The sequence below is a fragment of the Meriones unguiculatus genome, chromosome 5 (assembly GCF_030254825.1).
Source record: "Meriones unguiculatus strain TT.TT164.6M chromosome 5, Bangor_MerUng_6.1, whole genome shotgun sequence".
Lineage (NCBI taxonomy): Eukaryota > Metazoa > Chordata > Mammalia > Rodentia > Muridae > Meriones > Meriones unguiculatus.
The window spans coordinates 1,407,366-1,694,317 of NC_083353.1; the positions used below are offsets into that span (position 1 = coordinate 1,407,366).

Sequence of the window (286,952 nt, forward strand, 5' to 3'; positions counted from 1 at the left end):
AAGTTATTTTGTCTGTATTTATGTTTGTGCCCCATAAGCATGCCTGGTGCCATGGAGACCAGAAAAGAGTGTTGGATAGCCTAGAATTTGAGTTAGATGGTTGTGGGCCACCATGTGGGTTCAAGGAATCAAACCTGGGTCCTCTGAGATACCATCTAGTGTTCTTAAGCTCTGAGCCATCTCTCCAGACTGCTTTTGTGTTGGCTGTGGAGCATTTTTGTGCTGTGCTGGGAGTGAGGTGTCTGAAGTGGACTCTCTGAGTTGTTGCGTCTCTCTCTGCTCACCCTTTTTCTATTACGAGTTATAAAGAACAGCTGAGGAATCAGACATGAGACCAACTTCAAGTCAGCAGACATGTCTGAAGTAGGGACAGGCAGGATAGGGTCTGGCATCTATTTAGAAAACATTCAGTATACCCATACTTATTCCGTTACCTTGGCCAAACATGTCCTATCATTATGCAGGAAAAATGAGCACTTAAGAATCTAACCTGCATACATGGATGGCTGAGACAAAGTAACACACCATGCTATTACTTCCAGTAACCCATGAACTCCCAAACATTCTAAATCATGGGGTTGTAGAGAAGAGCCTTGTCTGTAACCAGAGGCAAGCACGTCTTTGCAAAGAACACAAACACAACAGTGTTGAAATATACAGTAGGAACATTTATTTTAACACGTCTAAAAGGTGTATTTCCATGCCTGATGATTTGATATAAAAATCAAACCCATCGTACTTTCCCATCAGTTTCTCTACATCAAGGGAAATCAGAAATTTGTACAACATGAATGTTTCTGAAACAAAAATTACAAATTAAATGATAACAAAAATCCACAAATCAACTGGACCCTAAATGAACTTCTAACGATTTCTTTCCTCCTTCCCCATCACCTAGAGCTTCTTTCTTCAGTCTCGTTCTGCTCCTTTTCCTTTCTTTGCTTGGCCATGAACTTCTGTTAAAAACAATTTTCAATACGAAACATTGATTAGATATTGTTTGATATGTGCAATCCTAAATGTATTTTGTTATTTGTAAGTTAAAGCCTTGTCTTAATTAACATTCACTCCTTTCCCTAACTGTTCTGATATTTGATGATGTCAGGCATTATGCTTGGAGCTTGGGGGTTTGGTAGTCGACAAAACAAATAATGCGTTTTTCCAAGTTCTCACACTATAAAGAAAAAAGTTATTACTCTAATGAAGGAACTGAAATCACTGTAGGTGGTAGTAATCACTCTCTAACAAGCAAGCAGTAGTGTGGGGTATAATCCAGTGTTAGAAGTCCTTGCTGAGCTCTTGCCTGTTCAATCCCTAGCACCACAAGATTAAAACAATAACAGAGAAACTATGTAAAGTCCATCTTTTTGTGGATATAGGACCAAATTTGCTTTCTTTTTTTTATTTGTGGTTTTGTGAGATGAATCTCTCTTTGTAGGCTTTCCTGGCTGTCCTGAACTCACTATGTAGAACAGGTTATATTCAAACTCACAGAGACCTGCTTGCTTTTGCCTGCCAAGTGCTAGAACTGAGGAGTGTGCCATCAGAGCTGGGTTTGGAGTTTGCTTTCTTAAGCAAAGGCCTTTCTTAGCAGCTAATATTTGAGTAGAGACCAAAAGATAGGAAAAAGTGGCTAAATAGAGGGTTTGGGAGGAGCACAGAAATAGTAATGGTATATTGGAAGCTGAGGTTTCAAGTACAAGGAAGAAAAAGAGTAACAAGATGGAGTTTAGAGACACGGAGAAGCAGGTCATGCAGTCTCACAGAGCCACAGGCAGTGTGGATATTATACCAAGTGCCATATGAAGCAGTTGCAAGATTTTAATTTTTTTTTTTTTTCCTAAGACAGGGTTCCCAGACTAGCCTGTAACTCTGTGCGTAGACCATTCTCAAACTCAAGAAATCCACCTGCCTCTGCCACTAGAGTGCTGCAATTAAAGATATATACCACCATATCTGGCCCCAGTTGCAAGACAGTAAATGGGGTGTGTGGGGGGGGGGAGGAAGAAGGCTATAACAGGTTAAAGTGTAAGAATAGTAAAGGTGTGAAGGAGTAGACTCAGAATTAAACAAAGCTGGGTAAAAACCTAGGCACAAGGTCTGTTACTAACTAGCTTGGTCTTACTAGTTCAATACACAGAATATATAAAACAACCGTAGTCATTGGGAGTCAGAGCCACTGTTTCAACTATGGCTAACAGTAACTCTCTACAACAGTACCTCCTCAAGCATATACAACAAAAAAGAGAGGTCTGTGAGTCAAGCAGTTTAGGAAACTAACATTGTTCTTCTGACTAGAAATTCAGAACTGTTAATATGCTATTATGGACAGGCATTTGCAACCAGACACCAAAATAAGCAGAGTCTGACATTTTAAAGGGGGGGTCCACAAAATACTAGTGGCTTACAAAGTCTGTTCTAGAGAACGCTATTGCTCTGGGAAGAGTAGGGCTAGGAGACCACAGCGACACACAGTGACACAGAAAAACAGGGATTTTGGAATTAATAGCAACGAACAGGGATAAATAAATACCTAAGTTCTCATAAAGGAAAAGAAATAAACACTTTGGGCAGATTAATTTTAGTGACAACACTTGAAGATTTTTATGTGTTACCTCTGTATTTTGTTTATGACGTGTGCTCTTGCAGTGATTTGCCATTGCTTTTTGATCTGAGTAGAAGAGAGAGCAAATTGGACAGAAAAATCCAGCCTTCGGAACAAGAAAGTCCAAATCTAAGAGACAGGAAGAAAGAGAATAATGCATCAATAGTGAGCCATTCACTTTCTCCAAATCTGGCAAGCACACTAAATATACAGTATAACACACACACACACACACACACACACACACACACACACACACAGAGAACACACCACTGCATACTTGGAATAGCAATAAAGTTACAGAACATGGATTTGTTTCATTTGAGGCCCCTGAAGACTGAAGCCAGCACTTGAAACTTTAGGTCAGGCACCACTCAGCTCTGTCCCCCAGCAGCACAAATCATATCTTTACTTAACAATATGCAATACATATTCCAGCCTCCAAAGAAGCCAGAATGCTAGCTACTGCACTGCAGACTGAGGAATCTGACAGCAGAAAACAAACAGAAACAGCCTGTTAACGTAGACGATAAAAGAGCAGCACAACGACGAGCTGCTAAGCAAGCGAAGGCCTCTTAACTCAGCATAGCGGCAGTGAGCCAAGCTTGCTCTTGGTTACGAGAGTTTCTGCTTGGAGAGGTATAACTCAGGGTTTACCACAGGAGCAAACAAAGTGAAACAGGAAGGCCTATCCTAGCCTTCAAGAATAAAAACATCTATGGCAGGTTAAAAGAAAACAAGCCCTAGATAAGTTATGTTCAGGAACGCCTAGCAAAGTTAACCCACTCACTTTTTATTTCATAGAATTTTTTTTTTTAAAAAACACAGTCATTTTTACCTCCAGCTACATCAGGTGTCACTGATTTGCTTGCAGAAGAGTCTTCAGTCTTCTTGCGTTTTTCATTAGGTTCTGAATTCTTTAATTCATCTTTTTCATCAACTAAAGTCATTAAAGAGTTCAAGAAAAACACGAAATTATTTAAAATAGATGGACAGACTTTGTGAAGTTAACATGGGATACTCCCTAATTTCCAGAACCAATTTAAAACATGGAACTACCTTTAGTTAATAATGATCCCTTGCTCTAAGAAGCAAATGAGTAAATGTAGATATATTCAATGAACTGAGAGGAAATAAGGCTAACGCCAATGAAAGATTTTATTGGTATATAGCTCCAGAAAGGATAAGGTGACAAAAGATCATAACTACTCTTAGTTATTTTAGAAAACACTAAGTTTTCTAAAAGAGTTTCATGGTAACATCTTAGTAATCTGCATATTATTATACTTCATCACAGTCCTCCTTTTAAGGAGACAAGTTCTGTAGGTTGCTAGCAAGAGTTGACTTGTATATTTCAGGTGCTGGTTTGAAGGAAAGTATGAGATTAGTGGAAATTAAGTCTGTCCTAGAGCCCTTCCTACCCAGAACCTTTGTCATATTTTATAGGATAGCAACTTTTAAAAGTCTTTTGAGGGTGCATACATCCTATTTCTTGACTTGATGGTTAAGCAACTCATTCTCTCTATGGTCTCTTTCTAGTTTCTTTACTAAAGTAATCTGCTCCAGCCACTCCTAAGGCACACTGCCTTAATAATGGATTTAATGGATTATAGTATTATATTGTATAAAAGCTATACAATAATTATGAGTAGACAAAAATAAATCATTTAACTGGGTGGCAAACGACTTTCTGAAGCTATCAGGTCTTCTGAGCAAGCTAGTCGAAACATAATTAGTCGAAATATAATTGTTAAATGGGCCATAAATAAATTACCCTTTCTGTATTATTCAGTTGAGAAGAGGCAATTTTAAGCAAGCTGATGTCAAAGATGACCTAACATAACAGAAATCTGACGAACAAAAAAACAAAAATTAAAAAATTCATGTTAGGAGCCACTGGTGAGATAGAACAATTAACTACGGCTTAAAATATGTAAAAATTTGTTACAAAAAAGAATTAGAAAAAAAAAATCAGTTTGGTCACGGGACATGATAAACAGTAACAAATGATGCAGAAAACTCAAGACTAAGTAAAAAAAAAAAGGAGAAATACTTAAAAAAAATATCTGATGAAGACAGGCATGGTGGTTCACACCTGTAATCCCAGTACTTGGGGAGGCAGAGGCAGGAGGATCTCTGTGCGTTTGAGGCCAGCCTGGCCTATAAATCAAGTCCAGTACAGGCAAGACTACACAGAGAAACCCTGTCTTGAAAAATAAAACAAAACCAAACAAAAACAACAACAAAAAAGGTTTGCACTGATGCAAATCTACTTATACTTGTAATTAAATAACATCCTAAAAAAAAAATTGAGCTGTATTTTATTTGTGAGGACTAGGTAAAACTCAAGTAGGCCATCAGAGATTAATTTTCTTTGGTAAGTAGAAAAGAAAGCAGTGAAGAAATGGTTAAGTAATGGAAAAGAAAATCACCACTGGTTAGCAAACAAAATAAACAGGGTTTTAATAGACTGGGACCAGTCAAGCAGGGTAGAAGGATCAGACTCCAAGAACCTTTCCTTAGATAAGAGGGTAAAGACAGCACTAACAAAGAAGATGGCAAAGAGATTATCTTTATATTAGAAGTTGATGCTTTTCTTTACCTTTTCTAATCAACAAACCCTTTGAAACCAGGAAATACACGTGTGTTTTACTGCCAATAACAGGAAGGATATTGTATACAATGACATATCGGATACAATGACAAGTACCTGTTATGTAACAGCATTTATGTCCCCTATTTGTATCAACTTAAATGTTACTAATGCTGTTCAGGTGTTCTGTTTACTTTGTTGGCTAGATGCCTGGAAGCAACCATAAGTAACAGACAGTTAATAAATTATTGTTCCCTGATGCTGCAGCATAGTCACAATAACTAATCTTGCAATTTGCACATTTTTTTTGTTCTAATGTGACTGTTTCAAAACCCCTCTAAATTATGAAGACAGAACTCTACAAGGATCTTATATGCCTGCCTGCTGCCTTTCTAGTTTCTTGCCTGATCTGTGAAACCTCTGTCATGATCTCGCGTCATGTGGTTTTCATCCCCACCCGAACAGCCCCTTTACCTCCTTCACTCATTTGGAAGGCCTCTTCGCCTTTTGCTGGTTCTGCCACTTTTTGTGAGGGTGGTGCTTTCCCAATTCTAACTCTCTTCATTGGCGTTTTAGCTTTAAAAAGAAAGCCTAATTTATTGCTCCATTAAAGTATTTAAATTGCTTTCAATTTAACATATTAAACTATCTAGTACTTCTAATCTTTGTTGCAAAAACTACCTAAAGCCAAGTGCTAGATTACAGGATGTGGCAAACTCAACTTACTCCCAAATAGATTTTAAAAAGCAGCTCAGTTAAAAATAATCTCCTATATTCCCATTTGTGTTCTGAGCAATTATTCCTTCCTATTCTTTTCACAGGCTGGCTTTACACTTTTCCCTGAATTTCTGCCAATCCAGTGACATATTTCTAATATTCCATTCTTTATTTGGTTAAAATTTTCAAGGCTTTCTTTTTCCCCCGAAACAAGGTTTTTCTGTATAACAGTCCTGGCTACCCTGAAACTTGCTTTGTAGACCAGGCTGGCCTCGAACTCACAGAGATCCACCTGCCTCTGCCTCCCGAGTGCTGGGATGAAAGGCACACAGCACCACTGCCCAGCTCACTCTTTTTTTAAACAAAGTAGACATTTACTAACACATTAAATAGTTTCATTTATAAACATCTAAGGAAACAAACGTTTAAATTCCTTCTCACAAAGGTGACTTCATTCTATAACATAGTATGTCTGCTGGGTTCAAAGTTTTCTTCATGGCAATTATTTTTTTTCTAACATCCAGAAAGCAAGTAAATTGCTCTATTATTCCATACCATCAAAATATTACACTCTGCCAGGTGTGGTGACTCTCACCTGAAATCTTGGCACCTGGGAAGCAAGATGTCCCAAGTTCAACTCTACTTTTGAGTTATAGGCCAACGTGGGTTGCATAGTCAGAATTAATCTCAAAAGACCAATGTCTGCCAGGTGTGGTTGTTCACACCTTTAATTCCAGTAGCAGGGAAGCAGAAGCAGAGATAAACTGATCTCTGTGAGTTCAAAGCTGCCTGCTCTACACATGGATGTCCAGGCCAGAAAGGGTTACACAGTGAGATCCTGTCTTTTTTAGGAAAAAGAAAGAGTTGAACAGTAGCTCGATGACTGTCCCCTGCTGGTTTGCTCTAAACCTAAGTTTAAGCCAGAAGGTGGGAGGCAGCGCACTGTGAGCGCTGCTCTGCCCATAGGTAACGCACAGTGTTCGTTGGAGCTCTACAGTGGCTGCTTCAGCTTGTCTCCTGCTTTGCCACCCTTTCTTGAGGCACAGCAACCTGTGCTCTGTAAACTAAGAGGAATGTGTGCAACTGTACTTGCCCCTGTGGAAAACGTGCGTGGTTATAACTGCTGGCTTACAGAACACCAACAGGATGGCATTACTCCTACCGTATCACCATGTTCACACTAGTTTTAAATGTAATCTCATGAAACAGAAAAATTGAACACTTTCAAGTATCTACCTGCCAAATGTCTTTCAATCATAGTTTTCAGATCTTCCTGTGTAACAGTCTCACTTCCTGGATCTACTTGGGAGAAAGATTCAAGTTTTGTCTTCTTTGGGTCCATAGCTCTCCTCTTCCTATTTCCTTTTTTAGCTGTATGGTGGTCAATTTTGCTTTGTGCGAGCTCAACTTTTGAATCATTGTCTCTATACTCTTCATCTCCAACTTCATCCACTGTAACAAAATTAAGTTCTTCTTTAAGGTTGTTAAATTCAGCCAGAGAGTCTTCATCCTCTTCAGTTACTTCATCCAAAGTCACTAAATGAAAATCACTGCTGTCATCCTGTATTTCATCTACAGTAACTAAAGTAGAAGGGTCTTCAGGCATCTGGGAAGACATGAATCCAATAGAATCCCTTACAGTAGTTCCTTCATCTCTTTTAGCATTCAAAGTAGCAAAAGTTATGTCCGCTGACTCTTCTACCTCACCGATTTCATCCACAGTTACCAAGCGTTCCTGCTGAAGATCTTGTTCTTCAGCCATGGACAGAACAGTAACATCTTTAGGTTCACTGTGGGAAATGCAATCATCTTGGTCAATTAGTTCATCTAAGGTAAGAAGTGAGTTAGAATTTTTAACCATTTCTTCCATATTGAGCTCTTCTTCATCAATGACTTCATCCACAGTGACTAGAGCTTGTGTGGCTGCATCTTCTTCTTCCCCAATTTCATCTAATGTTACAAAGGACAATTCTCCTTCAACACCGTGAGGGACAGAGGTTTTCTCTTTTTTCTTTTTTAAGTTAAGTTCGGGGGAGGGAGGAATTTTGAGAGCTTCTTTTCTTTTTCCTTTTAATGAATTCTGCTTGGCTTGGGAAGGATTTACTTCTTCTATGACTTCATCCACAGTAACAAATTCATCCAAATTAAATGTAAATAATGGTTCCTGTTGGAGAGTTAAGAATCAGTACTATGAACTATGACTGACCACTGGCTAGGCACTACTAGTCACAAAAAACTAATATGCACATCATCTGTGAGAAAGTCACTGTAGAGCCACCTCCTAAGACTAAAATAAAATTAATGTTATATTTTAAAAGGTTACAAAGTGGTAAGTGTAGCAAGATGGCTGAGTAGTTAAAAGTGCCTAGTACCAAGCCCAACAACCTGAGTTTGATACACCCAGGACTAATGGTATAAGAAGTGACTCATACAAATTGTCCCCTAATCTTCATGTATGTACAAGCACATATATTCAAGAATATGTATACACAGCACAAAAGTAGGTGACAAAATAATTTACACTTTAAAATTACATTTAAAGCACTTGTCAAAGCAATTCATACAAAGAATCTATGATCTCCTATGTTAAGTATCTAGCAAGTCTTTACTTACTAGACTCCTGAAAGTACCTCAAAAAATAGAAAGTAAACTATACCAGTTAATTTATCTAGATCTTAAACTTAAACAAAACTAAGAACTTTATATTGATAAAAGTATCTGAAAAGATTACTAAGACTTCAGAGGCAATATAAGTGTATTTGAAAACAATATTTTAGAACTGGTACCATAGTAAAGAAATTCCCAGTAGGTTTCTGCATCTAGTATGCTGTCAACGACTCAATGCTAGTATACATAGTAATAAAACTATTTAGTCTACCTCAGCGACAACAGCAAAGAACAAAACAGGATAGAACCCAAGCATTTCATTCCTATCCCACGCCCTAACCCTTTCACTCTCTTAAGACTCATGTTAACTATGAAAAAGTGAGTGCAAGTGCACAAGATAGGTGGGTGCTGCTAGGGAAGGATGGATAGAGAGAACGTGAATGTTCTCACTTTACCTCTTTCAATTTGGAACTTCTACCAGTAGTACTTTTAGAATTCTTAGTGTTCTGCAAAGCCAATGCCTAAAAATATTAAGAAATACAGAAAGAAAGAATTTATACCCAGAATTTATACTTAAAGAAAAAACTTAATCAGAAAATATCTAAATATGGTCAAGTATGCAAATACTTAACAAACATACAAAACTAAGTCAATAATCATTTAATGGTATATGCAGTCTCTAAAAGTTATAGCTAAATTCAGTTTCCAAAACCTTTTTTCCTTTTGCCCACAACATCTAAGTTTACACAGTTAGTGAACTGATAAATGAAGTTTTAATTTCAAAGGAGCAAGAATGCCAAATCATCACCCTGCGAACCACTAGAGACCCTTCCTTTCAATCACAGTTATATTTCTGACTACATTTCAATCCGGCTACATTTGTGGCCAAGGAACACTTTCCAAGTGTGAGCGCAAATGGGAACTTTGAGCTCGGTACTCCAAACGTCTCCCTGCTTCAATCAATGGAACTGTTTCAGAAAGGGAAGAGGGAGCTTGGGGCTAGAGTGAAGAGATGAAAGCACAAGCCAGAACTATCCTTCCCACTTCATAGCTACAGCAGCAGAGCTATGCACTTCAAAGACAGACCGAGCCATTCTTCTACTCTCCTCACCTTATTGTTGCTGTCATCCCGTTTCATGACGGAAGGTTTAGTCTCTGTTTCCTGAGACTGTTTTGTTACGTCCTTGTAATCCTTGAACTGAGGAGCTGAGATCCTCCCACTGCATCCTCTGTTCACACCACTCTGACTGGGTTTGGACTTACTGTTGCTTTCTGCCAAACCTGATCTGGTATTTTTAAGCAGACCAAATTCCTTGGCTGAAATTTTCTTTTCAGCATTTATTTGGTCTCTAAGCACAGGTTTTGGAAAAATGTTCTGACTTTCAGTTTTTGAAGCTGTACTTTTTGCTTTAGGAGAAGAGACCACAGCAGCCTTGATGCTTGACTTACTACATACATTCAACACAGTCAGCACACTAGTTTTACCAGTTTCCTCAGGCTTACTGGTCTGACCCACTCCTTTAGTGGGGTCTGCCTTCATTACAGCACTTTCTACTGGCTTTTCTCTTATTGCTGTTATAATCTTCTCTAATTTTTCTGCAAATGTGTTAGCTTCTGCATATGTCTCAGCCTTCTCTGTTTTCACTTGTAAATCCACTCTGGATTCTTTAGTATTAAATTGATTTTCCTCCTTGTCATCCCCACTACATTTTTCAGGAATATTCTTTTTTCCCACAACCTTTGCATCCGCAATGTAACTTCCTGGTACTTGGGTCACAACATGAGCAGATGGCAGTACTTCTGAAATAGTTTCATGTCTGTCCACTTCACCTATGCCTTCAACCATAGGCTGTGCAATTCCAGAAAATGAATCTTCTGCTTCAGACGGAGACTCTTTTAGAATTCCCTTGATCTTCCTTTCTTCTAGGAAGACGCTGTCAGATGCTGACAACTCTCTTTCAGGGTTTGTGACTTCCACCTCTTCCTTCTCAAAGTCAACGGTGTACATCTGCTGGTTTAAAGCAGACTCCTCTATGTTTTCGCTGAATGACTCAATATTGGCTGGAGTGGACGCTACAAGAGGGATTTCTATGCTGACCTCTGCTCCTTGATCTTTAAGGTCCAGTGTTTCAATTGCACAGTCAGATTCATACAACACTTGTTTGGTTTCTTCCTTACCAAGGTCTTCCTGCTGCACTGAAGTTTCTGTTCCAATACTGGAAGTGGTTTCTTCTTCAACCTCACTAGGTTTAACAGAGGGACTATCAGCTGCTGTTTGTACCTCACTTTCATCAACAGGACTGTTTTTCAAGTCAGGGCTAAAAGTACTTAAAAACAAACAAAAAGAACACAAAACAAACAAAAATCAAACTATGATGAGAATTCAATCATTGTAAATAATCTTGTTGATGCCAACTGCAAAGGTTTGCTGATGTACAAATGCTAAGCACTGGGAAATCCAGCCAATCAGCATTAAAATGGCTAATGTGTTTTCTGATGGAAATATACAAGGTGAAAGAGCTAAAATCCTCTATCTTTTAATTCAAAGGAAACAATAGCACAACTAGGATTGTTGGTAGCTTCCTGTTACTTGTGTAAGTTAACAAATTTTCACTCCTGTTTCAAGTTTGTACATGAAAATGACGAACGAAAATCTGATACATCTCAAATTATTCTTAGACACTTTACTCACGACACAGGTAACTAAACAAAGTGTGTACAGTCTTTAATAAAGTTAGTGATCCATACATGGAAACTTACATACAAGTTCACGTACAAGTGAACTTCCATAAATAAGAAAGTGAAATTGCCATGGGGGAAATGCCACCTAGCCACTTTACTTCCTTTTAGGATGCAAAAGACCTACATTTAATTTTCTAAAAAATGTATTTTTGAATAGTAACATTTAAAAGCAGCACCTATGTAGCTTTTGGAGAATTAAAATTATAAGTAAAACTGCTAGACCCACCTTAACATGACCATACAAGCTTACTACAAACAAACCGCTTACTCAGTTGTCATATAATATTTCAATTATCCAGAAGAAATAGAAAAATACATAGCCAAGTGTATGTAGTTATTTTGTCACTGTGGTCTCCCCAAATCCACAATAAGCAAACATGTATAATTTTCTAATTCTACATCTTTCACTGAAACAAAACCAGAGTAAACTGTTTTAAGTTAACATTCTACACTGCAAGTTGATGGGGAGAAATGGAGTTTTTCAGGGCCATGTCTAACGAAGATCTTCATGGAATTGTTAGAAGCAGTGGGTTAGAGAAAGGGATCACACCACATCGGCACCTCAGTACAGTCTTAGCTTTTTGTTCGAAGGAGGCAGACTAAGTTGTCGTCTTTGACATGCTTCTCAGAGAATGGCCTCATATGCTGCAGTTCACAACACTAAACAATACCTGACTCTGTCCTGAGATGTTACTTTTATTCCAGAGATTTGGAAAGGTGCGATCTGCCCCAGGAGGGTCTAGTCATTTCATTAATTAAACTGGTTCTCCCAGAAGAAGAACTGTTAAGTTTATAAACAATAAATATGCTGTTCCCGTGAAACATGAGGAGTGAAAGATGAACTAGAGACCATAGATCTAAATAACAACATACTCTAATTTCTGGGTAAGCTGCTTAGCATATTCACGTTTCCGTCTGAAAGTACTAATATTGATACCACGATGCTACCTATCAAGGTGTTCCAGATCCGTGGAACTAAAGTAGACTCTGTGGCCAAACACAAATATGACAAAGAAATGATGACATTCATAGTTACATGAATATTCCTCACAATACAAAACTTTTGAAATTATAAGATTCAAATATGTAATAAAAAACACCCAAACTCCTGCCTCATTAGTGAGCTATATAATATTCCTAATGATTTATAAACTCAACTATATAGAAACATGAGTCTGAACAAACAGGAGATTTTTAAATCTCAGCTGAAAGATAAAGCAAGACTTTCTCCATTACCATATTAAAAATGCATAAACAGTTTATTATCATTTATACAAAGAGTAACTATGCAGTTCCACATATGAAACAACATAGGTCTAAAAAGATAATTCCATATTTTGTGCAGTCACTTTAAAGTTTATTTTTATTTGTGTATTTGTATTTATTTTTGTATTTGTGTGTTTGAGAGAGGGAGACAAAGAGAAAGAAAGAGAGCCTATCTAAGTTTTTGTGTACTACGTGAGTGCAGGAGTCCTTGGAAGCCAGCGGAAGGCATTGGTCCCCTGGAGCTGGAACTGCTGGCAGTTGTAAGCCTCCATGTATGGGTGCTGAAAATCAAACAGGGGTTCTCGGAGAGATCAGTACCTTAACTTCTGAACTATCTCTCCAGACTCACTGTGTAGTAATCTTTAAAAATTACAGTGTTTTCTTCACAGAAATTGTTTTAACAAAAATGAGTATTTGTTTATTGGCTACAATGAAGGAAAGTTTCGATGTTGATCTATTTAATTTGGAATGCCAGTAAAATGTCAAGTAATTAACATTAATAATAGTTAAAAAAAAAAAGGCAAACAGGTCTCTTTGTTTTTCTTTTTATGACATCAAAGGAAAACAGTCCCATTCTGAGGAACAACGCAGAAACAATCCCAGAAAGGCATCAGTACACAGGCGTCCTATCCCCTGGCCCGACCAATTCAGAATTTTCTAAACATGCATATAATAAAGGGTAGGAACGAGGATAAAACACGACATCATAAAGCTCACATCCCAGAATGAGGTTTAACAATAGAGAAAATTCATGTTTATTTCAGAGTTCTACCAGGTATTTCCCAATATTAACTGATAAGGGAAATTTCATCTAAAACCCTTAATCAAATAACACATAAACAGGATAATAGGTATGGTGAGGATAAGTCAAAGATAATGTAAGTTATTACTAAACTATGAATGTAAAATTTCCTCTAAGCAATCTATGATTAGAATTTTCATTAATTAGAAATAAAAGAATCATACTTTAAGAAGAACTGGTAACCACACTTACTTTAAAAAAAACCTCAACAATTTAAAATAAGTAACAACAGCATCTTCTAGGTGTAAATTTACACCACAAGTAATGTTAAGTACTCTGGCTATATCCCACACTTTTAAATGCACGTTTCATCTTTGTAATACAACTCATGAGAAAAAAAACAAAAAACAAAAAAACAGAACTCGGAAGTGGTTTTAAAAATCAATAAATCAATTTAACAAGACTAGAAACTATCTGTAAACACACTTTTCAGTTTTTAAAAAGAAGCAAAACAAACAAAATAGACAACACACTGTTTCTGCTAAAAAACAAGCTTTTTGCAGATTTTGTTAAAGCCTTACAAAACAGAATACACAAAAATGTATTTTAGGGGAAATTTATTTCTTGCTATCTACAGAGCAAAAAAAAAAAAAAAAAAAAAAAAAAAAGGCCGTCCATACCACCACACGTGGCACTATTATTTATTAAGCTTTCTGTGGACTTGCACCGTTCGAGCATAAACTTTCAAAAAGTATGTGCTGACATACACAGCAAACCAGAAATGCTGCTTACGAGTTACCAATGTATTTTAATACGCTCATGATCAGTTTAACAAACTAGAATACTCTGATTTTGTAAATAGGCAGTAAATGAGAAGAAAATCTATAAGACATTGTTTATAAAAGCATCAAATACATACTTTTGTATTTTGAATTATCTATTTCAAAGCAATTGTACAAGATTTTAAAACAGACTAACAAACAGCAGTAATCCAAAGTGAACACCATGGGTGAAACAAATATTTGAGTCAACAGATTGAAGAGACTCTGAAAACCACGCTTCATTAGTGAGCACAGAACAGTACTTCCTTTATTTTGTTTTGACAGATAGCCCCAATCCATACTTCAAATATTCTAAATCTGTACCAACTCTTAAAAAATACATTGAAAAATTCTATTTTTGGACCAGACATTGTGGCACACACCTGTAATCCCAGCACTTGGGAGGTAGAAGCAGGCGGATCTCTGTGAATTCAAGGCCAGCCTGGTCAACAAAGTGAGTCCAGGCCAGCCAAGGCTACACAGAGAAACCCTGTCTCGAAAAACCAAAAGAAAAAAAAATAGAAATTGTATTTTTATTTTAAGCTAATAAAATTTTAAGATTAAAAATATGAAACTGTATTTAACTATCCTGGAACACAACAATCTAGTGAAGAGCATGTCACACCAATCGAGGCTTAAAATGCTCCAGGGTGTTTACCGAGCATAAAAATTCACCACTTTTATAGTCAATTCCAATGGTTTATATACAGTTTCTCTGAACAGTCAATAGACACCTGAATGAGATTAAATATGGCCACCAACCAAAGCAATCCCTAGGGCCAAAAAGAAATCAGAAGTAAAGGGACAACAAGCTTACACACGGAAAAAGAACAAGGCACATGAGAACAATTACTGTACCACACAGAAACGCCTAAACAACACACAAGAATGAAAGGAAACAACGTAGAGCAGCATACCTTTCTCCTCCTAGCCCTGGCTCGCTCTCCATTTGACCCTGCAACACAATTCACATTTTATTAGAGGTGTTCTAGTGGATTTTCAGCACTGAGTGCACTCACTCAGTACTTGCAGGTAAAATGGAGAGAGTAGAAAGTGAGCTGCCTTAAAAACAAAGAGTTAGTTTTTTTGAATTCACATAACTTATATTCTAGAACTTTTTTCTCATTAAAACCCGCTGCTGGGCTACACAGAATAAGTCAAATTACCAATGTATGAGATATTGATAGACATGAGAAACTTTTGTAAATTTTAAAAGCCTAAAAACAGTATCTTTTACTTAGAATAGAGCCAATAAACATGACATAAACATTTTCCTTGCAGATGTGCTTTTAAAGATTCGTATTTATAAGGGAAACATTTTCACCCAGTGGAGCACGGTGCAGCAGGCCTTAATCCTAGCTACTCGGACCCCTTGAAATCAGGAACTCAGTACTAGCCAGGACAACTAAACAAAAATCTTCAAAACAAAATAAACACCTCTACTTAAACATCTACAAGGGGGGCTGGAAAGATGGCTAAATTAGTAAAGTGCTCGTCATGCAAGCACAAGGATGTGAGTTCGGACTCCCTGAATCCATTTTAAAACATTATGAGCACTGCCATGCTCATAACCTCACTGCTGGGGCTAGAGAGAGTAGGCCTCCTGGGTGTTGCTGGCAGCCAGTCTAACTTAAACAGTGAGCGCTAGCTCAGTGACACAACCTGTGTCAAAGAGAAAGTGGAGAAGCAACACACCCAACATCTACCTCTGGTGTCTACACAGATAGACACACAAATACAAACACACAAACATACACACATATATGTTCTGTAGCAATAATCCTTTTAAATATTATCTGAGGGGCTGGAGAGATGGCTCAGAGGTTAAGAGCACTGGCTGCTCTTCCCAAAGGTCCTGAGTTCAATTCCCAGCAACTACATAGTGGCTCACAACCATCTAAAATGAGATCTGGTGCCCTCTATTGGCCTGCAAACTCAAATGCAGGCAGAACACTGTATAAATAATAAATAAATCTTTAAAATATTGTCTGAAACACCCCCCGCAATGTAATAGAGCATCAAAATGAAGAACTCAATGGGTCATTTAAAAAGTTAAAGCTATTATTACTATTTTTTTAAAGGACAGGATTGTGAAGATTGTGGGGACTGTAGGAAGGTAGGAATCAATCTGGAGGAGTTAAAGAGAAACAAAGTAAATGTGATCAAAACACTTTAAATTCTCAAAGGATTAATAACATTGTTAAAAACAATAGCTTTTAGGTAAAAAACAAAACAAAACAAAAAAACTTGAATGATTTTCAAACTAGGTTCTAGCCAGGCACTGTGGCATACTTCTGTAATCCCAGCACCTGGGGAGGCAGGTGGGTATCTGTGAGCTTGAGGCCAGCCTGGTCTACAAAGTGAGTCCAGGACAGCCAAGGCTACACAGAGAAATCCTGCCTACAAAACAAAACAAAAAAACCCTTCTTTAAATTTTTTATGTGTTTTGTATACATGTGAGTGGAGGTAAGAGAACAATAAGACAGAAAAACAATTTGCATGGGAATGCATCCCAGGAATTAAACTCAGGTGGTTAGGCTTGGAGGTAAAGTGCCTTTACTGAGCTAGCTTGCCTATCTGTATAAAAATATTTTACATGTGTATATTCATACAGCTTGCCTTCCTATCTCCTTCAAGTCTTACAAGAGACTCTTCTGCAGGGAGTTATAACTTAGCATTTTACTATACATAATTCTCTATTTGTGTCTATCTCTCTCTCTCTCTCTTTTTTTTTTTCTAAGACAGGGTTTCTTTGTACAGCCTTGACTGTCCTGGACTTGCTTTGAAGACCAGGCTGGCCTCAAACTCACAGAGATCCACCTGCCTCTGCCTCCCTGAGTGCTAGGATCACAGGCCCTCACCACCATGCCCGGCTTGTGAGGAACTGGGTGGGCTGAGGCACGGTTTCACATAGCCCAGGTTTCGTGAACTCTTCCCTCAGGAGTATTGGAACTACAAGCATGTGTCATCATATCTGACTTTGTAATTCTTTGTATATTGATTTGTCTTCACAACATTTTTTACCATCTGGTATTTTAGTGCTTGGTGTAGTAAACACACATACACATATATGTATATACATATCTTTCCTCAGTTATCTTTCAAGAATTTTGAAAGATAAGAAAAAAGCACAGATACCAAACATAAGGTCCTATTACTTACCGCTGCTACTGAAACACAACAGAACTATTAGAAAAACACAAATCTGATGTATTTATTGCTTTTCTATATGTATTCTACTGTACAACTATGTAAATCAAGAACATGTAAAAGTTGCTTTCTTATACAATAAAAAACATTTTTTTCCTTCCAGAAAGCAACAATGGATCAAAATCAGCACCTATTTCTCGGTATAATCACAGTGGTCTCTCTCTCCTTTTTTGTTTGTGTTTTTTCGAGACAGGGTTTCTCTGTGTAGCACTGGTTTTCCTGGAACTCACTCTGTAGACTAGGCTGGCCTCGAATTCAGAGATCTGCCTGCCTCTGCCTCTTGAGTGCTGGGATTAAAGGCGTGCCCCATCACTGCCTGGCTTATTCCAGGTCTCTTTACATGTCAGTATCCAAATGTTGTTACAAATTTCAAAATTACCAACTTATATCATGTACTCTGTTCCCATAATCATCAAAACTGTAAGATACTCAAACAAGTTTTAAATAATCAATATAAAGAAAAATCTAAATTCAGAAGTTTGACTACTACATGATCCTGAGATTACATTCATAAGGTTTCTGAAGTTTTCTGAGAAAATGTCCTTTGTTTTCTGACTTTTTTTCTGACTTTCTTTTTAATATTTTAGATGGATGAGTGTTTTGCCTGAATGTATGTGACTGTACCATGTGTGTGCCTAGGGTCCTAATGGAAGTCAAAGGGGGCACTAGATCCTTGGACACTTGAATACAGATTGGCTGTGGGCCACAACATGGGATATCAAACCTGGGTCCTCTGCAAAGAGCCAGTGCACTTAACTACTCAACTATTTCTACAGATCCAGCTTCTGACCTTCTAATATAATAAAAGTTGATTTAAAGCAAACAAAAAACCCACTTACCTCTGAGAGCATCTTTGGAGATAATGTGCAGGTCAACACATGGTCACCTATATTTTGTGGATTTTGTTTCAGAAAACTGTACATTGACAGAGCTGATTCGGGACTTTCTAATTGAAGAATCACCTTCAGAAAATATTTTTAAGTAGAATTAGGATGTTATCTAGCAAATTCCACTTTTTAGAATATACCCAGAAGAACTGAAACCAAAGACCCAAACATTTATTTACTCACTTACATTTCAAGAAATATTAGACACAAAAGTGTCTACTAACTGATGAATAGATTTTAAAAACATAGTCTAAGCACATAATAGAATGCTGTTTAGCCTTTAAAAAAAAAAGCAATTCTGATATGTGCTATATCAATGAGTTTAGAGCATATGCCAACTGAAATAAGCTAATCACAAAACTGTAAATACAATTCAAGGGAGGACAGGTGAGGCGTTGGGAAGTTATTCTTTAGGATACAAGAAGTGTCAGTCTGAGAAAATAGAAGAAGCTAAGAAATTGGATGGTGGTGACAGCTGCACGTGGTGGGACAGTCGCACAAAGCAAATGTGCTTAATGCAACTGGGCTGACCCCAAGGTTAAAGTGATAAATTCTAATTTAAGGATACATTACAGATGGTAGGTGAAACAAAAATATTTTAAATTCTCCCTTTCTTTAAAACAGAGGAGTAATGTGTAAGGGATGGGGAGATGGCTCAGGAGTTACTGTTCTCCCAGTACCCAGAGAACTCAGAAGACCTGAGTTCAGTTCCCAGTACCCGGACTGGGTAGCTCATAACTTTCTATAACTCCAGTTCCAGGGGATCCAATACACTTTTCTCTCCTCTAGTACACACAACACATACAAATCCACAAAAAATTAGAACACGGGGCTGGAGAGATGGCTCAGAGGTTAAGAGCAATGGCTGTTCTTCCCAAGGTCCAGCAACCACATGGTGGCTCACAACCATCTATAATGAGAACTGGTGCCCTCTCCTGGCCTGCAGGCAGAATGCTGCATAAATAATAAATAAAGAAATCTTCCAAAATAAAAAAAACTTAAACACATAATACACCAAATCCCCAAACAACCAACCAAAACAGAAAAACCATATAAACAAAAACCCAAAAAGACTTGCTGTGCCAAGTGTCTAAAGTTTAAACTGCTTATGTGCCACCTGTGCCCTGCCTTCCCACTCTATGCCACACCTTGTGTAGAGTACCAGACAGGCAGGCTCTATTTATCAGTTCAAAATATACTGAGGAAAATCAGTAGCTGGCTGTTGCTTAATTACATACACTTAAGAGACATACTTGTAATATACTTATAAAATGAATTACTATTACTTTGTAATAAGAAAGTAACTGTAATGAAAAGCACTGCCCTTTAAGGTAATATACTTCTGACAAAAGTCTAATTTTTTCAACTAGGCGTAGTAGTGTTATCTGCCACCCCAGAAACTCAGTAGGCAGAAGCAATAATGTATAAAGTTATGATCAGCACGGGCTGCACAAGAGAATCCTGTCTCTATCAAAGAAGACAAATTTTAATAGACATATATCAGAAGTACATAAAGAAGGAAAATAAACACATCAACAATTTTGGTTTGTAATTTTAAGTAGAGAAGCCAAATCATGAAATAAAGATGACAGCTCTAAAACTGTGTTTTACAGTCAGAAGGATATACATGTTAACCTGTATTTTTTTTTGAGTTTTGAGACACTGCAGAAATACACACACACACACACACACCATGCCCTTCATTTTATAAGGGTAAAGAGCTTTGCCATAGTCACATAATTTACGCATGGAACCTTTCCAGCTCTATAGACTACACTACTTTGTTCTCTCTGTGAATCTTATTTCCCCTTAAAAACTAAAAAGAGATTTTTTTTAAATTAAATCACAGTCTGAAAGAAGTTGTCCTAATCTGTTATACTTCCACTTAATGGTTGAGGAGTGTTTATAGATGCTTCAATTCAAAAGTCAAGTTAGAAGCTCCAGATGGTAAACAGACAGGGTTTAGTTACCTTGTTTTTGTTACTCATGAACATATAGCGATCCACTTTTCCAAACTGATGTCCAACACAAAGCACACACTGAAGTCCGTCTTCAGGTAAATTGTCAACATGTACCAATTGGTTATAAATTTTATCAATATTTGCCTATATTTTGTTGGGATAATGTAGAAAACAAAAATAGATAAGCATCAAACTTCAGTAAATCATTGATTAGCTGTAATTTAACATTATAGAGGCAAGGCGATGGTTTTTTTCAAGAATAAGAAAATGACTATGTGGGAGAAAATAGTTGTCTTCTCATCACCAGTTTGGGAACTGAACCCAGTCTCATGTGTCCTAGAAAAAGCCCCTCATCTTTGAGCCAACCCTCAAGTTCAATAGTAAGATCTTAATTTTACAGCTAAGCAATGAATAAAACAATATCATAAAACAGGTTCTGTATTTCTTCTATGTTATTCTCAGCTGGAACATCACCTATATGGCTACTAATTATGCCTTTAAGTGTATAAAATATTCATTCATATCAAAGACTATGTGACACTTTTCATTTTTACCAAGAAAAGCTGTGTAATATCTCAGTCAACTCAGTATTCAAATTGCTACTGGGGTTTTCTTTAATTCTTAGGCAGAAAAAAATAAAACAAATATTTTAATTAAGCCAGTACACAAAATCATTTAAAATGTGAAACTCACCTCTGGGTTACTTTCTCGAATCAAAGTTGTAAAGAGAGCTTCCTATAAAGCCAAAAATTCAAAAGTAAAAGGTAAAAGCTCTGTCTCATTCATATACTAATACTCAGTCATGATTTGATATACAATGGCCTACACAGTTATGGATAACCCAGTATTTCATAAAATGAGGTACCTGATAGATTTTAAAGTTACTCTAAAAAATGATTCTTAAACTTTTTCTCTTTGATACTACCAACATGTGTAACAATTCCATCAATGCTAGCAAGTTAGGATGACTCTCAGAAGGTTTCTCAAATTTGCATTTCTCCCAGCCTCTATGAATTTCTATCTCCTTTTAGGTCATACAGATACTGAAATGTTTTTGCATCAGTTGATGTTGTATTTGAACAGATCTGAATCGCATGTGAGTCTCATGGCTTTGTGGTCAAAGTACTTAAAGGAAGCAAAACTGGCAGTAGCATAAAGAGCTATTCTATTACTTTAGCAGCTTTAAGAGATTAAACAATGAGGAACAGGGAACAAGCTTCATATGATTAAAACAGAGAAGGTTTACTGAATGACTAAGTGTGACAAATGAGGAAAAAAAAATTAAAGACAATCAACCATATTCTGTTTTGACTGTCAGCCAGAGAGCAGCAGCTAAAAAAGACCTTTTTAAAAACAGGATTCCCTCCCAAAGAGTGGGCTGAGTGGTCACTAAAAGGAGAGGAGACTTTTGTAGTCTAAAAACAGTATGTGACCCAAAAGAGAAAACTAAATAAGAAAAAATAATAAATTTGGGTCTTAATAACCTAATAGGATCTAGGAAAAATGATGAAATAAGTCTTATTTACCTCATCTTTTATGTCCATATCCTCAGGAGCTATAGTTATGGAGAGCTGATTTCCATCCATGTATATTGGGAAGCAGGTGTAAAATTTTACCATAGATTCTGCAGATTTTTTGTTTATTTCTATATATGCCTTTAAAAATAAAAATGAAAACAAAAAGGGAAAAAAATTAATTCTTCCTGAAAAGACTTCACTCTTCAGAGTCAAATGACTTTAAAAACTTAAAGACTTTAAGACTAACATAATAGTAAGAGGAAGAAAGTGAACTGATAGGCATATTAAAGGGAGAACCAAAACACATTCTAAAACTAACACTGAAAAAGTTCTGTATATTTTTGATAAATATTATGTTACTTCTGATAAATATTATTTATCTTATTCTTACCTCATTCTGGACCTAAGCTGGTCTTGTCTCCTCTGCCTTGAGGCAGTAGAATTACAATCAGGCACTAATTTGTCTTATTTATTGGACCAGAATTTACTTAGCATTAGAAACATTTATTTATTTGATGTAAGGCATTTAAATTAAGATCTTCCTTAGATTTAAATAATTTGTCATTCTTCGGTATAATGGTATTTCCATTTACTCTGCCTGAACATTATCCAGTGAGTCCTTTATCCAATAGTCACTTAATGACAATTTGTTACCAGTTTGTCCAATGTAGCACCTGTATTCAAGTTTGTATCATGTATTCATTTTATATCATGGCCACAAAGTACAAAGTACAGTGCTACTAGCAATTTTAAGTGCTTCCTGTAAGTGAAAAGGCAAAAGTAATCAGCAGAACAGATTGGGAGGAGGGAAAAAAAATGCATGTGGCCTGTCTGAGCGGGTAAAGGCCCTTGTGGCCAAGTGTACCCACCAGAGATCCATCTCTGGAACCTACATGGTGGAAATAGAGAAATTTTCCTTCAAGTTGTCCTCTGACATGCATGCACACACTGTGGCATGGGCATACCCACATACATATACACAAATAAAGAAATGCAACTCAAAAACAAAAACAAAAACAAATAATATGTTGAGTTTGGTTGAAAAAAAAAAAATTAGGGTAAGAACAAATCCCAAATCTTGGAAATTGTAAAGTTGAGGAAAGAAATGTGTTGTTAGCTTTGCATTAATACCTTAAACTGCCAAAGCTTTGTATGTGTGATAGAAATGTTTCATTATCAAGGAGGAGACATTAAATCTGTGTATACATGATATGTGAAGGATACAGAATACCTACGGCTTAGTACCACCAAATTTAAAATAACCACTGGGTCTTGAGACACAACTCTAAGGGGAGACACTATTAGCAGAGTCTGGTATTTTCCTATATAATTTTAGAAAAGTATTAAATATTTAAGAATTAAATAATTCTATTCAATACTAAAAAAAATCTGGGCAGATAATCTTGGCTTACTAGCTTAGATTCTGTACCTATTTAAACTGTATTTATTACATGTTTTGGTATTACAATAGAAACTTATCAATCTGAATTGTGTTTAAAAGCTCAAAATTTCCCATTTCACTTCACTGTATGAAAAAACTTCAATGTTAAAGAATGCACTTTTCTATTTTATTTTCCTTTAAATATTACAGATAACCTATATTTGGGCTGGATAGATGGCTCAGAGGTTACTGGTTACTCTTCTAGTTCAATTCATTTGTTGAATTCCCAGCTACCACATGGTGGCTCACAACCATGGATAATGAGAACTGGTGCCCTCTTCTGGCATTCAGGCACACATGCAGGTAGAATGCTGTATGCATAATAAATAAATAAATATTAAAAAAAAAAAACCCAGCCTATATTTAAAAATAAGAGCTTTTTGGGGCTGGAGTGGTGACTCAGTGGTTAAGAGTATAGGCTGCTCTTACAGAGGACGCAGGCTTGATTCTAAGCACCCGCACAGTGGCTTGCAGCCTCCTGTAACTCCCGTTCCAGAGGATCTGATGCATTCTTCTAACCTCCATAGGGACCAGGCACTCATGTGGCAAACAAACATACATGAAGGCAAAACAGTCATACAATAAAAACATAAAACTACATATGTAAGAAAGCTGTACTCCCATGTGCTGTGCTTCATGTCTGCTAAAAGCGTGTAGGTCTCTAGTCCACTTAAGAGAGCTGTGTGTCCATGACACTTAACGTGAGACTGCACATAACTCAACTTGCACTCTCCCTGTGCCAAAAGCACGCTAGCTGATGCACTCCCCATTGTATTATATGCACACTAGCTGATGGTCCTGCTCCACGAATCCCACTAGTGTAAAAACTTCAAAGACTGCCAACTTGGCTGAGTCATAAGACTTCCCACTGCCCAAAGAGTAATACTTTCAACTAACACGCACGGGTAAAAGAAAAATAAAAATATCTTTAAAATTTTCAACTATCATTTTGTGTGTGGGGGGGGTGGGTTACCTACATATACGTCTCGTGACATGTGCCTGCAATGCCCCTAAAGATCAGAACAGGGTATCAGAGCCATTGGGATTGTAGTTATAGGCTGTTGTGAGCTGTCATGTGACTGCTAGGTATCAAGCGTGAGTTCTCTGAAAGAGCAGCCAGTACTCTTAATTGCTAAGTCATCTCCCCAGGCCCCAAATAAATAAATCTTAAAAAACAAAACAAAAACCCTCACTTCATTAGAACAACACTGAAACAGAAGATAGTTATGTCTTCACTTTACACATCCTTTAGCTGGGCTAGGGATGTAGCTCAGCAGTCCAGTGTGCACGTAGCCTAAATTCAATCCCCATCCCTCCCTACAGAGATTGGAGGCGTGGCATGACGGGACTGAGCCAGACGATTCACGAAGTTGAAGCCAGCCTGAGCAGGACCTTGTTTCAGAACCATAAAACAAAAATAATAATAACATATATATATATATATATATATATGGTTTAATAAGCAATCTCTTAGCTTAAAAGAGTTTAATTTTGAGATGGTCCCTTAAACCTTTAGTATTTTTAAATTTTTAACATTTTTATCAAAATGTGCTTATAAACAATATAAGCAGTTATCACAAAATCTTACCTTTTTATGAGATGACAAAATCAAAATATCCTTCAAACAGCCAAATGGCTTTGCTAAGTTGTAAATTTCTTCTGTAGAATATCCTTTATTAGGTAAATTAGAAATAAAAACTATGCTCATTTCCTCCATTTCCTTCAAAATAAATTAAGAAAGTGATTAGTATTTAACTTACATTTACTACTTCAGGAAAGCAAGATAAATCAGGAGACTGATGGGACCTAAAATTAAACGCAAATGCCCTTCGTGATGGCCTGAATGAGAAAGGCCCCTACAGCCTTACACATTTGAATGTTTGATACCAGTTAGACTGTTTGAGGACTAGGAGATATGGCCTTGTAGAAGGGGTTCACTCCAGGCCCAGCCTCGATCTCCATGCCTGCCCCGGGTGTCATCCTTCCCACCATAATGATCACAGACTAACCCTCTGAAACTGTAAGGAAGCCTCCAAATACTTTCTTTTATAAGTTGCCTTGGCCACAGTGTCTCAGGAACAGCGATAGAATAATAAAGACACCCTTAGGATTTGCAAACCTACAATCTTCAATTACACAGAATAGCTACAGTCCTAACATCTGTCACCTAGTCCAAGTCTGTCAGCCTCCTTTTGGCTCACTGTTTTAAAGCAGAAGTTCCTATCTCTGACTAGAGCCACTCTCCTTTCATTTACCGCCACCATGCCTGAGCCTTACAATGTGATGTGTACAGCTGGCACCCAAGCCAGTTGTGTCTTTTCTTCTTCCTGAACAACAATCACTCTTTAGGCAGTTATTTTTTTAAGCTTATTTATTTCTTTAAGATCCTTATACCATGAGTAAGTACTTTTATGTTTTATTTTGTTCCAGATCTACTTATACTCTTAATAAAATTTCTTATTATGCTAGGTTTTCCTTTTGTGGATAGTGAGAATTCTAGAGCCCCTAAGGTAAACTTGGTCTATTTTGACTGGGGGGAGAGAGGGAGGGAGGGAGGGAGGGAGGGAGGGAGGGAGGAAGGAAGGAAGGAAGGAAGGAAGGAAGGAAGGAAGGAAGGAAGGAAGGCCTGCAATGAGTTATAGCTTTAAAAACCAGGTTTCTCAGGTTTGTTTATATATGGCTCCTTCTAAAGAGCTTTACAGAGATGCTGTACTACCCTGACCCTATTAGACCAATGCTTAAAAATACTTTTCCTAAAGTAAGACATACTACTCGGTGATTTCTTACTGAGTAGATTATTAAATAAAAATAAATTGCAAATGAGAAATCTCAAATTTTAACCAATAAATCTAGGTGAATGAGATTTAGGATGCTCTCAAACATACAGGAAAATAAATGTCCTTCAAATAAATCAGAAATCTACTTGTTTTTCTAGTTCCAATAAGTAGTTATCTAACCCCAAACCTATTTTGCATACTCTCAGGAGAGTAATCTTCATAAACACACACATTTATCAAGATTTTTAAACCAACACCATACCTAAATAATTGAAAATTACTAAGAACTTTTGCCATGCCAAAAAGTGAAATACAGTTGTTCAGAGACTACTATGTAAATAAAATAAAAAAAACTGACCTTGCTCACTGGTTCACTTTCTGTGGCCTTCCAAGTACCTTAATACCAAAAATAGTGAAAACATAATTTTTAAAAGTTCATGCTATCTTCAAGATTTTACTTCATTCAATAATAAAATAAAGCAGTTATTTGAACGTGTATATGACTGACAAACGGTTAAAAAACCAGTAGGACATAGGTATAAAAGTGACAACAGCTTGTCTTCTCTTTTATTGAAAATATTCTTTTCTCAATCAATATATCCTGATTATAGTTTCTCCTACCTCTACTCCCTCTAGCTTCTCCCAACCTCACCTCCCATCCAGATGCATACTCTTTCTGTCTCTCATTAGAAAAGAACAGGCTTCTAAGAGAAAGCAACAAAATAAAATAAAATAAAATAAAATAAAATAAAGACAAAACAAAAAATATCACATCCAAGTTTGGAGAGAAGGAAAAGAGGCCAAGAAAAGGCACAAGAACCAGAGACCCACTCCATCACGCACTCAAGAGTATCCTAAAAACTCTAAACTGAACGCCATAATTTATACACAGAGGACATGGCCGCACTCCCCATACAGGCCCTGTGTGTGTTGTGCTTCAGTCTCATTGAGTCCACATGGGCTTTGCTCAGATGATTTAGAGAGCCTTGTTCTCCTGTGACACCAGCTTTTAAATCATGTATCACAGTTATTCCTCATGAGACTAAAACTTCAAAATGATACAGAGACAGTATAAATCTAAACTGTAATGTATTTCATTTGACCTGGGATTTGACCCTGGTATTAGATAAAACAACTTTTACACAAACAAGTAATACAACCAGAAGAACCTCTTCTCTTAAAAATACTTTCTTTCGGCTGGAGAGATGGCTCAGTGGTTAAGAGCACTGCCTGTTCTTTCAGAGGTCCTGAGTTCAATTCCCAGCAATTACATGGTGGCTCACAACCATCTATAACAGGATCTGATGGCCTATTCTGGTGAAGACAAAGCACTCATCTACACAAAATAAATAAATAAATACATTAAAAAAAATACTTTCTTTCAACTTTAAATACAAAGACCAAAATACAACTTCTACTGGCCTACCTGACATAGTTTCTTCAGCACTCTTCCCTGTGGCTTTGTCTTCCATACTAATCTCGATTTCAGAGTTTGCTGCACAAAATAGACTACTTTAATTTTCTAAGAAATTGCTAATATAACTAAACTAATGAGTCTGAACTAGAATTTAAGCTAGTAATTTCCTCACTTCAGTTTCTCTCATGCTACGAAAAATCTCTCTTTGGAAAACAAAGTAATCCTTTTGAGGCTGTGTGGTTGTGTGTGTGTGTGCGATGTGGAAGCTAGAGGTCAACATTAAATGTCTACCTCCATTGCTCTCAAAGCTTAATTTTTTGAGATAGGGTCTCACTGACACTAGATATCATCCAATCAGCTAGGATGGCATGCTAATGAGCTCCAGGAAATCCCTACATTATCTGTGATCACCCCCCCCAACCCAGCACTGGGATTACAGGTGTGTGCTATGCCTGGCTTTTATGTGGGTTGCTGGAAGCCAAAAACAGGTTTTCATGCTTGCAAACGGAATAGCCTTTTAAAAACTAAGCCATCTCCCAGGCCTCCCTTTGGGAATTTTAGAGAAAATTTTCAAAATATATCTTGAATACAAACCAAGAGGATCTAAAAAATAAACCACTGAGTGATAGCACATGGTTACCTGGTACAGTCACGGGTTTATTGGAGTCTTTGTTTTTGATATTCCCAGACTTTTTAGCTTCTAGAGACTTCTTTCCAGATTTTGCTTTTAAAAGTAGAATTAAACCATTATTCTAAGATTAAAGGCCTACTCATTTTACATATTTCATATTAATTATCTGAATAGCAATTTTATTACATATATTATTTATTTCCACCTTTTTACAAGTAATACTAAAAGCAAATTTAAGTTTTGACATATTTTATTGGCCTTAAATTCGTTCCAAGCTTAATAACCATGTAAGATATAGAATTTTAAAAAATACTTTTGAAATTTCTACAAAGGTTACTTGGAACCAAACTATTAGAAAATGTACTATTAAAAGGATCATGCTAATGTCCATGTACAATATTTAAGTGTTTCATTTCTTTATCAGGGAAAGTAATCTGTTTTAAAGTAACGAACATCAAATAAACTTTAAGCTGTGGAAGGGACTACAAAATGACAATTCTAACAAGAGGGAAAAAGGAAGGATCTAAACCATTTAAAGGGGGCAATGAAAGAGAAAACTATGAATATATTATTGTCAGACCATATAGTTATATAGATATATATAATACACAGTCATAAAATATAGTTAGAGAATATATACAGTATAAAAATGTATCTTTAATGGAAAATATTGTTAAAGAAGAAAGTACCAACAAATAAAAATCCTACATTGTAAATTTTAAATACTGAGGAATACTGAACTCTTCAAGATGTTATCAGATACTAGAAATTATTGTATGAATTCTAAACTTGTTTTCAACAATGTATCCTTTAAATTTGTAAAATTTATAAGCCTCTCTCCTCAGTTGTCTTACCTGTTTTGAAAGAAGCTTTACCTTTGGCAGCTACTGTAACCGCAGATTTTACAGAACCCGCTGATTTCCCTAAATTACAAAAGCTATAGTCAAAACTGTTTTACTTGATATAAAACTAGTATCAATCTCCAAAGAATCTCATTAAAAAACCAATATAAGAATAACATTTTATTCAAAACATAAAGTATTACCACATTTTGGGACATCTAGCAATGATAATTTCTTTTAGAGAGGGGTAGCTATCAGTTACTAGGAAGTAGGACTTAAGTTAAATATCTCTCAATGTATGAATCAACTAGAAGCTAAAATACAAAGTATGAGGACAAAAGCAATCTCATGTGTTCACTAGTGCCAAAAGCAATTGCTATGGAGGCTCTCAAGATATGATTCCCTGGATCACACTTGACTGACATGCATTTAACACACAAAGGTCACATAAAGATGGTTCCTACTTAATGTCCCATTTGAATAAGATCATTCAAATTGGTCTGATCGCTCAGTTTACCTACGCATCTATAACAGTTGCTTACTTTCCAAGATAATGATATTTATAAGCACAATAATCTACTGTAAAACAGAGAGGCAAAATCCTTTCTATTATTAAAAAAAAAAAAAAAAAAGCCAGGGCCAGATGTGGGATAGCTTCTTACTAGCTATTGTTCAAGAGGGCTCCAAAAGCTGTCAAAATGATATAGGCACTTGCTGGTTCCTCTTGGCTACCCACAATAACTAGATGGTAAGACATTATAGCTGAAGTCATCGCTTATCTTCATTACAAGAAATAAAGAAACTGGAACTGAACTGGAAAGTTTCTAACTCCTGGCTAGTTTCTCCTATCCCAGAAGGTACTCTGAAGGCTGCTTGCAGAGAAAAAGAATCAACATCTTTACCAGCTATGAAAACAACAAACGGTAATACAATCTTGGCAGATAGGATGTGCCTACTGATGCAACAGTGGCAAGTGTGTTATGAGAGTAGCCAACTGTTCTTTGGTTGAATTTGAGGCTCTCTCCACATGAGGAAATTCATACCTGGCACTGTAAACCAGGGCAAAAACTCATGCTGACGAGGTTTTCAGGGTCTAGAGGAAAACTAAATATTGTGTAGCTAAACTAACATGGCCCCAAACTACGTTATAAATGTTTATGTTTATTCCACAGGCAAATGCTACTTGGCCTTAATCAGAAAAGCTAGTATTTGCAATGGACATTGGTAAATGCAGAGACTCATGGCTACATCAGGTGATGAGAATAAGCAATGGCGACACTTACAACACCATCTAAGGCTCAGGAAAAACTGTAGAAGAGAATAATAGTCAAAGAATATAAGAGCCAGAAGATAGGGAGAAAGGCTATGAAATACTGTCTTTAGGGTATAAGACAGCTTCTGTAAACACTATTATCACACACAGCAGTTGATGTGGCCTTTAATGGCCTGCAAAAGACTGGGCCAGTCATTCATCAGTCATGAATCTGAAAGGGATTCAAAGGACCCTGGCCCTCCTCGCCAAACCAATGGCTATTGATGGATTCAATCACTGTCATCAGTTGTTTACCCACAGATGAGCCCACCAGGCTCCAAAGGACAGAACAAACTAAAACGAAAGAAAGACATGGATATAAGAAGAGACTTAGTTGGGGCGGGCGGTGCACACCTTTGATCCCAGCACTTGGGAGGCAGGGGCGAGCAGATCTCTTTTGAGTTTGAGGCCAGCATGGGTAACAGAGCAAGTTCGAGGACAGCTAGGGCTAGGTAGCTAAGGTTACCCAGAGAAGCCCTTTTTGAAAAACAAACAAAAAGGCAGACATACAGGAGTGGGAAAAAAATAGGAGGATGAACACAATGCATTTTATACACATAAAAATTGTCAAAAAACAAACTTAGTAGAAGTTATACATAGCAAGAAAGTAAAGAGAAAATGGGCAAGAATCAATTAGTACACTGAAATTGAATTACAAGTTAAACTGGTAACTTGGCATTACTGATTCTGTGCTCTTCTCCACACCCCTCTCTCCTCCACAAGGGTGGTAATTATTACAACTTTGTAACACAAACATTACAAAGATAGGTACATTACAACTATACTTTTAAAATTAAATCATATGAAAAGAGCCATTAACATCCATAAAGACAAATAATCTACACTCACCCGTTATACTCAGAGACAAGCAAAAGTATAATACAAGTGCCCTCTCATTATCTGCAGTTTTGTTATCCAAAGCTTTAATTACTCACTACCAACTGTTGAACTTCAAGTAGTTCAATGAGCCAGTATTAAACAGCAATTTTCAGAAAATGCACTTTCTAAATTTTAAATTGGGGGGAGGAGTCATCCTGAGACGTGGAGTGGACTCTGCAGCTGTCTAGCTTCATACAGCCTAGCATATACAGGACACACATGCTACCTGCACATTAGCTGTCTGCTATACCTTTGAGTCTTTTCTAAAAGGGTTTTTATTTATTATTTATACAGTGTTCTGCCTGCATATATGGCCACACCTTTGAGTTTTACAGTGATCCTTGTAACTCATGTATCTTGTAAGAAGGCATAAAGTACTTTCTTTCAAAAAAAAAGGGGGGGGGGAGAAGCCACTTTACATAAGTCACTTTATTTCTTACTGTGCCTAATTTAAAAATTAAACTTTATCATAGCCAGGTGTGGCACACCCCTTTAATCCCAGCACTCAACAGGCCAGAGGCATGCTGATCTCTTGAGTTTGAGGCCAGCCTGGTCTACTTACGAGTTCCAAGCGATCCTGGAATACACAGTAAGACCCTGTCTCAAAATCTCAATTCCAGATGTAAATGTATATATGAATATATGTACACATATATAAACATATATATTACAGATAAGACTAAACCACATATATTTGGACCTTTTCAAAGTGAGACTTTTACCATATGTCTTGGAATGTATGACTATATCCCTGTCCATAATGGGCAAATCCTGCACCAATCCTTCAGAGTTTGACACTTAATTAGTAAATTCTTAGTAATTTACAAGTTTGCTATTCTGAAACAAACTGAACCTCAGTAAGCCAGTGAAAAGATTTCTTTATGCATACCTGCTATGGTCACGGACAAGTCACTTTACCACTTCTATGAGAATACTACATATTTAAGGAAAGAATGCCTAGCATTTATTCCCAGCAGTTAAGGGCTGACTAATAGCTGTACTTCCCAGCCTAGTGATCTCCATTTGTGAGTCTCATAAACTTTAAATACAACTATTTGCTAAAATGAATGAAATTCCAAAATTTTTCCTAAAAATTTATGACCATCTCAGAAGACAGTCCAACTATTCCAGTTTCCCCTTTAGTACAAAGAAGGCAATTTAATATACTACGCTTATCTTGAATATTTCTAATATAACTGGTAATTAGCAGGAATAGGAAATTGAAAAAAAAATCCTGTTACTTAAAAACCCACTACAGTGAGCCAGGCATGGTGGTACACAGCTGTAATTCTAGCACTCAGGAGGTTGAGGGAGGAGGATCAGGATTCAAGGCCAGCCTCAACTACAAGGCAAATGCAGGGGCCCATTTAGGATATATACAATGCTGTTTCGAGTACTAACAACAAAAAACCCCACTATAGCTTATAAAAACTACCTGTGTGTTTATCTGGACAACATATTGACATATTAAAGATTTAGAGATTCGTGAAGATTAACATATAAGCCATTTTACAGGAAAAAAAAATCTGGTTGAAAAGAAACAATTTTTCCAAATACTAAGGTCTTTAAAGTCTCGGTAGAAACCCGAGACTTTATAAAAGAAAAGTTATCAGTGAAAGAGGAGGGAAAGAGCTGTGGTATCCATTCCAAGAAACACGTCTCCAGCTAAGGTATTATCTTCCATAGTTAAGATTAGAGCACTGGGAGCTAAATCTCATTCTGACTACTAATGACTATAAATTCTCAAAGATTAACACACATATTCAACATACTTTATCACATGAGATACAAGCCTATGTAATTCTTCAGCAAATTAGTTAGTGACTAGAATCCTAATAAAAATAGAGCTTCAAGATAGGCAGTAGCTCAATAGTAGAACACTTGCCTAGAACACACAAAGTTGTGCATTCAATCCCCAGAATTACAAGAAACAAATAAACAATATAAAACAACATACCTGTAAATTTGTTCACTTTGACTGTAGATGGCTTTATTTGTCCAGTTTTGGCTAAAATAATTAGAAAATGTATTTCAATAACACATTATAAACAACATTCAGATTCAGGTAAGAGCTAACCTTGGAATAACTTTCAAAGAGCACTGTCGCCTCCAATCCCTTCTGTCCTGGGATTTATTACTTAGAGAAATTCCTAGATATAGACAACTAAGCGTGTCAAAATGCACGCTTCTAATGTTGGGGAAGGTCTTAGCTGGTAATGTCCTTGCTCATATAAACATGAGGATCTGAGTTAGAGCCCCCAAAAAATTATGAGTATGGTGGCACACATTTCTAACCCCAGCCCTGGAAAGCAGGCAAACGGGTGAGTTCAACATCAAGTGACAGTCTCAAAGGAGGACACGATTCCTGAGGATGAGACCTGAAGGTGTCAGAGATTCCAACGCAGGCACATGCAAATGTGTTCACACATGCACGAAAAGGTTTCCTCCCTTCTTTCACTTAGTAAAATTTAATAATATTAAACTTTCCTTCAGAAAAACCATACAAACAGTTCCATTAATATTAATGAACAGTTGGGTGGACTCTATTTCCATACTAACAAAGTATTATCAAGTCATCAGGCCTTCCTGGTAGCCGTCTTTCACTGTAAGTAGGACTCTGACTTAATTTTTCTTTAATTACAGAGAGCTATATAAAATTTCATATTTAAAAGTCTCTTATAAGACAGGTGTGGTGGTTAACACCTTTAATCTCAGCACTAGGGAAGCAGAGGTAGGAGGATCTGTGAGTCTGAGGTCAGCCTAGTCTACCTAGTGAGTTCTAGGATAGCCAAGGCTATGTAGAGAGAGTCTGTCTTAAAAATAAAACAACAATAAAAACAAACCAAAAGGAGCTGCCTTTGGATCACCACTATTCAGTGTTCAGTAAATAATGCCTTTCTAATGCCATTTTTTCAAGAAGTTTCTGTGAAAATGACAAAATACATCACTTGAGTGAATTTTAAAAGTTAACAATTTTGGTCTAGAGAAGTGGCTTAGTGGATAAAAGTGTCTATCTTACAAATATGAGGATCTGAATTCAGGGCCCATGTAAAGTTGGATACAATAGCATTCATCTGTAATCCCAGCATGCCTGAGGCAAACTGGAAGAAAGACAGAAGACTCCTCAGAAGCTCAAGGGTCAACTAGTCTGGAATACACAAACAGTGAACAACAAGAAAATCTGCCTCAAAACAAGAAAAAAAAAAAAAAATCAAGGATCAATATTTGAGGGTCTCCTCTGACTTCTACATAAAGTTTATAACTTACCAGAAGATGCTGAAGCAACAGTTTCATTGATTTTTGAAGCATCTGTCTCTTTTCTATTAAAAAAAAATATACAAACCACTAAAAAGTAATTCTAAGTTCTACAAATTTCTAAAACTGAAGTGTTTAAGAAAAATTAAATGCACATTTTATAATCATGCACAATTTTATAATCACAGTGGTTAAAGATGTAGTCTTAAAAATGTTATACACAGACACATTAATTTTTCATATGAAAACCACAAATTCACTTACTTTAAAGCAGATCCAAGTGATTTCTTGGAATCTGAAGGTTTCTTTCTCATTTCTTTGTTCTAAGAAGGAAATATATTTAGAACAAAAAATTACTTTCCTCAACTAAAAAAGTCATTTTAGACAATATAGAAAAATATATAGAGTTCAATGATGAAAACATTCAAATCTTTCTATTCTGAAGTATAAAGTGCTTATTATCCTTTTCTATCTCTATTTTCTTCAATTTGTGATCATATTTTGGTCATTACAACAGCTTCAGAAGGGCCTCTGATTTTGTCTTCCCTTTCCACATGCCCACATTCTTTCAACAATATAAAATGAGATTGAACTTGCTACTCCTACTCTTAAAACATCGGACCATGCTCAAGGAAAAAGAACAGTCCTGTAGTCTCACCTTTCTGTGTGGTGTACACACAAAGATCTCTAGGTGATGAAACTACATAGTATGAGAGCACAGGTTTCACTATGCATATACACTTGACGGCTGACTGTATAGATTGGTTACAATGAGAGATTAATGATAATAACAGAACACAATATGTAATTACAGTAACATGGTGTGGTCTCTCAAGACATCATACTGTTCTTTTTACTTCAAAGAAGTAGTTCATGACTTGTTTGGCATATAGACCACCAACATATACTCTAAGTACACACCTGAGCAAAGTAAGAATTACTTGAATAAACGCACCATGGGCTTCTTAGGGGGATGGTGCATGCCTTCAATCCCAGCACTCACAGGAGGTAGGGGATAGGGGCTAAGGGACAGTGGTTAGGGGACAGTAGGCAGGAGTAGGCTGATCTCTGTGAGTTGGAGGCCAGCTGGTGTAGAGTAGAACTCACCAGATCTACATAATGAAATATTATCTCAAAAGGTACCACAGGGTGATATGCAAGATTCCAAAGGAGAGAAGCAACCAACCTAGCTATGATACTTATGAACTACAACAATAAACAGCCTAGCACAATAACCCTAAGACTGCAGTAGTGGCATGCATATTTTGGCAGTAACTTAACAGTTCTCTAAATGGACTTAAGACCCACTCAACAAGATGAAAACCATGTCTAATACTGGATATATCCATAGATAAATGTAGCCCCCACCCTAAATCAAGGAAACTTTTTTTTTGCAACATACAAGACCATTACAGAAAACAACAACCAATCAAAATGCAGAGTTGTAGAACCCAGTTCCAATGGACACATCTAGAAAACACTCCAGCACCTAAGGCTCAGGGAATGTATCAGTAGTGGAAGTAGAAGGAAAGATTGTAAGAGTCAGAAGAACAGGGAGTTTGCTGTGAGATTATGTCACCTAGTAATGTTAGAAGCCACACTCATAAAATCTCACCAACATGCCACCAATAGACATGTTCAAGTGGGGGAATGGGGGTAGGAGAACTCACAAGGACTCTACCATGTACAAGGAACTGTAGGCAACTACAGAATGCTGAGAATGTAAGAATAGTCTTCTCTGGAAAGAGTACACCAACTGGCTATCCAATAACAAATGGTCAGCCCCGAAACATACGTAGGAGTAAAATATTACACAAACTGAGCAGGCTGTATTTAGGAATATATGTATGTAACTGCAAAAGTAGTCACGAATTTGAGAGTATATGGGAGGGTTTGAAGGGAAGAAAGGGAAGGGAGAAATTATGCAAGTGTATTGTAATCTAAAAAATCATGAACTCTCGAAAGCAAACATGAAAACAGAGACCACTACATCATGTATATGCTAGACAGAAGGGTTCTTCACATCTTAGCAGGGTAAAGCCAGACAGTTGTGAACGTTATACTACTCCATCTAAAACATATGGAATATCTATTTTAGAAATTCCCAGTTAATACTTTTATATCACAGTTGGCCCTGGGTAACCAAAGCTACAGAAAATGAAATTCAAAATAAAGGGCCAAAGATAATAGACTCTTAAAGAGTTTATATTACATATTCCAACTACTTTAGGTCAACAAGATGGTTTAGTGGGTAAAAGGTCTTACTGAACAAACCTAACTACTTTGATTCCCAGATTCCAGGCAGAAAGAGGAGAACCAATTCTTGAAAGTTTTCCTCTGCCCTTCATATATACATGTGCCCGTATTTATATGTACATCAGAACACAGAAATAATAAGTAAAATTTAAATTTACAATATAAAATTTGGGGCTCAGTAGTTAAGGGTACTTCTGGCTGCTCTAGAAGACTCCCACGTAGCAGCTCACAACTGTTTGTAAGTCCAGTTCCAGCAGGATCTGATACCCTTTTCTGGCCTCCCAGGGTATCAGGCATGCACATGGTGCACATACACAGACTAATTTTTAATTAAAAATTTAAAAATATCCACATAAAAACTTGTTAAAATAAACACAAAATGTAAATAAACTGTATCTCTCAATTGATGTAATTATATAAAAGCATAATAGAAACTCAACAGTCAAATCTCAGTATTCACAGAGAATCTAGACAGATTATAAAACTACTTCAAAATTAAACCAAAATGGGGCTGATGGGATGACTACCAACCCTGATGCCTGAGCTTGAGTCTCAGGATTCACAAAGTAAGAAAGGACTAAATCCCACAAGTTGTCTTTTATTTTCAGGCGCATGTGTATTCACACATACACACATACAATCAAGGTCCACCTAAATAAAGAACAAAGAAAAGAACTCTACCAGAAAGACAAGAGTTGTAGCTATAATAGTTTAAAACTACATAGTAATACCATTAAATAGTTATAATTATACAACAAAATAATTTCAAACATATCTATGCACATAGAATAGTTTGTATATACACAGCCTTTCAAACTGGTGAGGAGAGGTAAGTTAGGCACAGTTTTTGGGTTCAAGTCCCTACCTATTTTTTGGAAATTATACTGACCTCAACCAAATTATACATTATATATACAATACACATATACAATATATATTATATATTATACATATACAATATATATTACACATATATTATACATTATATATACAATATATATATACAATATATATTATACATTATATGTATAATTTATTATATAGTGTTACATAATATTTTTTATTATTATATATTATAGCATATGTTAGCAAGAAAAGAGTGAGAGTTTTTTTGGCACTGAAATAAAGATGATCTTATAAAACATGACAAGTGAAAAAAACAAAATCCACAGAAGAAAAAACAAATGCTCTTAACCTCTGAGCCATCTCTCCAGCCAAAACAGAAAAAACAAAAACAAAAAAAACAAATGCACTCAAGCATATGGCAATCAAAATTATTTTTACACTTATTTTGTTTATTGTGTGTCTTCTGTGTGTTTGCCTGTTCCACAGCACAGTTCCTTTGGCATTTCAAAGGGCACCTTCACAAGCTGGTTGTTTCTTTCATCCGTTCACCATAGGCGTTACAGAAACTGAACTTTGGTCACCATGGTTAGTGGTAAGTGACTAAAGTTACTGAGCCATCTTACTGGCTTATTTCCAGAATATGGAAATTTAAAATATCATATATATATATACATATATATGAAAAAGATATATATTATTACACACATATGCATGAAGCAACATACTGAAGACAATACTTCCTACATAGAATATAGAATACTAAATTAGTATCAAGGAAGAAACACCTGTAATTGAATTTATTCATCTGAAGTCAAAAACACTGTAAAAAGATGCACGTGGTGGTTGATGCCTATAACAGCATCATGGAAGCTGAAGCAGAGGGAAAGGAATTGAGTTCCTGTCAGGAGTTGAGGTCCTCAACAGAAGTTAAGGTCAACTTGGGCTATTTCCTCCAAATCAACAAAAATACCATTAAAAATAGGAAGATAAAGGCAATTTAATAAATGAGTTTTAGTATAGACAGTTAATAATAATTTTTTAAATAATGCAGCATGTTTATACTAGATTTTTAAACTGCAAAGATTAAGATTGTGCTACAAGTTTTCCAGGTCATATGAATCACACAAGTGAAAATGACTGCAGCTGCTCCAGGTGATACACTAATTCCTGCATTCTTTACCCAGTAACTGTTCTGGTATGTACAATCATAAATACAAAAGGGTGGGGCTAGAGAGGTGGCTCAGTGGTTAAGAATACTGTCTGCTCTTCCAAAAGACCCAGGTTCAATTCCCAGCACCCACATGGCAGCTCACAACTGTCTGCAATGCCAATTCCAAAGGATCTGACACCTTCACACTAATGTACATAAAATAAAATTAAGAAGACACATTCCCTTAAAAAAAAAAACACACACACACAAAAGTGTGGCCTATAAGAGTCATAAGGCATTAACATAAGGAATTGGCAAGATAATCATTATACATCACTCAACACAACACAGAAATAAAAAAAAAAAAAGAAAATCTCAATTACTTTTAAGATATAAATTACTGCTGACTAAGGGATATGAGTTAATGAATCTCTAAAGAAGGCATACTACAGCAATTCAAAAATTAAATTATAAAAACAGGTATAACTAAAACTAAACTTACTGCAAATTTCTAAATAATTTTCTAAATATTATCTATGGACATTTAAACATAGAAAACGGTCTAGAAAAACTAAACTCAAACATTGATATTTCTAAAAAAAAAAAAAAGGGGGGGGGGCTCCAGAGACCAGAACAGATTATGCTGGTGTAAAGCTGGAAACCTGTAAGCCTATTACCCGTTTCAGAAACAAAGGATTACCTGTAAACAAAAGAGAAGGTTTAAGAATTGGAAAAACTAGTTATGGGGACTTTCGCAATGCTGTCAATATTCTATTCTGCAACTGGAGTAGCAATTTTAGAGGTTTGTTAACCTGGTACTGTACTGCCTTAGTCTGTTGTTCTTCACTTAATGTTATACTAGTTGTGGTGGCAACTAGGATGGATGGATGGATGGATGGATGGATGGATGGATGGATAGATAGATAGATAGATAGATAGATAGATAGATAAGATAGATAAACATTTTTTTAACTTTTGGAATAAGATTTAGGCATTTTCTATGTGTGTCCTATACATTTAAAGTAACAAAAACAAAAACAGCTTAATTCAATTTACCTGTGCTTTTTTCTTTCCTGGAACACATACTTTCACACTTTTTCCTTTTACCAGAAGAGGCGTTGTTTCAATGTGCTTTAAGATTGCAATGACTGCTTTCCTAAACTCCATCTCCAAGTAAGCCTAAAATAAATATTTTTGTAAACATGATCTTTTTTAAGTTTGATCTTAAGAATGTTTTATAAACAATACACACTTAAGTTTACATAACCTCTACATCATTACCAAGGTAAGTGATGAGTCCATGGCAGGCTCCTGGAATAAGCAATGGAAAGGCAGGACTGGAGAGATGGCTCAGCAGTTAAGAGCACTGTCTGCTCTCCCAGAGGTCCTGAGTTCAATTCCCAGCAACCACATGGTGGCTCACAACCATTTATAATGTGATCTGATGCCCTCTTCTGACATATAGGTGTACATGCAAATAGAGCACTCATACATAAAATAAATAAATCTTAAAAAAAAAGGAGACGGGAAGGCAAGGCTAAGTAAACAAAAGAAGACAGCAAAGATCTGGCTACTCTGCTTCAACACATTTTTAAAACTACACATTTTTTTCACTGAGGGTTGGAACCACCAAACAAATGTTAGTTATTTTTACTGAACATTCATCCACACAGTGAGCAAATAATACCTTTAAGTGATAAGAAATAAGGAACCCAAAGTGAATAAAGTGTAATTAAACAGAAAAGAAAAGAAAAGAAAAGAAAAGAAAAGAAAAGAAAAGAAAAGAAAAAAAAAAAAAGAGGAGCAGAGCTAGGAAGATGGTTGAGTAGTTAAGCACACTGGATGCTTCTCCAGAGGATCCAGGTTCAATTCCTAGCACTCATATGGTTGCTGCAGGCACCAGGCACGCATGTGGAGTACAGTCTACATGAGGGCAAAACACCCATACACATGAAGATAAATTAAAGAAATGTGGAATAAGTTACAGGCTCTTCGTTTCCACAGAAATCTCTCAGAAATATTCTGGGTTAGTGAAAGCTGTATCTACTGAAACTAGACTATTCTGATTTGTAGGTATTACATCTGTCATGATCACTGGGATCTTTTCTTATCCTTTCCCTTCACCAAACCCCTTCATCTTCTGAGCAAACCTCTCTTATCTTCATTTCATTTTTTTTCTTTCTTTTCTTTTTAGTTTGCCCACTATATTTAATTAAAATTGCATGCATGAGTTTAAGTGGGACCTAAGCCTAATTTATATGTGGTTCGTATTTTTTGAACTGAGGACCAAACCCAGAGCCTACCACTGAGCTAAATCCCAACCCCAAACCTTTTAAAGCCTCTTGCTTTAAGGCAGCTATGACATCTTCCCTTTGCCTTAACTCACAATAGTCCATTATTAGTCTAGGGTTGGTCCATAATTCACAAACTTTATCATGAATACAGCATACATGTAAACAACACTAACTGTACAAAAGAAACTATTTCTTTTCTATAACTTTAATTGCATACTCAAATTCCCAAATTCATTTATTTTTACAATTTTTAGAAACATTACAGTACTTCCTCATTTACATATCCATACCTACTTCTACACCAGAATGGTAAAATAGCTGTGACCCTATGACCAGCCTACAAAACCTTAAATATTTATTATCTGGCCCCTTATATAAATATGTTGATTTCCTGCAACCTTGTTCGTTCCTGGGAGCTTTTTATTCTGTCAATACAAAAACTGTGGAACAGTTAATGGTAACAATGACATACACAGCACAAGACACCAACAAATCACCCCCAAAGCAACAAGTCTGCATGAATTTTCACAGCTGACTAAGATGACTCACCTCATTTCTACAAGGAACAAGGAGGACATCGCTAATGTTCCCAAATGGCTGAAATGTTTTTCTAATATCTTCTTCAGTAAAGCCATCCTCTGGAAGTTCAGATACAAGAAGAATTGAATTGGAACTCAAAGACTGATCTTTCCGAGGCTGATTTTGGAACAGGAGAAAATTAAAAAGAAAGCACATAAGCCACAAGTTACAGTAATCATAACTCTACATAACATTTCTACTGCTCATCTTAATACATTTGCAGATCTCTCATAGACAGTACAACTTTGCTCAGTCTACATTCCAGTAATCCAAGGGCTGTAACAGTGCTTTTAAGAACTCATACATACCAGGTGCACACTTCTAATCCTAGCACTTGGGTTCATGAGGTAAGAGGATTACCAAAGTTTGAGACCAACCTAGACATTATAGCAAGATACTGTCTTTAAAAGAAGAAAAATTTTGAAAGTTCTGTCAATAGAAGACCTGAAACAAAATCTTACACTTTAAAACTTTCCTTACATTCAATATTCCTTCCTAATAAATCTTCAAACTTTTGTAATTACATATTAATTTTTTTTTCAGGTTAACCGTTAAAATATAAACCCTTAAAACTCTGGAACATAAAATATAATTATTAAAAGTCTTCAATGTATTTAGACAATACATATTATAAAAGACATTAAAAATATATTATAAAATATTAGGCCTATTAGAGTTATTCTAATGACAGTTTAGGAGATGTTATTTACCTGTACTTCAACAAAATACAAAATGAAACAGTATCTCAGTATAGTTTTAAGTAGGTCATACTCAAAACACACCAGTAAATCGGGACCGAAAAGCAAACCACACTACTACACAGAAAGTATAGACAGAAAACTATTAATTCTCACATTTCTAGCTGAAAAAGTTATTAATGCTTATTAATGCTGATTACTCTCATTTCACCAGCCACACAGCTTCTGAAGCTAAGCAAAAACGTCATCACAGCATAGCTTTTGTTCTGAGACAGTGTTCGTCCTGCCTAGCTACTACCCTGACTACAACTTTTTTGGGCATATCAAACACTAACCACAACCTACGTTACAAGACTGAATCATCAGGCTTTTATTATTCATAAGAAAAAAACTGTCTCACTTCAAAGTAATTTAACAAATACCAATTTCAAATTTACTGGAAATGTGATTCCAAAGATCCAATTTTGTTTTCTATTTGTCATAGTAACAGATGCAGGTACACTTAAACTGATCAACAAAAGAATTACTGACCTTTGTCCGCTGGAAAAAAGCACCTTTGCCAGACACCTGTTTACCTTCTGGTAAGGTGTCATCTTCAAGATTCTTAGACTTGTGAGCAGAATATCCTCCTGAATGTGAGTCAGTCTTTATAGAGCTTATAGATTTCAATGATGGCTTTGTTCCACTGGCAAATTTAGGCTTTTGTGCTGGTGAGAGTCCTTTATCAACTGCTTCAATGTGTTTTTGTTTATTAACTTCTATCCCGTGTACAGAACGCTGTCCTCCATCTTCTAATGCCTTTTTTCTATCTGGTTAAAAAAAAATTATATATCTAAAACCACACACACATATGTACAAATTATAAAGAACCAAAAGTCACGTAGCATTCTAGAAAACCCAATTCTGCTGTTTATTGTCTTTTTTCGATTTTATTTCCAAGAGTATATTCATTATTTATTAAGCAAATATTTATTGAGATGTTTTACAATACAATGTCCAGAAAACCATACAATCTAGTAAAAATTTTGTCAAGACACCAACAGCATCACGAGTAGATTACTGAGCCCAAGATTAGCAGGAAGCTCATGCAAACGCAGTGCCCAGGCTTCAGACTTCATACACAGCAGCTCCTTTGTTCAGCGATCTTTCCGTATGTCGACAGTCCTCAAAGTTTTGGCTATGGGGCCTCTTGACAATTTTAGGATGCTAGTTTATTTTTTGTTATATTCTTTTATTTAATATATCAGAAGTTAAAGTAGAAATTTAAAACTGCTAACTCATTTAATAATACACTTGTATATTAATATATTTTTATAAAAACTACCTATCAAGAGAATGAGATGAATAGTATTATTCCACATTTTCCCAAACATGTTAACACTAAGCTAGAAAGATACCTATCCCTGCTTCTTTTTAAATCCATGTTCTATATCTACTATGTCTGCTGTATGCACAATTCTGGTTCAAAGTATAAAGAAAATCAACTAGAACATAGATATATTTTTGGAAAAGGAAAAGACCTTACACAATTCTGAAAAGACCTTGTAGACACCTATGGTAGACTTAGGGTTATATTGAGACTAGCCATCTTACACATTTTAGTTATTTCCATTCAATTTCTTAAAATATACTGAATACAGTTAAAGACATGTTCAAGGTACTACATTAAAATAAACAATGGTTTCTTTCATTACAGGCTATGTATGTATGCATGTATGTATGTATGTGTGTATGTGTGGCCATATGTATATATGTATGTATTTTAATATGTGAGCTATTTATATATTTAAGGAAGGTCATTAAACCATTATTCAATAATTTTTAAAAAGAGATTACGTATTCAAAATATGAGGTTGGCCTCAAATTTACTGTATATAACAGAGAATAAAATAAAACTCTCGAATCTCTGCCTCAACGTTCCAATGTTCCTGAATTATAGGTGTGTATCATAGGTCTTTGGTTTTTAAAATGGAGGCTGATGAACTTAACTTTCCATACATCTAGCCAAAGTTACAAGAATAACAGACTCTCTATTTTTAGATTTATTTATTTATTGCGTGTGCAGTGCTCTGCTTGCATGTGTGCCTGCACGCCAGAAGGCGGCACCAGATATCACTACAGATGGTTATGAGCCACCATGTGGGTGCTAGGAATTGAGCTCAGGGCCTCTCGAAGAGCAGACAGTGCTCTTAACCTCTGAGCCATCTCTCCAGCCCTCAAGAATAACAGACTCTCAAGTGTGAGTCCAATTTCATATAGCAACTTTTAAAATTTAATAAAATACAACAGTCATTTCCAAAACTCCATACAAAGTCATAGCATTAGGATTAGTAGTGTACCTGATCTTGCCGATCTTCTTGATGTCCTTTCAGGGCTAACTGACCGATAGGATTTGGGGCTTCTTTTAACAAGATTTCTACTACGATATGGAGAACGGGACCTGGATCTGGATCTGGATCTGGATCTAGAAATGAAACGGTGGCAAATTCTCCTTGGTCTGTAGATATAACGAACTGGACTCCGAGATCGACGGACTCTGTGACTTGAGCTTGATCTCCTAGAATGCCTGGGACTGGGGGAGTGAGAACGTCTTCTTGAAGTTTCATTTTCTTTCCTACTGCTCTCATTTCTACAGAGTAAAAAACAGAAACAAGACTCAGCAATTTAATGTAGACTTAAAACTGTATTAAGTGACAAAAGTAACTTTTTAAACACTTATTTCCACTACTTGTGTACAAGCGTGGTGTATGTGCTTGAGTGTGCATGTGTCCAGGTGGCCATTGAACTATCAGATCCTTTAGAGCTGGAATAATACACTGTTGTGAGCCACCCCATGTGGGCGCTAGGAACTGAACTCAGGTTCTCTACAAAAACGAAACAAAAAACCCTGCTCTTAATCTCTGAGCAATGTCTCCTGACCTTTCGTTGTATTTTTTCCGTGTTTTTGTTTTAGAGACAGGCTCTCAGTATTTAGCACAGGCTAACTCCAAACTTGTGGCAATCCTCAATCTTCTCCTAAATGCTAAGATTACAAGCGTGAGCCACCTTATCTGGCTCAGTAGTACTTTATTTAAAACAATCTACTGGGCTGGCAGAACAGCTTAATGGGTAGAGGTGCTTGCAAGCAGACCTGACAACCTGAGTTTGATCCCCAGACCCTAAATGGTTGCAGGAGAAAACCAACTCTGGAAAGCTGTCCTCTGACACCAACATGCACCATGACACATGGGCACTTTACATATACATGCACAAATGAACAAACACACACACACACACACACACAGTCACACAAAATGAATGAATGAATGAATGAATGGATGAATGAATGAAAATGTATCTACTGTTATGAGTACAGAAAAAGCAATCCAAACAGATGACTAGCCTTCAGTTTGCTTAGAACATTCTCCTTTCAGGTTTACATTACCGTATTTTAACCTACTTCTTAGGTTTTTCTCCTTATCGATTGTTTTGCAACTATTTTAAGTTATGTAAAGACATTAGGAAATTATTTATAGAAACTGTTTTTCAACAAAATTTCCCTGAAAGATTATGCCATCCAGACATGCTTCACTGATATATATGTAGACCCTAAAGAAAATCAGAACTAAATATAAAAATTCTCAGCATTCAAGGTGTTTATAATTAAGCTCCCACAAACAAAAATGATAACAGGATCAGAACAAAATATTAATAAATCTAAGCCCATAGAAGAAAGCACATTTAAGCTGGAATAAAAAAGATTCATCAATGTTTGCATTTTTCAACTGTTTAAAAATAAGCACTATAGCAAAGTATGGTGGCATATGTCTTTTATTTTCAGCATTTGAGAGGCAGAGGTTGATGGAGCTCTCTGAGTTCAAGACCAGTCTGTCCTATATACAGAGTTCTAGGCTAGCCAGGACTCTATCTACAACAAAAAACTAAACATGATAAAAACAGGACAACTAAAAAAAATAAAAATAAAAAAATAAAAATAAAAATTTCATTCTTTATTTTTAAAAGAAAATAAATTTGTAATAATACTATCAAAAAAACAGCTGGGCGGGCAGGCAGGCGTGATGGTACACACCTTTTAATCCCAGCACTCAGGGAAGAAGAGGCAGGCAGATCTCTGTGAGTTTGAAGACAGCCTGGTCTACAAAGCAAATCCAGGTCAGTCAAGGCCACACGGAGAAAGTGTCTCCAAAAACAAAAACAAAAACAAAAAAACACAAAACAAAACAAATAAAAACAGCTGGGGATGGTGGTGCACGCCTTTAATCCCAGTGCTGGGGAGGCAGAGGCAGGTGGGTAACTGTGAGTTCCAGGCCAGCCTGGTCTATAAAACAAGTCCAGGACAGCCAAGACTACACAGAGAAACCCTGTCTCTAAAAAAAAAAAAAAAAAACAAAAACAGAAAAAAAAAAAAAAACTATTAAAAAACTTTACCTTCTGGATGGGAGGATCTCAGGGTTCCAATCAGGGTATCTATTTGAAAAATAAACACTATTAATGACAGTTTAAGAAACAATAAGCCTCAACTAATCTTTACCTGAAAATGTGTCAGAACCGTTCAAACTTAAGTTTATATATGATTCTAAGAAGTTAAAATTTTTTGTGGATAACATTTTTGTGTCTAAACCACTATATGACCAAGGTATCACATCAGAAAAACATTCGTCAAGACTTCAACTTTTTAAGTGTCAAATAAATACACAAAAGTGTTTCAAGGTACAAAATTAGTCTAGGTCAGGGTCAATGAAGAGTAGAAAAGATAGATGCTATCTATGCATGGGGGTGCATGCCTCATTTCCCAGCACTTGGGAGGTGGAAACAAGAGGCTCGAGAGTTCAAGATCTTTCTCTGTATCAGCATTTCTCAAACTGCGGGTTATGACCCCTTTCGGGGTTGAACAACCCTTCTACAGGGGTCATACACCAGATAGTTACATTATAATTCATAACAGTAGCAAAATTACAGTTATAATGTAGTAATGAATATACTTTTATGGTTGGGGTCACCACAACATGAAGAACTGTATTAAAGGGTCACAACATTAGTAAGGTTGAGAACCAGTGGCCTTCATGGTTAGTGTGAGACCAGCTATATGTGTCATTTGAGATAAAGGCTGAGAAGATAGCTTAGTCTGTAAACAACTTGCTGTACAAGACGGAGGACCAGAGTCTGAGCTTTAGCCTCATGTAAAAAGCCAGGCTCTTACAAGTTGTATGCTTGTAATCTCAATGCCAAGGAGGTAGAGATATGCAGATACCATGGGCTCACAAGCCTAACCTAATTATGAGCCCCAGGTCTCAGGGAGAGACCCTGCCTCGAAAAAGAAGGTAGAAGGCTACTTTGAGCAACATCCAGCATTGACCCGTGGCCAACACAAGCCTGTACACACACACCAGCACCCAATTATACACACAGACACAAAGGGTAGAGACAAAAAGAAAAAAATATCTCACCCAATTTTACAAAACTCTAGAGGAAGACTGAAAAGAAGGCTTGCCAAGGTTAAGAAGGTATCCTGCTCTTGAAGAGGAACATCCCTATTAGATGGTTCACAGCTACCTCTTCACTCTAGTTTCTGGAGGATCTGATGTTTCTGGCCTTGCAGGTACCTATATTCATATGCATATACCCACACAGAGAGACATTCATGTACATAATTTAAAAACAAACCTCCAGAGGACATACCATTTTCACACTTTCTGTTGGGACACAAAGAACACAATACTGTATCAAACTCTTTAAGTTATATCCAGAAGCACTTGGAAAAATATATGTACGAAACAAAAATTGAAGGGAAAACTGGCTTTTTTGGTAGTCCTTTAAAAACTTAATGATGCCAAGGACTATGCATGGAGATAACCTAGAAACCCTGCACAGATGTAGCCCATGACAGTTCAGAGTCCCAAGTGGGTTCCATAGTAATGGGAAGAGGGACTGTCTCTGACATGAACTTAGTGGCTGGCTCTCTGATCACCTCCCCCTGAAGGGGGAGCAGCCTTACCAGGCCACAGAGGAAGACAATGCAGCCACTCCTGATGTGACCTGATAGACTAGGATCAGAAGGAAAGAAAGGAAGACCTCCCCTACCAGCGGACTTGGGGAGGGGCATGTGTGGAGAAGGGGGAGGGAAGGTGGGACTGGGAGAGGAGGAGGGAAGGATTTACAGGGGGAATACAAAGTGAATAAAGTATAATTAATAAAAAGAAAAAAAAAACTTGATGATCTTGGCACTGGAGAGGCAGAGGCAGACATTATCTCTACGGGTTCAAGACCATCCTGGTTTATATAACTAAGTTCCAGGCCAGCCAGGGTTACATAGTGAGAGCCTATCTCAAAAAAAGAAAGCTAGGAAGAAAGGAGAAAGGAGAAGAGAGAAAGGAGAAGAGAAGAGAAACCTGTTAACAGTCGTGGACTTGGTTTCAGCTCACATGGGAGAACCAAGAAGAAGCTGGAGGCAAACCCCAGGTGGTTCTACTCCAGGCACTAGTTGCTGCAACACAGAAGTGACAGAGAGCATAAAAAGGAGACAACCCACAAAGGTTCCTTAAAACAGTGCTTCTCAATCTTCCTAATGCTGCAAACCTTTCGTATAATTCCTCATGTTGTGATGACGCCCAACTATAAAATTATCCTTATTGCTACTTCACAACTACTTCACATTTGCTACTGTTAAGAGTCATAATGTAAGTGTCTGTGTTTTTCGATGGTCGCAGCCTACAGGTTGGGAACCACTGTTTTAGAAGAAGCAAATCAGGAAGGGCCCTGAAATCAGCTTTTAAGCCTGCACAAAAAAATAAGCTATGAGAAGTCATGAACATTTATTTCTTCAATTAAAAAATTAATTATTAGCCAGGCATGGTGACATTTCTCTGTGAGTTTGAGGCCAGCCTGGTCTACAAAGTGAGTCCAGGATAGCCAAGGCTACACAGAGAAACCCTGTCTCAAAAACCAAACCAAACAAGCAAACAAACAAAAAAGGTGGGGGGCACTTATTGGCTGGGCATAGTAACACACACCTGTAATCTCAGTACTCAGGGAGGCAAAGGCACATGGATCTCTGTGAGTTGGAGCCCAGCCTATTCTACAAAGTGAGTCTAGGACAGCCAAAGCTACACAGAGAAACCTGCCTTGAAAAAAAACAAAACAAAATCATAGTATGAGTGTATGTGCAGGCGTGTACGCCATGGCATACATATGGAGGTCAGAGAACAACTTTTTAGAGTCAGTTCTGTTTGTACCTTTCCATCTTTACATGGCCTCCAGGAACTGAATTCAGATCGCCAGGCTTGCATGACAAGCACCACTGCCAATAAAACCATCTTGTTGGTCCCCTCATGAAATTTTAAAAGAGAATAAGGGAATGTTTCCAGAACATTTATAAATGAGAATCTGGAATTAAGGGGAAAAATAAAGACTGACATATTCAGAAATTAAACACGAAAAGCCATAGCTATACCCTTACGTATGGACCAACACAGGGCAGATGTATAAACACAGGGTCTGAGAATAGAACCTTATGCTTGCTAACACTTAAACAGACAAAGAAAAAACAATGCAAGAATGAGGAAGCAGAGAAAGACGGAGCAGGAACACAAATATCAAAAAAGGCTATGAAAGAGTGTACTTCATCCTCAAATGTACCAAACAATCTGCAGTCTACTAGTAATTTGACCTAACGATTGTATTAGGTTGCAAACATTCAAGAACTCAGTCTCGGCAGCAAGATGAAAGGTACAAAGTATAATTGACCTCCCTGCTTCAGAGACTGCTGAGTCTTCTCATGCAGTGGCTGCCCCTTCCCCGAGAAACCCTGGCAAAGGTCAGGGTGAACAGACTCACTGTGGTGGGTGCCTGGGCGCCAGGGCTACCTTCAAACTTGGCAAAATTGTCGCTGCCGTCAATGACCTCTTCACTAACACCAACTACACACTCCACACGCTCCAGATGACTCTACTGCAAGTCCCACCGCACAGCCAAGGTTGAGAATGGGAACTCGTCAGTGGGAAGGCCATCTCCATCTTCCACAAGTGAAATCCCACCAACATCAAAAGGGGTGACGCTGATGCCAAGTATGGTAGAGAGTCCTAGTGTCTTTACTACTATGGAGAAGGCCTATGGACTGGCTGATTTTGTGTGTCAACCTGACACAAGCTAGAGTCATTAAAGAGAAAGGAGTCTCAGTTAAGGAAATGCCTCCATGAGATCCAGCTGTAAGGCATTTTCTCAATTAGTGATGAATGGGGGAGAGTCCAGACCATGCTGGATGGTCCTGGGTTCTATAAGAAAGCAGGCTGGGCAACCCATGTGAAGCAAGGCTTCTGCAACAGCTCCTGCCTCCAGGATCCTGCCCTGTTTGAGTTCCTGTCTTGACTTCCTTCAATAATAAACAACAACATCAGAGTTTAAGCCAAATAAACCCTTTTCTCCTCAACTTGCTTTTTGGTCATGGTGGTTTATTGCAGCAATAAAACCATAACTAAGAGAGCCCACTTGCAGGGAATCAAAAGGGCCACCCTCTCTGCCCCTCCAGCTGATAACCCAAGTTTGTGAAGAGTGTGAACCATGAGAAGTATGACAACTCACTCAATATTGTCAGCAACGCCTTCTGCCCCACTAACTGCTTAGACCCCTGGCCAAGGTCATCCACAATTTTGGCACTGTTGAGAAACTAATGACCACAAAGCTGTGGCACGATGGCTATGGGGATGCCCAGAATATCATCTCTGTATCCACTGACATTGCCAAGGCTCTGACAAGGTCATTCCAGAGCTGAACAGAAAGCTCACTAGCATGGCCTTCCATGAACTTCCCCTCAATGTATCCCTCATGGATCTTACATGCTACATGGAGAAAGATGCCAAGAACAACAACATAAAGAAGATGGTAAAGCAGGAATTGAAGGGCCCACTGAAGGACATCCTGGGCTATACTGAGGAAGAGGTTGTCTACTTCAACTTTTGCAGTGATGCCCACTCTTCTAACTTTGATGTTGGGCTGGCATTGCTCTTCGCAACAATTTTGTCAACTTAATTTCCTGGTATGAGAATGAATGTGGCTACAGCAACAGAGTTGTAAACCCCATGGCTTACACGGCCATGAGGAGTAAGAAGACCTGTGGTGGTGTGAATGAGAATGTGTCACACAGGCTCATGTGTTTGAATATTTGGTCCCCAGTTAGTGAAGAACGGAAGTGTGGCCTTGCTGGAGGAAGTAAGTCACTGGGAGTGGGCTTGGAGGTTTCAAACAGCCATACCAGACCCAGTCTCAGCCTGTCTCTCTCCCCTTCTCTTTCCCTACCTCTCTGCCCGTGGATTGGGATGTAAAGCACTCAGCTACTGTTTTAGCACCATGCCTGTCTGCTTCCCACCATGATGATCACGGACTAACTCTATAAAAAACTCTAAGTAAGCCCCATTCAAATGTTTTCTTTTTTAAGAATTGCCTTGGTCATGGTGTCTCTTCATAGCAGTAGAGTAACAATAACTAAGACACCCAGACCAGCTACCCCAAAAAGAACAAATGAGAGGAAGACAGAGGGCCTTGGATGCTAAGGAGTTCCTGTCCCAACTCAGCCCAAACCCTGATGATCTCCCCTCAGTTTCCATCCCAGATCCTCAAGAGGGAGGTGGGATTTAGGAAGTCCCACTCTTTTGAATATCATCAATAAAATCCAGTGCACCCATTAAAAAAAAAAAAAAAAAAAAGAGCAGATGGTCAATAAATTATCTTTCAGAAAATAAGTCAAAACCCTTGAAAGAGGTAAAGTAGTTTTGTAGTTGTTGTTGCTGTATTCTTCAGATGTTGTTAATAAGCTAATCAAAATTCTCTAAATTTCCCCTTCCCTTCCCTACCTGCAGTTCAAAATCTAAATATGATGAATATCTGCTTTCCTACCCCCCTAGAAAGAAGTCAGTAATAGGCTCTACACCCACCCACCCTCCCCCCAAAAAATTAGTGGACGATGACTAACAACATGCTAGGCGTATGTCTCATCTATGAAATGTCTGTGACAAAAATTTAACCTAAACTTACTAAAGAACAACATAAAAGGAGAGAATATAAGACACTCAAAAGACAATCTCCACATATTTTTTAAAAAGGGTCAATACTGTGAAAATACCACAGAAGGAAAAGAGGGGGGAAGTCTTTTCAGATTAAGAGACTATAAAATGCATAAATTTTGACAGAATTCTGAATTAGGGGTACAAATGGGAGCTCTCAATAATAGTTATAAAAGGAATTCTACAAACAATTGGAAGGCTTGAATCAGGCTTCTGTAATAAAAGGTATTGTAGAATTACTGTTAATATTCTTTATGTGGTATACTGTGGCTACAGAAAATCTTCCTTATTCATACAAGACAGATGTTAACTTTGAATAAACGGACTAAATGTTAACAACTGGTGAGTATGAAAACCGTTAATGAATGTAGTATCTCACATCAATTTTTCTGCGGCTTGAAAATTTTCATAGTAAAATACTGAAGAGAAAAAAGAACAAAGGGCCACAGCTAGAGGAAGTAACAGGACACAACCTGAATAAGGTAAAGACTGGAATAAAGCATTACAAAGAAAGGCTTGAAAAGAAAAGCACAGATTAAAAGTCACGGTCCTATGTGCACAGGGGAAAAGCTCTCCAAAAGGCATAAATACGCAAAGGAGAGATGGGAAAATAAAACAAAATAAAATGCACCCACATGCTACATGTTCTGGTAAACTAATGGCACTTCATGTAACTAGACCCTCGTATTAGCATTAATAACTATTACAGCAAGTAACTCACTCCTTAAGAGGAATTCTGTTTATAGTGGTAGTGGGGCATATTCAAGCCTAGCAAGAAATCATCTTATATTTAGCTCCTATGGAGATGACCAACCCCAGCCTCTATTCTTCTTTTTTCTTCCTTTCTTTTCTTTTTCTATTTCTTTTTTTGGGGGGAAGAGAAGGGAGGGTTCAAGATAGGGTTTCTATATAACCTTGGTTATCCTAGAACTTATTCTGTAGACCAGGGTAGCCTCAAACTCACAGAGATTCAACTGCCTCTGCCTCCTGAGTAATAGGACTAAAGGCATGCACCACGACCACCCGGCTTCCAACCTCTACTCTTAAATATATAGCATTCACATAGGGGTTCTCAACCTCTCAATAGCAGGAGTAGTGGACACACGCCACTAAAGCAGTATAACTTATGACTACAACCACTATAAAAACAATTCAGAGAATGACAATGGGTCTTTGAACAAGTTATTGGGGAAAAGGGAGAGTGGGGGAATTAGGACATATAATCCCAGAATTTAAGAGGCTGAACAGGCAACCCTGGGCTACATGAGACCCTGACCAATAAATAAATAAATAAGAATAGAATAAAACAAAACAAAACACAAAACAGCTCTCAAAAATACCAGCTCTATAGTTCACTGAAGTCCAAAACTACTATGAAGCTGAGTTTTCATAAGACCAGAGCTAGGCCAAAAAGGAAATATTTTTTAACACTCATTTTTGTTTGACATAAAATTCAGCTGTTCTTGAAACTAGAGCTCTCCGCAACTTCTCACTCAGATGAACCAATTCTCTTCCTATAAAAATAACTGTGGATGCTGGAGGGATGGCTCAGGAGTTAAGTGCAATTGTTGCTCTTACAGGTGAGTTGGGTTCAGGTGCCAGCATCCACATAGTGGCTCACAACCATCCATAATTCCAGTTCCCAGGGGATTTGACACTCTTTTGACCTCTGGAATAATCAGGCATGCTTGTGGTGTGTAAGTATACATGCAGACAAACACTTATATACAGTAAATAATCTAAAAATTTTTCAAGACTTTAAATTAGGCTTATGATCTTTTAGTGGAAGAGTCCTAAATAATCTCAAAACCCAGCAGAGTATCAGGCTGATTACTAGAACTATTTAATGATGGTGTTAGGTTAATAACTTTGATATTCTAAGGGAAACAGGATAGCTGGTTATGATTATAAATTTTATGTCTATAAACATCAGGAAAATCCTCCCAGATACCTTGCTTAAAGGAGAAAGAAGATCTGGTCAACTTCTCTTAAGTTTTATTCTAAAAACAGGTTCTAAGGCAGGAGAAGCTTTATACTGGAAATTAAATACTGGCATATTGTCTGAGTTATTTTTTATTATTTAGCCTTTAAAAAAATGGGCATAAATTCTGAGTTAGTTTTTTTAATTATTTAATCTTTTTTAAATGGGCTAGAAAATGGGAAAGAATAGTATCTGTTCTCAACCACTCAAGGAAAGGCAAACAGGCAAGGAAAATCAATAAAATTTTTTTGGCATTAAATTAGAAAGGAGTCAGTGAAAGATCACATGAAACTCTCTTTTTGGAAAAACTAAACATACTTCTCTAAGATTACTTTAAATAAGCAATAGGTTTAAAAAGTAACAAATTATTACACTAAGAGTATGTAATAGTTATCTGTCATAAGCTATTTTCTAACTCTCCTGTCTATAAAAAGGGGAAGAAAATATTCTTACTGTTGACGTAATTGCCGACAGCTCTCAATATGGGTGGAAGTATTCTGATGCTGAATCCAGTCCTGTTGTAAAAAAAAAAAAAAAAAAAAAAAGAAAGAAAGAAAGTTGAAATTAAAATAATCCTCATGCTGACTAATGAATTAGGTTGTTTTTTTTTTTAATTGAAGGGGCATTTGAAATTTTTACAAATCTAATCATAAAGAGCACTTATATAAATATAACAAAATTTTCACAAACAAAAATTAAAGTCCAACAAATGCATTTAACTCCACATCATGTTGATCCCACTTAAAATATTTTCCTATAAAAAATTTTAAATCATACCCATGAACGTTCATTTTGAAATGCATATATATTATATATTAGTCTTGAGGAAAAGCATAAATTAAAAAAAAAACATTTCAAATATAAAAGCAACATTTCAAAGAACACCAAAATTCTATCAAGTAATATTTCAGAGACAGTGCCTTCAAGACAGGGTCCCCACGACTTGCTTCTCTGAGGGTCAAGCAAAGGACACTGACCCAGAACATGATCTCAAAGGCCAGCGGCCCCAGACAAGATGTTCACTATACTGGGGAAAAGATTAGCAAAACAGTAAAAACTGCCCTGATCACATCTAATTTATTTTCAAGATTTAAGGAAAAGTAGCACCATTTCAAAGACATGATATCCCTCACAAATACAGCTTTACAGTTAACAAAAATGCCTTCTTATACACTGTTTACAAATAAGTATCGTAAAATTACAATCTATAACAATAAATAGCTCCTGGAAAATATATCTGATTAAGAGAACAAGGAAGAGAAGGCAGGAAATACAACTTTTAATGTAACAGTCTTTAAGGTGAAACAATTATTTCAAACCAAAATGTCTATTAATCTATGTTTTATTGTTTCTCCAGCACTTGGAATGGGGAAAAAAGGAGAAAGACAAAAACAAACAAACAAAAAAAGCCAACCCTCACTAAACAGCTCTGTATTTTAAAACTTCGAGAAAAACTTTTGCTTCCACTTCAAAAGTGTGTTTATTTAAATCATCTCTAAAAACAAAGCTTCCACAACTGCACTGCAGCTGACATTAACTCTGAAACCTACCTGGGCAAGACTTACCTGAAAGTCAAGCTACTACTAACACTGTGTCTAAGTTTTGGCAAACTAAAGGGTTTCATTAAACTTCCTGGCTTAATTAGACACTGTAAAAACAAAATGCCTGCAAATCCGACTTACTACTGCAAACAGAAAGCTAAAAGAAATCAGCAATCAAGAGTCTGTGGTATAGCGCTGGTGAGATGGCTCAGAGGTTAAGAGCACTGGCTGCTTATCCAGAGGTCCTGCTAACTCCCAGCAACTACATGGCTCACAACCATCTATGAGATCTAATGCCCTCTTCTGGCATGCAGGTGTACATGCAGACAGAACATTATATACGTAATAAATAAATCTTTAAAAAATTATTAAAAAAAAAAAAGTCTGTAGTAGTGCCCAACTGATGTCTTTGATATAAATTAGGTATTGTTTTTAACCAAACAAACACACTGGCAGGCAGGAAATTAGGCATGATTTATTTGTACCATAAATTTATTTGAATAAGGTGCCAATATTTATAAATCCAAATTGCACCCCCAAGTCTGATTTCCAGCTTTTCTTGAAACACATACAAAGAAATGATAATAATGGATATGCCTCTTTGTGCTAACTACGAAAGCTGAAGGTAGTCACTGCTCTACTTACTTAATGCACTTTCTCTAATTCAACTCACACATACACGCTAACTCTCCACAGCCAACCTCCTCGATACACAAAGCTCAGTGAATCTAACTATGCAACCCCACTTTCTAGGCTTCATGGTGACTGTACCCAAATGCTCAAAAGCAGCACTGCCTCTAAAGGAAAAATAATTATCTAAGAAGCAAAGATGCTCCATGAACTACAGACTTGGGCTGGCTCTGAATCAAACTATGAAAATACCAATTCCTTATCAAAGCCTGTTCTTTATCCTCTGACTAGCTTTAAGAAAGAAAGAAAGAAAGAAAGAAAGAAAGAGAGAGAGAGAGAGAGAGAGAGAGAGAGAGAGAGAGAAAAGAGGAGGTTTGTTGCCCAATGGCTAGAGTTCAATCCCAACCTGAACCCACATGATGAAAGGAGGGAGTCTAACTTTCACAATATTCTGACCTCCACAAACTCACCGTGGACACACGTGCCCACATGCACAAACACAAAATATATAAATAAATAGATAAACTGGGACACTTTTTTTTTTAATCTAGTTATTTCAATCAGGACATAGGAAATCAAGGCAAATTCCTTTGCAGCCTGAACCCCAATTTGTGAGGAAACACATTCCACATTCTATTGTTGCATTTTCAAAGTATGCCTCAGGCTATCGTTTTAAAGACTTAAAGACAGAAAGCAGATATTGCAGGATTTACTTGGTAGGAAAAAGCCTGAAACTAGAAGCTCACCATCACTGGCTACGTATTTCTAATATCACATGCCACACGCATACAAAAGACCATCACTACACTCTGGAGCAAGTGGAAACATGTACATCTGCATCCGCAGCCACATGCTGTCACTGCCCGTCAAGCAGGGAGAGATTCTTTAATTGAAGAGCCTCAACCTTTGAGCTGACTGTGAAGACTGGGAGTGGGGAAACATACACACATGTATATATATATATGCATAAACATCTATACAGCAAAGCACGTGCATACATGTACAATGTGTGTTAATGCAGCAGTTTACAAGCCATGGCAAACTTGTGGAAGTCAGAAGACGACCTTGGAGGTCAGTCCTCACTTTCCACCCTGAGACAAAGAGTCTGCTGTCTATCACGGCATGCACCAGGCAAGCTGGCCTGCAAGCTTTTGGAGAGTTTCTGATTTCTATCTACTCATTTCCCAACAGGAGTGCTGCACATGTTCATGCTACTTGACCATCAAGCTTTGACATGGATCCTGAGGATGTGAACGCCGGTGCTCACACTTGTGTGCCAAATGCTTCTACTCATTGAGCCATCTCTACAATCCGAAAGAGGTGTTTTTAAATGACTAAATTATTTTTCCCTGATCTTAAAATTTTATTCTCTCTTATTAACCCAGGCTTCTCCACTTTACACTCCCTTCTTCCTATTCATCTACACTTAAATCTCCCCCAAACATTTTCTATGTGTTGCTTCACATACCAAAAATTTTAATTAGCTCCCCAATGTCTTTCACGTACAATCTAAATTGACAAACAGCTTCTCAAGGCCTTGCATATTTATTTCTAGTATGTTCTTCACTGTCTCCTACCATAAGGCCTTCTCTTTGCCTCTCTGAATGTTGCTGCTCCCACCCAGAATGCTATTCTTCCTCTTTAGACAGAAATATTTAACCCACCTCATCATTCAAAACTGTCTTCAAACTACTATATAAAGAGTTCCTTTCCAGACCATTCTATTCTAAACAAACTTAGTACATCTGGTAACTGTCACTCATCAGTCTTAATGATGTCACTTAATCAGTCTTAGACTATAAAAGTCTTCTGATACCATGAGCATATTTATGCTTTCCATCTTCATCACAAACTGCTAGCTACTCTACAGGTATTGTAATGCTGGCCTGACCACTACGTATCTGAAATCAAGGTAAAAGTAATAATATCTCTCCTCTATGGCGTGCACAGATGGTTAAATATCACCAAGCCATTTGTTTCTAACTTTTAGGACATTTTATATATATATACACACACACACATATAGTGTATATATATATATATGTGTGTATATGTATGTATATATATATATATTTTTTTTTCCCAAGTGAGACTATATAAACTGCTTTATAAAACAATTAAATTTTATAGTTCTTTATTTCTGCACCAGCATCTACTGGACAATCACAGATAAAACTAAATCAGTGATTACATAATAGATAAAGAAATAGCTTTTCTACAATACAAAATAAAAACTTCACAAGTTCTTTAAGATGTATTTTCTTCAACTCATTATGACTGATTAAAAGTTCAAAAGAAATGGGGGAGTTAGTGGTAGAACCAGTTACAATAACAAAGAGCACCCAACATTCAGTCCAGAATTGCTAGAGATTACAAAGCGCTATGAATGAATTACTGTGAGATTTTTTTTCTGTGTGGCAAATGGCTCTATCCCCTCTGGTGGAATAAGGCAACTACTACTATATTAAAATTCAGCATATTTGTCTAAAATGGATAGATTGCTGGTTTCTGATTGAACCAAGGGCCTGGTATTTGCCAAACATGTGCTCTGCCCCTGACCTACACTCCCAACCCCAATGATGCTTTCTTTTGCTACAGTTAACCTGAAGACAAGAACATCAATTCAGGTTTTAGATTACTGACGGAAACCTAATAAATGAATACAAAGACAATAAAATGGCAGCATTCACAGGAGGAAAAAAAGAGTAACAAGAGATCTAAAACCTCCAATAGGTAAGCCTCTTCAAGACACCCAGCCAATTTAAGGCTAAAGCTTAATTAAAGCTCATTATAAAGTGCATTCCATTCTGCCCACTATCCTTATCTATAAACTGTATTAGTAAACAGAAAAATCAGTGGTTCCTATACATGTATGTTTAAAAAAGGGAGTGGTGGTGGATCCTGCTGAAATTTACCAGCAGTTACTATCAAATAGCATATACTATATAATACTATATACCTCAGCACCCGTGCAAAATTTTCCTTCCGTCTACACTAACCATAAAGGTACCTTATGCATATATTTTGGACTTAACTCTTTAAATTTCTATCATTTTATTCTATTTTCTGAGTTCATGGCTGGTTCCATAATCATCACTACATCCTGAATCATCTACTATGAAATTCTTTTAAAAATTACTGGTCCCTACAAAATCAGAAACATGTAAAGCAATATTAAGATCTTTAGCTTGGAACAGGTACATGCATGGCTTTAAGATATACTGTCCTTTAAAAGTGTACACTACAAATGAACTTTATATTTTTATGCTAATAAGTCTTGAATATACTTTTTCATGTAGCACTACTATAAACAGACGATGTATTATATAAATTTGATACTCTGTGAGTGGGATAGCGAAAAGTTCAAAATAAACGGCAAACTATACAGTACGCCAAGTGACAAGGTGCAGAAGGCCGAGCACTCATTTCAGCACTAAGGCTACTCGAGTACAAGTAGGTGGAGGAGTTGCAATTAAACTGTCACTCACTTAATGCTTTGTTAACAGCAGCACACATAACAGAATTTAGAGAAAAACTGGGCGCTGAGCATCATTGTACAGCAATCTTTTAAAGAACACTCACCTTCAAATGACTACATTCTACGTTACACAGAGAACACAAATGTGGAAATATTCTTGGAGACGCTGCATAATAATCATTCATCATAGAAGGGGTTGGCAGTCTCTTCATTTTCTGGGCATCAGCTTGTGTAAACTTTGGTAGCCATGAAGCTTTCACAATCCCAAAGGGAGACCGAATGGGAAGGTCAGCCTCTGATTGGTAACTCTTTTTACTTCCTTTAGGTCCAACATGTGCATCAGCTGAACTGATCACAGGCTTAGGTGGGATCCGCTCTCTCTGGCTTAAAACTGAAATTAATTCAGACGAAAAGGGTGGCTGGTTCACAGATGAAGTAATCAGAGACTGGCTTGTTGTCTGGCTAACTGTTTGGCTAATAGACTGGCTGATGGATTTTACAGGTTCAAGGACTGACTGTCCTGAAATGTGTAAGCCTGACATCTTGCTTCCACTCTCAACTGGGAAAAAAGACTGATTGGAGGACTCACCAGGGAAGTCCATCTGACGAAATACATCTTCAACAGGAAACACAGAATTACATATCACATTTGGAGTGGAAACAGTTGTGCTCTGCTGTGACCGAAATTCATTCTTGACCTCATCAGTGGGAATTTCAGGATCATAAATACGTACTTCAAGTGGATCTTCTGTATAACCATATTTGCTTGCATGCCCATAATCAATTACATTACTTGAAACTGCTTCATTACCAAGTGTTTCCTTACTCCTGCTATGAGAAGGTAAATTAGGTAATCGGCGCCTCATTTTTCGCATTCTTATATCCCTCAATATTAATGGCATATTTTCAGGAGTTAGCTGTTCATCAGGATAGCGACTAAGTTCTTCTAGGTCTTCATTTGATAATCCAAAACTTGCTAAGATGCTTGAGGCACTCTCTTTCGTGTAGCGGCTCTGTACCTTAGGACTCTGCTCTGCAACCTGCGTTACAGAACTCTGTTTCACTCCCACTGGTGGAGTTCCATGAGGCTCATCATCCCACCGACTACCATGTGGCTTCCCCTTCTTTTGTTGTGCTTCATGAAAATCCAACTTTTCTTTGGTTAACCTTGGATCAGTTCGGTGTTGGGTTACCTGAACATTCATTCTCTGTGGTCCCATGTTCTGATAAGATTCCTGGCCAGGAAATCTGTGTGGAATTCCACGGGCTCTCCCTGCTGGGTAAAATCTTGGAAGACCCATAGATCCAGGCCTCACAAATGGTCCTGGAGGCCTCATCCCAGGAGGATTAGGTGCTCGTGGCCTCTGAAGTGGAAAGGTCCCTCGAGGATTAAACCTGGGTCTCGACATGGCTACTTTCAAGAATGCCTGATTTAATAAAGTATAAGGTGGTGTTGAACCATATGAGGCAACGGCATTCAGCTGCTGAAGGGCCAACTGAGTCTTAATCTGAGCAAAGTGCAAAGGAGATGGGCCCAACAGAAGTGGGTTTGCAATGCCCAGGCTCAAGGAATTCACAAGTGGTGCGAAATTTTCCAAGAATAACACAAAGCTGAAAGTTAAAACACAAATATTAGATCATTTTAACTCAAACTACTCCATGAAGTGGATTCTACAGCCAGAGTAAAACATTTTGAAATCAAGCCATGATACCATTTTGCACTGCATATACTTTTAAAGAGTAAGGGCTTACAAAGATTTAAAAGTTCCCCTAAAACTTTCTCTTCTTTTCTGAATTCAGAACACAAACCCCAAACCTCAAGCCAGAGTTCATGTACATTTGCGGAGCAGGATGTGCTGTGCTGGGTGCTGTCCTAGGTACTGAGATGTAATTCACAAGTCTCTTACACAATCTTGAAAAAGACTGAGGATTTATTTTGTGCTTTTTACTGAAAAAAAAAGATGAAGGCATTAAGATTCTCAGAAACGAACACACACTAGTGTGATCAGACATACGAACAAAGAAAGAACTTTTATTTAGACCCATTTTGGTAAGATACATTCTTCCTTGGAATCAACCTTCACATCTGCTAAATTTCTACATGGCAATTAAACTATACTCATAATCCTGTTATTGAACAGTTGTTTCTGGTAAAGAAAAATTGTGTCACCAAGAATCTAATTACAAAGTCTAACAAAGCAAGAGCGATGGCATGGAACTCTTCATAACATACAACACAACATATAACAACAAAACCAGTTGTCCTGATCCTTCTATTGTTGAGAATACAGACAAAATACAGAGGTAACAATGTCCATGTTTTACTTCTGTTCTAAGTAGTTTACATGAATATACTGTACCATTTAGTTCTCACAAGTCCCAGAGATAAGTACAGTTTTACACTGAGAGATTAAATAATACAGAGACATCTGATGGTGGGATTTGCATCCAAATCAAATTCAGACTTAATTTAGCCCCACAATCAAGACTCACAACCACTCACGTATGTGAACAACACTATCCTGCAGGTCCCAAACATTAAATTTGCTCGAAGTAGTTACCAATCAACCTCACGTTACTACACCACCCAGTCTAAACAACTTGCGAGAGAAGCAGCACGTCGGCTATTGTTCAGGACCAAGGTCAGCGCCATAGCAAGTGACTTCCCTCTTCCATGTATTTAAGACTTATTTGTCGTTATTTTTAAATTACATGCATGTAACTATGTAATTACATGTGTGTTCAATTACATACTTATGTAAGTATGAGTGCCTGAGGAAGCTAGAGGAATCAGATCACTCTGAACTAGTTACAGGTTTCTGGGAGCTGCCCAAATAAGTGTTGGGAAAACCTAAATTCTCTTTCTAACCCCCAATCAAAGGTTTTATTAGGTTCTGGTTCAAGTCCTCATGCTTTACTTAAGGTTAACAGTAAGATAAAAAATATATTTGAGTAAAATATTTATTTGGTTAGCATTCTCCCTCAACCATTTTGCATAACACCAACACATTTTTTCCCAGCGCTAAGACCTAACTAATAAGCACTCTACCACTGAGCTACCCCCTCACCCTTTCATTTTTGTAAAAAGACATTTTTAATTTTTACCACATTATTCCTGTTCAAGCATCTAAGAGGATCCCGTTCTTTTTTCTTGTCTACATGTGTAATGTCCAACCAATCTGCCAATCTCCCTCTACCTTTGTAATTTATCAGGCATTTATTCCAGCTGGGCTTTTGTAACTTTCTCTTTCCATTAAAGAAAACAACTTGCTGTGCTTAGTGAATTATTTGATTTTATACTTATTCTAAATGGTCAGCTTCCATCAAATTTTCTGTGACCACTAAGCCCAAGGAAGTCTCAACATCCTTTCTTAATTATTGCTTGAACCACTTTTGGTATCTCTAGCTTATGTTCTGTGTTAATAATAAAATGCATTCCTTTCTCAACAATGCATCAAGTGAAGCTATTAAGTTCACCGTAAGACTTTTCTCACAAGTATATAAAACCCTATTCAGAGGAACCTCAAATATTTGTTGAAGTATTTGAAAGATCACAATCAAAGTCATCATTATTAATGTACATTCCTAAGTTTTTAAAGCTTTGCATGCATCCATGTATGCATGTGGATGTGGATGAATGTGGGTATGTGCTGGCCACACCACATATATGGAGGCCAGGACTACCTTCTTTGAGACAGGGTCTTTTGCTGTTTATGACTGCGTATGCCAGGCTGGCCAGCCCAAGACCTTCTGAGGATATTGTTACCTCTACTCCCTATCTCCCATTCGGAGTTCTGAGATTACAGAAGCTATATATCACAACCAGCTTTACATGAGTTCCAGAGCTCTCAACTCAGATCTTCATGTTTGTGTGGGAAGTGTTACCTACTGAGATATCTCCCCAATCCTCAGATTTCAAGTTAGAATAAAACATAAAAATAAAAATTGCCCGGGCTATGAATTCACCAACAGCAGATCCAAATTTTTACTATTTTTAAAAATGTTATTTGTAACAAATTCCAGAAATCACACATCATTAAACCAGTTTACCTCTGTTATGGCAGACTCAGTCCTAAGAACAACTTTGTTTTTACCTGCTCCTTAAAAATAAACACTGTTTAGGTAAGCAGTTTTTATCTATTCTTTTAATTTTTTTCATTTGCATTTGGTGTGTTTGTGTGTGCATGCATGTATGAAAGCTGTCCTCAATCATTTTCCACCTAAACCATTTTTTTTCTTTTTGAGACAGGAACTCACTATTCATCTCTGACTGGCCTCAAACTTATAGAGACCTGCTTGCCTCACACACACTAGGATTACAGACCCTCCCCACCTCCCAACTCCCTCCCCCCACCCCAACCTTATTTTTCAAGAAACAGTCTCGCTGAACCTGGAGCTCACTATTGTGGCTTGCCAGTGAACCATAGAGATTCGCCTGTTTCTGCCTCCCTAGCTCTGAATTTTATTTTCTGTACCTGGGTGATAATGATCAAACTCAGGTCCTCATGCTTTCTCTACAAGCACTTTACTGACTGACAATCTCTCCAGTCCCTAGACTGACTTTCTATACCATTTTCCGCAGTTGATGAAGATTGCTCTTGCACCACGAGAAGCACAAATTCTTTTAAATACTGTTTCTTCCTCCCAAGTAAAACACAAATGGTACAGATTTATCAGCCATCTAATTACTGTATGTAACTATGAACAATTTTAAACTGAAAAGAACTACATGTAAGCAAAACACTATGTATTCCTTAAGTTCTTAGCATTCTGCCCTCACAGTGATATACATGATAAATTCACAGAATATAGACAGCAGCCAGTTTACAAACTCTATTCTTTAAGGCCTCTGATTAAAAAAATAATTAAGTTATGCCCCTAACAAAGGAAAAAAAAAAAGCTTCTGGGGCTGAAGAGATGGCTCCGCACTTAAAAGCAGTGGCAAAGACCCATTCAGTGCTCAGAATTCAACAATCTACTGCTCAAATCCAGGGGAATCTGGCACCCTCTTCTGGACTGCACACAGGTTGCGTGCACATGCATGCATGCTAGCAAAACACAATGACACAAAATAAAATTAAATCTTACAAAAGAAAACAAACACGTATTCTGAGAATGATACTGCTAAACCTGAAAATGAACAAAAACAGGAACCAAAAGGCAAAAAGAAATTGGCATTAACATAAAGAAGAGCCAATAAAGCAAGATAGCCATTATAACCTTTTAATATTTAATTCTAAGGGCTCTAGTAATAAGAGGTTTGTTCACCTAGAAGAAAGTATGGATAGCCAACTATCCATTAAATAAACCCGGAGAAATTAACCTAAATTAATCTCTGAGCTTTTAGTTAACCTCTTTGAATACTAATATAATTAAATATTGACTTTTTCTTGCTTGCTTGCTTGTTTTTCAAGACAGGGTTCCTCTATGTAACAGACCTTGTTATCCAGGAACTCATTTTTTTCAGACCAGACTGAGATCTGGCTGTCTCAGCCACACCAAGTGCTGGGATTAAAGGCATGCACCATCATAACTAGCACAATTAAGTTTTTACTCCTAGGTATATATCTAATGCATAAAAATAAAAAATAGCAAATAAAATCTTTACTAGCAAAATCATTGCCAAAAGGCAGCCATAGTGGAGCATACCTGCAGTCCCAACTACTTTGGAGGAAGCAGGGAGGAAAAGAAAAAAAAAAAAATTCACTTGATTCCAGTAGTATTAAGGGGGGCACAAGAGTCCGTCTGAGTATGATGGTTCACACTGCTCTCCTTACACTCAAAGGCCTAAGCCAGGTGGACTGGGACAAACTAAGGCCAGACTAGGCTACAGTGAGCTTTAGTCCAGTCAAAAATACAGTGTGTAAACTTCCCACTTATTGATAGATAAGAGAGACAGAGCCATCACTAGAGTAAACTGAAATTTTGACATTTTCTTTTATTTTTGTATATATAACTAGAAGTGGATTTATATCAATTACTATTATTACTATTATAGTTGTTATTATTATATCATTTTGTTTTTTGAAGACAGGACTTCTCTGTATATTTCTGGCTGTACTGGGACTCTGTGTAGACTGAGTTTCATGGTTTGCTGCTGTTTAATAGTCATCTCACTTTAGATACACAAAATCCCTGAAAGTAAAGGACATGAAGATTACATATGAATCCTCAGAATACAGATAGGAAGTAACCACACATGAACACAGAACCTATATCCCCTGCCCTCACTGTTTTTTTATACTATGTCCCAGATATGTATAGTAAATTTATCTTATAGCTTTTTTCTAATTATTTTTTTAAAGTTCTTTACCCTCCACCAAAAGCAAGAAAAAAGTAAAAATACCCTATAAACAACATCCAAAGAAAAGTTTTCTACGAACTCCTAACAAAAGGAAAATATTTTAAAATTTTTCTTTTTTTAGGTCTACTTCCTCTATCTCCCCTCCCCAACCCCTGACAGGGTTTCTCTTCAAAGTACTGGCTATCCTGGACTCTCTTTGTAGACCAGGCTGGCCTCGAACTCACAGAAATCTGCCTGCCTCTGCCTCTGCCTCCCAAGTGCTGGGATTAAAGGTGTGTGCCACCACTGCTGGCCTCCCCTTTCCTATTTTATGCTGTTCTGTTAGCAGCAACTGTAAAACATATCAGCTCACCTTGACACTTCAGGACACAGCTAGGAGAATAGTCAGCTAACAGTCCAACCTTTTAGTTAATCACAAAATACCAATTCTGTGCTTTCTTCTATCTTATCTGTTGGTCTCTCCTACTTGTAGACAGATCCATTCTGCTAACTCTTTACTGCCATTAGTTCTGCTATGCTGTGTTTTACAAAAGAGGAATAGTTATAATTTAGGTGTCACCAGCATGGGTCAGGTAAGTACCATGTTAGAAGAAAAACTGCCAAAATGTGTCATTTTTATGAAAATGTCCAAGCAAACACAATCAGAAGCACTACTTGGCATCATTAAAAGTAGCACTGACTTTCCTGATACTTGAAAAGATATTAACATCATGGCTTCAAATCTAATACTTCAAAGACAAAGATGGGGGCTGGAGAGAGATGGCTTGGCTGCTAAGAGCATTTGCTACTCCTCTTAATGACCCAGGTTTGGTTCCCAGCACCCGCTTGAAGCAGCTCACAAACACAACTCCATCTTCAGAGGATCTGAAGGCCTTTTCTGGCTGTTTTCAGGCACCTACATACACATGACATGCAGACACACACAAAAACTAAGATCAATTGCTCCCATGCAATGCTAGGGACAAACCACCATAGGACTACACACTAACAACCCCAAATAGCAGTAATCTAATGATTATTATTCCCAGGAAAACAGCCTTCTGAAAAAATAAGTACAATAAACATAAACTTTATTTTTTAAGGAATATATTCTACGTAAATAATTCATCTCCACAGCACACCATTAATTTGATTATAAAAGATCGTAAAAGGAACTTTTATTCACCTGTTTCGACTATAGTCTCCGAGGCTTACTGCCTGTCTGCTAACCTAGGCCTAGTCCTGGAAGCCTCCAGCCTCCGTACAATCTAACCTAGGCTGGAATGTTTTCTGCCTCTGAGACTTCAATGTTCACCCTTTCTTGTTCTTTCTGAACTCTGGGCTGGCTGGTGAAACTCAGCTGTTCTGGCTCAAACTCCTCTTCCAGCTGACAAATTTGGCTTCTCTCTCAGCCCCTGAATTGCTCTGCTCTGCTTGGCCTTAAACTAACTCCAGCAATCTTTACTAATCTTCTGTCTCCTTATTCTCTGGCTCATTCTGACTTCACCTATGACTAGCTTGTTCTCTCATTCAACCTCTCGATGTAAAACTCTCCCAGTAAAACTGCCTCCTCTCTTTCTCTTTCTCTCTCTCTCACTGGCCCGTAAGTAGGTTCCCTTTCCTCTCTTCTTGTGAGAGTTGGGCTAGCCTATTCTGTCAAATCTTTTTCTGATTCATCACTTCTGCCACTCAAACATCACTTTCAAGCATGAGCGCTTCCTCTACAAACTAACTTTCCCTTCTTTGTTTGGGATTAAAGGCATGTACCACGATGCCTGGATCTAAGCTTTTTTCTTTACCTGAAACTTGCTTTATACCAGGCTGGCCCTGAACTCAGATCTGCTTGCCTCTGTCTCCTGGATTAAAAAGGTGTGCTTGTGTTCCAGCCAGATCACACAGACCTAGGTCTTTGGATGTGATCTCTTGCCAGAGCAGCCATTTTCTGAATTAAAAATCCTCTACAAAACATGCTCTCCTGAACACAGGCAGATAGTCTTACCTACCCTGCCATACTTAATAAACGTAATATATTAGGACTGGGAAGATGGATCAGTAAGTACCAACATCTACATTTGATTCCCAGAGCTGGGTGTAGTTGTGAGCTAGGAAAACACAGGCAAACAGAACTTGGGGGTCTCACTGGCCAGTCAGCCTAACCTATTTGTTAAGTTCCAGATCAGTAAGAGACAAGGTCTCCAAAAAAAGAGAAAGACTGGGCTGGGGGGATGATGAAAACATGTTAAGAAACCTTACTGCACTGCACAGACATGAGGACCTGAATTCAAATCCCCCAGGCTCAGACAGAAAGTGGGGCATCCCAGTCAGTGCTTCAGGGGATAGAGATAGCAGCATCACTTGCCACTAGCTTAACTCTAGATTCAGTGAGACTCCACTTTTCAGGAATAAGGTGAAGAGTGAGAAAACAGGACACACAAATATAGGCAGCACCTCAAGAACATCCAAGGTTGTTCTCTGACCTCCACACACATACGCACATGTGCCCAAACATGTACATACATACAGATTCACAAATAAATGGATTAGCCAAGAGAAACTACCTGGCAAGAGAAACTACATTAGCCAAGAGAAACTACATTGGCAGAACTACAGCTATAAAGCAGCAATGAATATAATTTTATGGTTGGGGGGTTTTACCACAACACCAGGAATTGTATTAAAGGGTCACAGCAACAGGAAAGGTTGAGAATCACTGATATAGAGTACCTTTCTTTTCGGAGGGAAGAGCATTATTCATGGGTTACAACACAAGAATGAAGTAGGGAAAACCAGTTAGTTTTAAATGGTAATGGTTAATAACACTAACAGGACATGGGAACATTTCAAGTAGAACATCTTTTGTATGTTTTTGACCTTAGGAGGCAGATGAAATTAAATCAATGAGAATGGAAAGGGAAGAAATATCTTTATCCAATCTAAAATAAAACTAGCATAACCATACTTCACATGAATAATCACAATTTACTTAAGGGGGGAAAAGAAAATTAATAGTTAAGAAGCTATTATTCAATTTAAATATGCTCAGTTTTGTTAGAGCTGAGAAAAAGAGAACAAAACTTTATTATTTTCAGTAATATGAAAGAAACAATCCTAAAATACTTTACTATTACTGAATTGAAGAAATAAGCAAATGTTTTCATGGTGTTGAGAACCAGGGCTCTTATTGTGGAAGACAAGAAAAATAAATAGGAAATAGGCAGAATAGTGACTTGAGCAGTAATAAAGTACTAAAATGTCTATAAAACCAAGGGTTTTGAAAAGGAAAGGCTCTTCTTGAGCACTGAGTACCAACTGATAACGAGAGAGAAGGTAGAATAGGAAAATCATCATTTTAAAAGAATACCTTAAACAAGAATCATGAGCAAGTGTTATACCCAGAATGAGTGGGTGATGTGCAGGACATTTCTATGTCTTCAAATTTCTCTCCACAGCAAACACTTTAACCAACCTATGATGAAGCAGCAACACCCATAAAGGGCTGGCTGATGGACATATGCAAGTCAGACCTAACGCATATAGTCACCATGTTTAATCAAGGGTACCAGACAAGGGTTTGGAGAGATGGCTCGGAGGTTAAGAGCACTGGTTGCTCTTCCAGGAGTCCTGAGTTCAATCCCTAGCAACAATATGGTGGCTCACAACCATCTATAATGAGATTTAGTGCCCTCTTCTGGTGTGCAGGGCAGATAGAACATTGTATACATAATTTAAAAAAAAAAAAAAAACTTTATTTAAAAGAAAAACAAGAAATGTTGTGGCTGGAGAGATGGCTCAGAAGTTAAGAGCACTGGCTGTTCTTCCAAAGGTCCTGAGTTCAATTTCCAACAACAACACGGTGGCTCACAACCATCTAAAATGAGAATTGGTGCCCTCTTCTGAAGTGCAGGCATAATACTGTATAAATAATAAATAAATCTTTAAAAAAATGTTTTCATAAACATTCCAGCAAGTGTAAAGAGACATGGTAACTACATACAGTATCTGACCCTAGACCTATCCTATACTTCAGCATGGGAAAAAAAAAAAAGTCTATTAAAAGCACTAATAGTTGTAGCAAAAACCTAGACTAAAGAATTTTATCAGTTAAGTTTACTGACACTGTAACTGTATTGTAAAGAAGCACAATGGAAGCTGGGTGAGGCAGCACGCCTTTAATCTCAGCACTCAGATATGCAGAGGCAGACAGAGCAGACAGAGTTCTGTGAGGTTGAGCCAGCCTAGTCTACAAGGCAGTCCAGGACAGCCAGGACTAAACAGAGATACCCTGTCTTGAAAAGCCTGAACAAAACAAAACAAAACAAAAAAACCCACAATGTATAAAATTTATTATCAAATAGTAAGAAAGTAGAAAGAACTCATTTTCCTGTCATTCAGAACTTAAAGTCACACAAAATGAGGCAACATTTTATGTCCAACACTGGACTACATAACTATATCCTAGGTCAAAAAGAATACAAATAAAACAAAAGGCAGAAAATTTGCAATATAATAAAGAACATTAACTGCAAATTTGGCCCTTCTTTTTCTACATCATGGACTCTCCCTAACTACTGACAGCCAGCCAATTACAAAATCCATAATAATCTAATCTTTGGGGAAATTTCCACTGATTTGAACATACCCACCCAGGCTAGGAGGAGTGCCAATGACTGACTTCATACAAAACTGGTTTACTCCCATAAGTAAAACTTAACACTATCAACTAATTTTGGGAGAGGAAGCACAGAAAAATGTCTATAAAAATTTAGACCCTAACATAACAAAAAACTTTTGATCCAATATTCAATATGTCGATTTGATTCTAATGTTTATTAACGATGTGGCCCTAAGCAAACAAAGTGTTTTAAAAATTGAAATTTAAAAAAATACTTAAGGATGACTCAGCAAACAAGAACACTTGCTGCTCTTGCAGAAGACCCAGGTTTGGTTCCCATGACAAACAAGGTGGCTCAGAGCGGTCAGTAACTCCAATTCCAGGAGATGCAACGCTCTCTTCTGGTCACCTTAGGCACTGTACACACAGTTCACAAACATACTTTCCGACAAAACATTCATAAGTAAAATTAAAATTTAAAAACTGTCAAAAATGTGCCGTGAAGATTAATTAAAATTCTAACTCCTGGTATGCAACAGGTATTCAACATTAGGTAAGTAAACAAAATGCTTTTAGGCAGATAGCTGTTCTTTTATTAATGGTGACTCCTGAAAACACTGCATCAGAAACAGTAACTGTACACTTCTTCCTTTCTCTCAGTAGTTTCTAAACTCAGATCTAGCTGTTCCTGGATAATTTTAAAACACATTTTTATTCATATGGGGGTGAAGGGGTATGTGTGTCATGCTGTTTGAGTGGAGATCTAAGGACAGCCTGGGAGAATGTGTTATCTCTGTTTGTTTGTTAGACACAGGTTTTCCCTATGTAAGCTGGACTGTCCTGGATTCCCTTCCTAAACCAGCTGGCCCTGAACTCACCTCAGCCTGCCTCTGGGATTAAAGGCATGCACCACACCCAGCCCTCTCTTTCCAATAGGTGGGTTCTGGAGATCAAAGAGGTTGCCAGGCTTGGCAGCAAGCAACTTTACCCACTAAGCACATATTTAAAGTTACATCAAAATGTATAGATTCAAATGTTCATAAATCAAGGCATTACTTATCTATTATTTAATAAATAAGAAACAAACTGTTTCTTGGATAAATAAAAAGCAGCTGAGGAACTTATAAATAAACTTATGAGATATCTCAAGCAATTAGAATAAACTACTGCAGTTACAAATTTATATGATTTTGAACTCAAAAAATTTAATACTTGCATGTATGGTGGAGGCGAAATTTCAATACTGTCTGAATGGCTGATTATTAAGAAATCATTAACAAATCAATAAAAAAATTGGTAGCAAGCACTTATAAAAACAAGCATTTGGGAGGCTCAAGCACAGATAGTGGAGTCTGAAGCCAGTCTGAGCTACCAAAAAGACCCTATTTTAAAATACAAAATTCAGAAGGAAAAAAAAAGGCAATTTTTGCTAAGCATAGACACTTTTAAAAACAATGAAAACAGGGCTGGAGAAGTGGCTCAGAGGTTAAGAGCACTTCCAGAGGTCCTGAGTTCAATTCCCAGCAACCATATGATGGCTCACAACCATCTATAATGAGATCTGGTGCACTCTTCTGGCCTGCAGGTGTACACGCAGCCAGAATATTGTACACATGATAAACAAATCTTAAGAAAAATAAATAAAAATATAAGGACAATGAAGGACTAGAACATGAGCAGAGATTGGTTTCTAAGAGCTGAAAAAATATAAGTCCCAAGCTAATCACTAAGTCACCTCTATATTCCCTATTCTTGTCGATCCAAAACTTATTATTCTTGATCCTCACAGAAGTAACGTGGCCATGAGTTTTAATTCTACACTTCACATTCGTTCCTCATTATTCTTTCCACTATTCTCTTGTCATTTCTATATCTTTTCCTCCCATTTTCATCTACAAGTTTCAAATGGAACAAAGAACAATAAAAGGTTGGCTATAAATGAGGGCTTATTAAATTTAGTCACAGCAAACATTTATTTGCTGATCTGTAAACTATCTCATTTCAATAATCATTAGCTTCTGTTTCCTTGAGAAAAAGAAAAACAAAACAACAAAACCAGCCCAAACTGTGGTACTACAGTAGGAGCACTGTTTCGTAGCATTTCATTGAGAAACTGGACAGACATACTCAAACCTTCAATGACAAGGCACAGTGAATTAAAAAGCACAAGAGCCCATCCTGAGCCTGCACCTATGAGCTGAGATTATGTTCAATACTACAGCATCCAATACAACCAGTTACTCAGCACAAAGTCTAACAGAATTGTTTAGTTAGTTACTACAGCGCAGGGCTCAAGCCTGTAATCCCGGCGCTAATGCCAGGAGTTACTGCCCTGCCTCTGCCTCCAAACCCAAGGCCACCCTTATCTAATCTACACACTGAGCACTAGGCTAGTCTGTGCTACAGAGTAAAATCTCTTAAATAATCAACAAACTATGACAATGAATTCTGGTAAGTGTAATAAAAGGTATGTATAAACTTTAGAGATGTAAAACACTTTCAAGTTTGATAGTTTTCAATTCTACTAATCAAATCTAAATTCCTTTTTTTAGTTAAAAGGAAGTATCCACAGGCTGCAATTTTGTATCAGAAGATATTACCTAGTCAAAATTTTGAAATAAGTAAAACTGAAACTCCTTAAGAACATCCATGTGCTGAAAGATAGCATTCCATACTGGAGCTCAGTGAACAAAAAGAAATCTCAAACAGCAAGTAGTGTTACCTTACAGATAGGAAAACAAAAGACTAAAACTAGTCTCACTCCTAAGAGAAAAATGGATTCGAAACCATAACGTCTGGTTCTAAAACCTATTCTCTGACCATTAGACCCATTATTTTGTTTATTACATAAACATCAAAATTCCAGAGATCTCCTTAAAACATTCTTAAGACATTTTCTTAAGAAAATGACTGTGAGAACCTTTTTTAGAACTAAAATTTATGACATAAGTACACTCTATAACAGATGCAAAAAAAATAAATAAAATATAATCAATATACAAGGTGATACATATGTGTCAGATGAATATATCTGAAAACTAGTTAAAACAAATGAAGGAGATTTTTGTTTTCTTTCAACTGTTTTATCTTTACCCATTAGTTCCAACACAAATGACAAGGCAGGGAATGGCTTAGCATATTTTAGTATGTTACATGTTGGATTCCACATATCTGAGAGTACACATTACAAAATATGAGAATATATAAAAGTCAAAACTTTGTAAAGCAGAATGCAACATAAGCCCATTAAATCTGAAGTGTATAGCCATTAACATTTTGAAGAAATGTAACACACAAGCTTATTTTTGTGTTAACGTCCTTATATTAACTTTTCTTGTAATCTTTTTCCAGTTTGTCATTTTACACAACCTCCTTGAAAAACAAATTAACCCTTCATACACAAAATGCCGGAATGGGAGGATTTTGTGTAGTATGAAAATTTCAAAACTGGTTAGGAAAGATGAATCTGCATGGTCGGGTGAATTCTGGTGACAAGCTTTTCTTCAAACTTTTCACACTCAGAATTCCTTCCAGAATTCCCAAACTGCCAAAGGGTAATTTTAATATTAAATAGCTCGAGGCTACAATCACTGTCAGGCACAAAGATTTTGTAATCGTGAGACTCCCTCACAGGCAATTACTTCCAACAACAAAGGATGTCTGAAACACCCTCGGGGACGAGAGGCAGCGGTACCGACATCTCTCCGCTCGTTCACAGAACAGGCCCAGGCTGGGAACGGCACCCACAAAGGCAGGAATTCCGAACGCGCGGTGCTCCCGGACCCTCTCAGAAAGTGCAAGTGTCTCCGCCATGTACGCCCGGGCCGACCTTTCCCAGGCCGGCGCCCGCAGGAGCGCCCTGCCCGCACGCCCCCGCCCCAGGCCCCTGCAGGGACGCTCCTCCAGCCGGGCTCCGGGCGCACGCGGCCCGGCGGGCTCCGAAAGGCGCCCGGGCGCGGGGCCTCCCGGCCGCGATAGCTGTCAGGCCGGAGCGGCGGAGCCGCGGCGCTGAGGGGGCGGCCGAGCCTCCCCGACGGCGGCCCGCTCCGGCGCGGGGCCGCGGCCCCAGGCGGCCGCGCCCGGGAGCACTCGGCCCGACGGCGAGCGGCGAGGGGGACCGGCCACGGCCGAGGCCCACCCGGGGGTCCCTCAGCTCCGCCCGGCCCCGCCGCCGCCATCTTGTGCGCAGCGGCTGCGACACATACAATAGTCGACCGCGACCTCACAGGGACGACGCAGGGTCTGCGCGCTGGGCCGCCGCCTTCCAGCCCCCGGCTCCCCGCAGGGCTGCGGTCCTACCTATGCCTACCGACTAACAGCTGGATCCCATCCGTGCCCCAAACAGTTTAGCACTTGGCCTCCAGTCAGGACGACGAAGCAGCTACCGCCTCCATAGCGCTACGCGCATGCGCACCTCCGCCTAGAGCTACTGTCCACGGACGGCGCCTGCGTGTCTCGGGCTCGGCGTTCGCCTGTCAGGGACAAGGCCGACGTCTGCCGGAAGGGGGCGACAGCCTGCTGTGGCTGGCCCTGGGTACCATCGCTCGGGTCTCAGCTCCAGGAAACCACGCTGGTCTTGTGTGGGTGGCCTCTCTCTGCCATGAAGCCTGCCCCGATCACTATTCCCTCAGTACCACCAAGTAACATTCACATAACACTTACTAGCATGATGATTTAAATATGGTAGATAGGCCCGCCCTCATCGCTCACCTTTTTTTTTTTTTTTTTTTTTTTGAGATTAGGTCTGGACCGCCCTATGTAGCACCAGGCTGGTGGTGAACTCACAAAGATTCCACCTGCCTCTGCCTTCCAACTGTTGGAATTAAAGGCCTGTGCCTCCACACCCGGATTTATCTCCCATCTTTTAAAATGGGAAGTTAGATTCAGGGATTTTCCCAATTCCTCTCTCCCCTCTATCCTTGTTTTCCCAACTATCTAGTGTTAGAGAGTGAAACTGTGAGAACAAAGGGTAGGAAAAGAAGCACCCACAAAGTAGCAAACACCAGCTACAAACCCTAATAGAGAAACAAACAAAAAAGAAAAGCCATCAAGCTCTTTCTAGACATGTGCCTCAAACAAACAAAAAACCAAGCATTTAACTTTGATTTCTTTTTTTAAGATTTTATTTATTTTAGATATATGTGAATTTTCTACCTGCATGCCAGAAGAGAGCATGGGGCCGTCTAGAAGAGCAGGCAGTGCTTTTAACCACTGAGCCATCTCTCCAGCCCTTCACTTTGATTTCTATCCATTCATTTTAGTGGTTTTTAAGGCAAGGTCTCACAGTGTAGACCATGGTTGGCCTAGAATTCACTATGTAGAACAGGCTAGCCTCCAGCTCTAGAGATCCCCCTGCTTCTGCCTCTGCCTCCTGAGCGCTGGAATTAAAGGCTTGCACTTCCACCACAGACCCCATACATTTTCTCCAAAATGTAAACATGGCCTGAGACTTAGTTAATACTTCTTAAAGTAAACAAGAGATCCTCCTTTCACCGTTGAGTAAGAACAACAATGCAGTTGCACTAGTAATTATTCCACCTGCTTTGGAAACAGGACTATGGCTTTTTGACCACTACAAATACTGATGTGCACAAGCCAGCTCTTACTGAATGATGTTTTGTTTCTAACTGCTGCAACTCTAACTGTGGGACTAGCTTTTAACAGGTAGTGTCAGACTACTTCCCAGAAGGCTTATACAGAGGCTTCAGGAGTAGCTCACAGTACAACCCTTGCCTAGACAGTACAAGATTCTAAAAAAAAGTAGAAGGTTCTACCTGAGATTGATACCCATTATACACTGAGGCAGTTTGCCATCCCATCTTCAAAATATTTTTATTGGTGATTTTCTTGAGAGTTGTTTTTCAACAATTTTCTCCAGATGTTTTACAATATTTAGTTTGATAAGAAATTCTCAGTCTTCTACAATCAATTTGATTGTTTACATTTTTCCGAAAAGCATTCATTTCATTTAGATTTGCAAAACATTTCCCCACAGTTAAGCAGAGCAGCCTCCTGAGTTCACCTCTTTCAGGAACTTTCTTTCATGCTGATCCGTTCTATGTTGTTGTTTTTACTGCACTCTCTGAGCTTCCAACATACTTGCAATCTATTCTGTGTTAGGTTTATGTGAGAGTTCCTGCATACTGTGCCCACAGAGGCCAAAAGAAGGTATCAGAGCCTCTGAGTGAAGTTACAGATGTAACTTAACTACCCACCATGTAGATTCTGGGAACTGAATTAGGATCCACTATAAGAGCAGCCAATGCTCTTAACAACTGAGTTATTTCTCCAGGCCCCTATCATTAAATTCTTAGTCTTTGTTTCTGATTTATGGGTCTTTCTCTGCTAGAATGTGAGCCCCATGGAGTCAGAAGTATAAAGTGTTTTCCTCACTTTATGCCAAGACAGTAGAAAATTATTAAATATTTGTTGAAAGAAAAAAACTGACAGGTAAAAATGTTTACATGGGGGCACATGTGTATATGTGTCTGTGTAATTGTTGAGCATCATTTCATATCTGCTAGCCATGGTCATGTCCTCACTTTCAGCCAGGCATATACAACTGAATTATAACTCAAAAGGAGACTGAGGTAAGAGGATCTGGACTCAAAGGCCAGTCTGGGTTACACAATAAACTTGAGTCCAATCTGAGTGATAGGTTAAGACCCTGCTTCCAACAAACAATTAGGAACTTCTTTGCACACACATCTAGCAACTTCACTGTCTCTTACCAAAAGATAAATCATTTTTTAAAAGTACTTATTTTATCATTTTTAATTTTGTGTGTGTGTCTGGGTTAGAGGGCATTGCTCATGAGAGTCAAGATGCCTGAGGAAGCTAGAGACATAAAATCTTTCTAGAGTTACAGGTAGTTATAAGCCATCTGACATAGGTAGGAACTGAACTTCCATCCTCTGGAAGAACAGTAATGTACATCCTTAACCAGGGGCATCTCTCCAGCCCAGAAGATAATTCCTATATACAAAGTATTTTTTTCACGTGTGCTGGTGGTATAGTGGTGGGCATTGTTGCCTTCAAACAGTATTTATCTTTTGTTAAATGTTACATTTAGTTTCTCTCCTTTAATATTTTCTGTGTCTCTGCCACTATAACCTTTAAATTTTCATGCACTCAAATTTATCATTTTTCCTTCATGACTTCAGAATTTCTTTGTAAACTAGGAAGCCTCACCCTATCCCTTATGTGGTGGTTTGACTGAGAGGAGATGAGGGAGGGGCTACAGCTGGGATACAAAGTGAATAAATTGTGATAAATTTTAAAAAATGTTTTTAAAGGGACAAAGCATTGTAGTAGAAACAACATGATTGCTGTCTTTTAAGTAAAATATTTTAAAATTTGTTTAAAAATAAGCTAAATGCTTAGTCATCAGGAAGCAGCACTATCTGAGAAGGATTACGAGGTGTGGCTTTGCTGGAGCAGATGTGGCCTTGGTAGTAGCCTGTCACTGGGGTTGGGCTTTAAGGTTTCAAAAGCCCAAAGCAGGAAAATCACGTTCCTTTCCTCCTCTAGGTCCTCTCAGCTACTGCTCCAGCGGTGGCCTGTGTGCCTCCATGTCCCCTGCCGCGATAGAGAACTGAACCTCTGAGACTACAAGCAAGCTCCCCAATTAAATGCTTCCTTTTGTAAGAGTTGTCTTGTGTGGTATTTCTTCACAGAACAGTGAGGAAAACACAATCAATACTAGGAACTGGCTATTGCTGGGCTGGGTCTGACCATGCTGCTTGTTGGAGGGACAGGAAAGCGCTTGGGACTTTGAAAAGCTGTTGGCCACTCTAAGCAGGGCTTTACAGGCAATCCTGGTAGGAATATGGTAGCCATGGTCATGTCCTCATTTTCAGCCAGGCATAGGGATATACAACCGAATTATAACTCAAAAGGAGACTGAGGTAAGAGGATTACCTGAGGGCAATTGAAACTGGGAGGGACCGGCTGAAGAAGCTGCAGAGATAAAGACTAGTATTAAGCGGCCTAGAGATCATTCTTGTTATATTTCGGCAAAGAATGTGGCTTTTTGGCCTCATCCTTAAAATCTGCCTGAGGGTATACTGAAGAATTTTGTATTGATGGCTTAGGAAAGAAGACTTCAAATCAGCCTGGCCTTGACTGTGTCATTTAGTTATTACTAATCACTATTAATGATTTCAATATAGATTTTAATCTATAATGAAAGGAAGTTGGACAAAGAAAAATTTGAGGTGAAAAGGAGGATCAAGAAGTATATGGAGCTAAGTCCAGTGCTAAAGGATATCTCCTTTAAAGTTTAAAGAAAATCCTGATGCTAAATGGGATAAAGAATAGTAACCTCAAGGCCAGACCCTACCCAGCTAAGCTTCTAGCTTGGGAAAAAGGAATTTTAATAAATCTTTTAAGCAAGTAAGGAAACCATCAGCAGCAGAAAGCTGATGCAAATGTAACTAAAAGAGGAGGCCAAGCTCCAGCCCAAGCAAGGAACAGAACGTAACATCTTCTACAACCACATGGTTCTGGTTTTAGAGTCAAGGATATGAGAAAGGGGTTGTGGAATCTCCCTCCATAGCTAAGGAAAGCCACCAAGACCAGGCTTATGTCAGGGGTGTCCCTGCATGGATGCCCAGAGAGGCCATTTTGTGAAGCTGTGAAGGTAAAGCCTGGATTATGTTGGAGACTCCAAGATGTTGGGGATGCCAGAGCCATGAGATACCTGCCAAGGAGAACTGCAGATCAAGCGTGGAGCCAACCCAAGAGAGAGAAGTATGTTTCAGTCAACAAAGCTAGAAGGAGTTGGAGATCTGAAGAGCATTTTGACATTAAACATGGAGATGCAGAATTTGGTATTTGCTCTTGTCCAGTATTTTCTAACTATGCTCCCTTTACTCCTTTTGGAATGGCAGTGTATATGCTACTATACGTTGAAAGTATGTAATCTGGTTTTGTTTTTTTTTTTTTTTTCTTTTACAGGGGGTTATGTTAGTTAAGAGAGTGCAACGAGTCTCAGAAACTCTGAACTTGGTATTTTTAAACATATTGAGACTGTAACAGACTATGGGGATTTTACATTATGATATGGCTCCAAGCCTATGGAGAGCAGGGAGCTCTCCACATGGAGGCTTAAATAAGAATGCTCCCCATAGGCTCATATATTTGAATGCTTAGTCACTAAGGAGTGGAACTCTGAGAGAATTAGAGAGAATAGGTGTGGCCTTGTTGGAGGTGGGCTTTAAGGTTTCAAAAGCCAAGCCAGGTCCAGTGTCTCTCTCTCTCTGTATATGAGAATGTAGCTCTCACACTTCTCTACCTGCCTGCTGCCATGCTCCCTGCCACTCTCCTACCTGCGGCCATGGTCTCTGCCACGGTTGATGCTGGGCTAAGGCTCTGAAACTGTAAGCAAGCCCTCAGTTAAATGCATTCTTTAATAAGAGTTGCCTTGGGTCATGATGTGTCTTCCCAGCAATAGAACAATGACTAAGACACTTGAGAAGAACAAATACCCAGAAATTATATAAAAGCCTCTAAATAGTTCTAAATTTGTATTTATGACTACTCTAGCTACCTTTAATTGTCAGCTTAACATAGCCTTAAATAATCTGAGAGCCTCAGATGAGAAACTGTCTAGGTCAGGTTAGCATGTGGCCATGATGAAACAGCATGTAACCAACACGTTAAAATGTATATGTGGGTGCACACGTGTATATGTATCTGTGTATGTCTGTGTGCATTTATGTGTGTGTGTGTGAGAGAGAGGGTAGGGCTGATGTACACATGAGTATATATGTACATCTATGTATATATGCTCAAGGAAGAAAGGCATCAGATGCTACCAGAACTAGAGTTACGGGCAATAGCCAGCTGCCTGATGTGAAGGCTGGAAACTAAACTAGGAACTGTCTTTCTTATAGCAGATGTAGGAGGCCCAGCCTAGTGTGGACAGTACCATCCCTGGACAGGTGGTTCTCGACAATATAAGAAAGCCAGATAAGCTTTTGCACAAGCAGCAAGCAGAGCTACCCCACGGTTCCTTCTCCAAGTTCATGCCTCCAAGCCCCTGCTTTAACCTCTCTCAAAGATGGAAGTGTAAGCTTACTAACCCTTTCCTACCCAAGTTGCTTCTGTTCATAATATTTGATCATTGCAACAGAATGCAAAGTAAAAAAACAAAAAAATCCTTTTCTTGTGTATACTTAAACATGTAATCACTCTATCAACTTTTGAGATAATATCAGCTTAATTTTCTTACAAATGAATAAAGTCCATCGCGAGAATTTCAAGTATTAAAAGCAAACGATCCCTTTTGTTGGGATTCATACCCAGGACAGGGGACCGACGGACCTATTAAACCAAAGCAGATCTGGCCTCCAGGCTCTCCCAGTATACTTCAGTCCTTACCTGTTACAGGGCATGGCTGCCATACCCAGCCCACTACCCTGAGAGGTCCAGCCCAGGGGCAGGGCTTCCTCTTCCCCAGAGGACCTTCTCTATATAATCCAGACACTATATAATCCCTTCCCTCTCTGCATTTCCCCTCTCCTCTCCCTCCTCTGAGTGTGCTTGCTTTTTCTTCCTGCCCCTCCCTTCCCTGTCTCCTTGTCTGCATGACATCTTCCCTGACCCCGTTCCTTGGGACCTGTGAATCCACCTGAGAGGTATCCCCAACAAACCTGCCTTTATACTTTTATTTGGCTTGAACTGACTCATTTAATGGGGCAGGGGATAGACCTACAATCTGGCGCTGAGACTTGGAGGAGTTGAAAAACCGCCCCCATAACCCCTGCTCCACAGCCCAGCAGGCCAGGCCGAGCCAGCCACAGGGGGCTACTCTTTTCCTCTTTCTGCTAGATCTGATCAGCTTTAGACTAGGTGACTAATCCTTTCCCAGTCACTGCCAAGAGGTATCTGGTGCCTCTTTAAGGTCTCAAAACCCCGAGATTCCCTGCCAAGAACTGCAGCACCCCGAGGGCAAGCTCGACTGTGAAATTTATCCAAACTGGGTTTGTCTCAGATATTGCACGGACCATTTCAGTCTCAACTTCCTGGGTCCAGATTTTTGGGAACCATGCTCTGGCCCCTCCCCTTCTTTCCCTACCCTAGTGGCTGCTGGAACCAAACTGCTGATCTGACCCTTCCAAGGCATGTACTGATCATTTGTCTGTGAATTACAAATTCTAGAGTTTGATTCTTTAGCCATTTCTGTCCTCCACATGGCTCTGGCTCTCAATCACACACTCCCCACCCCCAGGGACCGAAGGCCCTTCCCCCCTCCTGGCTACCTACAGCTGGCCTGCAATACCCTAAGCATGCTCTGTTCAAGGACTCAGATTTTATTACAAACTACGCACCTGACTTCCAAATTGTCACCACCAGACAAATGATTCCCAAATATCTTATATATAAACTTGCTCTGCTCTACCCTTTAAGTTTCACTTCCCCACTCTTAATCTTTTATCTGATTTCTTTGCACTCTGCTCTCAAAGAAAAAAACATATATATATATATATATACAGATATATACACACATATATATCTTACAATTATGCTCCAAATTCTTATCTAACCTTTATCTAAAGATTTGTTTATAAGCTGTTCATTGAGTATGGTTTAAAAATTATATATTCTGCAATAATATTTGACTTTAAACTTATAACAAAAGTTTAAATTAAAACATAACTTGGGGTTACTGATTGAAAATCTGTCCTTAGAAAATCTTAAATTGTGTGGCATGATTCCATTCAGGGATAGAAACAACATGTAGCTGGTCACCATCCTAACTAGGAAATAAAGAAGGCTGAATCATAGCTTCACTGCCATCTTGATTGGGGGCAGGCATTTGTCTGGAAGCCATCTCTGTTATGGGAAAGAGATAAGACTTCAATGCCATCTTAACTAAGGTTGCCAATATTCCAATCTATATTGTCTTATTTACCTTCCTGTATATATTTTCAAGGTTAGGCCTAGGACCGGTAACTAGAAACAAGCAAAGTTTTTCTATTCAAATGTACTGTACATACACAGATGATCCTCAGGCACTTCAGAGAGCTGCTAAATATGTCATTTAAATTCTTAGTGAAAAGCTTACTCTGAGAGACCCCAGCTCTTAGCAGTGCCCCAGAATCTTCCAAGTAAACAGATGACACCAGTGATGACTCCACCTTATGCTGTATTGCTAAACACCAGGAAAGACTGCCCTAATGCCTCCCTCGATGCCAGGCCCCTTACCAAACTGTGGACAGGCAGGACACTGGAACTGACTGCCTTACTTTGCTTAGACAAAGATACACCTGCCTTCCCAAGTTCCTGCTTCACAGAAAAGTCTGTCAGGGCCTTTCAACTGAAGACTGATGCTGCCTTGGGACCTGTTCCCCGAAGAAAGCCATAGCCATTGACACCACAGGAGCCTAGTGGGTGACTGTCTGGGTAATGGGTAAGTCCCTATCATTTTACTTGATACAAGGCCATTTAGATTATACTTCTTGCTATAATTTATCCTTTTCAAGACTCCGATGGGTTTGAAGACTAGATTAACGAAAGAAGTAACTTTTTACTATTTCCTTCATCTAAAGGACCTCACTTTACAGTAACTGCTCCCAGTAATCAATCACTTGTGTCTTATGGTGAATAATTGGAAAAAAGTAAAGTTTATATAAGGTCTGAGGATACGAAAGCTTAGGTTATAAGGATCTAAGAAAGTGTTTGAGGGTCTAAGAAAGTGAGGATCTAAAAAGGTATTTTAAGGCTAGTAAATTTAAGTTATGAAGGTTGGAGGACATAAAACCTTCAATGGTGATAACGTGATTTAAGGTATATAAAAGAAATGAAGGGATATAAAGTAAATAAACTGAAATAAAAAAAGAAATTAAAAATGATTCAGATTTCTTCCCCTCCCTATGCTACTGTTGTAATAAGACTGTTCAGGGCTTTAACAATAATCAATGGAGTTCTGATATTTTATTGGTCTAACTCTGGTAAAGCCTTCAAACATACAATCCACTTCATAGTCACAAACTCATGATGTTAAATTGTTTCCCAAGCTTCTACTATGACACAAAGGTGTGAGTCTACTGGTCTTTCTACAATGTGGATTTCAGTACAGATTACAAACAGTGGTAATATTAACACAGCTAAAATATATCTCTTTTTGTAAACTTTAAAAGACACTTGTAAGCTTCAGGGAATCCACTGGAAACCACCTCTCACAGGTCAAATGCACCCCAGATATGTACTGTCAATCAACAGCCTGTTTCCCTCCCTCCCTATTCCTGAGGGTGGGATCTATTCTTCTTTCCCTGGTTCTGTGGTTCTGGGACCCCTACCTCCTCCAACCACCAAGACTGTGGGCCTAAATATTTCAAATGTACACCCAATAAAAATTTTTCTCCATAAACTCCTAACTTTATCTTCTGCCTATATAGATATAGATATAGATATCTATCTATCTATCTATCTATCTATCTATCTATCTATACACATACATACACACACACACACACACACACACACACACATCCCAGCACCTTCCAGGTCTAGATGTTTTTCAAAATCTGCATCCAGGACAGTTTCAAAAGTGGCTAGTCCCTGATGGTTCCATAACATAGACAGAAAGTAAAACAGCCTGCTCTTTCTGGACTTGATCAACATTCCAGCTTTTTGAACATCCCACCAGCACCACCAATAATGATGCCCAATGTCAGCAGTAAGTTTTTCCCTTATACATTTATTATCAACAAAAGGCTGAGATGTCAGGCTTCAGGCCAAATTGCTGAGGTGCCTATTTAACATGCCAAAATGGACCTGACCTCCAGGTTCTCCCGGCAACCCTGCATCCCTACCTGATACAGGGCATGGCTGCCATACCCAGCCCTCTACCCTAAACACTCCAGCCCAGGGGCAGGGCCTCCTCTCCCCCAGAGGGCCTCCACTATATAACCCAGATACTACATAAACCTCCTCACTCTCTGCATTTCCTGCTCCTCTCTCTCTGTATCACCTCTCTCTGCACGTGCACACTTCCTTCCTTCCTCCACCCTCTCTGTCCCTCTGTCTGCGTGGCAACTCCCCTGGCCCCACTCCTTGGGACCTGTGGACCCATCTGAGAGTTGCCCCGAATAAACCTGCCTTCATACTTTAACTTGCATTGGCTTGTCAGCAGGAGAACCTATCACTTCTCCATAACTGCCCTGTATCTTTCCTTTAAGGTAAATAAATAACAAGGGCCAGTGAGATGGTTGGCTAGTAGAGGCACCTGGTGCCAAATCTGATGGCCTGAGTTTGATCCCTAGAACCACAAAATGGAAGGCTCCATCTCACTCAAGCAAATCCTAATCTCCATACATGCATATGGTGGCATGCACATGAACGCATGCACATGCGCGCGCACACACACGCACACACACACACACACACACACACACACACACACACACACTGCAGGCTAAAATAAAAGAATGTTTTTTACAGAAAACACAAAATTATCTAGTTCCTGAATAAAGAGCTTATAGAACTGTTGGGAGCTGCTGCTCTGCCAGCCTGCTTTGTTATTTAGATCTTAGAGGAAAGACTGCTTTGACCGCTTTCACCTTGGCCTTTACTGGAGTCAGTGATAAATTTCCAAGTCTATCTCCTTTTGTCCGAGACAGCAGGTGGGATGTCTGGTCCAAGTCACACCTTTCACTTTACTTCCTTGTAAACTAATTCCTTGTGCTGAGGTGCTTTTGCTCTGGCTTAAAAGGAGTCTGGAATAAAGCAAGGCATCTAGTTTCCAGTAGAGCCTCTCAAAAAGGTCCCATGTGTTGTGTGTTGGTTTATTAATTTCAAGCCTCACTCCCGACTCAAGAACCGTTCGACTCTGCTGGCGGGTTCCGGCATAGAACTAATCTGGATTAATGATCTATTTGTTTTACTGATGAGACCATACCACTTAGGCATTCATTTACTGATCCAAATAAATACGTATTATACATATTTTTAGTTACCTTCTTATTATGAATTGTGACATCTTAAAATTCCTGGAGAAGGGCCAGGCAGTAAGTGGCACAGCCTTTAATCCTAGCACTTGGAGGCAGAGCCAGGTGTATCTCTGTAAGTTTGAGGCCTGCCTGGTTGACAAAGCAAGTCCAAGACAGCCAAGGGCCTACACAGAGAAACCCTGCGAAACAAAACAAAACAAAACTCCTGGATAAGGAGAAACTCTATCTCTCAGGACTACCTAGGACTAATAAATTCATATAAACAAGCTTTAAAAGGCATACTAGCCACCCTCCTTCATAGGTCCCAACTCCCCAGGAGATCAGATTTGTCAGCCTAGATCATTTACCCCAGGGTCAGGGACCAGGCAACCAAGAACCATCTATGCAGCTAGGAGCCAATCCTAAGCTTCTTACCCTGCATTCCCCTCCCTTCATGCCTGCCCTGTCTACCTCAGGACTGACCTAGGTGCTTCTCTCTACACACGTCATCCTTCCTGTCTCAGAGACTTAAATATCTTATGAATTTTGTTCCCTGGACTTCACCTCAATGGCTTTTCTTGGAGCAGCACCTTACTCTCCGTCTCACAACACACACACACACACACACACACACACACACACAGAGAACAAAATGTCACTATGGGGATTGCTGTTGAACTATTCTTGGCATCAAGAAGTCAGTGGTAAATCAAAAGGGACCACTAAGTCCTGCAGTCAGGGCACATGCAGCCTTGCACAGGAATATAAGCAAATAGCAGGTATAAGTTAAAAAAAAAAATTGCTATACAAAAAAACAAAAGAAGACCCAAAATCAGAGAAAAAGGAGGCTATAGGCTGTCAACTGAAGTAAGACGGAATACATTGCTGAGGAAGAGAGATTTGAGCAGAGACCTAACTAAAGGATATGACTACCTAGCATTGACATCTGAAAGGGAAAAAAACATCAAACAAAGCTCTGAGAGGAAAGCCAGCTTGGAGGCACCCTGGAGGCCTAGTCACAGCTTGAGTACGAGAGGATATTAAAGATGGGTGAAGAAGAACTGTATGCGTATTCCAGGGATGCCATAAGAAAGTACCACAGTCTGGGTAGCTTAACAGGAATCAGAATCATAAGCCACAAAACAACTTTTTAATTTACAGGACACCCACGTTTGTGGCATTGGGACTGAAAACTCCTAGTGATCTCCTAGTGATCGTGTAGTTAGTTGTCTTAGGGTTTCAATTGCTTTAAAGAGGCACTGTGACAACGGCAACTCTTACGAGGAAAACACTTAATTGGGACTGGCTTACAGCTCTGCTGTTTAATCCACTGCCGTCACGTTGGGGACATGGTGGCACACAGGCAGACACGGTGCTGAAGAAGGAGTTGAGAGCTCTACATCCAGATCAGCAGGCAACAAACAAAGACAAGTGCTGGACCTAGCTTGAGCATCTGAAGCCCCAAAGCTCACCCCACCTGATGACACCCTTCCTCCGTCAAAGCCTCCTAATAGAGCTGGTCCCTATGAGCCCATGGCGACCATTTTCATTCAGACCACCACAGTAGTTACAGTGGCGTCAAAGACAACTTGTGTTTGTAGTAATGTTGGTGTAAACCTATGACCTTGCTAGCCACATAAAATATAGTGTGCAGACTTATGTACAAGTGACTATCATCATTTGATATGTTTACTCTCCTATGTTTGTTGGTATTATTTTATTTCTGTTTTTTGTTTGAGACTGGGTTTCATCTGTAGTTCAGACTGGCCTCAAATTCATAATCCTCCAGCCTGGCCTCCCAAGTGTCGGGACTGTAAGTCTGTACCATCATTCTTGGCTCTGTGACCATTATTTATAATGTACCCAACTTAGAAAAAAGCTTACTGTCAGACAGCATCCCATGACACACCAGCAGCAGTCTTGTCTTTAGCATTTCCTATGAATGAAGAGGGAATTTAAGCTGACTGGCTGATACTATCTAGGTTTGTACAAATATACTCTATTTTTGCACAGTGATGAAACCACCTAAAGATACATTTCTTAGGATGCATTCTTGTCATTAAGCAATGTATGGCTGTATCTTAGTTCTGGAGGTCACAGGTTTAAGATTAAGGACCTCTTCTTTGCGCACAGCATTCGTAGTACTTCCTCCTCTTTCCACAAGCCTACCAATAACATCGGTTTAGGGCCCCATGTTTATTATCTCATTTAACTCTGAACACTTCTCAAAAAGCTCACTCTCCAAGTGCAGCAACTTTCTAAAGAGCCCTGGAATCGAGGACTTCAACACATGGGTGCAGGCGAATTTGGAAATGGGTAAGGACATGACTTAGTTATAATAGAAGGTATTTAGATTTTAAAGGTTTGAGGCAAAGAAGGAAAAGACAGCTGAACCAATATTATAGTGAATAGGTATTCCTTGCAAGTAAGTATTCCAAGCACTGCAAGACAAGGCAATGAACAAAATGAAGTTCTTGCCCTCAAAGAATTTAACTTCAATGAAAGGAAATAATACGCAAGTAAATATATAATGTTGCAATATAAAATTAAGATAATACAATAGAAAATGGAAATATTTATACAGGAGACTCAAGGAAGCCTTCGCTCAAAAGGCTCCATTTGAGAAAGATATAAAAGGAAGCCATACAGACATCTCAAAGAAGAGTTTTGTGGTGAGAGAAACATCAAGTGCCAATGCCCAGCCCTGGGACTCACAAGTTCAGTTGAGAAAGGATGACGGAGGGGAAGAAGTGAAGGTGGACAGTTGGTAAGGACCATGTCATAAAGCCTTCCTGGACATTTGAGATAATGCAGACACTGGATGACTCACTGGATCACAAGTCATCTCTCCACCTGACTTTGATCCTAAACTCATTGGAATTCAGTTTTCTAATATGTAAATGGGGAAGTGAGGGAAATTGGATTAGTTTATTTGTCAAATTTGGTTCTGAAAAAAATCTTCTGTACACTGAACAATGCTCATTAAAACGTAGGCCAGTCATAGGAAAACATTTCCTCCAAAGACTCTTCCATCCACACTGATTCCAGTTTTTATGCCTCCTGGTCGCCTTGAAAACTTCTTCCGTCTTCATTTCCCTCTAAAGCTGTCGGTGCGCTTCTGCTGTGCTCTGGCTTTGAAGTGTGCCTGTCCTAATTACCTTCAGCCATCAATACAACACTGAAGGGTTAATGACCTGAAAGTCTCAGGTGGACTGAGAAGATCTGCACAGGAAAGCTGACTTCGCTGATAAAATCTTTGGGCTCTTGGGTTCCAGGGCACTTCTGATAAGAGGATCATACCTCTTTTGAGTGGTATCTACATCTTTGAGACTGGAGGGGAACTGACCTGGAGTAGAACCTTCCAGAAATCCTCTTTTTGCCTTATTTACATAAAATAACCAAACATCCCCTGCCCCTATCCCATGTCATGTATGCACAGTCTCCACATCCACAGACAAACTGTGGCTCTTTAATTGTTCTGATTAAAAAAACCAGTTCTGCTTCTGGAAATGCCTGCCTGCTTTCTTTTCTTTCCACTCTACCTCCATCCATCCCAATCTAACACCAACAGCCTGGAGTCACCTGTGAAGAGTCTCGATTGAAGAATTTCTTACATCATCCTGGCTCACGGGCATGTCTGTGGGGAACTATCTTCATTACAATTGATGTAATATATGTAATGAGGTTGGCTGCATCATTGCATGGGCAAGTGCGCCTTGACTGTAAACGAAGGTTAGTTAAGCATGAGCCTGCAGGGAGCCCTCCAACATTTTTTTCTCCATGGTTTATGTTGTACTTCCTTGGCTGTTCCTTGGTTAGAAGTAACAGAAGAGTAGAAATGACAGAAGAAGTGAGCAAGCCTGCCTGGAGTTCCCACCTTGACTCCCCTCAGAGATGGACTGTGATATGGGAAGTGTAAGCCGAATAAACAAACCCTTCCCTCTCCTAAGTTGCTTTTAGTTAGGGTATCTTGTCATAGCAACAGCGTCCCAAAAGGCTCCAGTAATGAAGAAGTAGACTCTAGCTGGAGATGCTATTGAAAGATGAGAGACCATTGCTGAATTGAATCAATGGATTGCTCCATTGAGGGAGTCATAATTTGAGTATTTGAGTGAGTGTTTCTAGTGGAAATACTCTAGTTTTAGAAAGTAGGTTCCGGAGGATCATGCCTTTGAAAGGTAGCTTTCTCTCAGTCCCCACCTCTCTCCATCTCTCTCTGCCTCTTGTCTATCATGAGGTAAGCCACTTTCTTTCACCACATGCTCCCTGCCACAATGTTCTGCCTTACCACACCCAAGAGAACCAAGAAGCAAGACAACCAAGTAACCATAGACTGAAGCCTTTAAACCAAAGGGCAACAATAATTCCTTCCTACTGTAAATTGTATTTCTCAGGCATTAAAAAATAACACAAATGTATATAAACAGGTTTTTTTAAAAAAAGCTATTCCAGTTAGGCATGGTGGCATATGCCTTTAATCCCAGCACTAGGGAGGCAGAAACAGACAGATCTCTGTGAGTTCGAGGCCAGTCTGGTCTACAAAGCAAGTCCAGGACAGCCAAGGACTACACAGAGAAATCTGGTCTCCAAAAATAAAAATAAAAAAGCTATCTTACCACTTGTTTTCTGATTCGGCAATTTCCCATTCTCTTCTTTTACCCAACCCTGTTTTCCAATTAGCCAGGCAAGTCCTGAGCAGCTCTGTCTAGAGCTCTGATTCTGCACATTCACCACAGTCAGCGCTCAGTGCCTGGGAGCATTAGAGGAAGGACAGTGATCACAAACTCCCCCATGATCTGCAAACAGAACAGAACTGTTTTAGTAATACAGTCTAGCTTATCAGCACTTCTGCTCTAGTACAAGCATCCTAATGAAGAGGATGCTGACAGTTACTGTTCTTCCTCTTCCTTCAGAATCCAAATCTAAGTGTTAGTATAGACAGAGGGTCATGACAATAAGCTTGAGACGTCCCAGATGTGTTTTCTCTTATATAAAGTTATGCAGACATCAAGAGACCTAGTTTGGAGCTGAAGAGATAGATGACTCACTCTGTGGTTAAGGGTACTTACTGCTTTTGCAGAGAACATAGGTTCAATTTCCAGAACCAACATGGTAGTTCACGCCCACCTGTAACTGGGGTTACGGGGGCTCCAGCACTCTCTTCTGGCCTCCACAAGCACCATATATCATGGTGCACAGATACACATGCAGTCAAATCTCCAGTATATGTAAAAAATAAAATAAAATTTGAAGAAGGAAAGTACCTTCAAACTAACCCTTAGTGTTGTTGATTATTAATATTTATCATTGATTTATCTTTCAGTTAAACAGTGCTTATTCCTAAGCCAGCTGTATACCCAAATCACCACACAGAGACTAGGATTTATTTAAGTAACCTAGAACACAATGCTGGGCAATAGTTACTACATCCTAAACCTCCAAGCCCACATAGTTTCCTCCCATTCAGATTTCCCACATTATACTTGCTTTTGGTCATATCTTAGGCCTGGTTCATCTCCTGGTTCCAAGTCCTCTCCTGCTGATCTCTGTCCTCTGACTCCTCCCCCTGGCTCCTTTCTCCTCCCCTCCAGACCAGGACGTCCCACCCTATACTCTCCATTGATCAGCATTGGCTGGCTGTTTTATTGAAAATACAGAGAACAAATGGTGGCATGTTTATACAAACTTGAGACAGGTGATGCTTAGAATAAACATCACAATGCAATGTCCATACTGAAACCAGATAGTGGGGTAAAGAAATCAGCATTTGAATGAACAAGGGTAAATTGTATGTGTTCCACAAGAACATTATACCAACACCTTACTTAGCTTTTGTGGATGATAAGATGCCCCAAGGCATAATACATACAGAAAGAAGTCCAAACACAAACTTAGAAAAGAAGCAGTGATTTATCTAGGGTTTTATCAATGGTGAATGAAATGGCAACCAGAAATCAGTTTGCCTCTATTAAGCGGCTTTTAAACACAATCAGACATTCGAGTGACTTCACTTTAAGAGTTGGAACCTCTTTACCTTCCCTTCAATGTGAGGCAGACTTCAATCACTGTTTTTAATGAAGCAAGCGTGGTGAAAAGGACATTGACTGGTATTCAAAGCTAATTTATAAAGAAGAGCACTGCTGCCTGCTGTATCACTTCTTTTCTCCAGGGAAGGTCAGTAACTGGATGACTTCCACATAGCCATTAAGAACCTATAATGTGGGGCTGGAGAGATAGCTCAACCGTTAATCACACTGACTATACTTTTGGGAGGCCCAGGTTCAATGCCTAAAACCCACATGGCTGTTCACAGTCTTCTGTATGTAACCCCAGTCCCAGGAAATCCAGTGCCCTCTTTTGGCATCTGTGAGCACCAGACATGTATGTGGTATTTAGACTTACATGGAAACAAACACTCAAATACAAAAAGTAAATAAAATTAAATTAAAAAAAAAACACAACTGGAATGGGGGCTAGAGGAATGACTCAGTAATTAAGAGCGCTTGCTGCTCTTCTATAGGACCTAACTTCAGTTCCCAGAACCCACACGGCAGCTCTAAGCATCTGTAACTCCAGGTCCAGGTAACTCAACGTCCTCCTCTAGTGTCCATAAACATCAGATACATGAGTAGTGCGCCGACATACATGCAGACAAAACACCTATATACATAAAAGAAAATGAAAAACTAAAATAAAAAACTAAAGTAATTGTACTGGCTAGTTTTATGTAAAGTTGGCAGAAGCTAGGGTTGTCAGAGAGGAGGAAGCTTCAGTTGAGAAAATATCTCCATAGGATCTGGCTATAAGGCATTTAAAAAAATTAATGATCAATGGGGGAGGCCCAGACCATGCGGGTGGTGCCATCCCTGGACCGGCGGTCCCGGGTTCTAAAAGAAAGCATAAGGAGCAAGCCAGTAAGCAGCACACCCTCCTTGGCCTGCGCATCAGCTCCTGCCTCCAGGTTCCTGCCCTGCTTGAGTTCCTGTCCTTATTTTCTTCAGGGATGAGCAGCAAAATGGGAAGTGTAAGCCAAATAAACCTTTCCTCCCCAACTAGCTCTTTGGTCATGGTGTTTCATCCAGCAATAACAACTCTAAGATAATCGTAAAGCCTACGCCAACACCTGTCAGGCTGCCAGCCTCTTCAGTGAGCCGCTTTTTTAATACAAAACCTTCAGCCCTAACTAAGTCTTAAAGCGGTAACCGACTGAGTTAACATCCTGAAAGCAGCAGTGTGAGAAACTGAGCTAAGAATTGCATGGTGAGCTTGGCAGTGGTGGCACAAGCCTTTAATCCTAGCACTCAGGGAGGCAGAGCAGGGGATCTACTACAGAGAAAGTTCCAGGAAACCCTGTTTCAAAACAAACAAAAAACAAACAAACAGCTCTTCCCCCCCAAACAAAAGAATTACATGTTGAGTTAATCCTAAATTCCTAGCTCATGGAAACAGTGTATTAATGACTTTTCTATAACTGGGATTGCTAAATTTCAAACCCAGGACAAACAGCAGAGGTGCCTATTAACATACCAGAGCGGACCCAGGTTCTCCTACCACCCTCAGTCCCTACCTGTTACAAGGTGGGGCTCACATACCACACCTCTACCCTGAACTCTCCAGCCCAGGGCTGTGCTGCCCTTCCCCCAGAGGCTCTTCCCCATACAATCCAGCCATTTTGGTTACCCACCTCTTGTACCTTTGGTCTCCTGGCTGTTTCACTAGATTTCCACCTTTCCCCCTCCACTTCCTTCCCCCTCCCCACATGACTCAGCTGAGCCTGGTCATGTCCACTATGGACTCTCCCAGAAGTCCCTGTCTCTACCTATGCTCTCCCTTTTATCTACAAAAAACTTTCTCCTCCACCATACCTGGAACAGTAATGTGCTTTCCGTTCCTTTTTAGACTTTTTCTTTTCATTCAGTGATAAAATACCATGACCAAGGTAACTTATAGAAGAAAGGGTTTATTGGGGTTATGGATCCAGAAGGGTGAGAGTCTATCAACATCCCAGCAGAGAAGTTTGGCAGAAGGCTAGCATGGCGGCTGGAGCAGCCACAAACCTGAAGCAGAGAGAACAAACTAGGCACGGTGCCTCAAACATGCTCCAGTTACCTAAATGTCCCACCAAGGCCATTCCTCCTAAACCTACCCAAACAAGACTACTAACTGGGAAACAAAAATTAAATTCCCAAGACTGGCAGATACTGATTGAAATCATTCAGTTCCCTGTCCCCCATATTATTACGGGTATTTGATCCAACTTCAGAAGTCCCCAAAGCCTGTTATTTGTAAACCTCTGTTAAATTAAAAAAAAAAAAAAGCAAATTATGTATTTCCAACCTACAAAGGCACAGAATATACATTACCATTCCAAGAGAGTGGGGGGCATAGTGAAGAAATACTGGACCAAAGCAAGACCAAACCTGGAGAGGCAAATGTCAAATCCTGTAGACCCATATCTGCTGTCAAAAGGCTGAGAAGCTCTCTCCTTGCTGCCTGCAAACTCTTCTCTCTTCTGGGTTGGTTCTGCTTCCTGTATTTTGCTCTCTTTAGCAGGTACCTCACAGCTGTGGCATCTCCAAAGTCTTGGGATCACCAAGGCAACTCAGGCTTTACTTCCACAGCTTTCTGCAATGGCTTCTTAGGGTCTCTTGACCTCTCAGAAACCACCTGCCACATATTCCCTGGCCCTCTGTAGCTCTCCACTGTAGAGGAAGAGTCCATGACCCCTTTGCTCTTGAATCCTTGCCACATGAATGACACCACAAAGTTCAGCTACCAGCTTTGGGTGAACTCTGACCCCTTTGAACCATATTAGCAGCAGTTTTTGGTCCTTATTGCTTTGAAAGTATAGAAATGTCTTTAGGCCTTTTCCTTTCTTAAACTTCAGCTGGGTGGGTCCTGTCTTTAGGGCACATTCTCCTTTATTCTAGAGCAGATTAGGCCTGTCCTTGACTGCTGTAATCTCCGTGGCAATTACAGCATCCCTTTTCTCACAAGGTGTGGTGGTAACTTTGTGTCATTTTCCTTTCTAAATTATACATTTTGGGCTTTTTTTTTCTGTACAAATTATTCTTTTTCACCATAGACCTACATAAAAGGCCTATTTGGCATATTAAAGTGGACCTGACCTCCAGGTTGTCCCAGCATCCCTCAGTCTCTATTCTGTTACAAGATATGCTGGCATACTACATCCCCTACCCCAAACTTCCCCAGCCCAGGGGCTTGGTTGTTCTCCCCAAACTGCCCTTCCCCATACAATCCAGCCATTTTGGTTACCTGGCCCTTTCGTCTACCATTTACTCTCCTGGCTCTTGCCTCCCTCAACTCCTCACATAGCCCAGAGTCTGGGAGACTCTGGACTCTCCCAGATGTCCCTCTTCTAGCTATGCTCTCCCTCATACCTACTTTTTTCCCATCATACCCAGGGGAAGTCATGTCCTTCTTTCTTTCTTTCTTTCCAACAACCATGTGACAATCAGTATTAGGCTGTCTTAAAATCTCCTCAACCAAAATTAATCAGCTAATTACTTTTATATGAAGCTTCAGGCAAGTTCATGAGACAAAGGCAGGAAGTAGACACTTTGCACCCCCCACCCCTGCAAAAAAAAATTATATATATATAATATATATAATATATAGTGATATATATATGTATATATCACTAGAACATTCTCGAGCTCAGTTGCTAATATCATTCTCCAAGTGAAGCCTCTTGCTTTGGGCCCCTCAGTCCATATGGTTCTCATAACTCTCTTCCAAGGTCCTACTGAAACAGTACATTAATCTTAAGTAAAGTGTTCAATCAGATTTCTAGCCCAAAGTCTCAAAATCTTTCACACTGCTCCAAAAAGTAGCATGGTCAGGTCTGTCACAACAATATCCCACTCCCTGGTACCAACCTCCATATTCCTTTCTTGAGTGAGGGCCTCACTGTGTAGTTCTGGTTGGACTGAAACTTGCTATGTAGACCAGACTGGCCGCAAACTCAGAAATCCATCTGCCTCTGCTTCTGAAGTGCTGAGATTAAAGGCACACACCAAAAACCTAGCACTTAGCTAATTTTCTATTGCTGTGATAAAGCTTCATGAGTAGGGCAACTTACAAAAGGTTGTATTTATTTGGGCTTACAGTTCCTGAGGGTTAAGAGCCCATGTACACTGACATATTAGGGAAACTAGCAGCAGGCATTCATGACGGCTAGAGCAAGTTGAAAGCTGTCATCTTAAACCACAGCACAAAGCAGAGACTGGAATGGCAGTGGCTTCTGAAACCTCAACGCCTTTAACCCCAGCACTCAGGGAGGCAGAGGCAGCGGATCACTGAATTTAAAGCCGGCCTAGTCTACACAGCAGAGTCCAGGAAGCCAGGGATACACAGAGAAACCCTGTCTGGAAAAAACATACAAACAAAAACAAACAAACAAACAAAAAAAGAAACCTCCAATCCTGTCTTCAATGACATAGTTCCTCTATCAAGGCCACACTTCCTAAACCTATCCAGACAGCATTAACAAATGAGGAACAAGCATTAAAATGCTACGGGTGTGGTCTCAAAAAAGTAACAATGAAAAAAATGTGCACTGTTGTTACAGACTGTCAAGTTTTGGGATAACTATTTACATAGTGGTACTGAATAAAGAAATATTCTTATCTGAATATGAGGCATCATCTTCATTAAAATCATGATTCAGAAGAATGACATCAACTGTTGGGCAAAAAAACCTATTTGAGTTTTAATTTAAACAATATTAACAGTTTCGTCAAGCATAAAATGAGATTAACTGTTGCTATGGCATTGCTGTCTGTCCCCTGCCCTGACAGCCCCGTGGAGGGGGGAGGGGTCCTGCTGGGTAAGATTGAAGTCAGTGGTCTCAGGATAGCCAATTATTTGCTATTTATGATACTAGACTCCCTTTTCTCAGGGGGTTCTAAGAGTCTCCCCTGACCTAGGGGTTTCCAGGTCCTGTAAGGAGCTCACATAGACCTCAGGGCATGATGACGAGCCAGGCCCTTCCCTGATAAGGAAACCTGCTAAGGATCTTAGTCCAGCAGTAACCTTCACTGGTACTTGGAGATTCAACACCCTCTCCTTCTTGTGATAGGACCATTAGGTATGACCCCTTGACCCCAGCGAATCAAACACTCGACCTTCCTCCCTCTACCCAGGATTTATATTGCCCTTGATTTCACATGAATAAAGGTTCACAATTCAAGACTACCTGAGGCTCATGTACTCGGAGGGGAGGATCAGATCGAACTTGGGTCACCTGACCAGGCAACTACCTGCTGTCCACTGTGAGTTCCTGAACTGCCCGAGGCTTGACCGCTGGTCAGCTAGCCCTGTGCTGCCAGTGCAAGTTGAATGGCCTACAACATTGCCTCAGCAACTAGCCATTGACCTGTGTCTCACCAGATCTGCTTTCTGGACAGTCTCCAGCCTCTGCTGTGCTCAGCACAACAGCTCAGCCAAATGCTTTAATACTTTGCTATGGCAATAGGCTCTGGGACACTCATTCTGAAAGAGCTAAACTGTAACACTCTGTGGAAAACTCTTTCCACAGCTCAGCTTAACATACTTGGTCCTTCCCCTAAAGTGCTATAGCTGCCCCTGAGAAAAACTGAACCCCCATTTTCCGTCTGGAAGCTGAGCTCCAGGACTGCAGCCAAAATCCAGAACCCTGCCGAGAAGGACAGTGTGGAGTTCACAAACTGCCTACAAAAAGCAATTAAAGACAGAATGAAGTAGTGTGGTGGTCTGAATGAAAATGGCCCCCATAGGCTCGTAGGGAGTGGCAGTGTTAGAAGATGTGCCCTTTTTGGGGTAGGTATAGGTACTTAAGACAAAAGTTGGTACCAGGGACCGAGTTGTTGCTGTGATAGGCCTGACCATGTTTTTGCCTGAAGGAATACAGAATACTTTGGGACTTTGGACTAGAAGAATGATTGGATACTTTGTTTTGTTTTTCAAGACAGGGTTTCTCTATTTCACAGAGCTCTGGCTGTCCTGGACTCTTTTTGTAAACCAGGCTGGCCTGGAACTCACTGAGATCCACCTATGTCTGCCTCCCTAAGTGCTGGGATTAAAGGCATGCAGTACCATGCCCAGCTTGTGATTGGACCCTGTAAGCAGGGCTTGATGGGCCATAGTAAAAGCATGGAAGACAGCGGTGCTGAGGGAGATTTGAACTTGAGGGCCTGGTTCAAGAGGTTTCAGAGGAGGATATGACTTATGGCCTATAGACCATTCTTGTGATATTTTGGCAAAGACTGTGGCTGCTTTCTGTCTTTGTCCAAAAAAATTCTGCCTTAGGCTAAATTGAAGAATACAACAACCTAGGAATGCCTATGTTGTGTAGTTACTAGTGGCCAGTTTTATGCAGATCTATAATGAAAAGGAGCAAGCTGAACAAGGAAAAATACAAAAGGAAGTATAAAAACAAAAGTCTGATATTCAGTGGAATAAAAAGAGTAAGAGAGTGGTGACTTCCGAGCAAGATCCCCACACAGCCAAGCTTCCAATTTAGGAAAAGAAGCTTTTAAAAAAGAGTTTATGGCCAGGTGTGCTGATAGTGCACACCTTTAATCCTGGAATTTGGAAGGCAGAGGCTGGTGGATCTCTGAGTTCAAGGACAACCTGGTCTATAAATTCAGTTTCAAACAGCCAAGCTTGGGCAGTGAAAAACAAACCTTGAAAACAGAATGCTGATGTAGATGTAACTGGAGGAGGAGACCATGTTCCAGCCCCAGCAAGCAACAGTTGCAGCTTCCACTCTGTGATTTTAGCTTCAGAGTCAAGGACATAGAGGGGAGTTATGGCATTTCCCGCCTCTACTAGGAAAAGGTGCTGAGGCCAGGCATGTGTCAGAGGTGGCCCTGTCTGGAGGCCTAGAGAGGCCACTGTGTGAAACTGTGATGGTGAAGCCTGGATTGCCTTGGAGATGCCAGAGCCAGGAGATATCTGCCAAGCTGAGCTGCTAACAGGGACTGAAAAGAGTCCAAGAGAAAAAAGTGTCTTGCAGTCAGTCAATAAAGCTGAAAAGAGTTGGAGATCTGAAGAGCACTTTTGCCATCAGAAATGAGGATACAGAGTTTGGAGTTTGCCCAGCTGATTTTTGGTCTTATTTTAGTCCCGCTTTTCCTTGCTATGGTCCCTTTCCTGCTTTTTGGAACAGTAATGTATATTCTGTACCACTGTTTGTTGGAAGTATGTGATCTGCTTTCTGATTGTGGATTTACAGAGGATTACAGTTAAATTGCATGAATCTCAAGAGACTTTGAACTTTCAAACAGGGTTCAAAGTGACAAACTTTGAGAACTTCTGGAGTTGGCCTGAATGCATTTCTACATATGACATAGCTACAAACGTATGCGGGTGAGAGACTGGATTGAAAATGGCCCCCATAGGTTCCTGCAGGGAGGTAAGTGCACTGTGAGCATCCCTGGTGCCCTCAGAGACCAAAAGAGGGCTCTCGAACCCCTTAGAACTGGAGTTAAGGATGGTTCTAAGCTGCCACATGGGTACAGAAACCAAACTGGTCCTCTGTAAGAACAGCCATTGCTCTTAACCTTTACGCCATCTTCTAGTCCCATGTGAAAATAAATTTTAAAAATCAACTAAGGTCTCTAAATAAACTGCTTTAAGAGCACACAGTGAAAGAGAATCTGAGTGCGGCAAAGCAGCAAGTCTCCCCCTTCAGCAGTTGCTGGAGCTCAGTCTGTTAGGCACTTCTCTTTAGGTGGTATGCCTGAGAGGACTTTTCCTCCTCGCACGCAAGAGATACAGTAATGCCACAAGGGACAGTCTGGGAACATGTCCCTCCCTCTTATCTCTCTATTGTAAGAGTTATTTCAGGCAAAGGAAACAGGAGTTTGGAATCCTCTTTTCATGCTCAGCCCACGCTTATAAGGGAGAGACTCTCTCCAAGCTGAAATAGGCCCAAAACAACAAGGCCCTGCTTTTCTGCACTATCCAAAGAGTGGCCCCCTGTCCTAAATTTCCACTATAACTTAGAGGAAACTTACACAAGTGAAGGACCTTTGATGATCTGTTATCCAGGGAGGGGGGCATCCTCAAACTCATTCCAGCAGAAAGGAAGGCACTAAGTAGCACCAGCCTTAATCTCTAGAAGCAGCACATGTGCAAAACGAAAGCGAGGCTGTAAGCTGGTTCAGTGTGTAAGTGCTGGCTGTGTAAGCACGAGGACCTGATGTAAAGCGCCTACTACCTCTGCAGAGCACACCTGCAATCCCAGTTCTGAACACGAAGAGACACAGAAGGGTTCCTGGAGCTCTTCACTAGCCAACCTAAACAAACTGAGACATTCTGGATGCAATGAAAGAGCCTGTCTCAGAAACTAAAATGGAGAGCCAGGCATGGTGGCACACACCTTTAATCCCAGCACGGCAGAGGCAGGCAGATGGCTGTGAGTTTGAGGCCAGCCTGGTCTACAAAGAGAGTCCAGCACAGCCAAGGCTACACAGAGAAACTATATATATATATATGAAGTTTTATATATATATATAAACTATATATATGTAGTTATAGATATAAACTATATATATGTAGTTATAGATGTACACATACATACGTTGGTCTGTGGACGGGGGAGATAGCTCTGTAGTGTTCGTTGTTTAAACCTGAGGACTTGAGTTCAGTACCCAGTATCTTCGGATGGGGTATTGTAGGGAAGCTAGGAACGGTAGCATGCACTTGTAATTCCAGCACTCAGCACTGTGGAGGCAAAGACAAGTGGATCCTGGGGATTTTCTAGTCAGCCAGCCTAGCCTAAACAGGCAAGTCACAGGCTGGTGAGAGACCATCTCAAAAAATACAGTACGAAACTCCCAAGGAACACCAGTGAAAGTTCTCTGGCCTCCACACATATCACATGCGCTCAGATAAATACATACTAGCATGCATACAATTGTCTGGCCTAAAATTTAAAATAATATGATCCTTTTCCATGACACTTTCGGGCTAGATAGAAGTTATAAGACAAGAGGCCTGACTGGATGCAAGGAGAGAAATCGATCTGACCAAAGACAAAGGCTCAGGCTCAGATGCTGGCAGTGAGGACACTAAGAAATGAAATAACGACTACTTAGAAATGCAGTCTGATCTGGTAGCACCGTATAGGACCGGAGAATGAAGGATGCATCAAGGGTGCTTCCTCAGCTTATGGCTTACTTTGTGGACAGATGGTTGAGCCATACATTTAATAGGAACACTGACAGCGTGTTAGGTTGAGGAAGATTCATTAGCTCTGTCTTGCTTGGGTAGAGAGAAGCTGAAATGCCTTTGACACAAGCAAGTACAATCTTGAGACAGGTGATGCTTAGAAAAAGCATCACAATGCAACGTCAGGTTTGAAACCAGAGAGTGGGATAAAGTAATCAGCATTTGAATGAACAACGGTAAACTGTATACATTCCACAAGAACATTATAGCAACAACAGGGTGTCAGAGGACAATTTGAGGGACTACCATGTAGGTCCTAGGCCTGAACTCAGATCATTGTCAAGCATGGCAGCAAGTGCCTTACTTAACCCAATGAGCCATCTCCCTGGCTGTAGGCGGTGGCTTCCTCTTCCTCATTCTTCCTCCTCCTCCTCCCTTCTTCTTCCAGCCAGTTTTACCATGTGTCTCTTGAACTGGCTGTGTAGACCAGGCTACCTCAAATTCAACAGAGAGCTGGGATTAAAGATGTACTACTACACCCAGCCCTGACCTTTGTTTTCTTGTTTTGTTTGTTTTTCTTTTTAAAGATTTATTTACTATGTGTACAGTGTTCTGCCTGCATATATGCCTGCATGCCAGCAGAGGGCGCCAGATCTCATGGTTATGAGCCACATGTGGTTGCTGAAAATTGACCTCAGGACCTCTGGATTATCAGCCAGTGCTCTTAACCTCTGAGCCGTCTCTCTAGCCCACAAACTTTGTTTTTTAATCATGGAAAATCCTCAGCAGTTCGCTCATCGGGTTAACAGATCAAACTGAGGTAACTCCACACATGACTAGAAAAAAATAACTTAAATTGTAATTCCAAAAAATTTTACATCCCATGTGCTAGGATTGGTGTATGTGTTCACACTGTTTTGGCTCACCTAATCTTGAGAATAATATGGAATAAGGGCCACTATTATCATCTCTATTTTACAGAAAGAGAAACTGACACAAGAGTGTGTAATTTGCTAGATACCATGCAGTAACTTATCAGCCATATTTCAACACAAGCGAGAAGCCTCTGGACTCTACTTTCTCATCACTACATTCCACCGCCTTTCTTAGTTTATGAAGATTTTTAAGATTCATTTTTTTTGAAATTATAATCGCATCACTTTCCCTTCCTTTTCTGTCCTCTAACCCTCTATGTGCCCTTCTTTATATGCCTGCGTGAGTGTATGTGCACCACATGCATTCAGGAACCCGAAAGCCAAAAGAAGGGGTTGGGCTCTGCGGAATATACTTAGTTACTGGTGATCTGCTATGTGAGTGCCGAAAACCGGACAGCAATATACATTCTTAACTGCTGAGCCATTCTCCAGCCCTATATTATGAAGTTTCGTTGACAGGTACTAGGGGCTAGAGGTCATAACAGAGAAATAGAGAGCAAAGGAAGCACTACAGATGTCTGCTAAAAACCCAATAGACAGACATCAATTTCACTCAACAATATTGCTCTTTGGCAGTGTTATTTATCTAACAGGGGTTATGCCTTGCAAAAACTAGCCAGAGCAACCATTGGGACTAATCCATAAATTCTTAAAGGGATATTCTTTTTAATATAATTTATTTTATTTTATGTGCAGTGGTGTGAGGGTATCAGACCACCTGCAACTAGAGTTACAGACAGTTGTGAGCTGCCATGTGAGTGCTGGGAGTTGAACCTGGGTCCTTTGGAAGAGTAGACAGTGCTCTTAACGACTGAATCATCTCTCCAGCCCAAAAGGGATATTCTTAAATTTGTGCTTTCATTAGGGCAATATCAGATCTTTTACGAATCTAGTTTTTTAAAGTATTTGAGTTCTGTCGCCACCTTGTGGTGTCTTGTAATATTGTACTGAAAACTTCATTTCGGGCTCCAGGAATAAAGTCAAAGCCTGATGTTTTTCTGCTTTATAATTTTGGTCACTTTCTGTTGGCATGTGAATTTAACCACATCATTTTAAAGCAAAGTAACAAAAATTAGACACATCTCAGTTTGTTACTGAAATACTGAATATTGAATGCCAAGACTGGCTTCTCCAGGCTCCTGAGAGGAGGCCTATGTCACTTTTCTGTTAGTCTCTGAAGAGTTTTCTTTCTTTCTTTCTTTCTTTCTTTCTTTCTTTCTTTCTTTCTTTCTTTCTTTCTTCCTTCCTTCCTTCCTTCCTTCCTTCCTTCCTCTTTCTTTCTTTCTCCTCTCTTTCTTTCTTTTTCTCTATCTCTCTTTCTTCTCTTTTCTTTCTTTATTTTTTTAGATTAGAGGTGTGTGTGTAGGTTCCCACATAGGCCAGAAGAGGGTGATACCACCACAGGAACTGAGCTACTTGCTGGGAAATGAACTTGGGTCCTCTACCAGACAGTTCACTCTCTCAAAGACAAATCCACCTCTCTAATCCCTGAAGATAGTTATTTTATTATTTTATTTTATTTTTTGTTTTGTTTGGTTTGGTTTTTGGCTTTTGGTTTTTCGAGACAGGGTTTCTCTGTGTATCCTTGGCTGTCCTGGACTCACTTCTGTAGACCAGGCTGGCCTCAAACTCACAGAGATCTGCCTGCCTCTGCCTCCCTGAGTGCTGGGATTACAGGCATGCACCACTCTGCCCCGACTGGAGATAGTTCTTTATCAAATTCATCCTGAGTTTTCCTGGCCTAATCCAGCAGTGTGACATCAGAACATATACGTACACACACACACAGACACACACACACGCACACACACACACACACACACACACGCATGTATTATATATATATATTCTTGTATTTATACACACACACATATTCTTACTATGTAGCCCTGTACAGCCTGGAACTTGCTGTATAGACCAGGCCGGCCTTGAAATGAGTGATAAGAGATACACCTGCCTCAGTCTCCTGAGTGTTGGAATTACAAGTTTATGCTACCATATACACAGTTTTTCCTTGTTTCATTTTGTTTATTTTTGAGATTATATTTTAGTTACAACATTTCTCTCTTATCTTACCTCTCGCCTTGTTTATTCTTGGAAAGCTTTGTATATGCATACAATGTATCTTGATTATATTTCCTGCAAACTTTCTTCCATTACCACTACTCCCTAAGCAGCCCTGACCACCCCCTGCCTCCCCCACAACCTTCTTGTACTCTTTTTTCCTTAGTAGTCCACTGAGTTCAAACAGTGCTTCTTAGTGAAATGTCGGCTGGTTTGTTGACTTGATCTGTGCAGACAACCAGAGCTACAATGAGTTCATGAGAGCTGGGCTACGTTGCACCCAAAGACAACATTTTCCAGCATTTCTCCACTGTGTCTTTTGTCCCACTCTTCCACAATGTTTCCCGAGTCTTGACTGAGTTGATGAAGCTATCTCATTTAAGGCTGAGCACTCAACAGTGTTCTCAGCACTCTGACCAGCTATGCACCTCTGCATTAACTGCTCCTCGCTGTAGAGAGAAATTGCTCTGCTACATGCTTACACTTTTAATGTTCATTTTGATTTCTAGAAAATATTCTGTTATTTGAACATACCAATTTAATGCTCTATTGTACATTCGTGACATTTTCTACTCAAGTATTTGGGTTGTCTCACACCTGGACATATTTTCCTTTCTGATTTATTTTTTGTCTTTCATTCTCTTTCTATGCCCTATTGCACAGATAAGAACTTCCTATAGAGATTAGGGGAAGCCCTGAGTGAGTTAAGTCCTGAGTGAAGTTTGCTGTTGGCATGGGCCCAGCCATGCCAAAGACCCCATAGCCTAGAGCTCAGAGGAATGGCAAAGCCTTCCTCAGGGGACCAAGGGCTATTGTTGACAGTGTGTGCAGAAAATGTCCACCATAGCTTCTCCTGCCAAGTAAACTGACAGCCTGAAGACTGTTCCTCTACAGAGACTGTTCCTACCTAGATTAGCTACATACCTTAAACCCTGCCTCCTTGTTTATCTATATATAATAGCCCCATCTCCTTGTTCAGTTGTGTACAATAACCTCACCTCTCTGTTAAGCTCTATAATAAACATGCTGAGCTTCCAAGGTACTGCAGTTTCTCCATCAGTGCCCACCACCCAATCCCAGCTTTTCTCTGTGTAGATGTGCTCTCCATCTGTCTTTTCTTCATTTCCTCACCACCACAGTCAGATCTATCCCTGGAGTCATGCAAAGAACATGCCAACTTCCTATACCATTCTTAGTTGTGATCTCATAGGAAAAACATCCAGGCTGGAGAGATGGCTTGGTTAGTAAAGTACTTTCCTTTCAAGCATGAGAAGAGGAATTCAGTCCCCAGAACCCACACTAAAAAGCCATGTATGGTTCTATGTTTATAAGTTCAGCAATAGGAATGCAGAGACGGGAGGATCACTGAAGCTCCATGGCCAGTCAGTGAGCAGTTCCAAAATGACAGATACTGGTTCTAGGGGTAGCCATTGTCTGAGATTGATACCCACAGTTGTTCCCTGGCCTCCACATGTACTTGCATACACACACATACATACATAACACAAAAAGCATCTGGTATTCAACATTCAGTATGATATTAGCTGTAGGTTTTGCATGTGTGTGTGTGTGTGCGTGCACACGCAAGTTAAGAAAGTCCTTAACAAGTTGAGAAAGTCCTCTCTTTTTATTGTTTGACTCAGGCCCAAATTTGAATTCTGTGTATTCTTTTTCTAGCTTTCTTATCACTAGGTGCTAACTTTATAACTTCAAGGGGAAAACATCTGATTATCCCAATGAAAAATAAACTTTTCATCTTTTCAAAATAAAAAATGCTCAGCAAAGCTAAGAATAAAAGCAAACTGTCTCAACATAATGAAGGGCATATATGAAAAGCTCACAGCTAATATGTCACCCAAAGATATAAGACCAAAACAAAAAAGTATGTTCACATATGCCACTTCTATTCAACACAGGAAGTGAAGTTCTAGCCAGAGTAATAAGCAAAAAAAAGTATAAGTCATTCTAGTTATAAATAATCAAGTAAAATTATTTCTATTTATAAATGACAAGATATCATATACAAAATCTTAAACATCACACCCATCCCTACCCCACCCATACTACCACACATATTCACTCACCTGTAAAATTAATAAATTCACAAATCTTGAAAGATTTTTTTAAAAAATCAACACACAAAGTCACCTTTGTTTCTATACACTAAGATATGGAATTTTAAAGAATTTAAGAAAACAGTGACTTTGAAGCCCTGCTTAGTGGCTCATGAACTTAGGAGGCAGAGGCAAGTGGATATCTGAGTTTGAGGCCAGCGGGTTCTGCAGAGCTAGTACCAAGACAGACAGGAACTACACACAGGAACTACTACAGCTACACAGAGCCCTGTCTCAAAAACCAAACCAAACAAACAAAAAGGAAAGAAAACACTGTCTTTATAGCAGCCTCTTAAAGAATAATTCCAGGAATGAATTTCAGTGATGAAGTCAAAGATCATATTATAAATAGAGTCAAAGTCATATTTGATCAAAATTTTTCATCTTTTCAAAATAAAAGTGCTCAGTAGAGCTCAAATGAAGCTATGGCTCTGCCTTCTCAATCACTGTGCGTCATCTTGTCAGAAAAGTGTAGACCTAAAATAGTCTGGTAAGACTGTTGACTACAGAGACAAAAATTCATTCCTCCCCTGTACCATTCTCAGACTCCCAAGAAAATGGAAGAGGAGCACACTGGGAAGTTTTTTCAAATCTTAATTTGCAGATAGTGAATTGTCACAGTTAATTTATTTGGCTCTTTCCTTAATCATGACTGATCTTTCTCTGAGATCAGGGAGGTATGGTGCAACTTACACTCTTCCTCTTCTTTTTCTGTTTGTTGAAGTCAGGGTCTAGAAGAGGAAATGCTAGATCATGTAGTGATCCTATGCTTAGCTTTTTTTGGTAACCACCATATTGTTTTCCTAAAAAAAAAAAAACCCATTTCACTGAAGAGATGGTTCAGTGGTTAAGAGCACTGGCTCCCCTTCCAGAGGTCCTGAGTTCAATTCCCAGCACCCACATGGCAGCTCACAACCATCTGTAATGGAATCCGATTCCCTCTTCTGCTGTGCATGAAGACAGAACACTCATATATTAAACAAACAAACTTATAAATTAATAAATCTATCTTTTTAAAAATCCCTTTCACTTGACTCCATTTTGTTTTGGATACACTCTTGGGTTTTGGTCCAGGCTAGTTTTGAACTTGCTGTTCTCCTACTTCCATCTCTTAAGTTCTGGCATTCTAGATGTGTATTTCCATACCTGCTTGTCACCTATCATAGAAAAGTGCAACAGCAATTTACAGGATTTTCATTTATGTCTATCTTTTATGCTAATATCACAGTTTTCATTACTATAACTTTATAGAAAGTTTTTAAGTCAGCAAGTATGAATCCTTCAACTTTGTTCTTTAAATTTATTATTATTGTTGTTGCTTTGTGTTTGGAGACACAAACTGTGTAGCCTTGACTGTCCTGCACTCACTTTGTAGACCAGGCTGGCCTCCAACTCACAAATATCTGCCTGCCTCTGCCTCCCCGAGTGCTGAAATTATAGGTGTGCACCACCATGCCTAGCTCTTTAAAATTATTTCAACTCTGCAGGTGATTTGGGTATGCAGCTGGTTTAGGATTAACTGATGCTTAACTAAAAGACAAATCCATAGTAAATATTAATATTCAACAACAAATGGCGTAACAATGTATAGCAGAATTTACAGTAATCTAGTAAGAACTTACAAAGAAAGTAAAACTATAGAGCAGGTTTTTGGTTTTTTTTTTTCAGTTTTGTCATTAAAAACAAAACAACAGCAGATTCCTGATTAGACAGACCCCCTGCAGAGCAGCAAGGCCTCCAGCAGCTGCAGAAAAACAAAAATTGTTACATACCACAAAGAGGCAGTTTCTTTAGGTAGAGGAAAAAAAAAGTGGCTCTTTAACAAAGTCTCAAAGCCAGACTTTGCTGGCCAAGGCAGAAAGCAAAATCCCTTTGAGAAAGTGTTCTTGCCAGTCTGAGGAGCAAATACTTGTGGACCTTAACTTCCTAGAGTGAAGAAAGGGTCAGGATCCAGTGAGGGAGGCAGAAAAAATACCTCTCCCTGGAAGCAGGAGTCAGAGGCAGACTGAGAAGCCTCAAGTGTCTGAACCGGTAAGGTCTAGAAGGGAAGCTGGGTCTAAGAAAGTAAAGTCCTTAGGAAACAGTTTTGAGATTAAAGAAGATAATTTTCTATGTTGAAAATGAGGAAGACATAAAGACACAGTGCTTCTGGATACTATTTGAGTTTGTTTCTCTTAGCATACAAATAATTTTTTCAGTGATGATTTCAGTTTTATATATCCTTTTTGGAAAAGATCAGGATAAGACAGACTTGGAGAAAGAAGGGACTGAGAAAATAAATGAAAAATTAAAGGCCTGAGAACAGAGGTTAGGGGACTCTTTGAATCAAAAAGAGAGAGCCTTCAAGAGCATTCCAATCTGATAGTTAGAATAACACCAAAAGAGGTGGTTCCAGATGAGAAAAGTCTACAGAGGCTTTAAGATATTTCAAAATGTCAGCCCACTGAGATACTGGAGAAAAAGTTTTCAGCTATAGGCTGACTTGGTCACATGGATACTGTATGTATATTCTTAAGATTCAGTTACTAGATAAAGGACTATATATGCTAAAGTAGAAATGTGACACCTATTTGGTGCTGTTTTAGAACAAGGTCATACAGTAGCTGGTGTGCTCCATTTTACAGACTGGACAACTGAAATACATGCACCATGCCAAAGATTCATATTCAGAATTCCAGTGGGCTTTTGCCTGAAATTCAGGAGAGCATGACCCTAAGGTTACACATTTCTTATATATGGTGAATGTTTTGGAGATGCCCTTGCAAATTGGGGCTGATGGTGCTTCAGCATGTATATCCATTGGAATCCAACAATATTTTAGACATGACATGAAACCTGTTACAGATATAACTTATAATCCTACAGGTCAAACAATTATGAAAATATCTAACAATAATTTTTAAAAGATGGTCATAAAACAGAAGGGAAATATATCTCCCCAAAATAAATTAAATGATGACTTATCAATTTAAAAATGTTTAAATGAGATAAGTAGCACACCTTCTAAGACACAATGGAATTTAGAAAGGACTGCTGAATTAGAGCAGCATGTAAAGTTCCTGATTCCAAAATGGAAAACAGGGAATATGTTATGCTGGGGAAGAGGTTTTGTATACGTTTATACAGGAGAAGAGAAATTATGGGTTCCATCAAAACTAATAAAACTCAGATATGACGGAGGAAGACTACCTGAAGATCTTGGCCACACACAAGAAGAGAGAAATCAAGAAGACTAAACAGAATAGGTAACGTAAACTGCTGATCCCTTCACATGGGAACAACTCTAAAACTGACCGAGACATAAAAGATGTCTCCAGCAGAATTTCAATTTGGCTACAATATCCTCAAAATTTATTATGTAATTTTTAATGCCATAGATAAAATTGGTTTACGGTTTCATAGCTATAGTATTGAAAGTAAAGGAGCCTTTTATTGAACTTAAAGGGGGAAATGTTGGTATAATGTTCTTATAGCATGTATACAATTTACCCTTGTTCATTCAAATGCTGATTTCTTTACCCCACTATCTGGTTTCAGTATGGACATTGCATTGTGATGTTTATTCTAAGCATCACCTGTCTCAAGTTTGTATAAACATGCCACCATTTGTTCTCTGTATTTTCAATAAAACAACCAGCCAATGCTGAGTATAGGATCAATGGAGAGTATAGGGTGGGACATCCTGGTCTGGAGGGGAGGAGAAAGGAGCCAGGGGGAGGAGTCAGAGGGCAGAGATCAGCAGGAGAGGACTTGGAACCAGGAGATGAACCAGACCTAAGATATGACTAAAAGCAAGTATAATGTGGGAAATCTGAATGGGAGGAAACTATGTGGGCTTGGAGGTTTAGGATGTAGTAACTATTGCCCAGCATTGTGTTCTAGGTTACTTAAATAAATCCTAGTCTCTGTGTGGTGATTTGGGTATACAGCTGGCTTAGGAATAAGCACTGTTTAACTAAAAGATAAATCAATGATAAATATTAATAATCAACAACACCCATTATACAGAACATCATCATTCCAACATCTTTAGAGAGAAGAAGGAGTCAGAGACAGGAAAAGCCAGAGCTTGAAGTCTAGCTAGCTTGGAGAATGCAGTGCAAGAATAGAAGAGAGATCCTGCCTCAAAACAATGTGAAGGAGAGACCCGATCAGAAGCTTCACTGTAGTGCATGCCTACACACACACACACACACACATTTTGTTTTGTTTTGTGTTTTTACCAAGTTTTATATACGAAAAGAACTGTTAACATTTTATCAAACAAAGATAAAGTTTTGCCAAGTTATTTTTCAAATTATGAAATGGTTTCAAAAACATCTATAGAATTCTGATGCCCTGTTGTAGGTTTAGATAAGAAATGTCCCATACAGGTTCATATATTTGAACACTTGATCACCAGTTGTGGGTGCTGTTTGGGAAGAATACATCACCTTTAGGAGGCAGAGGCTTGCTAGAGGAAGTACATTACTTGGGGAAGGATTTGACGTTTCATAGTTTGGTTCTGCTGTTTTTCTGCTTTCCGAGTGTAGATAAAATATAGCTAGCTTTCTGTTCCTGTGACCATGGCCCCACCAGTGCCTTCCTGCCATGGTAGGTATATCCCCTCTAGAACTAAAAGTCAACAACTCTTACAACCTTAAGTCGCTTTTGTCACGTTATTTTATCACAGTAACAGAAAAGTAACTAAGACACACTCCAGTGATAAATTAGTTATTTTTTGGAACCTTCACTTATAGAGTTACATTAAGTGTATAATACAGGATGCACTCATATTGTTATTGAAAATGCTGTTTCATTTTTATGACATCCAAAATCAGGGAACCTCCTTTAGAGTTCATTCTTAAATCCTACCCTTTTAAGAATAAAGTTAAGGTCATGATTTTCACTTCTGGAAATCATTTTCAAGGTACATAAAAATTATCTATATTATTTCTCATTGGAAACATTTTGCTCAATCACTTGTTTACCAGAAATGAGAAAGCTGGCTCATATAAATATGGTATATATTATGAATGTTCCTTCAAAGAAATATTTGCAGTATTTAAATGGGCAGTAATGTAAATGAAACAAAACAGAGCTTCAAGCCATTCATCAAAGGTAAACTGAAGTAAAATGTTCAAAAGTGTTTAGACCACTGCACATGGTCTCTGTGCAGAAGAGCTCATCTGGCAAGCCTGACACTTCAACCTTTCAAAATGGATGCTTTCAAGGCCAGCCCTTGGCTGATATCTAATAACTCAGATTTCTGGAAGAAAGAAGGATGGCTCAATGCACCTAAACAGTATAAATAAAATGATTTGTATGAAATAGCTGCTTTTTGGGAGACTAGAATTCAGATCCATTTTACACAGGTGCCTATATCACATCACAAGCCCCCAGACAACTTGTCACACGTATAGTTGTATCCTGTGGTACTGCATCGAAAGAGAACTTTTGGAAGTGTGTGCCTTGGGATTTTTTGTTTTTTTTTTTGGGGGGGGAGGGATTATTTTGTTTTTAGTTTTTATTAAAAAAAATTTTTTTATTAATTAGTTTATTCACTTTGTATCCCAGATGCAGCGTCCTCCCTCATCTCTTCCCAATCCTACCCTTTCTCCCTGTTCTCCTCCCATGCCCCTCCCCCAGTCCACTGATAGGGGAGTTTCCTTCTCCCTTTTCATCTGATCCTAGCCTATCAGGTCTCATCAGGACTGGCTGCATTGTCTTCCTCTGTGGCTTGGTAAAGCTGCTTCCCCCTCAGGAGTAGGTGATCAAAGATCCAGGCACTGAGTTCATGTCAGAGACAGCCCCTCTTCCCCTTACTAGGACACCCACTTGGAGACTGAGTTGCCATGGGCTACATCTGTGCAGGGGTTCTAGGTTATCTCCATGCATGGTCCTTATTTGGAGTATCAGTCTCAGAAAAGACCCCTGGGCCCAGATTTTTTGGTTCTGTTGCTCTCTTTGTGGAGCTCCTGTCCTCTCCAGGTCTATCTCCCCCTTCTTTCATAAGATTCCCTGCACTCTGCCCAAAGTTTGGCTATGAGTCCCCACATCTGTTTTGATACCCTACTGGGTAGAATCTTTCAGAGGTCCTCTGTAGTAGGCTCCTATCCTATTCCCTGTTTTCTCCCTCTTCCAATGTCCATCCTGTTTGCCTTTCTGAATGAGGATTGATCATCTTACCCAGGGTCCTCCTTCTTGCTTAGCTTCTTTAGGTGTACAGATTGTAGTATGATTATCCTATATTATATGGTTAATATCCACTTATGAGTGAATATGCACCATGTGTGTCATTCTGCTTCTGTGATACCTCACTCAGGATTGTTTTAGTTTTTCAGCAGGGTTTTCTCTTTGTAGACCAGGCCGGCCTTGAACACAGAGGTCCACCTGCCTCTGCTTCTTGAGTGCTGGGATTAAAAGCATGCACCACCGCCACATGGCTGTGCCTTGTTTTCTGAAGGCTTCATCCTGTGAATCTTTTTCTTTTGCCACATTTTCTCCATATCCTTTTTCTGTTAAACATCCTAGCAATAGGATTGCATTAGGGTCCCACAAATCTGAACATCAGGATGGTCATGGGAACTCTTAGCATATTCTCTTAGCAGGAGTGGACCTGCTCCCAACATTTTTTTCCTGCACTCAGAGAGCTGGAAGCTGCTCCCCAAAGAAACTGAAAAATCAAAAAATAAAAAGGACTCCAAATGAAATAATATAAAAACTAAAACCAAAAATGCAGTATCTTTAAGTGCACAGAAAATATTACACTACTTAAAAAAAAAGAGCAAGATGCTTAAAAAAAAAGAACCCCAAAATATAAAAGAGATTACAAAATAAAGCTCATGATAAAAATGAAATATTAATAGGGCAATGAGAGAGCTTAAAAAATTAACCTGGAGAAGCTGAAAATGATAAAAAAGTAAGAGATGAAAAAAGTGGAAGGATAAGAAATTTAAAAGATTGATTCAATAGGTCAAAAATCTAACTTAAAAATAAAAGGTCAGAATAAATTGAACAGAAGAAATTATGCTGATATCAATCTTAACAAAGTACAAGAAAAGACAATGTTCTAATTTGCTCTCTGTCCTGTGATAAAACGCAGACCAAAATCAACCTGGGGAGGAAAGGGCTTCTTTCTTCCCAGGTGCATCAAGCTGACAACCAAAATAACCAGGACAGAGGGGTTGTGCCACCAAGTACAGAGCACAGTGAAGAAAACAAAACATGTCATGACTACATACTTATGTAATTTCGGAAAACTAGAATGAAGATACGAAAACTTGTTGGAAAGGAATACAACTCATTTGTAAAGGAAAGGGAAACACAGATTTCATAGTTGTTAACAACAATACTGGCAGCAGACACAGCGGAATTAAGTCTTGAACATTCTAAAGAAAATCTAGACTTAGGCTCAACCAAAGCAGAATTCAAGTGTAAAGGCAGAATAAAAACCTTGTTAAGGGCTGGGAAGATAGAAGGACCTCAGCTGAAGCACTGCCCGGGCTGTGGGCACGTCTGTGGAGCATTTCATGTAGCAGGGTCTGGCCACTTTGGATGGCTCCTTCTCTAGGCAGGTGGGCCTGGGCTGTGTAAGAAAGACTGATGAGCATGGGACTGGAAGTGACACTCCTCCATGGTCTCTGCCTCTGTTCCTGCCTAGAGCTCCTGCCCTGGCCCCCTTAAAAGATAAAGCTGAAAAGGACTTGCTATGCAAACATAGGACCTCAGTCGGATTCTCCATATCCCTGTTAGAAGGAAGGATGTACCACCAGCTCTGGGGAGGCAGAGAAAGGCAAGTCTTTGGCATGCGCTGGCAAGTCCACCTCATCGGTGAGCCCCACGTTCCAGTGAGAGACCCTGTCTGAGAAAACGAGGCAGGCTGCTCCTGAAGAACAGCACAGAGGTTGACTCATACACTCCACAAATGTATTCACCTGTACACATGTGTGCAGTCACACACCTGCACACACAAACGTTTTTAAGACATGCAAGGACTAAGAAGAGGACTAAAAAATAATCTGTGCTTGGAAAGTAACTGGACTAAATGCTTCAGCAAAATTAGTGAAACAGGAATAGAGAGACACCTCAGTATTTGCCACCAGCCCTGACAGTCTGAGCTCAGGCCAGGAGCACACAGAAGAGGAGAACTGACTCCTAAAGGTTATTCTCTGACTTCTGCACGTGTACACACAAAATAATAAGTGTTTCTTGAAAAATGAGCAAACCAGCCAGGCATTGATTCCAGCACTCGGGAAGCAGTGACAAGTGGATCTCTGTGAGTTTAAGGCCACCCTGGCCAACAGAGTGAGTTCCAGGTCAGCCAGGAACCCACAGTGAAACCCTGGCTTGTTGAGGACATAACAGCAAGGGAATTCGACTAGGAAAGATGACAAGAACAACCCAGGACTCTGGCTGGAGAGATAGTTCAGTAATTAAAACATTTGTGGGGCTGAAGAGTTGGCTCAGCGGTTAAGAGCACTGGCTGCTTCAGAGGACTCAGGGTACAATCCCCAGCACCCACATGGCAGGTCACAACTGTCTATAACTCCAGTCCCAGAGGATCAGACATCCTTACTCCAATGTACGTAAAATAAAATAAAGGCCACTCGCTGTCCTTACAGAAGGACAGAGCTCAGTTACCAGCACCAACTGGCACCTCACAATGGCCTGTCACTCCAGTTCCAGGAGATCTGATACCTTCACCTGGCTTATGCAGACACTGCAAGTATATAGTGCACTTATGTAAATGCAGATAAAACACTCATAGCATAAGACAAAAAATAGATCTTAAAAAGAAAGACCCAGAACTATGCTGTGCCTCAAACCTAGACAACATTATTTTCTAGTCTTTTCATTCACAATTCCATTGCAATTCCAGTTTGATTTTCTACAGCTTTTGCTCTGATGGTTTCTTTCCTTGCTGCTCTATTGTGCAAAATTTGTTTTCTTGCCCCTCTAACGATATTTGCCTCGAAAGAGCAGACAAGAGTGTGCAGATGAGAGACATGAAGAAGCAGTCTTTTAAAAATGAGATTGACAGAGCCCTGCAGAGTCTGGCCTGTTTGACAGCATTAAAACATTTGGAGGAGAAATTCAAAGAATGATGGGAAGTCAGACAAAAGAAGCAGTCTCAGCTTATCATCTGGCTCTAAAGCTAATCATATTTACCTAGCCACGATAATACAAAAATCTAAAAAGGCTTCCCATTTAACCAAATACTGAATATCTTGTGGTGCTAACATTTCAATGGAGAAAAACTGAAACCTTAATACAACCTATCAGGCCTTCCACCCACTCACCCCTAAAATTGCATATTCCATACGATTAACATTCCAAATCTGAAAGCTGAGCATGTAGCTGTGGGTGAAAGCAAGCTGGAGCAACTGTGAAAATAATAAAATGATCCTTCAAAATGAAGGCGTGAAAGCATTAGTGTCCTAGTTGGCTTTAATTGTCAGCTTGACACAGCTTACAGTCATCTGACAGGAGAAGCCTCAATTGAGAAACGTGGTGCATGCCTTTGATCCCAGCGCTGAGGGAGTCAGAGGCAGGCAGATTGCTGTGAGTTTGAGGCCAGCCTGGTCTACAAAATGAGTCCAGAACAGCCACGACTACACAGAGAAACCCTGTCTCAAACAACGCCCCCCCCCCCAAAAAAAAAAAAGGAGTGAAACTGCCTATGTCAGATTGGTCAGTGGGCATGTCTGAGGAAGATCATCTTGATTATTAATTGATGGAAGAAGGCCTGGCCACTAAGGGTGGTATCATCCCTAGGTTGGTGTTCTGGGTTATATGAGAAGGCTAACCATTCAAGAGTCTTTGAGCAAGCTAGAGAGCCAGGTAGCAATCACTGTTCCTCCATGGTTCCTGCCTTGAGTGCCTGCTCCGACTTCCTTCAGTGAGAGATGATGACCTAGAAGTTTTAGCCAAATAAACCCTTTCCTCCCCAAGTAATTTTTGGTCAGAGTATTTATCATAGGAACAGTAAGGAAACTAGAATAACTAGGTTATTTTGGGTTTTTAATTTTGCAATATTTCTTTAATGAAAGAGGACACATTACCAAAAATACAAGAGCTCAAACTTAGTACTTAGTAAACAGAAGTGCAAATGTTGCATTCCAGTGATTATTCTGACATTTAAAAGTATTTTGGATGAGATACACTATACTCTATCATTCTACAAATCATAGTACACATTTAAAACTAGCCAACTTAATATATATTTTTAATTTAATATTTTTATTTTTTGTAGATTGGTGTGAGGGTGTTGGATCTCCTGGAACTGGAGTTACATATAGTTGTGAGCTGCCATGTGGGTGCTGGGAATTGAACTTAGGTCCTGTAGAAAAGCAGCCAGTGTTCTTAACTGCTGAGCCATCTCTCTACCCCCTTTATAGTTCTGGCTGTCTTGGAACTCACTACGTAGACCAGGCTAGCCTTGAACTGAGAGATTCGTCTGCATCTGCTTCCTGAGTGCTGGGATTAAAGGTCCTTGCCACCAGAACAAGCTAAAAATTTTAAAAAATCTATTCAGATTTAGTTTATATGTTTGAGTGTTTTGCCTGAATGTGTGTATGTGCAATGAGCGCTTGCCTGAAGTTATGGATGGCTGTAAGCCATCATGTGGATGCTAGGAACCAAAACTATTTTTTTTTTTCCCCAAGAGCAACAAGTGCTCTGGATCTCTGAACCATTTCTCCAGCACTATATTCTTTAAACCATTCCACTGTCATAAAGCATTACTAAGTTTTCCCAATCACTACAAACCATTCTTACAAGCAAAGGTAAGGAAATGCTACATTTTATAACCCCACTTCCTAAAATACATTTAAATAGGAAGACCCTGAAAAATCTTGACAAATAGGGGCACCAAAACATGATCTTTAAGCCTATGGGAAAGCAAGGTGAACAGAAAATATGTTAGGCTGTGTCTTAGTTATTGATCTATTGCTATGAAGAGACATCATGACTAAGACAACTTAAAGAAAACATTTACTTGGAGGTTTGTTCACAGTTTCAGAGTTTATCCATTATCACCATGGCAGGAAGCACACAATCATGGTGTTAGAGCAGCAGCTGAAAGCTTTACATCCTGATTGGCAGGCAGCAGGCAGAGACTGGGCCTCCTGTGGGCTTTGGAAACCTCAAAGCCCACTCCCAGTGCCACTCCTCCTCCAACAAGGCCACACCTCCTAATCCTTCCTAAACAGTTCAATTGGGGACTAAGCACGCATACATGAGGCTATGAGGGCCATCTCATTTAAACCACCCCAAAGAGGGCACCTTGATTTTGCAAGCAAGTTCTCGGTAACAATGTTAGTTTTGAAAGGGTTCGTTTAAAGTACTTAAGTTTTTCTTACTTACCAAATAAAATTAGTGTTTGTACAGTCCAGCCTCCCAGGAAGAATACGAACTGTAGTACTCCACAATTTCTAACATGCACTAATTTTAAACATCCGTAATTCCAGTAATTCCATCATCCTTTGAAGACTTCAGACTAAGTCACCTTGCGCGCGCGCACACACACACACACACACACAAAACCAAACCCAACAAAAACAACCTAATGCCAGCAGTGGACTTCTCTAATCCTTATTGGATTAGAGACTAGGCACCCCTTTTCACTCAAACCAACCCAGGAGCCCGAGAAAGGGCAAAGCGGACTGAAACAATGTCACAGAATGTGACTCAAAAACTGGCGCCGAGAAGGGTGACCGGACACCAAAGCATTCCCTTTGTCCACAATGTCCATCATTCCTCCATTCCCAAAACGCCACACAAACATCCAAAGATCGGGAGTGAAATATATACTGCCAGCCAGCTGGATTAAATAGGAGCAGTGCAGCTCAGCTAGCTCCCTGCAGAAAACCCAAGCTGATTCCAGCGGGAGGGCTGAGCCGCGGGAGCTGACGCTTCTGCCTAGCGCCCCCGACACTTGCATGCAAGCAGTGTCCCTGGTGACTCAAGGGACATGCCAGTTGCTATCCTGGTTACAGTCCTGCTGCCTCTCCTAAGCTGAGTTGTGGGTTGGCTACTCCAACTGCCAGGTGCCGCCCACTTTCCCTCCGCTAAGGGGGGAGCTATTAAGTAGACACTCTCAGAATCCAGACCTGGGTAAGTGGCGATGGGGGAAATCACACAAGTGGAAGAGCAAACACAGCCTGTCAAGAATGTTCCGAATGTTGTGCATGGCTCCTTTGATTTTCCCCATTGATATACATATATAAAGTACTGAGGATGAAATTTAGGGAGCTTTGCACACTAGGCAAAGCTCGATCCCCGAGCTTCCACAGCAGCCCCCCAGAACTTCCGATGACAGAAGCCTGTTACTGACCAAATAAAAACGCTCAGGGGGAGTGTGTCGGTCTTGCATTCGAACGACTACAGTCTTGACACCAAAAACTATTTTGGGATGAGCCACAGCAAGTTACGCAAGTGTCATTTTTGAAAACGAGTAAGCTCTTCAAAGCCGAGCTCACCCCGGCCTTTCGCCGCCCCGACGCGGCGCGGCCACCCTCGACTCGTCCTCCCGGCGTCCCCGCCTCCTCCCTCCGGCCCCCCACCTCGTGCGCGCCGGCCGGCCCGGCCAGGGAGTGTGGCCGCGTCTGGGGCCGCGGGCCCGCGCAGCCCAGGAGGGGGTGTCGCCGAGGACGCGAGCCCCAGGGTCCCGCGTCCGTGGCCGGCGGCGCCAGCCTCCAGCCCGAGCCGCAGCCGGGCGGGCAGTCACGGGGGCCCGCGGCGCGCCCGAAGCCTCGCGCCGGCCACCGGGGACCGGGGGAGAGCTCACCGCCTCCAGGAGTCCGACACCTGCAGCGCCCCGGCGGCTCCGGTCGCGGGGCTCGGCGCCGCGTCGGGAACGCCGGCCCCGGGCATCGCCGACCGCACGGCGCCGAGCTCCCCTCACCTCAGCGGCCGCCGCCGCGTCCCCGGGCGCCGAGCTCCGCGCAAGGCCCGCCCACCAACAAGCCAGCCAATGGGCGCCGCGCGCGGGAACCCGGGGCGGGGCCTGTCCTGCGGTCCCCGGGTTGCTCGGAGCCGGCGGAGCCTCAGTTAAATTCTGCCTGCGGCCGGCGCTGAGGCATCACGTCGCTACCATCAGACGTGCTTCTGATCCGGAGGGCGCGTCCCTTCCTAGACAGATAGGCCTTGGTTGCATGATGGGCAATAGTCGACTTGACAGATCTAGATCACCCAGAAGGCAAAGGTCTGGGCAGGTCTGGGGGAAGTTTCTAGACTAGGGAAGCCGAGGTGGGAGGAATCCTGAGTGGTCAGCACCGGCCAGGGCAGGGGGTCCCGGGCCGAGGAGACACGGAACCCAGTGCTAGCACTCACCCCTGCTTCCCGAGGGCACCATGTGACCCAACGCTCCTGCTGCCTTGACTGCTGCCATGACCTTCAAACTGTGAGTCGAAGTAAGCTCCTCCATAATCTGTTTCTAGTCAAGCATTTACTTTTAAAAGATTAGTTTGTTTTTATATGTGTGGATGTTTGCTTGCATGTATGTTCCCACATCGTGTCTTCGTGTGGCATACCAACTGTCGGTATCTCTGCTGCTTGTCATCTTGGCTTATTTTTCGTTTTTTAGTTTGCTGTGGTTGAAGGTTGTAACCACCCCCTAAAGCGCATGTGGCTCGGCCTGGCTTAAGCTGGTGGCGTTAGGGACTCTGCCTTAGAGCCCTGCCTTTGCATTCGGGTTGGAGCGGGTTGGTCTGCTTCAGCCGTGGCCGCCGCAGACCCAAAGGCCGCCAGAGCAAGTGAACGTGGACTGAAAGTTCTGAACTCAGGAGCGAAAATAAGCCTTTCCCTCCTTGATTTTTCACAGGTCAGAAACAGGCAGAAAACCTAACAAACAGATACATGCTGGTTATTTAGGGTGTGTTCCATTGCATCTTTTAATTTTTTAATTAAATTTCCTTTTGTGTGTTTGCGTACACACGCCCATGTGCACAGGTACCACAGCATTTGTGTGGAGATCATCTTGCTGGAGGCGGTTTTAACCTTCCACCATGCTGAGTTCGGGTTGAGAGGCTTGGTAGCAGGTGCCTTTTCCCACCAGTATCTCACCAGTCCTCATGTCTTTTTTTCTTTTTCTTTCTGTGAAAGGGAGCATGTGTGAAGGTTCTCATGTATGTGTGTTCAGATGTGTGGAGGCTAGAAGTCAACCCTGAGTCTGCATCATCCCTCTGAAACTGATCAGTTTTTTTGTTTTTTGTTTGTTTGTTTGTTTTTTTGACATGGGTTCTCTCACCACCATCCCTGGGGCTTGCTGATTCAGCTAGACTGGCCTGGCCAGCAAGCCCCAGAGATCCTCCTGCCTCTGCCTTCCCAACACCAGGATTACAAGTCTGGGCAGCCATGCCCAGCTTTTTAAATGGGCGCTGTGGATCAAATCCAGGTCCTCATGTTTGCATGCAAGCACTTCACTGTGATCTACTTTCCCAGCCCACAATATGTCAGGCAGTATACTGTCTGTGTAATGAAGTGTCTGCTCAGTACCTTTGCTTATTTTTCTTTTCAGTTGACCTTTTAAAAATTGACGATTACATATGTATTTTGTAGAATATATGTGTATTCATACATGTGTAAAAATTAGTTCATTTTGAATAAATTACTTACGTTTTAATCACCTTATCTTTTGGCGTAATATACTACATTTTGGCAAATGACTGTATTCATTTTCACACAGCCACACCAACTGATTTTTAAAGTTTTTTTTTTAATCTTTCTTAGAAAGTCTATCATGGTTTTGTTTTAAAGAATAGGACATAAAATTGGGACAGGATGGTGTATGGATCTGGGAGGAGTGAAAGGAATATGATCAAAATATATTCTATGCATGTATAAAATTCCCAAAGAATTAATTAAAATATTATCTTCTTAAAAGCCTATCATTACCCTCCAAGGTTTAGAAAGTCTATAGTTAATACTCCAATAATCAATAATGCATATTATCTATGACAGAAATAATGTATGACATGACAAAGAAATAAATCATAATTTATTCTCTAGAGAGCCAGTGAGCACATAAACCTAGGCCTAACGTGAGTAGCTGCTGATGATTAGATATGAAAATGCGCATTGTAGGTCCTCAAGGATGGAAGCAGTGATGCAGAGGTGAGAAGCTGGCATGGTTGACTCACCAGGGCTCTGCCTTCTTCGGCAGATGAACACTGATAGCTTGAAAGCTGGAACAATCACGAAGCGGGACACCCGTGGAAGCACTGAGTTCCTGAGGATGTTTTTGAATGTTGTCTTTCTCTGACCCGTTCCTGCCTCTTTTCTGCTTCCTAGCCACATGCTGCCATGGCATGCTGCCCAAGTGCATGGAGTCCAACAACCATCGACTGAAGCTTCTGAAACTACAAACCAAAACAATCTTTCCTCTTTTGAATTGTCCGACAGAATTTTTTGCCACAGTGACAAAAAAAGTCAAAACAGTACCTATCAAGCAAATGCAAATCAAAACCACATCACCCACAGTGCAATGTATATCATTTATATATAATCTATATAATAAAAAGATAGCAATGTCATATAGAGTATTTAATTTAGAAAATATTGTAACAAGTGTCAAGTGTACGGACTAAATTGTGTCCTCTAATATTTAGATATTGAAGCTTTAACTCTTGCAATTTAAAAGAGGTAATTGAGGTTAAATGACATCATAAAGGCAGAGTCCCAACCCAATATGACAGATGTCATATGAGAGAAGGAAGAGCTAGGCATATGTGCATGCAAAGATACAAGTGTCAGCATAGTGAGCGCACACCTCCAGAGAGGCTGAGACAGAGAGATGTCGTAGTTTGAGGCCATGCTGGCTCTCAGGGGAGAACATTAGCCAACCAAACAAAACCACACGACACAGGGAGAAGACATCAGTCTGCTGACAACCGTGAATTTCTATCCTCTAGACCTGGGAGAAAATAAAGTTCTGGTGTTTAAGCAACTCAGTCTGCGGTATTTTGTTTTGATAGTTCTAGGCAGCTAATCCAGCGTGAAGTGAAGAAACTGGAACTGAAGCGTACTTGTGTATACTCGTAGTAAAAATGTGAAGGTTCAGAAGCCGGTGTAGTCATTACCAGATGGCCCGGCACCTATGCTTTCACATTCATACCCACCAAAGGCAGCACATGCCCCCACAAAAACTGAAGAGTCGTAGCACGTTATGCATAGTGAACAAAAAGCGATGGCGGGTCTCACACCCATCAACTAGTGCATGAATAAAATAATACAATATGTCTACATAGTGGAATATTATCCAATAATGGCAAGGGCTGAAGTACTGACGTGCTGTGATGTGGGTGGACCTTGGGAACACGATGCTAAGTCAGGGCATTCGATAAGAATCACAGTATAATTCTACTTACAAGAAGTGTCCAAGTAGACCCAACTATTAAACAGGTCAGTGATTGTCTAAGACCAGAAAGGAGGAGAACTGGGAAGGATTAAAACTAGAATACAGGGTTGGTTTTTCTCCCCCAACGGGAAATGATGAATTAATTGTTCTAACGTTGACTGTGGGGATAGTTGCACAACTCGAAATTGTATATAAGTGGGCCGTATCTCAATGAAGGTGTGAAAAGAAAACCAACACTCAGATTTTCTGGACAAGAGTCAAACTCTGGACCAAAGAGTTTACAGAAGAAAAAATCCAAAGAGATAAACATTGGAGAAGCTTTTAACCTTGCTGCAATGACAATGGAAAATTAAAAAAGAAACCATTGATGGAGCTAGGAAAAATGGATAGATATGTATTGATAAAATTATTTAGCTGGATAACCACTTTTTAAGATGCTGTAGCGAAGTGCAAGATCGATGAAATTACTCACTTTCATCTCATCCATATCTGAACTATATATCTATCTACTCAAAACAATCCAAATGAAAAAAACTACTTTCACACAATGCTTATAGCAACACTATTTGTAATGCAAAACAAGCTAGAATTGTAAACCACCTGCATATTTAATAACTAAGGAGATATGTATTAAAATAGCCGGGATGGACTACATCCATCAATGAAGTATACGTAAAATAATAAACGTGTACAGATTAGTTTGGAAATGTAGATTAGTGTGTATTGGATATGAGGGGAAGTTTTGGTAACAATAGTAAATCCTCTTATGGATAAAAGCTGTCTTTGTATCCCAGAAGGAGAAAGACAAACATGGGATATACTCACTTATATAGACCTATAAGATATGATAAACATAATGAAATCTATACACCTAAAAACGATAATCAATTGAGCGGACATGGGGTGAGATGATCAATCCTCGTTTAGAAAGACAGATGGGATGTGCATTGAACGTATGACAGGAGTCTACTGAGCGCATCTGAAAGACTCTAATTAGCAGTGTTTTCAAAACAAAGACTCATGACCAAACCTTTGGCAGAGTACAGGGAATCATAAGAAAGAAGGGGAGTTAGTCTGATGGGGAAAGGATAGGAGCTTCACAAGGACCAAATATATCTGAGCACAGGGTCTTTTCTGAGACTGACATTCAACCAAGGACCATGTATGGATATAACCTAGAACCTCCGCTCAGATGTAGCCTGTGGTAGCTCAGTAACCAATTGGTTTCCCAAAGTGAGGGGAACAAGGACTATTTCTAACAGGAACTCAATGACTGGCTCTTTGGTCTCCCCACCCCCGAAGGGAGGAGCAGTCCTGTTAGGCCACAGAGGAGGGCTTTGCAGCCAGTCCTGAAGATACCTGATAAAACAGGATCAGATGAATGGGGAGGAGGTCCCCCCTATCAGTGGACTTGGAAAGGGGCACGGTGGAGATGAGGGAGGGAGGGAGGGAGGGACTGGGAGGGAATGAGGGATCGGGACACGGCTGGGATACAGAGTTAATAAAATGTAACTGATAAAAAAAAATAAAAAAATAAAGTAATAAAAAAAAGCTGTCTTTGGGAAAACAAGCCATTTGGGGCATAAAATGAGACTCTGTCAGTATGGGTATGAGAAGTCCTATCAAATAAGAAAAAGTTATCTGCATAAAATCTTTAGAGAGGATTTATCTTCGTTCCTGAATAGAAGAGAGAGTGTGAGTAGGGACATGATGGAGCCATGAGGAAAATGAGAAGTCCGCGTGTGCACGGAGTGCCGGGCTAATGGGAAATCACTGGGGACAAAATGGGGAAAGAGACTTAAAGGAGGGGCAGGGTTAATCTCCCTTATCCTCAAAAACCTCAGTGAAGCTTTGTGTGAGTGGGAGTTTTTTCAAAGGAAACACAAAGGAAACTGAAGCTGAAGCCATTGGAACAACAAAAAGACACCCACAAGCAAGGTGTGGTGGTGTACACCTTTATCCCGCAGAGGCAGGAGGATCTCTGTGAGCTCAAGGTTAGCCTGGTCTACCAAGGAAGTCCAGCATAGCCGAAAAAACAAAAATGAGTGAATGAATGAGTGAATGAATGAATGAGAAACCTCACATGGAAACAAGCTCAGGTAGAAAGGATGGAAGAAAGTAATCCTTGATGGGATGGGGTGGGGAACCAACCCTTGTAAACCCATCATATTTGGGAGGTGGAGGCAGGAGGATCAGAAGTTTAGGGTCATTCTTGGCTGAGTAGTGAGTTTGGGCACAGCCTGGACTGTACGAGGTCCTGCCCTGTCCCAACAGAAAAGAGAAGACTCCCAGAAATTCTTAGTAGCTGGGCACTAGAGAGATGGCCTAGTCTTTAAAGTGTGCCTACATCCTGCAGCTCACAACCTCCCCTAACCCCAACTCCAGGAGATCTGACAACCTCTTCTGGCTGCCACGGCACCCATATATACGCAGCATATATTAATACATACACATGAATAAACCTTTCAAAAATAAATATTGGTAATCATGGGAAATGCTGTAGACTCCCATGTTGGAAGTTTTGGATGAGTTCAGTTAGACTGCAAGATGAGATGTAGCTTAAACTTGCCTTACGTTAAGAGAAGAAAGCATGATATATATGTATTTTAAGTTTATTAGTATTAAGTAGATAACTTTTTAGCATCCTATTTGTTTTGATAATATTGAGCTCCATCCATTAACTAACAACACAGGAATAAACACACAAAACCAAAAATCCAGGTTAAGTAATAAAGTCAAGTGCTCCCTAGATGAGAAATATGGAAATGAACATGTGAGATGGAAAAACTTTCTTCCCACCTTCTTTTGGTTGGAAAGAGGTTTTATGAGGATGGTCAAGTTTAGTAGCCTCAAGACATCGTGCTTCCTGCAGAAGTGCTTTCAGAGTGAAAGTATCAACTGTTCAAGGAGGCTGCTCTGTGAGAAAAGTTCAAAATAATAGATGTGCAGGGGGCACCCTTAGGGAGCATCTTTTTAATCACAGACTCCAGGAGTCATGGTTCCACTGACTTGGCCAAAGGAAGGTCACTAACCAGCCCTGATTTACAGATGGCAGGTCAGTGGCACGGGGCCTAGAAGTGATTTTCCCAAGGTTAGAAAGCAAGCCAGAGGGTGAGCTGAAAATAGCAGTGGACCTCACGCTCCATTCAGGCTATATGATAACTTGTGTACTGTCAGCAAAGAATTGAGGAATGAATGTCCTGGAGAGGTTAGCACATTTCTATGGCTGAAGAAAAAGAGTTGCTCAGCAGTCACAAATGCTGCTTGAAGTCAACAAACCGCCTGCCTAATTTTATTAACTATAAAATGGAAGTCTCAGAAAAACAAAATTCCTCTTTGAGTACTTAAAAAAAATTAAAAAAAAAAGTAAGTGCAGCCTCATTGCATAAAGTCACACTTCTGTAAGGCTGAAAATCCCACAGACGGTCACTCTTAGCTTTTATAAAGACTAAACAAACCTCAAATAGTAATTCTTCAATTGGAACAGCAGGCTTCTAGGGTCTTGCAGGTGTGTGTGTATATACTTTGTAAATGCGGAATTTTCTGGAGACTCGGGCCCTCACCAGTAACTCCCTGTAAGTTTCTTTACTGAACTAACAGACCTGGGAAATTGAATGACAGCCTAAAGACAGGCACTAAGGTTACCTCTCCAGCTACCCAAGCCACAGAGGTCGATCGCCTAGCTCTTATGCTCCTACCTGGTGATGTTTCAGGGGAACAACAAAAGGTGAGCCCCCGATAGGCAGCTGTTCTCTGGGATGGTTTCTGACCTTGCAGCGATTTTGTCAACTGAAAGCTTTATAAGATTAGGTGTTTTCAGAAGCGATGTTAAACCCATTATTACTTTTCATATAGGATTCTCTTTGATGATGGCTGTAGAATGTGGGATAATACTTCCTGGCTAGCCCTAAGCGGGAGTATTAGCCTAGACTCTGGACTCCAGAGTGCTCATCCCCTCTGCTTTATCTAAAGGGACACATTGTTACTGACTCTGCCCAGTTCTTTACAACTGTACGTTCTGCAAGGTCATGGACAGAAAAGAATTAAGGGTACAGTGGAAGAAATACTGTGCCCACCAAGTGCTCATGAGCTCTCATCTGGTAGATGCCAAGCCTTTCCACAGCAGAAGTTGGCATCTGAAACAGAGGACCCAGCTGCCTGGACAAAATGTGTGTTACAAGCATCCAAGATACTAAGTTTCTTTAGGGGGTGTTGGGGAGTAATTTTTTGGACAACAATAACTAATTCAAAGGGATAAAATATTCCTTGTGGAATTGCTGTGAGGTTTAGGACACACATGAAGAACAGAGAGATGCTGCAGATCTTGCTGTGGTATTTACGGGGTACAAATAAGCTTATGTTATGGCTCAGAATCTGGCAGAAATAGTACTGTAAAGAAAATACTAGCCAGGCAAGGTGGCGCACACCTGTAATCCCAGTACTCAAGGAGGCAGAGGCAGCTGCATCTCTGTGAGTTCATGACAAGCCTGGTCTATAGAATGAGTCCAGGACAGCCAGGGCTACACAGAGAAACCCTGTCTTGAAAAACACAAACAAACAGAAAATGCTTTTAATTCTTTTTATTTTATTTTATTTTTTTTCTTATAAGTTACATTTTATTAACTCTGTATCCCAGCTGTATCCCGCTCCCTCATTCCCTCCCAATCTCACCCTCCCTCCCTCATCTCCACCGTGCCCCTTTCCAAGTCCACTGATGGGGGGGACCTCCTCCCCATTCATCTGATCCTGTTTTATCAGGTATCTTCAGGACTGTCTGCAAAGTCCTCCTCTGTGGCCTAACAGGACTGCTCCTCCCTTGGGGGAGTGGGGAGGTCAAAGAGCCAGGCATTGAGTTCCTGTTAGAAATAGTCCTTGTTCCCCTTACTATGGTAGGAGTCTACTGAAGGCATCTGAAAGACTCTAACTAGCAGTGTATCAAAGCAGATACAAAGACTCATAACCAAACCTTCGGCAGAGTACAGGGAATCATATGAAAGAAGGGGAGTTAGTATGATGGGGAAAAGATAGGAGCTCCACAAGGACCTAGAACCTCTGCTTTTAATGCTTAACTCCCAAGGAATACAAGACATGGAGACATGAGGGAATGCCATGTTCCTTACTCAGCTTCATGAAATGCTCTGACTCTGACAGAAAGGAGTTTGCCAGAAAAAAATAAAAAGGATAAAAACCTAAGTGGCAGCTTTGTGAAACTTAACAGAGGCCCAAGTTACAAAGCTTAACAGGAAGGTGAGAACAGATGTTTTCTTCCACTTTGGCTAAGGTTGAAGTGCAACTATTGCTGTGTTTTTGGATGAAGAAAAAACAAAAGGCAGGAAGTCAGGAAGTCAGGAAGGAAGGAAGGCAGGAAGGCAGGAAGGCAGGAAGGAAGGAAGGAAGGAAGGAAGGAAGGAAGGAAGGAAGGAAGGAAGGAAGGGAAACATAGGTATTCTAAGCTAAGGTAAAGCACAATGAAGAACCGGAACGGAGGAGCCTGCAAGACAGCTCAGTGTGTGCATTCACGCCTGACAACCTGAGTTTGCGCCCCAGGACTGGCACAGTGGAAGGAGAAAACCAACTTTCACAAGTTTTCGTGATTCATACACACACACACACACGCACACGCACACGCACACAGAAAGAGAGAATATGAATAATTAAAATAATAAAATCTAGTAAAATTATTTTAAAATATTTAGAACAATTTAAAAAAAAAGCCTTTCTCTTCAAGAAAAGCAAGTGGTCTTATGTTAACTAGAAAAAAGGCATCCAGAACTGACCGATTCCAGGCAAAGCAATTATTATTATTATTATTAGCAATTATTATTTCAGTCCGCAAAGCAATTACTCTCAAAATTCTTAGCTTTCACTTCTTTTCTGTGCCTTCAGAAATTGGGCCGGGGTTACAGCTTACTTAGTAGAATATGAAGCCCTGGGCTCGATTCCCAGCACTCTAAAGGCAGAGTGTGTTGGCACAGGCTCATATTCCTAGCACTTGGGCAATAGTGGCAGGAGAATCAGAAACTCAAGGTCATCCTTAGCTACATAGTGAGTTCAAAGCCAGCCTGGGTTCCATGAGTCTAAAACCAAAATTATTGGTACCTCCAAAAGCTTTGTTATGTAGAAAATGTCTTTCTAATATTTACCACATCCAAAATTTAAAAAATAAAAATCCAGATGTTGGAGACTGGAGAGATGGCTCAGAGGGTAAGAGTACTGGTTGTTCTTCCAAAGGTCCTGAGTTCAATTCCCAGCACCTACATGGTGGGTCACAACCATCTATAATGTGATCTGGTGCCCTCTTCTGGCATACAGGACACATGCAGGCAGAATACTGTATAAATAATAAAAGAAATCTTTCAAAAAATAAATTAATTAAAAATGATTTTAAAAATCCAAACATTTAGTTTTCATTTATCTAAAATAACAAAAATATATTCATTATATTAGCACAAATAAGACATTTTATTAAAGAAAAAACTATAGCTGTAAAACCATGATAAAACTACATGAAAAGTGATTCTTTTACATTGTAATGAAAATCTCTTCCATGCCCACCTTCATTAGATATAGCTGGATTCTCATGTTTGTCTCCATCATTCTGTTGCAGTCTCATTCATCACTCTGGCACTAAAAAGCTTCACTATCTGCTTAGGAGAAGACAAGAGCAAAAAGTCTAGTCACACCTTTGTACTGTGAATTTATTTACCTCTCCAACTCCAGGAAAGAGCCTTGTGGAACCCCAAGATGCCCAGATCATACTTTGGACATGGCTGCTAACCAGAAGCAGTTGATATCACCAAGTGAAAAGAACAAGTGTACAGGTGTCCTGGTGATAAGCTAGCTTCTAGCAGTGTCCTGTGTGCTCTCCTAAGCTCTTACAATGTTCCTGCACAAACAAGGAAGCCAAAGTCGGGGAGTGACTTTCCAACTTTGTACAGCAAATCAGCAGCCTGGCTTCAAGGCCTAGCTCGTGACCAGGCTGCCTCCCTGCCTCCCTAAAAGACAAAGGCCTGCAGTACATTTAACAAAGGCCCAAGTCATCCTTCTGGCCCTCCCCTTCTCAATCTTCTCCCCGCCTTTTCAGATTTCAATGCTCTTTTCTCTCCAGCCTAGTTTGGGAACTCACATTTCTTTCCACTCTGGAGTAAGTCCTTGTCCACTGCCTGTTGTCCATTATTCCCACCACTCCATAGAAACTGCTCTCTCCAGAGGCACCAGTGGCCGTTACAATGGCGGGCATCAATGCTGCTCTTCAGCTTCCATCCTTGCTTTGGGGATCTGGGAGACTGAGCACTGCTGTTATTGTATTAACAATTCTCTTCTTTCTTGATTAGTCTGGTACCAAACACTTCTTGTTGTTGTTTTCTGCCTGTGCAGTATCTTTTCAGGAAAGCCTTTACTGGGGTCTTTCTAGGCCCACCTGCTAGTTTCTGGCCCTAGCCTTTCTTCCCTCTCATTCTATGTCTTCTGTAATCACATCATTTCTGCGCATGATTTTAATTATTGGGTACATATTACTGACATCAGAAAGCACTATTTATAGACCAAACAGTTCTGTTGTGTGCTTAGCTGATGCCTAGTCATTTCCTTGATAACCCTAAAGATACAATTATTTATCATCCAATTATGTATAAAAATATGAAAAGGATGACAAATGAGCTCAGAAATATCACAGTGCAGAGATAATGCACTACCTCTTCTTTCCACACTTTTCTGACTACACAGGTGCACAAGTGGAATTATTATACACAATATTCATACTTGAAATGAGGGTCTTAGGTACTTTGCATTCTATTGTATCTAGACTGTCATTTGTGTGCATGTTACACACCTGTATACATCCATGTGCAATGTCTTCGTGTGTTTGCACACGTGTATGTAGAGAGGCAAGAAGGCAGCAGCAGGTGCAGTCCTCAATCACTCTCCTCCTGACTTGCTTAGATGTGCTCTCTTACTGACTGTGGGACTCAGGGATTCAGCTAGGATGACGGGCAAAGCACTGAAGGGCGCTACCTGCCTCCATGCCCCAGTCCTGGGTTGCAGAATGTGCCACTGTGCTTATCTTTCTCTTTTAAATTGAGTTGGGACTTAAATTCAGGTCTTCATGCTTGCATGGCAAGCACTGTACCAACCAAGCTAATTTGCCATACCCAGAAAGGACATCTTTTTCTTTTTTGTTTTGCTTTCTTTGGGGAGTGTATATGCATGTGAAAGCCAGAGGTCAATGTCAGGTTCTTCCCTGTCAGTGTCTGCCTTCACCACTCTCCGCACAGCCACCACCACCCTCTTCTCTCTCTCTCTTCCTCTTTTTTTTTTTTTTTCTTTTTGACAGGGTCACTCTGTGTAGATCTGGCTACACTATAGTCCTGGAATACACTATACAGACCAGGCTGGCCTAAAACTCCTAAGACATTCTCCTACCTCAGCTTCCTGAGTGCTGGAATTGAGGTGTGAACAGCCACACTGGGCTTACACCTTCAGTAGGCTTCACACCAACACATTCACGGTGTTGGCTAGGCTGGCTGGTCAGTGAACTCCAGGACTCACTTGTCTCCACCTCTGCTAAGGTTTCAGCAGTGAGTTGCAACCATTCTGGCTTTGTATGTGGGTTCCGGGATCCAAACTCAGGTCTACCATTTTACTGACTGAGCCAACTCCCCAGACCCGGGAGAGCACCGTTAGTTCCTTGCCTTGTGTCCATTCTGGCCTGCTTGAAAAGAGCAGCCCATTGGTTCTTGTGACCTTCCCTAGTTGTATGGAGAATTGGCTGAAGCTAGATCGCAGTCTTAGCTCAGAGCCCCAACTCCCTTGCTCTCTGTTAGAGCACTGGAAAACAGGACTGCATTTGACTCTTTTCAAGGGCAGGAGGTGGATGTAGACTCCCGTTATGTAGTCCAAGATGACTTTAAACTGACTCAAGGACTAAGATTACAGGCATGTGCCACCTTGCCCCACTTCTTAAATACAGATAGATAGAGATCGTTCTAAACTATTCTATAAGAACACCTCTTAAACACTGGGGGAAAGTTCATTGAAAACACATCAGTTTCTAAAGAAAATGGATAAATTACAGACTCTTTTTACACTTAACTGTAATAAAATAAAACTGATGTTAGAAGAAATGCAGTGAAAGTAGACAATGAAAGACATTGCTAAGTGTAAAGGAAGTTATAAATCATAAGGAAATCAGACAGATGTGGCGATACATGCCTGTATCCCCAGCCACTCTGAGGCCAACACAGGAGAATTACTTGGTTCCACAAGTTTGAAACCAACTTGGACAACATAAAAAGACTGCTCCAATACTGCACACACATAGACAGATGTACCCACAAAGACATGAAGACACACCCACCCACATATACATAGAGCTACATAGATACAACACACAAATACATAAAGTTGCCCTGTGTAAGAATTTTTAAAACTTCTTTGTGGGGCAGATGAGCCCCACCCACCACCACATGGAAGACACACAGAGGCCCCGGGCACCACTAAGGTGAACAAGTAAGTGGTAGCGAAATGGAAGGGAAAGAGAGGCAAAAAGGTGTGTGCACAAGGAAGAAAGGAGGAGTTGGAGAGTCTAGGGTAGTGAGGAACAGCCTGATGTGAGTAGCCTGAGAGGCCACTTGAGACCATGGTGAGGTCCTGGCCTGTGCCTCTGGAGGACATGTCTGGGTCTGTAGCCTTGCCTCAGTGGGGACTGTGGCAATATCTATGGCCAATATCTGTGGCCCATATTACCACTAAATGCCATACTGACATCCCTCATTTGAGCTGCTGCCTGGAGCCATGTTGATGTCCAAGGGCTGTGCAGAGATGACCTTGCCCCTCACTGGTCCTAGGGAGAACTGGCTCCACCCCTCACCTGTGCATCGAGAGAAAGCAGGCCCTGACTGCACCTCCCCCAGGAAGCACAGAAGCACACACCCCACACCTAACCTAGGAAGCTGGCCCTAGTAGTGTGGGGAAATGAGGGTGTTGCAGGTGAGGCACCCCCAAGGGTACGAGGGCAGGAGAGATGTCACACCTTCCCTGCCCCATCCACCCACAAACACACACAGATGCATGCATATATACACACAAACACACTATTAACAATAAAGGTTTGTAAATTTTGAAAAACACATTAGAATAATATTTTCATCAGCAATGATGGACCACATAGCCCAACAGTTAGAACAGCTCCTCTTAGTAGTCAAGTGCATACTGTTCTCCCTTCCACACCTCATCCTGTTCTTCAGCTCCAGGTCATCAGCTCCAGGAGGGGTTAGAACAGTAAGACAATTCTCTGCAGTTTTTCAGTTCGAATATCTGAAACCTAGAAAGAGGAATGAGGGACCACACCAAATGGCCAGTAAGTTAATGTGTGAGAATTCATGCCATAACTTAGAACTTAAACAAGCAAACAACAACAACAACAACAAACCAACAGTGTCTGGCTACGCACGCAGGCTAGACTTACAGTGATAATTCTCCTATGTCATATTTTATAAGGCAGCTGTGGTGCCACAGCACCAATGAGTCCCACAGCACAGATTCAGCAGCTAGCATGAGAAAGGGAATCATGAGATAAGTGTTGAAGGAAGCTGTTGTGTGACAAATACACACGTCCACTTACCTCAGATAGGGAACCCAGGACAGGTACAGATAGCATCAAAATTCAGTTTGGTGAACCAATGAGTTGTATAGGTGTTACAGGAATCTGGGCTAAGGGTTTCTTACAGTACCAGAAATGACTCAACAACAGCTGCATCACCAAGGCCCACCTCAGCATGGGTGACTGCTCACAAAGCTGGAACCTGGAACATACTGCACAGTCTGAGGAAACTGGAGAGCTCCTTTCCAGGTGCCTCAGTTGGTTAAATCCCACAGTCTGAGGAAACTGGAGAGCCACAGTCTAATCCGAGAGTCTTCTTTGCAGCAGCATCTCTCCATCTGAGAAGGACTCTCAGCTTTTATTGCTTATTCAGGCGGGGGTGGGGTGGGCCTAGTGAATCTGGTCAGTTTCAGGGGCTTCCTGAAGCTATTTTAAGTTGTTTAGCTTCCTGCTTAAGGAGCTCTCTGGCTGGACGAAATATTTCAATCTCAAACTGATACACAACAAAACAAGTGAATGGCTGAGGCGGTGACTCGGGTCTGAGCCCTGGAGACCACAGACCAGGGTTGTTACTTCTCCTTTATACTTAACTTTTCCCTGTCCCGTATATTTGAGACTAATTGTTATTTGTCAGGGTATAAGGGACCTCTCTTCCTTTCTCCCTTGCACTCTTGTATCCTTCATCCTCTTGCTCCTTTTCCTTCTCCCCCTCCGGCTTGGTGTGTTTATGGCTCTAAGGGTTAAGTGAACAGCGTGTTCGCAGTAGGGAGACCGGCTGTCAAGCATCATTTGGACTTAACAGCCCTGGAAGGGAAATCACATTGCCCAGTGAGAATCAACCTCCTCAGCTGGAAAGGTCCCGCTGGACTTTCCATCACAAGAGAAGAGAACTTGAAACCCAGAGGTACCCTTGGGGCTTTGGTTCTCAGAGTGCAGTAGAACTCTCCCATCTTTGGGGATTGGATGAGCCTTCGTTTGTTATATATAATGTGATACTGTAAAAATCAATGGTTTGCAAAGGATCAAGAGGATGTTAAAGAGTGCCATGCCAGATCTCCTGATGCCCTCTTCTGGCGGCCGTGGGTACTGCACTGTACTTATTTTCATACACCACACACACACACACACACACACACACACACACACACACAGTCAGTCAGTCAGTCTGGCCAGGTTTTTTTGTTGTTGTGGTGGTGGTGTTTTCTTTTGCTTGTTTGTTTTGTTTTTTTGTTTTGTTTTGTTTTGTTGTTTTTGAGGCAGGATCTTACTGTGTAGCTCTGGGCAGCCTGGAATTTGCTATTGTAAGACCTGGGGTCTCACAGCTCAGGAGTTCAATCGCGCCCTTCCCAGAAACTCCCCTAGACCAAGACTCGTTGCAAAAGCAAGAGGTTTATTAACCATTGTACAATGGGGTCACCCCCGCTGGTCAGCAAAGAGTGGCACCGGGAGACAAAGGCCTTTAGGTTTTTAAAAGAAAAATTGCGGGAAATTTGAAGTTGGAGTTTTGGCAATTTAGGATTGGATGAGGAAGTTATAAAGTAAGATAATTGGTTAGTCTTAGGAGCTCAAGCTTGGCCAGTCCTGCCAAGTGTGGATGCAGCTGCAATTGAAGGTGGGAGTGGTTAGCTCATTCTTGAAGATTAGGGGCTACAGACTTTTGGCTGGAGGTCAAAAGCTACTCAGAAGAAGTCTAGGTTCGTTGCTAAGAAACGCTATCTCAAGGACAAGGGTCTGGTCCTCCTTTTGCTGAGTGAAGGTCATTGCTTGCTTGCCCTTTTTTTATATCTGTCCTCACAGATAGGGTCATATTCCTTCACTCTCTGGAAAGGTACTAAGAGGCTTTAGCTTAACCTGGACCTAAAACTCAAAACTATAGGCTTTAGAAGACATGTAGGTTACAAAGTAAGTCTAACCCTTTCACTATGTAGACTAGAGTGGCCTTGAATTCACGCGATCTGCCTCCCAAGTGCTGGATCTGGCCAAGTCTGAAAATCCCACCCACCTTTGTGTCAGAACCAGGGCCTGAGTAGGTTAGCCAGGGTTAAAAAGCGCTTAATGGGGTGGCATGCAAATAGCAATCGGTGTAACACTGGTGCTCGTTATTTAATGATAACGACAACCGGTTAAATAAGAAGCTAAAGCAGCTATAAAACACATTTTGGAGGAATGTGGAAATATAAATATATACTGAGTATCTTAGAAAATTATTAATTCTGTTGCTTAATGTTGATTTCTTTAAAGATTTGTTTTTAAAAAATGTGTGTGTGTGTGAGAGAGAGAAAGAGAATGTGTCTGTGTAACAGAGAAAGAGAAAAGAGTGTGTGTCTGTGTATGTCTGTGTGTGTGCGCAAGAAAGAGGGTGTGTGTTAAGTATATGTATGTCTGTGTTAGTGTATGAGAGTGTGTGTGTGTGTGTGTGTGTCTGTGTATGAGAGAGTGAATGTGTGTTTGTCTGTGAGAGAGAAGGAGAAGGAAAGAGAGAACGCAGTGCTTGGCTCCTCAGCAGGTTTTGGAACCTTCCTCTGGGTTTCTTTCTTCAGCTATCTATCCTAACTGACTCAACCAGTGCCAGTTTGGCCAAACTATGTCTTTGAGGTGTACTGTGGCCACACTGCGGGAGATGGACAATTTTGCATTTAGCCTTGGTTAGAGAAATGGAAGAACTCTTAAGTGCTGTGGATCTGCATTGCTCAGCTTTGTCAGTCTTTCCTTCCTGTGGCTAATTGCTGTCCATGGACTCTTCTCCCACATCTCTGGGAAATTCAAACTAAAGGTTCATTAGACTGTCCTTTTAGTCTTATACTCTGGGCCCCCCCTACAAAGGATCTTCTGCATTTTGGTTGTGCTTGAGCAGAGACTTAATTCTCAGAGTGGCTAAGAAGGGCCAGCTCAGGACGTGCAGTCATCCAGGAATGCTCACTCTGTAGACCATGCTGTCGTCACGCTCACAGCGATTCACCACCTTCTGCCTCCTGAGTGTTGTGATTAATGACGAGGAGTTAGCTAGCTTTCGTATACAGCCTAGGACCACCTGCCCAGGGAAGAGTGCTGCCCACAGCGGTTGGGTCCTCCCACATCCATCAGCAATCAAAAGGACCCCCCATAGATATGCCTTCTGGCCAGTTTGATATAGGCAGTTCTTCAATCCAGGCGATCTTCTCAGATGAGTCTAGGCTCTGTCAAGTTGACAGTTAAAGCCAGCTGGGACAAAAGAAGATGCCATTCTCCATACCTGTGCATACATTCCACATTGTCTCTACATCCTGGCTCCTGCTCCTCCCATTGAGTACCTGTCTGTGTTTGATCTCTTTTCCAGCCTTTGACGCTGATCTCAGCCCTCTAGCTCCTGGCCACGGAAACACGGGCATAGGGTAGTTTTTTATAGGCCTTCCCTGAAGCTCTTCAGAGCCAAGCTAGACCTTCTATAACCCCTGTGTAATGGAGGAGACTTAGAGACTCAGAGTCCCAGACTTTTAAGTAGAGGACAGATTCCAAAGCTCTGTCCAAGAGTGGATGCTAAGGCTGAGTGACCCTGTCAAACCTATCTATCATGCAAGGTGCCAGAGGCAAGTAACGAGATCCTAAAACAAGGTCAAGGAGTAAATACTAGCAGAGAAGACTGAAGATAAAAACCCTGTAACCATCCCCAGAGTCACACCTTGGGAATCTCTCTGGAACTGTGTTTGGCCAAAGTAACAGTCTACTTGATAGCAGGGCTTTTGGCTACTTTATTGGGTTCTTATATCTACTACCCTTCTCCACCCCAATTCCTTCCAACCCCCAAGAGAAAGAAGGTTAGAGGGGAAAGGGTACATAGACCTCTTCTTGTTGATTAGGGGTGTCAAGTTCATTGGAAGAAGTCCAGTCTTCATCATCAGAATGGCAGCAAACAGCAGTCCAGCAATCCAGCAAACCAACAATAGCAAACTCAGCAGCGGGAGGAGCAGCAGCCACCACGGGCCTTCCCAGGGCTCTCACATTTATTCCCTCTCAAGAGTCTACATGTAAACCAACTTCAGCTGGCCAAAATCGCGGCCTTTCAGGAGCACAAGACAAATCATAGTGGCTGAGAACAATTTGATTATTAGATGATAGACATGATAAACAGATAATAGATAGACAATACATAAATAAATGATAAGTACATATATAATAGATAATAGACAGATGGCAGATACATAGATCTCTTTATATATTAGTAGCATGCTTATATAGTTACTGTTGTAATTGCTTTAGCTTTAGGGTACCTAATTTATCTATTGCCTTCCTGCAATGAACTATAGAAAATGAGCTCCCTTATGCCACTCACAACACTTTCCTACTCTCTGTTCTCTCCATATACATACTCTCAGATTTTATGTTCAGTTTGCACGAGATCACTACAGAAAACAACAAACCCAAAAACTTCCTGTGAGTTTCTGCCTCTTAGACTGTGTGTGTGTGTGGTTTTAAGCAGTTCAAGAAGGGACAGCTGCACTGTGGCAGGTACCTTCGGCCTCTGGGCTGAAGATTCCTTTCCTGCAAAATAAGTTGATATGAGCAGCTTGTCTATCAAAGTCTTCATTCCACTCCTCTGCTGCCCTGATCAAGTGGATGGACACAGATTTGTAGCTCAGAAGAATCAACCATCAGAGCTTTAAAAGTATTCCCCCACTAGACTTTCGGCTTTAGAAAGTGTGGTTTTCTTCTGATTCCTGATTCTTTTAATTTATTTTTTTTGACATTTTAAGAAGAGTTTTTATGTATAACCCCGCTGGCTTCAAACTCGGTAAGTGATGATGCCCGCATCAAACTAGCCACTGCTGTGGAGTGCTGAGCTTACAGGCATGTGCTGCCATGTTCAGCCTGATTTATATTTTGTGTGTATTTGGGCGTGTGTGTGTGCACATGTCTGCAGGTTTTCCAGTGTGCAATCACATGTGGAGGCTGTAGATTGACATCATGTGTCTTTCTCCAACTTAGAGTTTGTTTTTTTGTTTGTTTGAGACAATGCCTTTTTAATTTTTTAATAATTTATTCACTTTACATTCTGATTGTAGTCCCCTCCTTCATCTCCTCCCAATCCCACCCTCCCACCTTCTTTCCCCTTCGCCCCTCTCCTATTCCCCAGAAAGGAGGAGCCCACCTCCTGTACCATGAGACATCGCCTCTTACCAAACCTGAAGTTCACTGATTTAGCTAGACTGGCTGGCTTCCAGGGTTCCTCCTGTTCCTGCTTCCCCAGGGCTGGGAGCAGAGGTGTGCAACAGCCACACCTGGCTTTTCACACAGATGCTAGGGATCTGATCAGGTCCTCAGGGCCTGCAGAGCAAGCACTTGATGGAAGGAACCATTTTCCCAGCCCACCTGACTCATCTTCATGTGATTGTCTCTTCTCTGGAAGTTTATAAGATCGTTGTTTCTTTATGAAGCTTCGACTTGAGTTTGGAGCAATGAAGACGCTGACTCCTCTTGCCCCCAAACAAGTAGGAAGTGTTCCCCTCTAGCCCCAGTACTTCCTTTGTTTCAGAGAGTTTAATCTTGCAGGTCCCAGCATACCTATGGAAAACAAAACGAAACAAAACAAAACAAAACAACAAAAAAACCAAACTTGTCCAGTTTCCAGCTAAGCACAATGAAACCTGAAGGTAGTCAGAGATTCTGACCTCTCAATGCATTTGTAATCTGCTTGGGAGCCTTAGATACAGGAGCTGTCACTGGGTTTATAGCGCATCTTTCTGTGCCTCTTGGTATGTGTGTAATCTCATCAGTGTGATATCTGAATCCATTCCTCCTCTGTGGGAACACAGAGTGCCTCCCGCTGCATAATCTCAGTCTGGCTGTTTCTAAAGTGGGGATTATACAGCCCTTATTCTGTTGCTTTGAAGATGTAATGAGATGATACTTAGTGCTTAAAGTCAGATCTGGCTCCTAGTTAAAACTGAGTATTGATCATTACTGATATAGGTCTTCTCTACTCAAAATGTGTGGGGTTTGTAGTTTTGCTTTTGAGACAAAGGTAGCCTAGGGTGGCCTTAAACTCAAGAGCCTCCTTTCTTCTGAATGCTGGGTTTACAGTCCTGTCCACCACACTGGGCTTCTTGTTGAGTTCATTTTCATAAGGGACTTGAGTTATTTCAGCTATGAGATGCGTCTTCATTATCTCTGTTTGTTGTTCTTCCTGGAATATTGGAAGACTACTTTCTCCATTGGAAGACTACTTTCTCCATTGGAAGACTACCTTCTCCATTGGAAGCCACTTTCTCCCAGAACATTTCTCATGTCTCCCTATCTTCTGTTTAAGTTTGTTTTTATTTTGCTTCGTGGTCCCTTTAATCAACTTTATCGTTGGGTTTCTAACTCTTATGTGGTCTTCTATATTGATTTTTTCTCACTTTAACCACTTAATCATAAATATTACATATTCTAGATTTCCTTGCAGCTAAATTTGTCCATTTTGGCTAAGTTCTTGGTGCCAGTGGAAATGCAAATGTTGCTCTTCAAGTCTCATACACACCTTTTCCTACCTATCTATCTGTCTGTCTGTCTGTCTATCTATTTATCTATCTATCTGGGACAGCGTTTCATTGTTCTCAGCCCGGCCTTGAACTCACTATTTAGCCTAGGATGTCTTCGAAGTTCTGATCTTCTCATTTTTACCTTACAACTGCTGGGATTACAGATGTAGGCCACCATGCTTGGTCTTTGCAGTGCTAGAGGCCGAACCCAGGGCTTCTCCTCCGCTAGGCAAGGACTCTGCTGGCTGGGAGACATCTCCCAGCCCCTAAGTCTCTCAGAAGGACAAGCCTGGAGCTGTGGCACAGCTTTAATCCAAGAGCCTGGGAAGCAGAGGCAGGTGGGACTCCATGAGTTCAGGACAGTCTGAGCTACAGAGTGAGTTCCAGGCCACAGCCACATAAGAGAAGGCATAGCCTTCTTGTCCCTGCTGATGTATAGAACATGGGAGCCTGCTTTCTTCTAAGTGTGAGATAAAATAATGTTCCAGGTGCTGAGATTTTCAACTTCCAAGAACTGTTTGGCATTTTTTGAATGTTTCTTATTTGAGAACATAGTTTGTTGTATAAAAGTTTGTCCTACTTTTTCATGGTTTCTGTTGGAGGCAGTACCTCTTCTTGCTGTACAAACCAAGCTGGCTTTGAACTTGTGATCCTCCTATTTCAAGTTCTCCAGTCCTGGGATTACAGGTGTGAGCCACCATGGCTACATTGTTACCATTTGGTTTCCACTGTCTGTTTCCACTGAGCTCAGTTTTTTTTTTTTTTTTTTTTTTTTTTTTTTTTGTGATTGGCTTTCCTCTACTATCTAGTTGTCATTAGCTGTGTATATTAAGGAATGAGGTACTAAGGGCTGTCTCATGCATGGTTCATTAACAGAGCACCTATTCAGTATACATGAAACCAGGGTTTCAATCTCTAACACTGAAAATAAAACAGGCATTATTAAACTAAGTCTCCATTGCTGGCCCACTGATCTCTCTGTAGGGAATAAGCTGGCACCCATACATTTATTGGCAATCTCCAAATACCAGCATCTCCAGGTCTTTTGTGTTGGGTTAGTCAGTGTCTCCATGGGAAGCTTCTGGGGTAGAATCATGCCTAGACTCATCAGTCAGCGGATGACTGACTTACGGAACACCAAAAAGAAGCATTTCAGGGGTGGGAGAGATAGCTTAGTGGCTAAGAATGCTTGCTGCTCTTACAGAGGCCCAAGGTTTTGTTCCTAACACACACACACACACACACACACACACACACACACACACACGAATAATGTGGCTCACAACCAAGTGTAACTCCAATTTTAGGTTATCTGATGCCTTTTTCTGCTGGCGTTAAGGACACCTGCATGCATGAGGAGCACATGTATATGCTCAGTTCCTTACATAAGTACGTGTGTGCGCGTCTGTGTGTGTGTGTTCCCATAGTCCAGAGAGATTCTGGATTCTCCACTGCAGTTTAAATTTCCATTTGCCAAGGTTTTGGCCCTAAGAACTCCAAGTTATCACATCATAGAGACACTGGCCACATCAGCGCTCACTGCAGCACTCTTCACCGTGGCTAACTATGGAAACAGTCTAGATGTCCATCAACAGAGAAATGGATAAAGCAAATGTGGTATTTACACACAATGGTTTTTTCCCTGCTGTAAAAGAGAATGAAGTGTCATTTGTAGGAAAGTGGACGAAATGGGAGATCACTGTATTAAACAAATTAGATCAGTCACAGGAAGTCAAATACAATACCTCTAATATGTGGCTACATAAAATCATGTAGGTATGCATGGCATGAAAGTAGATGCAAACATGTCTAGGGGACGCAGTAGAGTATCTGAAGACAGGAATGGAGGGTAGACTATGCCGGACATTCAACGCACACTTGTGTAACAGTATCATGCACAATAAATATGTATAGGGAAAATTTTCATTTCAGCAGGCTGTCAAATAGACCCTACAAGAAACGCTTAATTCTTACGGAAGAGGAGAAGCCCTGTCCACAGCAGGCTTCCTGTGCTGTCCATTGCTTCTTCCTGGGGTGCTTGTAGGAACTGTTAAGAAAGAGGGCCTAGGTGATCCCTCAGGCCCCCACAATCAGAAATACTTCTTAAACATTAAAGGCAACTCAACAGAAAAAAGACAGCGCAGCCAGCATGATGCTACTAGTCTGATTACAGCACTCAAGGGACTAAGGCAGGAGAACTGGGAGTCTGAGGACAGTCGGGGGATATGTAGTTAGACTGTACCTCAGAAGCTGAAAGAAGAAAAGGGGGCGTGAAAGAAGAGCTGGGCATAGTGACACACACGTTAATTCCAGCACTCATGAGGCAGAGGCAGGTGAGTTTAAGGCTAGTCTGACCTACAGAATGAGTTCCAGGACAGCCAGGACTACAAGAAGAAATCCTGTTTTGAAAAACAAAACAACTTTTCTGAGACTGACTTTCAACCAAGGACCATGTATGGATATAACCTAGAACCTCCACTCAGATGTAGCCTGTGGTAGCTCAGTAACCAATTGGTTTCCCAAAGTGAGGGGAACAAGGACTATTTCTAACAGGAACTCAATGACTGGCTCTTTGGCCTCCCTACCCGCCAAGGGAGGAGCAGTCCTGTTAGGCCACAGAGGAGGGCTTTGCAGCCAGTCCTGAAGATACCTGATAAAACAGGATCAGATGAATGGGGAGGAGGTCCCCCCCCCATCAGTGGACTTGGAAAGGGGCACGGTGGAGATGAGGGAGAAAGGGAGGGACTGGGAGGGAATGAGGGATCGGGACACGGCTGGGATACAGAGTTAATAAAATGTAACTGATAAGAAAAAAATAAAATTAAAAAAAAAAACAAATATCTATGAGTCTGAATAACCTGATTCTAAAACGTGAAAAAGGATTTGGAACAAGAATGTCAATCAGGGATGTGAGCAATGCATCCAGCACTGGAATATTACTAAGTCTTAAAAGGAATGAAACTCTAATACATGAACTTGGATTAACATTGAGACACACCCAACATGCCCACAGGCCTGTTTGCTTTTGCCAATCCCTCAATTCTCAAGAGACTTTAGGCCATGTCAAGTTGACAGCTGAAGCTAACAAGGACAGGACCTGAGTGAGCATGGACTTGGTATCTACAGGTACGGGTCTAAGAACCATCAAATGGAACTTTATACTTGAGTTGGTAGTCTTCAATGGAATGCAAACCTACCTAATGACACAGCTTCAGAACAAATGAGGCAACACAGGAGATTCTGGAGATGTGCATCTTAGTGGTTCTCTCCCAATCTTTATTTTTGCACTTAATTTCTGTCTCTCTGTTCAATGTTGTCTTCACAGAGCTCCTTTTTAAAATATTATATCTTTTTTATTTTTATTAATTACAGTTTATTCACTTTGTATCCCCCCCTGTAGCTCCCTCCCGTTTCCCCTCCCAATCCCACCCTCCCTCCTCCTCCATGCATGCTCCTCCCCAAGTCCACTGATAGGAGGTCTTCCTCTCCTTCCTTCTGATCCTAGTCTATCAGGTCTCATCAGGAGTGGCTGCATTGTCTTCCTCTGTGGCCTGGTAAGGCTGCTCCTCCCTCAGGGGGAGGTGATCAAAGAGCCAGCCAGAGTTCATGTCAGAGACAGCCCCTGTTCCCATTACTATGGACACCCACTTGGACACTGAACTGCCATGGGCTACATCTGTGCAGGGGTTCTAGGTTATCTCCATGCATGGTCCTTGGTTGGAGTATCAGTCTCAGAAAAGACCCCTGTGCCCAGATATAATATAGGATAAACATACTAAAATCTGTATACCTGAAGAGACTGGTCAAGAAGGAGGACTCTGGCCAAGTTGCTCAATTCCCATTCAGAAAGGCAAAGAGGATGGACATCAGAAGAGGGAGAAAACAGGGAACAGGACAGAAGCCTACCACAGAGGACCTCTGAAAGGCTCTACCCTGCAGGGTATCAGAGCAGATGCTGAGACTTATAGCCAAACTTTGGGCGGAGTGCAGGGAATCTTATGAAAGAAGAGGGAGATAGTAAGACCTGGAGAGGACATTAGCTTCACAAGGAGAGCAACAGAGCTCTTAAACTAACCATTTTACTTAAAATGCCATTTCCCCAGCCTTTCAGTAAGTCTGCCTTTTCTTTGTTAGTAGAATACTTGAATACTCTTGGCTTACTTCTTTGCTGCCAGTCCGAGCTCTAGCACACACATTATCATCATTCTTTCAACCACATCATTTATATAGAGCCTGGAATGTTGTAGGTGCTCTGGAGAATCCAATGGCTTCGGCCTCTGTGGGTACCTGCACTCTTGTGTCTCTACCCACATACAGGCACACGCATATACACAAATTAAAAATAACTATATATTTTTTAAAGAATCCAGTGTGGGCCATCACGAAGCTTAGACGCTAAAGGAGTCTCACCAAACCTAGCCATTGAGTTGGTCAAGGAAAGAACCGATTCCTCCAACTTGTCCTCTGACTTTACACATGCCCACACGTAAATACATGAATATGTACAATTAAAAACCCGTGCCCTAGAAAGTTCTCCAAAGGTGAGAAAAGAGTGGGCAGTGCACCTACAGCGACCAACCACGGGAGGGCACTCCCTGGGGAAGGAGGGAGGCATGAAATTGTGTCATTAGCAGGAAAGTGGATGAAATGGGAGACCGTATTGAAAAAATTAGCTCGCAGGACCTCAAATACCATATGCTTCCTCTAATATGTGGTTCCTACATAAAAATATAAACATAAAATCATGCAGGGATGTTTGCCATGAAAGTAGAAACAAACTTGTCTTCTTCAGTCACAGCAGGCTCGACGCAGACGCAGGAGGATCGCAAAGTCCTGTTTTTCTGAGACGTGGTCGCAAAATTAGCTGTAGCCTGCCCAGGAATTTGCCCTCCTCCCGCCTCAGCCTCGAGCCTGCTGTGGACAGAGCAGTGGAAGGCATGGGAAGCCTGCTATGGACAGAGCTTTTCTTCTTCCCTAAGAGTTGCGCATTATTTTAGGGTCCATTTGACAGCCTGATAAAAGTTAAAATTTTTCACTGTGGTATTTATTGTGCATGATACTGTGTTACCCAAGGACATTTTCATACAAGTGTGCGCTGTATGTCCGACGTGGTCCACCCTTTGCCTACCTTCTCACTATTCCCTCTTCAGATAGTCCCCTGTGTCCTCTAGCTAGTGGACAGAAGAGGTAATCGTTCAGAGTCCGGACTCCCTCTTGCTGAGTGACCAAAACAGGCGAGAATAGCGGCCAGTTCAACCAACGGACGCAGCGGCAGCAGAAGCCGTTGTAAACAAACCGGGAGTCGTCGTGCTCAGACTCCTCCCCCATGTGGGGGAGTGAGCAGTGATCCCTCAGGAAGGAATCTGGGCGTGACCAATGCCGCCTCAGCCAATCAGAGCTGGGAGTCTCCAATGAGGGCGGAGCGAATGGAGGAAGCTAAGACCAATCACAAGCTGGAACTTCTGAAAGAGGTGGGCGGGCATTGTTTCACATTTAGACCAATCAAGACCAGGTAAGTGAGCGGCATTCTCTTCTGTCCAATAGGTGGGTGGGGCGGTGTCCGGCAGCCAATGACTGGCGCCGGGGGGCGGGGCGGAGCGCGCGTGTGGGGCCAAGGTACCCCGAGCGTTTGTGCGCCGCGGCTCGCGCTCTGAGGGGCGGCGCTGCGCTGTGGTGCGGACCTCGGGGCGGCGTTGTCCGCGCGGCCAGGTAGGTTCAGGCGTCGGGGCCGGCTCCTCGGGCCATCCGGGGACGCGCACAGCCCCGTTCGTCTCGGGCCGCCCGGGAGCGCGCAGAGCCCCTCTCCCCGCGGGCTGTCCGAGAGCGCGCAGAGCCCCTCTCCGGCCCGGCCCGGCCCAGGCCGTCCGACGCGGTGGCGCGCGCTGGCCAGCTCTTCTCACCTCATCCCTTTTCACCATCTTTGCTATGCTCTGTCGACTCCGGTCTCTTCTCCCTTCCTCGAGGTGCACCCTCAACCTTAGGATTTTAGCCTCATTTTCCTGGAAACTAACATCTCTCACTTTGCTTGTAGGCACCTGGAGGCTGAAGGCGAGAGGGGCAGATGACGACGCTGAACACAGGTTCTGCAAGGTTCGAACTGGATTAGGCTTGTTTAAACTATTTCTGCCTCCCCTTACACGCCATTTGATCACCCTCCTTTTCTAGAATCTTTGTCCCCATAAAGTGCTTTTGCTCAAAACTGCTGAAAATGCAGGTGAAAAGGCTTGCAGCAGCAGCCAATTTGAAATCTGTTACGTGGACGGAACGGGATTCTATCTGGCAGAGTTTAGTCAAAGCATTAATTTACATTGTAGGAAGGGCCTGGGCATCCCGGGCGTCCATAAGATACGGGACATATGTGATTATCACACACAACCTCTGAGTGAATTACAACAGCTCAGGGACGACCTTCAGCATTGTCTTCACAGAGAATTTGTACTTCCATAGTATGACAGTGTTTGGCTTCCGGTAGTGGTTCTAGCCATATGTTTCTAGATGGTCTTTTACACTGCCTCACACCCAAATAAAAATATGCTAGACATTTACTGAGAAGAAATTAGCTCATCACTCGTAGTTTTTCACTGAAAATTTAGAAGTGGAAGAACACTGGACCATGGGGGTTGTATTTTGGAAGCTGGAGGAAATCGAATATTAGAATAAGAGTACATACAGCCCTCTGGGCAGAGAGGGAAGGAGAGGGAGAATATATGTGTGTACGAAACTGCATTGTTCTCATGTGATTTTCATGACTTTATATCTGAATTTTTTTTTTTTCTCAAAACAGTAAGCAGTGAATTTAGCATCAGGTTCACTGTGTTTTGGAGTTTGTAAGCTTTTGTGGAAAAGCTTTACTATTGTTTTAACCTTTGTAGCATGTAACAGTATAGTTCCCTGTGTTTTGCTGTGGTAAGATTTTTGTGTTTTAATAGAGAAAGTAGCACATCTGTTAGAGTTAGAGTGAATTAAAGCAGCGTTTACTCAAAGGTGACAGCATTGTCTCATAGGCCATATGTTTGAACCTTATTAGTGAATCTAGCTGGAAAGCGCAGGATCCTAAAATTGTAATTTATGTCAGTTATAGTAGTTGGCAGAGTCATGAACAAATTGCAGATCCCTGAGTTGGTCACTAGTAAATTGTAAGTGTGCACTTGAATACCATATGTACATATCTTGTCTTCCATAAATCTGTACTTAGTGGCTACTTGTTTAGGGATTTAGAAAGTCATAGCTTTTGCTTTCTTCCTGAAGATCTTGATCTTAGATTCTGCAGTTCAGTGTGTGGGACGGGGAGAAGCCGTCTTCCTCCATGTTCCAGCCTCAACTCTCGTTGCTCTGGACTTCCTGAAGTGCATTTTCTTAACCTACCTGTCTCGTGTAGATGATAATCTTAAATTCTGAAAAGCATTTACCCTGTTAGATTTTGTTCCCTATATTTTACAGAACAGAAAATGATTTTCAGAAGTGTGATTTGCCCACTACCAGGTACCAGAGTTAAAACTCAAACTCTGTCCATTTAACCCCAAAGCCTAGCACAGAACTAGCCCCTACCTCCTCTGTCCTCCGGCATCTCTGTGTGAGAACCTAACCAAGAAGGTCCAGCCTTGCCTAGAACAGGTGCAAGGAGCAAGGGTGCCACTATCTGCATATCCATGTGCATGCCTGGTTTTCTTTTTGAGCAGATACCTGACAAAAACAGCTTCAGGAAGGAAGGATTCGCTCTGGCTCACAGGTTGAAGGGTACAGTCCATCATAGCAGCGGGAGTTGGAAGGAGGTGGTCCCCTTGCACTCATAGTGAGGACACAGAGAGATGAATTCCCCAGTTTGGGATGCTGCTGCTCCCATTGAGGGTGGGCTTCCCGCCTCAGTTAAACCTTGTGCCGTACCCAAAGGTATGTTTCCATGGGGATTCCAAGTCTAGTCAAGGTAACAGTGAAGACTAACCACAGCATGAATGACTTGAAAGGTGCCACAGTATTAGTTTGTAGGCTACATGCAAGTTTTAACAAGTGAAAATATTTGCACATAAGAATTAGACTTGTGAATTATTCCTAGGTTTTCATTTCACGGTCCTCCTTTCCTCCAAATCCATCTAGAATGGTCCAGTATTAGGAAATGTACTCCCTTATTCATTCATGCAACAAATATTTATTAAGCAATTATAAGCTGTATTCTAGATAATAGCAAATAAGCTGGAAATTAGGGTCCTGCTCTCTGGCATTTGAGTCAGAAAGACAGCTAGGGCTTGAGTAGGTCGAAATTAGAGATGATCTCATCTGGGCTTATACCAAGTACTCTCTTTCCTTTGGCAAAGCTCAGGAGGACTTCCAGACCATTTCTATCTTTCATATTCTCTTCTCTTTGATCCCTTCAGTAACCTGCGTGTGTTGGCAGGCATGTGTATGTGAGTGTGAATGCACGCAGTGTGTTTGTGTGCCCGTGACTATGGAGACCGGAGGTCAGCTTCAGGTGCTCCTTAGGAGCTGGCCACCTTTCTGTGTGTGTGTTGGGGGGAGCATAGGATCTCTCACTGGCCTAAAAGTCAATGATTAGAGTAGGTGGGCTGGCCAGCACACTCCAGAGATTGCCCGTCTGCCCCCACAGTGCCAGTATTACAGACTCACACCACCATACTTGCCTTTTTACGGTGGCTTCTGAGGACCAGTATCAGGTCCTTACGTTTATTAGACAAGTACTTTACTAACTGGGTCATCTCCTCATTTGTGGGATATTGTCAAAGAATCCTGCTGACTGTTCTTTGAAATCTGGATCTGCCATCTACTAAATGAACAACTGTGGTCCAGCTTTGGACTTTTGAACTTGTGTCCTAACTTCGCTTTTGTGTTTCAGGGACGAGGCATACACACATTGCCTGTGGTGATGGTGGATTGAATGGAAAGGAGAATGGAAAATCATTTCATCATCCACATTGTCTGGATCTTAATACTTTCAAAACCATGTAGAGCAGTGGTTCACAACCTTCCTAGTGCTCTGACCCTTTAATATGGTTCCTCGTGCTGTGGTGACCCCAACCATAAGACTCTTTTGTTGCTACTTCATAACTGTAACTTTGCTACTCTTATGAATTGTAATGTAAATATCTGATAAGCAGGATTTCTGTTATGCAACCCGTGTTCAGTATCCAGAGGGGTCATGGCCCACAGGTTGAGACCCACTGCTACAGAGCAACAACTTGGCAATACTTAAGATATGATTTTGGCCAGGTGCCGAGGTGCATTCCTGTAATCCCAGGACTCAGGGAGGCAGAAGCAGGTGGATCTCTGTGAGTTCAAGGCCAGCCCTGTCTACAAAGTGAGTCCAGGACACTAAGGCTTCACAGAGAAACCCTGTCTCGAAAAATAAAAAAAATAAAAAGACATGATTTTAGTCCTGGATACCTACCTTCCCATGCTCTACCCACCTAACATTTATGTTCTCCAGAGGAGACGAACACTACTAGATCTTTAATCTGCTAAAACAAGATTCTTATCGGGCAGAATTTTTAGTCAAGCTAGGGTCTTGGTTCCTGATCTCTAAGTTTAACCTATATGTTGTCTTTAGCTGAGGTCGGAGTCCTGGTCTGATCTCTCATATACAAAGAAAAGGGATTCTGTCTCATGTACTAGTATATTTGAATAGGATTCTAGAGACAGTTGTTTTTCTTCAGAGGATAACTGGGGGGTCCTCGGGTTTGTGGGTTTCTCTTTAGACACCTATCTTACATGATAATAGATACTACAAGATAAAGCCATCTAGCAAAATGGCTGACACATGTCAAATTTTCAGTATGTTTGCCTCCTGGTGCTGCATCTAGTTATACTGTGGTAAAACTACTTGTTCATACAGCTCTTTTCTTCACTACACCGAGCTCCATGACCGCAGGCTCCATGTCCCATCCTTCAGCCTTGATGCTTGGCTGAGAGCCTGACACGTGGCAGCTCCTCCTGAAAGGCTTCCCAGAGGAGGTGTTACTTTAAGTAGATTCCCCTCATGGACTACAGCTGTTTACTTAGCTAATCCCTTTGCTGGATACATCGTACTTTTCCCAACAATGATGATGAGCCCAGCCACACTCCAGGTCAAGCCTGTGCACCCTTGCTACAGCCTCTGAGTTAGTTCAGATTAGATTCCCAACGGTCACATGTTTACTAGGGTAAAAGTTAGCCCCTTCCTAATTCTTAATGTACACAATAACATGAAGCAAGACTTACTCGGACGAAGCCAGTACACCCTTAAGGGGTGTGTGTGTGTCATTAAGATAACTAAAGAGCACCATTAGCCCATTGCTCTTTACAGTGTATCTGCATGCATACATACATGAACATGCATAGCAGGCATGAAATAATAAGTGCTGTCTGAAGAAGGCATCTGCAATGCTCTACAGGTTCCTATTTTGTCTGTCTACTTTTTGTGCTTTCCAATTTTTACAATAGTATGTGCTATTTCTGTGCGAGAAAAATTCATTGAAAATGCCACTTCAGGCCGGGAATGGAGGTGCACACATTAATCCCAGCACTCACGGAGGCGGAGGCAGGCGCATCTCTGATTTTGAGGCTTTACTGCAGAGTAAATTTCAGGATAGCTGGGGATACACAGAGAAACCCTGCCAGAAAGGGGTGGGGGGAGAAAGAAAGAATAAGAAAATACCAATTCAAGTAAAGTAGGGCCCACTCCTTGCATGTCTATGCAGTGACTCTGTGTTCAAAGGGCACATATCAGAAAATTCCCCTCAGCAATTTGCTTGTCAGTAGCCACTCCTTTCCTCTAAGTTAGACTGCATTTTCCTCTGTCTCTCTTGCTTCACTATGGTAAATCAGTTGTTAGTCTGTCTCTGCTGTGTGAGCTCTATGAGAGTGAGTTTCATTATATTTCAGCACTTAAATAATGAATGATGCATGAGCAATTCATAGGTGGTGAGTGAGTGACATCACTGCGTTAAAGACTGAGAATTTAATACCTGCGCTAGTAAAGAGTTACGGAGGCCTCAGCACCAGCCAGAGTTTTACATGTTTTAGGTTTCCGCCTAAAACTTGAATCTGTTTTAAGTTTCTGTAGTCATTTATACCATGCCTTCTGGCCAAGCCATTTGCAACTTTTTTTGAGTAATTTTTCATTATTTACTTTTTTATTTTTATTGTGATTTTTTTTCAGTCTGTCAGGCATGTTCAGAAAACGTCATCATTTTTTCATACCTGTGCCTCCTGCACCTGCTAACCTCCCTGAAATACTAATTCAAGGTTTTGCCTATCTAGAAAACAGTCCAGAATAAGCTTGAGGGCTAAGTGAAGATCAGTGCTAGAGCCCACTTGCCATGTTTTTAAGTGGTTTGTCAGTGCACTGAGTGGTAACAATAAGTCCTGAAATCCTTTTGAGACTGAAAAATGGAAACGATAGCTCAGTGGTTAAGAAAACTGGCTGCTCTGTCAGAGGACCCCTGAACTCTGTCAGTTCTCAGCCTCCACCTTGTATCTCCGAAATGTCGGTAACTCCAGTTCCAGGAGATCCAGTCCCCTCTTCTGTCCTCTGTGGGTACCAGTTGTGCGCGTGGTATACGTGCAGACACGACTGAACTCTTGAAAATGGCCTGACGTGGAAGCTGGAGACACTGACTGGGGATCACTTGTGGGTGTGTTTGGATGCGCATGCATAACTGTGTCCTGTCTAGATGTACATAAACTGTACACGTGTAAGTTTTTCTTTGTTTAGAGTCTCACGTAGCCAGGTGGGCCTGGGACTCGGTGTAGCCAACATACTAGGATTGCAGGTGCATTCCAGCACCTCCAGCTTTTTCAGATTCTTGTTTGCTAGGGAAGATGGTACTGTCTGAGCTGAGGTGGCGTACGTAGGAGGTGTGGGTAAGAAGGGGAGCCCTGGAAGTTGGATCTCTTCATAGAGGAGTTGTGCTTCAGTGGCTTTCTGGCTTGTCATCTCTCTAATGTCTGCTTCCCTTCTCTCGGTCTCCTTTTCCAGACTGAGCCGCTAGGTCAACATGGACTGTTTGGAGAAACAACTGCTGTGCGCATTGGTCAGGTGCACTCCCTGACAGAGCACATGCTTATTTTGTTCCCTTACCCCACAGAAAAATGGGGTGAGGAAAGGGAAGGGAGAATTAGATTCTAGGCTAGCCACTGTTAGAAATCTGGCAGCATATCAGAAACAGCCCAGGCATTTTCTAAAAAACAATTTAGGTTTCAAGGGCTTTCTCTAAACCCTCTTGAGTTACAGTCTTCTTGGGTGGGGCCTCAGAGCCTACATGTTTAGAAACTTAACTAATGTTGCGTGTGTATGTGTGCGCGTGCATGTGTGCATGCATGCCTGGGCCTGTATTTGTTTGTAGGCCGGAGGTCAATGGTGAATGTCTTCCACACTCCCCACTTTGTTTGTTTGTTCATTTATTGATTGAGATAGAGTCTCTGTGTTATCCTGGAACTTGTGTGGATCATGCTGACCTGGGTTTCACAGGGATCCTCTTTTACATTTTGGGACAGGTAACTCACAATACCTCTATGTCACTGATTCTACTAGACTACCTGGATAGTGAGCCTCCAGGGATCTTCCTGTTTCTTCTGTCACGGTCCTGGGGTTTCTGGTGTTGACATGAGTTCTAGGGCTCAAACTTAGGTCCTCAGACTTAAGTACTTTGCTGACAGACCCATCTCTTCAACCCATTGACATAAAGTAATTTTATATAAACATCTTGACTAAGTCTTCAGTCAGATTAGTGCTGGTCTCTTATGAATTTTCATCAGCCTGTAGAATAAGAAAACTTAGGACCATATAGTATATTTGTTTGTTTGTTTGTTTGTTTGTTTGTTTTTTGAGACATGGTTTTCCTGTGTAGTCCTGGCTGTCCTGGACTCACTGTATAGACCAGGCTGGCCTTGAACTCATAGAGATCTGTCTGCCTTTGCCTCCCTGAGTGCTGGGATTAAAGGCATGTGCCACCATGCCCAGTTCCATATGGTATTTTTCCCAAAATTAAATTCATATGGTTTATCAGATTGCCCTTTGTGTTGAATTATGGCTTCCCTACATTTTTCAGTGCTAAATATGTCTTATAAAATTACATCAATAAGGAGATTTTTATATTTTGCAATTTAAAAAACTTGTACTCCTGTTCTCCTAAAGATATTTCAAAATGTTACTGATTTATGAGTTCCTAAAGATGGTAGAGTATCTCGGACGGTGGTCACTCTCAAAGATGAGATCCTTTAGAAGATGAATCTGTAGAGGCTCCTCAAGCCTGTAAGGCCGGTTGAGACTTGGTTTAGAAAGATGCACTGTTTGTGGTATGTGTTACTCTGAAGCTTTAGGACATCATTGTTAGACATGTTCATACTTCTGAGCAAGCAGGAGTGTTTGTGCCAGGTGGGTGAGAAAGACCTCACATCAGTTGAGGTCAAGTTTTGCTACTACCAACTAAGTCCTGACATGAAATACACAGGGAAAAAATAAGTTTTTATAGCTTTGGGGATGTTAGAATTGCCTATAAGACAGTTCAGTGTCCAAGTAGGTTCCATAGTAATGGGAACAGGGACTGTCTCTGACATGAACTGATTGGCCTGCTCTTTGATCACCTCCCCCTGAGGGGGGAGCAGCCTTACCAGGCCACAGAGGAAGACAATGCAGCCACTCCTGATGAGACCTGATAGACTAGGAGCAGAAGGAAGGAGAGGAAGACCTCCCCTATCAGTGGACTTGGGGAGGGGCATGGGGGGAAAAAAGGGGAAGGAGGGTGGGAGCTACAGGGGGGATACAAAGTGAGTAAACTGTAGTTAATAAAAAAAGAAAAAGAATTGCCTAAAAGAGATTATAGGCATTCTGAAAGTATTAGCAAGCTTCAGGTTGAATGCAGCTTTGTCTATGGTAAGAGATATGGCATATTGTGATTTAAATATACTAATGGCTAGTGTGAGTGTGTTCCTACCTCAGTCCTCTTACCAGATACCATTTTTCTTTATCCTACTCCATGGCCATTTGCAGAATTTGAGAGAAGTCAGTTCTCATCACTCTTACAGAGCTAAATGGATGGTGATTAAGAATATGGTCTTACCAGGTGAGGTGGTACAGGCAACTAATTGATTCCAGATGCCTGGGAGGCTGAGGCAGGGACACGGCAAGTTTGCAGCCAACCTAGACAACTTAGTAAGACCCTGTCCAAAGAAAACCAAACGGGCTCACGGAGATCCACCTGCCTCTGCCTCCCCAAGTACTGGGATTGCAGGCATGTGCCACCATGCCTGGCAGGTGGTGCATGTTTTTAATTGCTGTACTTGGGAGGCAAAGGCAGGCAGATCTCATTCAAGGCCAGCCAACATAAGTGATGTCTGGGTCAGCCAGGATGACAGTGAGACTCTGTCTTGGGATTTAAAAAAAAAAAAAAAAAAGTAAAGGTAAAAGGAGCAGCAGTGTAGCTCAGTAGTGCAGCACGTGCCTCCAGCACGGGCTTCAGGAGAGAAAGAGAAAGAGGTAAGCTGAAGTCAGGCTCTAGCACTGCAACAGGTGAATCAACACCTCAGGCCAGATTCACCCTTCAGTGGCTTTATGGACAGGCAAGAGTTCTCTAGAGGAGCCCGTGAAAGGACAGCCATCAAGTACTTCGAGGAACTGCTACTTTATTCTTGTTCTTGGCCCCTTGATTTCCAGTGGTTCACATGTTTTTCTGCACAAGTTACCTGTAGAGAGTTTATCTTTTTCTAAAAGGTCTAGTGCAGTGGTTTTCCACCTTCCTAACGCTGTGACCCTTTAATACAGTTCCTCGTATTATGGTGACCCCCATCTATAAAATTATTTTGTTGCTACTTTATGGCTAATTTTCCTACTATTATGAATCGTAATGTAAATATCTGATACGCAGGATGTCTGATATGTGACTCCCAAAGGGGTCAGACCCACAGGCTGAGAACCTTTGGTCTCGGGGAACTTGGCTTAAATGCTCTCACTTCATGATGACTTTACTTCTGTTCTTACAGTTTATACATTCCAAGGCTGCTAAGCAGTTTTTCAAAAGTCCCGAGCTGGTCCAGATTCTGGTGTAGTCCAGATTCTGCCACTAAAGCCTTTCCCTCTCTAAAACCTGCCCATTCCTGACTGATCTTGTCTTCTCAGAGAGCAATTCTGCCCTGACCATGGCCTCCTGGACAAGATTTTAACAGTAGTTAACTTTGAAAGTTTGTCACACTTGCTTCGTTTCTGGGGAACTTTTGTGTATGTGTATCCGCTGTGTTTCTATCTTACTATTATGTATTCAGGCTCTTTTCTCCCCCTCTTAGCTATGACAATTTTTTTTCTTAAAATTGTATCAAATACAATTTTAATTTTAATCAAATACAAATTCATTTTACTAGTAACATTCTAAAAATGACAGTCAGCAAAATCATTTATTGAGGACCAGGAGGTGGGTTGCACAGATTCATGCTAGAAACTCATTCTCAGAAAACCTTCAATGTACATGTAGACTATTCCTGATACAAATAACTTGAGTCCTGTTTTCTTAATGTATGATCAGATCTCAAATGGAGATGATTACAGAGGAGATCTTGGCAGAATTGTATTCTGACTTCTAGAGAGGGGAAGACTCCTAGCAGAGATGTGTTCAGACTTCTGTTGTGTCATTTCTGATAATTCTGCTTTTGTTATCAGTTGACAACATTAGAGACTCGGTGAGAAAAGTGACATATTTTACATGTAATAATTGCCCTCATTAATGTTTTTTTTATTAGCCTTTGTTAAAAAGACATTGTTTTACACATGGTAAATTTCTTTTTGGAGCTAAGCTAGAGAGATCAGAGTCCCTCTGCTGACCCCTTTTTGATGTTTTCCTGGAAAGATGATTGACTGCCTTCAACTAGGGAAAACTTGAAGGTTGGTCTGTGTACAATTTTGTCATTAAATATTTTGTAAATCTCTTCTCCCTTTCGAAGTACTTTTAAGTGCATTAAGGAGCATATTGTGATTTTTGTACATATTCAATAGGATAATTTCACAGATTATCTTGGGACATTGTTTATAAAAGTCTATGGTCTGTTAATAGGCATTAGGTTAAAAATAAAATAAATAGCCAGTTGTGGTTGTGCACGCCTTTTAATACCACACTCCAGAGGCGGAGTCAGGTGGATCTCTGAGTTCCAAGCCAGCCTGGTCTATAGAGTGTGTTTCAGGACAGCCAGGGCTATATAGTGAGACATAGGTAGGTAGGTAGGTAGGTGCCTGAGTCTGATTGTGCAGCTGTAATAAAATGCCTTTGACTAGGTCTTTACAAAGAGCAGAAGTTTTATTTCCTTGTACCTCTGGATGTTAGGATCAAGGCAGTCACAGGTTTGCTTTTCTGGTGAGGCTGTTCTGCTTGCAGGATAGCACATTTCATCCTCTCTGCTGTCCTTAAAAGGGGGAAGGCAGAAGGATGAGAAAACCAGATACTGTGCGAAGCCCTGTAGTCCCACTCCCAGGCCTCATCTCCTCCTCAAGATGATGCTCTTTCTTACTATTGTCATGTTAGTTAAGTCAGTACCTGAATTTTAGATGAGATACATCATAGGAATAATAAACTAGTAAATGTAATAAAAGAAGTGACTAAATTAATAAAATTAGGAAGTATTTGGTAAATTGAATAAGACTTCTTAGCTGTGACTACCCATGACTGTGTACATATAGACTTACACAAGCACATGTGTACACATGCGGAGGCCAGAGGCAACATCAGGTATCTTTCTCTATTGCTCTCCACCTTATTTTTATTCATTTATTTAATCACTTTATAACCTGATTCCAGCCCCTTCTCTCCTCACCTCCCAGTCCTACCCTCGCGCCCCCATTTCCCCCTCTTTTTGGTTTGTTTGTTTTTTTTTTCAAGACAGGGTTCCTCTAGGTAACAGCTTGGACTCACTCTACAGAACAGGCTGGCCTCTAATTCACAGAGATCCTGCTTCTGCCTTCTCAGAGCTGGGACTAAAGGCCTGCTACCTTTTACTTCTGACTTAGAGGAAAACACAGAACTTGTAAAGAAAAGCAGGCTGCATCTGTTTTTTGTTTTTTTACGTAGACCTTAGAGATTGAATTCAGTTTTTGTTTTGTTTTGTTTTGTTTTTACACAGCAAGTGTTGTACCCACTGAGCTATGGAGTTTTGTTTATTTCAAAGCTTTTCTTAGATTGGTATTGAAGAACACCAATTTGGGAACTGTTGTAGAATTTAGAGTAACTAGAATTTCTATTCCATGGAATAATCTGTAGCAAGTTGGTTTACTCTTAACGAAGCAGAATTGGGAGGGGATGCTCTTTGTGTGTGTTAATGCTTCTAACTGATATGTTCCTAACTGAGAAGCCTAGATTAGAATTTTTTTTTTTTTTTTTTTTGATGCTTATCAAATGCTTTTAAAATTCTGTATGTTTTGTGTTCTTGGCTTTGGTTCAGGGACCTACCTTAAAGCTTAAGGTGATGATTTTTCCCAGAGGGTCTGCATCAGTCTGTCAATACAAGGCTCATTATAGATCTTTAATAGGATGCATTGTAACATCAACAAAGAGGTTGTGTTCCATTTACTTTCATTGTCTTTCTAATTTGGGAGTCTTCACTTTAAAAGCTGCCTCTGTAATTTGTCTTTGTTTTTTGTTAAATTTTACTCTTAGGAATCACATAAGTGATTTCTATTAGTTTCTTGACTTTCTTATCCACTAGTAATTATTTGGGGATGTGATTTTGTTTTGATTTGTCTTGATTTTTCAGGGGAGCAGACGGGGTATTGCTGTGTAGAGCAACATAACCTGAAATTTGCCATCCCTTTACCTCATCTTCTCTGGTGGTGGGATTACATTCATGTACTACCACAGATAGGGATTCTCTGTGTAGGACTGTCCTGGACTCGCTTATAGACCAGGCTGGCCTTGAACACGTAATAATCTGCCTGCTTCTGCCTGCCCAAGTGCTGGGATTGCGGCGTGCCCCACCACCCCAGCCACCACAGATATCTTAACCAGCAAGTTTTGAAGGTGTTGTATTTTGTTGTTTCTGTTTTGGTTTGTTTCTTCTTTTAATAGTATACATTGAAGCCAGCCTTTCACACGATAGACAAGGATCTATTACTAAACTATATACCCAGTCCTCTTTATACTTTTTTTTTTTTTTTTTGAAACAGTATGTCACAAAGTTACTCAGTCTGATCTTAATGTCAACTATCGTCCAGGCAGCCTTTGAGTTTTTAATCTTGAGTAGCTGGGATTATAGGCCAGTACCACAGGCCTGGCTTTGTCAGTTTGTAATTACAGGACAGTTAGGTTTCCTGTGTTTTTGACAAGCACATTAACAGTGTTTGTAACTGCTGTTCTGTAAGTGCACTGGGGGAGGGCGACCAGTGGGGTATTTGCGTCTTGTAGTCAGACTAGGAAAGCCCAACAGGGTAATTCATTCTTGTGTTCTGCTAAGGTCTATGAAACCACTTATAAAAATGGAAATGTAGAAGACAAGATCATTCTGATTAGAGTACCTGGGACTTGGTATTTCAGTCTCTGTACACATATCCTGTTGATCCTGCCCACCCTATAGAAAATGAGCCACTCCCCCTGCTCTTGTCTTTCCTGGGCCCCCACCAGATGATGAGTTTGTATGTTTAAGAAGGAAGGACTAAAATATGGAAAGAGAAATACACATACAAGTTCTACATAAAAGACTTGTCAAATTGTGTGTCGTTGTTTTTCTGAGACTGCTTCATTTTGTAGTTCAGGCTGCCTTCACACTCCGTGTTCCTTAGGCCTCTACAGTGCTGAGATAATTTTGTAAGCCTTCACACCAGGCTACAAATGTGTTTTTTTCTTTCTTTTAGTACTACAGATTGAACCTTATATAGTATGTGTCTGATTCCACCACCTGAGAAGATGAAGCAGGTGAATTTCAAGTTCAAAGCCATCTTGAGCTACATAGTAAGACCCTGTCTTAAAAAAGTGTGTGTGTGCCCATGCAAGCATGTGTATGGAAATGACCCTACAAATAATTAGAAATCAAAAGGTAACCAGGAAGCTGGAGTCTGATAGGGTCTTCTGGCAGCTGTATATCGGCAGTACTGCCAAAGGTTGGAGTGTCTTATGTGGCTCTGTAGTAGATGATCTCCCTTTATATGCTCTTCCTCTTGTCTGATTTCATTCTAACCGTGCCACTGTCTGTTACCAGTATGAATCCCAGGCATTTGGATTTTAGATCATGGGAATATGGTAGCTATCCAAAAATAACAGTTGGGCCAAGCATGGTGGTTCACAAACACCCCTTTACTCCTAGCATAGACAGGTAGACCTCTGTGAGTTCAAGGCCAGCCTGGTGTGCATGGTGATTTCCTAGCCAGTAAGAGCCACAGTGAGACCCTGAATAATAATAATAATAATAGTAATAATAATAATAATAACAATAGTAGTAGTAGTAGTAGCAGCAGCAACAACATACCCTCCTGCCTTCCTAAGACCTAGACTATCCTTTCTTTCTCCCCTAGAGCCTCTCACCGTCACTTAAACATGCAGTGACCTTAGCAGCATAAAGATAGAACTTCCTGCTGACCTCTTTCCTTTCTGGATCCCACCAAGTCCTGCTGCTTCCTTTGGAAGTTGTCTCTCAGTGTCACCTGCCGTTTGTCCCACCACTGTTGGCCTCCCCCTCCTTTCTCTTCATGGAGACAGCTCTCATTCAGTTCTTAAACAACTTCCATGTCCCATCCTTCTGTACACACTTCTCAGCTGTTTGTTTGTTTTCTGAGACAGGGTTTCACTATGTAACTTTGTCCTGAAACTAGCTCTGCAGACCACACTGGCCTGGAACTCAGAGAGATCGGCCTGCCTCTGCCTCCCAAGCACTGGGATTAAAAATGTGTACCATCATCACCCATTCAGCTACTTTTTTGACTTTTTAGCAGTCTTCAACATCCATAGACATTTTATTGGGCATGTGTCTTACAGCTGCTATGACAAAATTACTATAAACTGGGCTTAAAACTGATTCACAGTTCTAGAGGCCTGTAATCCTCAAAACCAATGTATTGGGGCCCGCAGTCGCTCAGTAGCTCAGGGAAGGCTCTTTCCTTGCCTCTTCCAGCTTTTGCTGGGTGTCTGCCTTCTTTGAAGGGATATCACCCTGGCCTCTGCCTCCCTGTTCACACTGCACTCCTTCTGTCTGAAAATAGCCCCTCTTTGTGTTTCTTTTATAGGAACACTTCTCAGTGTTCACGTGGGGAACTGAAGGTGGTCTCTGTCTCAGAGACTTTCGTTTAATTATATCTGCAAAATCCCTTTTTCTAAATAAGATAGTGTATACAGATTCTAGATTAGTATGTGGACTTAGCTTTGGTTGGGGGCCTTTCACTTACCTCATTGTATTGGAATTGTCTGTTCTCAGCTCTCAGCTGCTTCTCAGACTCATTTCCATGTTGTCTTCCTCTGCCTGATTCCTTCAGGTGTTGGCACACATCAGAGCTGAGTCTTCTTTCTATCTGCTTTGCTCTTTCTTTCTAGGTAATGTCTTTAATTACAGTTTATATAAATGATTACCCCATCTGTCTGTGTTTAGCCAGACTTTTGTTCTTGCTACATATAGCCAAGCCATTTAACATCAGCACTTCAGTAGTTTGGAGGCATTGAATGTTTAACATATTGAGCTTATCGCATTTCTTAGCTGCCCCTCATCACCACCTAAGAAAGATTTACTCTTCTCAGAGTTCTGTAGCCAGTGAGTGACTACCATCCACCTGGGTCTTCGGCGGTTCCCTCACCCTGACTTCTCACACCCAGCATAAAACCCTCCTCAGATAGTTTGAAGTCTTCTGCTTCTTCACTGCCACCATTATAGCCTAAGCAGCACCAGGGTTAGAGCGTTAGCAGTTACATGGGTCTCGTCCTATGCTCCTCGTCCTATGCTCTCAGCTCTAATCTAGTTTCCACACAGTAAAACAAAATTTGAACCGTTTTACTTAGTGGCTGAGAATTCCTTATAATGGCTTCTTTGGGTTTTAAGATAAAGCTCCAAATATTTCTTGTGGTCTCAGATCCTGTAAGTTCTGGCCACGTTCACCTTTCTATCTCACCTCTTTCTTTTCATGTTCCTCCAGTGTGCACGCCTATCTTTTGAGTTCCCCAAAGTTCTGTCCTGGATGAGTCTTTGAACATGCTTCTACTCATTGCTAACTAACTTACATTCTTAGGTATGAATAAAATTGCCCACTCCTAAATCAGATTACCCCCACCTTGAGTGTTCAAATAGTCCTTTCATTTCTTCTTTTATCTCACAAACTAAAATAATTCTTTTTAGGCAGAGTTTTGCTACAGGCTGGCCTGGAAGTCATGATTTTCCTCTCTCTGCCTCCTAGGTTCTGGAATTACAGGCATATGCTACCACACCTGACTTATAATTACTCTTAACTATTGCTCATTTCTCTCTTGAGAATGTAAGTACCACCAGGGCAAGCAGGGACTATGTATATTACCAAGACAGTGAGTAGCCTAAATAGACTTAGATTTTTTTTGGGGGGGGGGGGACGGTCATTGTTCAAGACAGGGTTTCTCTGTGTAGCTTTGTCGGTCCTGAACCCGATTTGTGGACCAGGCTGACCTCAAACTAACAGCTATCCACCTACCTCTGCCTCCTGAGTACTGGGATTACAGGCATGCACCACCACGTCCAGTTTAGACTTAGATTTTAATGAATGAATAGATTAAGCTAACAACCTGAGTTGCTAAGCTATAATTCAAAAAGGATATGTTTGGAATAAATTTTAAAAAGAAAAACGAGAAAGAGAGAGACAAGGTTTCACTGTGTATGTCTGGCTGGCCTAGAATTTGCTATGTAGAACAGGCTGGTCTTGAACTTGTAGAGTTCTGCCTTCTCTGTCCCTTCCTCATCCCTGTGCTGAGATTAAAGACATGCAGCACTGTGCCAACTCAAAATAAAATTTGGCTAGCCAGCCTGAATGGAATAACGAAACTGGAAAATAGAATGGTGTGTGTGTGTGTGTGTGTGTGTGTGTGTGTGTGTGTGTGTGTGCCGGCCTGTGCACATGCATACACTTTGATATAGGCTCACATGCAGCCCAAGCTTGCTACAGATTTCTCAAGTAGCCAAATATTATGTTGAACTCCTAATTCTCCTGTCTATATCCTGAATGCTGAATTTACAATATATACCACTACACCTAGTTTTGTTTTATGTGATGCCAGGTATTAAAGCCAGGAATTTGTTTTAAAAAATATAATTGCTTTAATTAACTCTTCAGTAAACTTTTTAAATAGTAATTCATTCAAAGATTCTAAATATTCTTCATGGAGAAATTGTAACTGTGGTCCAATGCAGATTATAGCTTCTGAAAAGCAAGGGATGCTGCTCAGTTAGTAGAGCGTTTGCCTGGCATGCAAGAGACTCTGGGTTTGATCACGGATGTGTATGTGTATACATACACTCAGTTTGGTTCGGAGAACGGCCGGGTTTGGGTGTGAATATGCTGCTCTGGGAGTTGTGTAAGTTCAGAGTGTTGAACTGATAAAGCATGTACTTTTAAACTGTCCTACCTATATTAAGAGTCCTGAAGAAAAAAGCTGGTGCAATGCCCCATGCCTGTAATCCCAGCACTCGGGAAGGCAGAGGCAGACAGAGCTCTGTGAGTTCGAGGCCACCCTGGAGTGAGTCCAGGACAGCCAAGGATATATAGAGAAACCCTGTCTTTTTTTTTTTTTTTAAAGAAAGAAAGAAAAGAAAAGAAAAGAAAAGAAAAGGGGGAAAAAGAATCCTGAAGCACATTATAGCTGGGAGCTGAGACCGCTGTTTTAAACCCCTGACTGTGGTCATTCAGATCTTGTACAGCCTCCATGTTCCTGCCTTCTGTGGACAGGGCACACCCTGCACTTGCTGTCTTCTCTAGTTGTAGTATAATGACTTTTGCTGTTTTCAGCTTGTTTCTTGTTGATGGTTTAAATGTAAAGTATCTTCCCAGAAGCTCATGTGTTGAAGAATTGTTCTCCAACTAGTATCACTGTTGAGGTAATTAGGTCAACACTTGTTGAGTTTCTTTATCGTTGGGTTATCGGGCGTAGAGGAGGTCAGTCACTAGAAGTACGCCTTTGAAGGGTTTGTCTTACTCCACGTTCTCCCCACCCCACTCCTCATTTCCTGGATGTCATGCGGTGAGCAGCTTTCTTCCCCCGTGTCCTTCTGTGATGTTTCTATATGGTACAGGCATAAAAACAACTGGCAATGCGTTGAAATCATGAGCCAAAATAAACCTTTCCTCTTTTAAGATGTTTGTCAAATATTTTGTTGCTACATAAAAAAACTGAAAGAATAACTTTATATTGTTTCTGGATTTCTGTTAATACAGTGTAGACCAAGGCTGGATGTTATTCATCAACATCACACCTGAAATCTCGCTCATGTATGGTCTGATCTTGAAGCACTCCTCAAGCACTACCCTGCTTCGCACTGAGTGTTACCACATAGCTACTTGGAACTAAAACAGCAGATACTTACTCTGTGGATGAGAAATCTGGGAGTGGCCTAGCCCTGTGCCTCTGCTTGAGAGTCTGTCATGAAGTTGCAGGCAGGCTTGTCAGCTTGGCAAAGCTTGATTGTGGGAAGATGCTCTTCCAAGTTTACATACTAGCGGCTCACTTTCCTGTCACAGGGCAGCTCTGTGACAGAGCTGTGGTTTATGGAACTTAACATTTTCTGTGTCTCTGACAGCTCTGGACATATTTTCTTCATCCCCACTACATTAGACTTTGATAAGAGTGCGCCTTGGTGTGAGAGAGGTCATGTTAAACAATGTAAACTGACAGTGGAATGACCAGAAGCAGTTGGTGGTAAGCTGGGAAGAGCTGTGGACAGAATGCTGCTTGAAGCTCAGAAGACAGCGATATTAAGGGTAGTGGTCTCACATCACCACATCGCTTCCCCACATTGCAACATCTGTGTGCTTCCCAAGGAGCTGCAGTCTCCAGCAGACACCTGTTCCCAGCTAGCTACTAAGAACAATTAGGGGATACATTCAGTTCACACTTACCCAATAGTATGATTCTTAAACTAACCTGTAACACAGAAAAGTGAATTAACTCTCAGTCTGGTGCCCTCCCTGGTGGTTATTTCACCTTGTGAAATCTCTTAAATTGTAGTCGAGGGCTAGGGTGGTAGCTCTGTGGTAAGAGACATACCCAGCATATACAAGGCCTTGGGTTTAGTCTCCAGCTCCGGAAAAGAAATTCAATATGGTTGGATGAATTATGTCTGGTCAGTCAGAATAGAGATGTGATAGTAGTATATTTGTTTTAAAATCCTGTATAGTTATATGGTTGTGTTATACAGTTATATAGATCGCTGTTGTTTGGAAAAACCAACTTTGCACTTAATGGAAGCTGCAGTTTGAATATAAAATACATATCAGTAGTGTGTGAACATTACTGCAAGAACTTTTTGTTTTTTCCTTTTTTTTAAGATTTCTATTCAGTTCTATAGTTCTATGATACTAAAGGAAAACAAAACCAGCTTCTTGCAGACCACTTCTATGATCTCAAAATGTGTGTGCCTGTCTCCCTCTGGAAAGCAGAAACTAGCTGGGCTCTTTAATTCTGACATTGCAGGTGGAGAGCTCAGTCCCAACATAGAGCTTCCCCAATTCAGACACCAGTTGGAATGTGCGGACCTCTGAGACTTATAACCGCCTGGCTGTCAGTTGTCATTCCCTTGGGTTTAGCTTACTGGTCAGCCACAACTCAGGGGAATACTGGTGTTTACTAGTTTAGTTTAAAGGCTGTTTTGTAGGAGACGAATACCACTGGGTTTGGTGCTACATGCCTGTGATCCTAGCGTCTGGGAGACGGAGGCAAAGGATTACAGTGAGTTTAGAGGTCAGCCTGGACTGCATAAGCAGTTTCAGACCAACCAGGGATACATAATGAGACCCCTAATACAAGAGTAAAGAAAGAAGATGACAACAACAGGAAACAGGTAGCTAGACAGAAATTGGTAGGATGAGGTTTGGAAATCTTCTGGGCCCAGGAATTCCCACTCCTGTGGGGCTGGAGCCACCCCTCCCAGCTTGTGAATGAGTTCTTATTCAATTTCCTACAAGCTTCCACATGTTGAGCTGTGCAGAAATGCTCTGAACCCCACCTCTTTATGAAGTTATGGGTTCTTTATGAAGGCTTCATTATAAAAGCATGATTAGAACAGGATGATCCTGTAACAGTGTGACCAGAAAGGGTGTGGCCTAATACTAGAAGACTGCATAGGAAAACCCAGCGGGGCCTGTCTATCCAGATTCTTGGCCTCTGCAGCAATCTGTCCTCCCAACTATGGGACAGGGCCTCCATTGAAATGGGTTTTATGAACAATCTACGAGATCTGAGAATTTGTTTATGGCCAGCCTGAGACAGAAAGATATGGGAAGCTCAGAAATATCTTTGTTTTGATTACTTGCCTAGGGGAAAAGACATTTTAGTTTCTAGGGCCTTCAGGGAGGAGAAAAGGGCAGAGGAAGACTGTGGTTCCTGACACCTAAAGCACCTCAGCATTACAAGAGACTGTCCAGGGCTGGGGTGCAGCTCAGTGGCTAAGTGCGTGATTTCATGTGCAGGGTCCTGGGTTCTGTTCCCAACTATGGAGAAAGAGAAGGTTAAAGGACTGTCTTGCATGGACCCTTACTGTTCTGAAGCCAAACTGAACCAAAAGGCTGTGGTTCTATGAGCCAGAAACCATGGATGAAACAGACCAAGATGGGCCTGTCATAAAATCAGAAGCCAGCACACCCGTGTTGTGCTTGATTTCTCATGAACAAGTGTGTCCTGCAGTTTACCATGTTCTGTCTTGCTCTACAGCAGATAGTTATTCTTTTTGCTGTCTTTTTTTTAGCTTTACAATTATGTGTACAGGGATTTATTTATTTATTTTAGACAAAGGTAGATTTTTAGAAAACAATTCTGTTTCACTGGATGGTTTCTGCATTCGTGAGCAGAAGTAACTGTCTTTTATAAACAGCTACCAGCAAGGCCTTGGGAATGGCAGCCCTGCACAATCTACTGCACAGCAAGGCCTAGTTCCCAAGGGGTCTCTGTGTATAAGAATGCACAGAGATTTTCTTACAGGTGCATTGGCATTCAGAGCAGGCTTCTGTCCTCACACATGGCATATGGAAGGGTCAGCAACAGTAAGCTGGATTCCCTCTCCTGGGGGAAGGAAAGTACCTTCCCTCTGAGCCTATTTTGGAAATAGGCATTGGTTTCTTCTGTCACTGTCTACAATATGCTAAACAAATGTGTTGCTTACTTGGTACCCTACTTAAACATCTGTTTAAAATAAAATTATGAAAAAAAAGATTTAAAAAAGCTGGCTAGTTGGCATATGAATGGCAGCATGTGTAGACCTTGTCTTTGTTTTCTTTTTATAATATGTATTTTTATGTATATGGGTGTTTTGCCAGCATCTGTGTCTGTACCACAGATGTGGTTGGTACCCATAGAGACCAGAAGAGGGTGCCAGAACCCTTAGAACTTGAGTTAACAGGTGATTGTAAGCTATTGTGTGGGTGCTGGAAATTGAACCTAGGTCTTCTGAAAGAGCAGCAAGTGCTCTTAACTGCTGAGCCATGTCTCCAGCCCCAACCATCTTGTTTCTCAAATGTAGAGAACCTAATTGGAGGAAAATTTATGCATATGAAACGGACCAAGGAATACCATTAACAGTGCCTCTCAGGCACAGCATCTTGAAGGAGGAAGGGAGGAGTGATGACTATAGAAAAAAAGACATATGATATAAAAAATACCAAATGGAATTTGAGGCTGTGGCAGTTCATAGTGATTGAGATCTAGCTAGAATCATCGAGACCAACCTTTGTGCATGTCAGTGAGGGAGTCTCTAGATTAGAAGTGCACAGCACTATTTGTGGGCTTAGGATTCAGGACTGAATAATAAAAAGGAAAAAGGCGAGCATCAGCATTCTTTACTGTCTGCTTCCTGACTGTAGTGCAGTGTGAAAGCTCCTCACATATTTATCACCATGCCTTCCTCGTGATGGACTGTACTTGGAAACTGTGAACCAAAACAACCCCTTCCTTCCCTAAGCTGCCTTTGGTCCCAGTAGTATGTAAAGTAACTAATATAGAAGCCAAAGAAAACAATTATAGACATATGCACCTTAGTTCACTTGTTAATTTTGCCATGCTAGAGATGAACTACTGCACTATAAACTCAGCCCATGTATGACTTTAAAAGCTACAGACAAGAGCTAGTGAGATGGCTCAGTGGGTAAAGCATTTTTGCTTAGCAATACAGTGAATTTGTTTGTTTGTAAACCCTCCAACCTCACCGCTCATGAATTGTGTGTAGGACGGGTTTCACAATAGTGTAGGTTAGCCTGAAACTTGAGCAGTCTTCCTGCTTCAACCTCTGAGTACTGAGGTAACAGGTGTGAGCCGCCATGCCCCACGCCTCTCCATTCTTAAATAACTATACATCTTTCTATTTAGTAATTACATAGATGTGACTGATGTCATAGCAGCTGCAGACTAACAGTTGTGTTCATCTTCATTAAAGTCATTGGCCTACAACTTGGAAGGATATGGATAGCTTAGATTCATATTTCCTCAGTCCTTTATTTTATGTCTCCTTTTATCTATTTAGAATCTCCATAATGAATGGATCCAGTACAACAAGCACGTCACCCAATGTGAAATGCAAAGAGGACCAAGGGTTAAATGGGCATGAGGAAAAGGAAAACCCATTTGCAGAATACATGTGGATGGAGAATGAAGAGGATTTCAATAGACAGGTAGGCAAAGGTAGAAGGTAGTCACTATCCCAGTGAGCTACTGTAACCTTTTGCTGTACTTGTAGGAACAGTGTTGTGGTAAATTTAAATGATACAGCCTAATAAATGTTTAGTATTAGACTATAATTATTACGCTGGTGTTATCTAACCCCACTATCAATCCAATAAAGACACAGACACGTGTTATAGCTTATAAAATAGCCTTTACCAGGCAATATATAGCAAGCCTATAGCTAACATCAAACTCAATGGAGAGAAACTTAAATCAATCCCACTGAAATCAGGGACAAGACAAGGCTGTCCATTGTCCCCATATCTCTTCAACATAGTACTTGAAGTCCTAGCCAGAGCAATAAGACAACTAAAGGAGATCAAGGGGATACAAATCGGAAAGGAAGAGGTCAAAGTGTCACTATTTGCAGATGATATGATAGTATACATGAGCGACCCCAAAAATTCAAGCAGAGAACTCCTTCAGCTGATAAACACCTTCAGCAAAGTGGCAGGATACAAAATCAACTCAAAAAAATCAGAAGCCCTCCTATATACCAAAGACAAAAAGGCTGAGAAAGAAATTAGGGAAACAACACCCTTCACAATAGCCACTAATAACATAAAGTACCTTGGTGTGACCCTAACCAAGCAAGTGAAAGACCTGTTTGAGAAAAACTTCAAGTCTCTGAAGAAAGAAATCGAAGAAGATATCAGAAGATGGAAAGATCTCCCGTGCTCATGGATTGGTAGGATTAACATTGTGAAAATGGCCATACTGCCAAAAGCAATCTACAGATTCAATGCAATTCCCATCAAAATACCAACTCAATTCTTTACAGACCTTGAAAAAAAGATTCTCAGCTTCATATGGAGAAACAAAAAACCCAGAATCTCCAAAACGATCCTGTACAACAACAGATCATCTGGAGGTATCTCCATTCCTGATCTCAAGCTGTACTACAGGGCAACAGTAATAAAAACTGCATGGTACTGGCATAGAAACAGAAAGGAGGATCAATGGAACCGCATAGAAGACCCAGAAATAAATCCACACACCTATGAATACTCGATATTCGACAAAGAAGCCAATTCCATTCAATGGAAAAAAGACAGCATCTTCAACAAATGGTGCTGGACCAACTGGATGTCTACATGCAGAAAAATGAAAATAGATCCATATTTATCACCCTGCACAAAACTAAAGTCAAAGTGGATCAAGGACCTCAACATAAAACCAGATACCCTAAATCAATTGGAAAAAAAAGTGGGGAGCAGCCTAGAACTCATTGGCACAGGAGACAACTTCCTGAACAGAACACCAACAGCACAGGCTCTAAGAGCAACAATCAATAAATGGGACCTCATGAAACTGAAAAGTTTCTGTAAAGCAAAGGATACCGTCATCAAAACAAAACGACTGCCTACAGATTGGGAAAGAATCTTCACTAACCCTTTATCTGACAGAGGACTAATATCCAGTATATATAAAGAACTAAAGAAGCTGAAAAGCAGCAAACCAAGTAATCCAATTAAAAAATGGGGAAGAGAGCTAAACAGAGAATTCTCGACAGAGGAATATCGAATGGCAGAAAAACACTTAAAGAAATGCTCATCCTCATTAGCCATCAGGGAAATGCAAATCAAAACGACCCTGAGATATCACCTTACACCCATCAGAATGGCCAAGATGAAAAACTCAAGCGATAACACATGCTGGAGAGGTTGTGGAGAAAGGGGAACCCTGCTCCACTGCTGGTGGGAATGTAAACTGGTACAACCACTCTGGAAAGCTATCTGGCGCTTTCTAAGACAAATAGGAATAGTGCTTCCTCCAGACCCAGCTATACCACTGCTAGGTATATACCCAAAGTTTGTTCAAGTACACAAAAAGGACACTTGCTCAACCATGTTTATAGCAACTCTATTTGTAATAGCCAGAACCTGGAAACAACCCAGATGTCCATCAACGGTGGAATGGGTACAGAAATTGTGGTATTTTTATACAATGGAATACTACTCAGCAATCAAAAAGGAGGAAATCATGAAATTTGCAGGCAAATGGTGGGATCTAGAAAAGATCATTTTGAGTGAAATATCCCAGAAGGAGAAAGACAAACATGGGATATACTCACTTATATAGACCTATAAGATATGATAAACATAATGAAATCTATACACCTAAAAAAGATAATCAATTGAGCGGACATGGGGTAAGATGATCAATCTTCATTTAGAAAGACAGATGGGATGTGCATTGAACATATGACAGGAGTCTACTGAGCGCATCTGAAAGACTCTAACTAGCAGTGTTTTCAAAGCAAAGACTCATGACCAACCCTTTGGCAGAGTACAGGGAATCATAAGAAAGAAGGGGAGTTAGTCTGATTGGGAAAGGATAGGAGCTCCACAAGGACCAAATATATCTGGGCACAGGGTCTTTTCTGAGACTGACATTCAACCAAGGACCATGTATGGATATAACCTAGAACCTCCACTCAGATGTAGCCTGTGGTAGCTCAGTAACCAATTGGTTTCCCAAAGTGAGGGGAACAGGGACTATTTCTAACAGGAACTCAATGACTGGCTCTTTGGTCTCCCCACCCCCGAAGGGAGGAGCAGTCCTGTTAGGCCACAGAGGAGGGCTTTGCAGCCAGTCCTGAAGATACCTGATAAAACAGGATCAGATGAATGGGGAGGAGGTCCCCCCTATCAGTGGACTTGGAAAGGGGCATGGTGGAGATGAGGGAGGGAGGGAGGGAGGGACTGGGAGGGAATGAGGGATCGGGACATGGCTGGGATACAGAGTTAATAAAATGTAACTGATAAAAAAAAATAAAAGAAAAAAAAAAAGACAAAAAAAAAAAATAGCCTTTACCGTCGTTAGCACTGCAAATATTAACCCTCTAAACTAACTTTACCTCCCTGCCCCAATCTTGAGTTACCTCCCATCCATGGTCCCAAAATACTTACTAATGTTCTCTGTCTCCTCCATCCATGATGATCTGGCCATGTGCTCCTTTCCTATGCTAATCCATGGCACCAGCCATTTCCTTATCCTCTGATCCTGTCTTCTCCTCCTCCTCTCCTTGTGATCCCTCAATCTCAGCCTGCGAACCCCAAACCCCACCTCCCTTTCTTCTGCCAAATCCCAAGCTTCAGCATTTTCAGTTAACAAATCAGCTTTAAATTAGGTGGAGCAAGGTTTACACGACAGGTATACTTGAGAATGTGCTCATCTGAGCAGGGACAAGATCTTGGGGACCAGTAATTAACAGAACAGGATGGTTCTTCTAGTGTTCATAAAGGCTCAACATACTCAGAGAATGAGTATGGCCTTAGCATCCAGAGGCTTATAGCTCATGTTAGAATCTATAGCTCTGCCTTCTAAGCCAAAGGCTTGACTTTCTAAATCTTCCTAAATTCTCAAGGACCTGTAGTCTCTCCTTCCCTCTTCCCTTCTGCCCTCCATGGGTCTCTGTCTTCCCCATACTTCCACCAACCATCCTTTTTGCTGGTTATGCAGAGTTCTTCCCTGCCCTCTTGCCCCCACTGACACTGCTGCTACCATTGTTAGTGGTGGAGCCTACTACAGCACTTGGCTGACATGCCCTTGCTGCTCTTGCATATCTCATTCTGGAATGTCATATTAAAATTGGTAAGACAAGAAGATACTTTATCAAGGTTTCCAGGCCACAGTTTCATTACCATAAGATTCACCTCAAAATCCATGGTATGAAAAACATTTCATGGGTCCTATGAGATGGCTCAGTTGATAAAGGCAATTGCTATTATGCCTTATATCCTGAGTCCAATCCCCAGGACGCACATGGTAGAAAGAGAACAAGCTCCCTCCCACAAGTTGTCCTCTGACATCCACATGTGTGCAGTGACACATGGGCATCTCCCTCCAACAATAAACACACATACTAAAACCTTTTAAAGCTGTAATCCCTAACACTAGTATGTCATTGGTTTGGGCGGAAGGTACACACCCCTGTGCATGTGGAGGCCAAGTGTGAATACTGTGTGTTTTTTTCCTCTCAGTCTCCACTTTAGTTTTTAAAGAGGAACTCTCAGTGAGTCTGAAGCTGGTGAGCGGCTGGACTGCCTGGCCAGTAGTCTCCACATTTCTTCTGTCTCTGCCTCTGGACAGTGGGTTTAAAGGTACACACCACCACACCTTGCTTTTAACACGAGTGCTGGGGATCCAAACTCAGGTCCTCATGTTTGTACCACTTATCTGCTGAGTGGTTTCCCCAGTCCTATCATGGGTCTTTTGTGGTGGAAATGTTCGCTGATGGATGGTCATGGTGGTGCATGCCTATAATCCCAACACTTGCAAGTTAGAAGTAAGGGGATCAGGAGTTCAAGGCTCTGTCTCAAAAAAAAAAGATGTTGAACGATATGAAGCTTTTAGAACCAGATTAAAATGTCATCTGAAGAGGAGACTTAAGTTTTCAATAAGGAAATATCATTTGTTTGGGATCTCAGCAAATAGTGATATATGATAGTACGTACTTGTTATCCCAACACTGCAGAAGTAGAGTCAGCAAGAACAGATACAGAGAGCCTGACCCAGACAGACAACAGATGTGATCTCAGGAAGTACAACTCAAGGGGCTGAAAAGATAACTACAGATAAGACTGCTTGCTGTTCTTGTAGGAGACAGGAGTTTGGTTTCCAGCACCTACAATGGCAGCCCCCACCTCCTGTAACTCCAGTCCGGTGGATCTGGTGCCTTTCTGGCCTTTTTATTTACCTGCACTCATGTGCACTTACCCTCCATTGAAAATAAAATGTCTTAAAAGAAGGATAACTCAGAAAATGAAGAATTCTTTTAAGAAACACAAGTTACATTTGTGAATGATTTATATTCTCACTCAGATAATTTTAATAGTAATAATTTAATACTAAAATTATAGAGACATATAGAGAGAAGACATTTGAGTATGTTGGAGGGCAAACACCAATTCTATACAACTTGTAGGATAGTGCCACTGGCAAGACGTGACGTGGAATGTCTATCAGGGGACTGCTCCGTTGGGTCTTAAGGGTCTTCTAGATGCATATTCTCTAACCAGAGGATTTTCTTCCTGTAAGCTCCAGTCATTTCCCCATGAATGTCTAATAACTAAAGTCAGAGTAGGCATGATGTTCATTCATGCCTCAGAGTTGAGACTCAGGGTCTTTTGTTTGTTTTTCTTTCTCTTCTTTTTCTTTTTCCTCTCTCTTTTTTTTTAATGTTGTTAGTGCTAACTTCCCAACTCTTATGCAAAGAAAATGGAATACTGCTATTATAAGAGAAATAGATACTTTTAGGCAAGGTCCTAAAAGAAACAGCAATGGTAAAATACTTGAGCAAGGGAGTATGTATGAGAACGGAGAGCAGAAATGTGGTGGCTTATACCTGTGGTCCTAACACTTGGTATGCTGAGACAGGGTGGTTGATGAACATCCACAGCCAGCTTAAGCTGTATACATAGTTCGTCCAGCTCTGGCACAGACTGAGGAAAATAGAGTATGGATAGAGAAAATAAATACCAGACATTTCAAAACACAAAGCTATACATTCAAGGCTTAGAAATGCTTTATTGTTATTTAAGAGCTTCATAACCATATAATTTATGAGATTTTAAATATTTGGACAATTATAAATTTAATTTGCTTTTCTTAAGCTGGGTAATAGAACATGCCTGTAATCTCAGCACTTTGGAGGTTCAGAAGTTCAAGGCCAGCCTCAGCTATACAGAGAGTTCAAGACCAGCCTGGGATATATGAAACTCTGTCTAAAAACAGAACAACAGAAAGAATAAAAAACTTGATATTGGTGATTTTTCTGAACCTACGAGGCACAGTTGAGGTGATTTTTGTTGTTGTTTGATCTATTTTATTTGTGGAGGCAATGAGCTATGAACCTATTACCCAGCAGGAGGTGGGAAAGAGATTTGGCAGGCATGGAGTGGCCCATCGAAGTGACTGAAATCTACAGAGTAAACACTGTCTGCAAAGGAATTGGAAAGTCTTACATCTCTTTAATTAAGTTTGTGACAGTGTTTAAGAAGTACAGAGTAGTTTAAATATCCAGTGTTCTTGTACAATGTCACTTTTGTATTGTCACATGCATTTTTGGTGATGCACCAGAAAGTGTCCTTTGTATCCCTCTAAGGTTCTGAAGGTATTTTTCTGTGTTTTTCTTTGGGGTTCTTATTATCAGAAAAGTGGGTCAGGAGCTAATATTGGTTTTGATTTAATTTTCAGAATCCAAGTTGCAGACCAATTACATACTTCCTATGTCTTTTGCATATTCCCTGTAAATGGGAAAATTAAGAATTTTGTTATGTTTTTTGAATCAGGGTATCTAGAACATAGACCAAGCACCTGTCTCTGCTTCCTGAGTGCTAGAATAACTGTATGCCACCACATCTGACTAGAAACAATGCTTTTGACAAGATCAAAGAAAGAATCCAAGCTAAAATGATCTTCCATACCACCATAAAAATGGAGGATAAAAAATAAAAGCAAGATAATCAAAACCAAAAGTAATAATAATAGTGTGTCCATAAAGACCTGCCATTTTGGTTAACTAAACTCTTTCTTTACGGTTATTAATTTTCTGTTCCTATGAGAAAATACCATAACCAAAAGCCACTATGTTAGCTTATAGTTCTGGGGAATTACAGTCAGTACATCATGTTTGAGAAGACACAGCAACAAACAAGCATTGGAAGCAGGAGCAAGAAGCTGGCTGATGACATGTTATCTGCAAATTGGAAGCAGAAAGAACGAGAACTGGGCTAGGGCTGGAAATCTTAGAGCCTGTCCTCAGTGACATCCTTTTTCCTTCAAGGCTCCACAACACAAAGGTTCTGTGCTGTCCGTAACTAAACAGCATCACCAACTAGAGAGCAAGTATTCAGAAACCTGAGCCAACTGGGAACATTCTCATCTCAACCACAGTAGTTATCAGAAGCACATTAGCTCTCCTGCCCAAGAGCTCTCCAAGCTCTTCCGAGTTGCAGACTGAGGACTCCTAAAGGGAACGGCTGGGGACCTGGGACAGGTCATCCTCTGGGATAGTACCTCTGAGATTTCCTCTTTGTTGGCAGGTAGAAGAAGAGCTACAGGAGCAAGACTTCTTGGACCGCTGCTTCCAGGAGATGCTAGATGAAGAGGACCAGGACTGGTTCATTCCAGCACGAGACCTGCCTCAGGCTGTGGGACATTTACAGCAGCAGTTCAGTGGACTGTCAGTCAGCGACACTCATGAATCTGAAGACATTTTGGTAAGAGCCTTAACTAGTTCCCCGTGTGACATCCGAAAAGAATATGGGAGTTGGAGTCATAGATGCTCTGTGTGGCCCTATACCCTACATTAAGTCTCCAGAGCCCCTGAGCTACTATGTCTTCACCCCTTAAATGGTCCCCAGCTCTGTGAAATTATAATAATCAGCTTTCATTTACTTTGATGATCTGCACTGGGATAAAGGAAAGAAGTTTGAGTTGGGCTTCAGTACATCACTTGATACTGTCTTTCTCTTTCACTGTTTGTATTTAACATTCCATCATGTGCTAGGAAAACTTTCCGTTAGAAGAGTACACTCCCAACAGGCTAGTTTGCACTTCAGTTAAATCAGGGAAGTGAGTTCCTTGCCTTCTGTTTTGACGTGGCTGGAATTCTGTGAGTGATCCATAGCTTGTGAGTGGCTATGCCCTGGAGTGAGCCAAGACTCAGGGTATTCACAAGAACAACAAGGGTCACAGAAAGATGAGAAAAATAGAGGATTTGGTATCCAAGCTAGTTTTAAAGGAATATTGTTTTTCACCATGCTAATTTGTTCAGTGGCATGAAATGCTGTTTGGAATGAGTATCATTTATACATTCAGGAGACTATCCTATAATGAAGTGGGAAGCAGGAAGGAGGAGCCTCTGAGAACAATACAGCCTTCTAGCTGGGTGGTCGTGGTGCATGCCTTTAATCTCAGCACTCCAGAGGCAGAGGCATGTAGATCTCTGAGTTCAAGGCCAGCCTGTTCTAAAGAGTGAGTTCCAGGACAGCTAGAACTAAAACAGAGAAATCTGTCTCCAAAAAAAAAAAAAAAAAAAAAAATTGTCCTTCTTTCCCTAAGTCTTACCCAGAAGGGTGCTATGGTGTGGAACACATACTTAGCATGTATCAGACTCTGGGTTCATTCCTAATCACTGCAAAAATAAAGTTTAAATGTCTTTTTTTCTTTTTTTCTCCCTTCTTCTTCTCTTCCTCTCTTTCTTCTTCCTCCTCTTTCTCCATGTGCTTTTATCTCTCCGCAGGGCTGGGGATTTGAACCTTGCATATGCTAGGCAAATACTCTACCAGTAAGCTATATCCCTAGCCTGGAAATAAGTTTTAAAGTGCAATATGTCATGAAAGCAGAAAGGTGACCATTGGTATGGGAAGGAATGAGAGACAGGGTTAGGGCCAGTGTAATGTCTATGTATATTATGTTATAATGAAACATTATTTTGCATGTTCACTAATTTTTTTTAATCCTGAAAAATAATAAAATTATAGCTTGCTTTGAGATATGTTTTTTCTTGGTTCTTATTTCAGAGCAAAAGTAACCTGAATCCAGATGCCAAGGAGTTTATTCCAGGAGTGAAGTACTGAGCTGTTGGAAGCTTCCAGAAGGACTTGTCTTGTCCCCATACCTGGGGCCAGCAATGTGCAAAAAGGCCAAGCTGAAGTGGTGGTGTGCAGCCAAGGCGGGTTGGGTCGGGAAGGTGGTTTAACTGGACACTGTGACTCTGAGCAACTAATGTTTGAGGTACTACTCTCTAAGCCTCTGAGCCTGGCTCTTCTGTTCTGTTGACTTGTTCAGAGCAGCTTCCATTTTATTTTATTTTTGGTGAGCTCTTTGGAGTTAAGCAACTGCAGTTATTTTCCCTTTGTAAGGAATGTTATTTGCATTTAAGCAAAATAAGCTGACCAAGGAAACAATATTTAAATAATTTTTCCTGTTGTGTGCCTACCAGGAGCAGGGCACCTGGAGAGCTTAAGGAGTTTGGAGCTAGGTGGTAAGAGAAAGAAACAGAAGAAGCAAACCAGATGCAACACTCAGTTCCCCATCCCCTGACATTTCTATGATGAACTAAGGTGTCAGTGGCCCACAAAGCTTTCATCTTCTGTCCTGAATTCTACTCAAGGAAAACAGATTTGACAGTTCTTGGATGAGTGTAATGTTGGATGGATGCAACGTACATACCCGAAGACCTCAACTTGATGGTGACTGTTTTTTAGCTACTGCTGTCCTGTTGTTGGTGTGTAGCTGCTGCCACTCACCATTTACAGGTGAAAGGTTACAGAGGGTTGCTTTGTCTTCTTGAACCTCATGGGGGCTACTCCTGGCTTTCCCCCACAGCTCTAAGACACTGTTAGCCAAAGTCTGAGATGGGCCTTTAGTGTTAGATACATCTTGAATATTTTTAGGCAGTTTTGTTTTTCTAAGTCACTTAATATTTAAGTCTTACCGTGTCTTAATTCCCTCAAAGACTTCTGTATTTTTTCAAGGAAATACATTTTTTCCAGGCACTAGAAAGCTGCTCAGTTCAGTTTCGGTGTTTCACCTGCCTTACAGAGTGATTCCCAGAAACTAAGCTACTGAGGGGTCCCGCCCAAGTTCATAACAACTCTTGGCTTTCCGTGTACATGAAGATGTTATTGGGTATGACTGCTCCCATAAACCAGCTTTTTAAATTTCCTCATGGTCCTGTCAAGGTGCACTCTTAGTTCTACCTGCAACTTACTAGGGTTTTGTTAATACTCTGTGGAACTGAATTCCACCCGGACCTGGTGTTATGAGTAGAGATGAAGGTGTTAGTGTCTGATGGGTGAAAGAGTAAGTGTCCTGTCCTGACATATTCCAGGACAAGGGACTTGGGAGGCCTGGGAGTGCTGTGGCTTCTGTGATGCTGTCACTGTGCTGTGACAGGTCTGGAAAGATCTTGTAGCTTCCTATAGTCTGTCAGTTCAGCATGTGGATGTGGGCAGAGACTGGAAAAAAAGGACTGGGTCAGAAAAGTTGAAGGATTTTTCCTTTTTCATGAGCTGGTTGGCTGACTTTCCATTTTGTCTTGGTGCAAGGGTAGAACCCAGGGTCTCACTTGTGCCAAGCTAGCCCTACCGTTGAGCTGTCCTCAACACTCCCTTGACTTGTAGACAGCCCCAGCAGTTAAATACAACTTTGCTCTCTTCCCTCGAGTCTCATAGGATGGCATCTTGTGAAGGTGGCCTTCCCCATCAGGTCACATCATAGAGTAGCTCAGGGAACTTATATGGCCAGACACACTAATTCCCAAAGCCTCTCCCTCAAGAGAATGAAACTAGGAACTTCTGGGAGGACTTTACTCCTGCTACCTTTAATAAGGAGAGGGAGGGTATGGGTAGGGCATAAAAAGATTCTCTGCTGCAGTCTCCAAGAGGCTGTTGGAGTTCAGAATGTATCAAGATAGCAGGAAGATCCCTGAGAATTTCCATCAGCATGTAGTGCACTCCTCTGAGTACCTAGCTGGGAGTCCTGTGTACGCCCGAGAGGTTTTGTTCTTAAGTTTTGCTCGTTGGAAGCCAAGCTGCTAGGAGTGGTCCAAGAGGCCTGCCTCCCCTCCTGCTGTGCTGGTTTCAGGGGTACATCTGGTTACTACTACTACTAGATAGAATACTGTTGGGCGTGCCTGGAAAGCAAGGGCTGGTGTGCTAGATCCACCTCAGAGGCAGGGTGCTGACTCCAGGCTTGGGAGATACAGCCAGTGAGGTGGTCCTTGGTAACGTGTGAAGTGACTTACTCTGTGGCCCAGCTCTTCTACCAACTGTGCTACCATGTGAGGTAGCACAGTTTACTCCAGACTACAGAGTTTGCCAACTTAGCAAGAGTTTGGGGCCTCCCCCACCCCACCTGAGAATTTATGCTCCAATAGAAAACAATCTTAATGGTTGCTGGTCTGGCTGGGCCCAGTATTCATTTATTAGTGACTGAGTTCTAATTATGATTATTTGACCCTATAACTTTTTGGGGAGGGGGTAAAGAAACACCTCTTTGGGCAGTTTGGACTGCATCAGAAATGTGAGGTAGCCAAAGCATGGGTACTGTAGCTCAGGGTTGGGGACCAGTTTATATCTATAGTGTACCTAACTTTTGGTTATCATATAAGCAAGGCAGAAAATATTCTAAAGAGAAGATTGGGTGTTTTTTTATTGAACCTAGGACCTCACATGTGCTATGCAAGCACTACACCAAGCTGTATTCCAGGCCTGTGAAAGACTGGGTCTTGGTAGCACCCCTATTTCCAAAGTCATAAGACCTGCGATTGCTTCATGTAAGGCTAACTGTGGCTTAAAAATAAATGTTTTTAGTGAACTGCTAAGCATTTTCGAGGTTATTGTTATATTAAGGGTTCATTTTGACTTTAGATGCAGGTGAACAGCTCTGTGAGTTAGCACCTCAATGAGGATCTGGGAAAGGGAGACAGCCAGAGTAGACCTCTTGGAGCTGTGGTAGATAAGCATGTGACTGCCTGACTTCCTGGGTTTGTCTCCTATTGCTAGAGGGGACAGGCCTGTTCAGTAAGGGTCTTGGTATTACTTGCTATTAGTCTTTGTTTACAGGATGCCAAAGACAGGAAATCAGAGGTCTGACAGATTTGACTAGAATTACCCACCTGGTACATTATCCCAGCCACTCTCCCCTGGGAGAATAGGGGCAGGAGACATAACACTTCCAAGCGGGGAAGAGCAAAAAGGGTGCTGACTTGTGAAGCAGGGACCCTGACTGACCTTCTATCCACAACTGCCATGAAACTCATTGTCTCCAGGAATGGTTAGTTCTGGGATGGCTCAGGGCAGCAGGTGTGAGCATCTACCAAAGCCCATCCTGCTACCCTGAGGACCAGATTAGATAGTCACAATCTGGAAGGAGGTGGGTCCTGTCATGCATTTGGGGACCTTCCTTTTTCATGTTTAATCTCATATGCAGAAGCTACTGGTGGTGATGGGAACAGAGCAGGAAACAATAAAGTTGACTGCATATTACTTGGCCTCTGTCCACATCACCTAACCCACTCTTGGATCCCAGAGGTTTCCACTTCCTGGGAATAAGGGACTAGGATTTTAATCACACTGCTTTCTTCAGGGTATCAAGCTAAGGAGCCACACTTCCTGTTCTTGGGGAATTTAACCAACAGGTGTAATATATATAAACTTTTCTGTTTTGTTGCTTATAATTTAAATGGAAGATTTGCTGAGCTCTCCTTCCCAAATTTACCTTACTACTTTTTGTTTAAAATGAAGAAACAGTCTAGGTTACTTATTGTTAACAAGAAAAAAATTGGTAGTTCTTAGGATCAAACTCGGGAACTCACACAACTAGGCAAGCATTCTACCAATGAGCTTACCCCTTATTCTTGTCCCTGGGTAATGATACTAAAAAAAAAAAAAAATTTTTTTTCTTTTTGAGTCATCTTGCCCTGTGGTCCAGTCTAGACTTGAACCTCTGGTCCTCCTGCCCCAGCCTCTCCAGTGCTGACACTGTAGGTGTAGACCATCAGGCTGTTCTAAATATAATATTGTACTGTTACTAAATTGTTTTTCAGTACTGGGTGTTAAATGGACAATTTCATGCATTGCTGAGAAAGTTTTCCAACAGCAAACTACATCCCTTAACTATAAAATGTATTTCCTGTAAAGTAGTACGTCTCACTCTATAAACACAGAATTCTGTCCTGCCAATTGTGAGCCATCAAAAATATTTAACAGCTAGATGTTGGGGGTACACACCCTTAATCCCAGGACAGAGGGGGCAGAGACAGGAAGGTCAACACATTTCGGCCAACAGGGAGTTCAGACCAGCCAGGTCTACGTAGTAAGACCCTGCCAGTATAAGTTAATAAACTAGAAAAGTGGCCCCCCAACAAGACAGCTTTGAGCCGGGGTCTTTAACTAATGATGCATAACATACAAAAGATGGAACTTCTGGGCTTCAGTGTCCAAGTCAGAGTTTAGGAACTCTGTTCCAGGGCTGGAGCTGCAACCACCATATTCATCTCTCCTAGAAAGCTCTTTCACATGCCGGTCCTCAGGCCCCAGTGTACCTTTTCTGGACATTTCATGTCAGTGGAATTAAACACACAGGTCTCTTAATCTGGCATTGAGGCGTTCTTTCACTTGTTGAGCAGTTTCCTGTTGAGTATACTGCATTTTGTCAGCCCCTTAAGCTTGGCTCTCCAACTCCACTTTGGCAAATCCTCTGCATACAGGACCTGGGAGCTGCCGTGCTTCTGAGGAGCCTCAGCCACTGCAGGTTCTTATGATTCTCAACTTATCAAGAACCTTTGTGCTTTCTAGTGCAGGCCAGCACTTTTGAAGTACATGAGGCCCATTTAGCAAGGAGCACAACTGGACAGGGTATGAAACTGCACTGTTCTTTTACCCAGAAACAGTGCTGAAACTGCTGAACTTTCTAGTCATGCCCATGGGTAACGAGAGTTGTACAGACTGTGCTAGACAGGTGAGGGAAAGAGGTGGTGGTGATGTTCACAGGAGAAAGGCGAGGCCAAGTGGAAATGGAGGAGCCAGTGGAGCCCAGTAGCTGCCTGGCACCTCCAGTGAACTTAGGTCCAGATTCTGGACCCTTGTCTCTATTGTATTTAAAAGCTTGTTGCTCCAGGAACACGGCTTTTAAAATCTAAAAAAGAAAAAGGAATAAAAAACAAAAGGCTGGAGAGATGGTTCGGCAATTAAGAACACTGTCTGCTCTTCAATATGTTCCTGGTTCAATTCCCAGTACCTGCATCGAGGCTTAAAACCATCTGAAACTCTAGTCCCAGAGAGAGAATCTTTCTTTCTGGTCCCTGCAGGTACTGCATATATACTGTGTATACATGCAGGCAAAACACCCAAACATAAAATTAAAAAAAAAAAAGCCCTAAAAATAGTCTCCCTAAAAACACCAAAACTGAAAAAAAAAAGTTACTTAAAATTTTGTTCTACCAGCATCAAGTGGTGGCTGTTGAAGAAGTCAGTAGGTGAGAATAAACGCCCTTGCTGAGGTGGCCCCTTCTGGCTAAGCCTTTTGGACATGTGTGCTGTGCAGGAGATGGAGAGAGGAAAAACCACACAGAGGTTAAAGCAGTAGCACTGCTGCACATCTGGCTAATCCGCAAGTAGAGACTACTCCCTGGCAGGAACAGTTCCAGAGGAAAGACCCTTCTCCCAGGGCTGGCAGTAGCGGCCAAAAAGGCCTGAGGGACAAGTGTAACCAGGCCAGGTGAGCAGCAGTCAGGAGAGTTAAGTGCCTCCTTGGCTCTTGGGGATTCATTCACTCAAGAAACAATAAAATGTCCTATATGCCTACAGCTACCAAATCCAGTTAAGTCAAAATTGAGACTATGGTTGTACCGTGCCCCAAGTCCTACTGGGAACCTTGGGAGAGGTTGTTATAAATCTTGGGTTATTCCCCCCAGAGGTGGGCATGGACACAACTTAGTTCCATGATGAGGAATGATAACTCTGCCAAGTGGAAACTTGGGTCCCAGTTCCTGGCAGCCAAAGCATGTAGTGTAGAGACACTAAGTGTAGGGCCATGGTGTGCCTCGAAGCCCTGTGGGTGCATGCAAACCCAGCAAGCACCTGGCGTGGATCTTTAAACCTAAGCCTGCCAGGCTAGCCTGCTGGAGGTGCTGAAGACATGCACAGCAGTGTGCTGAGGCTACCATCCTGAGGAAGGGAGTAAAGTGCATTTATTTCTTCCACATGTATTTCTGAAGAGGAAGACCCCCTTCCAACGTTCACGGTCATGGGATGGGGAGGTGGGCAGACTCTAGAATGTGTAGGAATAGAAGGCGATGGCGTTGGTGCTGTAGTCCATGGGAAGGTGGTGTCCAGCGTGCCTGGCACCGAGGCTGGCACCCCCCAGGGCAGAAGAATGCCGGAGCTTCATCAGGGTGAAGCTGGAGAAAGCGTTCTGTGCCTGCAGATCTCGGCCCTGGGTCAGCGCCAGGAGAAAGCCTGGAGGGAAGAATGCAGAAAGGAGACCAGCAGCTGGGGTTTCAGTGCAGATGCTAGAGGTCCCATGCCAAGCATCCAGCAGAGACACCAGGATGATATGGGTCCTGGAACTAGCATCCCGAAAGAACCCACACAACTCAACTCCAGAGCACGCAATACCCACCATTTCTTGGTGCCAAAATCTAGTGGGGGACCCTTGCACTTTCAGAGAGTCTAATGGAAATCCTACAACTGGCTGAACTGAGGCTGACATGCTAAATCCCTTCTGGCCAGAATGGTGACTAAAGAAGGGTGCCACCACGGGTTATCACACACTGGTCTGAGTTCTAAGGGGGTGGAGAGATGGCTTCATGATTAAGGGTATTTGCTGCTCTTTGGAGGACCTGGGTGCAGTACCCAGCACCCACATGGTGGCTCACAATCACCTGTAACTCCAGCTCCAGAGGATCTGACATTGTTTCCTGCCCTCCTTGGGCACTGCCTGCCCCCACACACAGACATAACTGCTGGCAAAAACACCCACATAACATAAAAGTAAATAAATGTTAAAAAAGGATTAATACATCATTTAGAATAGAACATCTTTTCAGGGGCTCAAAAGCTGGAGCTGCACAGCTTTTCAGTAGAGCACAGGCTTAACAAGCACACACCCCAAGAGGAGCTCACAGGGGTTAGATAAACAGAAGAAAGGGGCCACTTCACCTTTCCAGCTGTGTCCTTTGTCTTCAGCCACATCTGCCCACCCAGACTCACCTTCCTTCAGCAGCTCCCAGCTCTTCCACACTGAGCCCACACACAGAATGGGGAGGCCAAGCTTCCCTTGGAACAAAACCTGGCAAAAGGACAGAAAATCGGACACTGCCAGGCTGACAAACCCTACACCTTGACAGTGCGAAACAGATGGACAAGGGGATTAAAGAAAAAAAAAAAAAGGCAAGGAGGAAAACAGGAGTCATGAAAGCAAGGCAGAGAAGACAGGAATGGTCAAATAAGAGGATGAAGATAGCGCCACATGAAGCCAGTCTACATACACAGAAGCACATAGAGTTTGATGGGACAATGTCACCGCCCTAGGCCAAGGGCCAGACCTCACCCTCCTTTGTGTTCGCCTCAACTCACCGGGTCAATCTTTGGCAACACTGCTACAATATGTCTGCCCAGCATCTCACCAGCCTTCCTGAAGATGTGCTGGCAAAGAGGGTCTCCCTGCTGTGCACCTGGGGAAGGTGAGGGGAAAGGGGCTCAAGTATACAGAAAGCACCGACACTAGCCACTCTCCCTAAGTTAAGACAGCAAGCTCAGGGCAAGTTATTGTTAAGATGGACACCCACATTGGTAAGCAGGCCTTCTCCCATCGTTCCAGGGACCTCCCTTTCCAGTGCCCAGCTGGAAGTAGCTCACTGTGCTTACCAGAGTAGTAGGACTGGGACCCAGTGAGCCACTGTATCACTACTGGGTCTGTCCCCATGAGTCTTACAGCCCAGTGAGCTCTAAGAAGACTGCTGATTTTCTTGTCAGTGACCAGCACGCCCAGCACTGTGATGCTAGCTAACCTCATCAGGGCTAGTGGTTTTTGTTTTTGTTTTTTTTAAGGGCTATTTTTTTTAAGCCTCAGTCCAGAAATAAACACATGTAGGCTGCCCTGGGCTAAGGAATCCAAGTTAAAGAGAAGCAAGCCTCACTAAAAAAACAGTATGTAAACATGCATGCTCCTCCCAAAGCTAACACAACCTGCGTTAGCTTTCCAACCCTTGTTTCTGTGAATTTGTCCAAAGGACACCACTTCAAGTTCTCAGACCCAGGCTTGTAGACTGCATCAGCCACACAGCCACCAGGGAGAGAAACAGGCAATCCAGTGCTGCCTTCTCTTCGCCCTATCCACCACACTAAGCTGAGCTGCACACTCCAAGTTCCTTGTGAGACTCCCACCAGCAAACCATGCACCGCACTCCCATCAGGCATGCTTTTGGGTAACCAAACTACATATAAGCTGGCACCTACAGTACCTTCTGCAATTTTCCGGCAAAACCCAGCAAACTTGGATTTATCAAAATCCCTATACAAGTGGGTGAGAATTCCCAGCCGATCTGGCACCTGAGGAACACAGAGACACAAGCAGTCAAGAGACACAGAAAACTGCTGGTCGGTCACCTACAGTGACCTTCCTAGTGTGTCTACTGAAATGACCAAAATATTTCAGGGCTTTTTTCTTTCTTCAACAGGGTTTCTCTATGTAACGTTGGCTGTTCTGGAACTCAAACTGTGGACCAGGCTGGCCTCAACTCACAGAAATCCGCCTGCTCCTTCCTCCTGCGTGCTGGGATTAAAGGCATGTATGGCCACCACCAGGCTTTTCCTTTTTCTTTTTTGAAGCTTTAACAATTACGGAAATTTGAGATTTCTAAGTTGAATAGTTTTTTTTTTTTCTTTTTCCTCATGATCAAATGCATTAAAGAACTCTTGAAACAATTGCTTCAATTTGAGCCACACTCTCCTGCAGTCCCTGCTCACAGTGGCAGACCAAAGGCTCTGGAAAGTACTGCAATCAAGAGATGGACTCATCTCCCAGACTGTCTTCACCACCACCAATCTAACACATGTGACCCTTCTGAGTCCCCAAGAATGCAGAGACTCTTCTGAGTACATTGTAGCGGGGACAGGGTAAGTGTGAGCATCTACAGAAATATTACTAAGTGTTTTATACACTTGTCTCACTTGGCTTTGCTTAAATGTTTCTAAAAATGACTAAAATTCCTCAGAGGAAACAGCAGTCACTGGTCTGAACACACTGCCAACACTACTGTGGATCCTGCCCTTACCAACCACTTCTCCACCTTGCTGTTCTGACCCACCCATCTGACCTTTATCCCCCATCTCCTGCAGCCTCTCCATTGGAGTCCCCAGTGTCCTACACTCGGTGTACATGACTGTAGGGTAGGCATTACCTGGAAATAGTTGAACATGGCCTGTTTGACATAGCCAATATCATGAGGAGCTGCCTCCAGGTTGTCCATAGAGTCAAACACAATCTTCACAGCTTGGTGTGAAATCCAGTAAGCTGCAGGGAGCAGAGGACAAAGAAGAGAGCCAATCACAGAGCCAGTCTCCTCACCAAGAAGGGCTCTCAGCTCAAGACCAGTTAGAAGTCAGTGATCAGTCAGTGGTTCCTGGTAGTGGAATGAGGCTTTTAACCAAACTGTGTGACAGACCCAGACAAGGGAAGGCTGGTGGGAAGACTGAGTAAGTGAACTTGTCACCAGCTCCCATTCAAAGACAAGGGTGGTAAACTGTCACACAGCTGCAGTCACAGCATGGGCTGGACTCAAAAGCCACCAAAGAAGTGTATACATACTGCCTCAAAAGCAGTGTCAGTGGGGGAAGTGTTTCCAGACCCCTTTCCCACTGGCAGGAAGTCTCTGGACAGTAATGGCCTTACCCTTCGGTTTCAATCCTTCCCTTGGGTCTCCAAAAGTCAACAGATGTAGGCTATACCACCATGCCATGAAGTAGATCCTGGGCATGAGAGGCTACTAAGAAGCAAGATGGTAACTGTGATTCTCCCAATACTATCCTGTACACCAAAACAGGTTTAGGAGCTATTTAGGGACACCTGTTTAGATTTAGTTACCAAGAGGACAGGAAAAGGGAGAGAAGCCATAGAAAGGGGTATGTTCAGGCCCTATGTGAGCTCACCTGAGCCCTCGTCTCCCATCATGTGGCCCCAGCCACCGCAGCCACTCTCAGAGCCATCAGGATTGACAAGCCTACAGTTGGAGCCTGTTCCAGAGATGAGCACAATCCCACCTGGGGAGAGGGTATGGGGGCTCAGTGTGGCCAAGGGCCCACGCAGAGCAGCAGTTTCCCACTGCAAAAAATTGGGGCAGAGACCAGCTTCCCAGTGGAGGGATGGTCTCAAACTCCCAGAACAAACAGCCCACTTGCTTCCTGTCCAGGGAACACGGCTCCCTGCCAGGCAGATTTCTAATGATCTTGGCTTTCTTGAGTGCCAGAGACTATTGTAGACCCTGTTTTTACAGTAACCATCAGCACCCTAAATTATACAGAGAGCGACCCCCACTTCTACATGACCCCCACTCCCGCAACTTCTCAAAGATGGGAGAGGTGTCAAAACAGAGATGGTCCATAAGGTAGCTGTGGCTGGCCTAGGACAGTAATCTGTCTGCCTGCAAGTTAAAGACCGAGAGTTCAATGTACGTGCTGACTTGTCTGCTGAGACTCAGTTAAGACACCAGCACACTGGGACAGCAGAGTCCTACTCTTTCTACTCGGCAGCCCCAGCTTCTGCCCCAGCAGATTCCACTCCTTGCTTCCCACACTATCACTTTTCCTGCCCTCCTCCTTCCTCCGTTCCCTCATTCCTGTCCTAGCAGGGATATTATTATGCCCAGGAAAGGACAACTGGGAGAGTAACGATGGCTGCCTTCCAGATATTTGTAAGACAAGTTTTGCCAGCTATAGGTGAGGGGCTTTCCCCATAAGAAAGCTTATTCTCAATCCCATTCCTCCCTTCACATCCTCACCCTCCGGTGTAGCTGTGGCAATGGAACCTGCTGCATCAGTGGTGATTAAGTAATTTTCACTCAGGCAAGGAAATCGGTCCCTCAACTCCTTTATCAGGAGCCTCACTGCATCCTCCTGCTCCCCACCACTCAGGGACAGGCCCTAGGCCACAAGGGAGAGGAACAAGCTAAGCAAAGGAAAAGAGGGAACAGCCCTAGAGCAGCTCCATTCCCAACCCCTCTCCTCCTGACAGCAATCTGGCCAAACTCAGTTCATTCACAACAAACCCTTAGAAGGCCATGCCTGCAGTAACAGCCTGGCTTAGGAAAGGGTGGAGGAAAGGAAGACTCAGGTAAAGGAGCAAGGTGAGGGGATATGGAGAAAGCAACTTGGTTTGACATATATGGGTTCTGGCTATGCCTGCATATCTATCTCCCTTGCATATATGTGAACTAGCCATAGCCATAGCAACGTGGGAGGAAGAAGAGCTAACATTTGAAGAGCCATCAGGTTGACGGTGCTGACCATTTTGGAATGCATCACATTATCTTACTTTCCCTATAACTCTTATTTGCAAAATGAGGAAACTGAGGCTTAGAGAAGGTAACTCACTTAAGGGCCATTATGTTGAATGGTAAAGCTGAGATTCTAATCAAGGAATAAATGGGTCTCTGGAGCCCCATGCTCTTAAAATACATTCTCAGCTTATAGATGATCACTGAAACCACAAGAACGGACAAGATCTAGGGCCCTGGCCTCTAGTCATCAAGTTCATCTAGTCCTACTGGCTGCCTGCCTCAGCCCTGCTGATAGCCCAGGCTCCAGCTGACTCACCAGGCTTCGAAGGGGTACCAGAGGATCCACTCCAGCCTTCTGTTTGGCCCTGTCCACCATCTCGTTGATCCTCTCCACACACTTGTCTGTGCCAATCAGCTGGCCCCAACAGTGAAAGAGATGTTAAAACAGCCTGCAAGGACCTGTGCTGCCCCTACCAGCTGCTAAGAGACCCAGCCACCACCTCAATAGGAGTTACTGTACATTGCATGAGAGCCAAGCCCTCTGGTCCCCTCAGGATGGCTTTTTACCCAGTGGTTTGTGCTCAGTCCATCTGCTTCTGCCAGGATCTTCCCATCCTCAGAAAGTAAAAGGGCTTTGGACCCTGTGCCTCCCCTACAAAACACAAGAGGGCACTCAGTCCTGATAGAATTGCAGACAGAGAGAGCCAAGCTTGCAAAGTAGTCCATTATAGTCTAGGGTAGAGAAGCTTCAGCAAACCCAACCATACTCCCAAACCTGCCTGTTTAGTGTCTGCTACACTCTGGAAAGGGAAGTGGGGCTTCGCTCATTTTTCCCTGGTTGGTCTACCTCTCCTGCAAGGTCCCACTTGCTCATCACCTGGACCTTACAATCTGTCTGATGTCTCCACACATCAGTAAGCCGCTGGTTGGCTGGGACTGCTCCAAACCAAAAGTGCATTCCGTTGTTTCATGTCTGCCTCTCGCGAGCTCCACGGAGTGAAGCTCCAAAGCTGACTTGCTCAGAGCCTGGCGGAAGCAACTTATGGCAAAATACAATGGAGGAGAAAAGCAGACCTCTTTACTCCTCTCACAACAGCTCAGGGCTGTTTCCATAACCATCTCCCTGCCACACCTGTGAGAGATGATCACCAGACAGGGAGAAATCTATACTGACTTCAGTAACTAAACCCTCCTGAGTTAAAACCCTGGGGTAAGGGTAGTTTAGAAGACTGATGTGTGGTGGAGTGATGTCCTACTGATCAGTACTTCGTGGAATGCAATAGACAATGAAGACTCCATGATCCAACTCAAGGAGAATATCAAGTTCAGAGGGGACATTAACTCATGAGATAGCAGACTAAAAATAACTTCTGACAAACTGGGGGAAATAATTTCTACCTGCCATATGAATATAACAAGGCTAAGGGCAAACTCCTACACTGTGCTCAGGGTTTTTCCTTGTTTTTAAGGTGTCACAAGTCAGAGGACACCCAGTTTAGCAATCATGGGAACAGACTTCTGGGTAAGGCAGCAGTGAGCTGCTAGGACACTAAATCCTCCTCTCACGTCCTGATTCGACACACCCAGATCCACAAAAAGCCTGTCTTGCTCAGGGGACAGGGTAAACCACCATCTTGCTCGACCTCGTCCTTGCTTTACACATGTGGCAACAGAAGCCAGAGAAGGCAGACGTCTCACCAAAAACCACGCTCAGCAGAGCTCCTTCTCAAAGCCCAACAGACCAGCTAGAAGGCAGGAACCCAGGACCTTCGAGGCCGACAGCAGTGAAGGGTCCCGGGCACCAGAACAAGACAGTGCTCTGGTGACAGCTGCTCAACTCCCGGGTTCACTTGGGCATAAATCTCAGTCTGAACTTCCGCCTCTTTCACAGTCCACCGTGACCCGCAACTTCCCACCTGACCCCATCTCTGCACAACTCTTCCCAGGTTGATAAGGCACAAGAGCCCCGGGGCGGAAAGTGGTGGCCGAGAGGGGCGTGGCCGCGGCGCAGCGCACAAAGGCACCGGCGAGGACAAACAGCCTCCCGCCGACCCGGCGCTCACCCTTCCACGCCGCCATAGAGCGCGGCCATGCTGCAGCCGTTCCCACAGGGCCCGCCGTTGCAGGTTCGCCCGCAGCTCCGGCTTCGTTTCCGCGCGCCGCGGCACCGCCCACGGCACGTGAGCGGGTGCGCACGCGCGGGACGCGGACGCTCCGTCCCGTCTCGCCCAGGCTGGCCGGCCTTGCCGAACTCTCGCGCTCCTTCCAGACCGCTCTGGAGCGCCGTGCTTCCACGCCGAGCCCCAGCTGAGGAGCCTGGCTGGGTTTCGACGAGAGAACTGCGAGCTGCCCGGCCGGAACAGCCGGCAGCCTCCGGGTTACTGTGGGATGCGCACTCGCAGACGCCTGCCGCGGCACTCCAGGAGTCTGGCGGAAATACCGTAGGGCCCCGGCCAGAGCCAAAGGGCCCAAACACCCCTGCCCTTGCTCAGGAGCCACATTGAAAGGCCCCAGGCTGTTGTCGCCTCGGGTCTACGTGGTGATGGGGATAGAGCCCGTGGTTGCTTGCTTGTCAGTCAAGCGCTCTGCAAGAGCCCAGTTCTGTTCTTTTTGGACAGTGACTCTTATGTATGACCCAGACTGGCTAGAATGCAGTGCTGGCTCAGTCTGCTAAACGTTGGCATTCAGAGGCCATATTGCACCTTCTGGCCACCACCTGTTCCCTTAATCAAACATGTGCAGTGAAAGTGAAGGAGGAAGATAGTGCTGGGTCTGGTAGAAGAGTGGCTCCTATGTGCCTCCTCCAGGTGGTCCCAGGCCCATTAGAAGCAGCTTTGATCGCCAGGAGGGCAGTCTAGCTCCTGACATTTCTTTGACAGTTCAGGTGGAGCCTCTATAGGGCTAGCCTGCCTCCCCTGGAGAAATCTTGAACTGGGATCTTCTCTCCCTGATAGCGAATTGGGGCCAGTTGTGTTTTGATGTGAACAGTTTGGCCTCCTATCTTAAACGTACCTCACATTCTGGCCGAGAATGACCTTAAACTCGTGGTTCGCCCGCCCCACCTCCCAAGAGCTGGGATGTTTTTGGTGTAGGCGTGCTTTACTTGAGTCAGTAAAGCACCAAATAACTCAAGAATAAAAACAATGTTACTGCCTGATAGAGAAACTAGAAGAAGGTCTTAATGCCCACTTGAGGCATTCATTCACAGTACATCAAAGCTGGAAAATACTTTATCCAACAACATTTTTAGAATAAAAGCTAATTCCACAGGATTCTAACTGAACAGATGCTTTGGCAGAAACATGAAGTAGTAGGTGAATTTTTGAAGGAAATTTTCCTTCTTTGCACTAGCGTAATGAGTCTTGGGACATTTGTGACAGCACTCAGTGTGCTTTAGTATTATTGTTTGGATTTTTTTTTTTAATGAGGTCTCAAGTCAGTAATGCTGGCCCTATACTCCTGAGGTTCCTGAGGCTGTCTTTGAACCCGAATCTTCCTGCCTCTCCATCCCAAAAGTGCCAGGACTAAAGGACTACACTGCCCTCCCAGCTTTATGGTGCTTGTTTAGAAAGGAATAAAAGAGAGAAAGTTTGGTTTGAAGACAGGATTGGATTCTGAATTTGATTTTGGATGAGAATTGCATATAATCACTGCCAGTTCTCATTTTCAGAATGAAGACGATAAACCTCGGGCCACCTGCCACTCTTGTAGAACACTGGAAGTGAGTCCCAGCACCTCACAAGTCCTGGGACTCCAGCCCAAGGGAACTCAGCTCTGTCTTCTGGCCTCTTTGGACACTGCACTAATGCACACACACAGTTAAATAATAATAAAAAAAAACCCAGCCAGGTGATGATGGCACATGCCTTTTATCCCAGCACTTGGGAAGCAGAGGCAGGTGGATCTCTATAAGTTCAAGGCCAGCCTGGGTCTACACAGTGAGATCCAGGACAGCCAGGGCTACACAGAGAAACCCTGTCTTGAAAAACAAATCAAACAAACAAACAAAAAATAGACTATAAACCTCCAGAGACCCAATCAAATAGCTCTCATGTAGCCCAGGCTCACCTCAAACTCCCTATGTAGACAAGAATGACTATGAACTTCATATCCTCCTGCCTCAACTTCCCAAGTGCTGGGATTACAGGTAATCACCACCATGCCTGGTTATGTAGTGCTAGTAATTGATCCCAGGGCTTTGTGCACTGTAGACAACCTATCAAACAACTGAACTACATTCCTGGATAATTTTATTTATATCCACATGTACTGTTAAGCACTTGAAAATATACATGGGCTTAATAATAAAAACACAAACTAAATATTAACTTTTATATGGATTTCATAGTGGAAGGATAACATTTGGGATATAGTGTGTTAATTTTTTGTATCATTCGCATTGATTTTGCTGGTCTTTTTAGCTTTTAAATTGGAAAAATGTAAATCACACATGTGGCTCATGGTTGTGGCTTGCATTACCTTCCAGTAGCTGTCCTGGGTCTTGTCTTCTGTCCATGCTAACCAGATTATTTCAAAGTCACTGAGTTGTCTTGTCCATCTTTATGAAACACACTAGTCATATTAAAACAGTGCAGTGAGTGAAAGGTTGATAAGAGCATTGATATCACGCCCATTGCACATGATTCTTCTAGGGGTGTGTTTTGTTTTAGTTGGTGGTACTGGGGCTTGAACCTAGGCCTTGACATGTGCTAGGCCAGGGCTGCACCACTAAGCTACATTCCCACCCTGTGCTCACAATTCTTTAATGCTTCTTTTACCCATCTGCTTATCATGCTAAAAACTAAGAAATTACAAGTGGTTCTAACCATGTTCCAAAGGGGGAACTTGATTGGTGAAACCCAAGCAGTTATCGCCTGCTCACACGAACGATGAATGCTTGTTAAGGATGTGCGTGGTTACAAGGCTGGGCAATAAAGATGGCGCAGTGCAAGGTGTCTGTTTGCCTTTAAGTGGCTTCATCAAGGTCTGTGCCCTTTTGCCCTCCAGCTTGCAACATCCCAACAGCTGTTCCCATGGTGCTCACAAGATTGGTAATGTTCTGGAAGGAATCTGCAAACCACGGCTGCTGTCTTCCCTCTTCTGTCCCGTGACCCCAGAGAGGCCTTCACTGCAGAAGAGGCATGAGGGTGGGAGGAGGGACGGTGGAAGATACCTCCCGTGCCAAATGCACTCACAACAAGGAGGCAGAGGAGCCGTGGCCCAAGGCCCTTCCTTAGCAGATTACTGATTTAGTCCATAAGCACAGCCACGTCTGTTGTTACACAGTGCTCTTTCCAGTGTTGACCTCACTACTGTAATCTCTGTGAGAGCACCAAGAGACTGTGAGATGGTGCCATGACAAGAGTAAATGCTGAAAGAGGGAGCAAGTAAGTTCCACGGCAAAAAATGGTTTTCAACACATACTAATGAAATATGGGGAAAAGAGGCAAGCCTGTGAACTGAGGAAGCAGAGCTGGACACGGGGCCCACGAGGTCTCGTTAGGATCTCACTGTGAAAATTCCCCGTATAAGTATGATTCCAGTTCCGCACTTTAGAAAATCTGGCAGGTTCCATACAGCAGGACAATGGGAGGGAGGAGCTTGAAGCAGGACACTTAGAAGACAAAAGATAAGCAAGGAAATTATGAGGAGGAGCAGAGAAGAGATCATGCTGTCCCTCTGTTGTTGGGAATATGGGGAAAAAGGCCTGAACGACCCTGCCATTACCATAGCCAAAGAGGTGGGAAGCCCTGGCTGTACAGTTCTACCTGGTAATTGGAGATAAAGGAAGGCTGTTCTGACCCCCAGAGGACGAAGACTGGAACACATAAGAACAGGCCTATCTTGGCTCACAGTTCAAGAGTACAGTGCCTCATGGGGTGGGCTGGTGTGCAAGGCAGCTGATCACATTGTATCACTGTTATGAAAAAGAACCAGAGGCAGTACACTTTTCAACTACCCAGATACCTCACACGAAGGCCCCGGGCCAGGGCCTTTTTGTTTACTTCTTTTGGTTTGGTTTGGGCTGAACTTTCAGCTGACAGGGAGCCATCCTGGACAAGAAGATGATTGTTGTTGGAGACCCAAGACCTGAGGAAATTGGACAAAGGTGGGCCTGCACAGGGGCTATGAGGAGAGCACCCTTCCACGCCTGCCTCTACATTCTGTTCAGGGAAGACTCCGGCCTGCCACAGCCTATAGTCCCCATAGTGGCTTCCAGCTCTCCAGACACTGAGCATGACCAGACCCAGAGAGGCATGACCTGAACTCTTTTATTATTATTTGGGGGACAGGACCTCCTATATTCTAGGATGACCTCCAACTTGTTCTGTAGCTGAGCACGACCTTTAACTCCTGACCCTCCTGTCTTCCCGAGTGCTGGGATTCCAAGGTCTGCGACTGTACCTTGTTCATGCTAGGAACCCAGAGATCTGTGCACTCAAGGCAAACGCTCTACCAATTGAGTGACAGCCCCTGCCTTAGACCGCTTCTTGTGTATGTTCCCAAAAATACAAAGGGGAGTCACTGGGGCTGTTGCTGGCCCACTGTGGCTTGCTTCTGTCTGTGTGCATGTCTGCTCTTGAGACCCACTCACCCGTATTCCCGCCTAGGACACTGGGGAAAGAAGGGCGGGAGAAGCACACTGTAGGCCACAGCAGCCCTGACTTTACAGGCTCCTGGTGAGAGCAGATGTGGTAGGAACAACATAGGCTGCAAGATAGGCAAGGACAGCACTGAAGACTTCCTGGAGGAGGCAGGATCTGGGGCTGTCTTTGAGACTGAGTGCTATTTATTCTAATCCCAAACTAGAAAGAGATTCATACCCTTAAAAGGTTTGGACTCTGGTTGTCATGGGTGTGTATGTCTGTAATTTCAGCCTTCCACGGAGAGAGGCAGAAGTATGGAGGGTTTGAGGTGAGACCTGGGTTCAAAAAAAATCCATAAAGGAGCCAGGGATGTTATCACAGGCCTTTTAGTCCCAACACAAAAGAGGCAGGGTCAGGCAGCAATCTGTGTGTTCCAGACCAGCCAGGACTATATAACGAGGGCCTGCCCCAATACAAATAAATAACAACCATAAAGACACCCCACAAAACAAAACCATAAAAAAGAAAAACAGATTGGGCTCTGAAAAACTCTGCAAGGGTATACGTTGGGCTCTTGGGGTTTGAAAAGTGGGAGTGGGGAGCCTCCCCACACCATGCCTCCAGGCCTTGTTATCTCCTATTGCCTAGGCAGTGTGCACCTGAAAGTGAGCTAGTCAGCAGCCACAGAGGACCCCAGCCCTGGCTGAGGAAAAGCCGCTTCCCTCTCTCTGGAGCTCTAAGATCTCAGGGCTGGGAGGAGATGGGACACTGCTGCTTCTACTCGGAAGGCACTCCACTGAAAGTCTCTGGACACAGGGACCAGCAGACATCATAGCATCAGGCTTGGAGACCTGGCTACTGAATCTAAGCAGGGATGGACTTACGTTTCCTCTTCTGATACTCCAAGTCCCTGCCCTCTCTTCCCTCTCCTTGGGCAGGATGTACTCTTTAGAAAAGCACTGAAGAGAAGCCAGAACTCACGAGAATTAGCCTTCTAATGGTGGTTTTCCAGGTCCTGGGTCCGTATATGCACAGGCACCTGGGCTTCGGCCCTTCCCAAAGAGATGGCAGTGCCCATCCAGAGCAAGTACTGTGTGCTGAGTTTTCTCTTCTGCCTCTCAAGATGGAGTGTGTGTGGCAGGGGTAGGGGTGGGGGTGCAACCATCAAAGACTGGATTGCTTGGTTTGTCCCATGCGGCCAGGCATGTGCGGTTCAGTGGCTGGCTGAGGCCTAAGCAGAAGGGACAGCAGTGCCTTTCCTGAGACAAGTGGGAAGAAAGTATCAGCCATGGCTGACCGAGCTGTGACCCAGAGCCCAACACAGAGCCAATTAGCAGTCACCACGGCAGTGGCAGGCTTGCCACAGTTTCCACAGGAGGCCCCCATGTGCAGCTAGAGTGTCAGGCCGAGTTAGCACCAGGAGGCTGAGTGGAGGCCAGCTGCCTGGATGGAGGGCCATGGGTGACAGCACTCCCACTGGGCTCTGGGGGGCCAAGCCAGGGAGACCTGTGAACAGGCGTGCCTCCACTCACAAATTTATGTGCAGGCATGTTGCTGGATATGTGTTTGTGCACATGCTTGCCACTGAGGATCTGTATGGTTGTGGCCTGGCCCTGCCTTTGTATGTCCAGTCGGCACATCACCTGGAAGCCCGGGGTTAGGCAGTCCACAGTCCCTACCCTGCGGAGCTGGGAGTCCAGCAGGACGGGTGGGAAATGAATAGGCTTCTGCTGGGTTCTAGAGCAATAGGTCCTATGAGAAAAGGCAGATGTGGAGGCAGGGCGCAGCTTGCTCCTTAGCTGGTATCCTCAGGGTGGGCCTTTCTGAGGAAGAGATGGGTGGCAGTCAGTTAATTTGGAGGAGGGGAGTGGCCATCAGGGCATTGAACAGGGCCGGAGTTGAGAGGAGCCAGATGGGAGGCAAAGGATGGGAAATATAGCTGGAGTGCCAGGGAGCTGAACCTACTTTTCCAGCCCTAATCTGAGGTCCAGCTTTGACTCTTTCCCTCAGCTCAGCCACACAGCTGAGCACACAGGGCCCTCTCGGCTTATACAGACAGCACCTGGCACTGTCTATGGTGGGTATGCTTGGCTATACAAACCTGGATATGTGCACTTGACACCCAGGGTGCCCAGAGTAAGGAATCAGAGCCCTCAAAATCTGGTGGGACACAGAAACCCCAGCCTAAGGCTGGCCTTGAAGTGGCCTCCTTGGGGTCAGAGGCAAGGATGACCATGGGACTGAGATGAAGAGTACCCATTGGCAGAATGGATACAGGGTAGGGCTCTCTCAGCCTGGACTTTCACCACCTACCCCCTTCTGTCTTCAGGGCTCTGAGCTCCAGCATGTCATGGAAGATGGCTTTAACCTTGAACCCCATCTCCCAAGACCCATAGTCCCAGACAAAGAGCCAAATAGAGAGAGCTAGGCTGGCTCATCCAGATGCCCTCGAGGAAAGTTGGGTGATGACAAAGAAAGCAAAGTGGCATTGTGGAAAACTTGTCACCATGTCGAACCAGTTGAGTTCTCCTCTTTTCAACTGAAGAAATGTGTGACACTATTCCTGGGGAGATGTGAGCAAATATCCACTTACCCCAAACAGAAAGCAACAAGTGACTGAAGTCCTGAAACCACCGAAGTCCAACTTTGAACAGGCTTAGTGGTGTTATATGTATATGGGTGAAGGGTTAATTCAGGAATATGATTGACTCAAGGCAGATGAATGACTGAAAGCTACTCCAGTATGGCTGACAACTCACAAAATGGAAACTTAGAACTCTGTGTGCCTTCCAGGCAGCTCTGCAGGTCAGGGAATCTCCTGGGGAAGCCTTACTGCTTTATACCAACTTGCAGTAGAGGCCGCTGCATCTGGTCAGTTTCAGGGAGTTCCTGAGACTCACAGGTCTATTAGTTCTTGAGTTTTAAGGCCCCTTAGAGCTCTTAAGTCTCGGGGACTTCCACCCAGGGCAGAATATTTCAGCTTAGAGAATATTGCTGCAACAAGAAGGATGGCTTGGATGTCCTTAGGATGTTAGATGTGTCTGTGGGTGGGCCCACACGTTTATGTTTGATTCAGGCCAAACTGGAGCCATTCTGCTACCCTCTGAATGTGAGCATGTCCCACCGTCCACCTACCCAGGCACACTGCTTGTTCCAGGCCCTGCCTGCTGTCAGGGACTCTCTGTGTCTGAGCTTTTCTGGGAGAATAAACAAGTGAGTGTCTCTTGGGGCTGTCAGCCTCAGAAGTCTGTAACACCCTCTTCCCCAGACGACCTGGAGGCTCTCAAGGAGGATGCTGCCACCTTCAGCTGGGCCACAGATGGACACAGCAAATAGATGCAAGTCCCTCTCCCAAGGCGCTGCTCTGTGCAGTAAGTCCGCAGGTTTGCATCTCTCTCCTATCCAGCTACATGTGCATGAGAGAGACAGAGAGTTTAAATCTATATAGTCTATATAGAGAGTCTGGATAGAGAGAGTAGATATACCATCTCCCCCTCTCTCTCTGTCCCTTTCTCTCTCCCTCTCTGTCTCTCTCATGCACATGCAGCTATATGCGTGGCCACTGTTGTAGATCTGGTCTCTGACTGACCTCTGGCTTTGGCTACAGATTCATATCCCTTTGGTCCCCCACCGTGGGAGTGCAAGGAGGTTAGTGATGAGGGAGGTGAGAAGAGCAAAGTGACCCTTTCCAGTGCAGTGTAAACTGAATTTTGGGGTGGGGGCCAAAACAAAAGAAACACTTGTCAAAGATTCTATATGGCTGCTTGAGCAGGAGAACGCCTGCAATTGTGGGGAGTCAGAATGTTGCAGATCTGGAACCAAATTATCTTGGGCTATCATTAGTATCCATATCCTTAGTATCCTTAGTATTAGTATCCTTAGTAGCCATATGTTGGCCACTTCGCTGTGTGACCTGACATCTTGCAAGTATCAGGTAAAGTCCTTTCTAGATCGCAAAACAGACCCTTAGCTTCTGCAAACCCAAAGTCTGAGAGTACCATCAGACAGCATCTGTCTGTAACATAGATTTTGCTGCTTCTCTGTGATTGCCATTCTGATTTCTACCAATGTTTTTTTTTTTTTTTTTTTTTTTTTTTTTAGTTTTCAATTTTGTGATACCATAACAACTTCATGAAACTGTCTCCACATTGGGCTATGGTGTTTGGGGGGAACCTGAACCTGTGTTCCTGAGCTGTGGTCACTCATATTTGGCTCATTCCTTTTAAGGCGAGAGCTGTGTTTTTGTAGGCACAGTACAGACTGCAATGTGGGGGATGGCCAAGCTGTGGGTGAGCAGACACAGGGCCTCCCACATAGGGTAGACACTCCTGGAAAGTCGCTTTAGAGCCAGGGGCCAAGATGGACCAATGAAGATGTGGGCTGTGGTACACACCGGAAGCCAGGAAGAAACTTTGTTGCCAGCTTGGCTGGAGGTATTGCCATGACAGGCATGTTGCAGGAGAATGTGGGGCTGGGAAGCTACAGCTTGGCTACTTTTGCAAGAGACAGGCTGGACTGGAGAGGAGATCCTGGCCCCATGCAGGCCCCTCCACCACACACTAACACAACTGTGGAGCACACGAAGGAGGACTCCTGTGGCCAGAGCATTCTGTGCCCTTGTTCCCAAGGCAGTAGCTCCCTCCCAGGTGCCTCGGGGAAACTGTGGAAATGAGGATCTGAAGATCTGCTCATGATGGGTCCATCTGGGAGGGCCAGGAGTCAGTAAGAGTCCGAAGCGCGTGAGCCCGAGTTCCCTCCAAGGGCTGAGCCCTAGCATTTGTCCTAAGGGGGTTCTAGGAGAGACAGAAACGTTGTCCTTCCTGGAAGAGTTAAATGTGGGGGCAGCTGGAATAGGAAGGCCCAACACTGGTTGGAAAGAAAGTATCAAGACAAGATGGATGTGCTGGCTAGTTTTACATCAACTTGACACAAGCTAGAGTTAGCTGAAAGGAGGAAACTTCAGTCGAGAAAATGCTGCGGAAGATCTGTCTGTAAGACATTTTATTAATTAGTGATAGATGGGGAGGGCCCAGTCCATGGTGGGTTGGTGCCATCCCTGGGCTGCTGGTCCTGGGTTCTATAAGAAAGCAGGCTGAGCAGGCCATGAGGAGCAAGCCAGTAAGCAGCACTCCTCCATGGCCTGCGCATCAGCTCCTGCCTCCAGGTCCCTGTCCTGCTTGAGTTCCTGTCCTGACTTCCTTCAGTGATAAACTACAATGTGGAAGTGTCAGCCAAATAAACCCTTTCCTCTCCAGCTTGCTTTGTTTTATCTAAGCAGCAGTAACCCTAGCTAAGACAAGGCAAATCTAATGTGGGGACATCCTAACTGGGTGCTTTGGCTTCAATGAGCAGCTTCCTTCCTCTTGTCATCCCCACTGCCTGGCAATCAGGATTCCAAAGTGTGTGAATCTGTCCCGTCCTTCCACCCTGTGGATCCCAGGGTTCCAACTCAGGTCCTTGATCTTGGGGGCGAGCGCCTTTACCCACTGAACCAGCTCACCAGCACCCAGATTTTCATGATCAAATATCTGGGGTAGTCATCCTAGCAAGAGAGCTGCTCTCAAGACATGCTTCTGGCCCTCACTCCAGCCATCACAGTGTGGAGACAATGGGCTCTGAGAAACTGGCTGTCCCAAAGGAATCGCACACTCGGAGAAGGACGTGGCCTGAAACCAATGACAGCCAGAGTGGGAGCTTGTCGCCCAGGAAGATTTCACAAACTTCTGACTGCCTGCCGGACCACCTGCAGGAGAGACTGGAGCTGAGGTGATAAAGGGTCAATGACCGGAGGACCACACCTTCGCCAGAGCTGCTCAGTTCTCCGTTGAAACTTAAACTTCCCGTTTGTTCCCTGAAGATGGACCTCACCATTTTGTTCTCCTTCCCACAGTGAAGAAGTCTCCTTCCCCGGCTTTTCACCACCACTTGTCTCTTTGGTTGGCATACTGAGGACGGCGGTCAAGTCGGGCTTGTTAGAGAGGCCAGAAGAACACAGGCTGCGCCACTGACTGCTCTGAGAACACAGGCAGACACCTGGTTCTGCAGCTGGTGGCCAAGGGAGAACGCTCAACTGGGCCCGTCTTCCTGCCTTTTGGCTGTAATAGTCTCACAAACCCTTTTATTTCAGAGAGCTCTCTGGCTCTAGAGCTTTCCTTTAACATGTCAGGGCCTGGCCCTCCCCCACTGGCTTCTTATAACTCCCCTCAAATCCTGTGCACTCTGTGATCACTTCCTTCTGTGGTAGGACACCCTGAGGAAAGTTATATGAGGAAGAGTGTAATGGGGCCTACGTGGAGGGCAAGTCCACGTCCATCATGGCAGGGAGCCTGGCGGCAGGCAGTCAGGCCTGGCTCTCAACAGTAGCCCAGAGCTTACATCTTGAGGCAGAGAGAAAGAGCTAACCGGGAATGGCATGGGCTTTTGACAACACAAACCCCACCCCCAGTGACGCACCTTCTCCAACAGGCCACTCCTCCTAATTCTCCCTCAGTAATTCCAACAAGGACCCCACATTCAAATGCAGAAGCCTGTGAGGCCTTTCTTTTTCAGGCCACCACAGCACACCTGCACGTAATGGGCCTGGCATGTCAGGAGACAGCGCTTTAACAATGATCTAGAACCTTTGAGGACATTTCGCTAGAAAGCCCTTCAGCTCACAGCCCCCACATGTGACGGGGCAGGGCTGGGGCCTGGTGCACCCAAAGGCTTGGATGACTGTGTGTGTCATGCAGAGGTCGGAGCTTTCCTAGTTTGCTCATTATCTGGTTAATTTGCTACAGGGTACCAAACAAGCTTTCTCACCTCATGAACCATCACCGGGAAAACTGGCCCCCAGGAGGTGGGCACCCAAGGAAACATCTATTCGAGGTATGTTATATGTTTGTCACGGAGTAGAGTGGATGGGAATACACCTGCTAAAGACTCCCACCACCCCATGCCATTTCTGGGAGGCCTGGAGGGCCGACCGGGAAAGGAGGTCAGGCATGTGAGGCCTGGTTCTTTCTGCTGGGGTTTGACCTCTGAGTATCTTGCTGTCTGTCTTTCTCTCACTCCCATTGCTGAGGCCTGGCAAGAGAGGGGAGCAGAGGCTCAGTGATGAAATGAACCCTGTCCACAAGTGTATGCAATGTATGTGTGGTGGGCACTCTCACGCCTCCCTGGCTGGCCCTCTCTGCAAGACTGGCAGGAAATCTGTCCCTCAAAACTCCTTTCAAGAAGCCAGGAAATCACTCCTGGCTATTCTCTGCTGCTCCTCTGATCACCACTAGAGGGCAGATGTCAACAACACCAACTAAGGGATTTTTGCCATCAGGGCGACTCAACACCCTCAGCTTTCCTAAGACAATCTAGTGGACAGGAGGGTGGACTGCTGACACCACAGCTCCACGTTAGTGTCCCTCGTCTTAGATCCAGTGGATGTGTGAGTCTGTGAGAATGTTGGAAGGCGAGTTATTAAAAGTACAGTGTAGGGGAACAGTGGTGGCCAAGGAAGGAACTGTGAGTTCTCAGTGTCCCTGCCCAGATAAAGCTAAAGAAGAAAGAGGAAGCCTGGAGCTGAGGCAGCACGCAGCCCATAAGTGGACAGGAGCCAGGCTGCCCACATTCAAACCCTGGCTCCTCTAGCTGTGTGGATTTGGATGGGAGTGCCTCAGTTCTGTGTGAGACAGAGACGGCGATGGTACCATCTCCTGCCCCAGATGCTGCCTGGGGCAGCCCATCTGGGTCACTTGAGGCCGTGTCTGGCACAGAGTGAGAGCTTGGGAATTGCCGGCATTTAGTGTCCTCTGACCTTGGGATCAGGCAAAAAGCTAAAGAAACTATTCAGCAGCGGTTCCCAGGGAGGAGACCTATATGCAGCTGAGCTCTTACTTTCCTCCCGCCACACATTCAGTCGCAGATGTGTGATGGGTGAAGGTGAGAGGGGCCTTGCAACCTTGGAAGGCAAACAAATGCCGAGTAGCTCTGCACGTGACTAAGCCTCTGGAACTGAGACTTGGGTTTGGCCCTCCTCACCAGGACTCCTGCTCAGCTTGGTCTCCAGGGCTCCAGAGCCCCGGGTGTGGAGTTGGCCTGAATGGGCAGAAGAAGAGACTGCCTTTCATTCCTTCCTGCTTGTCTTTCTTGCTGTGAGAGGAAATTCAGGTCTCCAGCCCCGACTGCCCAGGCAGTTAGGGCTCTAGAGAGGGGCAAGTGGCAGCGGCCAGCTGGTGCAACAGATCTAGCAGCACAGTGACATGCAGGAGCACCGGCTGTCAGGGGCCTTGGGCTCCTCTATCTCCAGGTCTAAAGAGACATCAGGGGGCACCTTTATATTTCCTCCCGCCATGAAGCATTTCTACTCATTTACATTATTTTATTTTATTCTTATTGTTTGTTTTGAGACAGGGTCTCACTATGTAGCCCTGTCTACTCTGGAACTTTTTTTGTTACAACACACTGACGGAGATGCACCTGCCTCTGTCTCCTAAGTACTGGGACTAACAGCATGCCCCACCATGTGTGGCCAATTTGTTTTAAATTATGTGCTCGTGTGTCTGTCTGTGTAGGGTATGTGCACTTAACAGGTGTCCAGTGAGGCCAGAGGCATCTCCTGCACCTGGATCTGGGTTTACAGGTGGTTGTGATACCTCACATGTTTGCTGGGAACTGAACTTGGGTCTCCTGCAAGAGTAACATATGCTCTTAGCCACTGGACCATCCCGTGCCCAGTTCCTTTTTTGCTTTGTTTATGAATGTGCACTTACTTTATGAATCAGGAAAGGATTCTGTGTGTGATATGGTGGCACACACCCATGATTCCAGCACTCAGTCGTAGAGGCAAGAGGATCAGGAACACAAGGTCATTTTAGGCTACATAGTTGCAAGGCCAGCCTGGAACACGTAAGACTGTTTCAAAAAAGAAAAAAAGCTGGGCATGGTGGCTCTACCCCTTTAATCCCAGGACTTGGGAGGCAGAGGCATGCTGATCTCTGTGAGGCTGAGGTTAACCTGATCTATAGAGCAGGTTCCAGGACTTCGTAGAGACCTTGTTTCGAAAAAAAAAAAAAGTTTTGCTTTGCCCTAGTATGGCAGCATACATCTAATTGAGAGCCCCGCCAGAGCTGTTAAGTCTGAGGTAGAGGCACCTCGGCATTCAGAGCTTGCTGTGTCGGCCACTAGGCGGTGCTCTCTCAGATGATCGCCTGCCGGCTGTCAGTGCTTAGCGGTAGCCTCAGTCCGCGCGCAAAGGTGCAGACCTGTATTGCAAAAGAGAGAGAGCTAGGGCTGTTAAAGGCAGCCGGAATTCCGGACTGTGCGGCTTCCTGGTGTGTGACCTAAGATGCGGCAACCTCCCTCTCGCAGAAAAGTCGGACCCGTGGCGGTGCGTAGCAGGCTTGAGCCAGGCTTGGTCCCTGTTAACCTGAGCTCTCTGTGTGGGCCTCGCTGCAGGGCGCAGCGCGAGCGCGATCCTCCGAGCCGGTTGGCGGCGCTCGCGGGCCTGGCGGGGGGGGTGCGCACGGGCGCGGCGCTCCGGCCCGCTCCTCTCGGCGTACGCGGGGCGGGGACAGCACGGCGGCGGCCGCTCAGTGTCGCGGGAGCCGGACCGCGCAGGCCCGTCCCGGCGGCCCGGGGGGCGCCATGTGGTTCATGTATGTGCTGAGCTGGCTGTCGCTGTTCGTCCAGGTCGCATTCATCACCCTGGCCGTCGGTGAGAGCGCTGACCCGGGCCGCGCACGCCCCTGTGCCCCGAGTCGCCAACCGCTGCTGCGCTCTGCAGCTAGGCGCGGGCGACCTGGAGCTGGCCCCACTGGACCTCGGCCGAACCTTCCGGAGGGGATACGTGGTCCCCGAGACGCATTCTTGCTCTCGGGACCCTGGGCTGCCCGCTCTGCCTGTCCCCTCCAGCTAGGGCAGGGGAAGGCCCCTGTCTGTCTCACCCGGCCTGTAAACTGAGTGTTCTGCAGCTGGCGATTGAGTGACTGAGTGGAGTTTAAGGTTCCCAGGGCAGAGGTTAGCCTTAGGCTGTGCCGTCAAATCCGGTCTTTCTGCAGGTGTCCTGGCAAAGTTCTACTTGTGCAGATGAGAAGGGAATCCCGAGGGGTGCTTTGGCATGTTCCCGACTTCCTAGAGTCTGGGGAGGGTCGGTGGGAACTAAGGGATGAGCAGGCTGGTGGGGGTGGTCCTGGCTGATCTCTTCCTGTTTGTCCCCTCCTGGGACACCCCTCCCCAAACACAGCGGCTGGACTGTACTACCTGGCAGAGCTCATAGAAGAGTATACGGTGGCGACCAGCAGAATCATTAAGTACATGATTTGGGTAAGTGACAGCTTTTCCCTGGGGTCGCCCAAGGCTTGCTCGCCCCGCCTCAGAAGCAGGAAGTGGGGACCGTTTGGTCTGGGACTGTGTTTTTGGTGCTGAGAACCGAGGCTCTGAGGGTGTGTCCTCTTTCCTCCCTGCCCTGCACTCTGCACTCCTGTGTCCAGATCACTCTGGGCACTCCAGCCTCATGTGGCATTGTTTCCCAAGCTATTGCCATTCCTTAAGGTGACAGTGAAGTATTTCAGTGACAGGTACTCATGGCTTTGCTTTCCATGTGGTTATCTCCCACTGTGCTCACTGTCTCCAGCCCCAGATCCCCAACCCCAGTTCAGGCTTAGAACTTAGAGGGACGTTAAGGACAGTTTTTAGTACTTATTTGTTGCTCGTTCTAATCAGCATGATTTGTCCTAAGGGAGCATGCCTGGTCCTTTCTCTTGCCTCAAGGGAAGACTTGGTGCCACTGCTAGCGAGGCTGTGAAAAGGTTTTCTCTGGCAGCTGTGAGGAAGGCTGAGGTTGCTGTGGGAAGTCTTTGGATAGGAAAGTTTACCTTTCACTCACCTACTGTCTGCAGCAACTTTCATTGCGAGCATAGCCTGGGGTTGCAGTTTGTGGTGAAGACAAGGCATCAGGCCCAGTCTGTGGGTGTGGCTGGTATGGCAATTAGTCCTTTCATCACTGACAACTCAAGCCTTTCTCAGACTGCCGTCTTGATTCATTACTGAGTTATGAAATTGATTCAGTAGATCATGCTTAGCACTCAAGGAAAATAGGAAACGGGGTGGAGGGAGTGGGCATGCATGTGGTCTTTGGTTAGATCCCCAGCTCTAAGAACGATAACAACTGTGAAGGCTAGAACAGAGCAGTTGAAAGTGAGCTCCGTCACCATGTGGATGTGCGTTTGGTGGGATACTGTGTAAAATGTTTTTTCTTACTTTGTATCACTGTCAAAAATCTTAGAAGTGACCCTCAAAGATGCCACCTTTGAGAGCTGAGTGTGGCCATGGAGGTGACTATGAACCAAGAAATCCGAAGCGTATTTGTAGCACTGGCCAGGGCAGGCAGGGGCGGGTAGAGTAGGTGGCCTGAAGGTCCCCTGCATCCAGTGCCTGTGCCTATTTCAGTTCTCCACAGCTGTGCTGATCGGCCTCTACGTCTTTGAGCGATTCCCCACCAGCATGATTGGCGTGGGCCTTTTCACCAACCTCGTCTACTTTGGCCTTCTCCAGACCTTCCCCTTCATCATGCTGACATCACCTAACTTCATCCTGTCATGCGGTGAGAGGGGACAAGCAGGGAGGACTTGATGTGATGGATGTGGGCACTCTGTTCCCGACACTGACGGGACCCAGCTGAGGAGGAGGTCCTGCAGGAGGCCAGGCTGCTCGGGGGGAAAATGACTTCTCATTCCTCATGATGCCAGGGCCTGTCTTAGCCCTCATCAGGGGAGGGGCTCCAGCTAGGACAACCTTGCCAAAGAGGCAAGTTAGAAGGAGGACTTGGGAAAGAAAGAAGGCACATTCCAAGGCTGAGTGATTCTCACCTTTAAGAACCACGTGGTCTCTTTGAAAAGCATGGGACCAGGTAGACATCTCCTCTCCCAAAGTCACAGAGACAACAAAAGGAGCTGCCTTTTCTCACCACATCCACGGAAGTTTGCACTGCCTCACGCTTGGGTCCTGCCTTCATGCCTTGGCCCCATTACTACTTCCTGTCCCTGGAAAGTAATTTTCCATCCCTGAGCTACTCTGCTAGACCCAGTTGGTTTATGCAGTGGTCACAGATGTACACAAATGTTCCTGAGAAAGGTTCTAGAAAGTGGTTGGTCCCAGGCACTGCTGTTTCTCCTAGAACAAGATGGCATGTGGTGGAGTATGCTTTAGAGTTAGGTTTCTGTGTCTGGGGGAAAAATCTCAATATTATCCGTAGAAGGGCAGATTGTTAGAGCTGAGGCATCTTCTCTCAATGCTAGGTGTGATTTGTATCTCAGAGTTTGTTCAGTACCAGGCTCCTTGTGTGTCTCCCAGAGAGCAGCTCTGGCCCCCAGAAGGCTCCTCAGACTCCTTATGTCACTCCCTTGGCCTGCCCTTTGGATGCCTGGGAGAGTTTTCTGAGGGACCTTGTGAGCACAAGGTGCCGCCTATGCCTTAGTGTCCCTTAGCCTCGCTGTGTGGCGTGGCACAGTGCTGTCTTCATGGTAAAGGGCAGAAAGGAGACATGTAGTTGTTGTAGCTATGGGGGGACGTGGTCTTTCTGGTGCCTGCCCTTCACGGTGTCGTGGAAGAGGTAGGGTTTGTGCCTCTCAGTAGCTATCCCCTTGCTTGCTTTCCCATGACTGCACGGAGCCAGAGCATATCAGTATAGGTTGGTGTGTCTTGCCCCTTCTAGATTTCCAGTGAACCCTGAGAGTACCCCCTCTCTGAGGAAAACTTTTCTTATTTTTTTAATTTATTACAATTTATTCACTTTGTATCCCAACTGTAGCCCCTCCTTCCCTCTTCTCCTCCCATGCCCCTTGCCCAGTCCACTGATAGGGGCGGTCCTTCTCCCCTTCCACCTGGCCCTAGTTTATCAGCTTTCATCAGAACTGGCAGCATTTCTTCCTCTGTGGCCTGGTAAGGCTGCCCCCCCCACCAGGGGGAGGTGATCAAAGAGCCAGCTACTGAGTTCATGTCAGAGACAGTCCCTGTTCCCCTACTAGGGAGCCCATTTGGAGACTGAGCTGCCATGGGCTACATCTGTGCAGGGGTTCTAGGTTATCTCCATGCATGGTCCTTCTTTGGAGTATCAGTCTCAGAAAAGACCCCTGGGCCCAGATTTTTTGGTTCTGTTGCTCTCCTTGTGGAGCTCCTGTCCCCTCCAGGTCTATCTCCAAATATACAACAAGGGCATTTGCTCAACCATGTTCGTAGCAGCTTTATTCTTAATAGCCAGAATCTGGAAACAACCCAGATGTCCCTCAGTGTAAGAATGGATACAGAAAGGATACACAATGGAATACTACTCAGCAATTAAAAACAAGGAAATCATGAAATTTGCAGGCAAATGGTGGGATTTAGAAAAGATCATCCTGAGTGAGGTATCCCAGAAGCAGAAAGACACACATGGTATATACTCACTTAAAACTAGGTATTAGACATATAATATAGGATAAACATACTAAAATCTGTACACCTAAGGAAGCTAAGCAAGGACGACGACACTGGGTAAGATGATCAATCCTCACTCAGAAATGCAAACGGGACAGACATTGGAAGAGAGAGAAAACGAGGAGCAGGACAGGAGCCTACCCCAGAGGCCCTCTGTAAGACTCTACCCAGCAGGGTATCAAAGCAGATGCTGAGACTTATAGCCAAACTTTGGGCAGAGTACAGGGAATCTTATGAAAGAAGGGGGAGATAGAAGAAAACTCTGGACTGCTGTGCAGTGTGGAGCGGAGTCCGCTGGGCTGTGTGTTTTGCCTGCCCATGACCTCTCCTCAGCTGCTGCCCTGGGAGAGCAATGGTGTGATCATGAATTATGTAACACACGCACACACTGACACAAACCTGCTTTCATAACATGCCAGTTATAAAAGTGTTCCGGTCCACCTTCTGATTCTGTCCCTGCTGCCTTCCGCAGTTGGAAAGCTGGGGCTGAGCACCTGATCTTAACAGGTAGGGACTGAGTTTTAGACAGTGCACTTGGCCCAGAGCTGTGCTTTGAGTTGGTGTAGGGTCAAGACTGAGACCTGGGGCTCCAGTTTTGGGGCCTTCTGGGTTTGGCAAGCACACAGTGACCAGACTCTCCATCCCCACAGGGCTAGTGGTGGTGAACCATTACCTGGCATTTCAGTTTTTTGCGGAAGAATATTATCCCTTCTCGGAGGTAAGATGTCCAGCACACATTTGTGGCAGCGGGCACGGGCGAGGAAAGGGACTGAGAGGATCTATTTTGTGAGTGCAGCTGTGATCCCAAACTGGCTCCGTTCAGGAACCATGTTCTTCATAGACAAAAGATGCAATGATGGTTTGGAAGGCAGGGCATCTGAGGAACAGAAGGGCTCCCTGTGGCTGGGTTGGGAGGACACTGCCCTCCCTCGCTGAGTCCTTTGGGCGCCCCAGTAGCGTCATCCTCAAGTCCAGAAAGGCCACCAGGCTGGCTTGTGTGACCCAGTCTTCACAAGGCAGGATTGGGTAGCAACCTCCTAGCCCTAGCTCCATCAGCACCTGCCCAGGATTCCTCCCACTTGAAGCCCCAGAGAAAGAATAGTGTCACTTTGGGAAGGGACTGCATTCAGTCACAGCTGTACTTCCCCTCCCCCAACAGTCTCAGTGTCAGCAAGTTTCTGCTTCCTGGGTGCCAGCTCCTGCAGGGGTAGGGTGGGCCTTTGTGGGCACCCCTGGGGCTCTCCCTCCTCAGTCTCTCCTGTCACCAGGTCCTGGCCTACTTCACATTCTGCCTGTGGATAATCCCGTTCGCTTTCTTCGTGTCGCTTTCGGCTGGGGAGAATGTCCTGCCCTCTACCATGCAGCCAGGCGGTGAGGAAGGGCTTCTTGCATCAAGTGGGGGGACGGGTGCCAGCCCTGAGAGAAAGCTTCGGGGCTCTGGGCGGTGAGAACTGCATACACACACACACGCATGCACGCGCACACTCATCTCCCTGCCTGTGTTTCCACAGATGACGTGGTCTCCAATTACTTCACCAAAGGCAAGCGAGGCAAGCGCTTAGGCATCCTGGTTGTCTTCTCCTTCATCAAAGAGGCCATCCTACCCAGTCGGCAGAAGATATACTGACTCTTTGGGGAGGGCATGTTGGGGGCAAGACCCGTAGAGCCAGGTCCCTGGGATTCTGGGCTACTAGTGCCTGGAAGCCTGGAGGGTGTCTTCTGCCATCCCAGGTCTCCCTCCCCTTTGTTCTGAAGCACCATCCCACCCTCCTCAGGGAGCTTGAATCTGCCAGGGACACCAGAGAGGGTGGCAGAGCCTGCTGTGCCAGGAGGCTGTGTCTCCAGCCCCCCCCCCCAGAGCTGGGTCTGGTCAGATGGGGCAGACAGCGAGGGTCTATGAAGCTGGGGACAGACAGCAGGTTCTCAGGCAAGTGACCACAGGGAAGAGCTGAGGGTTGGCACTTGCAACATAAGTGCATTTTGCTGTCAAACTGCGGGTCTTGTCCAATGCTGATTCCCCTTTGAATAAAGATTCTAGGTGGCACTGTTTGCCTTAACACCCAAGGAGTTCTTCTCTGCCCTCTAACCTTCTGCCTGGACTGGGCTAGCCTGCTCTAGGGATTCCTCTTCTGGAATTCTTGCTCTGCTTGCCCTTCTGAAAGGATTCTTGTGACCCTAAGTGGGAGGGGACAGAGGTGAGGAGGAGTGGGCAAAGGCAGTTTTTGTGAGGCTCCTCCCTCTTTCCATGTCTTCCTTCCCCAGACTTTGATAGTCCAGATGGGGGAAACAGAAACAGTTTATGGCTGGGCTAGAGCTGCAGAAGACAGTCTACAATATCCTATTTATGCCTTCCTTTGAGAAAAAGGAGAGGTTTCTTGATGAATTCTCTCTCAGGCTCAACAACAAAATAATAAATAAACACTGGCTTCTAGGCAGCCTAGGCTGTGGCCTCTTTCTTGAGGAACGGGGTTGGGGGAGGCTGCCACGCAGAGCACACAGGCCTCGCACGCACGCACTTCCGGCTCCTGGAGGGATGCTAGCTCTGCCTTCTAAGAAGGTGGGCCCCGCCCCGGGCACAGACCAGCGTCTGTTGGCCTTGCACTCCAACCACAGTGCCTCGCAAGGGCTCAACAGTCCATGGCGTGAAGCCAGGCAGTATGACCCAGTCTTCACAAGGCAGGATTGGGTCACACCACTGGCCAAATCCCGTCCCTCACAGTGAGGCTGCCAGGTGCAGATGTGGACCCGGCATGGGGAACACCCCAGCTTGCGGCCATCTTCTGTCTCACGCATCCTTCATTTCGTTGACTCTTGCATTTCTATTGAGTCTCAGCCTGCCATTCCATGAACTTTGTTTTGCAGCTACAGATGAGATCACCAGACCTATTTCTGCCAGCTGGGTGGGCAAAGGTATAGGACATGAGGCTGCCGTCACCAGCGGGCTGAGGCTGACCCTTGCCTTGCTGTCTACTTTGTCTTTGTCTTTGTTCATCCTGCCTGCTGGTCAGTGCTTGGACAGGGCCTTTCCCAGGCTACACCTCTGGAGTCATCATTTCCTGGGTCTTGGGGTAGCTTGACAGTTGATGGCCTGCTCCTTGATTCACACTTTCCTGGCCCTTATGTGGCTGGCTGTTTACCTCCCTGTCCTTTCAGTTTCTGTACAGACTTCTTGATCTGTTTACAGCAGGGGCTCTTTGGCTGTATTGTAGATTGCCTGAGGGAGCCCAGCTGTGCTGGTGGCTTCGGGATGCTGCGGAGGAAGCCAGGGCCAACCTTCGGCCCTAGCCCCTTCCAAACTTAGCCACAGTTCTGCTGCCGTGTGGGCACAGACAATCTGAACAGAAATCTCTGCTCTGTTCACCTGCTCTTTCTAGCGCTTGCCCTGGTCTCAGGGTGGCTCAGGAGCCAGGCAGGATATTGCTTTCTCTCTCTGTCCCACATCCAATCTATTCTTAGCATCTGTTTGAGCCACTCCTACTGTCGTCTCTTTCACCTCTTTTGCTTTGGCAGTTTTCTGTGTTTCTTTAGCCTATGGCCAGCTGGAGTTTTGTTTTGTTTTCTAAAATACAGCTGGCCAAGTCTTTTTTGACCCCAAACTTTGCCTAGCTCCCCCCTGCCCTCAGGATAAAGACCAGACTTTTTGGCATGGTGTATGAGGCTCCTGGTGTCCTGGTCCCTCATTACCTGACTTGTGCTCGGGGTCCCAGCCTCCTGCATGCAGAGACCAGGCTCTCTTGCTGCTTTGATACCCTTCCTTCTCACTTTGGTAGTTTGACACTTTTCCACTTAGATTTTATTTCTTCCAAGGAGCCTTGAGTGTCTCCGTGCCTCCCCTAGCCCCAGCTGCCACACCGATCCCTCCAGGCTCACTGGCCTGTGGTGTGGTCTGCCTCTCCACTAGACTGGAAGCTCCTTGAGGGCAGGGAAAGCCCTTGGAGTTTTGTATTGTCAACTCCCTGATTTTGGTGCCTGGCCCATGGAAAGCGCTCAATAAATGTTTTGTTTAAAGAGCTGCAGTGTGTGATGAACAAACATCGGGGTCCAGGATAGCTCCTGGACAGGTCTCCAATCAAAGCTACAGCACTTCCTCTCTTGGCAGGAGGTGCTGCCCAGCCTCCTGGAACTACAGCTTTACACACCTCAGTGCGGCCAGGAGCATGGGGCAGTGGCACATGGGCAGAAAGGCCTGTGCTGGGTGTCCCGTTAGCTGCTCCCCATTCCCAGTCAGGGTCTTCAGCAGACAGGAAGGAAAGGTAGCACAATTCCTAGGGGCACCCTGGCCTAGAAGCCTTGTTCCTGGTGTGCTGCCCAAGGCAGAGCAGTGAGGACCACAGGGTTGGTTACTTTTACGCCGTCGTGTCCCACGACACAACTGCCCCTCTGCTCAGAACCTTGTGCTGTGTTCCACATGCCCGCATCCCAGGGAGCCGGCAATTTCTCTATAGAGAGAAGGGAGGCCTAGTTTGTGTGTTTGCGGGAGGAGGAATAGTTGGGGTGGCTCCCATCCTTGGACTTGGGAATGGGAACCTCATGATCATAGGATCACCCCCCCGTCCTTCCTACCACAGTCTTAACACGTAAGCCTTCAACTAGGAGATTTCCAAAATTACTTTATCTGAGAAATTCCTTGATGGGTGGGACCACTGGAGTCCAGCAAGCTTCCAAGGTAGCCAGGAAGGGTTCGTCAAATGTCTCACGAAGGCTCATGGCCATTTCGCGGGTACAGGTGTCTCCCAAATGCCGTTTCTGGGGCACTCTGAGGATATCAACTGGGTAAAAGCCCTGGGGCACTTTCATCCTGTAGGATTTAAGCCCTGGGTACAGTGTTTGGACCATCACCTCAAAAGGCAGGTGGGGTACAGGCGTCACCTCATGATCGTCCACTGTCCGCAGGCGGGCACCCCCGAGGGAATTGGGAGACACCTTCAGGAACCTGCAGAAGTCATGCTCCTTACAGGGGTCTGGGTGCACACCCAGGCGTATACCCTGTGGGTGGCCAATCTTTGTGGCTGGGGGCGTGTCAGGGTTAGTACTAAAATCCCACACCTTGGGCCGACGGATAGTGGTCTGCTTGTAGACGGGCTTGGGTGACGCCGTGGGTGAGGGCAAACTTCGCAGCTGAACCTCCACGGAAGGGTACGAAGAGAAAGTTTTGCTCAGCTGGGGTCCCAGAGTCTTGAAGATGAATGCTGACCAAGGCCGGATACCACCCGCTTGCCTGGGGCCAACAGAGGCCGGGGTCTGGGCCGGCAGCTTGCCTTGGAGCCATGTTCTGAAATGAGCATCTCTCAGATTTCGTTGTTTTTTCTGTAACAGTGAAGGGCACAGGGCAGTGGCGCTTCTGGGCAGAAGACCCTGTGGCTAGTGCCCTGGGGAACCTCGGACCTTATGTGGGCCTTGTTCTGACGGAGGTCCCAGGCTGTGGAGAAGACAGACTTTCACGGGAAACCTCCAGCTTGAGGACAAACACATAATCCCTGTCTAGGGAGCTCAGGTTTCCTCCAGAGGTAGCCCCAGCCTCCGTGACACAATCCTGCCCTCAGATGGCTCTGGTTTGACTCCAGAAAGAGAAAGGAGGAAGGGCTGGGAAGTCTGGCATTGGAGGAAAGTAATGAAGTTGGACAGGCTTCTGGGAAACTGACATGGAGGACGGAGTGGCTGGCTGCCAGACTTGGTGGTGGAGAGGGACTCAGCCATGGCTCTGTCTCTGCCGCCACTGGCACTGAACCTCCCTTTGTGGTAATGGCCCCGCCCCTATTCTCTCCGTGTCTCACTCCCACAAGGTTGCTAAGTCATCAGGCGCTTTGGAGATTGACCCAGCTGCAGGGGCTGGCTCTGATTAGGCTAAGCCAGTCGTCCTAATTCCTTCAGCCTTGCCCAGTCCTAAGTCAGGCGGCATCTGGCTTGCTTCGTGTTCCAGCCATTGGAAGAGCAGTGGTCATATGAACCCATTGAGGCCAACAAGAGGATCCTCAGTGGAGGTCTGCAGGGGTTGCTATAAGGTTAGGGTCAACAGAAAACCCCATAGCTGTGAGGGCTCGGTGACATGCACAAGGGTGGCTCCATGGAGAGGCCCAGCTGAGACAGCTGAAGAGTTCAACAGCAGGGCCCTGAGCCAGAGTAGGACTCACTTAGGCATCCAAGCACCTGGGCTGGGCTGTGGTGGTGCATGCTTCCAGCACTTGGGAGGCTGAAGTAGGTGGGTCTCTGAGTTTGAGGACAGCCAGGGCTACACAGAGAAACCCTGTCTCAAAAACTCAAAAACAAACAGAGGATCCAAGCTCTGAGTTTCCTGTTGTTTCAGTGTTTTATGCTCTGTGTTTATATCTGCTTGAACACTTCCTTTCACCATCCCCAGTGCTTCACTGGTCTGGACCCTTGCCAAATCTCTAGTCCACCCAACTCATACCTGATCCCAAAATTGGCTGTTTTCTGCCTCCATAATGCTCCCATGTGCCCCATGTAGTCTACACAGTTCTGTCTGTGGGTCAGTCCTTCCTTACTCCATTACTTCACTGTTACGCCTGTCCATCTTCAAAGATACCTCCCTCCTCGTCATCTCTTCAGGCACCCTCCTGGACCCAGGACCCAGGAGGAAAACGTATCTCTTGCTAGCACCTAAGCTCCTTGAATGGGGACCACATCTTGCTTTGCCTTTGGGACCTGCAGAGCCTAACAGGGGCCTAGTGTACAGTGAAGGTAAGACATCAGCTGAGCGGAGAGGGGTTTTAAAGAGTGGCATCCCAGTGTTAGGAAGTGTCAAGGGTCAATGCCTAGCGAGGACTCCGAATGCCTGCTAATTCAGGCTGCATTTGCTTTCTGTCATAGGACAAGACCTTTGGCCAAAAGGAGTGGCTTATAAGGGAGGACCTGGGGGGCGGGGGCAGGGAGAGAGGGATTCCTTCTGAGAGGGAGTGTTCCAGCTGTTCCTCTCACCATGGCAAGAAGGTCCCTGCCTGAGTTCCCCAGCAGGACTCAGCCCTGGGTAAACCCCCCCCCCCCCTTACTTGACATTCAATCAGGTATCGGCGCTCCAAAATCGCCAGCTTCTTCTTCAGGGTCTTTAGTTTCCCCATCTCTTGGGCAAAGTTCTTCTTATCCTGTTTCCACATGGCATCCTTCAAGAACCTGGCACCAAGGTGAGGCTGTGTCATATTACAGTAACGGGGCTTCTCTCAGTGGGTGGGGCACTGAGGGCCAAGGTGGATGGGTGAATTGCCAGAGCAGAGAAGAGCAAGGCACCCCAGTCCCACTGCCCAGGGGCCCTTTGGATCCTTACTGAAGAGCTGATGAGGGAAAAGGTAAAGGAAGGCAGTGTCCAGTCTGAAGGGGTGAGGTCAGGCAAAACTCATGTGGACAATATCCTGCTTGGGGCTCCTTCCCAGACTTACCCAACTGCCACCTGGCTTCCCCAACCCTCCCCTTAGAGGCTCAGCCTAGAGAAGGGCCTTGCTAGAAGCAGCCGCTGGTCTAGTGGCCACCGACTCACCGGGCACAGTCACGGTGGTTCCAGAGCTTGCAGTAGTCGATGGGCTTGTAGCCGAAGGCGTCTTGGGCGTGCACATTAGCCCCGCTCTTCACCAGGGTCTTCATGCACCCCAGCTGGCCGTTTTGGGCAGCCAGGTGCAGGGGAGTGCAGCCGTGGCCTGCCTGCCTGTGAGGTACACCAAGGGCAGAGGGAAGGGTAAGGGCGTTAACCTCCGGCAGGCAAGCCGGCTTCCGGGGCCCACCCTGCCCACATCCCTGCTCCTCTCCAGGCCTCACGTTCTCTTCTCTAGGAGGGGTGGACTGTCTGAGCAGCACCAACCTAGGTAGAGGATATGTTTGAGTCTGAGAGCTAGGAACTGTCCAGTGCCCTGGGCTGCTTCAGAGCCACCTGTCTCATCGACCTATGTCTGATTTTTGAGACAAGAGCTCGTGTAGTACAGGCTGATCTTGAATTTGCTAGGAAGATGATCTTGAACTTCTGATCTCCATGTGTCCATCCCCTGAGCGCTGAGTGCTGAGATAGACATGTACTACCAGGCCTGGCCCCTCTTTAGCTTGGCAAGGTTGGCTTTTTAGCTCACTTGGTCCTCAGGGTGAAGTCTATGTTCCTGTGTATGTGTGTATGTGTGTAGTCATGTCCTCGTGTGTGTGTGTGTGTGTGTGTGTGCTCGTGCGTATGCATGCACACTTGCGTACAAGTGGATATAAATATCTATGCAACTGTGTGGAGGTCGAGGTTGACAGTGTCATCCTCTACCATCCCCCACCTCACATGTAGAGGCAGGGTATTTCACTTGATCCCAGAGCACACCAAATCAGGTAGTCTACTAGCCATCTTCCTTGGGGATTTCCTATCTTTGCTTCCCGTGGGCTGGAATTTCAGGAGGGTCACCATACCCAACTGGCATTTGCATGGATGCCGAGGATATGAACTCAGGTCCTCACACTTGCATGATGTAGGCTTTACCCACTGAGCTATCTCCCCAGTCCCTATAGCTTGCAATTAAATGTCACCTCCTGGGGCTGGGGATACACTTAATTTGATAGAGCGCTTGCCTACCATCCTTGAAGCCCTGGGTTCAATCCCCAGCATCGTGGTGTTGGGTGGGGTGGGGTGGGGTGTGGTGTGGTAATGCAGACCTGTGATCCTAGCACTTGGACCGTAGCACTTGGCAATCGGAAGTGTGAGAATTAGAAGTTCAAGATCCTCTTTGGCTATCATAGCCAATTTGAGGGTAGCCTGGATTACATGAGACACTTCAAAAAATAATGAAGAAGGAAAAGCCATCTTCTTAGAGATCATTGATTCTTTTAAATATATCTTTCTCCAGTGCTTCCATCCCATAACCCCATTGTTCTCTTCATAACCAAGCTCACAGAATTCTGATCATTCATTCATTCATTCATTCATTCATATATTTGCAACTAGCAAACTGTCTAGTCACTGGAGAGTCAGCTCTGTGAGGGCAGGGGTGGGTTCCCTGTGGTTGTTGCTGTGCTCCTAGCTTGTGTGGGGTGCTTGTTAGCACACAGTGAAGGATTCTGGGTGAACAAGGCAGTCTCTAGCATGCCATGCTTTTTCCTTGTCAGGAAAGTAGGGCTGCAAAGATGGCTCAGCAGTAAGAGAATGTCGGGATCTCGCGAGGACCTGAGACTTGGCTCCTAGCACACAACTGCCCCAACTCCATCTTTTGTTTACCACGTATTGGACAGGCACAGTCCTCTTCCCAACTTCAAACCCTAAACTTAGCCTCAGACTAGAAACACCTGGAGACTGTCAACCTTCCAAAGCCCACAGTATTATCTGTGAGGCCCCGCTGTGGACGCCTGAGTGTGGGAACCAACCGCTGAGGCTCAGAGGTTGAGTGACTTGCCCATGGACTCAGGTTTGCCCGAGCTAAGGTTCTGTGAATTGGGTCTGCCGTCTCTATGTGCCCAGTCTCTTAAGAACCAGGACACTAAGTGGGCTCCCTAACTGCTTTCTCCAGGCAGGAATCCTTGTCCCTCCCACAAGCCCACATCGGGTCCTGCCAGGCCCCACCTGCCTAGGGACGCAGAGTGCCAAGGCGCCCTCCCACAGCAGGCTGGACTCACAGGTTGATGTCTGCCCCTTTCTTGAGCAGGAAGTCAACGCAGGGGAGGATGTCCGACCTTTTGTTTTTCTGGATGATTAGGTGCAGGGGCGTCTGGCCGCTGTTGGTGGGCTGATCCACGGGAAACTTGTACTCATCTACCAAGACTTGGAGGCTGGGAAGCTTGTTTCGCTGGGCTGCAAAGTGGATGGCTGAGAAGCCCTGAGGCGTGGAGAGCACAGGAAAGGCACAGCAGGATGGGGGCGAAGCCCACAGCCCTGCCTCCGTCTTGGGGTTACCCTCCTTGTTCCCGGTGTCCTTTACCCCCTACCTCCTGCTTCCAAACGGGCCTTCTACGAATGGATAAGTAGGACCACAGCATAGAAACGGTGACCTCGGAGCTCCCCAGCGGCCGTCCCGAGGTGGCCTCTCTACCTGGAGCGCGGGGTCGGGTTTGGGGAAATCTCGCCTCCGCGCTGCAAGCTTTACCTTGCCGTCGACTGCGATCTCCTTGCGCTCCCGCTCCCGATTCAGACAGAACCGAAGCCAGTCCACGTTGCCCACCGAGGCTGCGAACATCTCCGAGCCCTTTGAGATCACATTGTAGTTCCAAGACTCCGGGCTGCTGTGGCGGGGCCGGGTGAGCGCGGGGCTGGGCGCCTCCCCCCTTCCACACCGCCCCCTAGCCGGGCACCCGCCCACCTGAGCGGCCTCGGCTCGCTGTCGGGAACCTTCAGCCCCTTCTGTTCCGCCTGCAGCTTGCAGCCCGCTGCAACGGGGCGGGGCGACCCTTTTTTGCTCAGGTCCCGTCCAGATCTGCACTTCACGGGGGTGAGGCTCGCGGAGGGCGCTCCGGCATTGGCACTACGGGGGGAGGGCGCTCCGGCATTGGCACTACGGGGATGCCACGAGGAGAACAACGTGCGACTAACCCCCTCCCTTACCCTCGCCCCCTCCCCCGCTTCCCGGGCGGGGCCTCCACCGCCCTTGGCACCAGCCAGGACTTCGGGAGGAGCGGAGTCTGCAACCGTGGAAACTTTGCACTGCGGGCTCACTTAGCCTCTATTGGAATTACATAGCGATGAAATACAAAGTGCAATTGGGAAAGGGAGTGTCTCCAGCTCCGCCCAGAGAAGGCAGGGCCGCGTGCCACGTGCACACCCTCTGCTCTTCCATATATTAAATTATGACGTCCTCCTCAGAACAGCAGCATAATGGACAACTGCTACGTCACCTGGGCGGGCTGCCCAAGGCAGAACAACTCGACTTCGCTTCTTTTCCTGGGAAACGGGAGGACACAGAGAGAGTTCCAGAATAGCCTCAGCTACTCAGATATTGTCTCAAAAACAGAAACAAAGACAAAAGGTGCCAGGAGTGGTAATGGAAGCCTGTAATTCTGCATTACAGAGTTAGCATGACTAGGAGGCCAGGCCCAGCTGGGGAAGCGGGTCCGCGTTGTGTGCTTTTGGAGGATACGTGCCCTGGGAAACCTAAAGGAGGAAGAGTGCCCTAAGATCTGCAGAGGTACAAAATAGAGATTTTTTTTTTAGGGCCTGGAGGGATGGCTCAGGAGTTAAGAGCACGTGCTGATCTTTCAGAGGGGGCTAGGTTCGGTTGCCAGAACCCAACATGATTTTCTTTAAATCTAAAAACTAATAATAAAATAAAATGTTCTCCAAGACAGCTTTTCTTGGAGCAGTGTGAGCCCATAACTCTGAGTCAGGGTTAGGAGAGGCTGCACGGTGAGTAGGTGAGTAAAACGGTGTGTCCCAGCCAGGAGGTGAACCATTTCCAACAGAAAATGTCAGCAGGGGAAGCTCATCCAGGGACTCCAGCTGAGCAGCTCCACAGCTTCTGCCCGGTGTCTGAGGCTACTCCGTGTTCGGAATGCCTGACTGGATGGATGTTTCTCTTTTTGTCTGTCTGCCATTTGCTAGTTGTTCTTTTGCTTTTGTTTGCTGTATACTGAATAAACTTTCATGCTGGAAACTGAAAGTATGGCTATTAAACCCCATTTTCTGGATTATAAAGAGCACGAATTTGTACTCCTGCCAGGCACCTTTAAAACTAGCAAATCCCAGCTTTTCCTGTTGCAGGTGGGGTTGAGCAACTGACTTTACATTAGAATAAAATAAGGTCAAATACTGAGGTTTCCGGTAGCTGGGACCGGTCTGGGGCAACTGCTGCTTCTGGGGTGCCTGCAGACGTTATCATCGGCATCTGGAGTATTTTATAGGCCTCTTTTTATTTAATTTTTTATTTGGCTTTTTTTGATTGGAGTCCTGTATAGGCCATGCTTGCCTTGAACTTGCTTTGTAACCAGGGCTCCAGACCCCACTGCTTCTACTTCACATTTTATAGTCTTCATGCCGTGTCATAATCATCCTGAGGTGAGGAGACCATACAAGATACTTAGAGCAACAGGTTCAGAGTAATTGGTGTAGTGGGGGCCCAGTTATGGGTATTTGGCAAAATTTCTTCCGTGATTCTCCCACGCACCCAGGGTTAGGAACCACTTTAAGGTAGTGCCTTCATATTCTCGGAGGAGGAAAGAGGACTCCTGAGGAAGGAGGGTCAGCAGAATTTGGCAAGAAGATAGGGAAGCTGGGCAGAAGCTTCAGAAGGGATGTGTGCTCTTACCAAGGACCCTTTAGCCAGATCCATGCATGCGGACAGAGGTCCTGGAAAAACAGCAGACAGTTGACCAAGTGAAATATCAGAATTCCTCTTGGAGAGTAGTGGTAATAGCATGGCCCCAGAGTGATTGGCAAGGGAAACAGAAGGCTGGGTGAGGAAGCAGTTCTCAGAGAGGGCACAGGTACTGTCCCGGAATTCAAGGCTTGCTGTCCCCACCATCCTATAATCTCAAGGTCCATCTGAAACCTAAGCTAGTTTGGAATGGATTTCTGTCACTTTTGGGAAAGCCTAATTAGTAGAAGGCTCTAAAGTTAAATCCTCCATGGGGTACAATGATTAGGATTGGTGTACTGTTCCTTGGAATGAGCTGTGTGGCCTAGGCCTCTGTGACACCCAAGGGACATTGAGAATCATCTTTGCACTGTTGGGGACCAGCAAATAAATTAGAGTAAGGAATCGCCCTTGGACTGAAGGCTTGTCTGAGTAGGAACATATCCACATGGGGCTAGGCCTGGGCATTAGCCCTCATTTTCACCCTGTGCTTTTATAGGGCTATTACAGGGATGATATCAGAGCAGAAGCAGGGACTGAGTTGGCTCCCAGCAGTCAGTGTGCTCTCTTGGGGCCTGGAATCTGGCTGTGCTGGCACTGGGTGGGAAATAGGGCTTCCAGGCGAGCATCCTGGGTGCCGGGGAATAGGGCTTCCGGGTGAGCATCCTGGGTGCCGGGGAATAGGGCTTCCAGGCGAGCATCCTGGGTGCCGGGGAATAGGGCTTCCAGGCGAGCATCCTGGGTGCCGGGGAATAGGGCTTCCAGGTGAGCGTCCTGGGTGCCGTGGGAGCTAATCTTGTCTTGGGGAGGGCGTCTGTATTTGGGAGAGAGGTGGAATTTGAATGGCCAAGTCCTAGCAGGTAGGGCAGGGAACATCCGCCCATGGCATCACACTGGAGGAAGACAGCTGTCTGGGGTGCTGGAAGCCCTGAAGGCCTAACCAGGGCTGAACACTGCAGAGAGCACGTGTTCCACAAAACTCTGCTGCCTCCCAGGTGCCCCCCCAGCACTCCATTACCACATCTGAGCAGTTCCTTCACATGAGCCTCAGCGCAGCTCCCAAGGCGCGGGAGGAGAGGCCTGATGAGCAGAGATCTAGTCCCCTCTGCTGGTGTTTACTGATAGGCCAGTCCTTTGTGGCTGGCCAATCCAGGAGCTAGCTTATCAACTACCCACTAAGTACCACAACAGTCCACAATGACCGCAGGAGGCTAAGATGAGCTGAGCAAGAAGGAGATGCTGCATGGTCTGGGGAGATGGCTCAGTAAAGTGCTTACCACCCAAACTTGAGGACCCGAGTTCAGATCCCCAGAATCCATATCAAAAGTCAGGCATGGTAACATGCTTGCAACTGAGCACCAAGAAGGTGGAGACAGGAAGATGCCTGTGTGTATGCCTCATGCCCACACCACACACACAGACTTATATACACATACCACACACATATACACACACCGATCTGCATACACACACTGGTATACACACTCATACACATACCACACACATATACACACACACTGATCTACATACACACACTGGTATACACACACACACTCATACACATACATACATTCAAACACACACACACACACACACACACACACACACACACACACACGACTGATTCCGACATGTTCTAGGTGCCCAATGTGCAGAGTAAGCATAGATCAAATCTCTGTTCTCGCCCTCACTTCTGAAGTGGAGGTGCAGGAGCGCTGAAGACACCATCTTCAGAAACAGCCATAACACATGGAAATATAGTGTATGAGCCAGGCACGGCAGTGCCTGCTTGGAGTCCACCATTCCACCATTCCAGGGGCAGAACAGGATGATAGCCTGATCTATCCAGTGAGTTCCAGAGCTACACAGTGAAAATCCCGCAAAACTAAAAGTTAAAAACAAACAATAAAGAAAACAAAAAGCACTGCGCTAAGTCATAGAGAAATGAGGAAACAGTCACAAAAATTGAAATGTTAGTAAAACAGGAGGGCTCTGAGCCATGTCCCATTCCTAGCCTCACCCCTATGTCAGCACAACTGCAGAAGCTCCAAAATGGGTGTGTGGGGCTGAGAAAATGGGGCGTCCTCTCCTTAGCTCTGAAGATATATGACATTTTCCGGGGAAGAGCAAGATGCCATTTTCCCTCTCCCTCCTTGTTGCTAGCTCCAAGCCACAGACTGGGAAGCGAGGTGGAAAGATGAGAGCCCAGGAGTAGGCCTCTATTCCTCTTAAAGGTGGAGACCCTTGAGTTCTGATTTCAAAACAAAACAATGCAAGGTATTGCCAAGAACAGTGGCCCACTCACCCCCAGCAAGGACTTAGGGTTATACCCATTCAACCTGTGTGAACTGAGGTTCTAAAGATTCCTATCAAAGGAAATGGTTGTGTTTTTCTAAGTATGGAGAAGTTCACATCCTGGAGGCTTGTGTGGTAAGCAATAAAAAAAGCTAGGTCAACTGGTTTACCAGAGGAGCCCCGGGAGAGCCGGCACAGCAGAGCTCTCTTAGGTTAGAACACACATCAAGCAGGTCTCTGACAAAAATGATCTCTGCACTTACTCCCCAGAGGCACCCTGGGAAATAGAACAAGAGGCTGAGAATAGTGAGGGCTAAAAGCTGGATGTCTTTTCCTAAAAGAGGAAGAGAGTTAGACAGAGACCAGTCAATCAACAAGGATCCTACATAAACCATCACACTCTGAGTGGCTGCGTCTGCAGGGCTGATTCCAGAAGTAGGTACATCTGAACGTTTCAAGAAAGGGTAAAGACATCACCCATCCCAGGCACCAACACGTTAGCAACAAAACAAAGACCCAAAGAGGGGGTTGGGTGGGCCAGAGTTGCTAGCATCGGTTACTGAAGAAAGAAGTTTTCAGGAGAAAAAGGGTGAGGGGAACGAATAAGTGAAAAACCATAACCCAAAAGCAGGAAATGAAAAATAAAAATATCTGAGCAATACACAACTATTTGAGAAGGGGCTCAGATGCTAGACCAGGAAAAGCTTCAAAGTAGTACTTTACACAAGCATTCACAGAGCCGAGGGAAACTGCAGCGGGAAGGGTGGAACAGGATCTTATTGAACACAGCACATTAATGCAGAGTTGTTATTTGAAGAGAACAAAGTGAACATTCTGGAATCGGAAATCACACTGAAAAGTAGAGCAAGGGCACAGTGGCAGATGTGTAAATATATAGGAAAGAATTAGCAAACTATGGAGCTGGAGAGATGGCTGAGCAGTCAAAGGCACTGGTGCTCCTGATGAGGACCCAGGTTTGGCTCCCGGAACCCAATGGTGACTCACAACCACTTGTCAAGACAGTTCCGGGAGATCTGGAGAGGACAGCATGAAGGAAGAACAGGCAGCCTGGACATCTGGGGTGTAGAATACTCATCTTCCTCCCTTCCCTTCTCGCCTCTCCTCCCCACCCCTCCCCATCCCTCCCCTCCCCTCCTCTCTCCTCCCCTCCGCTCCCCCCTCTCTATTTCTTTGAGACAGGGTCTCACAATGCAGCTTTGGCTGGTCAGGAACTCAAAGAGACCCATCCACCTGCCTCTGTTTCCTAATGCTGGGATTAAAATCGTGCAGCACCACCACAGCTAACTCCCTGCTACACAACATATATGTGTGTGTGCGTGTGTGCGCGCACACACATGTGAGTGTCCGAAGATAACTTTGGGGAGCAGCTGTTCTCCCATCGTGTGGGTTGTGGGTACCAATCTCGGGTCGTCAGGGTAATGGGTTTGGTGGCAAGTGCTTTTGACGGCTTAGCCCTCTTATTTCTATTTTGCAGCGGTAGGAACACACCCCTAGATCTTGTGGGTGGTAGGCAAGCACTTTACGGCTCAGCTGTGGTCCCAGCCCTTTCATGGTTTACCTCCCTTTATTTTTTAGACAATGTAGCTCCGGCTGGCCTCAGTGCACTATGTAGTGGAGGATAACCTTGAATTTCTGGTCCTCCGGCCTCCACCTCCCAAGTATCCGGCTTACAGGTACATGCGTCCCAAGGGTGAGCGGCTGGGGCCCAAGGCTTTCTGAACGCCGCGCAAACGCCACCACTCAGCCAGGTCAGCTCAGCTCTCCTTTTAACTGGGAAGACTTCCCTAAGAGGAACTCCGGTTGTCAGCCTCTCTCTCTCTTTCTCCAGGGCCTCACTATATAGCCCTGGCTGACATTTAACTCACAGGGATCTGCCTGCCTTTGCCTCCCAAGTACTGGGATTAAAAGTGTGCTCCTCTTTGCTCAACTAGACTTTTCTTTTTAAATACTTTGACAAGCTGCACGGCATCATCTGCACCTTCAAAAATTAGCAAAAAGCTCCCAATCTTGTTTTCACTGGTGACAAGTTCATCTCAGCTACTGTTTTTATTTTCTCTTTCAGTTACATTTTGTAGGCGTGGCTTCTAAAATAAAAATATAGGACTGATGTGGAGTCCAATGGTAGAGTGCCTGCTTGATTTTCTGGACCCCCCCCCACCCTTGATTCCATTCTTAGAGTGCTCCTAATAACAGCCCACCCACCCACAGCAAAACACTCCTGTCAACATAAGGCAGAAGACAGGGGCTTAAATTTTAAGGGAGAGGGCGGCCGCTGGGGGCTGCCCTAGAGCGCCGTGTCGGACGCGGGGTCTTGCTGCGCCCCCTGGCGGGAGTAGAACTCGTCCTTCATGCTCTGCGGGATGCGCTTCAGCATCTCTTTGGGGAAGATGCGCAGCAGTTTCCAGCCCAGGTCCAGCGACTCAAACACGGTGCGGTTCTCATAGGGACCTGGGAACACGCAGGAGCGTGAGGGCCTCTTGTGCAGAAGGGGAGGGCCAGGCGCCCCCGCCGCGCCCCCGCCGCGCCCCACCTTGGGTGATGAAGTTCTTCTCGAACTTCTGTAGGAACTCCAGGTAGAGCAGGTCCTCCGAGGTGAGCGCCTCCTCCCCCACCACCGCTTTCATGGCCTGCACATCCTTCCCGATGGCGTAGCAGGCGTACTGCGGAGGGGGAGGGGAGAGGCGTGGGCACCCCTGCAAGGGGCGCTTCCCTTGCTGGAGCGGGCTTTGCCCTGACTGGAGCTTCTTGTCCAGCTGGGGCTCGGATCTGCAGCTTCTAAATAAGGGTGACTCGCATGCACTGACCCTCGCCTTACCAGCTGGTTGGAGACGTCTCCGTGGTCTTTTCTGGTCATGCCCTCGCCTATGGCTGACTTCATCAGCCGGGACAGGGAGGGGAGCACGTTGATGGGAGGATACACCTAGGGAGCACGAGAGCGGTGGGTCTCCTTCCGTGTACCTGCTTCGTCACACCCTCCTCAGGAGACCCCTACTCGTCCTACAGAAAAGCGAGGGCCACGCACTGCCCCCTTTAGGCCCCGGTTACAGGGTGGGAGAGAGTGAGGGCTGTCCACATAGGTATGTCCCTGCAGGAAGGAGGCTGGAGCCAGGGCCACTGAGATGAGATAAGTCAATGAAACACTTCCCTTTCCAAATCATTTGATTATTTGTACAAACAAATGGAAGCTAAATAGCACCTGTGTGTGTGTGTGTGAATGTGTGTATGCATGTGTGATGAGTGTGTATGTGTGCATGCATTTGTGTGTGTGTGTGTATGTGTGCATGCATTTGTGTGTGTGTGTGTGTGTGTGTGTGTATGTGTGCATGCATTTGTGGGTGTGTGTGTGTGTGCGTGTGTGTGTGTGCATGTTTTGAGACAGGGTCTCTTATAGCCCAGGCTTTCTGGACTCAAACCTCCTTTCTAGCTAAAGATACCTTTGAACTTCTGATCTTCCTGTCTCCACCGTGCTAGCTCTGAGATTACAGGCTTGTGCTAGGATTTCAAGCTGTGTGGTTACCTGTTTTATGCAATGCTGGAGTTGGAACCCAGGGCTTCCTACATGCTAGACAGGCTCTGAAGCAACTGAGCTACATCCCCAGCCCTGTCACCCGTGTTTAGTGTCACCAAAGCAAATAGCTGCAACAGGAGGAGAAATGCTTTCTATTTAGTGCTTTCCATATCTTCATGTGCTAGTGTATCCCCCTCGCCAGTACACTGGTGTGATACATAAACTTGGAGTTAGGATCGTTTTCTCAAGGTTCTGTGCTCAAGTGGCTAGCTGCAAAGCACAGGTTCCCCCCAACCCCCTCCCCCCGTGCCCAGCTCCTGCTGGGGTGACCTCTTGCACAGGAGCGATGCATAACTCTTGTGTCTTCAGTGGCAAGGGGGCAGATGTGGAGGGATCAGTACCTGCCGGTTGTGTAGCTGTCTGTCCACATAAATCTGTCCCTCTGTGATGAAGCCAGTCAGGTCTGGGATAGGATGCGTGATATCTGCAAGCGAATGGCCTGTTCTTGGTATGTGGGGCCGGGTTCTCACCTACTGCTTTCATCATGGGAGAGATGGGGTGGCTGGCTCTGGAGGGCAGGGAGGGCGGGCTCTGGAGGGCAGGGGGTGTGGAGACTACCGTCATTGGGCATGGTGAGAATGGGGATCTGCGTGATGGAACCACCCCGGCCCTCCACGCGGCCGGCTCGCTCATAGATGGTGGCCAGGTCTGTGTACATATATCCAGGGAAGCCCCGGCGCCCTGGCACTTCCTCTCGGGCAGCTGAGACCTGCAGTGTTCACAACAGTGGGTTTGTCAGGCAGGAAGGTTAGGAAGATGGACTGGGGAGGGGGAGCTAGAATGGCTGGCCTGTGACTGAGCCCTGAGGCTCCTGAGAAGAGTAGGCCCAGATGAGTGAATTCTTTTGTTTATCAGGGCGGGTGTGAGAGCAAGAGGGGGGGGTTTGAATGTGACACCTGCCAACCAGCATACCTCCCGCAAAGCCTCCGCATAGGAGCTCATGTCAGTCAGTATGACCAGTACGTGCTTCTCACACTGGTAGGCAAGGAACTCGGCTGTGGTCAGGGCCAGCCGTGGGGTGATGATCCGCTCAATCCTGGAAGCCAAGCAGGGCAGTGTTGAGGGACCCTAGAGGCCCGGGCCCCGTGAGCCCCCAGAACGGAGTGTAAGATCAGCTGTGAAGATGGTATGTGCATGGTGGCCGGGGGATGGGTAAGATGAGCCAGCCGATGGCTCCTGGTCAAGACAATGGTTCTCAAGAGTGGTCACTTTCTGGCAATACTGATGTTCCCCTGTCCACTGTCAAGGTGAGCCACAAATGTTCCTTTCCTGCTTGAAGTCCTCCTGAGCATGCTTTCTTTAGCTTGGCCACTTTCAGTTCTGGGCCTCTGGGCCTGTGGATCTTCCCTTAGCAATGCCATCTCAGCCTCTAGGGTTCTATTACTTAGTTTGGGGTACCCTTAATACCCAGGATAGTTTATTAGATTTTTAATTTCATACATATGAACCCCAGATTTAAAATCCCATCTTCAAAATCTTCAAAATTGAGCACTTTCTAAATAAATGCCACAGATAATGGTCTCTCCAGTGAAGACCTTATGGAGGTATTAAGACAGCCACTGTGGCACAGGTATGAGGAAAACAAAGGGCGGGTAGGGTTCTTGTCTGGCTCCTTGTATGCACCAGGCCTCAGTTTTACTATCTGTACAGCCAAGAGTTATTCCTGCAGCTCTGGCCCATGGCTGTAGTTCTGGGATGTCCTGACCCCCACATCTTGGGTCTAAGGAAGAAGCAGGAACCAAGGGCAGTCCAAGCATAGAAGACTCACGTAGGGTCATTGGCCAAGTTTAGGAAGAGGCAGACATTTCCCATGCTTCCATTCTGCTCGAAGTCCGACTTGAAGAACCGGGCTGTCTCCATGTTCACCTAGACACAGCCAGGAGATCGACAGACAGGCCATGTGGCCCAGGGCCGGGCTTAGTCATGCCCAGAGTTTTGCAATGAATCTTGGGGATTGAGCAGCTTAACAGTCACTGGGTACAGGTGAAGAGTCAGAGAAGTGGCCCTAGGGCCTAACAAGGACTCATTAAGTACCCCCCCCCCAATAAACCAGTCCCTTTTTGCCTCTAGCTTCTTCTATGCCTCCCTTGGCCAGCTACTTCCCTAGCCAGCTCCACGGCCTCTGAGGGCCCTTGATAGCCCCTCCCAGAAGCTTTCTTGTCTCTATAGGTCCTCTGTGCTCCTTCTCTAGGCCAAATATGGGCCATCTTATAGTTGACATAGCCCTTGCGGTAACCTCAGAGGTTACCCTACCCTGGTCATCGAATCCACCCCTGCCCCTTTGTTCATGCTGTGCTCTCTGCCACCAGACAGGCCTGAACTTCAGGAGCTTCTGATCATGCAAGACTGGTGTCCCCATTAGAACAGGTTGTGCTGGAGCCAAGGCGGGAAAGGCTGCCTCCCACAGCTTCCAGCAACTTGCCTCTGTCTTCCCTTACCCCCATGGCTGCAAAGACGATGGCAAAGTTGTCCTCATGGTAATCCAGCACAGCCTTGGATTTCTTCACCAGCCCGGCTTGGCGACAGATCTGGGCAGCAATCTGAGACAGGGTGGGTCAGGAGAGAGGCTGTCAGGATCAGAGCCTTGGGTCTGGCCTGCATCACTGAGGAGGATGGACAGTTAGAAACTGGATGGGGAGAGCCCAAGCCCCGAAGAATGAGGGGCTTCCCTGGTTCCCACAGCCCTTCCCAGGGTTAGGCATGCTCTGTTCTTTTGGCTACTAAGGAGCTGAAGGCACCTGTCATAAGGAGCAGGGCAGAGTCCCAAAGAACCAAAGGTGTGAGTTTGGGCAGTTTAGTCTAGGAGAGCCGAGCCTTTCAGAGCCTGCGCCTCCCAGCCTGCTGGAGCTCTGAGAGGACCACGTGGTTCTTGTCTAGAGGTGGTGCAGGCGAACACTAGCACAAGGGTTGCCTAGGACAGGCTGCAAGCTCAGCAGAGCAGGGCTTCTCCACTGGGGTCTACTGGGGCTCTCTGAAGCCAGTAAACTCCCCATTCGCCAGGGAAAGCGTGCAGCTCTTCTGAGGCAGTGTGTGACTGTGTGTGTTGGGGTGTCTTTATGTAGCCCTGACCCTGAGTGCCGGGAAACACCAGCCAGGGTGGTCGCTGGTCTTCCTACTCTTTGCTTGGCACAGAAATGCTCAGTGCTGGCCCGGAAGCTCAGGGCTCGGCTTGTCCCTGGTCCTTGGTTATACTCCCCTTACCTCATTGTGGGGAAGTCCAGCCGCAGAGAAGATGGGGATCTTCTGGCCACGGGCGATGCTGTTCATGACATCGATGGGGGAGATTCCTGTCTGGATCATCTCCTCAGGGTAGATTCGGTCATGGGGATTAATGGGCTGACCTGGGAGGGGTGATCGTGGAACCAGGTTCAGGCTCCAGCCCTGCCCTGCACCACTTAGCCCCAGGCTCTCTTTCTGCCAAGCAGCCTGTCCAATAGCAGCTTCTGCAACTATGGAACTGTGTTCTGTGTGTGCAGCATCACCCAGGTGCCCGTGGGTGACACTCTTGTGCGTATGAAATGCAAGTTAAAAATGAAATTTCTTTCCATTTGAATGGGTTCAAGTTTAAGCAGCATGCTATCTGAGAGAGCATTGCCCTAGCACCTTAGAATCAGGTGGCCCTTAGCTAAACAGCCCTTTTCAACACTTAGGCATTGGAGTGGTAAGCAGAGGACCAAAGGGTGACTCAAAGACTATGTGTGAACAGATGTGTGCTTTGCCACTAGCTTGCCGTGTGCCCTTGGTCACACGAGGGGCTCCACAGGCCTCCATTACTGCCTCAGAAAACTGCTAGGCTGAAGTTGGGGGACTCGGGAGGGTCTCCTCAGGAATAGCTAGAGTCCTGGGATGGGACTCCCCCTCCCCAGCTCCCAGGAGAGAGCGTGAGGAATGGAGGGCCACAGAGGATGGTTGGAGGTGCAGTGCTATGATAGCTTTGGGGTTCTCTGGTAGATCTGGGGACAGGGTGGTGCTTTGCTTATCTGCCCATTCATCTGAGCAGCCACGGGGCCTGGGTCTGTACAGGCTTCCTAAGGTAGGTGGCAGAAAGGATGGCTTGGATGGGGCAGTTGCTGGGGCTGTGTCCTCAAAGCCAGCACAGCCTCCACTCTCACCGTTGATGTCCAGAAACTCCTCTGCCATGACAGCAGGCCCTTTGTCAATGGGTTTGCCAGAGCCATTGAAAATCCGACCTGGGAGGGACAAGGGGTTCAGGAAGGTGGCAGGGCTCCCGGCATCTGCATGGCTACCAGCTCCACGTGCTCCTCCAGAATCCCATCGCCCTGTATCCGCCTCCTCAGCCCCCAGCTGCGGACTTCCATGGCTGTCCCTGGGAGGGGCAGCACTTCTTCCTTCCCTCTTCTGGGAATTTTCACAGACAAGGCATTTTAGGGTCACCCAGTCCACTGGCCTGGGCCCAGGTCGATCATTAGTCAGAAGGTCAGTCAGAGGGAAGGAAGGCTTAGCCATCCCTCTCAGCCCTGCTAGGTGGCTTCCAGCTCTCCCTGTGGACTTAGCCTCACCCCTTCCCTGTTGAGCACCTTCTGTATGTTGGGCCCTGCACTCGGGATGGGAGCTAGAGAGAGAGAAAGGCTAAGCTCAGCCTCATAGGCACATGGGAAACAGGAGCGTGCAGGCTGTGAAGGGCTCTGAAGTGCCCTCCCTGCCACTCCACTCTCACCCAGCATGTCCTCTGACACAGGAGTCCGCATGATGTCCCCTGTGAATTCACATGTGGTTTTCTGGGAGTCAATCCCTGAGGTCCCTTCAAACACCTGTGAGGTAGGGTCGTTGCTTAGGGGACTGCCTGGGAAGAGTGGGGCTCCCCACAGTAGGCACCCGATGTGCAGCTCTCAGCAGGGTATTGCAGGGAAGTGGGCCCTTCTTCCCTCCAAGGCTAGTGAGAGAGCACGGGAACTGAGTTCACCCTTCTCGCACACTCACCTGAACAATGGCTTTGGTCCCAGCCACTTCAAGCACTTGGCCACTCCTCTGAGTCCCATCAGGGAGCGTAAAGTTGACGATTTCAGCATACTGGGCAAACTGTTAGGGAGAAGAGCCCCCTCAGTGCGAAGCCCCTGTCACCTCCCCATTTCTCCTTCCTGGTCTTAAGCTACAGTCTGTCTACTTGTGCCCTGACATAGGGAAGGGGACTTTGTTTGGGAGGGGGCACTCGGGAGTGAGCTGGGACTTTAATCAGAAGCGCGTGTTAGAGCCAAAGCTCCCTCAGTGCAAGTTTGTGGCAGGCTTCTAATTACCTACACGATTACTGAGCCTGTAAGTCATTAACTCATGAGCCTTAAGACAAGGCCACTAAGAATAAGCCCTGTCCCACCAGGCTGCGGTGCTCAGAGCGGAAGCCACAAGGAAAGCTGTGAGCAGAGCGTCAGGTGGGGTGGCGTGGGCACAGTAGCACAAAGTGGCCACTGTGGCCACCCAGGTCTCCTGAGTACCAAGGAGGAGCATACTTGTCACCAGAAGAAAGAGTCCCTGTTTTCCAGGTGTCAGCATGAACCAGTGACATCCGTTCATAGCCAGGGGGCTGATGTCTGTGCAGTGCTCAGGAATCTAAACACAAGGCTCGTATGACAAGAGCCTTTGGTTAGAGCGATCGGATGGGTTTCTCTAACGCTGCCGAATGCCAGTGTCTGACGTTCATGGCCATTCTCCGTAGTCAATGAGAAAATGAAAACCAAGGCCACTGAGATGCCGCTGCGCACCTGCAGGGCGCAGCAGCAATAACATCAATAATAACAAGAAAGAGGACACACACTACTGAGGAAACGGGGAAAGCGGAACACCACCGCGGGATCACCATCCAACAGGGGAATAGCGACCTGCAGATGAGCATAGACCTGGGTCTCACGGGGCTGGAGACGAAGGGACGGTTAACAGGCTTTCCTCTGCTTCTCTGGACACAAGGAGCATTACTATTTTTTGCTATTAAAATGTGATAACATTTGGTGATATGTGATAGTGCCGGAAGTTATCCTCCTCGTGGCTGCTGTTCTGTTCCCCGATGGCCACGAACCAGTGACCTTACCGGTCAGGGGAGAGTGGTGGATAGTCTAGACCCAGGGCTCCCTGCCCAGACTTTCAGCGTTGACGGTCACTGAGGGCGGTGTTGTTGGTCCTGGTGAAAAGTCAGGAAGGTTCCCTCTCTTGTCAGTAGGTCCTTCCCAGCGCTAATTGCCCAGCCGGTTGGGATCTCAACCACAAGTGGGCGCTCAAGAGCGGAGAGACAGGGAAAGCAGTCCCACTCTCCTCCTGGCCCCTTCCCTTTGAGCTCTTATCTGAAACCGCCACTGTCCTCAGTGTTTGTCCCGCTCACTGGAGAGGACAAACTGTCAGCCTGAAGAGAAAAATTTCAACAGAGAATACCGGCTTCGGCCTCAAAGAAACCAGGCAATAAACCGGCTCAACAAAATCAGGCAGGGAGCTGAATGCAGCTCAGGATACAGTGCTTGCCTGGCATGCATAAGGCCCAGGGTTGATCGCTAGCCCGTGAGGGAGGCAGAGGGGAGGAAGAGCGAGACCAAGTGGTGAAGATGGGCCAGTCTGGTAGCTTCCTAGGCCCAGCACTCACCCCAGCCCCCACCTCTGCAGCCCTGGGCCCAGCGCACTTGGAGCCTTTACAGCCTCCCACAGACAAGGTGTGAAGAAGAAACCTTGTAGGCGACTTGAGGAGGAACAGAGTTAAAAAGAGTAAGACAAGACCCCCGCCTGGATGACCGCTTAGAAGATACCCTGGGTATGGCACAGTGACCAGGAGAGAGACTTCAGAGGCTTACCTTGACCTGGTCCAGCACCACCAGCGGTCCATTGACGCTACACACAGTCCTGTAGGCTGGGGGAGGGGAGGAGTGTGTGAGGGTCTCACCCCCAAGATCCACTGGGCTCTACCTCTGGGAGAAAGGCATGCATGAGAGAGAGAGAGAGAGAGAGAGAGAGAGAGAGAGAGAGAGAGAGAGAAGCATCCTCTGTCCCCTGCCCTTTGTGAACCCCCCTCCTCCGCAGCCTGGGCCATCAGGGTCATTAGCTGTGACAGCACCAGCCACCATTGCTGTAAGGGTCAAGCCCCTGCCACAGACCCCCCACTGTCTCAACACCTGCAGGATGTTGGAGGAGGGCATAGGGGCAGAGGCCTCCTCAGGGCCCTGCCCCAGCCTGCTGAGCTCCCCACCCCCAGTGTGTCCCCTCTGGCCTCAACCCCCACCTCACCTACTCCCTCTTCCCAAAGCCACTTCAATTTCCCAAAAGGTCTGGGCCACAGCTGTGGCCTCCTGGGCCCATCCGCAAGCCCCCATTGCCCTCCCTTCACCCTGCACTGATGAGCTCTGTGGGATAAGGGGTGCTGCAGCCTCTGCTTCCTCCACCAAGCCCAGGCCAGGTTCCACCAGCTCACTGGGCATGCTGTGGGGGAGGGAAGAGTGTTACCAGGAAGAAGAGTAAACACACACAGAGACACAGAAACACACACACACACACACACACACACACACATACACACACACACACACGGGAGAGAGCTCAGTTCCCAGGGTAAAATCCATGGACTGTCAGCTATGAAGCCTACCTTTGGTCCTCCTGAGGCTATTTCAGGGGCTCTGAGGAGGCATGGTCTCTTGTCTGTGGTAATGGAGTACCGTAACTAGTCTCTCTCAGGGATTCTGGGGTGTACCAGTAACACGGTGAAGACATGTAATTTGGCCAGACCAGATGAATGGGTGCTGGGAAGGAACTGGGTCACTCACAGACCACAGGGTTCAGAGGCAGCGGGCACAATGGCCTGGGACTGAGAAAAGCCTGGCTTGGAGTTACTGGCATGCTTGTGGCATATCTGGGAAGGGCCACACTGGCTCGAGGCATGCCTGGCTCCAGAAGAAGCCAGTGTCCCAGTCATTAAGCTGGGACACTGAAAGAGCTAATATGCAAGGCCATTCTTCTGGTGGAAGGCAAGGCCAGTCTTTGCAAGGCCCTTCCCAGTGTGAGGACTGTCTGCAAAACCCAAGGCCGAGCCCAGGGTGGCCAGAGTAGGACTTCCGGTTCCTACCAGAGCTACCTACTACCCCTGGACCAGCTTCCTGCCTTCTTCCCTCTGCCCCCGGAGGAGGTCCACCTTTTTCAGAGGCAGGATCCAGGAGAAGCCCCCCTAGGGGTGAAGAGCCAGCTCCCTACCCTGCGTTTGTCCATCAGGCCTGCCCTATTACCCATCTTCAATGGCTCCCCCTCAGCCTCCTCCTGCCCCTGAACCCATTCTCACATGAGGGCTACTGTCTACATCAACAGGCACATTCCTCTGGAGGCTCCTTTTCCTTCTCCTCTTCTTCCACCTCTGGGACCCTTGGAAGAAATGATGTCCTCCACTGAAGGGCTTCTTACATATCAGCCCAGGCCCAGCTCCGTCCCTTTCACCCCTAGGTTCTTTCATTCCCTAGGAATCTTTCCTCTCTTTCTCCTCCCTTCCTTTTTTTTTAAGCCCTTCTGTTCCAGTTGTTGGATGCCATTCGGCTGCCACTAGGCCAGGCAAATATGTGACAACTCAAATGGAGAGCCTGCTACCCGAAGGGAGGGACAGAAGGAGCATGGCATTACTGAAACGGCGAGAAGCCACAGGCCTGTTAAGATGAGAAAGATGGGATGGCCGTGTGAGATGAAGAGCAGGATGGATGGGCCACATGGAGGCCAAGAGGGACAAGTGAGGTACAAAGCCAGCAGGAAAAGAGATGAAGGGTCAGTGAGTGAGGCGGACCTGGGACCAGACTCAGGGAACAAGCATGCTCAAGTCAGGGGTGCCCTCTAGTTAAGGGGAGACATTCAGCAAGCCCCAGGGAGTTGTGGGGAGTGCCCATGGCAGAGTTGAAAGAACCCCTGCTTGCTAGCCGCTCAGGGCCTTGAGGTGAGCCATGAGCAATCCTCTAGGCTGGCTTCCAGTGTGGAGAGAGCTGCCAGGCATGGGCGCTGCTATGCTCAGCACAGAGCAGATCTTCAATCTGCAGGGCTAGCCAAGTTCTAGGAGGCACTGACTGCTTCCATCAGCTCACTATTCCCACAGGCCCCACATCAGAGCCAACAGGTCCCTCCACCTTAGCCCCAAACCAAATGCGAGCCCTGATGCCCAGCACCAGGGGCCACACTGCCAGCTCCAGGCTGCTGAGGACCACAGAGGGAAAAATGAGAAAGAATATGTATAGCATTGGGGGTGGGCAGGAGGGAAGGAGAGTGTGACGGACACACGGATGGAATTTTTCACACTCTGAGCCTGGCTTAGAGCTCAGCTGCTAGCTAGGCAGGGCCAGGACCAGCAGCCTCCCGGGTAGGGAAACGGACTGGCAGGTGTTCCCAAGCCCTAGGAGAGCTGGCATTTTGCTAGATCTACAGAGCTGAAGGAAGACAGCAGTGATCTTAGGGTCAAGAGACCGCAGGGTGTGCTGGTCAGAGTGAATAGCTTGTCTCCAGAGAGAAGAGAGCCACAAGCCCAAAGGAATCAGTTCCAGTTTCACAGCCTTGGGAGACAGGCCTTTCTGCTCTGTTTTGACAGCCTGCTCCTCAGCTTCAACACTTCACAGTCTGCCCCGTGAGATCTGCATTAACCCTGAGGTCTAGCAACATTACCTGCAGGGAGGGTAGCTGGAGATGGAGTTAGGGAGTCGAGGCTGGGTGATGTCTTCCAGCCTGATATGAAGGAGGAAGAGGAGGGAGAGATGATGCTGAGTGGCCCGCCTGACCCTCTGGGAGCCAGGAGATTTTAGCTTCCCTCAGTCCAGACCACGTGGTGACCCCTGTGAGGTCATCTGAGCACCCCAGCCTTCTCTCCAGGCTGTAGGATCTACCCCAGCTCTAGAGAGGGACCTGGAGGGCTGAGTGGCTGGACCGAGTGCAGTGGGGAGCCCACTGCAGAAAACCGCTCAGGTGCCATTTTCTAGTCAACACCGACGCAAGCCCTTCAGGCCTTGCCCTTGCCTACTTCCTACAGCGCCTCCTGAAAACCCGCAGAGCCATAGGCTAGCACCTTGAGGGACTGTAGACCCCAACATGAGCCTAGACCTTTTCTCAAAGCCATTTGGTTCTATTGGTTTCTGTGTGTGTGTGTGTGTGTGTGTGTGTGTGTGAGAGAGAGAGAGAGAGAGAGAGAGAGAGAGAGAGAGAGAGAAGGTTTCACTCTACAGGCTTCCTTCAAATTCACTCTTCTATCCTGGGCTGACCTAACACTCATGGCCATGGTCCTGCCACCTCCTCCTAAGTGTTGGGAGTTTAGGCATGCCAGAACAGCTAGCTTTGAGTTGTCCAGTTAGGACTCAGGCAAAGGGAAACTGGGAAACAGAGCTGCCCTTGGCTGGTGGCACCCTGACTGTGTCCTTTGCATGGAGAGCAAACTAAAGTGGAGAGATCGGCTGGCTGGGGCGCTCAGCGATTATGGCCACTGCCCACCCAGGGATGTCCCACTTGACCCTGAAGAAAGACACGGGATCATGAGCTCCAGGAGAGGGCTGGATCCACTGACCTCAGGGCAGTCCCTCAATGGGCTTTTCCCCGGCTCCGCAGACACTGCCCACCCCCTTCATTGTCTCTCACACTGGAGTTGCTTTGGGGGCTGCAGGGTGGGAGAGAGCTCCCTACCCCCACGCCTCACAGCCTTCCCCTGAAAGGCTCAGCAGGGCTCCAGGAGGCCCTAATTAGCGCAGGCCCAGCCACACCTGCAGTCTCCTGCCCCCCACTATTCCCCCACCCCAGCAGGCTGGAGGCCAGGATGGGGGCAAGCCCTGGGCAGCAGGTCCTGCTACTCCACCCCCATCCCAGCTGGGGAGGTCTGGGGAAGATGGATCTTAGAATCTGAACTTGCCTGTTAGGACCCTACTTAACTTCCTCCCCTCTGGCTTGAAAACCGTGGATGAATGACCTGACCTCACTCCATCCCTTTAACTTGTCCTTTCGCAGCACCTTTGCACAAGCTGTACCCCCCCCGCCCCCACTCCCCACCCCCACCCCTGGGGCCACACCATGCTCCACACCTGCCCATCAACCCCACAGAGCCACACCTCCTCCACAATAAGCAGAGGCCCCTGGGGGAGTAAGACCAGCTCCACTGCGCAAGGAGGCCCTGTTCCCCAAGGTAGATATTGCTAGCACTCATGTCCCAACTCTGCCCTGTCCCTACTGTCTGGCCAGCTCTGTCCTTCAGCCAGCATGAAGTCACTCCTCTAGCCGCAGCTGTGCCCTGTGATGGCCAGACCCACCGCTACACAAGGCCCCAAGAGGCCTGGGGCCCCTGACCACTGGGCTGGCCTATCTCCTAGGCTCCCTCTCTAGTTCTCCAGCTGAGCTAGTGACTGGAGTTTCAGAGTGGAGGGCCTGGCAGCAGGGGAGGAGGGCAGAGGGAGACAGCTGGGGAAATAGGCTGATCCAGGCTAGGAGGGTGTCCTAGAAGGCTAGCCCAGCCCCTAGGGATATCCTGTGAGGACTCTCAGCCTGTGGTAAGGTGAGGGTCCCACGGCAGAACCTGGAGGGCATAGCCTTTGCTCGTCACTTTGAGTGTGATCTTACTGTCTTGGGTCTGGGGAGGGGGAGTGGAGTAGGCTGGAGAGGGGGTGTCTGAACCTCCAGGGTGTTGACAATAAATAAGTTGCCGGCAGGAGGAAACTGGTGAGCGGCTGCTCTACGTTGAGCCCTCCCACCTGGAGAAAAAGTGGCAGGGCAAGGGCTGCACAAAGGTTGAGCCGGAGCTTTTACATCCCTGCAAAGCCACATTCCAGAGGGAAAGCTGAGCCCGGAGGTCCAGGCTCCTGCCCCACCCAAGCTGGCAGCTCTCCTTTCCCCACAGGTGGGAAGGCCTGCAGGGCAGGGTATCACATAGCCCAGACCCTGGGTACCCTTGTGACGCAGGCTTTTGTCTGGGGCGGGCTGGGGCTATCTCTGGACTCTGTATGTTCATGAAGCAGAGCCTTCAGACCTCTCTGAGAAACCTGGCCTGGCCTCCCTTCACCCCTTCTCCCTAGTTGGCCTACACCGTACCCATCTCAGCCTCCTCTACTCCTGGCACCCAGGGCTCTGCTCTCTGAAGGCTGAACTGCCCTGTCCTCGCTCCGAGCTCAGCTGCTCGGCATCTCATGTGCACCTCTTCCGTGGGCTGGGTGGCCCAGGAGCTGGCTCCTTGCCCTCACCCAGCCTCTCTTAGCCTCAGGCTCTGCTCAGCTGGGGCCACTCAGGCTAGTTTACTCCAGTGAACTGGGAGTACCAGGCCAGCGACAGTGACCTTGGTTTTCTGTCTCTGACACTGCATGATTCACCCCTACAGATCAGGCACAGAGCTGCCTGCTGACAAAGTGAGAAAGGCACAGCACGTGTGAGCAGGTACACGCTCTTACTCACAACAGTCGACAGGCGTTACACCATGAGTAACGTGTGTTCTTTGCCTGAACACACAGGTACGTTATACCCAAGCACAGCCACACCCACACCCACACATGCACACACACACCTCACCCGTGTGAACACAAGCTTGCTGTTATATATTTTGTATCCCTTCTGCAGTGGAGAATGTCTTCCGAGGACAGGCTTCTGTGTACGGTTTCCCTCCCCTAGGAGGTGATGCGGGCACCCATTGGCACAGCACAGTGGACACTGAATTCCACAACTACACATGTCACTGCAGGCCCTTTTGTTCACTCCTACATGCCCATGTGTGTCTCTTGGTCTCTCTCTGTCGCTCTCGCTCTCACTCTCTCACTTTCTCACTCTTGTTCTCTTGTTCTCTCTTGCTATCTCTCACTCTCACTTGGTCTCTCTTGCTCTCTCTCTCTCCCTGTCTCTCGCTCTCGCTCTCCCTGGGCCTTGGGCTTTGGGTAGGATCTGACATGAGATCAGTGCTCCGGGCTCTCCTGTGGGGCAGCCTGATGGGACCTCCGTATATCCACCTGTGGGTGTGATGTGTGTACAGGCTGTGCTAGAGCCCCCCCATCTCCCCAGGTCTTGTTCCTCTTTTTCTGAGGCAAAAAGCAGTGATCCCAGCAGCCCACTCTCCTCAGCAGCTGGACATGAATACTCACTGACACGGGGGTGGGTGATGTAGTTCCGGGTCACAGCCTGCACATGCTGTCGGGCTGGGACTGGGTCGCAGCTCTCGCCAGTGAATCCCGCAGGCCTGCTGTCCACTTTGGCGGCCATGGTGTGTGGAGGGCTGGTCAGTTCCTGAGAGGAAACTGGTGGCAACTCCAGGACTTCAGTTCTGGCTGGAGCTGGAGCAGACTGCTCCGGGTGTGCAGTGGCCACCCTCCCCTTCCTTCTGCCTCTGCTCCCCACCCCACCCCCGCCCAGTCAGGCTGACTGTAAACAGGGAAGCTGGCACACACTGGCTCCCAAGGTTTCTCATGCACAGGCCGCACAGGCCGCGTGAATCCTGTCGTGGCTGGCCCCCTTGGTGCTGAAAGCTTGCAGTGAAGGACAGAGGAAGGTGCACATTTTCTAACCTCTGTGCCCAGATCTCCCTCAGCATAGCTCCCATGAGTGTGGCTTCAGCTTTTCCTTCTCTCAACAAGTCCTTGTCCCCACCATATGGCTCCTCGGGCCCTATTTCTGGCAGGTGGTCTCACTGTCCTCCCAACCTGTACCCTTTATCCTGAACCATACCTGGGCACCCCTCCCTCTCCACTTCCATCATCTTATCATCTTTAGAGGCTCATCTCCTGGCCAGTTGCAGGCCACCCCCTGCAGGTAACGTGGATCAGGCTATGCTGTCTTCCCTGCTCACTCTCTCTGGTGCTGGTCCATTTCAGGTCTCTGCTCCCTCATTCATGCCTCCCGTTCTGTCAAAGAACTCTTCTGTTGGGGGCCTGTGTGTGGCTACCAAGGACTAGACTCCTGATCATGTTTCCGTAGTTTACATGGCCAAAGAAACGACATAAGTGTACGCCTATGGTCTCAGTGTTACTTTTCTGTGTGATATTATGCAAGATACTAAAAATGACATCATTGTGGGTAATTAGGTGATGGTTAACTTTGACTGCCAACTTGACTGGACTTAGAATAATCTAGAAAATTTAACCAGCACCATCTCCAAGGCCTGCCACCACCATGCTTTCCTTGCCCTACTGGATTGCAATCTCCAGTCATGAATCAAAATAAACTCGTTCTTCCTTAAGGTTCATCTACCAGCTACTTTGTCATAGCAATGAAGAAGTAGCTAATGCAGAAAATTGGTACCAGGAGTGTGGTTGTTACTATAAACCTGACCATGTGGTTCTTGGGCCTCTGCAACTGGTTTGTGCGAGGAGTGTGGAAGGGGTTTTAACTCTAGAATGGCATAAGAAGAGTTTATGATGGGCCACTTTGATGGAAAACCAGAATGCTGAGAGATATATGGACAGTTGAAGCCCAGCACATGAAGCCCAGCACATGAAGTCAGAGAAGGACAAGGACTTTATGAGGAAATAGGCTAGAAGCAATTCATTTTATGTTCTGGAAAAGAATCTGAATTTATTCTGCCCATGTCCTGAGAATTTGAGTGACTGGACTTAGAAGTAGTGGTCTAATCTGTTTGGCAGAGGAAATATCATGGCAGATGTGGTTGGTGGTTTGAATGAAAATGGCCCCCGTAGGCTAATATGTTTGAATAGTGCATTCTTGGTTGGTGGAACTGTTTGGGAAGGATTAGGAGGTGTGGCCTTGTTAGAGGAGGCATGGCACTGGGGGTGGGCTTTGAGGTTTCAAAAGATTTGCATCATTCCCAGTGTTCTCTGCTTTTTCCCATTTGTGGATCTGGGTGTGAGCTTCCTGCTGCTGCTCCAGCACCCCTACTGTCTGCTTGCTGCTGTGCACCCCACCATGATGGTCATGGACTCTAACTCTCTGTAACCATGAGCCCCAAATAAAATCTTCTATACATTGCCTTGGTTGTGGTGTCTTATCACTGCAATAGGGAAGTAATTAAAACAGCAGGCCAGCACTCAGGCGTAGCATGGTTCCTGCTCATTGATCCAGTGCTGGGCTGCAGTGGGAGACAGCAGCACATAGAGCAAAGCTATGAAGAGAGTGCGGGTTTTCAAAGAGAATGAGTTCAAAACTTAAATGCTTTAAGTTGAAACTTAAAAGCAGCTGCAACTGCTTGGGAGGTTAAAGCCATTAAAGAGAGACATGGCATTTTGTACTGGGACAACAGAAAATGGGCTCAGAAGGCAAGCCCACCCCTCAGACTCTCCAACTGGTGAAAATGCAAATTCCCTTGACAGGAGAGGGCCTGAGCTGAGGACCCATGAGAGTTCCCTAAGGACAGCTGCTGACAACGGAACGCTGCAACAGCAGCGTACAGCACCGGCTTTACAGGCACGCCAAGCGCAAGCGCTGTGGGGTCATAGAGGTCTGCACCAAGGGTCTAGAAAGTTGTTAAGGCCAGGACATGTATAGCAGGTTTGAGTCCTCTGCAAGGCAGCCCTGAGAAGCCATTGCAGGAAACTGTGAGGGTAAAGCTAACGTAATGGAGATGCAAAGGCCATTAACGCCTTCTGAAGAAAGCACAACATGGAGTTAGGCCAGGATAGATGCTTACATGTTCTGCAAGCAGCAGAAGGAAGGGACAGAGCTGCTCGAGCCCGATGGCACCTGGATAGCCCTGCCTGGATTCCTGGTCCCAGATGCTGGAGCTGCAGGATTTGTATTTACCTTCCTCAGTTTTAGTCTTGCTTTGGTCCAGTCTTGCCTTGTTATGTCTCATGCATCCCTTTTGGAATGGGAAAACTTATTCTGTGCCACCGTGTATCAAAAGCATGGGATGGTGGCTCACACCTTTAATCCCAGCACTCAGGAGGCAGAGGCAGGTGGATCTCTCTGTGTTCAAGGCCAGCTGGTCTACAGAGTGAGTCCAGGACAGCCAGGGCTACACAGAGAAACCCTGTCTCGAAAAACCAGAAAGAAAAATAAGTATGTAAAATTTAAAAGTAGTTAAGAGTTTGTCTGAATCTCCACACTATTGAGCAACTGTGGAACTGTGAAGACTTTAGCAACTTCTAAAGATGGAGTAAACACATTCGCTTTGCGAGCTGAGCATACAGCTTTAGAGACCAGGGTGGATGAGTTTATGTGCCAGGTTAACAGTGGGGGTGATGTGGGATAATTGTCACCTTGATGGGATTTAGAGTCACCCCTACTGTACATCCCTCTGGGCATCTGACAGGGAAATTTCGAGGGTTTAACTAAGGAGGGAAGACGCATCCTGAATGTGGGTGACTACAGTCCTTGGGCTGGGGTCTGAGGCCGTAGTAGAGTGAGAGAGAGACCTCAGTGAGACCGCTGCCTCGCTTCTGCAGCTACGCCTTCCCACCAAGATGGACTGCGTGAGCTGAAAGAAATCTTTTCTTCCTTGCCTTGCCTCTGCTGCATGCTTTGCCACTAGAGAAGTCAGTGGTACAGTGGGCAAACAACTGCCTGAGAATCTGTTACTATTACAAACTGAGGTTAAATGAAAGTAACATGAGCGACAGGAGGCTTTTCAGGGTGCTTCGTGCCGCACAGGCCCTCTCTCCACGCCACGGTCTTGCTCTGACGCCCACTCGGCTCTCCTTCCCCCTTCCACCGCTCACCCTCTTGAAGGACTCCCTGCCCACCAAGCAAGTATGTTGAAGCTTGAAGGGAAAGCTTCTGTAGGCTAGTGCTTAACCAGAGAGCGCCCGGGTGCGGTAGGGCTGCGGTGCCTGGACGGAAGCTGTGTTCACAGCGGACCCTGGCTGTGGACGCCGACCCCAGTGCCTACACCGTCCCTTTGGGGTTCGTATTTTACTGCACGTTGAGGACAGGGACAGAGGGAGTAAGTTGGTGATGCTGGGACCAGTTCCCTTCTTTATTTCAGTGTCACACACGCAGACCCATGCATGCATGAGCACGAACACACACACACACACACACACACACACACACACACACACAGACATGGCACTCACTCATCAGAGTACATTGGGACCAAAGACATTTGGTTCAGTCTCTGAGCTGAGGGCGGGTGCGAGGCGCATGCTGTGCCCCCCCTTCCTTTCCAGGCCTGCTCCGTATAGTCCACAGGGGCCAGGAGGCTGGGGTAGTGCTGTGCTGGGGACTCGGTGTCACACAGGGGTGGGGCTCTTAAATGTCAGCTTTCTTGTCACTTTGGCCAGGGCTGCCTACTTTCTGTTGTTCTAGCCTGCTGTAGGGCTCAAAAGCCGAGGACCCCAGTTTGTAGCTGGCAGGCAAGTCCAGGAGCGGAGCTGTGGAAAAGCAGATGGCTGGCAGAGGGGGTGGCAGAGGAGACTCCACCGAGGCTGAGGGCATTGGATTGAGGCGTGGGCAGGAGTTCCTGGGGTCACCCAAGGAGGTGCCCCTGTGGCCGGTGGGAAGAGCTGGAAGGCCAGGGGTCAGTGCCAGGAGGCTGGGAGCCCTGGGGACGGAGAGCAGCCGGCCCTGTTCCAGGAGCCGCAGAACACTGGAGGTGGCAAAGGCCTCGGAGGCAGAGGAGCATGCCCGCTTCTCCAGGTCTCTGCTCTGCTCCTTCTTCTGCTTGGTGCGGCGGTTCTGGAACCAGACCTTCACCTTCGGGCAGAGGGCACAGGGGTGACAGGAGAAAGGGGAGGGGCAGGAGGCAGAGCCAAGAGACAAAGAGAGGAGGGTCAGAGGGGGTGGGGTAAAAGGCACAGGGGTGGGGAGGGCGGGACAGAAAGAAGAGCCGGTCATTAGAGTCATCCCATGGTGGCCTGTACCCAGGAGCTGACCCGAGACCTTAAATCTCAAAACCCCTTCACCGCTCTGCCACTAGCCCACCTACAGGAAGAGTCTACGCTGCCTTAGGCCAAGCCCTCTAGACTGAGACCCACACCAAGCAGCCAGCTGCCGCCAGCTGGTTTACGTTCCTGGAGACAGGGCCTTGGGTACCCCAGACTGGCTCCGGATTTGCTGTGTACTTGAGGGTGACCTTGAACTTCTGAACCTCCTGCTGGGTCACAGTGCTGCCTCACAGGCCCTACCATCACTTCTGGTTGTAGGCCTTGCTAGGATGCGGCCCAGGGCTCCGTGCATGCTGGACCAGCATTCTGTCAGCTGAACTCCACACCTAGCCCGGTGTCACATGAGCGGGGACAGCGCGTGGCAGAGGAAGAGCACGACAGCAGCCCAGAGGCCCTGAAGGGGAGGGCTGGAGCCTTTCTCATTGTCTCCAGCTCTTAGCCACTTGACAAGGGCTCCACAGCCATGACTCCTGTGCTGGGAAAGCAGAGTGTCTCACAGGGAAAGAAACAAACCCACTCTGGCAGGAGGAAGGACAATGAAAGGGGGTGTGGCCAATGTGGAGTGACAAAACTTGGAAGCTGTGTGCCCCACCATACCCTTTCCTGGCAGAGTTCTCTGTGCAGACGGGGGTTGGGGGGGAGCGTGGGTTGTAGACTCCCAGCAGGCAGGCCCTAGATGTGGAGAGAAGGCAAGGGTAGGTTGGGCTGGGGCTGGGTCCTAGCGTTTCATTTGTTGTCACGTGTGGATTCTTAAGCCTGGCTGCACACAAATTTCCTGTGTACATTGTAAATCCTGGTGCCAGGGCTCATTTCAAATTCTTTCTATCAGAGTTGAGTCAGGATGGAGGCTTCAGGATTTCTAGAAAACTCCCAGTGTGCTGCTGGAAGAGCACTCTCAACACCTGTGCCTCTCTGTTCCCCCTCCCCCACCAATCCCAGGGCCCCAGAGGCGAGTTTACGAGGCTCAGAGACTCTGAGACAGGCTTAGCGTGCCCTAGACCATCCCTTCTCCTGTAAGAAGCCGTTGGTTGCGTCTGGCTCTTGTACTGATTCTTTCTGGCTCTGCTCTGTCACTCTTCCAGGAAATGATTGCTGGCTGACTCCTAAGGGCCAGGGCACGTCCTGTGTTTCCTGGGCATCGCCTGTCTCTTCTGGGTGCCTTAGTGCTTGCTGAGGGTTTCTGCAGGTTGCCATCCTGGTCCCCTGGATCTCAAGGAGTTCTGGGTGGCTTCCTGCCCTGATATTTTGCTGGACCACAAAGGCCCACAGCAGAGCAGGAGTGAGGTTTCCAGGGCTGGGAACCCCCACACACACCCAGAATAACAACTTGGGCCCGAGGTTGGTGCTCAATTCTAAGGCTTGTTCATTTAAAAATAAAAATGCCATTAATAATTTAGGTATCAGACAAGGGCTCCTCCCTATGAAGCCCAGGCTGGGTTTGAACGCTGCATCCTTCTGCCTCAACTTCCTGAGTGCAGGGATGATAGGCAAGTACTAGACATTCATCTCTCAAAGGGACCATGGGCTCATACAGTATCTGGATGTCCGAGTCTGGAAGGTGGCTTTGGTTTTGTTCCTGTGTGGTCAGCTGTTCTGGACTTCTGGGTCAGGGCCAACGCACTGGCGCTGATGAGGAGCCAGAGCAACGCGTGCTTAAGCTAACTGGTGACTGTCTGCACTAGGGCTTGGCTTGTCCTTAGCCCATCTGTTGGCCAGTTGCAGCAGAGGACTACTGAGTCAGCCTCTTGCTTTTCCTTCACTCTAAACCTCATCTTTTCTCATTTCTTCCCCTGGTCAGGTTTACGTATGTGGTATGAGGCCGTCTTCTGAACTCAAACTGGATGACCCTGAACTTCTGACCCTCCTGCCTCCACTTCAGGAGTGCTGGGGTTACAGGGGCACACCACCATGCCCATTTTATGCAGTGCTGGGGACTGAACCCAGGGCTTCATGCATGCTAGGCAAGCACTCTACCAACTGAGCCACATCCCTGGCCTGCATACTATTGTTAAAATGCCAGTCCTTCTTGGGGTAGAGGGGAGCAGGGTCTGGCTCTTCCTTTACCTAAGAGGAACTCAGTCACCTTGAGATGAGGGGAAGGTGACAGAAGGCGAGAAAGGGCTGAAAGGAATAAAGAGGTCCCCAGCCCAGCCTGGCAAGGTTTGTCTCTTTCCAAGATCCCTTGTTGTTTTTCTCTGGGCTCACCTTGGGCTGCTGAGGCTGGTCTCAAACTCCTGAGCCATAGTTCTATTGCCTCAGCCTCCTAAGAACCTGGGACTACAGGCTCCTGCCATTGTGCCTGGAACTGCTTGGATTTTTTGCTCCCTGGACGCCAGGCGATCACCATCCAGAGGCACCTCTTACCAGACAATATCATTGTGATCGTTTGAGTAAAAATGACCAGCCAAGTGCAGAGGTACACACCTGTAATCCCAGCACTGAGGGAGGCACAGGCAGGTAGATCTCTGTTAGTTCGAGGCCAGCCTGGTCTACAAAGCGAGTCCAGGACAGTCAGGACTACACAGACAGACCCTGTCTTGAAAAACAACAACAAACAAACAAAAAGGCTTCTGTATTTGAGTGCCTCATCACCACAAAGTGTCACTATTGTAAGGATTAGTCAGGAGATTTGGGCCTTGTTGGAGTGAGTGTGGTCTTGTGGGAGGAAGTGTGTCTCTAGGGGTGGGCTCTGGGGTTCCAAAAGCCCAAACCCGGCCCAGTGTTTGTCTCCGGTTGTGGAGCAGGATGTGGCTCTCAGCTACTGCTGCAGTGTTATGCCTGCCCCCATGCTCCCTGTCATGCTGATGATGGACTGGGCCTCTGAGACTGTAAGCCATGTTTTTTATGTCTTTTATAATGTTTTTTCTTTTAAATGTTTTCCTTTTACGGTGTCTCTTCACCTCGATAGAGCTGGACTAAGACATCCCCTAAGTCACTCTCTCCCTGACCCTGAATGTCCCCCATTTCTACGGCGTTTTCCATTTTCCTTAAATATGAATAATCCCTTGTATTGAAACTTGACTTTCTCCCCTCCCCTGTTCTCCTTTCTCGTGTGTATGAACATGGGCACGTGTGAGCCACGGCCTGCGTGCGGAGGTCAGAGGGCTGTCTTGGGTGTTGGTCCTTGTCTTCCACCGTGCTGGAGACAGGGTCTCCTTAATTTTTCACTGTATTGCAAATGCCCATGGCAAGAGTGTCTCTGTCTCCCATTTCCACAGATTACAGATGCTCACATCCAGCTTTTAATGTGTGTTCTGGGGATTTGAACTTAGATCTTTAACCACAGATCCTTCTCCCATTTCTCTCTGTTCATCCATTTGCTCCTTTCTTCCTTATCTTTTAATTTTTGTTTGCTTTGAGGTAGGTTCTCACTGGACCAGGACGTAGCCCTGGTTGGCTTCCAAGTCTTTATGCTGCCAGCATTCCCGAGTGCTGGGATTACAGGCATGTCGCCACTGTCAGCCCAGCCCTCTTGTTAACACCATTGGCTCTCTCTTACCTGAAGCTCTAAGTTCCCCCTATGTGTATGTGTTCCTTCCCAGTCATGGTCTTTTCTGTGAGGCCTCATCTGCCAGGAGCAGATGGTGGAAACCTGGCTCTCACCTGGGTCTCAGAGAGGTTCAGCTGACGCGCCAGCTCCGTGCGCTCCCGGCCCACCACATACTGGCAGCGCTGGAACTCCATCTCCAGGCGATACAGCTGCTCTGCTGTGAAGGACGTGCGGGTCCTCTTGGGCCGGTCGAGGTCCAGGCCCTTGGGCAGGACAATCTCCCGGATGGTTCCCTTGGCATCTGCAAAGACCGTAAAGGGAGGGGAGCCAGGTTACTTCATTAGCTGAGTTAGATCATCTGTGAAGCTTTTCTCTTCTTCCTCCCTCTTCTTCAGAGGGTTTCATGGTGTAGCCCAGGCTGACCTTGAACTCAAGCCCTGATAAGATCCTCTCAGGAATCCTTAGGTTTCAGCCTGAATACTTGATCTCAGAGAACTTGCTGAGCCTCTCCAAGCTGAGCTTCCTTAGCAGCCCCAAGCAGAGAGACATATGTAATGGGTATGGAGATAGCTATAGATGGATAGATAGAAGGATGATTGATAGATAGATGATAGATAGGTGATGAGTAGATAGATAGATGATAGATATGAATGATAGATAATATATAGAAGATAGAGATGATAGATAGACATAGATGATAGATGGTAGTTAGAGATAGATAGACAGACAGATAGATAAGGAAGGAATGAGAGAGAAAGATGGGGAGGGAGAGAGGAGAGAAACACAGAGGAGGAGGAGGTGGGAAGAGGGATGGAAGGAGAAAAAGGGAGGAAGAGAAGGGGGTGGGGAGAGAGAGGGAAGGGGAGAGGGAGAGAGAGAAAGGAGTGCGTATACCTCAATAAAAATGTCAGACTGGCTATCATGGCCTTTGTGGAAAGGACTCACTATGGCTCATGAGGGTTCTGTTCTTTTTGCAGAGTAAGGAAGATCGGGGACAAGCAGAAACAAGCCCTCAAGCCCGGAAAAGGTGGATTAGAAGTGTATGTGGTCAGACATAGAAGGCTTCCTGGAGACACGGAGCCCTGATCCCTCCTGGGGTCCACAAGGAGGTTAGCTGATGTGCTTGCTATAGAAGGCAGAGTTGGAGCTGGAAACTCTCAAAGGAGCCCACGGGCTGGTAGCACCCCGCCAGGCTGCTGGCTTATCCTCCATCCAGGGAACTACCCAACTTGCCGTGTCCCTGTACCGCCGAGCCACCCCAGGCTTTAGGCCACTGTCTTTCACACACAGCATCTCTGGTACTTTGGAGTCCATTAAAGAAGGGCCAAAGACCTGCAGCCCAGGGTCACCACAAAGCACCCGCGAGCGCTCACAAAGGGAAAATGCTTTACTGTAAGCTCCTGCTGCTGGTGTGAAATCTGTTAGCACAGGCAGCACTGTGGAATCAGGCAGTGGAAAACAGACAGTGGAATCAGGCAGCACTGTGCCCGTGGGATCCATCAGCCCACAACGGGAGAGGGGCTGCAGCCTGCAAAGGTTACACCCCCTCAGGAGGCCACGGTGCTTTCCCGGCACCTGGGAAGCGGAAGCAGGAGCATCAGGAGTTCAAGGCCTGCCTTGGGGCGCCAGAGACCCACCAACACCATCACCAGCATCACCCCCATCGCCGCTGCCACCACCACCACCACCACAAAACAGGAAATCCCTGCAACATGCCACCGCCTTCGAGGACACTCACTTCCTCCAGGGGGCGCAAAGGCGGCTTTTGCTATGTGCTGCGAGGCTACTAGCTTAACTGGCTTACGCGTAAGTCCTAAGCAGGGGGAGATGGGGCTATGGATACTGCTCAGCGGTAAGAAGCGATTACTGCTTTTGCAAAGAACCTGTCCCCAGCACAGCCTGTAACTCCGGCTTTGGGGTTCTACACTCTCTTCTGGACTCATGGCTATGCATACACACGTGCACATATGCCTCTGCAGACACATATGGTTAAAATGATTTTTAAAGATATGAACGCAGGAAGGAGTCCAGAGGTGTGAGGGTGGGGCTGACCGCGGTGAATCTGGTCACTTCATAGACATGTAAACAAACAACAATACCAACAGAGAAGTGCTCCCCCCCCCCCCCCGCCTGCTGTTAGTCCGGAGTTTAAACCTTTCCAGTGTCTCCACAGAGATGGAACTGTCATTCCCCCACCTGACAGATGAGAGGCAAGTTTTAAGTCACTTCCTGAAGGTCCCACTGTCCGCAAACTGTAGAAGCACTCTGATTAAGCCAAGGCTGGTAGCATACTCCTGTAATCCACCACGAGGGTGCTGCTACCAGGAAGACTGCAGGTTCAAGGTTAGCCTAGGCTACAGAGTGAGAGCCACTCTCAACAAACAATAGCAACAAGCAGGGTCTGGAGATGCAGCTCAGTGGAGCACCTGCCCAGTGGGCACAAGGCTCAGCCCCAACAAGCAAACAGCAGCTGCCAGCCACCCTTCACTTTGTGAACACGCTGGCTCAGCCTTAACATAGTGTTGACGGTCTCCGCAAAGACTTCAGCAACGAGTAAAGAGGAATCTTCTGGAAAAGCCCAGTGCTCCCTCGGAGAACACGTGACAGTGGATATGGGTTCGGGAGGCTGCCTGCAGCCCCAAAGGACTGTGGTCCTCCATTTAGAATCTCTGCTGAAGACAGTTAGTGTCAGCCACTCCTTCCTGCTCCCATGCCAAGACCTGACCTTATGGCTCCTGTTCAGCCTTCAGGGTGTGCCCTGGTCCTGATCAGCCCTTCTTGTTCAGTCAGCCCTGGAAGCAGGTGAGTGAGGCTGGGGTTAGGACAGTGGAGGTGGGGTCAGAAAGGTCATCTCTGCAGAGAAGGGACAGCCCCCTTCCCCCTGCCCCCTGCCAGTGCAGGTCCCTCCCAGGCTCTCAGCTGAGGATTGTGATGGATGGAGGTCTTGCTATTAGGGTGTTGTTGGAACCATGGGCCTCTTGGGACTGTGTAGAGCCTCAGGTCCAGTACTTTCCATATTCCAGAAGAGCAGAGCCATTGTGACAGCCTTGTGGAGGGGCTGGATCCCCTGCTCGGCTCCCACCCTCACCAGCGGTTTCCTGCCAACTCCCAGAGAGCCTGTCTGCAGAGGTGCGGGTCAGATGAGTGCCTGCAGGAACCGGCAGGAGGAAGGTGACTGTGCTGGCAGTGCAGGCTTCAACCCTTTCCTGGGAGCCTCGCTGGGCCACCCTGAAGCATGAAAACCTTGAGGTCAAACCATACAGGTACATCTGCTACCGCCTCTGTGGGTGTCAGCTCCCTCCCTCAGGCCGCTACACAGGAAGGCAACCCTTGACCCCCACCAGGCCTCAGGCCACACACAGGAACACCAGTGCATCACCAGTGTTAGGGAAGCAGGTTAGAGCCTCAGTTAGGTTCACCTGTCAAAACAGAAATTACAAATGCCGTGGGAGGAGGGGAGAAAAGCACACACGCAGAGAGGAATGGCGGAAAGGAAGGAAAGAGGAAGAGAAAAGAAAAGAGCTGGGAGTGCCAAAGGCTGCTGAGGATGTCAACACTGGATTCTGGTAAAATGGTTCCGCCACTCCGGAAGCTAGCCTGTGGTTACTGAGAGAGTTAAAGAAACAACTAGCAAATTTTTTATTATATATATGTATATATATGAGTGTTTTGCTTGTATTCATGCACACATATGTGTGTTGGAGACCAGAAGAAAGTATTTGATCTCCTGGAACTGGAGTTATAGATGGTTGTGAGCCACCATGTAGGTGCTGGGACTCGAACCCAGGTCCTCTGGAAAAGCAGCCGGTGCTCTTAACTGCTGAGCTGTCTCTTCGGGACCTGTTTGTTTTTGAGATGGGGTCTCATGATTCTAGGCTGTCTACAAGCTCTCTCTGTAGTTGAGGATGACCTTGAACTCCTAATCCACCTGCTGGGATTACATGCATATTCCACCATGCCTAGTTTGGTCGATGCTCTGAATTGAGCCCAGGGCTTCAAGCATGACAGGCAAGCACTCTAGTTACTGAAGCACACCCCCGACCCCCAAATTTCTTTTAATGGCCTCCAAAAGAAAATAAACAAACGTTTTTTAGCAGGAGGCTGGTTGGAGAAACTGTTGAGCTAGTGTTCGGGAGTGGATACGCTGAGGATGAAGCCAGACCTGGAGAAAGCCAGGGCTCAGTGGTGAGGAGCACTAGTTGCTCCTCAAGAAGACCTGGGCTCGACTCTCAGCCGCTCGTAATGGATCACAATCATTTGTAACTCGTTTTCATGGTATCTTGATGTCTTCAGGTCTTCCCAGGCATGGAGTGCACAGATATGGCTGCAGGCAAAATGCCTGTATACATAAAAAATAATACCAACAGAAGCCAGCCCCCGGACGGCATGCACACACACTTCTGTTTACATAACATCAAAATGGCCAAATCATGAAGGTGGAGGGCAGAGCAGTGACCGCCAGGGACTGGGGCAGATGGGGGATCTGATCACATAAGGGGAACATTTCAGAGACCTTTGTAGGCCAGGTGTGGTGGTGTGTGACCTTAATTCCAGCCTTTAGGAGGCAGAGTGGGTGAATCTCTGCGAGTGTGAGTTCAAGGACAGCCTGGATTACAATTCCAGGACATCCAGGGCTCTACAGTGAGACACTGACTCAGCAAGTAAGAGCGCTTGCTGCTCTCGCAGAGGACTTGGGGTTGGCTCCCAGCAGCCAGGCCAGGACTCGCAACTGCAGGGGATCTGCCCCTGACCTCTGAGGGCACCTATGCTGTGCGGGAGCCACACACAGGCATGCATAGAAATAAAAATAAAAATAAGTCTTTAAAAAATTCTTTTTGGTTTTTCAAGACAGGGTTTCTCTGTGTAGCCCTGGCTGTCCTGGACTCACATTGTAGACCAGGCTGGCCTCAGACTCACAGAGATCTGCCTACTTCTGCCTCCCTGAGGGCTGGGATCACAGGTGTGTGCTACCATACCCAGCTTCTGAATTTTTTTAAGAAAGAAAAAAAAAGCCATTTGTGGCAAGGTAACGGGTCTGTGTTTCAGTCATTTTTTTGAACCTATTGAGAGTGATGAGGCATCACGGGGCTGTCAGACACAGAGGAGTGACAGCACAAACAGATGGAGTTCAAGGAAGGCCCAGCTTCTCAGACTATCCCGCTGACAATTTCCCATGCAATTTTCTTGTTTGCTTGTGTGTGTGTGTGTTTCTGAGACAAAAACTCCTGAGTTCCAGGTTAACCTGGATCTCTCTCTCTATGTAGCCGGAGCTGGTCTTGAACTTTTGACCCTCCTTGCTTCTGCTTTCTGAGTGCCGGGATTACATGTGTGGCACACCAGGCCTGACCCTGTCCTCTGGCTTTGATAATGTGCTGTGGATGCTCCTGATGAGGGAAGCCAGCCTGGGGGTGGAGACTCGAGATCTTTCTGTGCTGTTCTTACAGCCTCTTGATGCCCTATAAGGATTTTGAAACGAGAAGTTAACCACAGCAAAAGGAAACCACAAAGCCAGAGTATCGTGTTGTCACCAAACAAGCCGTCATGAGTGGAGAGGGAGCACAGTAATGGCCCCTGTGTTTCTGTGTATGCTGTGCCTGTGAAAAGACTTAAAACAGCGCATGAGAAACGCCTGCCATTTCAAAACTTAGTGTTTCCTAGAAAAAAGCTGACCCGTGTGTAGGCCGCACTTCAATAAGAATGTCTCCCAGGGGCCCAAACGTCTGGGTAGTTAGTCCCCAGTTGATGGCACTCTTTGGGTAAGTCTAGATGTGGCCACTGAGAATTCCCAGGACACGGAAGAGGGCATTAGAACTGAATTACAGAGTTGTGAGCTGGCATGTGGTGCTAAGAACCCAGGCTTCTGTTCTTAACCCACCAGCCAGTTCGAGGATACTCTCATAACCTATTTGTGATGAGCTTTCTTTTCTTTTCTTTTCTTTTCTTTTCTTTTCTTTTCTTTTTTTTTTCCTGGCTGACTTGGAACTCTGTGTAGAACAGGCTGGCCTCAAACTGACAGAGATCAGCCTGCCTCTGCCTCCTAAGTACTGGGATTAAAAGCATGTGCCAACAAACCCAGCTCTATTCATAGCTTCCTAAGCATATAGAACACAGGAGGCTGGAAGAGACGCAAAGGATGCCTCTTAAGTGGAAGGAAAGCTTGTGAGCAAAACACCGGGTCTCAAACATACAATAAACAGTTGGATGAAAATACAGTTTTGTAAAAATAGCTCAGGGCCAAGAGGATTGCCCTACAAGCAGGACCTGAGCTGGAGCCCCAGCACCCAAGTAGAGCTGAGCAAGGTGGGTGTTTGTAATCCCAGCAGGAGTGGGAGCAGAGGCAGATGGAGCTCCGGAGCTCACTGGCCAGTCAGCTACAGGCTTAGTGAGAGACTCTCAAAAAACACGGTGGAGGGGCTGGAGAGACTGCTCAGCAGTTAGGAGCATTTGCGGCTCTTGTGCAGAACCCCCAGCACCCATGAGTAACTGATTCTCGGGGCTCCAAAGCCCTCTCCAGCCTTTTGGGTCCTGTGCCCTGTGGTGTATATATATCTTCAGGCACACATACAAATCAGAACAACAACAACAACAACAACAACACATGGAGAACACTTAATGCTGTCTTCTGGTCTCTACCTGTGCACTTAAGACACCCTCATACTCACATATTAAAAACTCAAAACATAGGCTTGGCATGATAGTGCATGTCTTTAATCCAGCACTCAAAAGGCAAGTGGATCGCTGTGGGTTCCAGCCCAGTCTGGGCTACACAATAAGACCCAAAGCAACAATAACAATTAAAATTTTTTTCAAGGCATCCTCAGTGTTACCCAGAGGGAAATGGCTGAAGGTACTGTGACCCGTACTGTAAAATATCTAATAGCAGTGAAAAACGACGAGGTAATGGTCATGTGATTGACACTAAGGGCAATAGAGTAAACTTACAACACATTTACGGGGCTGAGGAGATGGCTCAGAAGTTAAGGGCACTCGCTGCTTTTGCAGAGGACCTGGGTTCAGTGGGCAGCACCCGTAAGGCGCCTCATAGCCATCTGTGACCACAGTTCCTGGGATCTGGCTCCCTCTTCTGACCTCCACAGGCGCTGCATGCATGTGGTACACATCCATGCACACCTGGCGGAGATATGTGCACACATGCCAAGTGATCATACGTGTAAAAGAGCATATTATTGAGAAATGTGTTAAAATAAATAATACACACAGTCTTATCCCATCCATGTAAATAAGAACAATCATAAATATTCAAGCATTCAATACACCTTTATCAATGTGCCAAGGACTGTTCTAGCATCTGAGGACATAGGAACCAGCAAAATAGTCAAGGTTCTGTTTCCAGAGGTCCTGTGTCAGGAAGGGGAAGAAGCAATAAATTAATTCTTTAAAATAAAAGCATTCATTTTTAAATATAACTGATTATTTTAAAAAATAATTTTTAAACTAGACAAGGTAATGATGGGAGCAGAGAAGATAATTAAACAAACCAGGAAGCTACAAACCCAATCTCCAGGCCAGACAGGGTCTTTCTCACAGGATCCTGAGGGTCGTCTCTGGATCACTTCCTGCCTGGCCCCAGGAAGACCCTTCCTGCATGAAGCTGTTTGTGGGCGGCTTTGCTCTTGTTCATTTTCGTTTTGTTTTTATGAGACAAGGTCACGCTATGTAGCCCAGGCTGGCCTCGACTCCGCCATCCTCCTGCTCCGGCCCTGGAGTGCTGGGGCTGTGGGCGCACACCCCCTGCTTCGCTTTCACGTGTTCACTCCTGAGACCGCATTCTTTCTGCCCAAATCCAGAAATATTATGCTGCCACTGTAACGATTCCTTGTGGAAAACTCACTCTCAAGTACTGAGGGAAATTAAATAGTTAAGAAGTCTTTCAGGCGGGCATGGTGGTGGCCACCTGCGATCCCAGCACTCAGGGAGGCAGAGACAGGCGGATCTCTGTGAGTTCGAGGCCAGCCTGGTCTACAGAGCAAGTCCAGGACAGCGAAGGCTACACAGAGAAGCCATGTCTGGAAAAAAAGGGGGGAAGGGGCTTTCAAAAGGAAGAGGCAAAATTCAACAATAGAGACATCTATTCACCCAGTTTTATCATAGCGGTACCCAGCCAGGCTGTCCACCAACAGATGAATGGACGGAGAGGGCGTAGGGCATAGACACAGTGGCATCTGTGCGGCCGTAGTGACGGGATTTGCAGGGACGGATGCAGGCAGAAACCACTGCATCAATTGAAATGAGCCAGGTTCGGAATACAAGCACTACCTGTTTCCCTCAACTCTGGATATAAATTATACAGATGTGTATATATATGTATGTGTAAATTCTATAGGATATGAAAGTAGAAGTAAGACTGGGGGAGCAAATGGGAGTAATTAAAGGGGGGGAGTGGAAGGAGGAAAAATTGGTCAAAGTACACAATCCACGTGAGTGTGTGTGTGGTGTTTGTTCAAGGGTGTGAAGGCCAGAGGCCAATGTCGGTTTCTTCCTCTACTGTTTTCTGCCTTGTTTTTCAGATCGTTTCTCACAGTGAACTTGGAGCTCACGGATTGGCTAGACTGTTGGCCAGGAAACTCCAGGAATCCTCCTGTCTCTGCCTCCTAGCACGGGGATAACAGCCTCACACTGTTTCTGTGCCCTTACCCCAACCAAGGCTTACTGAGAACATCACCTCCCCAGCCTCGGAAAATGCTGTGACCCGCACCGTTCACCTCCCCAGCCTCGGAAAATGCTGTGACCCACACCGTTCACCTCCCCAGCCTCGGAAAATGCTGTGACCCGCACCGTTCACCTCCCCAGCCTCGGAAAATGCTGTGACCCGCACCATTCACCTCCCCAGCCTCGGAAAATGCTGTGACCCGCACCGTGCACAATGACTATACAACAATAAAAATCAGCAAACTAGTGCTGGGTGTGCTGGTGCACGGAGAGGCAGGCTCAGGAAGATCTGTGAATTTGAGGCCAGCCTGGTCTGCAGAGGGAATTCCAGGACAGACAGCTGGGACTACGTGGAGAGGCTCGCTGTCAAACAGATGAACAAATAGGCAAACACACACACACACACACACACACACACATACACACGAAGAGGAAACAAATTCTCACTCGCCACACAGCAGAATCTACTGTAAATCAAGAGTCGCCAAAGCGGGAGACCCTGGGAGGGGGGCTGGAAGCCGAGCCACACGCCCTCAGGGTCCTGAGGCATTTCAGATCAGTTGGGCTGTTAAAGACATGGGCCTTGGACAGTTAGCTCATTGTTTGGAGGAAGGCATCCATCAGCTAGTGCATGCAGAACCAAATTAACAGTCAAAAGCAAAAACAGAGCTTCAAAAAAATCAAAGAAAAACATGTTCAGAGGGAAACAGTGACCAATATGGGTACTTATCAGCAAATGCTTGTGCAGGAAGTGAAAGAGTTAAACACAGAACCTGAGAAGAGGCAGAACAGTCTCCTGGTCAGAACGTACTCAGCCGCCCAAGACCACGCCCAAAGCTGGGCAGTCCGGTGGAAAACTGAACAAACTAGCCAAAGGAGAAGAAACAGTGGTTAATTAAAGCGAAAAGTGTTGGGTAGAGAGGTGGCTCGGTGGTCAAGAGCGCCGGCTGCTCTTCCAGAGGACCTGGGTTTGATTCCCAGCACCCATGTGGGAGCTCATTTCCATGGATGTCCAGTTTCAGGTTATCTGATGCCCTCATCTCCATGGGCTATAAGACACACAGGTGGCGCACAGACGCACATGCAGGAAAACGCTCCTACATGTAAAATAAATAACTCTTTAAAAATTAATAAAATGGGAACGCGCTCAGGCTCACAGTGAGTGAGAGAAGGGGCTGGGAGAGCAGCGTGGGGGCTACAGATTTTTCAAACATCATTTTATTTCGCAGACTAGGAAACTGTTGGCCAGAATCAGGGTGATTAGGGTCTCGGCGCTGTTCATAGAACACAAATGGATACAATGTGAAAAGTGCCAGGTCGGGGAGGCAACGCAGCCCTCTTCACAACAACCAGGATATGGAATCTGCCTAGGTGTCCACCCACAGACCAGCAGATAAACAATGTGGTAACAATGGAGTTTTAGTCAGCCATAAAGAAGAGTTAAATTGGGGGTCAGGGAGAGCTCAGTGGGTTAAGGCATTTGCCACAGAATCTGGTGACCCGGTTTCCATCCCCAGATCCACATGGTGGAAGGAGAAAGCAGAGTCACAGGAAGTTGTCCTGTGGCCTCCATACAAGCGCTGCGGCATGCCGGTATGCCGCGCATGTACACACACGCACGCACACACACGCACACAAATGGAAATTTTAATGAAAGAAGTATGCTTTGAATTAAAGAAGTCATTTGCTGGAAAATAGATGCAACTGGAGGTTATTGTATTAACTGAAGTTAAATGAAATAAAACAGAATCAGAAGGAGAAAGCACACATGTTTTCACTTTTGGATTCTAGAATTGCTCGTACACACTGAAAACCATATACGTATGTATACACACATATGAAGAAGAGAAGCGAAAGAAAGTGGGGTAGCAAGGCGGGGGAGAGAGGGAACTAATGGGAGGGGTTGGGGCGATAGGATCAGATTGGTGGGTTGGAGAGCCATTGTCTCCGTGAAAACGTAATAGCACATAAAATCAATACAACCAATCCACAAGCAAACAAACAACAGGAAATGCACAGGCCCTCCTGAACCCTTGAAGAGCTCTCTGCCCTAAAGAAATACTGGAAATGTGATGAAGTCAAACCTATCATAACGTAGTTTCATTAAAACAAAAAATAAAGGTTGGGTGATCAGAGAGCCTTTGGCTTCTCTGGAGCCATTGGTAAGAATGATGACTGTCTTCATCTACTAACCTGGATGAACATTTCTCAGGCACTGATAAGTGCCACAGCAAGCGTGTGTGTGTGTGTGTGTGTGTGTGTGTGTGTGTGTATTAGCTAGAGTAGACCCCTGTGTGTTCGTGTGTACCCACACAGGAGCAAGGCTGGCAGGATGAACACTTCCCCTTCTGTTCCCTCTGAAGACCAGAAGTGATCAGAGAAAGAAAATTTCTTTCACCATCCTTTGTATAATTAAAAAATAAATATTTAGTTTGGGGGAAGAACCTCCTCCCCACCCCCCCTTGCTGAGAAAGGACCCCAGCGTCTTGAACTCACGGGATAAGTGCTTCCACACTGCCTCCCAACCTTCCTCCTAAACTCTCAGACCCTTAAAATGTGTGCTCGGGTGCATATCCAAGGATTCAAGCAAAAGCAGATCAAAGCGTTTAGTTAAAAAACGGCTAAATGACACAGTTTAATTACTATTAACTAGCATTTGCACGGCACTAGTGTTAGAGAGAAAAGAGCTCGGAGGGTATGTGTGGGCAAGCAGTGTGTGCAGCATCCTTTTCTGTTTTCCTTCCTTCCCTCCTTCCTTCTTCTTTTTAATGTAGAATGCTCTCGTGTCATCCTTGTCCAGGGGCCATGCTAAGCCCGTATCTTTCCAGTTTTAGTCTGCATGCTGCTTTATCGACGCCCAGCACCATTTTCTGTAAGTGACAAGTGTCTGCATGCAGCTGTGTGGAATGGATTCATCCCTCCACAGATTCCGAATTTCCACAGTTCCTCCCTCTCTCCCTCCCTCCCTCCCTCCCTCCCTCCCTCCCTCCCTCCCTTCCTCCCTCCCTTCCTCCCCCTTTCCATTTCTAATCAGGGACAAACATCTAGAATCCCCAAAGGAGATAGTAATTAGACACGACGACAGTTACGACAGTTTCAGTTTTGATTCACACACGAAATAAATCTCAGAAAGATTTTTTAAAAAGAAAAAGACCTGAGGGATATCTGTAACACAGAAAGAGGGTTTGTTCCCTCAGTACAGAACTAGCCTCTTCAGGGATGGAGGGCTCAGCCACGGAGAGCCCTTCTGCCCCAGCAGAGGCCCCGGGTTCCACCACCAGCCACACAGTGGCTCTCACAGGAGGCGCACACAGGCAGGCGGACACTCACACACACACAAAATAGGTAATCTTAAGTTTAAAAGAGCGATTTCAAACTTGAAATAACAAAAGCCAATTTGCATAAATAATTAAAGACACGGTGGGGGAATGAAAATGCAGAAGATGAAGAAAATGAAGACAGGCTTAAGCACAGGTGCGGGTTGCTTGTTTCCTCGGAAAGGGTTTACTCTAAAGGTAAAGAACGGCCTCAGTTGGAAGGAAGCGGTGGCTGACTCACCCATCCTTGCTGGGTAGCTAAGCTGGCGTGTTTTGGCACAACATCGAAAAGTACCTATAACAGTTTTGTTGTGTTTTTAAATGTTTGCTTCTAGGAATTTATCTTGTCATTAGAACTATACCATATTGTGTGAAACAATTTCAATTATTGTAGATATTTTGTTACAATGAATTTTAAACATATACAATATTAAAGAGAATAGTATAATGGATGTTCACTGTCCGCAGTGTTCACAATCATCATGTCAGAAGCAGTCCTATTTCTTTGATATGGCCTTTTTTTTCTTCTGGCAAAACATCATGTCACTTCATCTACAAAAAGACTCCTCTAAGAAACCTAACCAGGGTACTGCAACAAAATTAATAAGTGGCATCACGCCAGGTAGGGTGGGGCCATCTGCGACTCCAGCATTGAAACAAAGCAAAGCAAAATGACAACAAGACAGCAACTCCTTAATATAACAGAAGAGCTCAGCTGCTGTTATATTTTTCATAAATGAATTTTTGAAAACCTACCTGTTTAAATTAAGATGCAGCCTTGGAGCTGGGGAGACGGCTTGCGGGGTAAGAGAACTTGTCCTGCAAGTGCAGGGGCCTAAGTGTGAACCCCCAGCACGCACAACAAAAGCCTAGCTCAAGGGCAGAGGCTCTGAAGCCCTCAGCCAGCCGGGATGGAGGACAGCATGCCTCGTCCTGCTCTGACCTCTGCATGTGCTTGCAGAAGGCGCTCAGGGCGTGTGCACCCCTGTTCCCATGTATCCGTCACAAGCTTGCAGGTGCACGCGTGCACACACATGCTCGAGCACACACACACACACACACACACACACACACAAGGTTTATAAATTGTGACTAAGGAAAAGAACCGACCTGAATACCCATCAGTAGGAAATTAGTTAAATGAATAAATGTTAACTACACACAAGGGCACAATGTTTAGTTATTCAAATGTTAACTACACACAAGGGCACAATGTTTAGTTATTCAAATATTAACTACACACAAGGGCACAATGTTTAGTTATTCAAAAAAGGAAGACGCTCTAGATCTATTCCCATGCAATATTTGCTACACGAGAAAAGGAGTCTGTGAAAATACCGCATGATTTTGCAATACACAACTCATATGCGTGTGCTTTTCTGGGCCTGGGAACAGCCTTGGAAAGGACACAGATGATGAAGGGAAGGAAGGGGGCTTCTCTCCATACATGGCAAAGCTTGATAAACTTAGTGACTGAAAAGACGTCATAGCTCCTGATTTCTAAAACAAAGGCTGCCATGAAGCTGCAGAGCAAGCCATAAACTAGAGCAGCCACAATAGTATTGAAAGCAGTGGTGGGAGGACTGTAACACGGGATTGCCATGAATAAGAAAAGGGGCATTTGAAAAGATGGTCAGAAGGAGGGGTCAGGAACTGGACTGCTGCTGGGCTCACAGGTGTGGGAAGATAGTCAGCTTCGTCACCAGGAACCAGCGGCCCCAGCCACCTGACACCGACAAAGTTTAGGGTGGACAAGGTAGCCATGTGAATTGTAGAACTGTTTTGTTTGCAGAATAATTTGGCAGTATTTATCCATGTGTAAAGAGGCAGGTGTGGTGGCTCTCACACACAGTGGGGAAGCAGAGACAGGGATCCAGGGTTCAAGCTCAACCTTGGCCACATAGTGGGTTTCAGGCTAGCCTGGGCTACATGCCCATACTGTCTCAAAATACCAAAACCAGGGTCAGCCAGACATCTCAGCTGGTCAAGTGTCATGCTGCCAAGCCTGAGGACCTGGTTCCACACCATAAAAAGAACTGGCTCCTGACCTTCAAACACTCTACTCACACATGTAGTAAATAAAACGTAAAGCCAAAGCAGAAGCTGGAGAGAAGGCTCACCACGAAGGGCATGTTACTGTCTGTAGAAAGGGCATGTTGCTCTTGCAAAGGATCCGAGTAACTGTAACTCCCAGGGGATCCAGGAGCCTCTTCTGGTCTCATGTACACACACATGAATAAAATCATAAAATATTTAGCAATAGCAAACCACCCTAAGCCAACCAACTAACAAAATAACTAAGTCTAAGGAAGGGACTAGGGAAACAGCTCAAAGCTAGGGTTCTTGCCCAGCCCCTGGGGTGCAGAGGGAATTCGGAAAAAGTAACTGCCTGGCATTCTTGGTAGGAATGTAAACTTCCAGTACCAAGGGCAATTTGGTATTATCTTTCAAAGTATAAACACAGACACCCTTTGACCCAGTAACCTACTTTGAGGAGCTCTCCAAAGATATACCCATCAAGGGGAAATAACAAAACAAAAACAACCACGTTTATTTACTGCAGCATGTAAGCAATAGCAACAGAAAACAGCCCAACGTCCATCAATAGGGTGCCAGCCATGGGACAGATGTCCGTGCAAAGAGACACCCACCACATAGTTGTTAGTACAGGCGAGGATTCTTTGTGTCTAAAGTGCGCAGAAGGGAAATAAAGACATAGCTGTACAGATGTTTAAAAAAACCAAACATGCTGATGGCCCAGAAGCGCAGGTTACAAGGCAATGAAAATGGCTGCCTTCCAGTCCTGGGCCCCCTTGTGAAAGGACAGAGGGATGGGGAGAAGGCTCAGGCTTTCTAGGCAGAGATGGGGAGAGACAACCTGAGTTCCCTCTCCAGGACGCAGAGGCGCGCGCGCGCGCGCACACACACACACAGCAAAAATGAGTAAGTAAAGGAGCTGTGTGTGAAGGACGTTGTGGTGAACCCTCCCACTTGATAATAAGGAAACATCGTTAAATTCGTGAAAGCCTTTCAAATCAGCGCTTTTGCTGCTAGGAATTTGTTTCAGTGAAACATTAAAAAAAAAAATCTGCAAAAAGCCGGCGAGGGGGGAGGGAGCTCGGGAGCTCATTTCACTGCGTTTAGACTAAACTAGACCAAGCGCAGATCCTTCCGAGCTACAAGCTACTGTTAGCAATGCGCACCCCAAGACTCGGAGCTGCTGGACCGGCCGCCTGCCGCGGTGTCAGGTTCTCAGAGAGTTTCAAGATAGCCAGGGAGAGCGCCTGGAAGGCCTCGCGGGGTAGGGAAGAGGCTTCCGCAGCCTCGGCCACCTCAGCTCCTGTTTTCCTGGGAAGTACGTGTTCTGGAATTAAAGCCCGCGCCTGCTAGGCGAGGAAGGTGTGTGTGTGTGTGTGTGTGTGTGTGTGTGTGTGTGTGTGTGTGTGTCTAAGCTGGACCCTGAGGGTGTGGGATCCTCCCTGCAAGGCCAGAGTCCTTGAGGTCAAGCCTCCAGCGAAAGAGAGAGCAAGTCCATTTTTCTAAGCCTGCGGTCCTCAGGACTGGCAGGCGTACTTGTGGTTCCAGTTGGTTCGTCCTTAGATCTGAGTTGTTTCCATTTCGTTTTCTTTCTTTCTTTCTTTCTTTCTTTCTTTCTTTCTTTCTTTCTTTCTTTCTTTCTTTCTTTCTCTTCCTTCCTTCCCTCCCTCCTCCTCCTCTTCCTTCTTCTTCCTCTTCTTCTTCTTCTTCTTCTTCTTCTTCTTCTTCTCCTTCTCCTTCTCCTTCTCCTTCTCCTCCTCCTCCTCCTCCTTCTCCTTCTTCTTCTGAGACTCCGAGGCGGACCTTGAACCTTCCTGTCTCTGCCTCCTAGAGTGGGCTGGCATTACCAACTCGGCTGCCCCTCTGGTCAATCAATTTTGGCTAATTTTGCTGATTGAACCTCACAGAAGCATCCGGTGCAGCGATGCACTTCCTAGGCTCTGCAAGAGACTCGGCTCGGGGCTGGAGAGATGGCTCAGTAGTTAAGAGCACTGTCTGCTCTTCCAAAGGTTATGAGTTCAATTCCCAGCAACCACATGGTGGCTCACAACCATCTGTAATGTGAACTGATTCCCTCTTCTGGCAGATGTAAATGTAGACTGAACACTCATATACATGAAATAAATAAATCTTTAAAAAAAAAAAAAAGAGAGACTCGGCTCGGCCTCCTCAGCCCAGTGATCACACACACACACACACACACACACACGCACGTGACAAGAAAGAAATTAAGGCTCTGTTGGGTCTTAGTTTTAGCGATTCCCAAAGTTAGGAATTTCAAAGATAAGATGCTGTTGATCTCAGAGTTTGACAGTTGTGTGCTCCTCCTGTCCACACGAACGTGTAACGCCAAAATAAGGGGTTTCGGAGCATTCGCTGGGGAGTGTCACTGACCGCCTCGGGCCCAGGGACTGGGCCGTGGTTACCAACGGCCTGTCACCTGTGTGACAGTGTCTGGGTGCCTGCTAAGTGCTGAGAACGGAGTAGAAGGCTAGGCCTGGCGTCCTTGTCCTTCGTGCTTTCCGGGGCGCGCTGGAACGGGGGGGGGGGCGGGGGGCGGGGTCCCTGCTGCCCGACACTCCCTGCCCGCGACCGCACGCCCTGGAGCGGGTGCGGGGCCGCGCCTCGGTGGGCCGGGGGTGCGGTTGCACAGGGGAGTCAGCGGGCCGAGGCAGGAAGAGACTGCGAGCTTCGGGCGCGGAGCCTTGGGGAGGGCGAGGCTGGCGCCGGGGCCGCCCACAGCCTCGAGCCCGGCCTGGACCGCACCCACCTCCGGCAGGACCCCGGCGGCCGCTGGCCTTCCCGCGGGGCAGCCTGCGCCGCAGAACCGCGGCCTGCACAGCCCCTTCCTTGGCCTGCACAGCCCCTTCTGCGGCCTGCACAGCCTCTTCTGCGGCCTGCACAGCCTCTTCTGCGGCCTGCACAGCCCCTTCCTTGGCCTGCACAGCCCCTTCTGCGGCCTGCACAGCCTCTTCTGCGGCCTGCACAGCCTCTTCTGCGGCCTGCACAGCCCCTTCTGCGGCCTGCACAGCCTCTTCTGCAGCCTGCGCAGCCTCTTCTGCGGCCTGCACAGCCCCTTCCTTGGCCTGCACAGCCTCTTCTGCGGCCTGCACAGCCTCTTCTGCGGCCTGCACAGCCCCTTCTGCGGCCTGCACAGCCTCTTCTGCAGCCTGCGCAGCCTCTTCTGCGGCCTGCACAGCCCCTTCCTTGGCCTGCACAGCCTCTTCTGCGGCCTGCACAGCCCCTTCTGCGGCCTGCACAGCCCCTTCTGCGGCCTGCACAGCCTCTTCTGCAGCCTGCGCAGCCTCTTCTGCGGCCTGCACAGCCTCTTCTGCGGCCTGCACAGCCTCTTCTGCGGCCTGCACAGCCTCCGGGGTCCCGAGGCCGGCCAACTTCTCTCCTGTTAAACCAACGAGAAGGCCAAAACCTCATCCCCCACCGTCGCCCCCGACGGAGATGGAGCCGAGGAAATGGACCCAACCGGGAGTGAGCGGGCGGAGGCGCCCGTCCTCGCCGACGGAGCCTGAATCGCCAAGGAGACCTTAGGGGCGAGCCGGCCGCTGCTCGGCTCCCAGGCCCAGCGACCCGGCCCAGCGCCGGCCAGCTCCCGGTTCCCAGGGGTTTGTGCTCAGCGTCCTCAGGTGTGGGGTCCACCGCGCCGACGCAGGAGAAAGCTGGAGATAAAGCCCGTGCAGCTCGTCCCCATCTCTTCAGCTTCCTGTGGTGGGAGGGTGGTTAGAACCCAGGAAAATAAAGACCCAGACCAGGCCAGCACCGAGCAGCGGCGGGAATGCGGGCCTCCTGCCGACGCCAGCGAAGCAGCGGGGGACAGAAAGCGAAGCAACCAAAATAAACAAACAAACAAACAAACAAACAAATAAAAATAAAATCAGAGTACTCTCCGCAAACACTAACTTAAAAAAACAAAAAGCTCCAAAGCTCCAAAAGTGCGGCTTTTTGAGCGGTCTTGTAAAGCCCGGGCGAGCGCGGAGCCGTGTGCGCAGACGGGGCGCCCCGCCCCGAGGCCCCGCCGCCCCGCACCCCGGGCCCGGACTCTGCGCGGCCCTCTGCCGTGCGGGCCGCCGCGGCTTTGCTCGCTGCGCCAGGCCCGGCCTGCAGCCCGAGGCCCCCAGGCTCGGGACGAGGGCCGCCCAGTGGAAAGCCGCCCCAGCCGCGGCGCCGGGTGCTCCTCCAGGGCGGCCTCACGGCCCTCGGGGGCCGGCTCGTGCTCTGGTCACGGTTCAGGCGATTTCAGGCCAAACGCTCGGTCTCCTGGGACCCTTGGACTCCGGGTGCCGGGCGGGCGCGCGTCCAGACTTCCTCTCCAGGGCGCTTTAGCCGGTGGGTGACTAGCCGGCTGGGTGAGCGGTGCTGCCGTGAAGGATCCGCCCGCGGGGCGTCCTGCCGAGCTTGGAGACTTGCAGAGGAGGCACCAGGCTCCGGGGTACCCCTGACCAAGCAGATTCGCAGATCTATCAGATCAGCTGAATTCTCTTCAGATGCAGAAGCACCAAGGGCCTGAACCAAAGGTGGCGGCAGGCTTGGATCACCAACTGCAGGGATCTGTGTCTTACGCCTGCCCCTTGTCCTCTGGCTGTCCCAAGCCCGCTCCACTGAAAGTGCAGGGTTGGCCAACTGCAGGGTGAGGCCCCATTCCTTCCGGTGGCCTCCTGCCAACACGAGCCCCTTCCAAGACAAAACAAAAGGTTCCTTCCACACCACCCCTCCTTGGCCAAGGGAAGCCTTGGAGGCGGTGGGGTCCTGGAGGAGGTCGGGCTGTAGAAGCCTGTGGTGTGCTCTTGCCTGTCATCTTGGTGGCACAGCACAAACGGCCAGTGAGCGACTGCAGAGAAGGCCTCCATTTTGAAGGCAGGGTGAGCCGAACAGGGGCCTTGCCGGATCCCAGCTTTGTATTCCCGGAGGAAATCTGAGACATTGACCAAACAGGGTTCCCCAGAGGACTAAGGAGGACCCCACCACTTTTTTGTAAGATTCTCCTTTATCAGCCGGTTCTTTGCCTCTAAACTGCTGGCTTTCCGCAGCAATTCAGTCCCTGGGGCCATGGTGGGGGGTTAGTTCAGAGAGGCTCCTGACTACCAAATAACACCCCATCCGTTGAACGGGATCTGTAGGTCACAGCAGAGCTACACACTCCGCCCTTCAACAAATCCTTATGGAGAGCTTGCAGAGCGTTTTCTGCGTTCCTGACAGGAACTTGGACCCCTAGCGAGCTTCCTGGAGGAGGAAATCACCCAGGGGAGGGCGGCAGTGCCAGAGGTGAGACACCAGGTCTGCTCACTCTACTCCAGCTGTCCTTGGCCTTTCCAACGCTAAAGGATTCTCTGAGCCAATCCGCACCCAGGGGTAGGAAGGAGGTGAGAAGGAGTGGAGAGAGTGGGGTCACTTCTTAGGAGCCTTATGCCATGGCAACCACAGCGGATAATCTTCTCCCCTGCACCTTTTAACGGCTTCCTGGCTTCCTTAGAGGACGTGAGGGGATCGTCTCTGGAGGACCAGAGGACGGTGTGTGTGTGTATGTGTGTGTGTGTGTGTGTGTGTGTGTGTGTAAAATGTGCTCAGGGCTTATGGGAGGGCTGTTCATTTTGGACAGCAGAGGCTTCCCTTCCCTTCCCTAGCATTGGGTTGGCTTCCCTTCTGGAGGTCTCCACTCTTAGCTGTGTTGGGGTTTCGAGTAATTGAGCAGCGACTAGCAGGGTGACCCTGCCTAGCAGGGATTAGCAGTAAATGACGTCCTGGGCATTTCAGGCCTGTAATAACAGCCTCCTCACTAAATGGGGGAGGGGCAGAGCAGAGGGATTTGTGAGTTCTGCACTTGCTCTTTATTTCAGTCCAGAGGACAACTGTGCTTCGTATTACATATTTCAGTTACATTTTACAAATATAAGAGAATCATGTGTGTGAACATTATGAAAGTACACCCCCCTCCCACCAAAGACAGACCTGGGCAAACCCACCTATGTATCTCTGCCTGACTTAAGTGGCTCTACCGTAGAGAGGGTCACTTTTCATTCCCACCTCTAAGAGTTTGCGCCAAAGACAATCCCACTGATGCCCATAAACAAGATTTATTTGTTCTACATAAAGGTTGGTAGAATGGAGGAGGCGGTGTTTGGGCTCAGATCTCAGCTCTCCTGACAAGAGGAAACGCCTGTTCTTAGGTGGGTTTGATGCCTAGTGCTAGCAAGGTCCTCATCCTAAGAGCTGGGAAGGCCTTGCAGACTTCCTCAGTGGAACTCAGCTGTGGTTCACTCCTGCCCTCAGAACCCCTCAGATGACAGAATGGAACTCTAATTTAATCAACAAGTCTTCGCATCCTGGTGGTGTGACAGCCTTAACTCCAAGAGGGTCCCTTGGCAGTGGCCACCAGTCTAGTGACCACACCTTTGCAGGGTGCCTGCCTGCATCTGAATTCAGGACAGCCTCTGCTGTCTTCAGCATGCTGCCTCCGTGCCTGCCCTGAGGAGATCTGCAAGGCTTCCAGATTTCACATCCCCAGGGCCACCCACAATGGGAGTGGGGGGGGTTCAGGGCCGTTGAACCCCACCCGCTCCAAGGTATCAGACACTCGGGTGAAAGAAACTTAGGTTCTCCTAGGCAGAAGAGAGGAAATTGGCTATGGCCACTGGCCTCCTGAGGACTGTGGGTTCCAGGAGAGGCACATGGGATAAAGAGGCTCGAAGAAGATGAAGAAGATGAAGAAGAAGAAGAAGAAGCAGAAGAAGAAGAAGAAGAAGAAGAAGAAGAAGAAGAAGAAGAAGAAGAAAAAGAAGAAGAGGAAGAAGAAGAAGAAGAAGAAGAAGAAGAAGAAGAAGAAGAAGAAGAAGAAGAAGAAGAAGCAGCAGCAGCAGCAGCAGCAGCAGCAGCTAGGTGAAGCCTAGTGAGCCTGTCCGATGGAGGAGGACAACAGACCCCAGGCCTAGGATCCACTTGAGGGCAGGCCCACTTGGGAGAGGCCCAGATCCCAAATACTGCCTTTGGGGGCCTGGGTTTGGATGGGCCTTGGCAGGAGAGTGCAGTGAAGGCGAGTTCGCTGCTGGGAAGGTTGGAAGACTGGTTGAGGGCCGGTGGAGCCCAGGAAGAAAGCTAGGCCAGGCCGAGGGGCGTCCAAGCGAGAGGGAACTGGAGCAGCGGAGCCCACCCTCCGCCCACCCAGCCATCTCTGGACAACAACCCACGCAAGGGCCGGTGCTGGGAGACAAGGCTGGGCTGAGGCAGGGAAGCGCTCGGCCGGCGGCCCGGCCTTCAGCAACTGTCCGCTCCGGTTCCTCCCAAGCCTGCCCCTCCAGAGCGCGCGTGACACTTTCTCCGCCCTTGCTCGGAGACCCTCGGCGCAAGGGCCCTGGCTTTCGCTGTCCTGTTTCCCCAGCTGATTCCTGTCCTTACTACATCAACTAGCAGAGATGGGCCTAGAGAGAGGGGCCGGGTCTAGCAGGACCAACTGCAGGGCAGAGAAACAGGCTCCTTCCAGCCCCTGCTTTGTCCCCTGCGTTCGGCTCAGTGTCCCGCACACAATAGGCACTCGGAACCTTTGCAGACTGTACTGCCGAATGAATGAACCGGGCTAGGAAGTGAGAGACGGACGCCGAGGGGAGGTCGGAGGCCCCAGGAAGAGCAGCGCGGTGGCCCAGGGACTCAAAGCTGGGGCTGTCCCCTTACCTCGTACCAGGATGCGGCGGCAGTGGTCCGTCTCGGCCAGCGTCTGCGGTCCGTCGCTGTCCCCGCCGCTCTCCCTGGAGCCCGCAGGGCTAGAGGCGGAGGTCCCGGCAGTCTCCCTCGGACTCGCGCTGTCCGTGTCAGCACGCAAATCTTCCGCGCCACCGTGGTCTCCGCGACGCCCACTGCGGCCACCAGGCTCCTCCCGGGGCTTGGGGCCGCGGTCCCGCTCCGCGCCCCCATCGCCCATACCCGCCACCACTGCCGCCTGGGCCACGGTGGCCGCCAGTCCGAGCCGGGGAAGCGGGTCCTTCCCCGCCCCTCCCCACCCCTTCCTCCGTCGGCCCCGCCCCCCGCAGGCCCCGCCCCCGCCCGCGATTGGGCGAGAGCCGGGGTTCTGGGACTCTGGGCGGATCCCGCAGGCGCAGCGCGGTGGGAGATCGGGGGGGGGGAGGATGGAGGGGGGGAAGATCAGGGGGTGGGGGAGGGCAGAGCAGAGGGAGCGCGGAGGAGGAGGGATGGGAAGAGAGAAATAAGAGGCGGAGAGGGAGGCGCGATGTCCTCGCGCCTCCTCGCGTGGGGCGGTGTTTCGAGCCTGACCACGGGAGACTGGGCGGCCCCAAACCCTCTCAAAACTTTATGACTCCCCACCGGCCGCTCTCGCCTCTCTCCTCTCCGTCCCCGGCATCCCCAGGGAAACTCCACTAGCTCTCAGGCTGGCTCCGCTTGAAGGACAACCCAAAACTTGAGGAAGACGACCGCGGCTCGACCCCGCAGAAAACAGGAGGTTTGCTGGGCTCCAGAACGCGGGGCGGTGGGGGCCGGGGATGGAGACCGGGGTGCAGGCCTGGGTTTGGAGCGCCGCTCCCCCAGCCAAGCCCACACCCACGCTCGGGGCGCAGGACAGCTACCTCGTGTGGAGCTCCCTCGAGTTTGGCGAGAGAAGCCGGGGAGGCCGGCAGAGGACAAGCAGCCAAGCAGGCTGTACAGCCGGGAGTGAGGGCCACGGCCGGCCCTCCGCAGCCCTGAGGCTAGTACCCCCGGGACCGACACCTAAAGACGGAGGCTGAGCCCTCAGTGCCTTCCTCGGACTAGGAGAACGTGAGCAGGGCCTTCCTCAGAGTCCAGCTCCGGGACAGTCTCATTTCATTTAGCTTAGCCTTAAAGAGGCTCGGGGAAAGGTTGAGAGGGAAGGTGTGTGTAACGAGGGTCCACGGCTTCTCTAAGGGCTAGGGAGCCCCACCACTCTCACCTTCCTCCGCCTGCAGATCTGGGATAAGCCAGGCACTAGGGCCTTCGCGTGAGTCCACGCCAAGGTACTCCAGGAGGCTCCAAATCTGATTGAGGGTTAAGCTTGTAGGGTCTTTGTCTCTCCGGCAGCGTTGAGTCTCCCCCAGGGCCCCTCTGAGGGTGAATAGGTGTGCGAGCGTGGGGAGTCAGTCAGTGCCTTGGCCTGTGTTCTCTGAGTGTGAAAACGATTGTGTGTGTTGTCCAATCCCAGGTGTCCTTAGACAAAAAGGAGGCACACAGATTTGCACGAGCAGCGACTGGTGACTCTCACTGATGCTTGTAGCGTTGGAAAGGGAAAGGAAAGGGGTAAAGAGAGACTTGCCTGCTCGCCCATACTGGGAAAGAAAGGAAGGAAAAAGACATGAAGGGTGGAAGGAGGAAGGAGACATATAGCAGAATGCTTTGAGCCAGTGACCTCAGAGGAGGAATGGCGTTCCTGGGGGAGCAGTCGGGACTAACTGTAGGTGCCTGAAGTTCACAGGGTGAGTGAGAGAAGGGGGGGACAGGAAGAGAGGGAGGGAGGGCACCAATAAAGTGGAGTGATACCTTCTGGATCCTTACTAAGAACTGTTTCTTTTCATGGTTTTGTTTGGTTGGTTGGTTGGTTGGTTTGGTTTTTTGAGACAGGGTTTCTCTGTGTAGCCTTGGCTGTCTTGGAACTCACTCTGTAGACCAGGCTGGCCTTGAACTCAGAGATCTGCCTGCCTCCTGAGTGCTGGGACTAAAGGAGTGTTCCATGCCATCACTGCCCAGCCTCTTTTTGTGACTTTACATCTTCATTTCACTGATGGAGAAGGTTGGGTCTTAGTCCAGGAGCCTCTTCTGGATTCAGTCCCCTCAGCTGGGCCATGCCTTCCTGGGGAGGCTGGTGGCTTTGGGGAGTGCTTTGAAACTATGGTCTGCAGTTTGGACTGCAGGGGGCCCCTGGTGACCTGAGAGCACTCGGCACTGGGTGATTGGTTCTTTGGTGCCAGTGGTCTGCCCCAGAACAGCTCTCCACCCTGGGAGACTGCACTCCATAGTGTTGTCCTCCAGAAGAAGTCTGGGTGCTAGCGCGCTGCCGGTCACGTGGCCAGTGAGTGCCGTGGTCTGTGGTGGGTGATGGGCCACAGACTACTCTGACCGCCTGAATGTGTCCCAGGAAGGGAGGCTCCTGTAGAGGGGGGGGGGGCGAGACCTTGCTGACCTTGCGCTGACAATCTCCTTTGCTCACGTGGGCCGCAGCACGGTGAGTCTGGTGCCAATTTGGGAGATTGAAGGTTTTTCTCATGTAAGTTAGGGAGCCAGGAGGCCTGGGTTTATTCCTACTGCGCGCTCCTGGCCACCAGTGTCCACCTCTTCCTCACTGTTTCTCAGCCTGGCCACAACCCTAGAGAATCTCTACTCCTTCTCCTCCTCCTGCTTCATCCTTCTCCCTCTCTCCCTTCCTCTTCAGGATCTCAAGCAGCACAGCCTGGCCTCAAACTCAGATCCTCTGCCTCCACCTCGAGGGCGCTGGAATTATAGGTGTCATCACACTGGGCTTATGCAGGCAGGGCTGGGGCTCAACGTCACAGCTTCTTGTACGCTAGGCAGGGCTGGGGATCAGCGTCACAGCTTCTTGTAGGCTAGGCAGGCACTCTCCGAGTGGCAGCAGCAACAGCGAGCGGGCTGAAATCACAACACAAAGATGGTAGCGAAGGGCAGAAGGGGGTGCTGACAGCTGTCGGGGACAGCGGACCTGGACCCAGCTCAGCCTAGATTTTGCTTGTTGCTTCCCTCTTGCTGAGGGTGGGATGAAGGTGGGCACTCCTCCCCTCCATCCTCCAGCAGTGTGTGCAGCTTGCTCTCTCACTGCCAGCCTCTTTCCTGGTTTGAGGGTTCTCCCAGATACTCCTGGGGAGGTCCTGAGTAGCACTGTTGTGTTGTCCCCAGAGAATCCAGTGCTTTGATTTGTCCCCACTGTGCGTTCTCCTGTTGCTGAAGGGAGCTTGGGGTTCAGGGCGACTAGGGAAAACTGCCTGTGGACCCAGTCCTGGCTCAGAGAGCAAGCAGACCCCACAGAAAGGTTCTACCCCTCCACCAGCCACCCGGGAGCCAGACCTCTCTCCTAGCATGCTACAGGAAACCCCAGGGTCCCGCAACCCTGCTGCTGTCCCTGCAGGGAGAGGACGGTGTCTGAGCAGAGTAACAGTGACGACAGAGAAGGGGGAGGAGCGAGTCTGCTCTGGCAGCGAGTTCTCTGGCAGGTCCCTGCGGTGGTAGGGAGGCACCTCCCATTCTGGTGCCTCCCCCTGGATTGTGACCCCACAAGCTCACAAACATTTTAAAACCATGTTAAACACGCCAGTGTTTAGCATGTACACTGACACACTCCTTTCTTTAAAAGCTTTCATTTTATGTGTGAGTGCTTTGCGTGCATTTACCTGTACACCACATGTGTGCCCTGGCGCCTGCAGATGTCAGGAGAAGGAGCTGGATTCACGCTGGAGCTAGGGTCACTAGAGTTAAGGATGGTTGTAAACCACCATGTGAGTGTTGGAACCAGGTCCTCTATAGGAGCAGGAAGTGCTCTTAAGCACTGAGCCATCCCCTCTAGCCCCTACTGACACATTTGAAGCAACATGAGATGGTAACAAGGTGTCTTTGACCTGGGGTCTGCAAGGTGCTGGACCCTTGTGCTATAGGACAATGGGAATGGCACAGAATCCCAAAGGTTACTGTTGAGGCTGGAGCGGAAGCTGAGCAGAGTGGGGCCAACAGATCCCAGCTGGGGATACCGACTATTCCAGCCACATTGCCGCCTCTGGACTCACCACCAGCTCCCCGTCCTCTGCTTCTATCTGTCCACAACGGTCCTCAGTTGGCTGAAGTGCTCTCAGGTCACAGGGCAGGTAACCACCAGTCACCTGTTGCTGGATCCCAACCCCCAACACTCTGGGTCCCATAGGGATGGATGGCTCCGACCTGCTAAGCTATGCCTTGGGGTACCCAGGCTGTTGTCCCCTACTTCACTCCGTCCCTTCAGCTCATGAAGGAAACTTAGCCAGGCTGTCAGAGTTCTAGAGTGAGCCAATACCTGCTGCCCGCATGCCGGGCGCCAGCAAGGAGCTGCCAACTTTCTAGAGCTGCAAGGGAGATTGGAGGGGCAGTGATGATAGCAGTCTCCAGGGCAAAACAGGCAGGTGCAGAGCAGGTAGCCTTCAGTTTTGCTCTGGCTTTGACACAGGGGTCAGAGAAGTTTAAAGAGGGGGGAGGGGCTCTTCAGTAGGAACCCAGCTGAGCACCCAGAATAAACTTTCTGATGCCCAGAAGTTCCTCTCTCTCTCTCTCTCTCTCTCTCTCTCTCTCTCTCTCACACACACACACACACACAAACACGCACATACACACACATCTCCTGGTGAGCGCCAGCTGAGAGCCACAGACTGGGTCAGGAGCAGCAGTAGTGGAGTGTGACCACAATGGCACCTTCACTGACATATAACTCCCTGTCACATAGCTCACCTGTTTAGAGTGCACAGTCTGTTAGATTTCAGTGTGTCACAGATAAGCACAGCACTCACCACAAGCACAGGAGCATTTTCATGGACTTAAGGACGCTGTCTGAAGAGTGCTTGTGTAGCAAACAGAAAGCCCAGGGTTCAATTTCCAGGCCACCGAAACCAAGTGTGGTGGGGTGCCTGGGAGCCCAGCTCTGGGGAAGTGGATGAGAGAATCAGGAGTTCAAAGCTTCGTTGCAAGTTTGAAGTCAGCCTGGGCTACAAGAGACCTAGGGGGAAATGCACCCCTCAGGATCCCCTGTCCTCTCAACCACGAGCTGCCATTCTTCCCATGACGGTGGATTTGTCTGCTTGGGGTGTTCCCTGTGAGCGGAATCTTCCGCTCTGCGTGCCTGTGGCTGGCTTCTTTCTCTCGGTGTGTTTCAGGGTTCCTTCCTGTGGAGCGTGTACCGGAACTCTACATCTCCCCACACCAACATCCACTGGGTTTACGCTGCATCTGAATTTCTTCCGTGTCCTAGGTGAGAACATTTGAGCTCATTGATTCTGGGTGTCTGGCCAGCGGCTCGGCCAGGAGGGGAAATTTCCAAGGTGTCATGTGATGGAGGCTCAGGGAAGCGTTGCTGGTCACGTGATGGATGGCTGTACTTATGCCTGCAGTGACCTTCTGTCTAATGAGGAGAGGCCATGGAGTTGCTGGTGCTGGAGAAAGGGCTGTAGGTCTTGGCTAATCTTTTAGGTCACCAACTAGTCACCAGTGGCTGCTTAGCTGCTACACCAGTGTCTCCGTCTAGCTAACGGGAACATTAGATTCAACTCCTGGAATTGTTATCACAAGTGAATTAATTTGTGTAGACCACTCTCTCCCGTGTCTGGCAGTCATTGGCTCTAGGGGAAAGAAGCAGACACTTGTGTTATTCCGTTGTGAAGTGAAGCACACAAGGCATCACTCACACCATAGTTCCTTCTTCCTCCAGAGGTTATGGTAGTGGAGGAGGCTGGGGACAGGTTTCATCCAGGACCTCAGCTGCCCCGTGTCTGTCCCAGAGGAACAAGAGCTCAGCTGGCCATCATGGCTCCAGTATGGTTTAAGATTCTGCTTCACCAAAGAGCCATCAAGGATGGGGCCCAGGCTAGAACCCTGTTCTTAGCATCCAACTTGGGGACTCGGCAAAAACCCAGACCATCTTTCCTTGTTTGTAGTTCTAGTCTAGGGTTCACCTGGAAGCAGGATTGGAGCTGTCCACCAACCCGGTAGCCTTTCTCAGGCTCAGGGACGAGTGCGGCGGGAGGGAGGGACACTTGTCCTTCTAATGATGGGAGGAGAAGCAGGGAGGTGCAAGCTGAGCTGTCCTCCCGCAGGAAGTGATGGCCCTCAGGTCTCCAGGCTCTTCTGGGAGCCCCGAATACACTGCCAGGATGCTCTGTCTGCCTTTGAGGAGATGCCCAGAGGCAGCACAGTGGTCTTTGTGTTCCGTGCCTTTGAATTTATGGACTGCCACTGGTTGAAGAATCCAGTAAAACGCCATTTTAAAAGTGGTTGATTCCAGAGGGATGGAGACATTTTGCTTCTAGCGTGTATGAGGAGTAACAGATAAAGTTCCTCTCTGGCTGCTGTGTTCAGACATGTGCAGGAACACTGTCCACACAAGGCCGTCAACCACCATCCTCCGCGTCCCCGGGCGCTGAGGAGCCAGAAGCCCTGTTCAGGGAGAACCTGAGGCCTCTGCTCCATGGCCTGCAGCGGGGGAATTTCTAGAGAATCCTGGTCTGCTGTGAGCTCCCCCGGCCCCACCTCCTGTCTCGTTGGGGACTGCGCGCGGGATATTTTGTATGAGCTGAGTGATCAGTTCTAAGCCTGGAGTCTGGGAGGTGGAGAACAGTAGCAGCCTTTGCAGGCGCTTGGCGAGCGTCCTGGGGAGTGCGGCCGGCGTCAGCGTTGCCTGAGCACAGCCCCCTGTTCCCTCCACACAGACGCCGCAGTTTAAGGACCTACCAGTTCTCCAGGCGTAGCTGCGCGCTCCAGCCACCTTCTTTTATCCGTCACCTTTGAAGCCAACGGACCCAAATCTCCAGGTTTGTTAGAGACGGACAGCTGCGCCCTGACAGCAAACGTGGTGCAGAACCGAGGCTGGGGATTCTGCTCAGCCGCTCTGTGAGGACGGGAAAGGAAGCTCCTGCCTGAGCTCTGTCCAGCAGTTGAAAACCCCCGGAAGCCCGCAGACCCACACCTCGGCGCAGGCGTGGACTCATTTCGCCAGCTTTTAAAAAATGATAACCAGTTTTAATTTTCACAGCCTAAACACGCCGCCACGATGACTAGATGTGAAGAATTATCTGGGGGCGAATTAGGAGTCCCTCCAGACAGGCTCCACCGCTAGGATCTTCGCGCTCTTGCCCTGTCTCCTCAAGCCCCTCCTCGAAGTCGGGCCTGCAGCCGCCGTGTCTGCGGTTCTCGCTTCGGGCGCTGGCGGGCCACCAGTTCCGGCTTAGCCCTCTCGGCCCTCTCCGCCGGCCAGCACGGTGGCCCCTGCTTCCCTGGACCTCAGTCTGCCGGGTTCGTTGCAGAAGATTGTCGTACTTGTACTGCTATTATTTTGAAGAACGAATTAACTGCAGGGGAGCCAAGAGGAGGGATGTTCGCGGCTGGGGCCGTTGGCTTCGGTGGCCGCCCTGGCGGGGCCCTCCAGAGAGGGAGTGGGCCGGCGGGAATTAGCGTGGCGCGAACCTGGGGTAAGAGTTGGGGTGGATTAGCAGGTTCAAAAGCAGGTCAGGGGGAGCTAAGCGTGGCGACCAAGGCCGTGCCAGGTCAAGGTCCTCGGCAGAGGCAGGCTCGCGGCCTGCGGACCCCGGGTGGAGACACCTGCGCCCACCGAGACGGAACCCCTGTACATTTTAGCGCCCCCCTCCCGCTGGGGACAGAGCCCGGGGAGGCCAGCTCGCGGCCAGCCTCCGGCCCCAGCCTGCCCGAGGCCGTGGGACTCTCCAAGCAGGGAGAGTCTCCTGACCCCCCTCCCCCAGCGCCGGTGGCCCGGCGGCCCGAGCCGCGGAGGGTTCTGATACGCCCTAGAGCAGACCACCCCTTCTCGGGGCACCGAGGGGCGCTGGGAGCTGCGGAACCCAGGACGGTCCCAGGGCCGTGTGTGTGTGTGTGTGTGTGTGTGTGTGTGTGTGTTGTGTGTCAGTGGTGTGTATGTGTGTGTGTGGTGTGAGTGTGTGTGTCTGTGGTGTGACTGTGTGTGTCTCTGTGTGTGTGTTGTGTGTGAGTGGTGTGTGTGAGTGTGTGTGTGTCTGTGGTGTGACTATGTGTGTCTCTGTGTGTTGTGTGTGAGTGGTGTGTATGTCTGTGTGTGTGTGGTGTGACTATGTGTGAGTGGTGTGAGCGTGTGTGGTGTGACTGTGTCTGTGTCTCTGTGTGTGTGTTGTGTGTGTCTGTGTCTCTGTGTGTTGTGTGTCTCTGTGTGTGTCTGTGTCTCTGTGTGTGTCTGTGTGTGAGTGTGTGCATTCTTACTTTTTTCCCTAAAGGCTTCCGAGTTCTCACTGAGGAAAAATGTGGCGAAGCCGTGGAATTCGAAGTCCTGGCCTCGCTGGTGACCAGGGAAACTTCACACAGTATCCGGGGTCACCTCCCCGCGCCGTGTCCGCTCGCTCGTGCCCGGCCTCTTCTCTGCTTGCTCTCCCTCCCTCCCTCCCTCCCTCCCGCGCAGGCCGGGGGTGGCGCGGGTGGACTCTGGCCCGCCTGGCGGGGCTGCAGGGGAGACGTCCCCGTGTCCAGCGCTCGGAGCGGGGAAGGCGGGGACCGCGGTGCCGGGCGCCGGGGGCTGGGGAGGCCTGGGCTGCGGCCTGGAGGCCCGAGCCCCGCACCGGGCGCAGGGCCCAGCCCGCAACCACGGGCCCGCGGCGCGCACCGGCGGGCGGCACGCCCGAAGTCCGTGCAGGGCGGCGTGGAGGACCGGCGTGGAGGACGGCGGCGGCGTGAGGACCGGGACGGCGGGAGGACCGCGACGGAGTTGGCGGATGCGGCCTGGACCGCGCCATCCCGCTCCCCAGAGCCGCGGAGGCCCCCGCCTCTCCGCTGGGAAGCGCGGGAGCACCGCGCGGCGGGCACCCGGCGGGCACCCGGCGGGCACCGTTTGGCGGCGGCTGCGGACGTAATGGGACCGAAGGAACGCGTCCCACCGCTGTTCCCCGCTCTTCTGACCGCTGCCCCGACCCGAGCCCCCATCCTTAAAAAAATAAAGACGAGAGTGCCGATTTGTACGGAGCCCTCTGTTACCTAAAAACTGACAGGCGCGCACGTCCTTTAAGGGCTTGCTGTGTTAGATGCGTGTGCTCAGGCGCGGGTGCTCCGCAGAGGAGGGCGTCGGACCCCTGTGGCCGGAGCCGAAGAGCGGGGCTCCCTGAGACACCTCTCTAGCACCTCTGACTAGGACGCAAAACATTCCATCTGTGTATTGTTTGCGCGCGTCCGCGAGCCCGGAAGGAAGGCAGAGGGCGACCTGGGTGCTGGGCTCCGGGCGGCCCTGCCCTGCGTCGGTCCCAGCTCTTCCGACGCAGCCCCGACTAGAGCCGCCTGCCGCAGCCTCTCCGCTCCGCGCCGCCTGGGGTGTCTGTCCCAGAGCGGCAGCACGCAGACAGCTCCCGAGGGCAGCCGGGCGCCCGCCTGCCTCAAAGCGAGGCGACGCTTTCGAATTTGGAATCTGTTCGGCAAGAGTAGGGGCCCCAGGTGACAGCCTGTGCGCCTATCCCAAAACAGCCCCTGCCCGGCCCTGTGCGGCGCGCCCCTGGGCAGGGCACAGGTGGAAAGCCTTCGGGGCGGGGGCAGGGGAGGCGGCGTCTCGGAGGTGACCGCTGCTCCGGGAGGGCGGGGACAGGTGAGGAAGGGCAGAGCCCCGGGGCCGGCTCAGGTCTCCTCACTTTGGGGTTTGCAGAGGGACACGCCATAGCAGTGGGTGCATTTCAGAGTGCAGGCGGGAAAGCCAGGGAAGGCCACACCTTGGCCATCCTGGTCAAGGAACTAGAAAACAGACCTCCTCAGCCCAGGGCATTGGCAGGACTTGAGGAGTATCGTTAGATCACACAATTGCTGCCATTTGGGTTCTGTGGAAAGAGACATTTCTTTCTTGAGTCACAGTCTGGAGTTCAGGCTGGTCTGGAACCCTTGACCTCGAGCCTCTATCATCCAACGCCGGGGCGAGAGCTGTGCACCTCTCCCGGCCTCCGTGTAAATAATTTAAGCCTTGACTACAGTATTTGAGTTTTGCATGATGAGAATATGTGTGCGCTTTAAGATTAATTTTAAAACCAGAACTCAGCAGAAACTCCTAGCGTAACTGAACGGAAGGGTGTGGCGGCCTCTGCCTCTGCAGAAACAGTATGTGTCTAAGCTTTCAGTTTTGACAACAAGGTCTCCTACTACCCACTCTCTGGGGCTCGGTGGTACTCATCTGTCGCCCAGCATTTGGTGGGGTGGCAACAGGAGGATCAGAAGTTCAAGGCCACCATTGGTCACAGACTGAATATGAAACCACCCTGGGTTAGATGAGAGAACAGAAGAGAGAAAGAAACTTGAGGGTTGTTCTGCAAGAAGTCCTATCTAGTCTTAGAGAAAGACACACACACACACACACACACAGAGAGAGAGAGAGAGAGAGAGAGAGAGAGAGAGAGAGAGAGAGAGAGAGAGGAAGCATAGTCAGTCTCTTTAGGGGGAGTATTCCTTCTCTCAGTCTCCCCTCCCCAAACCATTACATTTCAGACTATCCCAATAATATTCTTTCTTATTTTTTTCCTGGCCCAGATTTTAATCCAGTATTATCCATTTCATTCTGTTTTAGAAATACTTTCATAGCTAGAAATAGTTCATTTACTTTTTCGTTTGGCTTTGCAACGTAATTTTGAAGGAAACCATTCAGTTTTTGCATATATTTTAGTTTTCTAATTAATTAATTGTTTGATTTTTGAGACAGAGTCTCACTACAAAGCTCCTAGTAGCCTGGAAATTCATGACTTTCCTGCCGAGGCTACCTCCTACTTAAACTACTGTTTAGTTTAAGCAACCTGACACGGAAAGGGCTGTACAAAGCAGCCTTGTCCTGACCTATTTGTGCATAAGTTGCTGTCACAATGCTTTATTTTATGTCCTGACAAACAAAGACGTTCTCTTGGGGTCACAATGCAGTCACTAAAATCAGAAGACCTGCGCTGTCCCTGAGCCCAGCCCTGTGAAGCTCCAGTGCCCTGGAACTGTTCCTGACGTGTGGATCCACGTCCCTAGGTTGTGTTTGGTTGCTGTTTCTCTCTGGTCAGTTTGAGGAAGTTTAAGCACAGTCTTTGCCTGACCCTCATGGCCAGTTGTCCCCCAGAATGCCCCTCAGTGTGGCTTTGCCTCATGAGTCCCTGTGGCGGAACTCAGACCTGCGCTAGGGACATCTGTGAAGCCACCCTGAGTTCTCTTCGCATCCTCCTCCCCGGAGGGACTTGGGCTATTGATCATTGGAGAGAGATGACATTTTGCTGAGGGTGAGGCTAGTTTTAATTGTCACCTTCATACAGTCTAGAAGCGAGTAGAGCTGTAGATGAGGTTGGACAGTCAGCTTGTTAGTAGGGGTGGTCTTGGTCATGCTAACTGGCGTGGGGGGACCCAGACTAGCTCTGGGAAGCCCCATTCCCTGGGCTCAGGTGTGGAGAAGTGAGTGGTCCCGTGCTGCATGCCTCCCTCTCCGCAGTGGGCGTGATGCCACTGGCTGCTGCCAGGGAAGGGCTTTGGGACTGCGTGTCGGATGGATCCTGGGTGCTAAATGGCTACTTGTTGCCATCACTCTTCGTTCAGTTCTCCCCAGTGTCGGAGTCCCATAAGGTCATTGCTTTGCTTTGCTTTTTTGCTCTCAACTCTCCAATTTTGTGTTTTAAAGATCACACTCTCTCCCTCCGACTGCTGCACGTGACCCGAGTCCTCATTCTCCTCCAGGAAAAAGACTCTGGTGGCTCCACTCATCCTCTCTTGCCACCTCAAAAATCACCACCACACGCCTCCTTGTGCAGATTGCCCTCATCATGTGACCACTTTGCTGAGGTCTGAGTTATTTGTCATATAATCGACTTGGATTTCAACAAACTCTCAAGTCACACAGCCATCCTTTGATCAGTCCAAGAAAAGAAACCCCAAGGGCCAGGCTGTGGGACACTGGCAGACGCTTGCCTACGAAGCTTCCCCAGCACCAAAATAAAAATAAGAATAAACCCTGTTCCCTTCTGTCCTGCCCCTAGCACTCCTCACTTTCTAGCACCAGATCCATGCGCCTCACGTGGCTTTCTGTGCTGCAGCTTTTGATGCTGCCATTTTCTCCCGTGGAATCTTGGTCCTCTAATGTAGCATGCTTTCGAGGGCAGAGTCTGGGTTCTGGCTTTGGCCATACTGCTGAGGAGTGTAGATGTAAACCTTCCTGTAAGCCCTCCCAAAGGACGGGGCCTATGCACACATTCACAGTTTCATTATTGAGTTAATAAATTCCCACCTAACCGAAGGTCTGTTATCATTTCCTGCTTTTCCTTCTTTTCCTCTCTATCCTCCCCGCTTCTCCATCTTCCCTCCCCCTTCCCTCTCTCCTTCTCCTTCCTCTCCTTCTTTAGCTGGGGGCATGTGGGGGTGTGGGGTGAGGGAGATAGGAGGGTGGGAGGTAGGGATGGTGTGTGTGTCTCACTATGTAGCCCTGACTGGCCAGAGTGATGAGATTAAAGGCATTTGACACGCTCTTTTCTTGTAGCCCAGGCTGGCCCCATACTGTGTAGTCAAGGGTGACCTTGAACCGGTGGTTTTCCAGCTCCCACCTCCTAAGGGCTGGCATTGCAGGCCTGAACCGGCACACCAGTTTATACAGTGCTGGGGACTGAAGCAGGCCGTTCAGGCGCCGCGCCCGCCCGAGCCCCCGGCCCTTACTGTCTTCCTTTCCAATTGATGCCGCTCTTGTCTGGTGCCGAGAAAGCTGGCTATTCTCCTCTATGAACTTGGCCTGCTCAGTCTCCTGCCACGTTGTTTCATTCCTGTTACTGCCCCATTCTGCACGGGGGGACCCTTGGGCGCAGACACCCCCTCCAGACTCTGGGTCAATGACGCTCCAATTGGTTGCTGGGGCAACCGCCCTTCCTGGTAGGGCACCTGGCCTGGTTTGGCGCCACCGTCTGGCTGTTGAGGGGACTCTTCAGGAGAGAGAGAGAGAGAGAGAGAGAGAGAGAGAGAGAGAGAGAGAGAGAGAGAGAGAGAGAGAAAGCTTTGTGTTTTAAGGGTCACACCCTCTCCCTCCGACTGCGGCGTGGGACCCGCGTCCTCATCCTCCTCCGGGAAAAAGACTCCGGTGGCTCCACTCATCCTCTCCTGCCACCTCAAAAATCACCACCTCACGCCTCCTTGTGCAGATTGCCCTCATCACTGGGGTCCAGGGTGTGAAGCTGTCTGTCGGGTTCAGCCCTCCGCGAGGGCTGCTCCGCTACCCCACCAGCTTCTTCCGCACCTTCAAGCACCGACGCGAAGCCCTGGCTGAAGTGGACTCGCTGCGTAGACCAGGCTGCCTCCTGAGGGCTGGGATTAAGGTCTGAGCCACAACGCCCAGGCCTGTATTCCCTGCTCTTAGTTTGAAGGATACAGACTTGGCCTTGAGAATTTCAGACATGTATACGATGCGTTTTGGTTCTGTTCACCCCCTCTCTGACTCCTTCTGAATCCGTCCCTCAGTCCCCCTTCCAACGTCATGCTGCCGCCTCCCCCGCTCCCCCCTCCTCCTCCTTCATCTTCTGTAACCTGCGGGGTCCAATTACTGCCCTCCACATGCCCCCGAGTGTGGCGCCATCTGGTGGAGCACGGCCGGCTTGCAAGGGGTAACACGTCAACCCGCCCTCCTGCTGTCACCGGCTGGGAAGACTTTCTCCGCTAGAGGTGGGGGCTGCGACCCTCTCTCCCCGCCCCCACCGGAATGTTGGCTGGCTTGGACTTGTGTGGAGAGCCGGATCTGCTGTGCACCCAAGGCCCCGGTCTGCTCTGGCCCTCCCCAAACGCTTACCGTCTTTCTGCCTCTTTTCCGACCGTCTCTGGACCCTGCGGGGAGGGGGTTGACGTAAAAGGTCCCTTTCGTGGCCGCCAGTCTTTTGTTTTTGACAAACCGAAATTGAAGGAGCTTTTGTTGTTTGGGTTCCCTGCTTCTGATTTCTGGCCATCGTGGCGCGCCCCCAGCATGTCTGGTAGCCTTTGGCTTCTCCGGGTCTGCACACGTAGCCAGAAGGGGGCTGGAGTCGCTTAAAACCCACACAGGCTCAGACTGCTCACTCCAGATCCTGCCCCACTAAGATGGCTTGAAAGACTTTTTCAATTTTTTTTCTTCACAATTTATGCATTGTATATCCCGATTGAAGCCTGCTCCCTCAACTCCCCCAGTCCCGCCCTCCCTCCCTCTTCTCCCCATCCCCTCCCCCTAGTCCACTGAAAGGGGGAGTTCTCCACCATTATTGCCATCTTCCCATGGCTTGTTAAGTCTTATCAGGACTGTCTGGATCCTCTTCCTCTGTGTCCCAGCAAAGCTGCATCACCAGGGGTGAGTGATCGAAAAGCAGTTGACCAAGTACAAGATAGAGGCAGCCCCTGCTCCCTCACTCAGAGATCCACATGGAGACTGAGCTGCCAGTCGGCCTCATCTGAGCAGGGGGTCTAGGTCCTCTCCATGCATGGTCCTCGGTTGGTGCATCAGTCTGCAGGACCACCTGGGCTCAGATCCCTTAGCTTTGTTGGTCTCCTTGTGGGGCTCCTGTCCCCTCCATGTCCCTCTATCCTCATCCCTCTCTTCCTCCATAAGACTCCCTGTACTCTGCCCAAACTTTGGCTGTGAGTGTCAGCATCTCTTTTGATTCCCTGTTGGCGGGATCCTTTCAGAGGACCCTGTAGAGTAGGCTCCCATCCTGTTTCCTCTCTTCCACCACTCCTGGTGTCTGTCCTGTTTGCATTCTGAATGAGATTTACGCATCCTCCCTAGGGTCCTCCTTGTTGTTTAGCTTCTTTAGGTCTGTAGATGGCTATCCTGTATGATGCAGCTAATGTCAGCTTATAAGTGAGTCTATACCACACCTGTCTTTCTGTTTCTGGGTTACCTCACTGGATGATCTCTTCTAGTTCCATCCATTTGCCTACAAATGGCTTGAAAGAATTTTTATTAGCCCTATAGAAACCCACAGCCTTTGTGGCCTATAAAGTATAAAACTAGTTTTTTTCTGTGGATGGGCATCTTGAAAAATTTCTCTTACACACATGTATACACGCCACACACATACAAACACATGATGCTGCCATAATCATCCTTAGTTTTATATCTCTGTGCCCATGCCATAATTTCTTTATGTGTATTACTATAAATGGTGTCTGTATTTTGAGACACATGTTAGAAAACATTGTATTTAGCCAGGTGGTGGTAGTACACGCTTTTAATCCCAGCACTTGGGAGGGAGAGGCAGGCGGATCTTTGTGAATTTGAGGTCAGTCTGCTCTACAGAGCGAGTTCCAGGACAGCCAGAGCTCTGCAGAAAAGCCATGCCTTGAAAAACCAAACCAACCAACCAATCAAACAAAACACCCACTGCATTTGACCTGATTGTGTATCCACGCTCATATCTGTAGTGGAACAGCAGGCACCCCATCAGGGACGGGAGGCTGGGGAGGAAGAGGGTGCCATGGAGAGAACTCTGCAGAGATAGGAGGACTTCTTGAAGCTGGAGGTAGGCGGTGAGGACATGGCCAGGAGAAAGCCCAGGGTGCTGTGGTCTCAGCCGTGGTGTGCTGGCTGTGCAGGAGGCGGCTCGCTTCTGGGAAGCGCCAAGCACACTCCCTCAGAACTGCTGAAGGGACCCCAGGGAGGTGCCCCTCTACTGACGGGGACACTGAGCTATGCATTAACTTAGCTTATAAAAGCTGATTACGTGAGAAATCCAAGGCAGGCAAGGCTGGTTGTTACATGGCTGTCCTAACGGCAGGTGGCACAAGCAGGCATAGCACACAGCAGGGTAACAGTCCGAAGCCTTAAGTGACCTTAAGGTGCATTATTAACTGGGCCGTGAGGTCCAGCAACAGTTCCAGTATTTTAGAACGAGATATTTTCATCAGCACAGGGTGTCCCAGGCTGAGCCTTCTCAGACCAAAACCCAGCTGCCATGAAGGAAGCAGGTGGAGACTGCAGTGAAGGGAGTGGGTGGAGACTGTGCAATGAAGGAAGCATGTGGAGACTGCAGTGAAGGAAGTGGGTGGAGACTGCAGTGAAGGGAGTGGGTGGAGACTGCAGTGAAGGAAGTGGGTGGAGACTGCAGTGAAGGAAGCGGGTGGAGACTGCAGTGAAGGAAGCGGGTGGAGATTGCAGTGAAGGAAGCGGGTGGAGACTGTGCAGTGAAGGAAGCAGGTGGAGACTGCAGTGAAGGGAGTGGGTGGAGACTGTGCAATGAAGGAAGCATGTGGAGACTGCAGTGAAGGAAGCAGGTGGAGACTGTGCAGTGAAGGAAGCATGTGGAGACTGTGCAGTGAAGGGAGTGGGTGGAGACTGTGCAGTGAAGGGAGTGGGTGGAGACTGTGCAATGAAGGAAGCAGGTGGAGACTGTGCAGTGAAGGGAGTGGGTGGAGACTGTGCAGTGAAGGAAGCAGGTGGAGACTGTGCAATGAAGGAAGTGGGTGGAGACTGCAGTGAAGGAAGCAGGTGGAGACTGTGCAGTGAAGGAAGTGGGTGGAGACTGTAGTGAAGGAAGTGGGTGGAGACTGTGCAGTGAAGGAAGTGGGTGGAGACTGTGCAGTGAAGGAAGTGGGTGGAGACTGCAGTGAAGGAAGCATGTGGAGACTGCAGTGAAGGAAGCATGTGGAGATTGCAGTGAAGGAAGCAGGTGGAGACTGTGCAATGAAGGAAGCAGGTGGAGACTGCAGTGAAGGAAGCAGGTGGAGACTGTGCAGTGAAGGAAGCACGTGGAGACTGTGCAGTGAAGGAAGTGGGTGGAGATTGCAGTGAAGGGAGTGGGTGGAGACTGTGCAATGAAGGAAGTGGGTGGAGACTGCAGTGAAGGAAGTGGGTGGAGACTGCAGTGAAGGAAGCACGTGGAGACTGTGCAGTGAAGGGAGTGGGTGGAGACTGTGCAATGAAGGAAGTGGGTGGAGACTGCAGTGAAGGAAGTGGGTGGAGACTGCAGTGAAGGAAGCACGTGGAGACTGTGCAGTGAAGGGAGTGGGTGGAGACTGTGCAATGAAGGAAGTGGGTGGAGACTGCAGTGAAGGAAGTGGGTGGAGACTGTGCAGTGAAGGAAGTGGGTAGAGACTGCAGTGAAGGAAGCAGGTGGAGATTGCAGTGAAGGAAGTGGGTGGAGATTGCAGTGAAGGAAGTGGGTGGAGACTGCAGTGAAGGAAGTGGGTGGAGACTGCAGTGAAGGAAGCAGGTGGAGATTGCAGTGAAGGAAGTGGGTGGAGACTGCAGTGAAGGGAGTGGGTGGAGACTGTGCAGTGAAGGAAGTGGGTGGAGACTGCAGTGAAGGGGGCGGGTGGAGACTGCAGTGAAGGAAGTGGGTGGAGACTGCAGTGAAGGAAGCACGTGGAGACTGTGCAGTGAAGGAAGCAGGTGGAGACTGCAGTGAAGGGGGCGGGTGGAGACTGCAGTGAAGGGAGTGGGTGGAGACTGTGCAGTGAAGGGGGCGGGTGGAGACTGTGCAGTGAAGGAAGCGGGTGGAGACTGCAGTGAAGGGAGTGGGTGGAGACTGCAGTGAAGGGAGTGGGTGGAGACTGTGCAGTGAAGGAAGCAGGTGGAGACTGCAGTGAAGGGGGCGGGTGGAGACTGTGCAGTGAAGGAAGCAGGTGGAGACTGCAGTGAAGGGGGCGGGTGGAGACTGCAGTGAAGGGGGCGGGTGGAGACTGCAGTGAAGGGGGCGGGTGGAGACTGCAGTGAAGGGGGCGGGTGGAGACTGCAGTGAAGGGGGCGGGTGGAGACTGCAGTGAAGGAAGTGGGTGGAGACTGTGCAGTGAAGGAAGCAGGTGGAGACTGTGCAGTGAAGGAAGTGGGTGGAGACTGCAGTGAAGGAAGCAGGTGGAGACTGCAGTGAAGGAAGTGGGTGGAGACTGCAGTGAAGGAAGCAGGTGGAGACTGCAGTGAAGGAAGTGGGTGGAGACTGCAGTGAAGGGGGCGGGTGGAGACTGTGCAGTGAAGGAAGTGGGTGGAGACTGCAGTGAAGGGGGCGGGTGGAGACTGCAGTGAAGGGGGCGGGTGGAGACTGCAGTGAAGGGGGTGGGTGGAGACTGCAGTGGAGGAAGCGGGTGGAGACTGCAGTGAAGGGGGCGGGTGGAGACTGTGCAGTGGAGGAAGTGTTGTCTCTTGGATACAGGGCATCTGGGGAGGTGCGCGGCCAGGTAAGCCCCATGTGGGCGTTCAGAGCAGCTCTTCTTTTCTCTGAGCAAAGTCAGGCTCCAGGATACTCCAGGGAGCTGGAGCCCGAGGGGGATGGACCAGGACTCAGGAGCTAACTGCTTGAGCCAAGGTTGAGGGCCAGTGAGGACCTGCGTCCTAGTCTTGGCTACTTTTCTACCATGACCAAGACAGGTTACAAATGGGTCTATTTTGTCTTATGCTTCCAGAGGGATAAGAGTCCCTCTTGGAGCAGAAGTAGTGGACATGGCGGCAGGAACCAGAGCTGAGAATGCTCATCCTTTCACAAACCATGGAGCAGAAAGAACCAACTGGAAGCAGGAAGGCCTTTTTACTTTCAAAAGCCACCCCCAGGACATACTTCCTCCAGTGAGGCTGTACTTCCTCAAGCGAGGCTGTAGTGTCACCCAAACCTCCACAAATGGTGTCACCACCTAGAGATCAAACACTAAAATGCCAGAAACTAGAGGGGCCATTTCTCGTTCAAATCACCACAACCCTGCTTAGCTCTTTGGCTAGATACTGGCTCCCAGAGCAGCCACC

The 286,952-nt window shown here is 45.2% G+C and overlaps 7 protein-coding genes and 1 long non-coding RNA gene across 27 annotated transcripts; 3 read left to right on the top strand and 5 right to left on the bottom strand.

Moving 5' to 3' along the window:
• Positions 1-647: 647 nt before the first annotated feature.
• Positions 648-118,761, bottom strand: Znf638 (zinc finger protein 638). 10 transcript variants are annotated; one of them, XM_021641705.2, is made up of 28 exons: positions 118,621-118,761; positions 59,835-61,341; positions 54,535-54,596; positions 46,474-46,512; positions 44,385-44,674; positions 42,577-42,854; positions 41,318-41,464; positions 39,531-39,653; positions 34,487-34,545; positions 34,235-34,287; positions 32,925-32,975; positions 28,789-28,857; positions 27,944-28,027; positions 27,313-27,381; positions 26,245-26,282; positions 24,698-24,829; positions 21,678-21,806; positions 20,845-20,886; positions 20,161-20,295; positions 18,143-18,265; positions 15,011-15,048; positions 9,634-10,849; positions 8,978-9,043; positions 7,152-8,079; positions 5,673-5,774; positions 3,444-3,545; positions 2,616-2,734; positions 648-956 (listed from the first exon to the last, which is right to left on the bottom strand). In XM_021641705.2, the coding sequence occupies exons 1-28, from the start codon at positions 118,704-118,706 to the stop codon at positions 891-893; spliced, it is 6,153 nt and encodes a 2,050-aa protein (XP_021497380.1). In that variant the 5' UTR covers positions 118,707-118,761; the 3' UTR covers positions 648-890. The 10 variants fall into 10 exon arrangements, with proteins under 10 accessions (XP_021497380.1, XP_021497381.1, XP_060239436.1 ...); XM_021641706.2 differs by lacking the exon at positions 118,621-118,761 and adding an exon at positions 74,935-75,080; XM_060383453.1 differs by lacking the exon at positions 118,621-118,761 and adding an exon at positions 74,925-75,059.
• A 147-nt stretch (positions 118,762-118,908) lies between these two features.
• On the top strand, positions 118,909-180,223 carry Paip2b (poly(A) binding protein interacting protein 2B). 5 transcript variants are annotated; one of them, XM_060383459.1, is made up of 6 exons: positions 118,909-119,245; positions 144,438-144,799; positions 145,319-145,377; positions 166,915-167,062; positions 174,164-174,340; positions 175,646-180,223. In XM_060383459.1, exons 3-6 carry the CDS (start codon positions 145,349-145,351, stop codon positions 175,700-175,702), a joined length of 411 nt encoding a protein of 136 aa, XP_060239442.1. In that variant the 5' UTR covers positions 118,909-119,245; positions 144,438-144,799; positions 145,319-145,348; the 3' UTR covers positions 175,703-180,223. The 5 variants fall into 5 exon arrangements, with proteins under 5 accessions (XP_060239442.1, XP_021497382.1, XP_060239443.1 ...); XM_060383462.1 differs by lacking the exons at positions 118,909-119,245; positions 144,438-144,799 and adding exons at positions 144,930-144,996; positions 158,102-158,162; XM_021641707.2 differs by lacking the exons at positions 118,909-119,245; positions 144,438-144,799 and adding an exon at positions 144,863-144,996.
• Positions 180,224-181,796: 1,573 nt separating this feature from the next.
• On the bottom strand, positions 181,797-189,430 carry Nagk (N-acetylglucosamine kinase). Of its 7 annotated transcripts, none has more exons than XM_021641673.2 (10): positions 189,192-189,428; positions 187,696-187,780; positions 187,445-187,543; positions 186,631-186,772; positions 185,783-185,893; positions 185,035-185,147; positions 184,096-184,183; positions 183,209-183,306; positions 182,843-182,921; positions 181,797-182,089 (listed from the first exon to the last, which is right to left on the bottom strand). In XM_021641673.2, the coding sequence occupies exons 1-10, from the start codon at positions 189,218-189,220 to the stop codon at positions 181,902-181,904; spliced, it is 1,032 nt and encodes a 343-aa protein (XP_021497348.1). In that variant the 5' UTR covers positions 189,221-189,428; the 3' UTR covers positions 181,797-181,901. The 7 variants fall into 7 exon arrangements, with proteins under 7 accessions (XP_021497348.1, XP_021497350.1, XP_021497349.1 ...); XM_021641675.2 differs by lacking the exon at positions 189,192-189,428 and adding an exon at positions 188,827-189,157; XM_021641674.2 differs by lacking the exon at positions 185,783-185,893 and having other exon boundaries at positions 189,192-189,430.
• Positions 189,431-203,248: 13,818 nt separating this feature from the next.
• On the top strand, positions 203,249-211,171 carry Tex261 (testis expressed 261). The gene is made up of 6 exons (XM_021641681.2): positions 203,249-203,403; positions 203,932-204,011; positions 205,137-205,290; positions 207,812-207,879; positions 208,430-208,532; positions 208,673-211,171. The coding sequence occupies exons 1-6, from the start codon at positions 203,334-203,336 to the stop codon at positions 208,786-208,788; spliced, it is 591 nt and encodes a 196-aa protein (XP_021497356.1). The 5' UTR covers positions 203,249-203,333; the 3' UTR covers positions 208,789-211,171.
• Positions 211,172-211,772: 601 nt separating this feature from the next.
• Positions 211,773-219,385, bottom strand: Ankrd53 (ankyrin repeat domain 53). Its single transcript, XM_021641704.1, has 8 exons — positions 219,362-219,385; positions 217,956-218,001; positions 217,666-217,742; positions 217,211-217,585; positions 216,744-216,943; positions 214,651-214,815; positions 214,169-214,289; positions 211,773-212,468 (listed from the first exon to the last, which is right to left on the bottom strand). Exons 1-8 carry the CDS (start codon positions 219,383-219,385, stop codon positions 211,773-211,775), a joined length of 1,704 nt encoding a protein of 567 aa, XP_021497379.1.
• Positions 219,386-223,752: 4,367 nt separating this feature from the next.
• Atp6v1b1 (ATPase H+ transporting V1 subunit B1) lies at positions 223,753-238,554 on the bottom strand. Its single transcript, XM_021641679.2, has 14 exons — positions 238,337-238,554; positions 232,082-232,137; positions 230,235-230,333; positions 229,972-230,065; positions 229,406-229,483; positions 228,495-228,634; positions 227,732-227,833; positions 227,062-227,159; positions 226,206-226,329; positions 225,852-226,002; positions 225,635-225,717; positions 224,541-224,645; positions 224,256-224,385; positions 223,753-224,173 (listed from the first exon to the last, which is right to left on the bottom strand). Exons 1-14 carry the CDS (start codon positions 238,452-238,454, stop codon positions 224,010-224,012), a joined length of 1,542 nt encoding a protein of 513 aa, XP_021497354.1. The 5' UTR covers positions 238,455-238,554; the 3' UTR covers positions 223,753-224,009.
• A 3,540-nt stretch (positions 238,555-242,094) lies between these two features.
• On the bottom strand, positions 242,095-268,521 carry Vax2 (ventral anterior homeobox 2). Its single transcript, XM_021641680.2, has 3 exons — positions 268,220-268,521; positions 246,632-246,819; positions 242,095-242,837 (listed from the first exon to the last, which is right to left on the bottom strand). The coding sequence occupies exons 1-3, from the start codon at positions 268,464-268,466 to the stop codon at positions 242,394-242,396; spliced, it is 879 nt and encodes a 292-aa protein (XP_021497355.1). The 5' UTR covers positions 268,467-268,521; the 3' UTR covers positions 242,095-242,393.
• Positions 268,522-270,058: 1,537 nt separating this feature from the next.
• LOC132654177 (uncharacterized) lies at positions 270,059-275,710 on the top strand. Its single transcript, XR_009591808.1, has 3 exons — positions 270,059-273,509; positions 274,963-275,064; positions 275,286-275,710. It is a non-coding gene; the product is annotated as an uncharacterized LOC132654177 (long non-coding RNA).
• Positions 275,711-286,952: the final 11,242 nt, after the last annotated feature.

Coding starts and splice junctions, on each gene's coding strand:
- Znf638 (XM_021641705.2), bottom strand. CDS start 118,706: ATGCCCGGGGCCGGCGTTCCCGACGCGGCGCCGAGCCCCGCGACCGGA. Junction 32,976..34,234: donor TGTTGCTTCAGCATCTTCTG/GTAAGTTATAAA, acceptor TAATTATTTTAG/CCAAAACTGGACAAATAAAG. Junction 8,080..8,977: donor GAAGTTCCAAATTGAAAGAG/GTAAAGTGAGAA, acceptor ACTCTCCAACAG/GAACCATTATTTACATTTAA.
- Paip2b (XM_060383459.1), top strand. CDS start 145,349: ATGACGACGCTGAACACAGGTTCTGCAAG. Junction 145,378..166,914: donor CTGAACACAGGTTCTGCAAG/GTTCGAACTGGA, acceptor TTATCTATTTAG/AATCTCCATAATGAATGGAT. Junction 174,341..175,645: donor ATGAATCTGAAGACATTTTG/GTAAGAGCCTTA, acceptor TTCTTATTTCAG/AGCAAAAGTAACCTGAATCC.
- Nagk (XM_021641673.2), bottom strand. CDS start 189,220: ATGGCCGCGCTCTATGGCGGCGTGGAAGG. Junction 187,781..189,191: donor CTCTATGGCGGCGTGGAAGG/GTGAGCGCCGGG, acceptor TGTGTTTTGTAG/GGGAGGCACAGGGTCCAAAG. Junction 185,894..186,630: donor TGCCACAGCTACACCGGAGG/GTGAGGATGTGA, acceptor CCCTCTCCCCAG/GTGGGATTGTGCTCATCTCT.
- Tex261 (XM_021641681.2), top strand. CDS start 203,334: ATGTGGTTCATGTATGTGCTGAGCTGGCTGTCGCTGTTCGTCCAGGTC. Junction 204,012..205,136: donor TCATTAAGTACATGATTTGG/GTAAGTGACAGC, acceptor TGCCTATTTCAG/TTCTCCACAGCTGTGCTGAT. Junction 207,880..208,429: donor AATATTATCCCTTCTCGGAG/GTAAGATGTCCA, acceptor TCCTGTCACCAG/GTCCTGGCCTACTTCACATT.
- Ankrd53 (XM_021641704.1), bottom strand. CDS start 219,385: ATGGATCTGGCTAAAGGGTCCTTG. Junction 217,586..217,665: donor AAGCGGGGGAGGGGGCGAGG/GTAAGGGAGGGG, acceptor CTCCCCCCGTAG/TGCCAATGCCGGAGCGCCCT. Junction 214,290..214,650: donor AACCACCGTGACTGTGCCCG/GTGAGTCGGTGG, acceptor CCTTGGTGCCAG/GTTCTTGAAGGATGCCATGT.
- Atp6v1b1 (XM_021641679.2), bottom strand. CDS start 238,454: ATGGCCGCCAAAGTGGACAGCAGGCCTGCGGGATTCACTGGCGAGAGC. Junction 230,066..230,234: donor GGACCAAAGCCATTGTTCAG/GTGAGTGTGCGA, acceptor CCTACCTCACAG/GTGTTTGAAGGGACCTCAGG. Junction 224,386..224,540: donor GAGACGTCTCCAACCAGCTG/GTAAGGCGAGGG, acceptor CCCCCTCCGCAG/TACGCCTGCTACGCCATCGG.
- Vax2 (XM_021641680.2), bottom strand. CDS start 268,466: ATGGGCGATGGGGGCGCGGAGCGGGACCGCGGCCCCAAGCCCCGGGAG. Junction 246,820..268,219: donor CCGCCGCATCCTGGTACGAG/GTAAGGGGACAG, acceptor CGGTCTTTGCAG/ATGCCAAGGGAACCATCCGG. Junction 242,838..246,631: donor TGAACCTCTCTGAGACCCAG/GTGAGAGCCAGG, acceptor CTCTGCCCGAAG/GTGAAGGTCTGGTTCCAGAA.